General features: G+C 32.5%; 4 protein-coding genes across 4 annotated transcripts; 1 reads left to right on the top strand and 3 right to left on the bottom strand.

The window, feature by feature from the left end:
* Positions 1-55,385: 55,385 nt before the first annotated feature.
* On the bottom strand, positions 55,386-122,106 carry LOC129216170 (E3 ubiquitin-protein ligase RBBP6-like). Its single transcript, XM_054850341.1, has 15 exons — positions 121,791-122,106; positions 91,962-92,049; positions 90,527-90,560; positions 86,812-86,850; positions 86,633-86,721; positions 83,873-83,975; positions 83,664-83,782; positions 83,322-83,491; positions 82,566-82,989; positions 80,475-80,733; positions 80,338-80,386; positions 80,012-80,159; positions 70,184-70,416; positions 60,122-60,287; positions 55,386-59,014 (listed from the first exon to the last, which is right to left on the bottom strand). The coding sequence occupies exons 1-15, from the start codon at positions 121,954-121,956 to the stop codon at positions 55,852-55,854; spliced, it is 5,250 nt and encodes a 1,749-aa protein (XP_054706316.1). The 5' UTR covers positions 121,957-122,106; the 3' UTR covers positions 55,386-55,851.
* A 21,147-nt stretch (positions 122,107-143,253) lies between these two features.
* Positions 143,254-144,996, bottom strand: LOC129216672 (uncharacterized). Its single transcript, XM_054850888.1, has one exon. The coding sequence runs from the start codon at positions 144,994-144,996 to the stop codon at positions 143,254-143,256; it is 1,743 nt and encodes a 580-aa protein (XP_054706863.1).
* Positions 144,997-146,522: 1,526 nt separating this feature from the next.
* LOC129216671 (pre-mRNA-splicing factor CWC22 homolog) lies at positions 146,523-252,609 on the top strand. Its single transcript, XM_054850887.1, has 29 exons — positions 146,523-146,593; positions 150,327-150,384; positions 153,986-154,056; positions 166,977-167,025; positions 182,330-182,400; positions 188,533-188,581; positions 193,387-193,457; positions 205,678-205,726; positions 207,747-207,817; positions 208,912-208,960; positions 209,615-209,685; positions 210,916-210,964; positions 211,611-211,681; positions 214,454-214,502; positions 216,625-216,749; positions 228,522-228,650; positions 229,675-229,768; positions 230,993-231,121; positions 231,540-231,675; positions 232,547-232,650; positions 234,127-234,229; positions 236,046-236,108; positions 238,472-238,549; positions 238,976-239,121; positions 242,079-242,156; positions 242,263-242,415; positions 244,973-245,100; positions 249,804-249,905; positions 252,420-252,609. The coding sequence occupies exons 1-29, from the start codon at positions 146,586-146,588 to the stop codon at positions 252,607-252,609; spliced, it is 2,544 nt and encodes an 847-aa protein (XP_054706862.1). The 5' UTR covers positions 146,523-146,585.
* Positions 252,610-266,768: 14,159 nt separating this feature from the next.
* Positions 266,769-284,693, bottom strand: LOC129216169 (death-associated protein 1-like). Its single transcript, XM_054850340.1, has 4 exons — positions 284,533-284,693; positions 278,840-278,951; positions 272,977-273,019; positions 266,769-267,078 (listed from the first exon to the last, which is right to left on the bottom strand). Exons 1-4 carry the CDS (start codon positions 284,582-284,584, stop codon positions 266,962-266,964), a joined length of 324 nt encoding a protein of 107 aa, XP_054706315.1. The 5' UTR covers positions 284,585-284,693; the 3' UTR covers positions 266,769-266,961.
* Positions 284,694-287,428: the final 2,735 nt, after the last annotated feature.

Genomic DNA, 287,428 nt, shown 5'->3' with positions numbered 1-287,428 from the left:
AAATAAGTATAACAATTTTTGAGTGGCATTTCAACAAGGTTACAATGATCAATATTATACAAATACAAATGTGACGACCAGCAACAGGCTCTGGGCCCAGCTAGACTGGTCCTAGTCAATTTACAATCCCCAGTGAAGATCAGTGGCCCTCTTAAAACTGTCTACTCCTTTGCTCATTACCACCTCTTCCGGTAAGCTGTTCCAAGGTTCCACTACCCTGCTAAAATAATAATTTTTCCTAATATCCATGTTAGCCTGAGATTTAAATAGCTTAAAAACAATGACCCCTTGTCCTGTTTTCAGTGCTAAACTTTAGCCCCGTAACATCTTTCGTTTTAATAAATTTAAACAGCTGAATCATGTCCCCTCGGTCTCTTCTTTGCTCAAGACTGTACATTTTTAGCCTTCTAAGCCTAGAATCATAATCTAAGTGGGAAAGTCCACTTATTAGCCTTGTAGCCCGCCTTTGAACCATTCCCAATACATTAATGTCTTTCTTAAGATAAGGAGACCAAAACTGAACAGCATACTCCAAATGGGGTCTTACCAAACTTCTATATAAGGGCAGAAGAACTTCTTTAGATTTATTTGAAATAGATCTATTGATAAACCCAAGTATCTTATTGGCTTTGTTGCTAGCAATGCTGCACTGTTGGCTAAACTTTAAATCCTGACTTATTAAGACCCCCAGATCAGTAACTTTGTCTGCCTGACTAATGACTGAACCTTGCAAATAATAACTTGTACACTTGTTTCCATGCCCTAAATGTAGCACTTGACATTTCCCAACATTAACAGCCATACCCCATTTATCAGCCCACTCCGTAATATGATCTAGATCCTCTTGCAGCTGATTAGCTTGTTCATCATTTTCTACAGTCCCCATAACTTTGACATCATCAGCAAAACAATTCATGTTCCCAGAAATATTTTTGTGAATATCGTTCATAAAGACAATGAACAAAACAGGCCCTAACACTGATCCTTGAGGAACCCCGCTAAAGACCTCACTCCAATTAGAATAATTTCCCCTTACAACTACTCTTTGTTTCCTTCTGGTCAGCCAGTTTTTTACCCAAATGAAAGTTTTCCCTCCTATTCCTATATCAGCTAATTTGCTAAGTAGAGCAACATGCGGTACCTTATTGAAAGCTTTTTGAAAATCAATGTAAACAACATCTACAGGCTTCTTATTGTAGTTACCGATCCTACTAATAGAACTTTGTACAGTCAAAACCTGTTAACACGAACTCACATAATGTGAAATATCCCTTAATTCGTAATAAATGCTGTTCCCGGTCAGATAAAGATATAAATTAGTGTTGAAGTAATTGTTGAACACGAAGGTGATTTAGATGAAATACTGGATAAGACGAAGAAAATTTTTAAGTCTTGAAAGAAACGGAAAAAAGAGAAAACTGTTTGTGTGATATAGATACTTTTTAAAAGGATTTTAGTTCAAAAATTATTAAAAATCTATAGAAGATTTTTTTTATTAATGTATGTGCAAGTAGTAAAATTTGTTCTTCTATTTTGATAATTTAATATATGTTTTATACTTAAACCATAAATATAAATGCTTGTGTGTACATTTTTGTAAAAACATACTTTGATTCTGTATTTTCTGAGTCACAAAAACAAAAAAAAAAGTCTGCTTACTCAAAACCCAGTAAACATGAAATATTTTGGCGTCCAGGTTGAGTTTGTGTTAACAAGGTTCGACTGTAGTAAGTAAATATAATAAACAATAAATTTTCCATTAAGTTTTTTTTTTTGACCGTAGGGATATTTTTTCCTTTTTTTTGGGGAGGAGTTGGTCTTTATGTGTGTGTGTGTGTATGTGTTTTTTTTTTGAAGGGGGGGGGGTCTTTGCTCTTAGGGTCAGGGTTCGTACGGGTCATGGAAATCCTGAAAAGTCATGGAAAAAAAAAATAAACCAATTTCAGACCTGGAAAAGTCATGGAAAATGACTATTTTTGTTAAAAGTCATGAAATTTTTTTTTAAGTCATGGAAAAATGTCCTGGACAAAGAGAAAGTAACAGTAGCTTAAAGAGCATTATAAATATTGAATGGTTTAACAGCACTGCATATAAAAGCTGTTAAAACTTGAAAATTGAATGATCCCAATAACAAATCTGAATTTTGAAATCCCATTGCATCCACATCTGTAGCAGCCGCCCTTCTTTCTTTTGCAATGTGATTTTTACTGCTTAGACATCACTAATTTTGAATTAATCATTATTTTCAACACTTCTTATATTTTATATTCTGTAGTATTGAACTTACATGTTCTTGATTTTGCCACGCCCACTCAAAAAATGCGATTCAATTGCAGCCGAGAACGTTTCAATCACTCGTAAAAATTTTATTATTAAATTTATCAGAGCTTACCTTAGTTTGTTGTAGGTTTTAGGAAGTAAAGATCTTTAATAAGGTGATGGAATATAGAAATAGGGGAATTCTAGTACTCTAAAATAGTAGTGCCCAACGTACGGCCCGCAAAACTGATCCTTGCGGCCAAATGTAACATTCAATGTCAGGAATCCAACACTATGTTCTGAAATTTCAAAACCTATTAATTTATATGCATTTGAAAATGTATAAATTGGTAAGCAAGTACATTTGAAACAGAAGATTTATTTACTACTGAATGATTTTTGTAAATATCTGTTTTGGAAACATGAATTTACTGTAGAATGGCTTTACTTAAAGAACTGAAATACTGACAGGTTACATGCATGATTAGATGCAATGTTGACTCTAAAAGGCAACTTTTAAAGCAAATTTATTGATACTTAGGATTGACTCGTTCAACCTTTGTCCCATTCTTTATCATTCTGCCTTCTTATGAAAAAATAAATTAGACATTTAAGCATCATTATATTGCATTCACTTCATTTTTACTTTACGTAAATTTATGTAAAGAAGACAAATAGTTTAGTTTTTGCAGGGTGCACTGATGTTTTTTCAATCACAAACAAGTTCTTTGATGAAGTAGTGGCATACAGGTAGAAGTTTAGCTTATTCACATTTCCAAATATATTGGCAAGTTTGATATTAAATAGAACTATTCTCTTCGTGTAACAAGGTCGTGAAATTTTTTATTAAGTCATGAAAAAGTCTTGGAAAAGTCATGGAATTTTTTCATCTGAATAGAGTATGAACCCTGTAGGGTTGGTTATTCATCCCTGTATTTTACAGCATTTCTTTATTAAACAAGTGTAGCTAAGTTGTTTTTAAAAGAGGAAGAAAATCATTCTTAATCAGGAAACTCATTCTAAGAATTTTTCTTGCAGTATTGATATCTGTCCCCCTTCCTTGACACAAACTTGTGTTTGATTTTTGAATTAATGTATTTTCCCTCCCAATACCATAAGTCTTATTCTTTTTTATTTCTTGGTTGAAAAAATTAACTCCCAAGTTCAATTTTTTTTTTGACTGATAATTTTGTGAGAACATTTTGTGTGAGTAAAAATTTCCTCCCTACATTGTTACCAGATATCCTGCTTGACATGTCTGGTATCTAGATAGGCAGACCTCATACTGCAAAGTTGAAAATCAGCCGACTTCTGGACAACATCCCTATTTAGCACCTGTGAGAAAAACTTAAATCTATTGTATTTTCAGGGGTATGGCCAGAGGAAATTTGGGTCCGTTAACGGACCCTTCACAAAAATCTGATCAACCAAAACGGACCTTTCACAAAATCCCGACCAACCAAAACGGACCCTTCACAAAATTCCGATAAACAAAAACGGATCTTTCACAAATTGTTTTTTGGAAGAGCAAATCTCAAATCAAAATAACGAGATAATGTTTGGAACCTTTTTTAAAGTTAAATTAGAGGGATCAACTTATACAAAATCTGCTAATTTTTCAAAAGAAAAAAAAATTGGCACTCTTGTGATGCTCCCGCAAACGATAAATAACAACTAAGACCAAATAAATATAATACTTGTTGTTGGTTTCTTTGAAAGAAATTAACAGCTGAAAGTGAGTTTGGTTTATAATTTTGCTTGTTTGTTTTATGCAGCGGTCATAGGCGGATTTAGGACTGAGTTCCTGGGGGGGGGGGGGGCAGGACTTTTTTTTGGAGCAACATTTTTAATGCCCCTCCCCCTCTCCCACGTTTCTGTCTGTTTTCTGTGATGCATAAGGCCATTCTTTACTTTTTTATGTGTCATTTTCATTACTGTGTGTAATCTTGCTGTCCTTTTTGAATTGACCTTAAAAGAGCTGGTATTAAGAGAGTGACACAGTTCTCCCTTTTAAGTGGGATATAGAATATCTCTAATTTTAGGGGGCCCAAGGGTTACTCCCCCGGAGGAAATTATATAAAATGGATATAAAATTCTGCATTTTGATGTCTTATAAGGGTTAATTGGAAATAATAGGCAATTTTTTTTTTTTTTTTTTAGAGTTTTATGCTTTAAAAGTGCTTTGTGATGCAAGTTAATACTTTAAAAGAAATGAGATTTAGAGAATAGGTATCAAGAGAGTAACATACTACCCATTTGAACAATTATTAATTTATACACTTGATAAGAAATAAAATTGAAGCACACTTTGCTTAGGAGTTTCAAAGGCTTATCTAATTATTTTCAAGGTTTGGTTGGTTAGATTGGGTTTCTGGCTCAAGAGCCCTGGTAGACTGTACTGTACCAATTCTTTTCAGGGATTTTAGAACATATCAATAATTTGCACTTTCCAGTCTCTGAAATTGAGTAATAGATTATACAGTTGTACAGTATTCTTTGTATAAGGCTATTTTAAATTTAAAAGAAAAAATTAATTTTTTTTAAATTTCCCATCACAACTTTTTTTTAATTATAAGTAGTACAGAAAACGAAAAGGAATAGAGGTAATGTATCATTTTTTTCCCGGGCTAAACAGATTAACAATATGCAGTAAAAAGACGATAAAAGCAATCAATACAAAAGAATTTCCAAAATTCTGCATTCGGGATTAAATAAATAGCAAGATATGAAGCATGTGAGTCACAAAAATTTATTTCAAGTAATGTGTTACAAACGCGAGAACCATGATTTTTACATTTTTGATGCAGGATGTAGCAAGGAGCTGAATTGGACACATTTTGGCATTCCTCCCCCTACAATTTGTTAGAAATTTTAAAATTTAAGGTTTGTAACCACACCTTTCCAAATATTCAAGGCTTTCAAGTACTTGAAAATGAAATTAGTTTTTCAAGCACTTTCCATTTTTTAAGGAACGAATAACAATTTTTTGGGAGTTAGGGGCCCATTTCAAAGCAGGGGCCCTAAGATATAGCTTGTTTATCTTATAGGCAAATCCAGCCCTGCATGTAATTCTCTCTTACCTGCAGATTTTTGTTTGATTTTTTGCCATTGTAACAAAAATTCGTCAGTTTTTAGTTACAGGATTTTTACGATGTTACCAATCTGTGTAAGGTTTTTATCGCTTTTTATCAAATTTCAGCAAATTTTTCCAAAACTTTTGATGACTGAAATACTCAGATTTCAATAATGACAATAACTGTCTAATTTAGACTTAGATGATTATGACTTACCTTAATTTTTAAATAATATTTAGAAAGTAAGGAAAATGGTACTTTCCCTCTAAGTAAAAAGATTCAATTAATCAGAACGTTCAGATAACTGAAGTTTATTCAGTTTGCGATAGTATTTACTTTTCTTTCTCAATAAAAAAAGACAAGCCAAAAATTTTCCATCTAGTAATGACATCTAGTAATGACTCCATCCCTAAACGGAAAGTTGAATCCACTCTCCCTGTAATTATTCATACGTTTGAAAAAAGAAAAAAAAAGGTGCAGCAAAACTCAGGGGTCTCCAAAATTTGTTTACTCAAGGTCCACGTTGTAAATTTTGGGAAGGCGAGGCGGAACAATCCAACAATATTTAAGTTCAAATGGTATTTGTTAGCGCTACCCCCCCCCCCCCCCCCCCGTGAAATCGACTGGAAATTAGACACTTTAAAAACTTATGTTTTACCCAATTCGAAAGCGTGAAAATTTGGGGGGGGGGGGGGGGAATTTGCGCCATTGAGCTTGGGGGGGGATAGGCACCTCTGTTTAACGTTCGGTTTTTTTCTTTTTCTTTTCTCCCTTCAGAAAAGGACATTCGCTATTCTCTTCATTTTAATTGAACTATTCAAAAAGAAAAAATCATGATTTGTTTTGTTATAATATTTTGGAAGATAAGTTGTTACTATATAAACTCCTCCCAGAACTGGAAGGCATTGCCCCCTCTGCCCCCCCCCCATAAATCCGCCCATGGTAGCGGTGTTGTAAACTTCCTTGAAAAAGCGTCAACCTTCAGTCAGTCCAGTCGTGTAAGCACTTTTCTCCCCGCTTATGATTTAATAAACAATAATATACAGCAAAATGAACTTAGAACTGCAAAGGATAGTAGGGATGGGGGGGAAATGTGATCGCTTCAGATAGGGTTACCATTTTTAAACTTAATGCCGCTTAGCGTCTGGTGGGAGCGATGTTTAACTGTTTATCGCCACTTAGTGTCTGACGGGGCGATGTTTAATTGTTATTTTGGGGAGAAAGTTATATGGGTTTGATTTTTCGATGCTAAAAAGGATGATTAATTTTAAATAAACTCTTTTATTTCTTGTTTTTATCTTTATATGTCTACATTTTGAAAAGCGCAATCTTTTTACATTCGATATGAGAATTATATTTTATTCTTTTTTCAAGCTAACTTTGCTTTATTAGGATGCAAATAAATGAAGTCTCTTTATTTTTATAACAACACTTATTTTAAGTTTTTAAAGCGGAATTCCATTTTCTTTTATAAGTCAAAAATTTAAATGCTGAATCAAAGGTTAATTTTTTTTTTTTTTTTTTATTTATTTATTTATTGATTCAACTGTGTTCAGACATTAATGATATGTTTATCATAGGACTCGAAAATGCAATTCTAAAATAATTTTGTCAAAAATATTTATTTTACGAGCTGTTTATATACTTCTGATGTTTTCACTTGAGGATTGCAATCTCTTTGCATCCGCTATGGGAATCTGATTTTTCGAATTTTCGATGTTTAGTACACTTTGTTAAGAGGTAAACAAATAAAATATTTTTTTATTTTTGTAAAAATCACAGAGTTTATAAGTTTTAAACTAAATTCTGTGCTCTTTAACTATGTCTTGGTTCAAAAAGTTAAATGCTAAACCTCTGCCTGAATTTCTTTGTTACAATTATTTTAAATACTATACATATAACATTTCTAGAAAAATGTAACAAAATGTAGAATAGTAAATAAATATTGATACTTGAGGGGTGCCCATCTCCCAAAGAGCGAAGCCGCCCTCCTGTACCCCAATACTTGAAAAAACGCGCAAGAATGATATTCTCAACAGAAAAGAGGGAAAACACTCAACTTTAAGTGTCAATGATGCAGTTTGCGCCATCTCAGAATTCAAAAATTTCGTTTTTTTTTTTTTTTGCAAAATTTGATTTTTCACAAAATGAATTGATTTTTTACAAAAATAATTTGATTTTTCACAAAAAACGGACCTTGGGAAAAATCCTGGACAGACCCCTGATTTTTAAAAACATTGGACATGTGTTTAGGGAAAAATTAAATGAAATTTTAAACCTTTTGCACCATGTGAATGTTTTGAGTGCTATTAAACTTCAATAATCGGAATTTAAATGTGCCAAAATCAGCATAAGCCGAAGTGATACCTCAAATATGTGAGGTTTATAAAAAGAGCTTAAATGACGAGGCTTGTCCTTTTCTTCCCTCCAAAGCTCTAAATTGGGTTATTAAATTTTTGGAGCGATTCAAAAATGGCATTTAAAATGATTTACGGTCATACATTGGAGCTTTTTTCCCCATTCATGTCAAATTAATATTTTTTTCCTATTAATTTTTTTTAAATGTTTCCTAATTATTCCATTTTTTATTAATGAAAATAATTTAGCCATTATATTTAAACATGACCAGCATTTTTATCCTATAATTTTTCACCTAATCATTGCTATCATTTCCATTTTAGATGCTTTTTATATGTAGTCTTGATTTTTTTTTTCAATTATTTTAGCTCTCCCAAATACCTAAATCTTTTGAATGTTTGTCAGAAGTTGTGAGCCTCGACTTGTACAAAAACAAATTAACTGAAATTCCTAGTGTTTTGACTGCTCTAAAGAATTTGAAGCATCTTGATCTTAGAGAAGTAAGATTTATTTTTTTAATGTTCCTTTGATTCTTTTTTCTCTTTACCATTGCATAATTTTGTGGTAAAATACTTGATTTAATGCAAAGCAAACAATTTTCTTTTCTAGAATGATATTGATTTAGGATTAGATGAACTACCCAGAAATATTTTATTCCCCTACCTACCCAAGAAGGGATCCAGAACATAGTAACAATTGGCGTGGAAGAATTCGAGAAGATATCTCCTCTGCTTTTTGGGTAATATTTTTTTAGAAGCTTTTTTCTTCATGAGCAGGGGCGGCAAATAGGGGGGTCAAGAGAGGGCGGTTCCACCCCCAATTGTTTTGAATAGAATGATAGAAAATGGGTGAATTCAATTTATGTAAGTCGGAAATCAATGTTCATTAAAAAAATATCGCTGGTTCTCAGTAACTATTTAATGAAAACCAACACATTCCCAGACTCGAAAAAAGTGTTTTCCGTTATTTGGATGACGACTTAAAAATTCATAAAGTATTTTCCGGCCTTTTCAGAGCATAGAAAGCAGATAGAGAATAATGGTTTATTTTAACTAAAGAAGACATTTCCTCATATAGGCTAAATATTTCATCCTTCTGTGCCCAGTGTAACGATGCTTTGTCCAATATGAGAGGCTCGTGCAAAGTGGTGTGGCTGCAAAGTTTTCACAAGAAAATTTCTCGATATTTTACATTCACTTTTACACTCATTTTTTAAGTGCATATTTATTTAATGAGTGTTCATCGCTTTCTTCTGCTAGAAACATGTTTCAGCTGCTCAATGCATTCATTATATGCTTTCATGGAAACTTCTTAAAAATGAATGTGATTATTGAATAAAAGAAACATATATACAAGTACCTTTTATGGGGCTCTATAACTATGCAATCTTGGAGTGACAAAAGGTGGTCTTCAAGAGTTAAAACCATTAAAACATTTCTCGATAACTTCAAAGCAGTGATTTGACGAGTAGAAGAATTATTGCAAAACGATTTTTTCAATGGTGAAAAAGCTCATGTCCTTTAGCCATGGGTGCAAGTTTGGTGATGTGTTCAAGACGGAAAATATTTTGAGCAGCCACTCCCACCCCCTCACATGCGAGCTTAAGGAAAAATGTATCAGCAATAATGTTGTAGTTTTTGACTATGGCAGTTTTAGAATCTGTTTACTTTAATTTTCCGCTTTTGACTTTTCTAACAACATGGACCTAGTTTAAACTGTAATATTGAAGTGTTTTGATATTGTAGTTCCAAAAACCGAAAAACTGCCAATTAATGGGGGGTCTGGGGGCTCTCCCTCAGATATTTTTTTAATTGAAGTCTAAAAAACGCAATGATAGTCCATTTTGATAGTTCATATTCTCATTAAAATCTTCAAAATCCCTGATAGTTCCCATTTTACTTGACATGGTGAACGCCCTTTGATGTGGGGTAAACATTTCATCCCGTCAGCTATCACACTCAACGGGCATGGGCGGATTTATGGGGAGGCAGAGGGGGGCAATGCCCCCCCCCCCCCCAGTTTCGGGAGGACTTTATGTAGTTACAACACGTTCCAAAATTTAAAAAAAAAAAAAAAAAACATTATTTTTTTGTTTTTGAATAGTTCAGAAGAGCATGGGTTACTATTTACCATTTATGGGGGGGCAAAGGGGGCAATGTCCCCAGTTTTGGGAGGAGTTTATATAGTAACAACTTATCTTCTAAAATCTTATAACAAAAAAAGATCATGGTTTTTCTTTTTTGAATAGTTCAATGAAAATGAAGAGAGTAGCGAATGTCCTTTTCTGAGGGGAGAAAAGAAAAACCGAACATTTAATACAAATAGTACAGCTGTCACTCGGTACTGAAAATTGGTCTAAATTCACTATTTTGGACTGAAAACCATTTGCGCAAGTATATGAATGAAAATATAGGCTAAACGAGCTATGAATTCAGCTGCAACACTTATAATAATTAACGTTTGGGACCCCCCCCCCCCCCCCCCAATTTGCGCTAACAGAACGATCTACTCGTTATGATTTGTTTTCTCTCTTTTCAGAATGTTTATTTTCAATTTGTGTGATTTCAAAAACTAGATTTTTTGGGTTGTTACATTCGAAAGATTTTGAAGAACCTTCTGGATTCACACGTTCAAATGAAATTGGCTGATTTGAAATGTATGCTATTGCAAGAGAAGTACATAGCTAAAAGGATTTTGTACAGCAAAATACTATCAAACGTAACAGTTAACACCATACTCAACGAATGTATGTAACAATGAAACAAAAAACTGGAAAAATTGTCCAACCATTGAACAAACAGAACGTGAAATCACTGTAAACAATGTGTTATTTTTTTAGGGGAAAAAATAGGAATCTCAATCCCTAGCAGTTCAAAACTAAATTTCTGATTTTCCAGAATCATACATTGTAAGGGAAATGTCTGAATAAAAGAAAAAGTGAGGGAGATATATTTCTGGCACGAAAGTTTTGCACAATTCTTGTAAGATCGTATTATTACCTGATAAAATGTTTTTATAACTGTGTTTTCCTTATTTTTTAAAGGAAAAAATTTGTATATATGAGACTAATAGTTAGAACTGTACTTCATGCGCTTGGAAAATTTTCGGCTTGTCTTTTTTTTTATGAGAAAGGAAAGTAAATACTATCTCAGACTGAATAAATTTCAGTTATCTGAACGTTCTGATTAATTGAATCTTTTTACTTAGAGGGAAAGTACCATTTTCCTTACTTTCTAAATACTGTTTAAAAATTAAGGTAAGTCATAATCATCTAAGTCTAAATGAGACAGTTAATTAGCATTATTGAAATCTGAGTAATTCAGTCATCAAAAATTTTAGAAAAATTTGCTGAAATTTGATAAAAACCGATAAAAACTTTACACGGATTAGTAAAATCATAAAATCCTTTAACTGTAAAAACTGACGAATAATCGTTAAAATTACAAAAAATTAAACAAAAATCTACAGGTAAGAGTGAATTACATGCAGGGTCGGATTTGCCTATAAGATAAACAAGCTGTAGCTTAGGGTCCCTGCTTTGAAGTGGGCCCCTAACTCCCAAATTTGTTCCCCTGATTCGTTCCTTAAAAAAATGGAATGTGCTTGAAAAACTAATTTCTTTTTCAAGTACTTGAAAACCTTGAATATTTGGAAACGTGTGGCTACAAACCCTAAATTTTAAAATTTCTAACAAATTGTAAGAGGATTAATATCAAAACGTGTCAAATTCAGCTGTTGCTACATCCTGCATCAAAAATATAAAAATCATGGTTCTTGCGTTTGTAACATATTACTTGAAATAAATTTTTGTGACTCACATGCTTCATATCTTGCTATTTATTTGATCCCGAATGCAGAATTTTAGAAATTCTTTTGTATTGATTGTTTTTATCTTGCTTTTACTGCATATTGTTAATCTGTTTAGCCCGGGGGAAGAATGATGCACTACCCCTATTCCTTTTTGTTTTCTGCACTACTTATAATTAAAAAAAAAGTTGTAATGAGAAATTAAAGTTTATTTTTTCTTTTAAACTTAAAATAACCGTTTCTTACAAAGTTTGAACAATATTGTACAATTGTATATAATCTAGTACTCAATTTCAGAAACTGGAAAGTGCAAATTTTGATAGGTTCTAAAAACCCTGAAAAGAATTGGTGCAGTATAGCCTATCAGGGCTCTTGAGCCAAAAACCCAATCTAACCAACCAAACCTTGAAAATAATTAGAAAAGTCTTTGAAACTCCTAAGCAAAGTATGCTTTAATTTTATTTCTTATCAAGTGTAAAAATTAAGAATTGTTCAAATGGGTAGTATGTTACTCTCTTGATACCTATTCTCTAAATCTGTGCACCATTCCTTTTAAAGTATAAACTTGCATCACAAAGCACTTTTAAAGCATAAAACTTGAAAAAAAAAAAAAAAAAAGATATTTGCCTATTATTTCCAATTAACCCTTATAAGACTTCAAAATGCAGAATTTTATATCTATTTTATATAATTTCCTCCGGGGGAGTAACCCCCAGACCCACAAAATTGGAGATATTCTATATCCCACTTCAAAGAGAGCCTTGCGTCACTCTCTTAATACCAGCCCCCTCTCTTTTAAGGTCAATTTAAAAAGGACAGAATGATTACACACAGTAGTGAAATTGACACATAAAAAGGTGAAGAATGGCCTTATGCATCACAGAAAATAGATAAAAACATGAGAGAGTGGGGAGGAGGGCAACTATTAATGTTGCTCCAAAAAAAAAAGTTCTACCCCCCCCCCCCCCAGAAACTCAGTCCTAAATCCGCCTATGTCAACCAGTGATTCAGATTTAACTCTAAGACAATTTAACAGTGCACATAATTTTCATTTATGTATGTAAAGTTTGCAAAAAAAAATGCAAATGAGAAAAAAACGAAAGGATGATCATACATAGCAAGTGAAAAATAAAGACGAAAAGCGATCAAATTCGTAAAATTAGCGAGAATAGTGAGCAACTTCGTGGTTTACAATGCAAGGAGTTGGAAATAACAGAGCTAGCTACCTAAAAAAAAGTCCAGCGGCGTGATTCTAAAAGTCACTCCTCCAAAAGCACGTTGCATAGAAAACAAGCCCATGGCGGAAAATCGAGAGAATGTCGATGTAAATTCGTTGTTATCGAACGGTTCAGCAATATTAAAAGCATATTTTTCAAACACTCGATTTCTCTTTTTTTTAGTAAAACCTGAAAGAAAGTCATCGAATTTCTTTCCGTCCCAACCTCCGTCTCAGAAATTTTGTCGAAGACGGAAATCCATCCTGAGACGGAAGGTCTTGCACCCATGCCTTTAGCATGTATGACTTCGTTTGAATTTTTATTGAATTTGTAATGAGGAAAGTTTTTTAAAAATGCTTTACTCTATCAAAATATCTTCAATCCGCTACTCTTAATTTTCGGACTATTCAAGCCACAGTTCAATTTACAATTGATCTGTGCACCATACTACCATAGTTCAATCTACAATTGAAACTGAAAATAGATTTTACATAGATGTATATTTCAATCAAGCATGAAACTTTTCAAAAAATTCTTCATCCAAGCCAATTTTAAAAAGCGCAAAAATAAATAAATAAATAAATAAAAAGTGACATAAACCCACATGATGATGTGAAGTCAAAGATTGATTTTTTAATATTTGTATGAAATAATAGATTCAGTTCCAAGTGAAATTAACACAAGATTTTATGATAAATATTTTTCTGTATTGTTTGCTCTATATTATCTGAATTGGATTTTGAAAACGAAAAATAAAATGTTTCAATTATGAGTAAAATTTTTAGCATGAGGCAAGAAAAATTACGACAAGACCGGTTCACATCCAGAGACTGCAGTTTCGTCCTTGATATCTCATGGACTCATCATTCTGGAATAGTGAATAACAGAGCTGGAGGCAGATGACATCTCATTGAAGCTGAGAGCACCGACGAAACTAGATTATTCAATGATGAAAAATTAAGTTCCTCACAATTTTTGAAGTTGCCTGGGTGATTTTGAAGAGCAATATATAAAAAGTATTTTGATACATAACTTAGTTACTTCAATTATTTTTTAACTATTCCAATCAGCTCAGCTAATAGAGAAAGATTTTTTTATGCTTCAGGAGTTCAGAGAATTATTTTCAAAACACAATGAGCAAAAAATTCAAACGAATTCATGCATGCTAAATGGCATGAGCTTTTTCAACATCTTTTCTATTTAACTGTACTGGCAAAACAGCACGACACTGGGCACTGATAGATTAGTAATAGTCCAGGATCTGAAGGGGGTGAGCATGCATGGAAAGGCTGACGCAATATTATTTCTGATTATTGTTACAGGCACGATGGTGATTATGAAACCACATGTCGTCGCCCGCCTGGGTGGTCGACAACCCCAGGGGAGGGGGGAAACAGTGGGGGAGCCGTTTGCTGAAACACTCATAACTCGCGAACTAATTGAGATAAAACACTGAAAAAAGTGCCAATCGACGCAACAAAACAAGGGCTTTATAAAAGCTAAATATGATTATGAACCTATCTTTGTTGGTTTCTGAGTAAAATTCTATTTTTCGCAAACAAGCAAAATTTGTGAATAAAATGCGCAAAACAAACTTTTCTTGACCAAAATAAATTCTAAATCAAGATTGTTTGATTTTTTTCAAATAAAGTCTTAAATGTCATTATTCAGTTTGTTAAAACTATTTAAGTACTGTTAACGCGTTGAAAAACAAAATGAAAGTAGCAAGCTCGAACACTATTCGTAGTATAGTTCAGGATCTGAAGGGGGGTTTTGAGCATGCATGGAAGACCTGAAGCAAAATTATTTCTTATTATTGTTACAGGCACTATAGTGATTATGAAAACACATGTCGTCGTCCCCCCTTGGCGGTCGCCATTCCCCGGGGGAGAGGGAAAGCAGTAGGGGGGCACCGTTTACTAAAACACTCATAACTCGCAAACCATAGGAGGTAAATCACAAAAAATATTTCAAAAGATGCAACAGAACAAGGGCTTGAAAAACCCAAATATGTTTATAGTTCTATCTTTGTTGGTTTATAAGTAAAATTCCTTTTTTAGCAGCCATGCAAAAATTTTGAATAAAATACGAAAAGCTTTTTTTCTTCCAAAGATAAGTTATTTTTTAAAATTATTTAACCGTTTAGGGAATCAATAATTTCTGAAACTTCATCATTCAGTTTGTTTAAAACTACTTAATTATATTACCAACTTCAGCGTTAAAAAGCGAAATAGAAAATGCAAGCACTGCCTGAGTTAGCGCATTGAATAAAACGGCAGTATGCTAAGGAGAAAAAAATAGCCTTATTATCCTTATGACGAACTATTCATTCTTTAGTTTACAAACTTATTCTAATAGCAAAGTATTCAATTATGGCTTTAATTTTGTTATATACTGCTTTAAATTTGAGAGGAACTAGGGAACCAGGCCCACAGTAGTTTCAATTCAAATATAATTTTAATTTATTTCTATTAATTTATATTTTCAATTTGCACAAAAGAATATTGCGGGTATTGTTTTGCGGATATTGTTTTTTATAATTTACCCAACAAAGAGCAATGATACAAGAAATAATATGTTCTAAATAAATATAAAAAATGAGAAGCATCTTTGAGCTTTTATGAAAACGAATATAAATATAAAATTACACACTAGAGTTCTAAAAAAACTAATTAAATAAAATTAGTAAAATAATGCTTATTAAAAAATAATTGCAGAATATCAATATGCATACATAAAGCATTAATATATCAGAAATTCTGAAAGCTGGATCATACTCTTTTTTGTTGACTTGTAATTGTTCTGGTGAATTGTTCTCTTCTGAGTATTTGTAGTTTATGGGTTTTTGCTTTAGCCTTAATAGCACAGTATTTACAGCAAGATGAATTATTAATAAAACATTTACAAGATTATTTACAGTTCTTGCCTGCGCAGGGTTGAATTAAACCCTCTGGTAGCTCTAGCTGCATCATAAGGTGTGGGGCTTTATTGTTTTATTTTCATCCAAGCGAAACCCAAACTTGGTTACATCTAAAGGCACTGCTAAGGTACAGGGGAATTGATTCAATAGTACAGTTGAGCAATACTTCTTAGCACGTGTTGGAAAGAATTGCAGGAGCATGGTAGAGAGCTGATATTATATTTATTTCTGATGGAAATGATAAGAAATTATTCTGTAATGGTTGCATTCGCAAGAAATACCTATTTTCTTGACAAATTTTTTATAATACAGCTTCTAACAGTTGAAATTTTGAAGCACTCAGATATTGTTTCAATGATAACTCTAGTGTACAAAAAAGTTTCTGACTTTTTTGGTAAAGTGAAAGCATACTTTTTTGTTCCTATTTTACTTGTTGAATCGCAGTCGGAAAATGCATCAAAAGCTTGTAAAAGATAGATGCCACCCTAAAGCTCTTTTCCTTTCACAACACCAGTACATGAAATGGCAACCTCTGTCCTTTAACAAAGATTGCCAATAAGAATTCATTAGTTTCTGATCTATTAACTATTAGTTACTTTTTCCCCTATTTTGCTCTGAATCATATGCAGGAAGCTAGATTCTGTTGCGTGCTTCGTCTTGGACTCGGGCATTTTAGAGAAATTTATTACTTCACTCTCAGATTTTAAATAATATTCATTTTCGTTTTCAGAGTTACCAGACACCAGAAGCTGATTGGATGCAGGAACGGATATATTACATATTACATACTCTGAAATGTACTTTTAAAGGTTCTTTTTATTTTCAGGAATGGCTATGTCACAAAACCACTGGTTTGGTACCTAGTGATTTTTTTTATAAGCGAAGGAGACTTCCCTGAACTTCTGGTTTTTAAGTTATGAAAACGACAGTGAGATGTACCGATTGTGCTTAAGGTCCACTCGTGTAATTTGACTATTGGAGAGGAAATTTTATTATTTTTTATTTGGAGACCTTCAAAATCTTTGCTACATTTGAAAGTAGTGTTTGGGACATTATGGACCAGAGTCATTCCATCGATAACTTAAACTTTGGTCTTAAAATAGGGTGCTTCTTCTAGAGTTTTGCTGCAAGAAGTATCATTTTCAATTACATTCACGAAATCGGACCTCTTGCTTTGCTTCAGTGAACCATTCTGATGAACCCAACCTAGCATTGGGCTAATTGTATGGGAATGATTTTTAGATGTACTAACATCACTTTTGAGCTAACGTTTCCCAGGTTAAATGTTTTTTTGGTTTTCTTTTGCTGTTTTGCAGTCGCTATTGAAGACATTATCATTGCAGGACTTTTCTGGATAAGAGACTATTCACATTTTCTTTAACGTTCCACTGAAATTTTGATGCCGCTTATGTGGCAATAGCCTCGCTCACTATGTTTCATAACTCAGGTGTATAGTCTACAAAAGGGTTATCCTGATAGTTTATCCTTTCCGTAATTACTTCGTACTTGCAAACTTGCATGTTTTAATTTTTTAAAAAGTGCCATTGTGACCCATACTAAGCAGCTATAATGCGTTAAAGGTTAAATAATTACTTAACTGGGACATTGTTTTGATAATATTACGAAATAAAATCGCCAAAACAGGAGAGCCGCAAAATTTACTTTGGTTTATGTCGAGTCTTCAAGGTACATTCCGCAAACTTTTTTTTTTTTTTTGTGAATTACCTCAAATTCTTTTTGAGCTTGCTTTTATTTCACTTTTCAACGCTTTGATAACAATTAAGTAATTTTAAACAAACTGGATAATGATATTTCAGATTTTATTGGTTCCCTAAACAGTTAAATAATTTTGATAATTTAAAAAAAAAATGCATATTTTATTCAAAAGTTTTGCTTGTTTACGAAAAATAGAATTTTATTCAGAAACTAACAAAGATATGATCAAAGTCATATTTAGCTTTTATGAAACCCTTGTTCTGTTGCATCGATTGCCACTTTTTTCAGTGTTTTATTTCAAATAGTTCGTGAGTTATGAGTGTTTTAGCAAGCGGCTCCCCCCACTGCTTTCCTCCCTTCCCCGTGGTTGTCGACCACCCAGGGGGGCGACGACATGTGGTTTCATAATCACTATAGTGCCTGTGACATTAATCAGAAATAATTTTGCGTCAGGTCTTCCATGCATGCTCAAAACCCCCTTCAGATCCTGAACTATACTGCAAATCGTGTTCGAGCTTGCTACTGTCATTTTGTTTTTCAACGCATTAACAGTACTTAAATAGTTTTAACAAACTGAATAATGATATTTAGGACTTTATTTGAAAGAAAATCAAACAATTTTGATTTGGAATTTATTTTGGTCAAAAAAAGTTTGTTTTGCGCATTTTATTCAAAAATTTTGCTTGTTTGCGAAAAATGAAATTTTACTCAGAAACCAACTAAGATAGGTCCATAATCATATTTAGCTTTTATGAATCCCTTGTTTTGTTGTGTCGATTGGCACTTTTTTCAGTGTTTTATCTCAAATGGTTCGTGAGTTATGAGTGTTTTAGCAAATGGCTCCCCCACTGCTTTCCCCCCTCCCCCGGGGTTGTCGACCACCCAGGGGGGGTGACGACATGTGGTTTCATAATCACCATCGTGCCTGTAACAATAATCAGAAATAATATTGCGTCAGCCTTTCCATGCATGCTCAACCCCCTTCAGATCCCGATCTGTAACACGATTCCTTGCTCTCCCGAATTCCAAAAATCATGCAATGCCATTGGTCGAGCCTTACAATTCTGCTTATTTTTCAGTTAACTGGAAACACCAGCTTTAAATGACACGTGTGCTCACTTTTTTTTCGTCCTAATACTGTAATGTTTTTTTGGCTTTAATTTTAAAAGAGTATAATCTAATTATTAGATGAAAAAATAAGCATCTCTTTGGACAGAGTTGTGTTTAAAGAGGCGGATCAACTACTGGGCATTGATTTCTTTTGCATTTCAATAGTTGGTCCTTGTTGGCTGATTTTTAATACTGTGCTGTTAATGGTGTTTCATTGATTTGCCCACATAGTCTCATAGTCAGCCACGTTTTCTAAGTTCTTCTCTTTCTGTCAGCCACGTTGTACCTAATTTTCTTCTTTTTCTTTTTGTAAATTAGTCGGTTTGAAGCTTTTTTCTTTCTTATTTTGATTTTAATTTAGGAATTTCTGAAACAAGATTTGTAAATTCAGTCAGCCGATGTATCAATAATTTTTGTTTTAATTCTGACCTTTTTGATACCAAAGCTGACAACAGTAGCCTATTCATTTTTCTTAATCTCTAACACTAACAAGAGCAAGCGAAAAATTTGATTTCCTATGGTCCATATTTAGAAATTAGTTAACTTGTCAGAAGTATAGAATAAAGAAGTATTACTTCTACAATTACATTTGCTCAAATTATTCCAATGAGTATCATGCTTGTAGTTATTGTTTCTTTTACTCATTATACTTGATTTTTATGTTTTACCAAAAGTTAAAGTGGTTGATTTTGCATTGGGAAATTTTAATTTCAAATATTGGGACTACTTTTTATTACTGCTTCTAGCCAAATATTTAATTCATTGGGTTAATGAGTTTGAAGTTAAAAGATATGAAAATTTAAAGAATTCTGAATTCTTTTGCACACTACAATAATTTTTATAAGTGTGTAATTGATTTAACTTTAAGTTTTGTTAAAATTCATTCATTTATATCCCGTAAGACTAATAAAAATGAAATGGCCGACTACTAAAGCATACACTAGCCCTAAAAATAACTTGAATAAAAATCTTATTTCTCAAACAGTTACGTGCAACAGAATCAGGAAAGTGTAGAATTTAGTTTTACGATGTTTTTGTTGTTTTACTACTCACTAAAACTCGAAATTGTATGAAAGTCTACAATCAAGCTCTTAAATAACTGATTGATGATGCTTTTACTCTATGTACTCATGTCCTCCTTATGAATAGCTGGGAGTTCAGCTCGAAGCTAAAGTGTTTGAAGGTTTCTATCAAAATCAAATCATTGCATTTTTCTAGGACTCACTCCTTTGGGGTGACAGAGATATTAATTTCGAAGGAAATTCACATTCTTTTGTTAAATTAAAGGAGAAAAATATTTGCCCATTTAAAATACACTAATTGATAATATGCCAATAGAAAGAGCTAATTTTTCTTCGTAAGATGACATTTTTAGGAGCTTCTAAGTCGATTTAGAATGGGAGTTACGACAGACTTTTTCGTAGCACAAAAGGAATTCTTTGCAATATTAGCTATCATTTATTTTTTTTACAGTCAAAAAGACCCTGTTTTATTCACTCAAAGATTTTATTTTATTTAGTATATCGTTTGCCATTTTTCTATGTGTGATCATATCTGCCAACTTTTCTGTTTTTGACAGAAGATTTCAATAATCAATAAGCATTAAGAATTTTGTTTTTTAGGACTAGAATATTCTTCTGAAAGTTAAGAACTCTATTATGTGTGTGAACCCCCTAATTAATTAGACATTAACTGACTAATTAATTAGAAGTTCTATCAATATTTAAAGGATGGCATCATTTGTAAGCAGCCTATGTGCTCATTAGTAACTTTTTAAGCTTTGAAAACTGCCAAACATTTGAATTTCGTCCCCCTTCATGCTGCATGTTAGTAATGTGTGTAAATATTATGTGACTTAGTATTAATTACTCTCATTTAAAAATGAAAAAGTCCCCCTCCCATGGGCGGATTTATGGGGGGTCAGAGGGGGCAATGCCCCTCCAGTTTTGAGAGGACTTTATGTAGGAACAACATATCTTCCAAAAATTTTTTAAAAAAAATATTATTATATTTTTATTTTTGAATAGTTCAGAAGAGCATGGGTGGATTTATAGGGGGGGGGGGCAAAGGGGACAATGCTCCCCAGTTTTGGGAGGAGTTTATATAGTAACAACTTATCTTCCAAAATCTTATAACAAAAAAAAATCATGATTTTTTCTTTTTTGAATAGGAAATTAAAGTTTATTTTTTCTTTTAAACTTAAAATAGCCGTTTCTTACAAAGTTTGAACAATACTGTACAAGTGTATAATCTACTACTCAATTTCAGAGGCTGGAAAGTGCAAATTATTGATAGGTTCTAAAATCCCTGAAAAGAATTGGCGCAGTATAGCCTACAAGGGCTCTTGAACCAAAAACCCAATCTAACCAACCAAACCTTGAAAATAATTAGACAAGTCTTTGAAACTCCTAAGCAAAGTGTGCTTCAATTTTATTTCGTATCAAGTGTATAAATTAAGAATTGTTCAAATGGGTAGTATGTTTCTCTCTTGATACCTGTTCTCTAAATCTGTCCTCCATTTCTTTTAAAGTATTAACTTGCATCACAAAGCACTTTTAAAGCGTAAAACTAAAAAAAAAATATTTGTCTATTATTTCCAATTAACCCTTATAAGACTTCAAAATGCAGAACTTTATATCCATTTTAGATAATTTCCTCCGGGGGAGTAACCCTGGGTCCCCTAAAACTGGAGATATTCTATATCCCACTTAAAAGGGAGCACTGCGTTACTCTCTTAATACCAGCCTCCTCTCTTTTAAGGTCAATTTAAAAAGGACAGCATGATTACACACAGTAATGAAAACGACACATAAAAAAGTAAAGAATGGCCTTACGCATCACAGAAAACAGATAAAAACATGGGAGGGGGGAGGGCAATTAAAAATGTTGCTCCAAAAAAAAAAAAAAAAAATCCTGCCCCCCCCAGGAACTCAGTCCTAAATCCGCCTATGCCCCCTCCCCCATTATATATATTATTATTATTTATTTTGCTATTCCACCTAGTCAAAAATTATGTGTTAAATTCTACTGTATAGCTTTTACTGTTGTTTAACCATGTTAAAAAAATTAAAATAGTTTTTATTACTGTAGGTTGATTCTAAAGAAGCCAAAATGACTGATGATAGTTCAGAAAATTATGTGTTGTATCAAGCTTTGAAGTCCTCATCATCACTTTGGAGAAAACATGGCCAAAATGCAACTAGAGAAAGTTCTGCCAACATAGATGGTCATGTTTCAAATAAGCATGATGATAGTGGTAGTACAGGTATGCAGTAAAAAAAAATATTGTTTTTTAAAAAATATTGTTTTTTAAAAATTATTATTATAGAGACTTAATTACCTTGCATCATTAAAATATATTTTTTTAATTTATAATTATTTGAATCTATAATTGTAATAGTTGTGGGTTATTTTATATTAAATCCACAAATGGGCAGTGCCTCACCATTTTTTAATTTTGATCAAGTTTAGTAGGTATTATGTACCAATATTCTGTACTCCTAAAGTGTTATATTTTTTCTTAGAAAAATTTTATTCCTGAGATATAGCTATTTTTTGCTCCAGAAATGATTAAAATTTGGCATATTTGATCCTTTTTCTAAAAGCTCTTGTTAACCGACGAAAAAACGGAGGAGGTTCTCAATTCGACACGTATATATATATATATATATATTTTTTAATGTATGACCACGCATAACTTTTTACAGAACAGTCTGATTTTGATAATTCTTTTTTTATTGGAAAGGGTATACCCCGAAGGTGGTCCCATAAAAATTTTGAAAAAAAATTCCTACCCTAAGGGTGGGAAAAGGGGGTTGATTTGTTGTTCACTCACAGATTTTTAATGTATGACCACACATAACTTTTTACAAAATAGTCCGATTTTGATAATTCTTTTTTTTATTGGAAAGGTTATACCCTGAAGTTGGTCTCATATAAATTTGGAGAAAAAATTCCTACCCTAAGGGTGGGAAAAGGGGGAGATTTGTTGTTCACTCACAGATTTTTTTATATATGACCACACATAACTTTTTACAGAATAGTCCGATTTAGAATATTCTTTTTTTATTGGAAAGGGTATAGCCTGCAGTTGTTCCTATATAAATTTGAGGGAAAAATCCTACCCTAAGGGTGGGGAAAGGGGGCGATTAGTAGTTCACTCTAAGATTTTTTGATGCTGAATTGGATATAACAAAAAAAAAAAAAAAACCCTCACGATGAATGAGATGCAGTCTTGTATGTCTCTCGTGTGTACTGTCTTGAGCAGGTAAACGACAGTATCTGCAGAAATGAGTTTTCGAGATATTTGAAGAATTGTGCGCTGGATTCAGTACTATCAACTGAGACATGCTGGAATTATATTTTTTTACCGGAAACCAAATAAGTTAGTTTGTACAACAAAGCTAACGTACAAACAATGATGACAAAATGCAAAAAAAAAAAAGATAAAATTGCAGTTATAGCCCTTTACCTGCACACGGCAGTGTAGACCTCTCAATCTCTGGTACTTGTGGTTAGGGTTAGTTTTCAGTGCCAGTCGTCAAACATTTTTTATATTCAGGATTTGTAAGAAAAAATATGGCGAAGTTTAGTGATGGTGGCATACTATTTTTAACCGACGAAAAAACGGAGGAGATTCTGAAGTCAACACGTATATATATTTTTTTTAAATGTATGACCACACATAACTTTTTACAGAATAGTCCGATTTTGAATATTCTTTTTTTATTAGAAAGGGTATAGCCTGAAGTAATTCCCCTATAAATTTGAGGGAAAAATTCCTACCCTAAGGGGGGGGGGGAGAGGGGGTGATTAGTTATTCACTCCAAGATTTTTTGATTCTGAGTTGGGTATTACAAAAAAAAAAAAAAAAAACTCACAATGAATGAGCTTCAGACCTGTATGTCTCTCGTGTGTACTGCCGTGGGCAGGTAAGCGACATATCTGCAGAAATGAGTTTTCGAGATATTTGAAGAAATGTGTGTTGGATTCAGTAGTGCTAACAATAAGAAAATGTTAAAGTTATATATTGTTTTCAGCGGAAACCAAATAAGTTAGTTTGTACAACAAAGCTAACGTACAATAGATGACAAAATGCAAAAAAAAAAAAAAAAATGCAAAAAAAAAAAAATGCAGTTATTGCCTTTGACTTGCCCACGGCAGTGTAGACTTCTCAATCTCTGGTATTTGTAATTAGGATTAGTTTTTTAACCGACGAAAAAACGGAGGAGGTTCTCAAGTCGACCCATATATATAAGTTCTTTTTTTCATGTATGACCAGGCATTACTTTTCACAGGTTCGTCCGATTTTGATAGTTCTTTTTTCATTGGAAAGAATTTTCCCAGAAGTTGTTCCCATATAAATTTGGAAAAAAATTTCCTATCCTAAATGATGGAAAACAGGGGTGAGTTATTGTTCACTCACAGGTTTTTTACTTTTTTTCGTGTAAGACGATGCATAACTTTTACAGAATAGTCTGATTTCGATAGTTGTTTACTTATTGGAAAGAGTATACCTAGAATTTGGTCCCATGTAAATTTGGAAAAATTCCTTATCTAAAGGTGAGATATTAGGAGTGATTTATTGTTCGCTCACAGATTTTTTTATTACTGAGTTGTGTATTACAAAAAAAAAAAAAAAAACTCACAATGAATGAGCTTTAGTTTTGTCAGTCTCTTGATTTAGAGCTCTCAGTCTCTGCATTTCTGTTAAAGCTCGTTCATCGTGAGGTTTGTGTAGTAACTTATTTGGCTCTAGATCAGATAAAGCATGCAAGACAGTATAGTTATTTTTATTAACAGTTGACCGTTCAACAATTGGTTCTTCACTGTCATGAACATGTGCGGGTTCGTCAGTAATTTGTGCTATCGTAGAAATATAGATCCCAGTAGGAAAATGCACACGAACATCTTTATACAGTGCATTATTCTTTAGGAGCCACTGCAATGCCACTTGAAGTTTACATATATCAATTTGAAACTCCCTAGAATGTTCTAAATTTTCACGACTTTCTACTACGAGCACTAATCCAGTTTGATTAGGTTCAAGCGGAAGTTGTTCCGCCAGCTCGACCACATCCTGAGCAAAAACGACTGCCTGCCCTTTGCACCAGTCTTGGCTCAAACGATTTTGAACTTTTATTATTTTAAGAAATGACACTACTCTGCAAATAAAACGTTTCTCAATTTCCGATAACTCATCAATTTCTGTAGGTATTGCAGCTACCGACATTTTGTTCCAATAGGCCTGGGGTGGAGTTTTATGTTTTTTAATATTGTTTGAGCATCGTGAACGAGTAATTATATTACCTAAAGCTACCAGTTCGTTAGGCAAAATAGAGCCTAAATTTTTAGTTTGCAATTTCCTACGTTGCTGAGGATACAAATTTTTTTTTGCATATTGAACACGACAAGTCAGCATAAACATGAATTGATTTCTTAAAGTTTTCTGCGTTACACTGGTTTCTTCGCTCGCGAGCTGCTTGTCGCATGGCGCTCAGACGATTAGTTCTCTCCTCGGAAGATTCGTGAAGTACCACCATTGCTGCCTAACTAAATTTTCCAGTATTAAATTGTGGTTCAAAAAGTGCCATTTTCAGCATTTTGAGTGTAAAAAATGTCAATGTGGAACTTAGAGTATGAGGCTATTCCCCCCCCCCCCCTTGCAGTTAGTTGTGGCAAAAGCTCTTATGTCAATGCCTTTTGCCACAACTTGCTAAAAAATTCCTGAATTTCTTATCCACCAGTTTTTTAAATTGGTTTTTCAAACATTTTCATAGTAAAACTCCAATTATCTGAATCAATTGGAACGGGACCCCCACTCGGATAATTGAATTTATCCGAAAAAGAAATCTATTTTTACTGAAAGAAAGCTTTTCATGAAAAGGCAACACTTTAACTTGTTAAACATGCTTACAAATGCTTAGTACAGTATGTATGTACCGTCCTTGAAATGAAAGTTGATACTTGTTGAATATTTTGATCAATGTTTCGTTTACAAAAAATTGATTGTTGAAGCAGTATTGTTAAATTTCCTTTGTTTAATTTTGTGAATCAAGGGATTAAAAATAATTTAAAAGTGGCTACTAAATTAAAAGTGTGTTCTGGCTACTAACTAATCATTTTAATTTTCAGGTCTATTTAAACAGGGGTCGAAGTAGTCCTATATATCCTATATTTCCAAGAAAAGCATCAAAATCGTCCTGTATTTCCTACATTTTTGAAAAATGTCCTATATTTCCTATATTCCCGTTTTTTGTTGTTGTTGAATCAGGAGGACATTAATTTTACAAATTTTGGTGCATGGTGCACTAAAGGAAAAGATGATTTTACCACTTATTTGCCATTTTTGCAACTGTTCAGTGCCTATAAGCAATAGTGGATTTTCGCAATTGAGGCAGCATGCTAAAACATTCAAGCATAAAGAAGACTCTGATAAACGTCAAGAAGATCCTTCTCAAGCTCTGTTTGTTCTTAATACAAGTGTTAAAGGATTCAGTTTAGATATAAAATCAAAAAACAGTAGAATTAGTACTTGGATCATGAGTGAAGAAGAAAACATTAAAATTTTCTTTGTTCAAATTCTGTTTAAATTTTTCGTCTATAAAGTACTGTTTTTTTCAAAACTTATTCTTTCAACTACAGGAAAGTCATTTCAGGCGTAAGGAATAATTTTATTTCAGTTTTTTTAAAAACAAATAATTAAATATATGATATGTATTATTTCTTTTTTCATAGCAAAATTATTCATATAATGTGTCCTATATTTGTCCTATATTTTTTACGGAAAATGTCCTATATGTGACAAGTCGGTCACTTCTACCCCTGTTTAAAAGACTGAAAAAAAAAGATTCAAATTTAAAATCTGCCCTTTTAATCACTTAGCTTTGATATCAACCTTACACCTTTATTTTGTCAATTTTCCAGCAAATTTGAAAAAAAAAACCATAAATACATCAAATTTAAGGAAATAAATTTAAGTAATCTAATTTCATTGTCTTATAGTGAAAAAATTACTAATAAATAAGTATCCATATGTACTTTAGTAAAATTAGTTTGAAATATATTTATTTAGGAAACTTTTTGTTTTTCATGTGAATGGAAATAATAATCATTAAATTACCAGACCTGTTTTTAATTGCGGAAAAACTGATTGTTTTTCGACCTGATTTTTGTATTGTTTCAGAAATAGCTGAGTCAGATTCATCATCTGCAGGGTACTTTAGCATTACCCGCTCTGCAACATCCCTAAGTGATTGTGATTTCCAAATAAACAATAAAGGTATTTATTTTCACTTTTATCCAAATGTAAAATTTTAAAAACATAGTTTTTGCTGCTATTATAAAAAGTTATCAATGTGTTATGTGAATAAACATGTTTTAATTTTCAAAATCTTTTGTGTGATAATGTTCAGTAAGTAGTTGGTATCAACAATTTTATTACTGTGCATTCACTAATCACAGTAACTTGTGTTGAATAAAAAATGTTATAAATAGCAATGAAAGAATTTGATATACAGTCTGATGTATGTTGGCAGGGTACACATTTCAACAACTTGACTTTACTAAAGTTTTTGATGCTAGAGTATGTTGAGTAAATGCTGCCTTAACTATTAAGAACCTTTTTCATTTTTGCTATTTAAAGATTTAATCCAAAGTTTTCTTTAAGATCTGTTCTAAACTGTATCACTCAATGACTTTTAAAAGTTTCTACAAAAAGAAAAAAAAATTGTTGAAGTTAGCTAATTACTGCTTTGAAATTAAATCACTTAAGCACAAATTTTCACAACAAACACATATCGACAATCCCTATAGCCTATTTAAACTTGTTGTAGTTGTTGTTACTTGTCTCCATATCTAGGAATACACTAGATGAAGTCTAAGAGTCTATTCACTTTCAGAAAATCAAAAACAAGCATAGGAGACTTGAATAAGTCTTCAGGAGAAAACGCCAGACACTTAAGAATATGTGCCGGCGTGGCGTTTTCTCTTGATTTCTCCGAATTTAAACCTTTAAAGGTAAGGTTCATAACCATTTCAAGATTAGGAACCAAGATGTTTTGATAATTTTAGGAGTTATTCATTTTTTAAAGGATTGTTTTGCAATTTTGATAAACCAATTGGGAAAAATTAAAGCTATGACTTCTCGTAGTTACTTTACAGTTTACATGTTCAGTATTCTTTTATCAGAAGTAGTTATTAATTTTTACTTCTCAAAACTAAAATTGTTTTGAAATTAAATAAAGTTGAATTTCTGATTCGTAGCAGACGATATTTTTGTGAAGAAGAGTAATAAATAAAAAATATGAAGAGTTTCAATAAATAACATAAGGTTGAAGGTTATCTCTCTCAATAAAACATTGTCTGTTTCGTAATTATAGTTATTAATGGAAAAAATAGTGAAAACTTTTTTATACATTCAAAAAAGAAGTATAGGCTTAGTTTTCTTTTTTTTTTTTTTTCTTTTTTCTTTTCTTTTTTTTTTTTTTTTTTACTATTGTCTACACTTTATGAAATGTTCAGAACTTAATTCATTAATACATGCTGCAGTTAACATAAAAAGATTGCCTGATGCTGGTTAATATCAAAATATGACTGAAATTTTAGGATTTTGAAAAAATCCAGAGAGGTCTAAATTTAAATTTTGAGTCATAATATTGTTCTTTTGACACACTGGTAGGAAATTTTACTTTTTTTTCCTGATTGCTGAACATGCGTCACTTGACACAACCTTTATTATTGAGGTAGACCGTGCAACGCCGGGCAATACATCTAGTATATTAGACCCAAAAATAGAACCCTGGCTACGCCCCTGAGCTCTAGCAAGTGGTTTTAAATCGCTTACCTTTCTTCAAAAAGCAGAAAAAAAAAGAAAAAAAAACCTCTGGTCACAATTCTTGCAAACTCCGATTTTTAATGTTATAAACTTAAAATAGTAATGTTATTGATATTAAAGCTGTAATTTCTGTACCTCAGAGCCAGACTGACATAAGTCAAAAAATTGCCATTTTCCGTTTATTAGTGCATTGCATGTCGAAGCCTATTCCGCATCAAGCCATGTGAAGGTAAATCTTGAAAAAATTCCTTTTAAATTTTTCACAAAGGTTAAAAGAGCGCACTTCCCATCCTTTGCATATGCTAGAAAAAAATTTCCCTCTCTCCATTATGATATGATTTACGTCCTTCTGGCAGTGTTTCATTTATCTTATTATGTAGTTTTTTAGTCCTTGTTTCAGTTTAACTGTTTCTATTAAATTAAAACTAAATTTTAATAGAATGACTTATTTTAGCATGTACCTTAAAAATCTTGTGAAAAAGAGAAAGAGCTATGGCAGTGACAAGTAACCTAACTGACATGAAAATACTAACCAGAAGAAAGATAATTTTGCTAATATACGTCAGATATGTTTCATAAAAAATCTACGAATGATGTATTTTAGAAAATGTACCTAAAGCATACTATTATAAGTTTTAGTCCTTATGTGTTAATGTTCAGTTATTTTGTTAAATTATTCAGTTCCTTAAAACTTTATACGAAAGAGAATATTTGCTGAAGTTTAACTTATAAGTTTTGTTTTCTTGTGATGCGTAAAAATACCTTATTTTCAATCGAAGAAACACATACAATTTGACTCAAAAATAGAATTAAACTTCTTTTAGATACTTTCAATTTTTGTCAACTATTCATACTTATGTTTGAAGATCTGATTTATTATTATTATTTATTTATTTTTTGATATGGGGTTGCAGGAGGGAAAATATATTCAACGTAATTTATGACAAAAAATAGTTTTTTTCAAAAAATCATTAACACATTCTGACTAAAACAAATATTAAAATTTTTTGTTTATGCTCTTGTATATTAACAGTGAAATATATTTAACATGGAAATGCTTAACATGAAAAATTGGTTATTGGGAAGTCCGGACTGTATAGTGTGCACTTTAACTTATAAACCTTTTAACATGAAAAGTTTCGTTGCTCCTTTTAGTTTTGTGTTTAAAGTATTCCTCTGTAATTTTAAAGACACAAATATCATCACATTTTTCCCCTTAGAAAAACTAAGCCAGAGCAAATCAAAACCCTATTTAGGGGAAACAAAATAGTAGGTCACAGGAGGTTGCTGCAACCTCCCAAAAATTTCCTTGTTGGACAAATTTTGTCTGATGATTTGACAAATTTAGAGCCAGTATTGCAAAGTTGCAATTTTTTGAAAAATTTATACTGATTCTTTGCTCATATTTTATCATTGGGTAAAACTCGAAGTTTCATTCAGCCCCCTCCCAGTTGGGCCATCTGACTGTATTTACTGAAGAAGAAAAAATTACGGTATATACCGCGTATAAGTCGAGAAATTTATTACAAAAAATGAGGTTTAAAGTTAGTGGTCGGCTTACATGCAGGGCAGAATATCTCAAGATTTTCCCCAATTTTTTTTAGCAAAAAACACTCAAAAACGTGAATATTTTCTCAATTTTTGTTCATCCCTTTCAAGCAAATGCTAAAGAAGTAAATACTCATTCATTCTGCTATGATTTTACATGGTCTGACTGTGGAATAAAGAATAAGTAATTGCAGTAAACAGTCGACTACCCAAAAAGTGTGGGGATCGCCGTATTCGCAAATTTTAACAATTGTCATGAATTAACACTAGAATTACGGCGAGCTTCGCATACCTAGAAAGACAGCGGGTGTCATTTTGACCTCTGAGAAGAAACCTGCATAGTTCCCTACATAATGTTGCACATTATGTAGATAGAAAAATTAGTTCAAAATAAAAATATTTAGAATAAATAGTTTACTTAAAGGACGCAGAGATTTTAAGGATGCATATTGAAGCATTTAAAAAAAAGTTTTAAAACCCTTAAAAGAGCTAGTGCTGTTTTTTTTTTTTTTTTCCATTTCAGAAACTAGTGGCTAAAGCTCCTTTTTATGTGCAAAAACATTATGAATGTTTGAAATTCTTGCCATGCTTTATTCTAAGAGGCATTTTTTTTTTTTTTTTTTGATTCTGCTACGTTTCAGCATATATTTATTTCTTTTTTCAGGTCAAAATGGTCAAAATGACACCTGCCCACACTGTTAGGTATAACCCTTTAGTTTGGGTTTAGAAAAAATTCAGCATTCTTGAAAGCTTTATATTTTTAAACAGCACTATTATTTAGGAAAAGACAAGAAAGGATTAAGTTTTTTATGAAAATATAGAGGAGCAGTTAGCAAAAAAATTCTGCTTGGGGGCAAAATGATCCCTCCCGTAATTCTAGTGTTAATTGTCATTTTTTAAAAATAATGTAATATGGCTACAGCAAAAATTTTACTGATATAAAATCAAAATAAAAGCAGCCAGTACAAAAAAATGGTAACAGCAAAATTGAACCCTTTAGAAAAATCGCGATTGCAAAAGTGAACCCTTTTGGTGCAAAAGAATAAAAAGCTGACATTTTTTAACATAAAAAAGTTCATTACATTTCATTTTCCTTCTTTTTTTAACATTTAAATTCAAAATTCACGGCAAAACACTCATGTTTTTTTTCCAAAAGTAAGATCTCGACTTATACGCGGGTTTTTCGTTTTTTTCCCGATTTTTCTCCTAAAAGTTGGGGGATCGACTTATATGCGAGTATATATGGTATGCTGGATTCTTATGTTGTGATCCACAATTAGTTTTCTAATACCATTCTACTTTTTGCTATATACTTTCTCATGAGAGACATTCTTTCCAACAGAGTCATCTGAAATTTCTTCCTGTCAAAATGAATGTGATAATACCACCACAGATGTAGAATTTTGGGATGAAGATCTATTACCTGTTCCGCAACCTGAATCAGGTATTATTTTTAATGAATGAACTAAAATAGCTGAGTTATTTCATATGAAAAGATTATACAGTAGCTCCTCATTATATCACTCGTCAGGACGCAAAAAAAAAAAAAAATTAATGCTGTATATCTGGATACACTCTATAACCAAGGTCATTAAAAGTAACTGTTCAATTAGAATGCAAATTAATGGTTGATTGGTTCTATTAGTTTTAATGGTCCAAGAGCCTTAATAGGCTATAATGTGCCAGCAAATTAATGACATGCACCTACAAAAAAGTTCATTTATTAACTTACATTAGGGTGATTTTCTTCATAAAGCAAAAGAAAATTTTCCTGTCATTATTCTTTTAAAATAAAAGAATTAATTAAAATATTTCTGTTTTATGCTGGTGTATGAATCGAAAGTTGCAGCTTAAACTGCAACAAATTCAGATGTATGGAAAACATGCAAGTTTTGTTCATTTATTTAAAAAAAAAGATTTTCTAAGAAATATAATTTTGTTTCCTGTCAAATGTTAAGCTCCATTTTGTTTTCAAACATAATTTTTGAGAAGACAAAGAAAAGCATGATATATCTGAATGAGCCATATAACTGGATTTGTTTGCAAAGTTTTATGGCATTAATGTCACGACGCGCGGAAGAAAACCCAAGTTAACAGATAAAAATGTCACACTTTCTAGCTACCTGCTGGTGAATTAGAGATCACCAATTGTCTGTGAACTGTTATTGATTGGTGCAATTCAATTCAAATGGATGTGATACTCCGCGCTGCACCGCTTGTAAAAATTAAAATATTTAACAATTTACAGAAAATATGAAAAAAAGAAAAAAAAGGCTATATATGCGGATCATTCCACGTCAAATCGCCTAAATTAAATAGTCGGCCGTGCCGCCATGTCTCAGATTTTGTCCATTATTTTTTTACAAATAGATATCTAAGAGAAAAGCCCAAATTATGATTTTTTTTTAGATTTTTTTGAATGAAAATTGCGCTTTGGAGAACTTTTTCAAAAATTTTATTTTTGATCATTCTTCGGAGTCACCGTTTTGGCATGAATTCAGAAAATCTCTCTAATATCTTTATTTTTCAACCAATTAAGCTGAATTCGGTATCATTTTCAAGCTAATATCTTTCTCTTTCAGTGTAAACAACAGAAAATATTCTATGAAAGTTGGATGTTGCCACTCTTTACCTAAAGTCAGTTTTTGCGTTTTTTCAATTGGGAGACTAAATAAGTTATATCTCCCGGAGTACCTACTACAATCTGCATGATTTTTTTTTTTTTTTGTAGCATATATAAATCATTCTTTTGCTATGTAGAAAAAAGTAGAAGGGTGTTTTTTGTTGTTTCGAAATAAAGAAATAAAGTTTGTTTTGCAGAAAATAAAAGTTTTCTATTACTTTAAATCCCTTTTAAGTTTAAAAAAGGCCAAAAACTTTTGAGAACAATTAATACTGGACTCTCAAAGGATTTGTATCAATAGTCAATTGCTAAAAAGTTGTTTACTTTCAAAAAAAAAATGTGCAAAAACCTCCGTTTTAGACTTTGGAAAAAAAGAAAAAGCTTTTGATTGTGAAAGAGTACTAAATATTAAGAATAATAATTTGAAAAATATTGTAAAAAATATTTCTAATGGCATTATTTTGCATTTTTTATTCATTAGAAGATGAAAAAAAAAAAATTGTTGAAAACTTATCTTAGCAAAATGCTGTTTGGATTCCGTTACACCTGACAATGAACTTCCACACTTACAGTACTCATACAGCACAACTCCATAGATTTCTTTGAAGAAGATTATTTTTGTTCATTGAAGTATATTTTAAAATCTCTTTAAAACTTATTGATATAAATTCTTATTTTCTCATCTTTTAATACAAAGGAAATAGTAATTGTTTTTAAAAATGCTGTCCGCACAAGTATGCCTTTCATTTCAAATTTTATAATTGATGAAAACAATGTGTCGATTAACTTTCAAAGGGAAAGAAAAATGATGCATATTGCATGAGTATTGTAAGAGCGGAAGATCATTGTCAGGTGTTACGTAATCCGAACATGTTTAGGCTATGAAAACTTTTCAGTCTTTCTTTTTTTTTTCATCTTTTACTGTCCAAAAAAAAAGCTAAATAATGCCATTAGAAATATATTTTTACACTATTCTTCAAATTATTATTCTTAATATTTAGTACACTTTCAATCAAACTTTTTTGAGAAGGCTGAAACAAAGGTTTTTGCACAATTCTTTTTCAAAGTAAACAACTTTTTAGTGATTAACTATTGATACAAATCCTTTGACAGTCCAGTATTAATTGTTTTGAAAAGTTTTGGCCTTTTTTAAGCTTAAAAGGGATTTAAAGTAATAGAAAACTTGTATTTTCTGCAAAACAAACTTTATTATTTTACTTAAAAACAGCAAAAAACACCCTTCTACTTTTTTTTACATAGCAAGAGAATGATTTAAATATGTTACAAAAAAAAATTTCATGCAGATTGTAGTAGGTACTCCGGAGATATGACTTATTTAATCACCCAATTGAAAAAAACATAAAAACTGACTTTAGATAAAGAGTGCCAACACCCAACTATTCACAGAATACTTTCTGTTATTCACACTGAAAGAGAAAAGTATTACCTTGAAATTGATATCAAATTCAGCTTAATTGGTTAAAAAATAAAGAAATTAGAGAGATTTTCTGAATTTATGCCAAAACGGTAACTCCGAAGAATGATCAAAATTCAAATTTTCTCACCATGCAACACATGGCATTAGATGATTTGATGTGAACAACCATGTGTATGTTTAACAAACATCTCTTTGCCTTTTTTATACTCAGGACTTAGTTTTCATGGGAGCTGATGAGAGTTCAGTTCCTGTACTTCATTTCAATAAATTTTCATGCATGGAATAGGATTTAGGCCATATAAGTAAAAAATAAGTTCTGGAGATTAAAGGGCTCTTGGAGTAGCACAAAGCTGCATGAATTAAGTGAACCTTCAACTTTTTGATTCTTTCTTGCAGCGGATATTCGTAAAAATTGTAAAAAATAGTTTAGAATGGCAAATTGGCTCAGGAAAAAAGAGAGAGAGAGAAAGAATAGCTTGTTCTTTGTAATAGTCCATGTTCAAATGAGCCAACTTATTGCTTTAAACCACTTTTTGAATTTTTTTGTTCAGTCTTCAGACTGTGTTTGTGTGTATGCTTTTTATTTATCTATTTTTTACAAAGTAGCGAAGTTGCGATTACATTTGAAAATTAGTTTGTAGTTGTAGTTTGCTACCAAAAAAAAAAATAGTTTTTTCGACCACTGTTTCTGACCAAATTTTGCATTGTACAAATACAAAGCTCAGTATTATTTAATAGAAAGAATCCGTTTTCCTAACATGGCTCATTCCACGTCTCAAATGAAGCACAAAAAAAATCTCAACCAGATCACAGCAGATTTTTAAGAAACTTTCAGAAATCTTACGCTTTAACCAGTGGCTTAGCTAGGGAGGGGGCGGTCCGCCCTGGGCGGCACTTTTGATGCGAAAAAATTTAACGCGTTTTCCCAATAAGTAAATTATGCTTTCGATTTTTTTTTTTTTGGAGTCAAAAAAAAAGAAAGGTCTTTGAATTCTAAGGTTGTGGTACGACTATGATGATAAAATTACTGAAATACAAAACGTGTTGTTCTTGTGGACTTAACAGCATTATATTGTTTGTTTTTTCTCCTTCTTCGTCTGAAGCTACAGACTGAGGGGGGTGTCACATTTTTCGGGAAGAGCAACCGAACCTTCCTATCCCTCAACGTTACCAAACAGTCAGAAAATGCAGTTTTAGACCTTGAGTCTCGAAGCATTTCCAAGAGATAATGCCCACCTCATCCCTTTACATCTCATCTTTTAGCCTAATACTGAGTTTTAAAATTTTCAATAACAACAAATTCGTGAATATGATCAAGCCCTGATAACGTGATTTAAGATACTCTAATATGTGTATTAAGGACATCAACTTCGAACTTTAAAATCCCCATCGTACCCAGGGTCTCCAAAAATTGCTTAAAGTTGGTTTTTAAACTTGAATTTCAGAAAAGTTCTAAGGTGGAGATCCCAAATGTGCACGAAATCCTCTAACGTCATCACAGTTGACTTCAAACTTCGTTTTTAGACATTTCGGGGGGAAGACTGCAAAGCCTCAGTGATAAAGATCTTAAAATGAGCAACAGTTTTGAAAAAGATTTCGGGTGGGAAGCCCCCCTCCGAACTCTCTCTCATGACGTTGTCTGTCAATCAACGGCTAAAGTTGCATTTTTAGGACGCTAATTTCAAAAAGTTTCATGGGGAGACGGGAAACCATCCGACTTCCCAACATTTTTGGAAATAGTTGGAAACCTATGCCATCAAAAAACTTTTGCATTGGAAAATTTCTAGAGAGATCCCGAACGTTCCCTATTCTCTCTAACGTCATCAAAGGCAGAATAATATTGATTTCAAGTTTGAAAATATTTCGGGACGAATATCTAGTCTTTGTGTGTTGGAGGTAGAGGAGGCCCTTACACCACTAGATACAGCTTGCATTTGCATGTTTTTCTGTTTAGTTGAAAAGCTTTCTGGACAATGCCATTGAACCTTCCCCAATGTCTTCACGTATCCAAAGATAGCCTAAAATTGCTTTTTAAGACTTCAATTTCGGCAAACTTTCTTGAGAAATCCCAACCTCTTAACCTCACCAAAGAAAGAATAAAACTGATTTTAATTTTGAAAAATAAAATCTATAGGGAGCTCGCTCAGAGCCTATTTTCTCATTACCAAAAATTGCTTAAAATTCAGAATTTTGACTTAACTTTGGGAATTTTTCCGTGGGGCTCTGAATTCTTTTTTTTTTCTTCTGCAATAAAAAAAGAAGGAAAAAAATTATTCTCTTCTTTATCAAAATCTTATTAAAACAATTTTGACTCTTTAATGTATTAACTATTACCCATCAAAAGGACAGCAAATTGAAGAACTGCCCCGGGCGGCAGAAAGCGTAGCTACACCACTGACTTTGACATCTTAAATTTATAAATAATTTTCTTAAAAATCTATCATTTATAATTGATGAGTAATTAACTTTTTTAATTTTAAAAAACACTTTTTTTAACTGTGGCGGTGCTTGAAAATGTTATAACTTAAGTTCTTCGGAAGCTTCAAAGTTTTACAATAGCTCATTTTAAAGACAATTACATGCACTTAAATTTAATCTGTAACTGTGTTGAGAGAGGTGGTTAAAGATTGACAAGTACACCTAAAATATGAACTTGGAGGGGAATCTTGTCACAGTGTAGAAATTTTTAAAGGGGCACATGAACTGCATTGGGATTAATTAAAGATGTCAGCTAAGGATTATCCCAGTTGGAGTCCACGGTCTATTGTTGGTTGTCCCTTCTGTATTCACATTTGTTTATATGGATGTCTTTTGCCAAATCGACTAACTCCATTAAAAAAAAAATACAGAAGAGTTATGAAGAAGATGGGGTTATCCATAGGAGTAAATAGACCCTCGTGTTACATTTTCTGCCATCACATGGCCAGAAAGGTGCTGAACCAAAATAAATTCACATGCTAAGCATTGATAAAGCACTATTAAAGCAGAAATGAGGATTTTTTTTAAGTGGAGTTAATCGATTTGGCAATGGAGGCAACCATATATACTTCATGTGTAGACAGTTATATTGTTGTAGACAGTTATACTGTTTTGTGCAATTATATATAGTTGTGTGTGTCTACCACTTTCTTTTTAACTGTTTAAGTGACTCACATCCACAATACACTGGTGTGCGAAAATTAAGGACGAAGTCGAAAAATTAGCATATCAGCTGAACGAAGAGGCAGACCGGACAGAGAGACCAAACAGGAGATTAAGTAAGGTGATGTACGGTAGCACATACGCAGATATGCAGGCAGACGTAATGGGGGAGTGTCTGAGTAGTATAAAGCATGTTGTCGGTGTAAGATCAGTATTTCTGGCAAAGAGATTGCATGCCATATAGCAGTTAAAATCTCACCGAGGTGCTGCCTCAGCGAGAAATGGCGAATAATCAATCTGTTAGACAACATCTGGATGCTTTTACCCAAGGTCGAATCATTGGGAAGTTGGAGGAAGACCGCAGTGTGACAAGTGTGGCTGCAGAGTTTGGAATTGCTCACAGCATCGTTTCACGACTTTGGAGACAATTTCAAACTACAGGAACAGCTATCCTGGGGTTCAGTAGTGGTCGTCCACGAGGAACCACACTCGCAGATGACCGGTATATTGTCTTACAGGCCAGAAGAAATAGGCGGCAGACAGCGAGAGAAATCGCTAGACACACGACAGAGGCGACTGGACAACCGATATCGCGTTTTACCTTGGCCTTAAGACTGCACGGTGGTGGTCTGTTTGCACGACGCCCTATACGGTGTGTACCTCTAACGCCTGCCCATCGGAGAAGGCGTTCTCTGTGGTGCCGGGAACACCGGAATTGGAAAGACAATGAATGGGGACGAGTACTCTTTACAGATGAGAGCAGATTCAGTCTGAGTAGTGATTCTCATCGCATACTCATCTGAATAGAGCGGGGAAGCTGCAATCATCCCTCGAACATCATTGAAAGGGACACGTATGGAGATCGCGGTGTTCTCGTTTGGGGAGGCATCATGCTTGGTAGTGGTACAGACCTTCACATCTTCGACGCAGGTTCAGTCAACGGGACCCGTTATTGTAACGAGATTCTTCTTCCATATGTGCGTCTTTTTAGAGGCGCTATGGGTCCGCAGTTCCTTTTCATGGACGACAATGCACCATGTCATCGCACAGTAGCTGCCGCACAGCTCTTAGAAAGTGAGGATATTAAACGTATGGATTGGCCGGCACGATCTCCGGATTTCAATCCCATCAAGCAAGTATGGGATTTTCTAGGCAGACGCTTGGCAGCTCGTACCTTACCACCAGTAACGATTCGGGAGCTTTGATTGGCGCTGCAAGATGAATGGGCAGCAATGGCTCAACAACTCATTGACACCCTCATTCTCAGCATGGGCAGACGCTGTGAAACCTGCCTAGCAGTTGGGGGATATCATATCCCCTACTAAAGACCGGATATTTTTTGCTGGACACCCATCACAGGGATGTTTCAGCCTTCAGTCGCTTTGCGCTCCATGCTACTTTTTCAATAAAGCTTCTTTTTATTCCTCTGATTTCTCTTTTAGTAAGTGTTGCTTACATTACACATGTCCTTACCTATTGGGGATCTTACGGTATTAAATGTGTTGATTTGGAAAGCTTTTGTACAAAGTTATATTGAAAAAAACGTCTCGTCCTTAATTTTTGCACACCGGTGTATTTGTAGCCATCTGCATTACAAATTTAAAATGACATCCATCAGACTTAATATGTTTATTTTTTTGTTTATCAACTACAGCATTAGGCTCTCCTTTTGCAGATACTACTTTTGATGATGCTGATTTAAGTGACTGGGAAAGTGAAACTAGATTTGAGAGTCCAGGAAGTAATATACCATTTTCTTTATCTCTTTATGCCACATATTATTAAGTAGAAGAAATATCTCATGAAAATAATAATAATAATAACAATAATAATTCATTATAAATGCTGAATGAAACATTTATACATTAATTGTGATAAATTGTTAGATAAAATAATTAATTAGACCTAATAAACCGAATTCATAATTTTTATAAAATCATCGGGTAAATAAAGATAAAAATATTCTAAAACTTTGAAAACAAAGGGGATTGTACAATATTTTACTGCCTTTCTGAAAGAATGAGATATGTACTTGTGTTGTTCTTGATGAAAATCACTGAAGCTATTTTTCTTTTCATTCAAACCTAAGAAAACAATAAACATCTCTCAATTCAAGTTTAATTTACTCTATACCTTTTTTGGCACAAATTTCAAATCATCCTTAATTCTCCACACCCCTAAAGTCATTTGCAACTGCATGCCTTTTGGCACTGAATAGTTTTCTTTGTTTTCATTTTTTAGTAAATTGCTTGGAGACGTGAGCTGTTTTATATTTTGTTCGAGTTGGGCCTACGGCCGACCACCTCTTCAAACAATCAAATTTAATGGAATGGAATTTTCCCCATTAATTTGCTGCAACTTGCCATTAAGTGACTATTAAGATGCCCTCCCTCTCAGAATGACCTTGTTTTTTTCTTTAAAAAAAAAAAAAAAAAAAACTTTCTTGTTAAATAAATACCTTTGTGCCTTTTCATCCATAAGCTCATTTCTTTTGCATTGAAAAAGGTGTTCAACGCCAAAGCATGTGTTCAATTTGCGCTATTTGACATTTTTATTTCTTATTTCACTTTCATGTCTTTGTTGTCAAATCCGAATACAATAATAAAAGCAGTGCATATGACTTTAATGAGTCATTTTTTTCAAAACTGGACAAAGTGAATGGGGACCTGATAGTTGAATATAAATTTAATTTTTCACCTGGTTCTAATCTGCAATTGTTTAGTTCTGCATGTAGCTGCATTTGAATACAGTGGTTGTCTGAATAAAAGTGATCTTTAAGTTTCTGCCATAATAAGGTAGGTTCCTCAATATTCATAATAACAGCTCTTGCTCAAAGTTATTGACTCAGGCATTATAGAGTAATTGACCTAAAACTTTGATTCTTGTTGTTTCAAATTATCAATTTTGAGACCACATAATTAAAAAAGTTGATTAGTTGCCATGGGTTTCTAACCTAGATCTTAAACTACACCACTTGGACTATAACTACAGCTGTGTCGCTAAGTTGTTGACCTGTCGGGATCAAAGATATCGACCTCTAAACTTGGCCATTTTTAAAAAATCATCGACTTTGATGCCGTTTAACTACTATTTTATATTTTTCTTAGTTCTATACTGTGGTGAGTAGTTAATCATATACAAATTTCCGAGGGTTACTCACGGCTTTAGCAGATATCCGTGCCAAAACAAGGAAAAAAAGTTTTAAAAATTGCATATTTAATTGACCTTTGCCCTCAAAGCCATGAGTGAGTCACAAAAATATTTATACGAAAATGTACCTAGTATCAAGTAGTATCCTTATTTAAAAGAATTGGCTTGGTTCACTCATTGGTTTTGAAGCTAAGCAATCATACATTTAGCTTTTTTTTTTTTCATAACCTTAAATTTCTACCCCTACTCAAGGACAAACAAATCAGATTTTTTAAAAAAGAAACTTTACTTTTTCTTATCATAGTACCACTAACATATCCTGAAATTTTTACGAAAATTGCAGACATCAACTATCAAAAGTGTCCAGCTTTTTAAAAAATGACTCTTAATAGTTTGCATTGTAATAGAGACTATCCTCCTTTACCCACCACCACCACCACCTCGAAATTTTTTTTAAGACTGTATTTATAATCTTTCCCTAAAATATATTGAATTCTTTGCTTTCATAGTACTTTAAGCATGTAGCTAATGATATTATTGAATAATTTAAAACAACTTCCATTAAGCGACCATTTTCCTTGATGACCAATTTTCACAGGAACTTACGGTGGTTGCTTCAGAAAAGTTTCACTGTATATCTGTGTATTTACATAGTCACTTTATTAAGGATTATAATGACAATTTATGGAGAATAGTTAAGGTTTTCAACAAATTTATCTGAACTCAATATTAGAAGTTTTATCTAATGTTGAATGACATGAAAAGCCCCAAGGCAAAATTTAAAGTTAAAATGTATGTTATATTTCATGTTACATGAAGAATGAACTTAACTTGAAGTTTAGAGGGAAGCCTTTAGCATGAAATTTTCATAAACATTGTTCAAAAAATAAAGCTTTTCTACCAGTAATAACAATGAACAGTTCTGTATTCTCTGCGCAAAAATATAATCAATGTTTGCCTTGCAAAATTTCTTCTCTGGTATGTAGAATGGGAAAGTCATACAAAAATAGCAACTAACAAATATAGTCAACTTTGCTTTGCAAGCATTGTATAACCTGTATTGAGCTTTGCTGGTTTAAGTTCTAGATTAAGCTTTTTCTTCAAAAGTGCAACAGCCTTTAACAGGGCAAGGCTGACTCGCTAATCCTCCTCTAGTTAACTCTATTAGTCCCAACTGCCCTCCATTGTTTGACTTCTATCTGTGTGAGGTCCTTTCCAACATCATCTAACTATCCTGTAGGCGGCGTCTTTTACATCTAGGAAAAGTCCATATCTATACAGATGTCCCAGCCACCATGTAATGCTTTTATAACTCTCACAGTACCAAAGTTGCCATATTTTCTGAAAATGTTTTGGTTGTAAATAATTCTCCACTCATTGTTGAATAGGTCCAAAAAATTTCTGTAAGATATTTCTTTCAAAAAGGAGTAACTTTTCTTTCACTGCTTTATTGAGGGTTCAACATTCCCTTCCATACAGAACAATAGGCCTGATTAAAGTCATAGTGTACCCCTTAGGGTACAATGTTTTAGTAGTCAACTTATGGAGGTTGATACATATGATGTAGAACTAATTCTGTACCTGACTGAAGCAATCAACTTATGAGGTGGTCAACTTTACAGATTTTATTGTAATAATAATAAAAGAAATTAATAAAAATACATTTTAACTGTCTCAAGTTTTAGAGACAATGCATAAGTAGTTTAGGCATAGCTCAGTAAAAGAATGAATAGCCTATGTTTAACATTATATTTCATTAAAAGATTTGAAATCTAATACAGTAGAACTTCGTTTATCCGGATCAGTTTTGTAGCTTTTTAAAAAAATTATGTTCACATAGAAAACTTTAAATAATGAGAGCAGGAATGTAACTATATAAGTATGTAAGGCATTCGCTTGTTATTGTCAAATGCACAGCTCTTGCATAGATTTTACAAAAAAAAATATGTTGCTATAACAGACACTACTGCAGCTGAACTGTAATGATGATTGTGTTTTATTCAAACAGGACCGGATTTAGGGAGGGCAGGCGGGACTACTGCCCCGGGGCCTCCACAACAAAGGGGCCTCCACAATAAAATATTTACAAAATATCCTAACCTTCACGGGTCGAAAATATCGGATATATACATATATATCAAAATTTTCGGATATATATCAAAGTATCGGATATTTTCGAAAATATGATGATCTTTTTGAACTCTGATTAGGGGCCTCCACTCCTTCGCTGCCCCGGGGCCTCCACACTTCCAAATCCGGCCCTGTATTCAAAGGACACCCATGTTTCAACTAGAAGACAATGGGCCAATTTTTTGTTATGGAATGATGTAAAGAAGTGATTTGATAATTTTTTTAAACGGTCCTATGTTATTTTACTACAAAATACAATAGTTTGTGGTCATGAAATACAAGTTTGTTTATTTAAGGAGATGTTTGCTTAGTACCAATAATACAGCAGTTATCCAGATTTTCGGTCATCAGAATTGCCTTTGTCTTAGTTAGTCCATTCATAGGAGGGTGTACAAACACAAATGTGACGATCAGCAACAGGCTCTGGACCTAGCTAGGCTTGTCCTAGTCAGTTTATTAGTCTCCAATGAAGATCAATGGGCCTCTTAAAGCCATCCACCACCTTACTCATTACTGCCTCTTCCGATAAGCTGTTCCAAGTGCCCACAACCTTATTAAAGTAAAAGGTTTTCCCTAATTTCCAGGTTAGTCTGAGACTTGAATAGCTAAAAATAATGGCCCCTCGTCCTGCTTTTCGCTCAAAAATCCAACCTATCAACATCTTTCACATTGATAAATTTAAACAACTGAATCATGTCCCCTCTGACTCTCCTTTGTTCCAGGCTATATATATTAAGACTTTAAAGTCTGACCTCATAATCTAAATCGAAAAGTTCGCCTCACTAGCCTAGTAGCCCTTTTTTGAACCCTTTATAATAAAGAAATATCTTGATTGGAAACATGATGATCTGTACATGAAAAACTTTATGATGGGAAAATATAACTGAAGAAAGCATAAATGCTGTCCTACCATATTTGAAAAGTAATGTTTCATAAAAAACAGTTTCAGAACTAAACATTATCTCAACGTTCAAATGGGCAGAGCATAGATGCTTCAAATAAAAATATTTTAAACTTAATTTCATTTATTTTGTCAATATGTTCATTATATTAACATCTGAAGTGTGATTTAAAAGGGAAAAAAATCTTGTTGATTTCTTTTTAGATTCTCATAAAGGCTACCGACATCCTCAGAAAATGGAAAATTTTAATCTTTTTCTGCCTTCTGATCTTCACCCACCACGTGTTCAAGCTGTTGCATTTTGGTATCCTGAAGAAGATGGGCAATTTGATGATGCAGATTTATGATAGTTATAAGTGTTTAGTTTATTGAAAATTTTAACTTATTTATCTTTCAATGCTTGGAGTTGTTTTACATTAAGATGCCAAAAATCCACTACCCAAAAATGTGTAAGTCCCTAAAATCCATATTGGCTCCCAAATATAAGCCATCAAATTTGTAGTTTTCATTTTTAAATTGAATAACTTATTTTACTATGAAATTTTAAGAACTACAGTATTAGATACTTAATTTTTAAAGTTAAGTTTGCATTTTGTTTCCCTTCACATTGCAGGGATTTGCACAAATGGAAAATTGGCACTGTAATCTAATTTTAAGTATTTTTTTTAATGCTTTTTAACTATTTTATAAAAAATTTGTGTAGAAAAATAACATTAATTTGTTATTGTCTGCCATTAAATCTGTTGTCCAATGACAGAAATAATTATAATTGATGTGTAATATAGCTGAATCCTTTTTTTTCCCCGATTTTTTTTTTTTCGCTGATAATTATTTTGAAATTCAAATAGATGCAACGGACAAATTCATTCCATCCAGTCTAGTATTATTCAACAAAGTAAAGTCTGTCTCTGTAAAATCTGCTAGTCCCAAGCTATGGATTTTCGGCATCCATTTTTAAGTAATTTCATTGTGTAACTGTTCTTTCAAATGTTTTCATGATTTTGCATCCAAAATGAAAGAAAGCTGCGACTCAAAATATTGTGTCAATGGACAAAGATTAGATATATTTTGCAGAATTTTGCTTTGCGTGCTAATGATACTTTTTTTTATTTGCATTAGTTTTTTAAAAAATTGAAATAGTTCAGTTTAGGATTAAATAATCCAAAATGTTATTTAGCCTCAGACAAATAAGTCATAATGATAACACATTTTAAATATTGTTAAAAAATTTCTAATGCCTCTCTTGTAAACCTAATTGGTTTTGAGTTGTAACTTTATTATGTTAGAAGCGGGAATTGACATTTAGTTTGTTTCATTAAATGCGAAAAAAAAAAAAATGTTTGCATTTTATTATATATGTAAATGAGTTACTATGTATTTATTTATTTATTTATCTTCTTTTTTTTTATTTATTCTAAGAGTGTTTTTAAAATTGCAGATACAGTTCAACCTTTTTGAAGTGAAATCACTTTACATGAAATACTTGTTTGTTCCTGGGCGGTCATTCCAAGCTCGTCAGCTTTCAAGATCGAGATTTTCGCTCACGTGATCGGTTCTGACGTAGAAATGTCGCGAAGTAGCATTTTAATCTACTCGAACCTAGCTTGTGGCTAGCTTGTGGCTAGGTTCGAGTAGATTAAAATGCTACTTCGCGACATTTCTACATCACAACCGATCACGTGAGCGAAAATCTCGTTCTCGCATGCTGACAAGCTTGGAATGACCGCCCTGGGCATTAAAAATCACTTAATAATTTTTCAGATAAGTTGAAATTTGGTTAACCTAAAATGATTCTCATGGTACCGTGAATGTCGTTTAATGAGGTTCGACTGTTTCATTGCTTAAAAATGAATTTTAATCCACATGGACGAAGCATTGTTTTTTTTTCATTACAAGCAATGTCTTTAAAAAAAATGTACCTTAAAAAAATTATTTCTCTACATTACAATTGCAGTCAAATACAGATACAGTATAACTTCGAGTTTGTGTAACTCATTGAAAATCTCGTCATACATTGTCTCTCGAAAAATTAAAAGTTCAAAAAATATATTTCAGACCATTGAAGTAGAAATATTATTTTTCTTACAAAAAGTTTCTTTTTTTCTTCTTTTTTTAATCAATGAAAAAAATGCAAAAATTTAATAACTGGTATATTTCTTATTACCTCAAAGAACAATACAAAAGTTTTCATCAAGAAAATTTTCCTAATATGAAAACAAGATAATTTTATTATTATTTTACTTTATTTATTTTGGCACATGTATCATTTATCTATATATTAAATTAATAATTTCATTGCATTTTATGGCCTCAGTTACATTGGCAGAGTTTCTAATTAGAAAGTTTTTGCTTAGGGGTCATATATGTACAGGGCCAGCTCTAGTAGTTCTACCCTCCTAGGCGATATTAACAAGTGCCGCCCCCCCCCTCCATTGAATAATAATAATAATAATATAAAATAATGATAAAATAATAGTAAAGTGCTTAAAATTAAAGTGAGTTTCTAATTCAATTCCAAACTAGGTTCTGCATATTTAAGCACTGGTACACACTTTATTTTTTTTAACATAAAAATAGACTATATCTTCTAGCACTGAAACAAATATTGATATTTTTAAAAGACTTTTAAATCCCGAAATTTGCCACCTCTAAAATTAAGTTGAATTTCTTGTTAAATTCCGAACTACGTTTTTCATATCCATCCAAGCACTGGTACATACTCTTTTTTTTTCCCATACTTTAAAAAAAAAAAGTTTCAACTCTTGACATATGTCGCACCCGAAATCTGCCATTTATCCCAGGAGCCTTGCCTGCATATGTACTGTAAATGTTGTTAGAAATAAGTTATCAACTTCAATGGTTTGTGCTAAATTAAGACATTGCACTCATGTTTTTGAAAATATATAAGCATTAAAGGTATGTAATGAATCATCAGATACATGAACTTTTAAAAGGAAGAAAATACAATAATATGCATTAAGGTGGCTTGTGCAATTGTCTGGTGCACGTTTAAGCGACTTCTAATAGCATTTTAATGGTGGGAGGAAATTTAAATATGTTGTTGAATGGTTTCTTGTTAAATGAATTTCATGTTATTCTTATTCATATAGGTTTTTTGTGAAGTTTCATTTTCTCCCATTTTTTATGTGATATTTGTTTTAAGGTTTTGTGCAAAAATTTTGGAAAATGATTTGAAACTATACTTACAAAATAAATGTGTTATTCTGTGCAGTATATCTTTAGTCTGATTTTTTCCGGCTATAATTTAAATTGAAACATTGGAAAGCTTGCTTCACCTTTGTTAGTGATCATCAGTCCATAATAGCCAGAACAAAATAATTTTATCACTCTAGCTCAGCAATTCCCAACCTTTTTGATTGTGCATCTCACAAGTTTTGTAAGAAACAATATTGAGGCCCACTAACTACTACACATTACTTGCACAGTCAAAATTTACTTTCTGGGGGGGGGGGCAGCTGTTCATTACTATCCTTAAGTGTAAATAATACACCTTATAGGGACTGTAAGTTCGTTAAAAACATGAGTTCTCGAGATGTTAATTCCCTTCTCCCCTTATGTTACACCACAGATATAAATATATTGTACAAGAACAATTTTCAAAATAATTTTTTATCACGAAAATAACTTGATTGCATTCACTTAGCTGGCATAGCTGTAAGGAAACTCAAAAATAAGTCATTAAAGTTAAATCTCCATAGGATTTTTAGTATTGTTTTTCCACTACGAGGGAATTGATATCTGGATTGTTTTAGTCTCAAATAATTCATCACGTTCAATGTATTTCTATATTATTCTTTCTTTTTTAAACTGGAATGAAAAGTCTCATTCAAATAGGTAGGTTGACAAAAAGCCCCTCAAGTGCTCAATTCACTAGTTAGCCGTGCCTGTTTAGCAAAGGAGGAGCGTTTTAACTTGGAGCTTGAAGCTAATTACTAGTTTCTTTGGTAATTTTCATTAAAGAAGTTTCTGATTCATTAAATTTCATCTTCAATTATAAGGGAAAGTTCCTAAGAAATATGTAAAATCTTAATCCTATAGTTCCTTATTGGCGATGAGCCTAGGCGAGTTTCTGAGTGACGGTATATCTAGTAAGTAAATTTTCACAAAAAAGGGAAATTAATACCCCAAGATTTATCTTGTTTCAGGTTCTCAACCAGTGTCCAGGGCCCAGTAACAGGCTGTTGTCGGCCCATGGGTTGGGAACCGCTGCTCTAGCTGGATCATTTTTACAAAAAATTAAGAGTGGTCATGCTCGCTAAGTGACCTAAAACAACAGCATGGCATTAAAACTAGCATTTCCAATCCCGCAGGACTGACTTTATTCTTCTAAAAAATAAATTTTAATGTCAAGTAGAAAAATTTGTGCTTCTTAGGAAGGACTGCTTTTGTTACTTCAATTAGTAGTTTTCTCGAATTCCGTATACCAATTGTAGAGCACTAAAAAGTCAAGATGCCAATTAGCAACTATTGTTTGGTATGCAAAAGTGTGCCCTAAAAAAATCCCATGTGTCTTAACAAAGCATCACTGGTTTGGGATGGGAAAGGATTTTTGCTCAAAAAATAATGCGCTTGATGAAAACATATGTGTGTCTGTGTCTCCACTGCAGTTGGTTTTACTGAGATGAAGTGGACATATAGCAAAACTTCCCCATTAACTTCATCACCTTCTGAAATATTTTTTTCTCTTATGCTTCGTTTTTCCTCAAGAACTTCGACAAAAACAATGTCTATTGGTTATGAGTTTTGCTGTATCCAATTTAACTTGCATTATAATAACCCTGGCTTCTTCATTTACGTTGATCATTGTATCAATGCTTTTGAGCACACTACTTGGTTTTACCAAATCGCAGTCTCAGTAAAAAATTTGGGATAACTTAGTTAATTGTACCTATCACTTTAAAAAGACATTCAAAAATTTGAGCAGCCTAACTTATTGTATATCATCCAAGTTTCCGTATCCTCATTTAAAGTTGTACCGAATATTTAAATAAATTTAGGTATTTCATTTCTTTCTCCTTAGGAAAAAAACATTCTGCAATTTTTGTAAGTTAAAGTTTGAGTGCATTCCTTAAGCTTACAGAAGTGTTGTAACTTGCATTTATGCTACTCCAACATGTTTTCGAATCTAATACTTTCTCTATTTTTATCTAATGCGTAATTGTTTAAAGCTTAAATTTCAGTGATGGTTTTCAAAAATATTTATGAATTTTACCACTTTCTCAATTGCTGAATGTATGAAAACTGAAACCTTGAGTGAAAATTTAAACCTAATGCCTAAACCTTAACCCTAACCTACGAGACAAAATTAAAAATTTGGAGATAACCAGTACAAATGTAGGTGAACCTCTCTTCTGTCTTGGGGCAAGAAATAGTACTAGTAGCCCTGGTAGGTTCTGTTATACAGCATGATTTAGTAAAACTTTTCAATGAAAGCCTACCTAACTTAAACGTGTTTTACTTAAAGAAGGGATGTAAAATGTCTGTTTACATCCCTTCTCTTCTCCCTGCCTCATATGAAACACAAAGTTTTTCATGCTGTTCTTGCAGATACACGAAGAAAATGATTCAAACTTCAGATGATGTTTGCAAAAATAGTCGTTTAATGAGCGGCAGAAGTCGGGAAAACATTTGTATGGGAAACAAATTGCTGGATTGGAAATTCTACAACACTTTTTGCCCTCAATAGAATATATTTAACAAAACTGCATCAGATAAACATTTTATAAGTTTCTTAAATTTTCAAGGTATGTTCAACAAAATATAAGAAAGGGTTTTCTTTATGCAATTAAAAAAATATATTACAAGTATGCATAAAAGAAAAGAAAGTTCAATGCTTTTTGCATGGATGCTTATGACCAGACGTGGCTCCAAGGGAGGGGCAGGGGGGGCAATTGCCCCCCTGTCGGAAACGTCTTGCCCCCCCGTCGGGGAAAATTTTGTATTTCGTCGGGGAATCTGTTTGCTTTGGTGTTTATCATAAATGAAATTTTTTTTCCTCGGATATGAACTCGAAAAACATTAGTAGAAAAAAGTAGAAGTATCTTAAATATTTTTAAAAAAAAAGGAAACAAAAAATAAATTCCCTTCGGGGCCACCCACCTTGACACCTTCAATTTAGCCCGAGACCATAAGTCCCCTTTTAACGTCGCCCAGATGGTGATAAAATAAGGGATAGCTATTGCTACGGGGGAAATGGTGTGTTTTTCATCCTTGAAATTTCTATTTATCGATGAGCTGGTTTCGACGACTAATAAAAGAGTACAATCTCCCCTTGACTATCCGCCGAATGTAGTGGTGATTTCCGGTCAGACTTAAGCAATGGACCTAAGGCGTCGTCATCTGGTTATCGGGTTACGAGACAAATACGTACCGAATGACAACAGCCAGGACGAGACGGAGGGGGGGGGGGGTCATCGGAGAAAAAACATACTTCGGAGATTTTTCCTTTTCTATTACATTTGCTAAACAGCACTTCAGCCAGTGCAGACACACTACTGATGCGTTTTAAAATACTTCTCTGGGTAAATAACTGCAATATTATCTTTCATTTTCACTCTGTAGTTACAAGTAAGTTATTGCTATAGTTATTTAAAATTTATCTGATTATTGTTGGATTATTCTACAACAAAACATCGATGAGTAAACGATCCTTTTACCTCATACAAGGAAGCGTACTAAAGTAGATTTAATTTTTTAGTGTAATGATTTTTTGTCGGCAAATGCTAAACGCAAGAAAAAAATTCTTTTGACTAATGTAATAAAAGCAAATACATGTTTAACATTTTAAATACATGTTTCTCAAAAACTTATATTGATTTTGTTTGCCCCCTAGTTTGGATCATACTAGGGGGCATAATAGTTTTGCTGGGAATGAAGTAGAAATGAGAATGATTTAGTAAACATCGAGTTTGGCAGTACTAAACAATCATTGGGTTATTAAGCGTCGTGTTGGTATTGCATCAGGTTTGGGTTCTTTTTGAGAAAAATGTCTGGAGGAAGGGGAGGGGCGAACCTTTTGGAAAAGGCCAAATTAAATAAATAAATAAATCATGTGCTAAAGGCAATTGAAAATATATTTTGCTTCCAAATTTCATTTTTTCAGATGTTATCATGTAGTTGAAACTCATGTTTCTAACTTAGAGTAAAGCCTGCAATAAGCTGCGCTTAGTCCATACAGCTGTAATTATTTGATTGGACCAGGTCTAATTCGAAAGTCAACATTGCTCCTTCGAAATCGATCAAACCAACTTACAAACTGGTACCAGGCTCCGTCTTGTTTAAGTTTTTTTTTGCAAGTTATGTTCTATTTTTTTTTTAATATGCTTTTTTTCAAGTGCTAAAATAGTGTAAAAAAAGGAGTGCTGCGGAGTCGGAGTGATTTTGGAGAGAAGGAGTCTGAATCGGAATTTGTTGGTTAATAATGACAAGAGTCAGAGTTGGAGTCATTTTCCCCCAATGGCCGTAACACTGCCAGTGATTGCTGGGTCGGAGTGAGAGTTGGAATCGAACTGACGTTAGGGTAACGGAGTCGGAGTTGAGTGCTCTAAAATTTTTGAAGTTGGAGTCGACCATTTTCCCTCCGACTCCGTAGATCTGCAAAAAAGCTCCATGTATGGGAATTTTGGGGTAAGACTTAGAATTTACACTTTTTCCTCTTGGTCTGGAAAGTGAGTGCAAACTTAAAATTTGAAAGTATGACAGATTTCAACTGACATGATCAATAAAAAGTTTGAAACTAATGGTTATGCATTTTCGAATTATGAAAAGTGCTTCAAAATATTTTAAAAATAAAAAAAGGTAGGTATATAGTAAATTTGAAAAAAAAAAAAAAAAGAAAAAACCTTACACAAGATAAAATTGGTGCAATTAATGTTAATCACTTTGATACTTAATAAATTTGTTTATTGCGTAATATCGTCGGCACCATGCTGAACTAACGAATCTGAAAATTGGCTCTTTTCAGGAGAGCCAAAACAAAATTTTGTCCATTAGACGCGTTTAGTTATTTTTAATGTATTAATTTTTATAGATAACTTTAAGTGTAAAATTTATTGTTCGAAGTAGTAATAGCCTTTTTTCAGTACTACGGCAAACCATTGAATTTAAAAAACGAGATTCGCGATTTTTCACCTTCGTTTGTTTATTAAGTTTAGCATAGTGCTGACCATACTATTAAGTTTCGTTTTTTTTTTTAATTAATTTTTTTTTTTGATTACACAACACACACACATTACTTTCGTTTTGTGCATTCAAAACTTAGAACCAAGTCTGAGAAGTTGGAGTCGGACTGATTTTGAGGTCAAGAAGTCGGAGTCGAAAGTTTAAAACTTCAAGAGTCGGGGTCCATCATTTTCAATTAAAATCTGCAACCCTGTCAGTTCTTGTGGAATCGGAGTCGAAGGCTTTAAAATTCCCGAAGTTGGAGTCGGTCATTTTTCTTCCGACTCCTCAGTCCTGCTTAGAACTACTGGTGTGACTATTCATTTGTATAATTTCAATCTCGCTCACTACATTTTAATTTTTATTTTCTATTTCAAACATGCTTCGGCGGCCCACACATTTTCTTCCAAATAATCTGTGATTTGCAGGATGATATTTTTAAAAATCTAGGAATGAAATATGTTGGCGGTCCCTATGAAACTATCATGATTATTTATACGATGAAAAGAAGGAAAAATCATGGATTTATTTTTATACTATTTAATTGCAAAATCCAATGCGGCCCGCCGGTTCCATCCACCACCAGCTAGGCCTAATCGATGTAGACCTTTTATTACCATAGAAAATAATTAAAATCCGTAAAAATTTGCACCTTTTCTAATTTTTTTAGCGCAAAATTTTTATCCGTTTCCAGTTTCTATTTGTTATCAAATAAAATACTTGTAACTGGTTTTAGCAAGCAAGGCTCTTCAAAAGATATTCATTTTTTTCTCTTGATTCTGCTTTTGCAATAACAAAACTTAGTAGTTGTGATTGTATTCCCTTTTTCGTGCTTTCCCAAGTTATCTCGGAAAAATAAAATAATGAAAGAAAATATAAATAAATTTAATTTTATACATGTTCTGACTTGCGAGGTTCATCTTAATATAAAGCTAGGCATCGGGCTCAAGTTTCTTTTGAATTTTTTAACTTAATATTAGTTACTTCTCTTCTGCTTACTTAAGATGTGGATTTCTCTGCTCCCTAATAAATATGTTGATGAGCTAGTGGATGAGCACCGCTATACTCTTGAGCCCTAGAGTTTCCATCCCTATTCATCGCATGAAAACAGGTTTGGGTGTATAGTTTTCAATGTTATTGTTTTTAGCTATACTTTAAATGTATGTGTGAGTGTTAGTTATATTTTTTAGCTATTGAATACATTAGCATGTATAGTTTTTTAACTACAGTGATCTCTCGCTTATACGCGACCTCTGTTATAAGCGTTTTTAACTTATGCGCGTTTTTTTCACGGGCCCAGCCAGCGATATAGGAAAACAATGTTAACTTTTGTTCATTTATACGCGAAACCTAAAATAAACCTTTTACTTATGCGCGATAATTTTTTTTAAAGTTTTGGTTAAATCGCCTATTCACGCTTTACTTATCGGAAGATTTATACCCTACTTGATGTCCCTTGGAATGCTTTCACACACCTTTATTCCAATGTTCAAAATGTTTCCAAGAACGCATTTTTTTTGCGCAAGTGTGCGATTGGGGGTGCAGTTAGTCTTGGTGACTGACATCGAAAGAGGAGAATGGGTTACATGCGAAAAGGTTGACCTTCCTAAAAGTCGTGGTGAAGCGGAAAGCATTGACATAGCCTATCGAGGATCTTTTGTATCCTCACAGACTATGACACTGATCACGCGACAGTTTTTAGGTTTTGTGGAATTTGCTTACATACTACAGTGTATAAAAAATGACAAAACGTGCAACTTCAAATTTTACATTTTTATTCAATTACAATGCATAAATGGAAATTATGTGCGTATTTATTCATTAGTATCAGTAGTGTACTCTTAGTATTACTATAACTGTTGATAACTTACTGTATTTAAGCTTATTTTGGGGGTTTTTCACTTATGCGCGAAAATTTCGTTGCCCCTTTGGTTGCGTATAAGTGAGAGGTCACTGTATTTGTTTTTACCGCGGTTACCGTACCACCCTATTAAGCGGATAATCAGGAGTTTGCAAACGTCTTAATGTTATTCTGAGACATAGATACAATTTAATACAATCCCATGAAAAAATTTAATTGCTGTGCATTATATATTTAACAGTAGACTTAACTTACACTTCATATTCCTTCCTTCTTACTAATTATTTTATATGTGGAAAGTATAACGAACGCCTGTCAGTTAAACTTGACACCCTTTTTCTGGATCTGCCCTTGACAGGTTATCCTCCCTTATGTTTCAGTTTTAATTCACTTTTGTGGTATTTCACCATGTTCAGGTAAATGAGAGGTCACTGAGACACTAAGTTTACTTTATCATAGTACTAGCAGTACCCACACAGCGATGGCCATGCTAAAAATTTAATGGAAGTCCGTTGAATAAAAAAATTGATGCCCCCTCCGTCCTCCCCCTCTGATCCCAAATGATCGCTTTTCTTTGTATAAAATGCGTACACACCTTTTCAAAAAAAAAAAAAAACTATTTAAGTTTCTTTAGAATTTAAAACTTTTTGTCAAATCATTAAATTAGATTTACAGTTGCTTTAAAACTCTATTTAGCGAGTGAAGCGGTTTTTACTGCAATTTAAAATATTTTGCCAAATAAACGAAAAAATACATCAAATAACATCTTTCAAATGTAAAAATAATTCCGCAGCTCTATAGTTTATCATCGAACTTGCCCAGCAACCACGTTATCATAATCCATCCATTTAACGAAAACATCCCGTGGAACATTCAAAATTCATCGTCAGAAAAAAAGAAAATGTCGTACATTTCACTCGGATAAAAACGAATCAAAAGTTTCTTTTCTTTCAAAACAAATCACCAGAACAATGAATTACATTAATGGTTGCCTTAAAACAATAATCCTAGACTGAACTGCTCAGCGCATAACGTGCCAAGTGACCACACTACCAGAACACAGCCCTTTTGCAAGTGAAGCGGATGTTTATTCTTTGGCAATAATAAATGTTTCGCCAAACAAACAAAAAAGTATAAAATCACATTAACAGTAGCTTTCAAATCTTAATATATTAAGAGCTGCGTTGCCCGGTCTACCTTGAGAACAAAAATTGTGTCAAGTGACATATATTCAACAACTAATTAAAAGAATAACTTAATAACTTAAATAAAAGAAAAAAAAACACCATGCAAAATTACCCTTCCAAACAATGACGACAGATACTAAAATACTTTTAAGAAATTAAAATGCGAAAGATGGATTTTAAAAGCGTAACCATGAAAACACGAAATAAAATAAGTTTAAGAAATCAGATGCAAAATAAGGAAATAAACAATGGATTCAAAAAGCGTAACCATGGAAACGCGAAAATAAAATGGTTGATAACCCGAATCAAAATGACATATTTCGAAATTGATTTAAAAACGCTTGTAACTTTTTTCCTTTGAAGATAGAAGCTAATTTTTTCGACCATGGGTCAAGAGAGATCTAGAGTAAAAAATGTCGCTTTTTCCAATGCTGTCAAAAAGAAAACTATGGAACAATTCTTTCACTTTTTATTGACAGATTAAATGAAGAAAGTAGTGCCTAAATTTCAGATAAGTCTAAAAAAGTTCGAGCTAAAAACGCAAATTACTCTAGACATAATTAAGTTAGAGCATTGAAATAAATTGTTTAGAACGCAGAAAATTCTATCCTTTTTAACGATATATATTAATATGTGCAAGTAATTTTTCACCCCTTTAATAGCCAATAATTGGCAATTTCCGTGAAATTTGGGCCTAAATTTAAATAAAAAAAGAACTATTTATCGGATTTTTTCGAATTATAGCCTATGTTACTCTGAAAGAAAGCACCTTTCATACAGTGAAAGAATTTTTCAAATAGGTGCAGTAGTTCCGGTGATTACCTCGAACATATAAACAAGAAAAAATCCACCCTCTCTCTTTATAATACTAGTAAAGATAATGATGAAAAAATAAACACAGGAAACGAAAAATTTACGAAGGCTAGCAAACAATTTATTATACAAATGACCTATTTTATGTACAAATATATTAATGAGGTTTATTCACAAATGAGATGAATAATAATTTGTTTCAGAAAAAAAAGTTCTTGCACAATGCATTCAAGACATTTTTTAACAGATGAAGAAGAAATTTAGTACCTCCTAATATTTTTTACAGGTCTAGTCCTAACAGGAATTTGAATGATTTATACATTTGTTGCTGCTTTACATCCCCCCCCACACAATATGTACATGTTTGCAGGCACATGTCACACAGAAAAATAAAACAATGTAAAACGAAAACTGAACAAAGATTTCAAGATTTAGAAGGTCTTATCCTCTTTAACACATCATACACAATTTGTACTTTAAAAAAAAAAAAAACTTATATAACATTTTGACACTTTAAGTAAAATACATATTTAAGTTGGTCACCATAACATAAACTTAAGAACAAAGCTCTGCAATATCACACTATTCTTTTTGTTTAGATTTGTGACTTTTTTTCTTTTTATGCTTTTTGTGTTTCTTATGCTTTCTGTGCTTCGACTTTTTATGCTTTTGTTTGTGTTCTGGATCAGAATTTTTACTTTTAGAACCTTTTTGTTCATCTGACTCTGAAGAATCACTTTCACTCTGAGCAGAAGAGCTACCACTACTTACAATGTTCGACTTTTCTTTCACAACTGACTCTGGAATGTTTGATAATTTTTCAATTTTGGAACGTTTCTTCTCAACTCCAGGAGAAGTACTTCTTCTTTTACGTCTTTCTTTTGCTTCAGAACCTCTTTCGTCCACATCACTATATTCATCGTAATCAGGTTCAAATTTTAAATCATCATGAAAATCTCTTTTCGGAGGCTTGATACGATCCGATAAAGAGTCATGTTTATCAGGTGCTCTAATAGGAGAATGCTTTCTGCGTTGAGGTACGTTACCTTGAAGATTTTGACCTTTTTCCCTGGACCGACTTTCATGTATGTCAACATGCTGCTTTTCACTAGGTTTTCTTTTGTATGATGAATGGCTTTCAGATGACTCTAAGCTTCTTGATCGAGATTTTCTATAACTGACAATCTTATGTACTCTTTCAAACGATCGATATCCATCTCTTTCATTAGGTCTCTTACTTTTAGGCTGCGAAGCATGATCAGTGATTACTTTTCTTCGATCAGATCTACTCACATCGCGAGCATTGTAATCGCCACTTCTTGGATGACGATCATATTCCATACTCCTGTACTTACGATCATCCTTAGGGTTTAAGTTTTCATCTCGTCGGGTGTCCCACTCGGTTTTCCTACTAACTTCTCTTCCTTCACGAGAAGATGTTCTTTTGAACGACATTGGCTCTCTCAGTGGGCTATATCTTCTTTCACGTCTATCACTACTATGATCTCTGAATTCCCTACTCCTATCTTCAATCTTACTAGCATGCAAAGTTATTGTCCGGTGCAAATGTTGCTCATCATGCTGCCTACTACTTGCATTTGATCTGTCAGATTTTAAATGTCTAGATTGGTGTTTAACACTAACACTTTTTAAAATATCTTCTTTTTTAGAACGAACAGATCGCCTATCTTTGGAAGTTAATATAGTGACTTGTAAGTTTGGAGAAGTTAACTTTTCTGAATTTACGACACTTTTAAGCTCTGGGACTTCTTTATGCTTTGGAATGCCTGCTTCAGGACTTGATGTGATGCTTGACCCCCTTGATTCATTTTTCTCTTTGGTCTCTATTCTCGGTTTGAAAGGTTTTGATAACAAAGCTAATTCAGCTCTATGAATAATATCAGAAGAAATAGAGCCTTTATCATCCTTTGGAACAACAACAGCACTCCTTCTTTGTGGCTTAGCAACAAAGTCATCATCGATTTCTTCTCTTTCCCATTTTGACAAAGCAGGTACATCAACATGTAAAACATTTTCATCTTCAACACTCTCTACGACCTCTTCCTCACTAATGACAGCTTCTTCAGTTTTTTCAACCTCAGCTGCAGAACTATTGACAGATAGATTATTATCAACATTTTCAGTTGAGTCAGCTTCAGGTACAGCATCTGAACCAAAAATTCCAGCTTCGCTTTCTATTTCTTCAGCAAAAAGATTAAGGGTATCAGCTGACTGCTCTTGGGTTTCTTTCTTAACAGTTGTATCATCAACTTTTTCAATTTCAGTTTCTAATTTAACATTGTCTGATTCTGTTTTGCTTTCTATTTCCTTAGCAGCATCACCATCTTCTTTAACTTCTATAACAGGCTTTAGCTTAATTTTTTTCTTCTTGACTTTAACTTTGGCTGGCATCTCAGAATCTGTGCTAGTAAGGCCTTCTAATTTTTCTTTTTTATTTGACTTTTTCTTTTTAGGAATTTGTTCATTGCCAGCTTTATGTTTTTTATGCTTATGCTTCTTTTCTTTCGATTTTTCTGGATTTTTTGACACTTTTAACGAATCAGATGAAGGTTTGCTTTCAATGACTTTATCTGACACAACTTCAACTTTTATCAAGTTCCTTGAAGGTTCGGTAGGTTTTTCAGCTCCAATAACTACAGGTATTTTGTTTTCAGATTTCTCTACTTTTTTAACTTCTTTATTTTTATGATGATGGTGATGTTTTTTATGCTTCACAACTTTTTCGTCTTTCTTTTTTACCTGAGACTCTTCAGTACTTTCTTTGACATGAACAACTCTTACAACACTTTCTGCTATTTTTGGCAACTCTTTGATCTCTTTCCGTTGCTGATCTCTATCTTCTCTAAAACGAGGACGATACTGTCTTGATCTATCCCCAACCCAACCAGGAATTCTATGAGGAATTTCTTCTTCTGTTTGTCTTTGTTGTCTTTCATAGTCTTGCCTTTTATCATATCTTATTATTCTTTGCTCTCGCTGATCTCTCTCAAATCTTTGGGGATATTTTGGTTGATACATATCATACATTGGATAAGAATCATTATATGGCAATGGGTACTTAGGTCCACGTTCCATACCATAGTGATTAGCTGGCCTAGTATGAACAGATGGTGCAGGTATGTGTAATGGATGTACATGGTGAGGAGGGAATGCTGAAGGTCGCATAACAGGAAGAGGCAAAACGGGAGGTGGTCCATATTGTGATTGATATGATGACCCATACTGTGGTGGTCCATATCCATGCTTATTTGCATACGATGATATTCCTTTGTGAGATGCTGATCTATAATCTTTAGGAGAGAATGAACGTGATCGTGTTCTTCCTCTAGGAGACCGTATTCGATCTCTAGAAGTATTCCTTCTGCGCAGTCTAGATTCAGCTCGTGATCTTGAACGAGATCGCGAAGATTCTGTTCTTGTACGGGAACGTGATCTAGAATAAGATCGAGGTTTAGACCAAGACCTAGATCTTGAGTGAGAATATGAACGGGAGCGGGATCGGCTCGAGAATGGGGTTCGAGAACGTGACCGTGATGTCCTAGTTGTACTTCGAGATGCAGATCGAGACCACGATTTAGATGAATAGGAACGTGATCTTGAAGAAGAACGAGATCTTTCATGAATCGTGCTCCTACTTCTGCTGCGGGAACCTCTATCCCTCGAGTATTCTCGATCCCTTTTCTCAAGTTCTCTTTGAAAAGCTTCTATTTTATCATCAATACTCCTAAAAAGAAACATAAAATGAGTTTAATATCATACATACGAATACATATCCCACATCACAGGTGCACTCCTATATACAAAAACATTTGGGGGAGGGGTTGGTAGCTGAGAGGTAGTATGTGACTATGTGCATATGAAGAAAACTGCACATCTAAACCGCTTATGTGAAAATAAATGTTAAACCTAATTCACTAAATTAAACACTATGCACTAAAAATTGGGAAGTTCCAATTTCTAACATATTTTGCTTCTTGAACAATCAGTACAAATGCATAACGTGGGTTTTGAAGGTGAATAATGACAGGTGGCAATGTGTTATGAGCCCCACAATGGTTTCTTTCATCAACTGATTTCATTATATTACAGTATAAACTACTAATTATTTTTGAAAATTTTTGAAATTGCGTATTTTGAGAAATTTAAATTTTATTTAAAATAAATTTTACTTAGACCTTCATATCATAGTGAAAAATCTTTGAAAATAATATTGAAGGGCCTATATTTCAGCACAAATTAGAATATATTCCAGGTGTTTTGACTTTCAAAACTGGCAGGCATATTTAAGGAAAAAAAAGAAGTTAATGCACTGTCTGTCATGTCCCTAACAAAATCTATCAAAACATAAAAAGGAGAGGTCAAATTATTGTAGTGATTTAACATGGAACAAACCACTTATGTATTTTAAAGTTGAAAATTAATTTGTTATAAAAATGCAATAGTACATAAACTTAACTTTGTATAATGTATTATCTGTTCATTAGTTGAAATGTTATGCATAACTTTTTAGCTAAGGTACTAATGAGTTAACTTAATTCCGAACTAATTTACAAAATACATACGTACAAGATTTAATTGACAAAATGTAAAAATGATCTGGTTAATCGAATAGTGCGGGACAGACATAAGTTCTAGTTCTGCAGCAGCAGACCAAAGACAGGTTGAAATTGAGAGTGAGTCTGCCGTTGCCAGGATAATCAACGCTGTTATATAATTCTTGAGATTCACAAGCATTGCCATATGCAGGCTGCACATTTGCATGTTCCATGCTGGCGCAAACAGTTTGTACTTTCTGAAAATAAATGCAAAAAGTAGCTTTTATGTAACTTACCTTCCATCTTCTTTCTTAACATCTTTGAGAGGATCATCTTTTTTATAAGTATGATTATGACTAGGGAATGTAACAGCAGGATCACTTGCAACAGGAGGCAACAAAGGACCAACACCTGGGGGAGGAGGTTGAGCAGCTATCTGACACGTTTCAATTGGAGAGGCACCTACATTGATATTTTAATTATTATATGTCTTTTAAATAAATATCTAATAAAGATTTCATTTTTTTTAAAAAGACAGCTAAAGAATCTTAGGAAAATTTTATAGTTTCTGTAGGCACCAAGAATAATTTAGAAAATTAAATTGATTGTAAATATAACAAACATTAAAATCTATCACAATTATTTTTATGCTAGGTTATGCATTGAAGTAGACTTGTGACAGGTAACTCTTTTTGCTAACTTATTGTTAACCTTTTTTATTGAACTACTATTTTTAAAACTCATGTCACCATTCAGATTTTTTTCTAATCCCAAGAGCATTATATTAGAACTAAACAATATAGCATTACAGTGGCATTAAAAAAACCCACATAATTAATAGACCAAGAGCTGACCCCCCAAAACACGATTTATCTCTTTTATGGCTTGTGGCCGATTAAAATAATAAAAAAATGCAATTTAAAACTTTGGCTCGAATCCCCCCCACTAATTTTGGGTCACACGGCTGCGTGGGTGGATGAAAGGTCAAAAAAATGAAAAATATCAAAGTGATGAGTTAAATGGCTAAAAACTATATAATAGCATTAAATTAATAAGAAAAAACCCGTAGCTAATTTCCCCCCCAGCTATGTTGGGGCGAACGTGGTGCCCCCCAGGGGTAAAGTATCGATTATTAAACTTAAAAAAAAATGATCACTTTCGTGGGGGGGGGGAATTTTACAGGGTATTAGTTTCATTATTTTGATTGCCAAAAAAAATTCCCCCCCAGTAACTATGGGTCAATTTGTCAAAAAAAATTTTTTTTGTTCCTCTTTATTTGGTTCAAGTCGAGTATTATTCGAACTTACGCATGACTGTTTAAGTTGCAAAAAAAACCCCCCAAAGTTTGAACGTTTTTTCATTAAAAAAAACTCGTAGCAATCCCCCCCCCCCACACCTATGGAGGGGGGTTGCTACGCGGTGCGCAGTTTTACAACGTGGTGCCCCCCCCCCCCAGGGGTGAATTGTCGATTGATTGAATTAAAAATAAATGATCACTTTCGTGGAGGGAATTTTACAGAGTATACATTTAATTGCAAAACAAAATATCTCCTCCCCAGCAATTATAAGTCTACTAGCTGCATTGTCAGGCGTTGCACGGTCTACCTCAAAAATGTACGTGTTTTCGGCGTTCCAAGCATTTTATACAATTATATAAATTTTCTCGCTTTCATTACATTTCTTATTGCTGCTCCACTCTTATTAGTCAAAGCGCAATGTTATATAGCCTATAGCCTTCTCAATAAATGGACTATTCAACACAAAATGAATTTTTCAGTTCGAACCCGTCGTCCCTGTAGACCAAGAGCTGAGCCCCCAAAACACGGCTTATCTGTTTTATGGCGGGTGGCCGGTTAAAATAATAAAAAAATGTGATTAAAAATTTTGGCTCTAATCCCCCCCCCCCCTCCGCCCACTATTTTCGGGTCACACGCTGCATGGGTGGATGAAAGGTCAAAATAAAAGAAAAATATTAACATAAGTGAAATGGCTAAAAATTATATAATAACATTAAATTAATTAAAAAAAACCACGTAGCAAATCTCCCCTTCAGTTATGTTGGGGCGAATGTGGGAGCCCCCCCCCCCCCAGAAGTGAATATCGATTGTTAAAATTAAAAAAAAAAAATCACTTTCGTGGGGTTGGGGGATGGGGAACTTTACAGGGTATTTGTTTCATTATTTTGATTTCCAAAAAATCTCCCCCCCCCAGTAACTATGGGTAAATTTGTCAAAAAAAAAAGTTTTTTGTTTCTCTTTATTTGGTTCGAGTCCAGTACTATTCGAATTTTCCCATGACCTCTTAAATTGTAAAAAACAATTGCAATTATTTATTCGGTAAAAAAAACACGTAGAAAATCCCCCCCCCCAGCTATGTTAGGGCGAACTTGTTGCCCCCCAGGAGTGAATTATCGATTGATTAAATAAAAAAAAAAAAGATTACTTTCGTAGAGAGGAGGGATTTTCTCAGAGTTTACATTTGATTGTAGCAGGAAAAAAAATCCCCCCCCCCCAAAAAAAATGTTTTTAATTTAAATTAGAAATTTTGAAATATTTTTCAAAATGAAAGGAAGCAATACAGCGTCCGTACATCTGCTTCTACCATTGTGTGCTCAGCATGAAAAGAATGAAGAGGAAAGTATACGCCTGTGATGATTTCTTCTTGCTGTTTCGAGGGCAGTTTCGTCAGTGATCAACTGTAGCCAACACAGTGAAGTCGTTATAGCTGTTGGTTTTTCTTTTCGGAGCACGCTGTACCGCATCCTTAAACTGAAAACGTAAAAAAATCCTTTTTTCAAAAATATATTTTGATGTTTTTATATTATGAGTGTTTTAAAGGGTAATTTGAAGTGTAGCCAGCCACCAGATAAAAGATAATTTAGTATATTATCTCCAGAGTATACATTTAATTGTTTTAATTGCAAAAAAAAAAATCTCCCCCTACCCCAGTAATTATGAGTTTATTTCACAAACAAAAGTGATTTTATGTTAAAATTGCAATAACGACGTTTTTACTTGTAAATGTTAATCCGATGCGTTAAATGAATTTTTAAAATAATAATTTGGAAATTCATATAGATTTATTTACCTTCAGCATATTGGTTGTGATAGTGTCTATCTAGTTTGATAAAAATGTTCTTGCAATCTCGATGAGATAAATCTGCTTCTGTTAAGAACTCGGAAAAATCTAAATCACGGAATTTCAGTTTTCAGTGTTTTCGAATCTTTGAAACTTTTATTCCTTCAAATAAAGTTTCTGTCAAAACATTATCTTTTATCTGGTGGCTGGCTACACTTAAAATTACCCTTTAAAACACTCATAATATAAAAACATCAAAATATATTTTTGAAAAAAGGATTTTTTTACGTTTTCAGTTTAAGGATGCGGTACAGCGTGCTCCGAAAAGAAAAACCAACAGCTATAACGACTTCACTGTGTTGGCTACAGTTGATCACTGACGAAACTGCCCTCGAAACAGGAAGAAGAAATCATCACAGGCGTATACTTTCCCCTTCATTCTTTTCATGCTGAGCACACAGTGGTAGAAGCAGATGTACGGACGCTGAATTGCTTCCTTTCATTTTGAAAAATATTTCAAAATTTCTAATTTAAATTCAAAACATTTTTTTTTGGGGGGGGGGGATATTTTTTCCTGGCTACAATCAAATGTAAACTCTGAGAAAATCCCTCCTCTCTACGAAAGTAATCTTTTTTTTTTATTTAATCAATCGATAATTCACTCCTGGGGGGCAACAAGTTCGCCCTAACATAGCTGGGGGGGGGGGGGATTTTCTACGTGTTTTTTTTACCGAATAAATAATTGAAATTGTTTTTTACAATTTAAGAGGTCATGGGAAAGTTCAAATAGTACTGGACTCGGACCAAATAAAGAGAAACAAAAAACTTTTTTTTTTGACAAATTTACCCATACTTACTGGGGGGGGGGAGATTTTTTGGAAATCAAAATAATGAAACAAATACCCTGTAAAGTTCCCCATCCCCAACCCCATGAAAGTGATTTTTTTTTTTTTTTTTAATTTTAACAATCGATATTCACTTCTGGGGGGGGGGGGCTCCCACATTCGCCCCAACATAGCTGGAGGGGAGATTTGCTACGTGGTTTTTTTAAAATTAATTTAATGTTATTATATAATTTTTAGCCATTTCACTTATGTTAATATTTTTCTTTTATTTTGACCTTTCATCCACCCATGCAGCGTGTGACCCGAAAATAGTGGGCGGAGGGGGGGGGATTAGAGCCAAAATTTTTAATCACATTTTTTTATTATTTTAACCGGCCACCCGCCATAAAACAGATAAACCGTGTTTTGGGGGCTCAGCTCTTGGTCTACAGGGACGACGGGTTCGAACTGAAAAATTCATTTTATGTTGAATAGTCCATTTATTGAGAAGGCTATAGGCTATACAACATTGCGCTTTGACTAATAAGAGTGGAGCAGCAATAAGAAATGTAATGAAAGCGAGAAAATTTATATAATTGTATAAAATGCTTGGAACGCCGAATATACGTACATTTTTGAGGTAGACCGTGCAACGCCTGGCAATGCAGCTAGTAGACTTATAATTGCTGGGGAGGAGATATTTTGTTTTGCAATTAAATGTATACTCTGTAAAATTCCCTCCACGAAAGTGATCATTTATTTTTAATTTAATCAATCGACAATTCACCCCTGGGGGGGGGGGCACCACGTTGTAAAACTGCGCACCGCGTAGCAACCCCCTCCATAGGTGTGGGGGGGGGGATTGCTACGAGTTTTTTTTAATGAAAAAACGTTCAAACTTTGGGGGGTTTTTTTGCAACTTAAACAGTCATGCGTAAGTTCGAATAATACTCGACTTGAACCAAATAAAGAGGAACAAAAAAATTTTTTTTGACAAATTGACCCATAGTTACTGGGGGGGAATTTTTTTTGGCTATCAAAATAATGAAACTAATACCCTGTAAAATTCCCCCCCACGAAAGTGATCATTTTTTTTTAAGTTTAATAATCGATACTTTACCCCTGGGGGGCACCACGTTCGCCCCAACATAGCTGGGGGGGGGGGGGGAAATTAGCTACGGGTTTTTTCTTATTAATTTAATGCTATTATATAGTTTTTAGCCATTTAACTCATCACTTTGATATTTTTCATTTTTTTGACCTTTCATCCACCAACGCAGCCGTGTGACCCAAAATTAGTGGGGGGGATTCGAGCCAAAGTTTTAAATTGCATTTTTTTATTATTTTAACCGGCCACAAGCCATATAAGAGATAAATCGTGTTTTGGGGGGTCAGCTCTTGGTCTATAAGAGAAATCTCAACTATATAAATGAAAGACAAACCATAAAAAAAAACAAACAAAATAAATGGCATGAACAAAGGTACATAAAATAAACTTTCATTTTAGCAGTTTTATTTGAAAATAATAGCAATAATTTTCGCAATGTATGTGCAAAGAAATTAATAATATGAAACCTACAAAATTCTTAATTCTGATATCAGTTGGTTTAAAGCTATGCATTTTTGAGAAAGTAAACTGTAGTTTGAATTTTGAAACATATGCCAATAATAAGACTTCATATAATTTTCACAAATCATAATCATATGAAATCTTTAAATGTTTTTCCGAAGCAAAATTCCTTATTCAAGATGACAAATAAACCTGTTAAGTGTCTAGGTTATTGGTGAAAAGCAAATGCAGAAAATTTCTATTTGGCAAAGAAGTTTTTTTCAGCTCCTGCAAGCAGTGTATAAGGGAAGCAGGAAATATCTTATATCTTTAAACGAGCAATTCTTGTGGGTAGGTATATATATTTATATTTCGTATCTCGAAAACGGCTCAAACGATTTGGATGAAATTTTGGATTTAATTGTAGTTTTTCATTCTAAGTTCATCTACATCAGCATTTTTTTTTTGTAAAAATGCAATTTTTTACAAAAAAGTTTTTTAATATAAAGTCTAATTGAGTTCAGCCCTGAAAAAAAAATTGTGAATCGACACATAAGGCAGATGATTTGCAACCATAAGAATGAAAATTTGTCCCTTCTCGCTTTAAAATTTTAAACTTGCTTAGGGTTGCCAAGTTTGGCTGATTCCTTATTCAAGATGACAAATAAACCTGTTAAGTGTCTAGGTTATTGGTGAAAAGCAAATGCAGAAAATTTCTATTTGGCAAAGAAGTTTTTTTCAGCTCCTGCAAGCAGTGTATAAGGGAAGCACTGATTATTGATATTAGCCACTTTGGTTAATTTCAATCACACTTGGCTAAAAATAAATTCAAAAGCATTATGTAACTCGATGTAAAGCTTTTTTTTTTTTGAGCAAAACTATTGCTTGACCATCTTATTTTATTTATTTATCTTCTTTTTAACATTTCAAATAACTTTATATGTTTTTTAAATCACACATCTAAATTTTATTTCGAAAAAACAAATGTCTTGAGACTGTTTATAGTTTGTTAAGAGTGTTGTTGTTATAATTTGTTGGTGTGGTTCGTGGATCATCAGTTTTAATGGATAGTATGCTGCATGTAGCATTTTCTGACGTAAAGTGACCAACTAGACTAAAAGTACTTATTCCAAGTGGAAACCTCGATTGGAATAAAATCGTGAATCGCAACATAGTATGGAAGGAAGTATTGGGTTAAAACCGATTTCACTATAATAAAATTGGCTCCAAGTTCAAAACCTTTTAATTAATGGCAGGAAAATTGTATAGTGGAAACAAAAAGGTAACAGATAGTTTAAAGCAAAATGCTGATTTAATTGCATTTAGAATCTTTGTTTGGTATTTTAGTGTTATAAGATGGTAGCAGCGCATTTTCAATCCCAGCAATTTTTTCATATCTATTGTAAAAAATGTTTGGTTTAGAAACTACTTTTTTAGCAATACCACGCATTAAATAACAATGGGAAACCAGCTCAGAGCTACCCTATGTGGATGACTGTGGGGCAGAGGAAGTCAATATTCAGTAGTAGACTTCTTATAGCTGAAATGATTATAATGCTGATGAAGTGATTACATGTACATCTCTTGTTTTTCAGAAGCATATCCAATGACTGGCGATAACTTTAATACAGTCGACGCTCGATATAACGACCATCTCCGTTCCAGAGAAAAAGGTCTTTATAACGAGTGGTCGTTATAAGAGGTATAATTTTAAAATATATACACAGTCATCATGCATGCCCCGTTGTTCCAAAAAAAAGGTACTTTTTCAAACATTCCAGTTAAATGTCCAAATTATTTTTATCATAGGAATTTTTAGAAAAATCGTGTGCAAAATACTATGACAGAATATTAAACAAATTTTCAAGTAGAAAATATAGGGAGGAAAATGTTACACACTTACAAATCTGCTACTACTACTACTGCTACCACTACATTTTCTGAAGATATACCCAGAAACAGATGTTTGCCTTTTTAGCAGAACATTATTTTCCGTTTTAGATATAGGTGATAAATTGTGTTATTCTTGCTTTTCAAAGAAACATTTAAAAGTCCCTCGAGAACCCCCAAATCTTAAAAACCACTAGATTCAAACACCAAACTAGCAACACATCTGTCAACTCTCTTTTCTTAGGAAGCTGGAAATTTCTCGATTTTTCCTCCCATTATTTTTTCTGTGCTAGCTGTGGTGAATCGTCATTCCCCCCCCCCCCAACCCCTTCTCAAAGTTGGATTTGACACTGAAAACTTCAGGCAGATGTCCGTAAATAAAAAACAAAGTTAATTCAAGCTACAAATTTGTTTTATTGGAAAGAACACCAGAAATAGCGTCCGCTGAATTCGGTCGTTGTGTTGGATTAGACGATACAGAACGGTCGTCATAACGAAAGCAAATTAACGTAGAGTTCACAGGAACAAAGTTGGGACTTTTACCACTGGTCGTTATAATGGGACGGTCTTTATAATGAGTGGTCGTTATAATGAGCGTCGACTGTATTTCGTTAACGTGATGTTTTTCAAGTACATATTTGAAAGGATCGAACCTTCGAAAAACACGAGTTGACAAAAAAAAAAACCTTTTAAAGCCGAGCGAGGCTCGGTCATCCAGGTATACAAGACTATAAATAGAACAGAATTCTACCAGAAAATTGCATGGTCTACCTCAAAAATAAAAGTTATGTCCAGTGATGAATGTTCAACAATATGACCCATATAAATGAAAAGAAAAAAAATTGGATCATTGAAAATTGGACCATAAGTCCCTAAAAATTTTCATTCAAACAAGGAAACTTCGTAAATAAAGTAAACACTCCCCTAAAAAATCTTGTCAGATTGTGTCCGGCGCTGCATGAGTTATCTTGATTGTTGCATCAATATTTGCCAAGAAAAAGAACTGAGGGTCTGTAAGCTATAAGGAATTTTTTTTCTTTTGAATAAATAAGTAAAAGGCTAACAGTGTCATTAGAATGAAGGCAGCTCCCAAGAAAGCATCAATAGTTCTCAAAACTCCTCCATGAGAAAAAGAAAAACATTCCCTACACCAATAGGATGAAGACAAACATTTGAAAATCTATGTTAGAATAAGGGGTCAAATAACGCAACAGTCACTATAAAAGAATCTATCTCAATATGGGAAAGAGTTCCAAAAACTCCATTCATATTGCGAAAAAAATTTCAAAATAACATCTGCATTCTCTCTTCCCAATAAGAATTAGAATACTAGTTTCACAAAAATTATCTTTTGAATACTTCAATATTCTCAAAAAGTTCCTGTTAAAATAATGAATTCAGTCCCTCAAAATACACATCAGCATCAACCATTCTGAATTAAAGTTAATGCTAAATCTAAAAGTCCTGATTAGATTAAAGTTAATAGTACTACTCAAAGACTTGGTTATACATTCTTTCAGCATGGCAGTAAAAAAAAGATTGCAAAAAATAATCGAAAATAATTGTTTAAAAGTCCAGAATACAGTGGCTACTAGAGGTGGGCAATGTCGTTCTTTTTACCCGACTGCGCGTGCGCGACGCAAAGGAGGGTAATGTGCTTATCAGTCTATGTATGTATGTCCGTTTCTATGTGGCGTTCTACAGGCTAAATGCCTTGGCCAATTTTGGTAATTCTTCCGTCCATCGATTTGTCTAAAACTTGGGAGTGTCACTAAACACATGACAGTAATCAAAATTCTCCATATCAACAACCAGTTGCCATTTTGTTAGTTCGGGATCGATGTCGCACGCAGTCGCTGTGTCGCTCACTACCTGCGTGCGACACAGTGAGGCAAATGCAGGTAGCTTTCACTGCTTGAAGTTTTTGTTTACTAGCTTCTAATAATTGGGGCCTCAGTGGTGGAGTGGTCTAAGCGATTGCTTTTCACACTTGAGGCGGTGGGTTGGACTTCCAACCCTTATTTGCCGAGATTTTTGAGAAAACCTTTTATGACCAATCTCTGTCTACTCAGATTTGTTATTTGGCGTACAGTAAGGAGTGAAGTTTTTCAAGCAATGAGTAGCCCAAACAAATTACAGAAAATATTACTAATGGATACATTGAAAAAATTGCAAATGAACTGCAACGATGGAAGAAAAATGATGAATAAAGCAGAAAGTAAAAAGGTTCGAATGGATATATTGTAGTGCTCTGAGAAAAGAGAAATTTGATATTGATCGAGAGTTAAATTTGAAGATGAATGTGCAATTAAAAAAATAAAATAAAAATGCTATTTTGTCAAAAGTGTATCAATACAATGTTCCAAACTGCTCACTGTTCAAAAGAACGATCATTCATTTTTTATGTGAACGAACAGATTCGTTCATTATAAAGATTCGTTCTTTTTGACCAGTTCGTTCATGAACGACACATCCTTAGTGGCTAACTACTAAAACAGTCACAGTAAGGTGGTTAAAAGGCTCGACCATCGCACCCAGCCGTGCAGGGACCCCCACTACGCCGACTCCCTGGACGGTGGAACCTAAGGCTTACAGCTAAGTGGTGGGGTGCGTGCAGAGAAAAGTAAGGTTAAAAGGGGCCAATAGCCACTAACTAAAAATTCGAACTTTCAGGTTGTGTAAAGAGAGCAATTCAAATAGATAAAAAAAAGGTGAAGTGAGGATACCCTAGGGACAAAATCAATATCATGAAGAAAGGTTGTAGGTACTAACAATAAAACAGGTAGAACTAGTGAAATTTAGAATTTTCATGAGGACTTCTAATGTTTACATTAAAAAATGATTTTAAGGAATATTTTTTGGTTTTTTAAAAATGAACTTATTTAAATTATGATAAAAATAGAATTGATCTAAATGTTGACAGCCTGTTTTTTTTTTAAATGACATTTCTTAAGATTTTAAACTATAAATAATTTAAATTCACTTATGCAATACTGCAAGAAATAAATAAAGTTTACCTGGAGGAGGGGGTTGTGGTGCAAACACCTGAGGTACAGGAACCATAGGCTGATGTGCAGGTAAATTTGGAGGTATAGCATAAATTGCAGGAGGGATACTTGGAGGTATATGCACTGGAATGGCTGGAGGAGTGCGATATCTTTCTGGTCTCCTATGGGAGGGCTCTTCTACATGTAAGTGACTATTATACGGATCCTCAGAATGCTCCAGCTCATTCACTGGATATTCATGGCTGTTTGAATAAAATTAAGTTAAAACCTTACAGAAGTAAATGAGCAGATAGAACCATAAATGTGTGCAACTAACTTTCATGTAATGCAAGCATTGTAACACAAGCAAAAATTACAAACAAATTGTTTTCTTTTTTCCCTTGACTTATAATTTTAAGAGATGATTATTTTCTGCACAACCAAACATTATAACAATCTAGATTTTAGCTAATTAACTTTGAACAGGATTCACAAATGGTAAGAGCCTCTTTATTTTTTGCTTAAAAAAAAGACTTTTGTTCACATGTTATGCAGGTAGATCAAATAGAATTCGTAAGAGACTCCCCGTAACACTGTCCCCATAAAATGCTCCAATGTGGCTGGTGCATTGCAGAGGCAAAAGGGCAAGGCCCAACTATGACGTTTGAGGACAATGGGCACAAACACCATGTGCCCTCCCCTCGCCCATCAAGATGATATATGTTAACAGAATCACATCAACTTTAGTGAGGTTGTACATTAAAATACACACTATATTTTTTATATAAGTAGAAGTGGTACAGGGTGATAAGAATTAACTTCAGGGTTTCGACAGGAACCGTGAAAAAAAATTTCCTCGACTTACATTACCAATGACTACCAGTAACTAGTTAACATAAGAATTCTGAGAAATTATTAAAACCACTCTTAATGACATATCTAATTATGACAAAACTAAAATTTATATAAATAATTTTGAACTGAATTTTCAAGCAGTATAATTGTTGTTGCAAGAACAACAAGTAATATTGTAAATATAGAAGTAATGCATGTTAGTTAAAAGGTTTCAATATGTTAAAGAATTTGATATCTTTTAACAACCAGTCATATTGAGCTGTTCCCCGATTAGGCCAGTGCCTATACCTTTGAAAATGGTAAAACGTTAAAATTAGAACAGGATAAAATCCATCAGAAAAGTAAGAAAATATAATAAAATTAATAGGAAAAATAATTTACAGGCGATCTGGGTTCGGGAAGGCGGTGGGGGATTAAAGCGGGAAAACGGTTTATCACGATTTCCGGCAAAACTACGAGTCCTATCGAAAAAGTAAACAACAAAGTTGTTGGTAATAGAAAGATCTACAACTTTTGCATTTGCTCTTTTTTTACAAAACCGTTTGTTAGAATCTCTACTTTCTGATATAATAAAAAATATATACAATAGTATGGGAAAATTTCGCAGAAAACAAAACACACGAAAAATTTCAAATTTGAATAGAAGAAAAAATAATCATTACATAAAATTTTAAGCTATTTATTAAAATTTACGCTTTAATTACTCAAAAAATGTAAGTTTCCTTCATAAATTGCTAAATTTAAAAATTGAAAATCCATGGAACATAGAGATTGCAAAAATCAGGCGAAAATAGTTAACGAAAGTCGACATACAAGCAGTATGTCGCGTAGTAATGCGCTTTTACTACAATTAAATCAGGCACATTTCTCAAACAAATTATAATGTTTTTATCAAAATCATTCTGTGTGTTTTGTTTTTGAATATACTGTAATTTGTTTTGTGTTATCTCTTGTATTGTTTTTTTGAACTGATCGTATTTTTTCTTTTAAAATATCAAAAAAAAAAAAAAAACATGAGATCGGAAATTTAATATGAGAGCGTTTTTATTTATTTTTCTTCCTTTGATTTTCTCTGTCTTGAAGTACGTAGCTATTGCACTCTTATCATTATATCAGACTTGCCAACTTTTGAAAACTGGCATAGTAAAACTTTTCGCGAAGCATTTAATAAAACCAAGACAAGTTAATTGATGTGTTATAACATTAAATGATGCATGAGTAATACTAATATAAGAATATGATAAAATTTATTTTAATATTACAATATTAAAATAAAGATAATTACTGCAATTTAAACATTAAATTCAATTTCAAATATAAAAAATCTAGTTAAATATAAAAATGAATATTCATATAATTCTTCCAATAGCAATCTTTTAGAAGTATATAATAATAGCTTAAACAGTTTCACATCCTTGAAAGATTTTTACTTTTTCAACCTCTCAAAAGTCAAAGTTGGGAGTAAAAATTTGTTTCAAGCTCAAGTCCTATCAATAATGCAGCAAATTTTGAAACACACAGCAATTTACTGTGTTGTGCTAACTTTTATAAAACAAATGCTGATAATAGATATTAAAAATAAAATTCAATAAAATTTTTTAAATATCCTCAAATTAAAAAAAAAAATTAAAAACGATTTACAAGGTGTACTACTATTTACATTTTACAAGATAAAAAGATACATTGATACTAAAAAAAATATTTTAAAACTCAGAAACTTCAGCATGTGAAGAAAATGCAGCTGAACTAAAGCAGCAGCAGTGGCTTTTAATTCATTAAAAAACTCTCCTCCGCTGCTTCTACCCAGGGACGTAACTAGAGGGGGGCAGACGGGGCTCGTGCTCGGGGCGCCAGATTTTAGGGGCGCTAAACTGACTTAATAAATGCTTAAATTTAATTTTTGAAAAACGGACAAGTTATTAGAAGCCACCCCCCCTCCTCCCCCCCCCCAAAAAAAAAGAAAAGAAACACGCTGTGCAGGCGCTGGCAGAAAGTTTGCCTGGTTTAATGTGGATAAAGAGTGGGAAGGATAGACAGAGAGAGAGAATAGGAGGGCGCAGTAAATAGCATGAATGTGTTTTCTCAGAGTGACCAATACTTGTTATATCTTATCTAAGAATTTTCCTCTGGGAAGAGGAACATGGGAGCTAAGCTGAGGGAAGTACACACCAATACAAAACAGCGGAAATGCTCAAATGTGCTTTTTCTACAATTAAACGTCATAAAGCTGTCAACATGATGTCTTCCTCTCGAGGGTGGGACCGTGTCTTTGATGTTCCAGTTTCGCCGCTTCGTGGCTAAAGGAGGGGGGAAACGGCCGTCTCTGACGTCATCCTGGAAGCACTGACTTGTGTATTTCCATAGCTCAATACTGGATTGCATCTTCAATTTTAATTTTTCTGCTCGCACTGTTTATCGCACCGGCTCCCCTTGCCCGTGCCCTGGGCATGGCATTTCCAAGAAACAGGAGAATTTTTCATACTTCATTTAAAATATTTTTCAAAAATTATCCCAGTGGTTTGAAATAAATTCTTTAATTCTTAGTATTCCTTCCTATATTGTTTTCCCTTTTTCGTTCGGTGAGGGGGGGGGGGTGTAGTTTATAACGAATTTAAAACACAGAAGCAAAAATAAAATAACTAATGACGAAAATTAAGAGCAGCTGCAACATAGGTTTTGGTATAATTGGGGAAAAAAAAGAGGTCAGACAGTGATAGGGGCAGACGGGCCTGCCGGCCGATGCGCCCTCAGTGCACCTTCGTTATTTTCTTTTTTGCACCCTCAAATTTGTGCGACTTCGTTTTTTTTTCCATTCATTCTTTTTTTTTTTTTTTTGCACCCCTTCAATCCTGAGCCTCTTCCTTTTCTTTTTTTTTCCTTGCTTCCTCAAACCTAAGCTCAATTTTTCTTTCATCCCTTGAACCTGTGTACCTTCGGTTTATTTATTTTATTTTACTTAATTTTTTACGGACTAAAACCTGTGCGCTTTAGGGGTCCCCAGACCCCTTAAACCTGTGGGCTTTCGAGGTTTTTTTTTTCTTTTTTTTGAAACCTTTGGGAGTCAAGGTTGGTCCTATCTTGGGGAATCCTGTCCGCCCCTGAATAGTTATGGATTTCAGAGTGGTTTTTTTTTAAAATTACCTATGAATTCGAAATATTATGCACTTTTTTGTTATTTCATAATCAATGATGTTTATTGAATGAAATTATTTAAGAATGTAAATTAATTGGAGATTAATAAAAAATATGCATATATTTGATGACTTGTGCATCTTTACATTTTAATTTGTATTAATTCGTATCGCTTCATAATTATTTCCGTTTTATAGTTGTGTACCTGAGTGGTTATTCTTTATTTTTTTTCGAGTTTAAAATCTTCTTATGAAACATACTTACCTGACAGAAGAAGCAAAATATTTAACAAAATTACTTAACATAAGTTCGAAATTTCTTCAATTGAGCATCAAGTCGAAAACATGAAAGGGTTGGCGGTGCATCTCTTTGATGTTCAGTTTCGTATAACGCATATTTTTCCATCTAGAGTTGCGCATATATTCTACAAATGCAATTATTTCAGTATATGTATATATTATAGCTTATTTCATTTATTTGAATCATAAACATCAGTAATTACATAGTTGATCATACTTTGAATGTTCATCAGTGGTATTTATTTGAAAAGTCACAGCCAATAGTTCTTGGAAATATCAGTTTAAAGTAAAGGTTTGATCTTAAAAATATTTCTTAGGATAATATTTTTGGGGGGTTATTAAAGAAACGGTATGTACCAACCAGCTTCTGATATTCCGTACTTATTCCTCAATAGTTATTTTAATATTCTGCAAAAATAATATTTTAATATATGTGTTTATTGTAGTCATTTAAGTACACAGCTATTTACATTTTGAATCAACATAGTAGTTACAAAATCTTTCCATTATACACGAGTAACAGTACTTGGGAAATATCTGCTTGTAATAACAGTAATTGCTTTAAAAATGCTTCATGAGATATTTAATTTCTTTCATAAAAGACGTATAAATGACGTATTGCCATGTGGTAATCAGTTTCTGAGTATTTATTTTCCCCTCTATGTTGTTGTATATATTTTATAAATGTAAATATATAACTATTTTGAACTAATATAGTTGCTATATATTATTAAATTCAATCATTATTCATTGAAAAATTCGTTTTTTACTTCTTAGAATTAATATTAATTTATTATATTATAATATTAATAATTATTCTTTCTCTCTTCTACAATTTTTTGAAGATAAACTTTAAAGTAAATGAATAACAGTAATTTCTCTTCCAAATCAGTAAAAGATTTTTTGTAGTAGTTTACGAATTTAATGACTCAAATAGATTACCATTTTCTTCTAATAAATTTATTTTAAGTTTTAGTCAAACTTGGTTCAGTTTCAAAATAATTATAGTTTGAAATCAATCATGATCAAGTTTCGTTCTTCCATTTTATTCGAATTCAAAATAATTCTCGTAAAATATGGGTGAGACACTAGTATCAAAGAAGGTAAATTAAGACACGAAGACTTAATTTTTTTTTTCCAAATTATGCTTTTATGTCCAAAAATAGGAGCGAAGCAATGCCATTTCCTATTGAAATCGTCCTAAAGAGCTCCGCGAGTGCTTCCGGAGCTACGTCACCAATTTCATGAGAACTTGTCTACCCCCTGAGGGAAAATCGTTACTGTTCCCTTGGCCGTAGCTCATGGCTTAGAAATTGGAGCCACTATCTTTGTCCAACGGGACCATTCTCTAAAGAGTCTCTTCTCTAGCTCGTACCACGAACTTTTTTTCTGGGTTTACTCCGTTCTCAGGATATTTTTTACTCATCTTGTATAGTTTTAAATCAATTTTAAGATATGTTGAAAAAACCATTTGAAGCTGAATTCAGAAAGAGAGCGAAAGACCACGAAAAAGAGGCCCCCAACAATCGAGCGAGTAGGTAAGGCATTGTTTACATAATTTGAATGATGTAATACAAATTTGTTGAATATTATAATTTTTCTCATTCTTGGAAAAAAATTTCACACTATAATAATGAAAATTCAATTTAAAGTTCGGGAGGCTGCCAATTTTTCTTTAGAAAATACTAGGGTTATTTTGAGGATAAATTGAACTAAAACGAAAAATTTTCGACAGTTTCAATACATTTTTTCCACCCATACAATGTTTTAAACAGGCTTAAATCATCAACGTCAATCAATGTGACAGAAATCCGCTATTTTTTACGGCTCTAAAGTTATTGAACTTTTCTTTGATATTTTTGATGCATACTTATAATTACAGTAGAACCTCGTTTATCTTGTCCCCGTTTATCCAGATCTCCGGCTTATCCAGATCAAATTTTTAAGGTAGAAAATTATATTCACTGAAATGATGTAATTCCAAATTATGATAGTCGGAATGAAACTGTCAATGTACCAAATATTTGCTCTTTATTTTTATTAAAAACACAACTCCTGCATAGGACATCAAATTATAGTCATCTTATAAACAATATGCATATTTGGAGTGTCATTCCTACACCACAGCAGCTGAACTAAAAATGGTTAAGTGTTTGCGAGTAACAATCCTATGTAATTTTGTTACAGCATTTTTTGCTGTTATAAAAGATGTCTGCTTATTTACGAATGTGTTTTACAAGTTACCCGGATTTTTGTTATCCGGATTGCCTTTGGTCCCCGCTAGTTCGGAAAAATGAAGTTGTACTGTAAATGAAAATAACCTGAACGGAAGCGCACTGAAAACATATAACATTTAACATTTTTAAGATATGTGTTTTTTTTTTTGCTTTTTTAAAAAGTTAACAGAAAAAGTTTTGATCTCAAGCACATTAGGTTTCTGTTTTTCTATTAACTGTTTCTTAGATGTCGCATTTATAAGGCTCATGGTATTATAGGCAGCGGACTCCTTTATCACTGCCCAATTCAAATATGACTTCCAATTGTGAAACGGTTCAAAAACGATACCAAATGGAATGTTATTTATCGATTTGTTCTACTGGTTAAAGAGTACTCCATCATGGTGTACCGAAAATTTACATTACAAGACATGTATAAATTGCAAATGCATTTTGTGTAAAATTCGTCTTTGGCTCATATGACTCAGTGATAAACAAAGGTATGTAAATGGATATTTTCAAGTTTTGAGTAAAACGCGATAGCCTAGGTAGGCTTTCATTGATTTTTTTCTAAACCATGCTATACAGCAGCACGTACCAGGGCTACTAGTACTATCTCTAGCCCGAAGACAGAAGAGGGGGTTCTCCTAACATTTGCACTGGTTATCTCCAAATTTTTAATTTTGCCCTAGTGTTAACATTATGAAGTTTCTCGGGGATTTTTTTTTAAAGTTTTGTATTGGGGGCGCCGAAACGAGGTCTTGCTCCTGTTCGAAAATGACCTAGTTACATCCCCTGCTTCTACTCCCCCCCCCCCCAGTCACACAGTGATCTACATCGTATCGACCACAGTGAGAAATCAGTCATCACTCAAATCTTGCAATATACATATTTTGCCACTTTCTTACTAGACCTTTTTCACAGAAATTCAGCAGTATATGATTCCTTGTCCCTTTGAAAACAAATTTTCTATGATTGCTTTTCCCGAATTCATTTGTACAACAGCATGAAATAAAACAAACACACACAAGTTGAGTCGTGTTTCAGAACTCGCTACGGACCACCTCGTTCTTTGCCCAAGGAATGAAAACAGCCCTAGAGTCAACCAATGAGCTTACAGAAGTAAAGCTGGGAGTGGCTAGTGTTGCCAGATCTTGGTCGAGAGCAAGCGGATTGAAACCAAACAGCTTCTTTCAGCTGGCTAGCTAGGAGGAAAAAACACTAATGGGCGATTTTGACACAATCTGGCAACACCGCAGCCGCATAAATGATCTGAAGAAAAGATGAGGTAAAATGGCCAGTTGTGTTTAGGAGGTAGCTTAGGGCAACGGAATGGTTTATTTGAATATGTTTCAAGCAAATCTGATATAGTTTTTTTCAGAGGGTTTTTTTTTTTGAACAAACAATTATGATTTGATTGAAAAACCAGTTTCAAAGCAAACCTTAGCTAAAAACCGTAAAAATCGGAGGTCTATCCGTAAGTCCGTAAAGTTTAAGTGACATCCATAAGTTTTACAGATGATCCGTAAAAGTTGGCAAGTCTGTTATTTTGACTTTGACAAGTTTGATTATTTAAAGCTGATGTTAAATTCGCAATTTTTTTTGTGATCATTGTCTACACTTCTCTTCATGGTGATATCAGAACATTAGTCGATCAGTGATATTTGCTATTCTATATGTGAGGATAATGTTTTACTTGAATGGTCTATAGAACATTGTAGCTTTCAGGAAATATTTCGTACAGAAGAGGGAAATGGTATGGGCCTCACAACCTGCTAATTATTTCATAGCAGCTGCTAAGATCATTCAAACAATGAAAAACTTTACTTAGTAAATACTACGTGTATTTTAGTTTGAATCAATCAGCTAAAAAACAAAAGTATTAATAGTTTCTTTCATAAATAGTATGCTTAACGTAACATAACCTAAAAAAAATTTAATACAGAAAAATGGTCGTTTTTAAGTCAAAACTTTCTTTCCTACTATTCTTTTTAATATACCTGAATGTTGAATATGCGAAGCTGTTCAAAATAACAATACAAGAGATAATACAATACAAATTACACAGATGATTTCAATAAAAACACTATAGCTCGTTTGAGAAATGCACCTGTTTTAGTTGCAGCAAAAGCGCATTATCATACTGCTTGTATGTTGACATTTTATCACTATTTTCGCATGTTTTTTGCAATTTCTATGTTCCACGGATTTTCAACTTTTTAATTTAGCAATTTAACGTGGAAACTTACATTTTTTGAGTAAGTAATGCATAAATTTCCAAAAAAAAAAATTATGTAATGATTTTTTTTTCAAATTCGAAATTTTTCGTGTTTTTTCATTTTTTAAATTTTCCCCATACTATTGTACATACATTTTTATACCATCAGAAAGTAGATTTTCCAAAAAAAAAAAAAAAAAAACGCTCTTAATTTAAAAAAAAATCAAGATATTTTGACCTGAGATTTTTCAATTGAAAATTACAATGTTTTTTTTAAATTCAATCAAAAATAGAAGAAAAAGAAAAAAATTTAAAAGAAAACAATTGCAGTGTATTTAAGACATAAAAAGGTAACTTTTCACTAAGTTTCGTGAAAAAAAGTTTTTTTATGGGAGATAAAAATAAAAAGGGCAGATACAGAAGTTGTAGTTCGTTTTATTACCTACAACTTTGTTATTGACCTTTTTTTGACAGGACTCGTAGTTCCCCCTCTTAACTCCCCGCCTTGAACTCAGATCACTCGTTAATTATTTTTCCAATTAATTTTATTATATTTTCTTACTTTTCCAATGGGCTTCATCCTGTTCTAATTTTTTTTGGTCTTAAACATTATTGGCACTGGCCTAAATCAAGAACTTTGGTTTTAATGAATGAATACTGCATTTTAACAATTAAAACATAATAAAAATATTTACTTACGTGCACAACTCAATTGCAAATGATTTCATTATTTGTCAAAAAAAGATTACTTTTGTAACAAACAACATTGAAATGCATAAAACGAATATCAATTTCAAAATATATATGCATATAACTTGGTTTTAAAATAAAAGAATTACAAAGTCTGAAAAAAAAAAAAAAAAAAACCTTCAGATAATCTGAGGCGACAGCAAATAATATGATGGCAAAAAACAAAGTTGATTTTCATTTAAGATCCACTTTTAGCAATTATTAAAAACACAGAGTAGTAGCTTTTTAGCTTTTACCAGTATTAATTTGAAAAACAAAGATTTTTTCTTGAAATCTGGACAACAGAATGAAATTGCTTGTGTTACAAATTTGAAAAAACAAAGAAACTAATAAGTTTATTAACAAAAATCACATCCAGAATAAAATTATAATTAAATTTTTTTCTTACTCCGCTACATTATATCTAGTATCTCGAGGGGACCTTTCATATCGATTGTAGTGAGAGTTTCGTTGTGATCCATGCTCAGCATGATGCCTCCGATCATAGCGAGTTCTATAATCTTCTCTTTCACGTGGATAATTTTCATTTCTTTCATCTATATACGAAAAAAAAAAGTAAACACATATTTCAAAAAGAGATTGAGGAATTACACTCAGAATTGTTTTCAAGTTCAAATTTGTTTAACAATTTTTTATTCTAAGAAGCAATGAAGTTAGAAAGCTTATGAAATTTTATATTTTATTAAGTATCAAAAGTAGTTAATAAGCACATACCTCGATTGTTTCTTTGATTGGGATATTGTTGACGCACAGGCACTAAATGCTAAAAATGAGAAAGAAGGAGGGTGAGATTTCTCAATACAGAAGAAAATACATTCCCATCTGTTACAGATGATTAAAATTATACCTACATTGAAAGGACCACCATATTTATTTTTACGATAATTGGTAATCGTCCCTATTGTGCTTATAGGATTTTCATAAGATGAAGTTTCTTCTCTGTAATGGCGGTTATCACTATGCCGAGATCGACTATATCTTGATCCTGAATGGTAATCGTATCTTTCACTAATATGTGGCTCCCGACCAATCGTTTGAATGGGTAAAGACTCTTCAACTAAATCTTCAGGAGGCTCATCAGCTAGAGGAGTTCCTGGCTGCATATCCAATCTAAAAATAAGTCATTCCAATTAAAATGTAAACATATTTTTGCTATGTACAAATGATCATTGTCAAAATATATTACTAGTTGATGTAAATGTATATATGTACATAGTGAACTCACACTGCAAAGCGATTTGACTTACGCAAAACGCCTATAATGCGAGTTTTTCATGAGCAACAAATTTAGAGCTAACAAAAATTCCTCGCCCACAACACAAAATTTTTTGTCAGAAAGCAGAAATCAATTCTTCACTGTCTTGTTCTTCTTCTGACAAGTCATCTGATTTGCATGCATGGTCAGGTGAAGACTTAAAACTCTGAGAATGTGCGGCATAAATCATCATCATCATCTTCATTTTTATAAGTTATAAATATAAATTACTGTATCTACTTACAGTACTAGTATATTAATGCATCTTGTTATTACTACATACTGTGTGTACTATACTGTTTTATTTTATATATCTCTCTCTTATTCATCAATGATTTTGAGCATTTTAACAATATTTAATGTTGAACAATAGCTTTTTTTTTTCAATACAGTAAAGTTCTTCTTTATGTCAGAAATGGTAATTAACAGTTCAGAAATTATTTAAAACAGTATGATAGGTATTTACCAATGTCTAAAATAATTACACATGTTTATAAAAATTCGTACACATCCTTTTTTTGCAATGCAAAATTTCAACTTGGGAGAGTGGTTTTGGCACGTATCCCTCACCTAAATTGAGACTTGACTATATACATACGCGGTCAACCCTCATTAATTCAGACTTCACCTTCTACAGGCAGCCATTTAAATGTATCTTGTACATACTGTGTGATTGAAAGGAGAGTTAATGCAATAATGTATTTTTGTAGGCCCGTAAAGTAATGTATGTATATTTATGTACATTAGGGTGGATCAAATTTTTTTTTTTTTTGGAATTCCAAATCGGTCAGGGTGAGAAAAGTTTTCCACTAGGAATAAACAATTACCTTCATGCTCCGCAAGGTGGTCAAAATTTGTAAATAGAGCCCAAAAATGCATTTTTCTCCTTTACAACGTTTTAAAAGTCTTGTTGAAACTTGGCAAGAAAAATTAAAATACTTCTTTCCAACTAAAAATGCTTATAATGAATATGACGGAATTTTTTTTTGATATATTTATAAATTTTTCCACTTATTTTCAAATTTAAGACGTAATTAGGAACTTTGTGACCAATACATGGCATGCCCCCCCTTGGTAGTGCAAGAAAAAGTGCTATTTATGGCATCAAGGTCTAGAGGTCAGATTTAATAAATGATTTAAATATTAATAATGTACCTTAAATTAACTAAAAACATTTCCATATCATACAGAATTCAACTTCTACGCAACACAATTGTTTCATTATCAATACCATATATTCTTTCCATTCCAACTCTCTTTAATTCAAAAAGTTCTATTTTTTTAACTAACCTGTTGTATTGATTTTTACAGACCTGTTCATTTCCAAGGTTTAATCTTTTTTCCCCCATTTAGTTACGTTATTTCACTTCATGAATTCATAACAGTTTTAAATTCATATAAATAATTCCTAACATTCCAGTTTATTTTTCTCTAAAAAGTGAAAGGTTTCCTTAAAAGGTCGTTTTATACGAAAAAACTAGCACTATTAATACTTTTGTAGCTACAAAATTTTAAATCCAAAACAGCATACTTTTAAGGAATTGTAGCAGCACTGACAGACTAGGTGTGACACGATTTAAAAAAAAAAAGTTCACAAGTAGTGGAGAAGGATGAGAACCAAACCAGAAATACACACATACAATTAACTAACTTTTAGTGCATTAACTAAATTTTCGTATATACTCACTCTTCATCTACGTTTTCTTTAGGAGACTTTCTAGGACTGCTAGTTTTTTCTTCAACAATTTTCTCCTTTACAGGTTCCTTTTTACCATCTTCGGAATTATCAACCTCGACTTTACTTTCTGCAGGTCCATCATGTTCTTCATGAACATTATCATCATTTTGAATATGTGCGGATTGAATCTCAGTCGGATGCGATTCCACAGTGGAATCAGGAGAGGGCTGTGGAGATTCTACAGATTGAGAAATAGATGGGGGAGACTTGACTAATATGACATGTCTTGCACGAGTGTATCCGGTTTCATTTTTGAAATTTAATACTGCAGTACGTAGGAAACGATTTGGGATTAATGTATTTGGAGATACATCTGTATCATGACAAACTGGGCATTCATGATTATCCGATTCCAACAAAACTTGTCGTACACCTATAAAAAAATTTACCAAATATAAAATATTCATACAAAGAAATATTACACAGAAACAAGAATTAAAATACTGGAAACTTTCACTCTGTTTTGTAACTTATATATAAGTTCTAAGTTGCTTGCATATTAAAATTTTTTGTACATATAGTGTTATCACAGCGGTTATTTTTAGAAAAGTTATTATTTTGCTACTACAAAGTTACTACAAACAAAAAGAAAAAAAATCTAAGAAACAACTTGTATGTACGTTTAAAGAAAAGAAAGTTGACAGAAGTAAGCAATCTGTTGTGACAACTTTGCTCACAGATTTTAAAACCTTGAATAAAACTTACATTCATCACAAAAGCTATTTCCACAGCAAGGAATCAGAACAGCATCCTGTAACAAATCTTTACACACCATGCAAAGTAATTCTTCTCTTATTTGAGCCTCTTGCTGAACAACTGGTTCATCCTGAGGAACAAAAGGTGGCTTTTCTTTTTTTACTTCTTTGTATGCTTGACTGTAATGAGAAAAGTTTTAGAAACCTCAAGAACATTTTCCCTCCGGACATTCTTTCCTTTTCGATACTACCCCCAAAGAAAAATGCAAATCAAAATAAGGAAGTTTTAGATTGAAAAACAAAACGAACGCATAGGATTGATTGCAAGTTCCACATTAACAAGATAACTTACTGATCAATAAGAGGAACAGCATAATCTCCTGTACTTGTTAGAAGAGCCCCTCTATGTTCAGGACCATCTACAGGAACCATAAAACTACGAGGGATTCCTGTACTACGTTTCACGTCCGGCTACAATAAAATAAAAATAACTAAAATTCAGCTGGTTCTTCAACCTAAGAGCCAGGAAAGTTGAGCAATTATTAAATGAATGATTCTTACATTATTTGTTGGGCAGTCTTTTATCCAATGCCCCTGCTTGCCACAACGGTAACACGTATAAGTAGGGGGAAGAGGTCCTGTCATACTGCGGCTCTTCACATATCTATTTTGAGAAGCATGCAAATTATTTCTTTTTTTTTTTTTTAACTTAAAGAAAGGAAAGATTTGAAACAAAAATTAAAACAACTTAAAGGAAAACAAAGCTCTTTTTAGCAATTTTAGTTTGTAACCTTAAAAATGCACGACAAATACAACAAACAATAAAGTTAAGAACGGGAGGGGGGGGTTCTTAATAAGGTTACAAATTTATACAACTTAACAAAAACTTCTTAGTTACATACATATACAGTAGTTCACAAAAGTTTTGAGACATGAGTGTTTTCCAGTCTTAACCTTTTTCTGTAATCAATTTCTTATGATAAAAATTAGTAATTTGTAGCTTCAGTCATCTTGGGTGATGAAAATCTAACAATATATGTGAAAAATGTTAATTGACAAGTTGAAAGCAGTAATCTTGAGGCAATCCAAAACCTTCAATATTTAAAAAGTTCTAATACTGGACTTAAGCACAAACAAGAAAGCTGTTCAAATGAGCACAGAGACGTCCACCAAATATTGATTTACATTAGACAATATGAGACACTTCTTGGAAGCGGCAGAATTGTGTACACGAGTCCCTGCAAAAAAACAACGAACTCTCACCTGGGCAGGATGGGATATTGTAGCATTCTTCAAAGACAGCAGCCTCCCTCAAGAACCTCAATCAGAATCAGGGTTGGCCGAATTGGACCCAATTGGGTTGGATCCAATGGGTTTTTTGAAAAAACCCATTTAAAAAAACCCATTATTTAGCCCACTTTTGGGTTTTTTAAAATTTTCTGAGAAGTTTTAAAAAAAATTAATTAATTTAAATACTTTTACAATTTAAACTTTTTTATTTGTTCTTCACCACAGACATTGAGTATAAAAAATGAATTTTGAACTTTAATAGTATTTCTTAACTCTTAACGGCATTAAAAAAAATACTTCAAAGATTTTAAATGAATGTATTTAACTGTTTTTCTTTAACTGGTCAAAAAATAACTCAAATTATCTTGACCAAGTCCCGTCACGTCTGATTTTCTCAATATATGTAGATTGTACAGAGGAAACTAATCTAGTTAAAAGGCTTTCATTTGAATTATTTTCTGCTAACCAACACGTCACAAATCGCGAATAAACACAAGGTATATTTTTTAGAAATAAACAGATTTTTCAAACGGTTGATAGAAAACAGAACATGTACAGTATTTTCATTATCTTACGAAAAAGTTTAATATTTCTCACTCTGTACACAAAAATAGAAAAACAACCAACATAAAATTCAAAAAAATGTTTTGATTAAGCTGGAATTCAGTAAAAAGGGATTTAAACTACTTGAGGTTCTACAGTAGTTTTGCATAACAAAATGAAATACAATAAAGTAAAATGCAAAAAAAAAAAAAAATGTAGTAATTAAAAACGAACAATAGATTTTATCACTCAAGAAGTAACTTTGCCCTAACTGTTGGTAATAATGAAAATTAAAAAATCAGAAACTTCACCATTCGTGGGTTTTTTTGTCTTTTATAATTTCTTGTGAAACGCTGAATTTTAACTAGTTTCCCAGCTTTTTTTAACCGAAGACAATTTTTGCACTTTGTCCATATACTTGCGCTACAATATGCCATAAGTATCCCACATTTTCCCTAAAAAAAGGACAAAAAAACCCACATTTCTTTTAAAAAACCCAACTTTAGTTGGGTTTTTTTGGGTTTTATTCAAAAAAACCCCAAAAAACCCTGGGTCCATGGGCTTTTTTAAAAAACCCCGGGTTTTTGCCAACCCTGATCAGAATGGGCAAAAATCCACAGGTTTAGCTTAGAGTCTAATTAAATCCATGTCTAAATAATGAGACACAGTCCTCAAAGCGAGAGTGGATGTAACTAAACTTTAAATACTGCTCTATTGCATTTCATTCAGACTATTAGTTTCAATACTAAAAAAGTCCAGAAAACTGAAACATATCAAAATGTTTGCTTAAGTTTTTTCAGATTTTTTAAATAATTTTAAATTTATACTCAAGTTATAATTGCTCTAATGTTGCATTTTGTAGAACTTTAAAACCTGTAAATTACTCAAACACTTCCCTAAGAAATAATGCTAACAGAAAAAGTTAGGGCAGAAATACATATCTCTCAAAATTTTAGTGAGGTACTTCCATCTCAACAGAACTATTCTCCCATTTAAATTCAGTTGGCTTGAGTACAAAATTTGTGCAGAATAATTAGAGACTGACAGAACATGAACAGCCAGATGACATTTACAAATTCAGATTCATTACTAGTAATGTTTAATTAAACATGTTTCACACAATATCCATACTTCAAGGGTCTGAACACTATTTTATTAGAATGACAATACAAATGTAGAAATTTCCATTTTCAGTCAATAGCCATTTCAAGTAATAGGAATAACTTGGTCAGGATAACTTTTAAAAACTATTCCGGGAAAAAAAAAGATCTCAATGGCTCATCATCAAGAAATCTCAGATAATTACAATAGTAAATACAGTTTAAATTGGCTAAATGTTGTCAAAAGTTGTTTTGGTAAATTTTTTTTATGCATGAATTACAAAAAGACTTCTCACTATAGCATTGAGCATATCACTATTTGAATTGCTTTATGAAAACCTTAGCTGCTTATCTACAGAGTTCAAAAGAAAAGAGTCAAAATACTTACTTTGATGGATCATATTCCTGACTAGATTGGGTAATCATAGCTTTCACTTTATCTTCTTCTGTTGTATTGGCATTTACCAAATCAGCATTCTAATAACAGAAGATAAATATGGAAAGTTATTAAAAAAAAAAACTATTGTATAAAATAAGTAGCATATACATACATAGAGCTAAGCTCACCTTGACAATTCTGTCATAGCGAATTTGACCTAGATCGTCCTGGGAAAGAAAGCATAAAAATTATCAATGAGGAGGGAGATAGTTGGTATTTCAACAATTTACAAGTTTCCTTATAACAATAAAATACCATGGGTATCCTACAAAAGAAGCATTTGCAAGTTGCAATAGAGTATAAAAATTATTCCTTATTTTTAAGATTAAGCCATGAGACATTTCTTGATGTAGCAAAATAAAAGTGAATAATGTCATAATATGAAAATTTTTGAAGCTTGAGGGTATATGCTACATGTCTAAGTATAAGGTGTATATGGAGCACACCCAATGGGAACACCCCTAGTCATCATCATCATTCATAGCACAACAGCCCAGGGCATGCCAAGGCTTTCGGAAACATCTGTTTTCCAGCCTCCTCTATTCACAGGTAAGCTCTCCTAGTTCTTAAGACTTAAAGATAACACAATCTTCTTCCACAGCATCCACCCAGCACAGCTTTGACCTGCCACGTCTTTTAGTGCAATATGGTTTGTTCATAAAAACTCTCTTTAGAATGCAGCTATTGTCAAAGCAGATAACGTGGTAGAACCAATTTAGATGTCTAATCTTAATAGTGTGGACAACATCTGGCTGTTTAAAAACCTTTCTCTTTCTTGAGGCAGTATATAAAAAACGATGTATACGTTGCTTTTGAGTTATCTACTTCATCCATCGTTACATTTGAGACAAAAATAGGAGGAAAAAAAACAATGAGACTTCTAATAATGATAAAACACATTATTTACAACATCCACACTATGATCCCATACAATGCAGTGATAATTGATCATATAAACAGGCAAATACAGACCCCGAAGTGTTTTTTTTGAGGGAAAAAAGTAGGAAATAAGGAATCAAAAATTTAAAAAGTAGGAAAAGTAGGAAAAAAATCACTTAAAAAAGCAGGAAAAAATAGGAAGAGAAAGGACTGAACACACGTCAAGAGGAAACAAATTTTATTTCTAATGTAAAATAAGCTAAGAGCTTTTTTGATTTAAAACTGTCCCAAAAATAAACTAACAGTACTTTTGAAGTATTAAAGGGATTTAATAAAAGACCGAGTCATAAAAAAAAACCAAAGAAACAAGCTGACAATTTTCAGTATGAAAAATAAAAAGTGGAAACAAAGATATCAAATACATAAGTATGAAAATAAAATCCAAACAAAGAAACACCTTTCAACGATATAGTAATAAAAATTTTAAGTGTGAAAGAATAAAATGCAATATAGCGATCTCAAAATAATAATAATAACAATAATAATAACTCATATTTTGGTGCAATAAAACCATTTTTGTTAAAGATTTGTTTTGTTAAAAACGAAAACATTTCACCAAGAGCATCCATTTATCATTTAAAAATACTAACACTTTCTGCTCCTGATATCATAAACTATGATACAAAAGCAAAGCAAATATTAAAAATTAGTTTTAGTTAAAAATAATCAGCAGCTGATATGCATTCTTGCATAAACAGAGGCAGATGTTTGAATTTGAAAAAAAAAAAAGGTAAATGACTGAAAATGCAGAACTAAAATAAATGTGTTTTTCAATGTGGGACATAAAATTTATAATAAAATAATTAAGCTAAATAAATAACAATATAAGTAAACTAAAGGGTTTGTATTATGTTATGTATTTTTAGCATACAAGAAAATTTTTCTTTCAGGAACGTCATATAGGGGGGTCAGTGAGAAAAATTTCTCCCTTCCCTGGCTTTAGAAAATTAATGCTTAACTATAAGTTTGTCTGGTTTTCATTGTTTTCAGACAAAATTTGCATTCAGAACACATACTTCGCTAGCCATCCCGGGGGGAAAAATCAAAATGACGGGCCAGTTTTAATTTTAATCAAGCAATAAAAACGAATATTGTTTTATTGGTTTGATGATTTGTTACCTTCTTTTTCCAAAATTTTTGTCACGGGGAAAAAAAAATCCATGCATGGTAAACATAACATTTTTACTCAATCCTCACCATACAACAAAAATATTCATTCGGAAATTGCTCACGAAATTGAGAGTGAGGGGGGAGCAACTCCTCGATGTTGATGATATATCAGATTAGAAAATACCCATTAAAAAGAAAATGAAATACAGTACATATTTGCTTGTGGCACTCCCCCCCCCCCCAACTTTTAAAAATGTGAAGAAATAAAAAAGAAATCTTGCATTAAACTGGATTTCCGTTTTTTCTCTAAAAATCGGGAACGTTTTGCCTATCTAGGTTTTGCCGAGGGTTTTTTTTTTTTTTTTTTTTTTTTGCAAATACCCTCTTTGTAAGGAAAGAAACTGAAATTTTTATAAATTTTATAGTCATGTTTCCTATTTAGAATGAACAATAATCATATTTATGTATGAAAAAAGTTAGTTTCTGCGATTATTTTTGAAGTGTTCCGTTTTTGCGAATTTCTGTTATATGTCGCTTTTATTTTGTACTAATATCAAGAAAATGTGTACATTGTACAGGTTTTTCATTTTTTGCTTCCATACGTACCTTTTAAGAATTTACATTGCCTTTCTGTTTAAATAGAGCTCCATTTCCCTTCTATGCAAAAAATTGGTGAATAGGAAATTCGGCTTTTTCCGCACTTTTTGAACAGTAGGCCGTTTACTTTAATTAAAGCTTCTAATTGACGGGTAAGTAATCTATAATAGCATCAGAATGAGCCAGTATCCATTTCTTTATTGTTTCGTTAAAACTGTAGGACTGAAGTCGGGGCGATAAAAAGAAAAGTCGATCATAAACGCAGCAACGGTAAAAAAGTCACTTACGAAAATTTAACTTTTAAATACGCAGACGTCGCGGCGTTCCTTCCAGAAATTACTGTAGTCAGTCAATGAAAAGTTCAGGATCCGCTTGTTTCTTTTGCTTCTCAAAATTGAAACATGCATAAAATTATCGGTGCGGCATTGTAAAAATAAGAATCAATGCACAATTAGAAGTGCTACACTAAGGAAAGAAAAAGTAGGAAAAAAAAGGAAAAAGTAGGAAAATAAGGAGAGAGCTCTAAAAAACAGGAAAAAGGAGGAAAAATAGGAACTCTTCGGGGTCTGCAAATACTATATGATGCACAAGGTATTTATTATTCTATTATGTATTTTAAAGTATACTGGGAGAAAGAGAGGTTTATAATAGTTCTCAAAACAATACAGCAGTTTTTCTATTAGAACGATACTTGTTTTTTACTATTGTAAGCATAAGAAGCATTTTTAATCAGATTAAATTTAAAATAAAATTATTTTTTTCTTAAGATTTATTGAACTCTCTAATTGTTACCGAAAAAGAAAAGAAAAAAGCCTGCTGAAAACTTGATATTTTTATTCAAACAAAATTCTTCATTACTCTTTTTCATCACTGCCAAAAATAAAAATGAATTTAAAGGAAATTTTAAAACTTTTGATAAAAGATATTAAAGATGGGCTCAAGGGCTTCCCCTGAATATTTTTTGAAAGAAACTCAACTGTAGGACACCTTTGATTAAGCAAAGGTAAGCGAAGGGGTTCAATACACTCCTTTGAAAGTGTTTAGAAATTCAAGTTTCAAATAGTAAACAGTAAAAAATCGCCCCCTCCTTGAACATTTTCTGGATACGCTCATGCCGTGTGGTAACTATCGCTCATGTCAGATGCAGGCAGATGCATTAGGTGGTTAGTAAAGTATAAAAGGAAGACAAATACTTACATCATCTATTGGTAGTGGGAGATCTTGTTTGTCCCTGAAAGAACAGATGATAAAATGAGCTATTTGAGCTGGGATATATATATATATATATATATATATATATATATATATATATATATATATATATATATTACTTCACTAAGCTCAAAATTAATTTTTTGATTGCTCAACTGAACGAAAATGTCGTACTTAAAACAGTGCTGAAGTCAACCACATCACTCTTGTTTCAGTTAATTTTAGTGATAAATTAACATTTTAAAAATTTCTTTTGGTGTGTGTGTGCAAAGGGAGAGAGAGGTACTTTAAAATAAAAAAAAATAAAAAAAAAGAAACCCAATGCATTTGGCTTATTTATTGTAGTTAATCTGCTCTTTACAAAACTTTACATAAAAAGTGAAGAATACAATGGAACCCCTTTCATATTTCTATATATGGTAAGTTCCCCAAATTCCTTGTGATATTCTGCAAGGTAAAATCATTTGACAAAAATTGTTCAGCAAGCGCTTCAAGAATCGTATTGCACGTGTAGAAACGTGACCTTTTCCAAAAATCGCGATTTAGAGATCAGAATCGTTTCATACATGGGTATGAAAGAAACATTTTATTTATTTGTTCAGTAATTAGTCCCATTGCAGAAAAAAACATGAAAATAAAATTTCAAGCACACATCCTTGAAAGCAAATCCTTGATGCACTATGTCTCCATTCTCGGCACCTTAAAGTGCTGAACTTAGTTCTTCCAAACATTGAAGAGTTCCAAGTGCTTTGACACTGTTCCAAGTATTTAGTTCCATTAAAAGCAGTGTTTTCCCTCAGATCATTTTTTTAAACATCTTTGGAGTTGCATAATTTTGTCTTCTTTGGTAACAGGCCGTGCTGATTGGTTAGATATTATTCCCATTTAATGAGTTTGAAGTATTCACTATATGTTTTCGTCCACTTCTTGAAAATGGACTTATTTCCAAGGTCCTTGAAATGAAAGATTGCATTACACTGTTTGTAGAAGCACATTAAGCAAACTGTCACTGTCCTAGCTTTAACAACTTTAATATAGCAGTCCTTTTGCCTGACATTATTAGAAGGCCAAAAAACAGTACATAAAATAAGATGTATTATGAAATATTTTCTACTTAAAATGGTAGACAAAAAGAAACAAATTTGTATTAGACTGTGTTTACTTTGTCTGAGGTTTTTCACTGCAATATGCACTTTTTAACAGAAAATTTTGTTTGTTTTTATGTTCATTATGTTGACAATTGTTTTATTCTGCTTGATCAAAACAATGTTGATACTGTTTAGTTAATTGCTACTGTTAGCTTTATCGATCTTTGTAGCAATTTCAACTCAAAATTATCTCCAAATAAAAATTAATTAACCAATTTAAAATAACATAGTTTAAACAGATTTTAAATAGTAACAAAATAATGTATTCATACCAGGTTTTCTTGTTTCCAGTGGCAACAGGAATTCGGGCAACAATGACAGATGTATTTTTAGGAACTAGTATTTCATCATTGTCGTAAACTAATTAAAAAATTTAAATATAAAAGTTTAGATACTAAAGATATATGAATCAACATAAACAGGATTTGCAAAGCTTCCAAAAACAACTATAACTCATTTAAACAGCATTAAACCAAAATATTGCACAAAATATGATTTTAGAAATAAGTACATGTAACATTTCAAATAAAGTCATGAGGAAAAGTATAAGCCTTCATGCATGCATCAAAAAGTATTCCACAATTTTTCTAATTCATAAGTTTTTCCATACATATTGTTGGCACCATGATAAACTACTGAATGTGAAAACTGGCACTTTTAAATAGCAAAAACATTTTTTCCCCCACCTAATGCATTTAGTTATTTTTGATGTTTAAATTTTATAAGTAACTTTAGGTATAAAACTATCAATTGAAGTACAGTGAAGCATCATTTATAAGTTTTTGAAGGGACTCTACAAAAAAAGCGAACAAATGAAAAAACGTATAATAAGTACAGATTAATATGTATTACACTCTGCAGGGATCAATTTATAATACTTATAATTGATAACAACATAAAAGAGAAAGGTATAAATGGTGCTTCACTGTAGTTATAAACAGTAGAGAGCCCTTTTTGAGTACAACAGCAAACCATCGAATTTGAAAAACACGATTTTTCACATCAGTTAGTTTAGCATGGTTATGACAATATAAGACCTTTAAAACTGAAATTTAAATAAAACTTAAAATTTATAGGAAATGAATATTGCAAACTCAAGATAAGGCACCGTATGTGGATTAGTTTAACTTTTTTTATTTACCTTACACTCAAATAGTATAAATAAAACGTTATGCTTTTTGGAAACGTAACATATGGATAATGATTACAGTTGAGTTAAAATTTCTAAATAAGGTAAAATTCTCATGAATTCTTTTACTTTAGTTCTCAAAAATGCAGTAGAATAATATGTAATCCTTTAGCTACTGTCCGACCACGAATGAGATGGAAAGGCAAACACACAATTTACAGGCAGAAATCAGTGAACTTATTACTTTTCAGGGATGCCAGTTCGCTGCTGCAATTATATATATATATATAAGTTAGCATCAAAATTAAACCAAGCCGCTTTGAAATGAAGAAACCACGAACATTCTTTTTTCCCCTTTCCCCCTCTTTTAGACAGAGTCTTAATTGGCTGCTTTGCAATTCCACTGCAAATGTGGTCAGACAGTACATTAGTAGAATAGATAAAATATTCTTTTTTTTGTTTGCTTTTAGTGAACAGAAAATTAAAATTAATTTGAAAATGGATAAACTAAATTATTATATATTTTGCTGTAAAATGATAATAAAAAAATGATGTAAGACGAATTAAAGGGCTCGTGAAATTATTAGCCCTTCCCGCTCCCTTCCGTCAAAATCACGGGCTGAGCTTTCATCTCCAATTTCTGGTGCCCGTGATATTTCTGGACTGGAGCGTACGAAGTTCAAGCTAAAAAAATCCAAAAATAAAAAATGATACATATATTACAAAAATAATTTGATGTAATTTTCTTGAACAGAACAAGAATGAAAACTTAATTTTCAAGCAAATTAACCCTTTATGACCCGATGGGACTCAAGAGTCTAAATTTTTGGTAATTATGTCCTAATAATATCCCCTTAAATTTATTTCTCACCAATTTTTTCAATTAAAAAAATAATGAAACGCTTTTAATGCATAAAGATATGCAAAAAATAAGTTTAAATCTTTTATCAAAACATAAAAGAATTTGGGTCATCAGGGTTCCCGCTACAGTCTGAAAATCAAGCAAAGGAGTTTTCAATTTTCTGCTTGAATGCCTAATAATAGAGTAAAAAAAAACATGCACAAGATAGGAAATAAGCATGGTGTCTTGCCTAAGATGTTTATGCATTTTTCAGACTTGACAATTTAAAATCTTTCTGTCTAATTAAAAAAGGAAAATAGCTACTGTGTGTTTATTCCTTTACTGATGTCATGTATGAATTTTGAATTTAGTTATTAGTTGAAAAAGAAACATTCAAGTATATATATATGTAAAAATATATGTCAACATGTCCGTAAATTTTTTAATATTTTAGCATTTTGCTAATGCTTATTTTCCAATTATAGCACTTTTGCTAAAATTCTTTTGAGTCGAGCTTAAACTCTGTGAGTCATAGAAGGTTTAAGGATTGAATACAGAGCTTCATATAAATAGTAATTTTCTACAAAAAGTGTTCTAAAATAAGTTGTTGAAATAAAATGATAATTGCTGCATTTTAACCAAAAAGAATTTTTTATATCATCATTAGGCAATGAATAGTGGTTCTTAATTAAAATCATACAAATCAAATTAAAAAACTCATTTTTAAAAATTTTCTCCACATTTTAACTCATTTGGATAACTTATTATTAGTTAACTTCTATCTTGTTCAGTCTACTCAGCTTTAAACTTCTTCAAAAAGACAGAAATCCGTCAAAAGACAGAAAACTTTCACTCCTGATCAAAGCTTTAAAAAATATCAGTTAAGGATGATTGAGGCAGAGAGAAGCAAAGGGATGAAAGTGACAACATTAAAAATTTGGAGATATCAGCACAAATGGTAGGTGAACCTCTCTTCTATTTTGAGGCAAGAGGTAATACTAGTAGTCATGGTAGGTGCTGTTATACAGCATGATTTAGAAAATCTTTTCAATGAAAATCTACCCAAGACCGGAACTTAAAACAAGAGTTACTTAAAACATGAAAATGTCCACTTACATCCCTTTGCTTCTCACTGCCTCAATTCTTATTTTTTCAAGTTTTACATTTTTACTGATTTCAAAAAAGCCAGTCTACCATCAAATCGATTAATATCAGTTTTTCTATGCTACAGCATCTCTCCAGAGAGCCACACGAGCAACGTAATAATGAAAATAGATTAAATAGCTATTAATCAAATGAGCATATTTGGACTTTTTTTTTTTGACAGATTATTTGCTCTTGTGGCCCTGTTTGAGATATGTCTGCCAAAATGAAGTTTTTTAAGAGAAATAAAATGTACACTCGGGGATTTCACCATCTGCATGTGACAGGGTATCCATCTGTGGAGCAAGAGAAAGATGCCTTTCATTACTCGCCAAACACGATTAAATTAACAATTTTTCTTAAAATTTTGGCACACTTTAAGACCTTATATTTTCAGAACAGGAACATGAGAGAAAATAACTCATGCATCCAAAAACTGTTTAACTACGCTTTTCTGTTTATTTCTTATTTAAATTTGCTTAATCACTTCACTATTATATGGTTTCCTGGTCAGAAGTCGGAATTAAACATACTTGTGCACTTAGAACTAAGCAGTCCTCTAAAATTTGTTATGTTTTAAACAAGTTGCCAGCTCTGATGGACAGGTTCTTCTGTGTTTTTAGAAGGACTTAATTAGGATACAAACGTTGCATACAAAATGTTAACCAGCAACTTAAAATGTACATTCCTAATTCAGACACTTAGCAACGAGATTGACTCACAGGGGAAAAAAATGTTATTAAAAATTTAATTCTTAGCACATTTAGAAAGTTTTGAGTCTTATCAGTGAAATTTGTCGGAAAATGCAGTAAAATAAAGCCATTGCAATGAAGAATACATAACTTGAAATAATTTCTGATCAAAATGTAGTATCAAAGTAATAAATTAACCGACATTTTAAATATAGAGGAGAATTTTTGGATAAAATTTGTTAGGGTAGATTAGTTACTGGGTGAAGCAAAAGAAATAGACTTGCATTAAAGCAAAAGAGTCAACAAAATAGGGGGAAAAAAAAAAAAAACACACAAAGAGAAAAAAATATTTGAGTAACACTTACTCCCTTTTAAAAATTATAAATCTTGAAAATTAAACTGAGTGATTTGATTCAATTCAGCATTTACTATGAATTATTTTCAAAAAAAAAAAAAAATATAGGGGATATTTTTTTCTGAATGAATACATTAACTTTTGCTGACAAAAATATTTCAACAAATACCGCTAAAAAAAAAGCTAAAAAATTAAAGAAATGTGGAAGAGCAATCAAAAAAGATTTTTATTTAATCAAAACATTGTGTAAAATACAAATGTTCAAGCTTCACAATTTCTTTGAAATTTAAAAGTTTATAAATAATTAAATGCACACCATAAAGTTAAATGCACATAAAATCACAAAAAGTACAATTCTAGACTTAAAAATATGATTTAAATCATTTTGTCTATGTAACTTCAAAAACTACGGACAAGTTTCGCTCAGGAACAGTAGACTTTAAAATTGTGTATAACATACAAAATAATTAACATGAAATATGACAACTACTATTTTACAATGATTTACATCACAAACTATACATGTTACAGTAGAACAACACATAAAAAAAAATTATGCGTATGGAATAACACTGAGAGAAATCATTTTCTTCAAAAATGAAACCACAAGACTGCAAACAATAAAAAAACTTATCTAAAAGTTTGCAACAACAAATTAAAAGGCATTTTCTTTATATAAAAAATTTCATTTTGATTAATTTTACGGAGCATGCAAGCTACATTTTATTTTTATCCCAGTCCCAAACAATCAAAGTTGAAAGTAATCCCACAGAAAGAATAACAAGGAAGCAAGTTCTCTTGAAATGCATTGGTAATAAACACATAACTCCTAAGATATTATTTAACAGAATTAAATATTTAAATTTCAAGAACTTTCAGCAATCCAGTCAGTTACAGTAATGGAGAAAAACACTTAAAACATTTCATAGTTGTTAATTTATCACAGAAATGATGTACTAGGCAAAATGCCACTGATCAAATTTTACTCAGCAGCTTTTTCAGATTAAAATAAATATAAACTTCAAAATTTCAATTAATAACAATTATCTCTATATCAGCATCACAATTTACTTCCGTTTCAGTTAATTGATCAAAATCAATCATACTAGTATATTTGATATTTTTATGCATATCATTTTTTTGGTTATTTTTAATATAAAGCTGTGAAGTAACCTACGATGAGAAACACATTCAACTTCAAAGAATTGCTTCATATGCAAGTTATTTACAAAGAAAACACATTATCATTCTAATTTACTGAAACAAACAGTTATAACAATTTTGATAATGCATGAATCAAAGAGTGGATGAGTAAGTAAAAATAAATGGTTAGAGAGAATACGAGAGCAACAGCTTCATCAAGCAGGGTTTCTTCATCCAGCCAGAATATGACCAGGTTTTCTGGATTGGCTCGGTTAGAAAGAGCAGGGTTCAAGACTCCACTGTATTTTGGAATTCCAAGCATGTAATCTAACTGCCCAAAATCATAGATCTTTAAAAGGTATAGATAGGCCTTTCTCCAACAATGCAGCGTATTTCAACCAGAGAAAGTGGGGTCATCATGATTCTTCCGAGAATCACGTGATCAAGGGACATCGTATCTCCCTCTTCTTGGGCAGCAATGACATACCAATGCAAAGTGTCATTTAAAGTCTAGGATTGTCTGAAGATTTTCATTATACTAATGTGAGTAATCTTGAACTGTGTGAATCTGAGATTTTCTAGCGAACGAAGGTTTGATGAATGCGATGCCTATCTTATTTAAAAATTTAAAGACTTTCTGACTAACAAAAATCTTTCTGCTAAAGGCAATTAAAGTCTTGTGCAGAGTCGAAATTTTGAATGTTTAAAACAATTTACTGTACAGACAGAGCATTATATTAAGTTATTGAAAACAAGTGATGAAAAATTAATTATAGGATGTCTGCGAAAAACTAGATTTTTAGGTTTCATAATTTCTATGAAAACTGTGCTGGGAATATATAAAAAGTACGTAAGTGCCCGAATTCCAGTTCTAAACTACATAATGGCTTCCAAGTTTTATCAGGATCACCTTGAAACGTTTTTCAGTGCGATCAGTTTGCAACGGGGATTGAAAAATAATCGTCACACAATTTCGAAGTGCCAAAAAAAGATTATTAATTTATAATGAAATTGAAGAGTTCAGTTTTTTGAATTGTGCTGATTTTGACAACCTTCAAATTTGAAGCGTAACACCAAGAATTATAGAAAAATTTTGAGTTATATTTTTCTAAATTTAAATGAGCATATGTTGGAAACAGATGCAGCTGATAATCATGTTAACAAGTTTATAAAATTAATAGGTTTTAAATATTTAAGCATTAGAATGTATAACACAGTTAATTCACACAATGAAATCATTCACAAAGACCAACACATGGGAGACTGACAAAATTAATATTGTTTAAGGGACAATAATCGCTAGATTTCTACACCCTTGATTTTAAATTGTCAGAACTAACATTTTGTGCAACAAAAAAAAAAAGTTAGGAAGGTGGGGAGGGAGGAGTCAAACAACCATTCATGTAGTTTATAACTGGGCTGAAAAGTAACAAAGGAATTTATTTTCTGAGCACTTAAAAAAAACAAAAACAAAAAAAACTGAAGTTAACTAAAAATCACGAACAAACTAAAGTTTCGTGTTTGCTTAATATATTACTGGGGTGTAAAGCATGCAAATACTGCTTAATTAAACAGATATTCGATTCTATTTACATTTGTATTTCTAATTGATTTAGGGTTTTACATATGATTTTATGAAAATTGTTTCACTGGTTTTAAAAGTTGTGGAAAAAGTACACGTTGAATCTTTATTTGTATTTGAAAAATTTGATTTAAATAAAATAAAATTTAGAAGGTTAATTTTTGTTGAAGGGTTTTTTTTTGTTTTATATTTAACATTGAAGACATATTTAAAGGCCCTTGAAAAAAAAAAAAGTTTAAATAGCTTATAAATCTGCACAAAAGTGATGATGGATGAATATCTAAATAGACCATTCCATGAAAAAGTTGCTATTTTGTCTTACATTTCATTAAAAAGTGATAACTTAAAAAGGTAATGAACAAAATTTTTTGCTTAAGTACACACATACATTTGTGATTTCTTAAAAAAAAAAATTTTTGTTCATTCACCTTTTAATTATTACTCTTAATGAAACATATGAGCTATCACGTGCGAACAAAGTGTCCACTTTTTCCGGAAATGCGCTTTGATTTCCATTATTGATCGCGGCAAAAAGCGATCCTCTTCGATAAGGGAAAGAGTTTCTTGCGAGGGGTGTCCCATGATCACGTGATGTCCAATGGGGGATGTGGATGCGCTATGAGGAGAAAAGTGGGAAAAAGGCACATCTATTCCATTACTCCATTTTGAGGTCTATGCTCAAAACTGACAGTGAGCAATTTGCCAATCCTTGACACACACACACACACACAAAAAAAGAGCTCCTTAATTTCTCAAAGAACTTAAAAAAAAAAAAAAAATATTGAATTTTAATATGAAAACTCAACACCCAACACAGTACAGAACCTTTTATCCCAGGTTCAGAAAAACAGGGAAATATATAGATCAAAATAGCAAATCAAACATCCTAAAGGGGGCCATTGAAAAAAAAAAAAGGCATTTAGACTTGTTTAAGCTGTAAATACACACTGTTGGCCTCTGGGAAGGGATCCTACAGATCTTGTTGCAAAATCTATAGATCTGGGCTTAGTCATTAATCCTATAAAAATAAAACTTTCAAGCAAAGCTAAAACCAAATATTCCTGCTTCATATATTTGGGTATCAATTTATGCCGACTTTTAAGTACAATGGACACCAGTTAATTGCATCAGTGGTTATGTAAAAATGCTTTAATGAATCAAATCGTCAAAACAGAACAAAATTCAGTTTTGTTGAATCTGCCGCTTTATGGAATCAAAACTGTTTATAACAAACATGGCACCCACTGTAATAAGTTTCATTTTTTCTTTAATTTACAATGATTTGCTTTGAATTGGTTCAAGACTCTTTCCTTTCAAACATACTCATACACACACTGAGGTCAAATGAACTAAAATTTTTTCGACGTCGTTTTAATCAAAACTTAACTCAGTTTAATTGATCTTCTTCAAAATAGAGATAAATTGAAAATACAGCTCCTAAATTCAGTATAACTCATTACTTAGATAAAACAGACAACACAATTTCAGTATGTGCAAGTTAGTGTGAAACTCGGAATTTTGGGCTTTTTCTTCCTTAATATGCTTTACGGAGAAACAAAAAAAAAAAAAACATGTTATCAGCTATAGTTATAAGCATGTCATTTCACAACTTTGATACACCAGTCCTCAAAAAATAGCTAATTATCAAACAGCATGACATTGAGGGTCAGGGATTTATGAACCAAGTTCGGCATTTAGGTCAATTCAAGCGATTCTCACATTCTGCAACTTATAGCAAAAATAAAAGGTTAACCCCAAATGGAACGCCATAGCATTTTTAGAGCCAACTAGCAACTTGGATCCTTTTGCAGCTAACTGGGGCCTATGCAGTCAAACTGAGAATTGACGAAAATTCATAACTTTGTCCAGATACCTTTCAAGTAATGCCGTTTGATAGTATTTTTTCTGAGTATAATGTCACATTGTGGTGTTCGGTTCATTCCAGAAATCAGATGTGCATTAGGCAAACAGTTTTATAGCATCAACTCTGCGAGTCTTCTGTTTTCTTTCTTCTAATAAGAAGGCTAAACCTGACAGTTTCAACAAAATATTTTTTTGTACTTTTCATACATCAAGCCAATAATGGAACATCTTTACCCCCCCCCCCCCCCAATTTTTTTCTTTGCCACAAAATACGACCTGACAATCTTATTCGATACTGTTATCCTTGGTTTTAACACTATTACTAATCTTAATACAGTAGTTCACTCACATGTACGGACTGTTTTAATCAAAAAACCATCCCTAGCAGGTAATTCTGGTTGCGTTCTTGTTGTCCACGATGGTGACAACAATATCGTACCTGTCATGAATAACATGCATTCCTGTGATGTGATTTGATTCCCCCCCCTCCCACTTTATTTTGGTGCTTTCGCAGAGCTTATCTATTAGTCTTTCTGTTCACATTGAGACAAACATTCAGCTTAATATTTTGGCGTTTGACATTTGACGATAAATAGACCTTCAAACAGTTTTGAATGCTAATCAAAGACACAAATTTAGCATTTTGAACATGCCAGCTGCTGTATTAAATACATAATTGGTTTCATGCACAAGATACAGGGTTATTCACACCCAGGTAGCATACAAATTTTAAACGTTTCATAAATGTTTCTAATCGGCTGCCTGCCACAACGTAAACAACCATTTTAATATGTTTAATATACAAATCATGCTACTTGGAACAGTGGGGCTAAATGAAGCCCAGATTAAATGTTCACTACAATGTCACTGCACACTCACTTTTGGCAACTCAATATTTCGGAAAACTTGATGCCTCAAAGCGGCCATCTTATCTGTAAGTGACACAAAATGAGAGAAATACAGTCAAACTCGCTTATAACAAGCCCTGATTTTACAAGAACCCAGATTTAGCGAGAAAACCAGAAATACTTGGTTGGTACAATGTTAAGCCAATGGGAGCGAGTCCCCTTTTAACTAGCAAACCCCGCTTAAAGCGAGCAATATTTTTGTGATTTGTAAAATTTCTATTGAATTCCAGCTAGACATCTTTTGGTAAAGTTAGCGATTAATCATAATTCCTGAGAACAAGTAATGACAGCACTTTTTTCAATTTAGGGAGTAAAGAAACATCTCACTTTTTGCGAGCACTCAGTTATAAAGAGCAAATATCCCCTTCCCTTTGTGCTCGTTATAAGCGCATTCCGGAATTCTGATGAATAAATGTATTACGATTACTATCACTCAGGCTCGTACCCAGGATTTTCAAAAAAAGGAAGGGCTCAAGAATTTTTTTCTTACAAGGTTAAATTTTTAAAGCAAAAACATTAAATAAAGTGCATTAAATAATAGATTTTGACTTTTGATATTTACTTCATATATTTAAAAATAATAGTAATAATGATAATGCAGAGTCATTTAAAAGTTAAGAAAATAAAGTTTTATTATTGTGACATTTTTGATTATGTAAATTGGCACATTCATATATAAATCTTTTAACCAGAAATAAGCATTTGGGAAATAAAATTGTTAACAGTTGTAACAGCAGGTCTTGCATCAATTTACTTTGCTGCAGATGGAAAACCATCAATTATGGAGAAATGTTAGGATCTATTTCTTTTTAAAGGGAAAATAACTGTACAGGGTAATTCCATTGTGACTAACATAACATTTAGAGCAGTTTTTTAATATCATTATCTGCGTTCTAACTTCATTTTTGCGATGATACCAAAACCAGGGTGTTATTATTCTCTGCACAGATGAGTTGTTCAAGTAAATACAAAGAAAAAAAATTTTTACTTTAATTTTTGAAAGTTAGAGAACATTTTGATCGATGTGACTAACATAACAGATTTGCAACCCTCAAAATTTCGTATTGAATTCATTAACATAATTCTCTAAAATAAAACAAAAAACTAGTTTTTTTTCTCCTGATAGTATCTATGTGAAAGGTTATTGTAACATTATTAATTTCAAATTTGACATATATTTTAAATAATATTGCAAAATATAATATTTTAATAAAGTTTACCTGTGACTAACATAACGTGACTAACATAACATGCGAGAACACATTTTACTTAAAAAGTATTATAGGTAATATTAATACAAATGTTAGAATGTAAGTAAGATTTTATTGAAAGTTAACACACAGGTTCTCTTGTAAACAAAATTTGCAGTTCAATTTTGTAATTGAAACGATAATGCCCTCGAGAATTTACAGTTGGTTGGGACAAGACTTTCGAAATTTGAGCTCTTTCAATCCAACATTTGTCCTCATTTGTGGGAAACACAAAGGTTGCTTCAGTGCTTTTTTTCATGAAGAGAACTTCATAATCATTATCATTAATGTTTAAAATCTGCCCGACGTATTTCTTTTTGGACTTGCAAGAGGTGAATTCCACCACAATAAAATCACCCACTGTCACAGTTTCTGTATCTCTGAGCAGTACAGGAGAATCTACTTCAAAATCATTGACAACTTCATCTTCCACAATTTCTTTCAAAACAACCTCTTTTCTGGGAATATCATCCCCTGTATTTTGCAATAAACAAATTTTGAACTTTCCCATATTCACGACACAGCGGGATGACTGAATGCCCTCTACAGGATTCACATTTTCAAACAACACTTCTAACTCTTTCTTCTTTTCAGCCATGTCGCTTTCACTAACGAACAAGCAATTTATCTTCAATTCTTGTTTTTTTAATTCCAGAAAGAACTCCCTTGCATTACTTACCACAGCTTGCCCACGTAAAACTCTGCTCCACACATTGTGTTTTATAACGGCACCTACTCCATCATGTGGGCCCTTTCCGTGATAGGATTCTGTAAAATTCCAAGACCTGTTGATATTGGAGGAAGTTAAAGTCATCATGGAATATCTGTTTTAAAGTGAGCAGCAGCTCCATCTGTCCATAGGAACACTGATTTCACAGTAATTCCGCATATTTCTGCAAAGTCATTTAAAATTCTTTCGTTGAAGATGTTTACTTCATATGCCGAGTGCCTACTTGCGTCGGAAATTACGGCGTAACATTTCGAACCCAGTTTATCAACGTTTAGAAAATAGATGACTGCAGTATATATGGTCACACTGATTCCTACATTCCAGTGTGCCTGCATCACTTCATCTTGGTGCTTTATACTATAATTTTCAGCAAAATCAGTCTGCAGAATAATTTCTCCAATGCCCAAGTTTTCTTTTTGTTTTTGCAGCTCTTCAGCCTGCCGCTAAATATTGTAAGAATGCTTTAAGATATTTTTTGTCTGCTCCATCAGCATTTCTTTCAGTTCACAGTAGCCAACACATAACAGTTCAAGTTTCCCGTTTTTCTCCTGATGAAAAGAGGTGATTTCGTCAGCATTCCATGAGGATGTTGTTGACAGAAGAAATTCCTTGAAATTGGTCATGTTGCAAAGGTTGCATTTCTGCATCATACAATTTGCAGATTTCCTACTGCAAACAATCAGATCAATCAACTCACCAATTTTCTTTGGCCCAGGGTTGAATTTGCAAGCTGTTAATAGAATACTTAAATTCTCACAATATACACAACAACAAACTCGGTGATCTTTGGTTGAAGCCAATTGCACTTCTTCTGGGCGCAGTTCACAAAATTTTGATATTCCTAGTGGGTTCCCATGATTCTCCTTCTTATATATATCATAGACTTCTTTTAAAGTGTACATTAACAGCCGTTTCTGCACTCGTTCCTTTACACCAGCTTTATTTCTTATATTCTTGTAATCACGCTTTCCTGGCAGCTGTCTTCAAATTTCATCTTTCCTATAAAAATTCTTAATGATATTTACAGTTTCTTCCGGCAGTGCACTTTTCCTTGAAATGTTATCCGAAGGTACTCCACTCAAAACTTGTAAATTTTCCCTTGTGGCTAGTTCTGTAATTATGGTAAGTCGCTTCCGTGGACTGTTAGGAAGTGCTGAAGAAACTCTTTTCATTGCTTTTCCAAATGTTTGGCGTGTAGTGAACGGTGATTTGCATGTAGTTAATAAAGCAGCCTCTTTTGTTTCTTTCCGTCGTTGCCTCATATTTTTCATTCCTTTTTGTGATTCCAACCTGTGCTTTTTCTGGTAACTTTTATCACATTTTCGTCTAACTCTCACAGCTTTCATTCCTATTTTTGCCTTTTCTCTCTCTGCAATCCTCTTTTCTTCACTTTGCCTAGCACGGCTTTCCCTTTTTCGTTCTGCAGCAGTTTTAGCCATATCAAGTTGTTTATATAAAAAATGCCTTGACAAAAATTTATTTAATGTTGCATGTCATTGGGAAATCATAACTATTTCTATCATTAGTGGAGAAAGTTTCAGAGAATCAGGCCCAATCTCTTTCAGAATCTTTCTTTCACTTCTTAATATATAAAATACAAGCAGTACTATAATATTTACAAATTTAAAGTTTAACACTTAACTTAAACATTTCATTCATTAAATTCTAAAAAAATTATATATTATATACATGTTAGAGAAAGAATCCTATCTTATATATGAAGTTAGTTCTTCTAAACAACCATGTAGTCAAGCAACTTTTGTTCTACACTTTAGTTCTGGTTCTAGGTTGCTAATCCAAAAAAACGAAATTTTATACTTAGATGGAGGAAAAAATACTTGTAATAAGAAGTTCAATAAATTTATGTGTTCCCAAATTAAATACAATGTTTGCTTAATATTCAGTTATTTCTTAAACAGTCATGTTATGTTAGTCACATAGTGATGTTATGTTAGTCACACAAACTGATGTTATGTTAGTCACAAGTACTATGGCTACAAAAAAGAAAATTATTTGTGTACAATCTTCTCAATCTAACTGTACCCATAATATAAAAGAGATCAGGGGAAAAAAATTTTTAAATATTATTTTCAGAAGAGAATAACTAACTTTATTTATGTTTTTGTGACTAACATAACAAGTAAAACAGAGTGAACACTTATTGCCTTTGAAATATTAATTTTATGCCTATAACAAAAAAAATTGTATTTTATTGTAAAGAAAAAGAACCCTGCTTCATATAATAAAAACAAATTTCATAATTATTTGCAGTTTTTTAAAATATATATGAATGTAAAGAATTAGAAAAATATGCGACATTTTGGAAAACTGCATATGTTATCTTTACAGCCATTTTTTATAGGTTTGGAGTAATATTTTATGAAAACTGAAGTTAAATTATAGCAATTTGAGAAATTATCTTTAAAATGATGTATTATACAATATATATATTGGAAGATGAAAAAATCATGTCTAGGTTGACATTTACATGGAATTACCCTACAGTAAATAAAAATATATGTAACTTTGTTTTCATTTACTAAATTATCCTTAAGTAAAATTAGTTTAATCCTTAAAACTAAGCTTGCCGAAACGTTCAACCAAATGCCCCCCCCCCCCTTTGCGAGTATTCAAAAAGGTACACACTGTACTGGCTGGATTTTAGAGTGTTTTGAAGAGTAGTTCATTCTCAAAGCTGTAAAAATGGTTACTAACTATGAGCCTAAACAAGGGATAATAATAAAAGACGCAAGCAGATAAATTTAAACAACTTATTTCTTACATGTTATTATTTATGAATTACTTTAATATGCAAAAATTGAATGAGGAATAAAAATTAGAATATTTACTTGCATTTTTCATTTGCTGGGACTTTTTTTAGAAAGTCTTTTTTGGTTTTAATCTTGAGGCAAAATCTTTATAAGCTAATCTGATATTAATTTTGCAAGGCAATACTTAAAATGACTTGATAAATGATTTGATCATCTGTAATCAAATTTATCTTTCAATGGGAAATGAAGTAAACTGACCAGGACTTAGTTTGAATACTGGGACGTCTGGGAAGCCTACCTAAATCCAACCTTTCAGGCACAGCTTTGTTAGTAATCCTCATTGAAATACTTATCCTTTCCTTAACATTTTTAATACACATTTACTGATAGTTTCCACTTGCCAACGTTAAGAAAAAATTTAAGAGAACCGGATTTTAAAATTTGAGAAAAATGAGTGAAAGCTGTTTTCCTTCACTTAACCTTAAAAAAATAGACAACTCAATTCTCAATTGTATAATGAAAACCTCAAATAACTTTTCTTTGTGACCAATAAAAGAAAGTTACATTACACACACTTCCAAAAGTATAAATTATTTTATGTAGGCAACAATGCCTTTAGGCACGACATTTATCATGTTTTCTAGTATTTTTAGAAATGATTCGAGTTTTGAATGAATAGTGTAGGAATGAGGTTTTTTCTGGATCTCAATGTAACATTTTCAAATCGATTTGGACCCCAACTAAAATTACTTACTGATCCATACTCTATAGTATCTGGGCCTGTATATAGTTCAATATAAAATAAGTATGAAACTTATCACTTAAGCATTTCAAAATTGCTGCTGATTTTCTTAGTTTCAATTTAAAATTTACTTCAAATCGAGAGTTACTTTCACATTGTCAGTAAAATGAGGGGGGATTTTTTGGAAGGGAAATGTGTTTCTTTTTTTTATTATTAGTTTATTGTTTTAACATTTTAGATTAATGTTATTATATATATTTATTTATTATCAAAATAAATTTTTTCAGCAAAATATGAGAAAAAAACTGACACCATAGAAATGTATAATAGCAAGTTAGTGCTCTGATTAACATTAAAACCTATTAAATCTTTAATGTTTATTACAGATGCAAGGGTAGAAGTGGTCAACTTTTAATACATAGGACATTTTCCACCAAAAATATAGGACACGTTTTATGAATAATACTGATATGAAACTTCAGAAAAAAAAAAGTTTTTACATATATATGTACTTACGTTTAAGGCCATTTTAATGCCTCGACTGCCTACATTAATCAGACTGTGCAAAATCAATTTTTTCTCCAAATTTCACTATTTTTTTTTGAAAGGTACATGAACCTTTTCTTTTGCCTCTGATTGTTATGCATCTCTACAAGAATTTCCCATTTCTTTATAAATTTAGTATTTAGTACTATGATAAATCATGATAAAACCGAACACTTTCCTTGGTAGTGCATGCATAATTTATTGCTTTCCCAATTGCAGTACGTAAATTAACCTTAAAACTCTTATTATAGAGTCAATGCTTTAAGATGATCTTTCTTATGTCAGTATCTTTTTGTTTGCGAGAAAAACCTCTTTCAACTGATGCTACTTATGAAAGGTGCTCAAGACTTGCACTACTAAAAAAAACCCTAAGTATTTGCATCTAGAAAGCTGATCAATTTTTATCATTACGAAGTATTTTTCCAAAATGAATTAATTTACATCCAAGTAACATCCAATCCCCATTCCTCGAAATTTTTAACAAAATGGTGACGCATCGATGGAAGGATCCCGTAAAAATTTTATTTCTTTTTTTTAAATTTCTGAAAAGCCTTTTTTTCAATAATCAATTCTGCTAAAAATGTAATGTTCAAATAATGTAAAATTCTGCTTTTAGTAAGAAGTTCAAATTTTGAATCCAGGCAGGGTTAATTAATCTTTTTTATTTTTTGCATAATTACCTACATTTAAATATTTCAAATAGACCTTTTTTTTAACATTAATATCGGCCGAATCTTCCCACATTTTGTTGTTAGTGAAAATTCACTGGCAAAGTGCTTCAATAGTTTGCAGAGCTTGTCATAAAATATAGATCATTAAAGCTTTCTCTTAAAACAAATTGAAAATTTTGTCAAAAATACTCTACAAAATTTAAAAAGACAGGTGCTGGCAGAGATTCCGAAAAAAAATAAATTTTTTTTAAATAAATAAACATTTTGTTTTTAAGCAGGCTTGAATTGACAAGTCGTGAAAGAAAGTGTGAATCAAGTGACCAAAAGGCTTTTCAACGGTGATTTTCTACAATTTTTTACAACAAACTATAAGAATATAGGAAATATAGGACAATTTCAAAAATATAGGACACTTTTGATGCTTTTTTTGAAAATATAGGATATACAAGACTACTTCTACCCCTGCAGATGCAATCTTTTTTTTTTAATCGATTACTAAACAGTATACTAATGATATACCCTCAATTGCACTTTAAAGTATATTTCAGTGCTTCAAAAAAAAAAAAAAAAAAAAGAATGCATTTTGGGAGCTTCAGCTTTAAATTGATTAAAAACATGTTTTGTTTGACGATTGTGTTGGCTCGATCTTTACTTCCTATTTCTTTGTGGCTAACCTCATAGAGATTGCTCTGCTCATTAATAAGATAGCAGTTGAAAATTGTCAGCGATACCTTTTGTGCTAGCTGTCTTCTTAAAATAAATTTGAAAATAGAAAAATTCCAGATGAGATATTTCATGACCATTTTAATGCATATTGCGATTTTCATCAAGAGGGATTTCTGAGAAGGTTGCGGAAAATCATGTAATTCCACACCCTAAGGCCACACCCCTGCTTCAAACCATTGCATAAGTTCAAGTAGATTTTTTCTTACATCTTTTGCGGTGTATTTGTGGTTTGAATCTGTCCAACTCATAGGGAGAAAAAAGATAAAATTGCACTTTTTGTTTTATTATTATTGCATTATTACCTTGCAGGACACTGAATTATAAGTTTTCCCACAACTTAATAGCAGTATTACAATCCAAACCTAATATGTTACTTCACTTATCTCCATCCAGGATCAAAAATTGGCCAATGTTTTTTAACTTTAATTGTTTTGGAAGAAATTATGAAAAAGATATATTTTTTGACTTCAAATAATATACTTCTGCTTAAAACAATAGTTTGAATGACAGATAACTTCGAAATAATAGAAGTCATTAAGCTTAAATTCTCATGCCTCTGAATTTTTACACGAAAGACATTGAAAATATTTCATATCTTTTGCAATTTTTTCTGCCTAACACATTATTCAATACCATTGCTATGTATTAAGCACCACAAAAAAAAAGGAAATACCTGTCTTTTAGCAGCTTTAAATTAGAATTACGCAATGTAATCATATTAGAAAGTCATCAGTTAAAAAAAAAAAAAAAAAAAAACAGGAAATCAATGACCATCAATAAGTGTCCTGCAAAACAGTGTTCAATTGATGAAACATATAAACTTATTGAGGTTGAATCTGCAAGAAAATATGAATGGTATCTCTAAACTTTTTTTTTCCTTGCCAGCATTGCAAATCAATTTTTCTTGTAAGATGCATCAGTGATGATTTGGTTATACAATTTCTAAAAGCAATTTTTTTTTGGACATGAAATAATACATTCTGAAAATGAAAAATAAAAGATAATACAATGTTTATGTACAAAAATTTGTAGGAAACTGCAGACAGATGTTTCAGGGCTACAAGTTTTGTGCACATTAACATTGTACTTTATCTTTTACATTGAATGCTGATATGTTATTAATAGACTTTTCTGCCACACAGCAACATGTGTATAGATAAATGATACTTTTATATTTGAGTAATTTTCCATATAACATGCTTTAAAAAAACTATTGTATAATTACAGGGTGAAAATGGTGGCTTCTGCTTAATGTGATATTCTAGGAACATGAGCCTAGTTTAAAATTCAGTATTCATGCAGAAAGAGGGTGCGGGACTGGGTTGTCTGGTTTCTTCCAACTCTGAAACAAATGCCCCTATCAAAATATCATTTCCCATTTCATATACAGTAAACTCCTGATCATCCGTGGAATTGAGTGCTGCAGATAAACAGCAAAAAGGCTTAATTGAGGGACTAATAATTTAAAAATTGTTCGTCCTCAAAAACTTAGCAGCTTTGAAGTATAATACTTTCTATATAAACAATGAAAAGATATACAGTAGAATAAAAAGTCTTTGTATTTTTCCTAATCAGGGTTTGCCTATATGTATTAGTCGATACAGAATATATATCACAGTATATCCAATATTTATTTTGAAAATATCATGATATTTTCAATATTTATTTTACAACTATGGCATTTTTAATATAAAAAGTATATCAAACATAGTAATATCAATCATTTATTATTAAGAATACCGAAAAAGTTTACTATATTTTGATGATGTACAGGCTGTCCCAAAAGGTCGTTTACAAACTTAACATGCCGGTCTGTCATATTATGATGAACAAGATTTACATAGGAACATGTGTTCGCAAACGCAATGCTGGCGCACTACATGCTCACAAAGTCAGACACTAATGGATGCACAACATGTCGCATATCTATTACATAAAGACGGTTTTATACACAACATTTTAGAATTTAAGCAAAGCTTAAAACAGTTGCTAAAATTTGCGGCCCGCCAGCTCTCATAACCACGTTGCAACGACAACGCAGCATCGGTGAAATCTTGTCAGAATGGATCGTTATTACGACGATCGGTATTTAGTCGTAGCGACGCATGTATGACAGCTAAAGGCAGCAAATTTCAACAACAGCTATAAACCTTCCTGCAAAACTAAAATCTTTAAAATCGGCTTTGTGTGATAAATATGCGACATGTTGTGCATCCGTTAGTGTCTGACTTTGTGTGCATTTAGTGCACCAGCATTGTGTTTGCGAATGTATGTTACTATGTTAATCTTGTTCATCATGATATGACAGGCCAGCATGTTAAGTTTGTAAACGACCTTTTGGGACACCCTGTATAATGCATCAATGACATAACAAAGTAATATAATATATTTTTTTTTACTTGTATTTTATGTTTATAAATTTATTAGCAATGTAACAGTTTTTTAATTCATATTAAAAGTGCCTAATTAAATATTAAACAATGCTCAGAAAAAAAGAATGTCTTATGACAGTGCACCAACTAATGCATATTATTTATTTCTGAATCCAGGGTTCGTACTCGATTTCAGAAGTAAAATGAAGGAGTTTTGGAGAAGTTTTGAAGGAGTAAAATGAGATTTTGAAAGAGTACTTTTGGGCTATCCTTAAATGCTGTCACTTTTTTTTCAACATATCTGACCCCTTTTCCCCTTCTCACACTTCACCTTATTCCATTCCTCTCACATGTCATATTTTTCATAAACATATTGTTACATAAAAACTGTGCGATGTCATTTTTTGTCACACTCTCTCTTGCACTTGTCACAATTTCATGAGTTCGTCTTCCCCTCAAAGTATGACATCACTTGTGGATGACTCTTTTTAAAATGTCAAAACCGCGATTTACTACACAATTGTTCTCTTAACACAACTCACTTAATATAGTCTATAGTGGTACATCTACTTATGTATTTTTAAATATTTATATAATAATTAGATAAACTGACTTTAGCTGCTGAGAGTGTGGTGGAGAGAAAAGCAATAATCATAAAACTTGAAAAAGAAACAGCCAAGTACCATTTAAGCATCTACTACTTCACTTATGAAATGCTTTAGTCATCTAATGATATTTTCATGTCCATCTTGATGAAAATAAATAAATACATCAAATTACTACATTAAAGTCACCCTTATACCTTCGTCCTTGAGACAAAGTTGAGTTGCTATGACAGTAATTGATATTTTAAATTACTGTCATAAAGGAAGATTATGTAGTTTTGATCTAAAAAAGAAGGAGTTAAAACCAAAATGAAGGAGTTTGAAGGACCCTTCAAAAAAATTTGCTAACTGAAGGAGTATTGGAGGAGTTTTGAAGGAGCGAACGAACCCTGGAATCATAACTGTAAAAGTAGTTAACAGAAGAAAAATGAGTAAAACAGCTAATGCCAAATTAACTAAATTAAAATTGATAGAAATTTAAAATGAAATATAAGATATAAATAATGAAAGTAAAATTAATTTTAAGTCTACATATCGTGATTATAATGTAAGAAAAAGGGATTTGAGGTAGTTTGTGCTTATTAAAAATATTGGATATATATCAAAATATCGGATATTTTCGAACCCTGTGCCTAACAGAGCTTAACATCAATGAAGAACAAGTGTTTGTACAATGATGAAAGCACAATACATAAATGAGCCCAGTAGCAGAAACTTTCTATCCAGTCTGCGACACTATTTTGGGAAGCTGAAAATAATCTGCAGCATTATTATCAGTTTTGTTTAGAGTTTTCATAAAATACACAAGTAAAGGTCAAGACTAAGAAATTTTCCAACTGGCCAGTGGCCGTTAGATCTGAAAAACTTAGTGGTCACCACTGTCGCTGAGTTTTAAAGTATGAAGGGGGGGGGGGGGGCAGTTTTTTCACTACTTCCATAAAAATAAAACTCTATATTTATGAAAAGCAATTATTGAATACATATTTATTTAATGTGGAAAATTTAAGTTAAAATAGGTTTTTTAATTTTTTTAAAATGAATAAATAAATAAGTTAATAAATGAAAAGTTGCAGGAAACTGTATTTTAGATGAATGTTTTAGTTTATAGCAAAGTTTCCAAAGCAACTGCGCAGGTAATAATTCACATTTTTTATGAAAATCATTAAAAAGAAACATAATTTATTGTACATTTTATGTAATCTTCAATAGTTTGCATTGAGGTAAACATTAAATTCTGTTTTTGGAAACTTAGGCAAGTAATAATCTCGTCGATTTCCATCTTGCGAATGACCAAACATGGCGTCTGCGCGAAAAAGGCGTGATTCTAATTAGATTTTTGAATTTGTTACATAAAAGTAGAAATCAGTAGTGGATGGGATAGCATGAACCGGCCCTGGCATTTACTAGCCAACCGGCCCCTTAAGAGTTGCTCCTTGAAGAGGAGATGCCCCCTTCATCTTTGTTTTCAAAGGTGAAAGGGAGAGAGGATACAGCTTCCAGTTTTAGGAGGACTCATATTAGGAGAATTGTGTTTACAAATGTGGAGAAAAGTTATTATTTTTAATGAACACTTGCATAGTAAAAAGAAATATTCGTGCAAATGATGAGGAGTTCCAGTTGCGGGGGGTGCTCCCCCGGAAAAATTTCGAAATTATAGCTACAAAAACGTATTGTTAGACTATTCTTAGATGATCTTGGCGGATGTTTCCGGGAGGGAGAATTTGGAGATTTCCCCCAAAATTTTATCGAAAACAGAGCTTAAAAACGCATGTGTAAGTTATCTTTGGAAACACTTAAGAGAAGGAAGGGGTACAGAAATTGTTTCTAGGCAAAATATCTCAATTGAAGTTCCTAAAGAGCAAATTTAGACGACAGTTGACTCTATTTGGGGGAGGGCGATGTTTTTTTTGAAATTGAAGTTCTTAACAAGTTTGTTATCGATGAATTGCCCCCCCCCCCCCAGTGCCCACGAAGTCGGTATATGCAGGCTTTATGAGCAATAACGATTGAAGAGGAGAAACTTTTCACGCGATGTGGCGTGAAAACAGAGTTTATAATTTTAATGAACGTGTACAGTGAAAATTCAGACGATTCTTGCAGAGGAGAATTAGGAAGTGATCCCCAGAAAATTGTTGAAATTCAAGTTTTAAGAACATACATGTATAGGTCATCATACATGTATGGGAACATATAGGAATCACATACATGTAGAGGAAAACGGATAAGGTGAGGAATCTTCCGCGGAGTAGATTCTCAAAGGGCTTCAGGTGGACGACAGGTCAAGCCCTTATGGAAACATTAGCCCTGTGTTAACATCAGTCGATGTCTAATGGACTTAAGCCACGTTGCTAGGTCAAAAAAGTACCATCTAGGTTTTTTACACTAGTAACGTTTTTACATTTGACAGCTCATTTCATACATAGTACGTATGTATGAATAAATCGTTCGTTTAGCTATTTCAGACGTATCTCAAAAACAGAGGTAAAGAATGGGTTCACAGATTCTAGTTTAAAAGCAAGTAATTAGAAGATATAAGTATTGACAATCTGAACCTAACCGTAAGTATAATATTCACTCCGGGGGGTATAGAAATGGTTTTGGGTTTGTAGTCTTAAAGCGTAGAAGCAATTTTTACCCATCATAACTCGATGAGCGACCTAAATAATATTCAAAGGTTTAATTGTTTTATATTCAAAGGTTGCATTTTCTTTTTTGCTGAAAAAGAAATACTTTTTGTCACTGGAATTCCACTTGCTATTTTATTATTACTATTTCATTTTTTAAATACTGGGAACGTTTTCTTTTTTTTTTCATCACTAAATAAAAATTGGCAGCCTCGGTTCGGCAGTCTCCCATGGCGAGGGCCCTGCCTTTACGTGTCCATTGTCCCCTACAAACTAGAGGCAGCTGTTAGGGTTTTAGAAGGTTCTGACAGTTATGCAACAAAGTTATCGCACCGGCCGTTGAATTTACAGACACCTTGAAACAGCTTACTCACAGCATGAGTTTGTAAAGTTTTTTTTTTTTTAAATTCTACAACCATGACTTGCAGCGATATTCTTGTAAGTTGTTTAGAAATGCACCGGATATCAGGCCTGGGTCTGCGCACCTGCATACCCCCCATTGCGCAGAGGGTAGGGGCCGCGGCCCGCACTCCTTAAAGGGCCCAACGGACCAAGAAATTGGGGGGGGGGGGGGGGAACTACCACTAAAACTTATTAAGGTTGCAAATTTTCACTGCTGGCATCTGGGGAAGGGCCTAAAAGATTTTGTTGCAGGGGCCCAAAATTTTTAGGTCTCGGCCGGATTATTATGAAATTTCCATAGATATTTAAATAGTTTTTTTTTTTTTTTACTATTCAATTGTAAAATTCAATGCGGCAAACCGGGCATTTGCACGCCGGCCCAATCCGCCACTGGTAGAAATAAATTCAAAATCTTTAAAAAACTACGATTTAGATGAAATAGTCAGTTTTTAGCACTTTAGCCTCTAAAGCAATGAAGGTAAGATATTATTCTAAGATAAATTTTTGCACTTTATAAGACACTAATTAAGAATTATCCGAAAAAAAGGCATATTTTGCAGTTTGCATTGCAATAAATATCCAATTTCGTTTATGGAAACGTAGGCACTTAAAGTGTCTTGCGTACCAACATTTTGGGAATGGCCAAACATAGCGACTATGCCGAAAATTAAGATATAAATTTTTGAACTTGTTGCGAAAAAATAATTTAAAAATAAAAATCCTCATGAGGTTACATTTTAGTTGAAAAGCTTTTAGCACTTTTGAGTCCAAAGCAATGAAGATAAGGTGAAATTTTAAATAAAACTTTTCATTCCTCAAGAAAATTACTTTAAAAAATAAAAATAAAAGAAAACGATTTGCTGCAGATTTTAAGCTATTTTCATCAGTTTGCAGTTAAATAAAACATCCAATTCTGCTTTGTTTTTGAAAACTTAGGCACTTAAGCATCCTATCTACTTCAATCTTGTGAGTGACCAAAGATGGCGACTACGTTTCTGGCTGAAATGCTGAAAGCATCCATCGCCTTTTCCGCCCAAAAAAAAAAAAGATCTCTAAACGATCTTTGCAAAGTTTTTTTTTTGTCTTTTATTTATTTATTTTTGTTCTTCTATAAAATTGTCTGCAGGTCTCTCAAAAATCTGCGACGGACGCACCTCTCCCAGTTTCTGCTACCAGGTAAATGAGGCAATAAATAAATGAAAAAAAAAAAAGTTTAAATTGCTACAAAAATACACCTTCCTGATTGACTCACGAATAATTGGGAGTTTACTGTACTATTTTTTTTGGAGGATCGGATGGTTTGTCTGACTTTTTTTTTGCAAGAAAGGAAATTAATATCTGTAAAATTGAATTTAAATGGTTTTATGTCAATAGAATAGAGATATGTAGAGAAAGGCATGCTTTATTTACATGGATTACTTATGAAGTATTTAAATGAAATTTTGGGATAGCATGATAATGATTCTTTTGTAATAAAGTGCATAAACAATAGTAATAGAGCTAACCAAATGTTTAGTTTTATCAATAGATTTATATCACATAATTCTAAGGAAACACTTTTATTCAGAAGTTTATTAAGACTTTGTTTGGAATATGCTCTTCAGTTTGTCTCTCAATCTTAACGAAAGATATTAACTTATTAGAAAGGCTTCAGAAGTTTTTTTTGGATTTTTAAATCTAGACAAAAATTCAAGGCTTAGAATGCTTAATACGTAGTCTTGACCAAAAGCGAGTAAACAGTGGATATGATTCAGTGATTTAAGGTGATTAAAATGGGCAGGGGTCTGTCCAGGATTTTTCACAGGTTCCGTTTTTTGTGAAAAATAAAATAATTTTGTGAAAAATCAAATTAAATTTTTTTTTCATGTAAAAACGAAAGCTTAGACTCTTGAGATGGTGCAAACTGCATCATTGACACTTAAAGTTGAGTGTTTTCTCTCTTTTCTGTTGAGAATATCATTCTTGAGTGTTTTTCTAGTATTTGAAGAGAGGGGGGAGGCATTGCTCCCTGGGAGATGCGCACCCCTCAAGTATCAATATTTATCTACCATTCTACATCATGTTAAATTATACTAGAAATGTTTTTTGTATAGTATTTAAAATAACTAAGAAAAAAAATTAGGCAGGGGTTCAGCATTTAACTTTTTAACCCAAGACACTGTTTAAGAGCACAGAGTTTTGTTCAAACCTTATAAACTCCGCGATTTTCACAAAAATAAAAAAATATTTTATTTGTTTACCTCTTAACTAAGCGTACTAAACATCGAAAATTCGAAAAATCAGATTTCCACAGCGGATGCAAAGATATTGCAATCCTCAAAGTGATGGAATCAAAAGTATAAAAACGGCTTGTAAAATAAATATTTTTGATAAAATTACTTTTGAATTGCATTTTAGAGTCCTATGATAAATATATCATTAATATCTGGACACAGTTGAAGCAAAAATAAATAAATAAAAAAATAAACCATCGATTCAGCATTTTAATTATTGACTCATAAAAGAAAATGGAATTACCCTTTAAAAACTTGAAATAAGCTTTGTTACAAAAATAAAGAGACTTTTCATTTATTTGCATCCTAATAAAGCGAAGTTAGCTTGAAAAAAAGAATAAAATATGATTCTCATATCGGATGTAAAAAGATTGCGTTTTTCAAAATGTAGACATCTATAGAAAAAAACAACGGTAAATAATAGTTTATTTAAAGTTAATTATCCTTATCGAAAAACCAAACCCATATAACTTTCTCCCAAAATAACAGTTTAACATCGCATCACCAGACACTAAGTGGAGATAAGTTTAAATTTTGTAACCCTATCTGAAGCGATCACATTCGCCCCCCACCCATACTATCCTTTGTAGTTCTAAATTTATTTCGCTGTATATTATTGATGATTAAATCATGAGTGGGGAGAAAAGTGCTTACTACGCCTATTCAGAGAATGTTGACGCATTTCGCATTTCCAAAGAAGTTTACAACAACACCGCTGCATAAAACAAACAAGCAAAATTATAAACCAAACTGACTTTCAGCTGTTAATTTCTTTCAAAGAAACCAACAACAGGCATTATATTTATTTGGTGGTAGTAATTATTTATGGCTTGCAGGAGCATCACAAGAGTGCCAATTTTTTTTTCCTTTTGCAAAATTAGCTGATTTTGTATAAGTTGATTCCTCTAATTTAACTTGAAATATGCTGTATTATTTTAATTTGAGATTTGCTCTTTCAATAAACAATTTGTGAAAAATCAGTTTTAGTTTACCAGAATTTTGTGAAGGGTCCGTTTTGGTTGATCGGATTTTTGTGAAAGGTCTGTTTTGGTTGATCGGATTTTTGTGAAGGGTCCGTTAACGGACCCAAATTTGCTCTGGCCCGACCCCTGATGGGGGACGTTGATGGGCTAAACTTCTACATGGAGAGTAAAACTAAGAGGTCATTGTTTTAAGCTTTTCAAACCTTATCCTCGCTAGGCTAGAGTTGTTGGTCCTCACTTTTGTATTTGTACTATTCATTTTGTTGATACACGGACTGATTCTAACAAACTCCATGAGAAACATTGGCAAGATGAATTTAAATTTTCTCGGCTTTTTAAAGTTTTTTTTATAAACAAGTTGAAAATATCATGCAAAACAAAAACAGAGTTTTATCACCAAGTAAAATAAAGTGTTTTTATTTTGCTTTCTTATCACTTTTTGCAAATTTTCTTTCTGCGCTGGATTTTCTAAACACTTGTAGGGCTCTCAAGAAACATTTAAAGATATTTTTTTAATACCAAAAAAAAAAGGTTTTTTTTTTTTTTTTAGCAATCACGATTGCTTATTGCTTTCATTTGACTGTCCTTGACGTTACGGTTCCTTTTTCAGCTTGGACCAGGGCTGCAGCACCACCGTCCACCAGCGGCGGCGCGGCTGGTCCTGAGCACTGTCCACCGGGATCCACTTTTGCTGGGCGGTGGCTTCCATGTCCTACACACGCATGGTCATATACACTCCCCTACGTGCACACACGTAAGCCTACACACACAACTATACACACGTAACCACTCAGGAGGAGGGACATGCTTGGGGGGGGGGGGGGAGCCGTTTCTAGAAACAATAACTCTAATCAGTAGGGTCTTGTCGCAACTCGTGATTGCGAAAAATATAATTTGAATTCAAAGTTTCGGAATTCAAATTAGAATTAATTGGGGGGGAAGTAGGTCACAGATTTTACTTTTCTTTCTTTTTTTTTTTTTTAAATGATTGATGTATTAATGCAAAATTTAAAAGGAAAACAAAAGCATTGTGCACTTTGATTCATCTGTGCTGCAAACAAGACGGAAGTAACACATAAAAATTTGTTTTTATGTAAATAAATTTTAATTTTCCAACATACATAAAATCATTTGATAACCAAAATTACATATACATTTTCATGCATTTTGAATCAAAATTAGCAACTTTAAATCTGTATTAAAATAGTCTCAGATTTTAAAAAGTGGGATTAATTGTAAGAGAGGAAATTGTAAATTATAAAATAGCAAATTGAATTGGAACACAAATGGAAAAATCAATTTAAAAAAAACATTCCAAACACCTGAGAAAGATCTTGTTTCTTGAGTCACCACAAAGAGAAGGAATTGACCAATTACCTTTGAGTGACTACTTTTATTGTATTAATTTCTGGACCAAAAAATATATTGATTAAATTAATAATTGAAAAGGTATAATTGAATTTAAATGAACAAGCGGCTATTCTTTGGTTTTTTTTCTTCTCATTCTTAAATTGAACAAAAATTATCAGCTACAAGTACATATCGTGAAAAATTGACAAAATTGGATATCATTGAAAAACCAGAACAAGTTAAGAGATAAGTACCCAATAATAAAGGATCCTGCATCTCGGTGTAAGAATTTTTTCTGGACATAACCCAAAATATATCCTGATCTTACTTTTTAATGAATATCAACAGATATTACTTTCAAAACACTCCAAGATTATCAAGGTAACGCCTTGGTCAGATTGACATGTCTGCCAAAGGAATTTTCAACAATGGACAAAAAAAAGTTGATGCTTTTTATTTTATTAAAAAGGGGACTGGCATTTTACATGAGGATGATCACGTAACATGGATTTAAAAAAGAATTTACAAATTGGGAATTTCAATATGTCTAACTTCTTGTTTCTATCTCAGAAGGAATACAGGTCTGATTTCATTTTAAAAATAACAAAAACTTTTTAAAAACTAATGTGTAAAACTTAAAATGGTATACAAGCATTTTAATCAATTAGTTTTCAACTGTAGATACTTTTTGGCTAAATGGAGTCATTAATAAAAGAACTTTTATTTATTTTATAATTTACTATAACTTTAGTGATAATAGTGTATAAGTAACTTTATCAGGGAATTTACAAACCTTCATTTTTTGGGATTGAAAGCTCAATTTACAGAATCAAACACTGGATTTTATCGAACAATTAAAGAAAAAAAATCGTCCAGCGCTTGGTATTAATATGATCTTTTACATCTTGAATTCAAAGTATGTTTTTCGGAATCACGAATTGCGACAAAAGGCTACTCGTGAGGTTCTAGTTTCTACAACTGGCTCTTATTGCAATCATAATTCAGAAAATCATAATTTGAATTCAAGACTTTAAAATCCAAATTAATGCCATGGGATTGATGTTGGATGTCAAAAGAGGATTGTGTAAAACCGGGATACAAAATATAAGAGACGTGGACAATGAGCAGGAAGAGCACATTCATGCTTATAGCATCTTTTGAAATTATATATGAAAAAACAAAACAAAAAAGAAAAAGATTTTTATATGAAAAATGTTGGAAAAAAGACAGGAATAGTAACATAGAAAAGAAATATTCCATAATTATTATGATCTAAATTAGGGATGCACAGCCTAGGGCCCGTGGGCCAAAAGTGGCCTGCAAAGCTTTCTGAATTGAACTGCGACAAATTCTGAAAAAAATAAAGAAAAATAATTTTAAAAAATAATAAATAACCTAATTTATGAAATATTTTCTAAATTATCGTTCCAGTTCACAATTCCAAGGTCGAATGCAGGTCAATTTTACTCCCATTTATAAGTACCGCTTCCTAAAAAAATCATATTTGCAAAATCAGTAATAACAAAAATAATGTAATAAAACAATACTTTCATCAAAATGAAAATTGTAAGTGAAATACAAAGTTCAACTGAGCGATAAACATCGTATGAATGGGACATTTCCTTTGTGTTTCAGCTCTTTTGTCTGTTTTTCGTTTGCATGTGGAAATTAGGCTTAGTAAATTTTGGCGAATTGCAAATGATTGTGTAGCAATCTTTTAGCATCTGTTTCTGCTTTTTTAGTTTTCTGATCATTTCCTAAGTAGTACACAGTACAAAGCGTACTGCCCTAAAATACAAGGGTATTTTTTTACTATAGATTTTTTTTGTACATCCCTGAGCTAAACCACTAGCATGTGCTATAGATCTTAAAATTTAAACTAACCAAACTCATAGAAACTAAAAACTTTATTTTAAAAATTTTAAATATACAAAATTAGGATTTTGTTGACTTTTCTAAAAAAAAAGTTGAAGGATTTAATAAAATGTATGCAAAATTAGGGACAGAAAAAGTGTATCTGAGGTTACAACACTACAATAGATATTGTGTTTATGATTTCTCAAGAGCTTATTGAATGAAACAGAAAATATAAAAAATCTGGATAATTTCAGGAGAAAAAATTATTTTCATCATGTTGCATGTGAAAAACCCTGTAAGAAAAACAAAATTACCTAGACATAAAAAATCTTGTACTCTGAAAATTTTGTTCCAACTTGTATTGAAATGAGAAATACAAGTAAAAACCTATCATTTCATAAAGGAAACGTAAATAATATTTCACACCATCATTTAAAACTTTCAAATTTATTTTAATCAGAACAGATAAAATTTTTCAACAAAAAATATATACAAACCATAACCTTTCCACAGATTTTAATTATCAAAGTCTTTTATTCTCACCTTCCTTTGTTTGAGCATTAGTGATTTGTAGATCAAAGTCGGAACTTTTCCCAATTTTTTTCTGTTGCATTATAGCTTTTTTCAAGTCAGCCACAGATATATTCAAACCATCAAACGTCACAGTATCGTGATCAAGATTACTCTTGAACTTATAATGAACAGACATTGTTATTTGTTTAATGCAGGAGTTCAAACGGAAATTATATTGCAGAACAGGACACAATCCATCACCAATGAGCAGAAGAGTGTCGTTCTTTCCACATCTGCACTATTCTTCTGCAAAGCATTTTAGAATATTTCCTATCTGAATCAAACAGCAGCTCTGTGAAGTAAAAAATAATTAATATAATGGATTGTTTTTTGAAAGGGAACACATGTTTTTGAAAATTTTAAACTTCAGAATTTTTAAATTTTGTGTCAATGTTTATGCAATAGGTAGCATTAACACTAGAATTACAGGAGGGGTCATTTTGATCCCAAGCACTTTTTTGCGAACTGCTGCACAGTATTTTCATAAAAAGCTTCATCTTTCTTTAACTTTTTCTAAATCATTGTGCTGTGTAATAATATAAAGGTTTCATAAAAATTGTATTTTTATAAAACCTGAACAAGAGTTATACCAAGAAGCGTGGGAAGGTGCCATTTTGAACCCTTTAGGGGAAAAAGAAATCCAAATACATTTACTGATACTGAAACAAAGCCAAAACTCAGAAAATGCTTCTTGAAACATCGCTATAAGAATTTGAAGCATTCATGATGTTCTTGAACACAAAAGGGTGCATTAGCTACTAGCTTCTGAAATGCAACTGAAACAGCGCTGATTATTTTAAAGGCGTTTTTAACTCTTTTTAAATACTTTGTTTACGTATAATTAAAAGTGCTGCATTCTTTAAAAAAAACAGTATTTAATATAAATATGATTATTTTAAATTTATTTTTACAAATACAATCACATTAATGCAGGGAACTTTGCAGATTTTTTCTCAGAGGGTCAAAATGACCCCCACTGTATTTCTAAGTATATGAAGACTGCCGTAATTCTAGTGTTAGGCAGTTAATAAGGAGATTAGGTCACAAATATTACATCATTCAGTAAATTGGAAAATCCGTCAATTTTTCTCACAAAATTAAAAAAGTCTGTCGAGAAAGTACATGTCGCGAAACTCAGTCCCTTGAATCAAAGCAAAAAGAAATGCAACATGTTAGAGATGAAAATCAAATTAGTGGACTTTCTTTTGGTGCTTATTGCACGAGTTTATTTCGATGCGGACTACAATCTGAGTGTCATGCATGAAAGAATTTACTTCAGAATGAGGGGAAAGTACATCCGGAGCGAGGGTGTCTTGACCCAGTGCCTCAAGTGGAGAAGTTATCTCTTAGACCACTCGGCCATTGAGATCCCAATTAGTAGTCGTAGTAAACGAAAAAATTCAGGCAGCGAAAATTACCTGCAATTGTCGCACGCAGATAGCGTGCGACACAGTGTGCAACACCAAACATGCGCCAATCCCGAACTGACAAAAAATGGCAACTGGTTGTTGATATGGTGAATTTTGATTATGTCATGTGTTTAGTGACACTCCCAATGTTAAGACAAACCGATTGACGTAAGAATTACCAAAATTGACCAAGGCGTTTAGCCCCTAGAACCCCACATAGGAACAGACATACATACATAGACTGATAAACACATTACCCTCCTTTGCGTCGCGCACGCGCAGTCGGGTAATAAAATTGCTCAGATTTATCATATTACTGAATTGCATCAATTTTTGTATTATCCCTGCCATTTTCTTTTTGAAATCAACACTGAACATACTTCTTCAACTTTCTTCAGTAAAATAAGAGAACACAAATTTATTTGAACACAATAATGCTAGTCAAATCTGGAAAACCTCCCAAAGTTTTTCATTTTCTCTGCATTTTTGACAGAAATTCCATTGTTTTTTCTATGTTTATCTCAATTTTTTTCCTGAAAATCTCTATGTATCTCGATTCTTGCTACACTATCATTTTTGAATTTGATTGAAAAAGAAAACTTGACCAAAAACCTCAGAGATAAAAGCATTCATCTTAACTTCAGTAGTCATAGACTTTCAAGCCTTGTGAGACATGCAACCCCAGAAAAAATTTATACAAAGAGTTTTTAAGAATTCCACTCACTAGAGAGAGGGGGGGAATTCCACTGGGAGAAAGGGAGTATTTTTGAACAATGAAAAAACTTACTTTTTTCAATGAGGAAATGAAAATCTACTATTGTTTAACAAAAGTAGTCTTACAAAGATAATTTGTACTTAAAGGTCTACAAATTTACTATCAGGGGCCAATCCAGGATTTTTTTTCTCGCTACCTATTTTTGTGAAAATATTGCATCATTCTATTTTTGTGCAAGCTCTTTTTTATAAGCATTGTTTTTGTTATCTTTTAGAGGTATCCTAATTTTTGTAAAAGAGAAGTAGAACAAGTGAAATTTTAGTTTGAAACGAGTAATGTCATCTAGTATTATTTTTAACAGGTTTCGTTTTTTGGGGAGAGGGAGCTAAAAACTTAAGAAGTACCAAAAATACCATCGTAATTTCAGCTTAATGGGCTATGTACTGTGTACAATATAGGAAATTATGAGAAAAGGGGTTCCCCAAAACAGGTTAAAAGATTGCGATGAGCTTGCATAAATACACTTTGACAATGAGAAACAGCTAAAAATCAGTTAAAATACCTCAAAAAGGTTGCTATTTAAGCGATAATTCATATAAACCTGTTTAGAATTTTATTTTATGAGAAACAAATTTTATATTTTAAAATGTGAATTTTTGTGAAATTTGAGGTTTTTGTGAAGCTACCGATTTTATTACTTGATTTTTGTGAACGTACCGAAAAACGGCAGTAAAATCAGCCTGTATTGGGCCCTGACTATGGACATGATCACTGTAATTAGTTAATGTGTGATCAAAATAGGTCAACAGTAAAGTTTTCAATAATATAAATACATTCAGAAGAATCTGTTAGCTCTTAGGATTTTTTTTCGTTTGACTGCACTGCCTACCCAGGGATTGTTATATGGAACTGGCAAACGTCCAGTTAAGACAAGTCTATCTGAATGAGGGGGAAATGTATTAATTTTATGCCTATGCTTTGTCAACATACTTGCCAACCTTCGAAGGAAAAAAAACAGGAGATTTTACTAGAGGTATATAGGTGATTCGCCATCGACATATCCTCGCTACAGAATTATTAAATTATGCTTCTAAATAACATAAACACTAAATTTAAAGTGAAATGGGGATTTTTTTTGCAGATGTAAGCAAATTGGTAGCAGCAAGAAAAATATATTGCAAAGGAAAAACTAAATAATAAGGAGTGAATTTGCTTAAAGTTTCGTACATTCTCCAGTCTCTACCAGAAAAGTAGCTACAAAAATTTAATTACTAAAATCCGAAAAAAAAAGGAAATCAATATATAAGGAAAATATAATATAAAATAAGTAGGTATAGGGTAGCACATGTTAAAATATCTTTAAACATTCAAAATAATTGAAATATTTTCAAGATGCAAAAGGATTGAAATCCGCTGCCATTTTCGGCAAAGCACGTGCTTCGTCGAACATGCAATGTGGAAAGCTTCTGAAAAATTAATTTTTACTAAATGAGTAATTAATTGAAAAAATTCTTATTCCCTGACATTGGTAGACTAGAAAATGGCGCCATCTATGGAGAAGAAAGTGAAACTCTTTAATTATTGACTGAAAAAACTGCAAAAACGGGAGAAAATCGTAAAAAACCGGAAATCGGGAGATGGAAGCAAAAAACGGGAGTCTCCCGTTGAAAACAGTAGAGTTGGCAAGTATGTGTCAATATCAATGTGAGTCAGCTTAATTTGGAGCATCGTCCCACTAGATGGGGATGGGACAATGTTTAGAGGAAAAAAGCACCACCTTCATACTAAATGCCTAATACATTTGCCTCAAAAAGTAATCCTCACCAGTACATTTCAACTCTACTTGGCAGCAATAATGCAGGTGTTGCTATGGCAATGGATCCTAACAATTCAAATCAAATCTTTTTTTTCAAAATTTTAACTGGTTAACCAATTGTGTTGTTCTCCGCTAGTAATTTCTAATACTTTAACCTTGTTAGTAAGAGTACTGAATTTTACTTATTGGGATCACTTTTGCTCTAGGGCAAAATCAGAGTAACGGACAACTGGAAGAAAAATACAATGATTTATGACAATTTATAGCTCATTTATTGATTTACAGGTAAAAATTTTGGCATTTTCAGCTGAAGCCTAATTTCTTTTCACCCTGTACAAGTTTTCAATCTCGTACATCATTATGATAATTATACATTTTTGTAAATGGTAACGAACGTACTACTTTTGGGCAAGACTTTCAGTAGAAGGTTAGTGTTGATCAAAATTCTGTGATTTATAACATCTCACAAGTGAAAAAATATTTTTCTTACCGACTTAAATGTACAAAAATTCAAAAACAATCAAAACATTTAAGAAATTTTTTTTTGTTATAATAAAAAAAAAATATTTTGTGTTGGTAACATGTACCAACTGCAACCTTTTCAATCAAAACTTTCATACAGGATTTTTTAAATGATGTCGAACACAGTTGTCAATAATTGAAACATTAAACAGATTCATAGTATCGACACAGTCATAATTAAAGCATTAGTGTAATAGAATGATAATGTTCAAGTCCATTGTCTAGAAATATCTTACTATTTTCAAAAACATTTCACCTCACGTCCAACATCCCCTCACATCTGTAAGTTTAGCAATGCATAACTGTTCTTTTCATTTAGTAGCAATTTTAACTTTGACTGTTCCTAATTTTTTAGGGCAGTGGTTGCGGCACCAACCGCTGGAAATGCAATGAAGTACCGACCTCCTTCTGCGCAGGCGCAGAGTAGAAATTACTGCCTTGGGGTCGGGATTGTTTTATGAACCCAACCAAGGGGGCGTTACGATGGGCGGGATCTAATTTCAACAGCTGACCAATGATATTCTATGCGGTCGGACGAATTATGTATGGCCAACCACACAAATTAAGATACTTTCCCAATGACATTCTAAGCGGTCGGACGAATTATGTATGGCCGACCACACAAATTAAGATACTTTCCCAATGACCATGCTAAGCGGTCGGTCGAAATATGTATGGCCGACCACACAAATTAAGATACTTTCCCAATGACCATGCTAAGCGATCGGTCGAAATATGTATGGCCGATCACACAAATTAAGATACTTTCCCAATGACCATGCTAAGCGATCGGACCAGTGCTCGAAATTAGCGGTCGTTAGTCGTATTTTGCAACTGTAAATTTCATTTTGACGACCGCAATTTGAAACATAGTTGTTACTGTGACGCCTAGCTTTTCCCTTACTAAGCTTTCACTTTCAGAAGATTTGTCTCCAAAAACATCTGCGTGCGTTGCAACCGCAGAAAATTTCCTGGAAGTATCGCTTTCAGCCGGAAAAGCTTGAACAATCCCCCCCCCCCCACCTTCGCCCGCGAACTGTAGCAGCCAGTGTCATTGCAAGCACACCCCTCCATTCCTCCTCTTTCTGGAATAATCTTTTCTCCCCTTTGTTCCCTTAGTGTTGTTTACCCCCGATCGCCCCACCCATCCAAAACCGGACTCATCTCAGGGTTGTTTGAGCAGATAGTCTGATCTTTTTCATGTTTCAAGTTCGACCCCCCGTCGTAACACGAACGCACGGCGAGCACGAGGATTCCTTTTTTTCGCACAGGATTTCGCTCATCTTTTTTTCTTTCTTTCTTTAATCATCACTACCATCATTTTTTATTTGTTGAAAATATGAGTAAACGTAACTTAAAGTCATATTTTACGCCACTAAATACTAGCGGAAGGGTAGTTCTCAGGAAACATGACATCTTGAAAAAATTTTTTTTTCCAAATTTAAAGTCGTCAAAATAACTTATATATTTTTTTGTATATTCATTTAGTTACCTTTATTAATACCTTGCAGAGAGCAGTGAAGTTTATTGACATTTGCAGAAGAAAATAACTGAAGTAAAAATTCACCAAATTTTAAATGCCAGGAAAATGACACAGATGCCAGGAAAATGACAAAATTAACTAAGAAGTCCAGAAAACAGTTATTTTCAGCTCATGTGCCTTAAAAAAGTTAAAGATGAAAAGTAAAATTTAACGTTTTATGTAAATAAATTTATTTCATGGCTTTGTAAAAATATATACACATCAAATAATTCATAACATAAATATTGTGAATAATTTGAACAAATTATGTCATAAAAGTTAGAGTGACACATATAATAATGGAATACTATTTAATCTGACTACTTTATAGTTTACAAAAAAACATTATACAATAAAAACAAATCATTCTTCTAAGATTTTATTAATCTTGAAGCTTTCAGAAAAAGCAAAATGTCTGGAAGAGATTGGGTAGGGAGCACACATTTTTGAAATTATGTTACTCATAGGAATTTTGACGCAATCTTTCTTTACTGGCCACTTAAAATGATTAACACTTTTTTTGCCTGCACGAGCCATGAAATTAACTACAATATCATCATTAATAACTTCAACAACTTCTCCTGGAAACCATTCATCTTCGAATTGAACTGCCACCCAACTATTAATTTGAATTGTCTCAGAATCATTAGCTTCAGTAGTGTCTGCCTCAGTTGAATATGATGCATTACCAAAATTAAGAGCTGGTACTCCGACTATGGTATATTCAGAGTAGTCTAACAAGCCAATGTCAAAATCACATTTAATGTTACTGTGGCAGTTACAGCTCATTTTACGAAAAAAGAGGCTGGTTGAATCCTTTATCCAAAACACCTGGTGTACATTCATAGATCCCTTAAAAGGAATGATTTTCTTTCCTTCAATGAATTTATCAATTTCTTCTATATCAGAAGTTTTTACTTCTTTAATTATCATATTACACTCTTTTTCTACAACAGAAATGAAAGTGTTCATATCTGGTATGTCTCCACCAAAAGCTACATATTTATCAGCAGAACGTTTTACAACGGCACCAACACCATCTGGTGCACCCTTTCCATGCCCGGCTTCTGTAAAATGCCAATGCGCAGATGAAGCATTGGGCAAAATTTGATGCAAAAAAAATTTCAAAAGATAAAAATTTGTTTTATTTCTGTATTGTGTGGAAGGCGAATCACTCACAAAATGTACTTCTTTTATCTTCTCTCTTTTTGGAACACTGATTAAAATTTTCTTTATATGTGCCCAAATAGCACATGAGTCATGTCTTAGGGATTCTGATAAAGTTGCGAATGAAGAACTTATGGTTTTTTCTGCTGGTTTTTGATATAACACTCCTGTGTGTACAGTAAATTGTGTTCTTGAAGCTCCAAAGTGTACTGCCTGTGGTTCTGATGCAAACTTGATATTGTAGTTCTGACTGAAATCAATGTGAACTAAAATTGATGCTTCAGAAAGTTCTTCTTTTAATTTATTGATCATTTGAAATTGATGTTTTATTCTGGCAATATGACTCAGATGATTTTTCAATATACTTTCTAATTTTAAAGTAACACTCTCAATTCTATCTGACAAAGTCTCTTTCTTGTATTTTACTATTTTTTTTTTTCTTTTCCTTCTATTACAATATTTTCAGGTTTCCTGTTCCATTGTTGATATGATATTATTTCGTCAGAAATAATATTAAATTGTAACTCTTGACTTTCGCAGTTTTTGCACTTTCGGAAAAAGCAATCTTCTGTTACATTTGTGCAGCACATAATATTAAATATTTCATCACAATTCCTTTCTTTTATTACTTTGAGACTATGAAGTTTCTTTACTAATAAATCAACATTTTCACATTTAATGCATAAGCAGGCACATTTAATGCACATTTAATGCAAATGCCAATTACGGGCATCGATATTTGGCTGCAGAATCCAGAATGGCTTGTATCTGCAAAAAGTACTGTAACTTATTGCGTAAGGGTGCTCCTTGTTAAATTTCGAATGTAAAGTTTTTAAAGAACTGCTCAATAGTCTTCTTTGCATCTTAATCTTATTAACAGTGACAGTATCTTTTTTTCCGGGGCATAGGCGAGAATTTTCATCTTTTTCCAAAAAAATCTGTACATCACTTTTAATTTTAAAACCCTTTAAATTCATTTTTCTTTCATAAATTAAATCTGACCTTATGCGATTAGCTAAGTAAGCTTTGCGCTTCATAAACATCTTACTTTCTCTCAGCATTTTATATTTTTTTAGAATTTTGCCTCTTACAACTTTATCAAATAACTGCTTTTCCTTGTAAGTTTTCATTTTCTTATAATTTTTCTCTAATTGAGAGGATAATGTTTCTGCAAATAATAATTTCTGTTTTATCTGATGTGAGATCCTGCTACCTCCAATAATTTTTTTCACTCTTTTCCTAGGAGTATCTTCCTTGTTCTTGCTGGAACTGTTTTTCAACCTGTAATACCTCTGTCGATATTTCTGGTATTTTCTTTCTGCATTTCTCAGTTTAATTGATTGTTCTTTTAATACTCGATATGCTTTTGCTCTGTCTCTACGAACTTTTTTTCTACCTGAAGATATTCTTTCATCTGTATGTGGTGTACATAAACTATCAATGGACTCTGAATCTGAAGTCCTTTCTTTTTCAGAAAGGGCATTCTTTTTCAAGCGTGCTCTGTAATTAGTAGTATTTGCTCTCCACTTCTTACGCTGCTTTCGTTTTTCTCTTTCACTCATATTTGCAATTGGTTTTACAACTCCTTTTTTTTCTGTTCAGCATACTTCAATTTTCTTTTAGATTTTTCTTTTTCACAGAGCTCTCTATCATTTTTAATTTTCTCGTACCATTTCTTTTCAGCTTCTCGTTTTTTTCTCAGTATTTCTTCCCTTGACTGTTTTTTAGGGCCCATTTTTTGGAACAACCTAAAAATTTAATTTTATTAAAAATATATCTTACAATTTTTATTATATTTAAATTAAAAATGTTTTATAAAATTTTTATTACATTAGAATTAAAAATATTTTAAACTATTCTACTTCACATCTTCATTAGTCTTCTATTTCTTTACTCAACAGCAGATTTTAAAGATTTAATTATTTAACTATATATATACTTGATATTTATAGATTTTTCTTTATATTTTATCTACCTCGACTTTGTACAAACATACTAATTTAAAGCTTTTTATCAACTGAAGCCTTTTTATCAGAAATATGAGTAAAATATTGCAAAATTATTAACACTTCAATTGGGGACACATATTTACTATCAGCAATAAAATGATTGATGTACATTCAAAAAACAAACATACAACTCAAAATTATAAGCAAATATACAAATTCCCTCACCTAACTGTTTTGTTCCTATAATCACTGTTGTGTTGTAAAGTTTAAAAAATCTGAAACAAAATGATTTCTGTATTTGTCATTTTCCTGGCATTTGTAAGCCAGGAAAATGACAGCCAGGATAATGACAATTTGTTATTTTATTGCATTTCACATTACTTTTCTTCAACTTTTAGGCCTAACACTTTTACTTTGTGCTGAAAACAACAGGGTTTCTAATAATAACTCAGGCTGAATTTTATAGTTTTATGCTATTAATGATTTCAAGAAGACAGGAAAATGACAGCATAAAAACCTACTCACCTTGTAAAATTTCTTTAAATAGATTTTTCTTTAGAAAATTTGCTCTTGAGCCATGCAAGAAGACATGTTCTAACAAGATGGCATTCCAATCAATCTTTTAACATAAGATGTTAAGTGCTAGCGCCATCTGTATAGGTTACAGGAAACTAAAATTAAGTGGCCAGGAAAATGACGTTATTTTGATGTGACAAACAAATTATTGGCACAAAACATAATTTTTAATGGTTATTTTTTAAATATTACCTTTTGCATTTTCTTTAGAAGTGCTTTCATCAGTTGAGATAAAAAAAATTAGACAGAGAAAAATGTATAGTGAATTTTGAAGCTAGTTACTACTGAAAATATTGTTTGCGACATACCAGGAAAATGACATTTTGAAATTTAATTTAATTTTTAAAATATAAATAACTGATAATATCAGTACCAAGTCATTTTAAAATGTTAACAATAATGCTATTAATTAAAAGAAACAAAAAAATTTTTTTTTTGTAAATATAGTATTAGATTTTGGAGTCAAAGACTGTAAATTGTCATGTTTCGTGAGAATGACCCGGAAATAAACAGCCAAGGATTGCCGATGAAGTCGAAATAGAAAAAAATAATGACGAAGTAGATGCAACTTCTAAATGTACACGGAAAAGTGTCAAAGCTGCAACTTTCATCAAGTGGCAAAAGCAGTTTCCGTGGTTGGAAAGAAAGGGTGAAGACCTGATGGTATGTAAAGTCTGTAAAGATTTTGGAAAAAAAGAAGATACTGGATTCATCGATGGTTGTCCTACTGCAAGATTCGAAGAACAATAAGTAATTTTCTTGTTGATTAGTGCAGGCGGTTCATTCGCTTTTTTAATTTTTATTATTATTTTTAAAGATATTTATTAAATTGCGCTTAATTGTTTTTCAAAACACATCATAAATGCAATTTTCAATACTGAACACGTTCTTCTCGGAATAATAGTTCCGGTGCTTGAATATTGCAATCCTTTTGCATCTTGCCGATATTATAATACTTTTAAAATATAGAAGTTCTTTGCCGGAAGTTTATTTTCGCTTTTGACCTTTCAATCCTTTTGAAGCTTGTAAATATATTAATATTATTTGGCAATTGGACACATGCCACTTCAGATTAACTTGTTTTCTGCGTTTGTTTTTCTTTTTGATGAATAAATTTATTTTCGAAATCATTCCAACACTAAACTTTTACTTTGTGGAAAATTGCGTGTCGTGTTCGAGATTGTAATCCTTTTGCATCTTGTAAGTAAATATAGTAATATTTTGACAATTAGTCGCATGACACTCAGATTAACTTATTTTCTGCGTTTTTTTTTTTTTTAAATGAATAAAAAATTTTCAAAATCATTCCAACACTAAACTTGTTTTTACTTAGTGGAAAATTGCGTATCGTGTTCGAGATTGCAATCCTTTTGCATCTTGTCAATGTTTTAATACTTTTAAAATCTAGAATTTGTTTTTACATATGCTACCTTTAGGTTAGCTTATTTTCTTTTTTATTTTAATTTATAATATATTATTTTTTTCAAAACTTGCGGACAATGAGCATGTGCTTTGCGGGAAGTGTATTCTCGCTTTTGACCTTTCAATCCTTTTGCATCTTGTAAATATATTAATATTTTTTGACAATTAGTCGCATGCCACTTCAGATTAACTTATTTTCTGCGTTTGTTTTTCTTTTTAATGAATAAATTTATTTTCGAAATCATTCCAATACTAAACTTGTACTTTGTGGAAAATTGCATATCGTGTTCGAGATTGCAATCCTTTTGCATCTTGTCAATATTTTTAATACTTTTAAAATCTAGATTTTTTTTTTTTTTTTTGGTTTTATGTCACTAAATTAAGTTAATAGTAATCATGGTACTTGTATAAACTTAGCAGGTGATTTCAAAATGCATTATTTGAATGCATTGTACATATATATCAGCTTGTTTTTTTGCATATTATAGTTTAGTATAAATTTCAGCATGTTATTGAACGCATTTGCAAATTGCAACCAAGTAAAGCATAACGGCACCTAAGAAAAAAATATTGGTTGCTAATGGCACCTAAGTAGCTGATGCTAATTTCGACCTCTGGGTCGGACGAAATATGTATGGCCGACCACACAAATTAAGATTCTTTCCCAATGACATTCTAAGCGGTCGGACGAGTAATGTATGGCCGATTACGCAAATTAAGATATATACGCCGAGCAGAATGATAGTTCTGGAATTAATATAGATATTAATACATGATCTGTAATTATGCTTTAATCATGATTCAATTATTCGCTGCGATACATCGACCATCTCCGACCCATGCCCTCGAGTGCCACTGCTTTGGGTCAAACATGATTTAAATAGACCTAATGAAATTCTATCGAGGTCGGATGTATAATATGAGACTTAATATGAATTTCCAGTGAAATACTATATTTAGCGATAATTTAATAAGAATTAAGGCAGATTTACGGCGACTAACCAACGTGTGTCACCGCGGGTCGTATAATACAGCAGGATTTGGATAGCGCTTTCTAGCTGCTTCCAAAGTTCTGCAATCAGCGATGAAAAAATCCGAATAACTTTTCATTTTGAACTCTTTTTAACAGTTTTCGAATTCAATGTACGATTTGAAACTCGCACCGCGTTCCATGACGGTAGCCATTTTTACACGAACCAAGCACGCACGCATGATGGTCGGAACTAGGGATGGAACGTTTAGTTCGGACCCGGTCACAGTGAACGGGTCTTTCAATTGAACTAGTTCAGCTTTTAATTCAGTAGAAAACAATCTAGTTCACTAGTTCGTTTAGTTCTTAGTTCGATTTTGTTTAGTTCTCTTTCTCTCGTTCGATTTGGTATATAGTTCATTAGTACAGGGTGGCGACAGGAACTGTGAAAAAAAGTTCCCTGACTTTTCCCTGATTAAGTTCACCAAATTTCCCTGATTTACGTTACCAATGATAATGGTTTTCTTTCTTTGTTCTACTTGAAATCCATTGTATGTTTGTATAAAATGCAGTATAACTAAAGATATATTTTAAAAAGATGCTACTTTTTTAATAAAATGGTTAAAAAAAACATATCAAGTCATTTTTTTGGGAGAAAAAACCTACAAAACAGTATATTAAATTTTTCTACAATGGAAATATTATAGAAATTTTTTTTAAAAAATACTTTGCTTCCAGAATTCCTTAGCATAAGAATTTTAAGAAACTATTACAATCTCTTAAAAACATATGTGTATTTATGATATTACTAAAAAGTAATTGAAATTGTTTTGAACTAAGTTCTCAAACAGTATAATAATTGTTACAAGAATAACAAGTAATAGTGAAAGAATGGAAGTACTTTAGTTATTCTTACATTGACATATTTATGCAAAACAGATGAAACCATTTGACATCCATTCATAGGGAGCTTTTCTCTAATCAAAAACATAGGTTTTAATGAATGAATACAGCATTTTAACAATAAAAAAATAAAGATATTTACTTAAGTACACAAGTTAACTGTATTTCAAATGATTTCAGTATGTAACGAAAAAAAAATCTTAGATTGCTTTTGTAACAAACAACTTTGAACTGCAAGAAGAAAAAAAAAGGAATTAGTTAGTTTCAAAATATATAAAAGAAGTATATAACTTGGTTATAAAATTAAAGAACCACTTAAGTCTGAAGAAAAGAAAACCTTTATAATCTGCGGTGACAACAAATAGTATAACGGCAAGTTTTTTTTATTATTGAAAGTTCAATTTTAGCAATTTAATTGAAAACACGAAGAAGTAATAACTTTTAAGCTTTTATAGTATTAATTCAAAAACCGAAGATTTCTTCTTGACATCATGATTGCAATATGCTAATTACTTCAAGACAATGAAATAAAGGCAAAGGAGCTAAGGCATTAATGAAGGCTTCCTCTTTGCCTGTATGGTTGTTTATTTTACATAGCATTGAAAGCGTAAAAGGAAATTTCAAGCTAGGTAAAATAAACAACCTAAAAGACACAGAAGCAATCTTAGGAAGTTCATCCTGTTGTTTAATAAGTAAGATTCAATACTTTGACGTAGAGGAAAACAGATGCACAAATATACGGCAGTGTATAATCGAGCTTCATTAATTTTACTTGCTTTTTGAACAGATAATTGGCAGAAAATGCGTAGGGAATTAGAGTACTGAATTTTGTAAAGCAAAAAGAAATTTTTTTTCTTCATAAAATCAATTTTCCCTGATTTTTTGTTATTTTTTCAAAATTCCCTGATATTTCCCTGACTTTTCCCTGATCTCCCTGATCTGTCGCCACCCTGTAGTAGTTCTTTTCTTCATCTTGTTCCCTGAACTAAAGCTGACTGTTTAGTTCAGTATTGCATCTAGTGCGACTAGTTTTCCTGAGTGTCTCTCACAGTGTATCTTCTTTTAGTTCAGTCATTCAAGATTCAATGCAGCAATTGTTTAGCAGAGGCGGGTGGGGGAAAGTTCGGCAAGATTCTTGAAAAGACTTTCAATTCAACCACAATGCACGATGGATGGGGCGTGATTAGTGAAATATGCCGAGTACGTGCACCTTGTCACATGCATTGGGCGCGCTTATTTCAGAGTTAAATCGACAGATTATTATTATTTTTATTTAAACTTCAAATTATTTCCATTGCACGAATCGACTTTAATAATGAAAAGAAAAAAAAAAGAAAAAGGCTTTGTAAATACATTTTTTCCCTCTTTCTATTATTGCAAAAGAAATTAGGAACAGACTTTTTTGTGCTTTCTAATAAAAATGTTCCGACTTTCTTAAAACTCATATTTTTCTCAATCCATTTGCACGGGTGTGAGATTTTTACGCATATATTTGCAGTTTTCCCCTGGAATTTTAGGCATTTTATTGTGGTTTATTCAAATAAAAGGAACCCCTATGTATCATAAACGAAGCATCAACTGTTTAAAAACAATTTGTGTGCTATAAAAATATTGATTTGTACGTGTTACGCCTGCAACAACATAAAAATCATTGTTTTTCAAATACAATAAAAATATAATCTTACTAATATTATATATGCGAAAGTTTGTCTGTATGGATGTATGGATGGATGTTTGTTACTCTTTCACGCAAAAACTACTGAACGGATTTTGATGAAACTTTACAATAATATAGCTTATGCATCAGAATAACACATAGGGTAGTTTTCGTCCCGTTATGGGGGGCAAAACCCCCTTAGGGGGGCAATAAAACACAATTTTTGTGTAAATTCTCTAATATTGGGATGAAAAAATACTTGCACATATTTACATTATATGTCCATCGAAAGCTCTGATTTTTCTGCTGAAGATGGCACCTGTTTGAAATTTCTAAGTAGAATAAAAAACGAGTTATGAGCTTTTTAGATCCATGTTCGAAGGCTTTCCTCAACTCAATACAGTATTTAGTGTATCATCTCAACTCCCTGTTGATAGCGACAATTGTTGTATTGTTGACTTTCTTTGCTTTTCGTGATTGTTCAAGGCTTTTCTCAAGTCAAATCTTGAAGTAAGATTTTTGCACAAAATTGGCAAATAACACATGATTTGGCTGATGATTTTCCATTTAAACGGAACTTTAATGAAATTAAGGTTTTTATTATTATTTATGCTGATTGAACACTTACTCATTATCCAAACAACCAGCAGATCGCCAAAATTTTTGCAGAAAGATTTCCGTAGCTGATGCATTTGGCAGTTTTTTCAACGTTGCTGTTTTTTAAGCCGAAGACTACGTCATAATGTTTCTCAGCTTTCACCATGTAAACAAAATATCGCCAATCAAAGAATTTTTTACCGTGTTAAATAATCCAGCAACTAAATTAGGCAAATCCATAAACAGCACAAAAACTTCCATTAATTTTCCTTTTTGCACAATTTTGAACTATCACCAAATTTTATTACTTATTTTGGTAACATTTCGGATGAAACTGTTTAGCGCCATTTTATGGTGACCAAAAATATCTCAGCATCTGGCGGCGATATCTCTGTAACGAAAATTAATATCATATCGTTTTACAAAGTATGGAAAGAATGGGGGAGCATCATCGAAGGTACCCCGAAACGACTTTCGCAAATTCGGTAAAATCGCATCGAGAGCCAATGATTGAAATTTCCCGAAATAACTAAAGCAAGTATAAGGGGATTACGAGCACAGCTACTTTTTTTTAATCACTTCGTACTTCATTAGCCATACAGAGAAGGTTTTAGACTCCATGTTAAAAAAAAAGTATCAACAGATTAATCTTTTTAAACATGAGAAGATTAATTTCATGTTTTTTAAATTTGTATATGCTTAAATATAGTGCTTTCGTTTCTAAATCAATACTACTTTGTTCTTTATACTTATTGCTATTTTAGTTTTATGGGTAAGGAAGAAACTCTATTTTTAATCACGCCAAAAAGATGTGTTTTAAATTCTTTCACTTAAAGCAGAAAACAAAAGCAAGTAACGATTTTTTCTAATAATTATTAATGACCCAGGCAACGCCGGGTATTTTTGCTAGTATTTCATAAAATGAGTACAATATCATTTACTCAATGTGTTTTGAAAACTTCGCAACCAAGGGCGTCCATATAGGGGGGCAAGAGGGGGTCGAGCCCCCCTTACAAATTAGAACTTACTTGCTTTTAGTGCTTTTTTCTTTACAAAAATGTAAAAACATTTCTTTTTGAGCCATTAATGAATAGGTTTTTAAAAATGTCAAATTTTATTGACTCTAATATGTCCTGAAATCGGTTTCCACGGGGAAAATATCCCGCTAAACTATAGGGGAAAATATCTGAGCCCCCCCCCCCTTACAATTTTTCATATGGGGGCAGTTCTCAAAAGGTGGGAACAAAAAAGTTAACTTTGAGCAATTTCAAAAATTTTCGAATTTGACATCAATTTTGATTTTATTCTATAGTATGCATACCTAGAACACAATATATGAACATGAAAAGACAGCAGGTATTTGTAAAAATTGTTAATTAGCAAATTAAATCAGCAATCTGTAGGTAACAGATTTTGGACATTGTTTTCCTGTAGGTAACGGATTTTGGACATCATCATAACGTAAGTTTCACCATTTTTGACAATTGTTAATCTGATTTTTAACTTTTCCAATGAAAATTTTATTTACTACTTTTTAAATTTTGCAATTTAATAATAAAGAGGATATTAATGAAATACTTGAATGGCTATACATGCTGCTCCTTACATTTAATAAAGTTTTGGAATGATTTTGAAGAAATTGATGCAAGGTTAAAAAAAAGCTTCAAATTAAAAATAATACAATTGTAAAAAGTGACATCAGTTTTAATAATTAATATTTTTTCTAATGTCATAAGAATTAAAATGATGTCTAAAAAAATTATTGAAGAAAGAAATTCGTATTTCTATTTGGAGATCGTTAAATTATGTTTCTAAAAGAAAGAAGAGAAAAAGAATTCTAAAATAATAAAAGCGAAAAAAAAAAAAAAAAATGCTAGCGCAGGTGATAAAGTCGCCAAAACTGGTACAGCTGACAATAAACTACATTTGTCAAATTGGAATTCCCCTCTGGTAACCTTTAGCTTATCGTATACTGTGTTGTCGCCAACGGAGGTTTGCTTGGCGATTTTAGCGCAAAATGGCTTTCGGTTCGATCATAAGCAGCCATGTTTCTACTGTAATTTATGTATTGTTCAATGTGTAACATATTAATTATGCAGAATACCAATGGATTAAAGAAGATAACATTATAATAACGTTTTTTATTGAGGTTGGAAGACAGTAGATCATCAAAAATTATGAATAAATGGACAGAATTATCGGCGTTAAGATCGTAACGCCATTTGGACATCTCACATGTACATTTAAAAAAAATTATTTTTCTTCTAAGATACTGCATAAAAGCTTATGAAAACACTTTTAAACAATTAAAAATTGATTCTGAGGCTCGATAAACACCTTTAAAATGAAAACATCATATACTTAGTTCTCAAAAAATAGCATTGTAAAGATCGTAAATTTTGGACATGCATCAAATTTCAAACTTACTATTTTCTAAAATCGTTTACAAAGTGAATAATCTGTCTTTACTTTTGTTATTTGTGTAGAATATTAACAAAAAATTATTTAGTGTAAGATTCATACCTTTAAATTTTTTTTGAAACGTATGGAAATAATTTTAAAAAATTTTTCTTTAATGGTACATTTGCTCAGTTAACGTTTTGGTATGTCCAAAATTGCGCCTTTTAGCAAAGAAAATATGTTTTTAAGGGCATTTAAAGAGCATTTTTTCCATAATTTATGTCAATTCTTGTCTCTATACAGTATTATAATTTAACTCAAAAATTTTTGAGTTAATTAAAATGAAAGTTATTTGGTGTCGAAGCTTCAAAGTTGAGGTCTGTGTTTGCTCCCACCTTTTGAGAACTGCCCATGGGCGCCCTTGTTCGCAACTAGTCAAGTTGGTTGACCCCATGGGTAATTTTTTTTATAGTTTTTGAATAAATCTCCATAAGTCTTTTTTTTTCTCTTAACATGTATATCATTTTGGTTATGTTAAGTAAATTATCACTTTTCAGTGCAGGCTCTACAATCTTTCCTAGTCGTTGTGTATCTTTTGAAACTGGCGCCTTGTCTAAATTATTTTTCGAGTTTTTATAAGGAGTTTCACGAGAAAAACAGAAATGAAGGCGCCCCTAAAAAGTTGCCGCCTGAGGCAAGGGCGTCAGTTTGTTCCCCCAAATTTCTAGAACGCTTTCAAGGCAAAATATTTCAACAAAATATACGAGAATTTAAAATATTCGAAAGAAAATGAAAGAGCATCTCAATCATATCATTAAATACATTGAATTAAAAACTAATACAGTAAAACATTTTCAGTCGCCATAAATTGTTTGCAGAGCAGAACCAGATAATATTCTTAGCGAATTAGTGGCAAAATGAAGGCAGGGGGGGGGAGGAGGTGAGAATATGTCTTCTATGAAGAAATTAAATGTATAGCAATGATAGTGCTAATCCAAAATTTTCCATTTGAATTTTTTTTTTTTTAACTTGAATAGTTAATGGAAATCCTAGGCGCGAGGGAAGTAGGAGGCGTGTCAATCCGTCAAAAGTGTCAAATTTACGCATGCGCAAGTTTCTAGGTCGGATGCCGAATCCAGCTCCAATGGTCGGTGCCGCAACCATTGCAATTTTTTTGTATAAGGATCATTTTCATCCTCTTCACAAGTTGTTCCATTTCATTTTCCACCCTTCCTTTTTATGTATTCCTCAAGACTCATCAGGTACAAGGATTTGATAGTCTTTTATAGATTTTATGCAATATAGTCAGACAGTATTAGCTACAGCTGTTGTTGAACGTTAAATTTTTATCAGTGTCTGGAATTGCAACATATTACATATGTATTTTTGAATTGTCCTCCATTGCAAGTGAAACAATTTATGAAGCTGTATTAATCATGCCTCGATGGCTCCCTCAATACCATCAAACATTCCTTTCCCAAGAAAAGTTACAAAATAATTTCAAGTAATCTTGAGGATGTTTATTTTTTTAAACAATTCATTTTTTTTTGGTTTAAACTACAAAGAAACTATATCTAAAAATGTATTTACTTTTCATTATCTGAGATAGGTATAAACTAACACATAGCTTTCATTCTTTTCTGTTAACCCATGTATGTCTAGTGTATAAATTAAATCAAATCAGCCAAGTGAGTACTTCAAACTTTCTTTTGAGTTTTAAATAAAATTTAAGAAATGCACCAGTGAAACAACTTTGTTCACATGCACTTCACTTCTAAAATTTTCCATACTGTAACCATGCTTACCAAATTCAGTAAGTAACCGCCCTATAGTCAGGGCTAAGGCAGAAATACATCGCCAGCTCAGTCAATTCCAGCCGAGGATTGCAGTTTCGTGCTTATTAGCACTCATCAGCACGGTTTTCTTATGCCGGGCTGATGAGTGCTAATAAGCACGAAACTGCAGTCCTGGGCTAGAATTGACTGAGACTGAGCTGGCGTTGTATTTCATGCTCACCATACCTAAGAATTATGGGGGTTTTTTTCAGTAATTTGAAGTGTAAATAATTATTAAAAACATTACCAAGATATAAACCAAAAATTTTCAGAGGTTTTTTTTTTCTAAATTGTAAAACTAAAATAATTTAAAGTATTCTTTTTAAAACAATCCTTTTATTATTATTTTTTTCAAATTTTGATGTAAAATGATAAACAATTTGATAAAACCAAAGGCTTTATGTAGAAAATATAAAAATAATCTAAAACCATGTAAAAAATGGAAGATCTAAAAATGCCTAATTTTGGTAACAGACGTACTGGCACATCCGTTGCCATGGTTCTATCTAATTATTTTTATCAAATGATAATTATTTCTTAGTATGATGTTGTTCATTTGAAACTAAGCCTATATTTTGGGAGTTTTCTGCTAAAAAATAGATTCCTGGCATCATTTTAAACCAAGTTTAGTAATGGACGTACCAAAGTAAGTCAGAAAAAATTCATAAGCATTTTTAGAACATTTTAAACCTATTGTTGAAAAAAACTTTATAAACTAATCAGAACCTTGGAATATTATGCAAATAAAACAGTTGAAAAGAACATTTTTAAATAAGTAGTCTAACTTATTACCCTTGTGTATTGCTGTTTCAAACTAATTGATAATGCATAAACATAAACTCAAAACCTAAATTATATTGCAAATATAAGCATTATTAACCCATACTCAAAATCTGCAAGATTCTGCCTTTAAAACGAAGTATTATTCAAGTTTTTATGGCAAATTTGAATTTTTGAGAAAAAGTTTAATTTGAGATGATTTTGTCCTCTATGTTAGAAGCGAGAAAGCGACAGGCATATAGTATTAAGGACGTGTTGAGGTAAATAGGCATCTGCAAAAGCTGGCATACCTGAAATCTAATAGTTATGACCATTTCTGCCTGTAAACCAACCGAATGTTTGCTTTACCATATTGTCGAGACTGTAGTACTCTTTGTTCAATACAAATTTCTTTAAAAAATTTAAAATCCCATGGTTTTTTATAAATCGCCTAACATTTCATTACCCAATTTTACGAGTGAGCGTTAACCCGGGAGAACGCGCGTCTCCTAAGCGAACATTAGGACGCGCGGGGGTCATAGAATGACCCCAAATCAAAATTCATGCCTACGCAGTTGTAAACATTGTTTAATTTTTTTTTAAATCTCAAAACCACATTGCTTAACCCTGCTAGGCATTAAAACCTTCATTAAGACAAACATAAAATACATAAATTAACTTTTTGCGCGCAAATCTGTGTATCAACATGTTACGCATATTTTTTTACTTTCAGCTCATATAAATGTTGCAGATTATAACACAGTATATAAAATCACAAAATTAATCACAGCTAGTGTTCTAGAAGTGATGTTTTTAATATGTAAACTGAAAGATTTATAATAAAAATGTTTTTAAGTTTAATCTAAATGCTAAAGAAAATTTTTCGTTTATTTTCATTTCTGTAAGAATGAAGATCTTTAAAATATTATTATTGTTGTAGAAAAATTCAAATACATTTCCACTGATAGAATGAAAAGGGCATGATAATCTAATTGAAGAAGTGCCCCTTTCATTCTGCTTTTCTAATTGGTGAATAACTGCATTTTTTGCCATTCCTTTTTTTTTCTTCAAAGAAAGTTAAAATATATACATTTATTTTTATCCTAATAGTACAGGGAATACTTTCCAAATGCTTGTTTTAAAGTACAAAATGTTTTTAATGTTATAAATTTATAGATTAAAACAATTGAAACAATGTACATACCAACTTTCAATTATTCTTTGCTTTTCTGGAGACAACAATTACATACACTAAAAAGGTGTTCCTTGCAAACAAAATTTGCACACAGATTGCAGGCTCCCGTAGTTTTTATGTCCTTATTTCTTGGACAAAATATGCATCTTCCTTTTGAGGCAACTTTTAGTTTCTTTTTTGGAGGTTCTTCAGATTCAGGGCGACAAGAGTTTTGTAGATGTTCTCTTAATTCATGGGACAAATTCGGATTATCCATTCTTTTATTGGTGTAATCATTAATGAGAGATAATGCTAAATCCTTAATAAAACGTCGTCTCTTTTGATACAGAATAGGCGGATCCTTATTTGACAGCAAAGCAATCCTGGCATTAATAGCAGCAACATTCAAAATTGAATAAAAAATCACTAGTGGCCATCTATTTGTTTTGCGAGCAGTTGAGTAGTTTGCAGCCATTTCATCTACAACATCGACAGCTGCTTTTGTGCAGTTGTAAAACGTGATGTTTTCTGGTTTCTTAGCATCTCCGGTGTCTATGTCAATTGCATCATCATTATGCATTGTCGAAAGCAAAATTACGCATTTACTTTTTTTCGGAACATAAGACACTAAAGTAGCATCTTGCTGAAAGCCAAAGATGGAAGAATGTATTTCTCTTCCTTTACACATTTTAAAGTCAACAGGTATTTGTCTTTTATCTTTTCTCATTGTTCCCACCAGCGTAATCTTTTCGCTAAGTAAATCCTTAGCAAGTTTATAACTGGTGTACCAGTTATCTGTAGTTAGATTTCTGCCGGATTTGTACAAAGGTTTCATGAAATGCTTCACAACATCATCTGGAGAATTTGACACTTTGTAGGGTCCATCTGGCTGGCAACCAACATACACTTCCATATTACTGGTGTAAAATGTCCGTGCATCCACCAAAGCAAAGATTTTTATGCCATATTTTGCAGGTTTTTTAGGCATGTACTGGCGAAATCCACAACGACCACGAAAAGGCTCCAATTTTTTATCAATTGTCACGTATTCTCCCAAAGTGTAGTACTTTTGACAGTTTGTAACAAATGATTGAAAAAAGTCTCTTATGGCTGCGAGTTTGTCATACAACTGCCTCTGCTTTCTATCATGTATATTATCGAATCTCATACAACGTAGTAGAAACAAAAAACGTTTGTACGACATTGTTGTACGGAAAATGCTGACACCTGTTCCGTCAGTTGCCCATAAATCCCGCACATTCAGTCGTGAAGTTTTGTGTAAACCACACATATATAATAAACCTAACAAAGCACGAATTTCGAGAGCATCCGTTTTACGTGCATCTCTATCACGAGAAAAATTTGGTGCGCATTTCTCGATAAATATGTTTGTACACTCCACAATTATTTGTATCATACTATCGTCGATGTATAACTCCCAACTGTTCAATGGGTTTGTCACATTTTTCGCTAGTCCTTTAGTTCCAGGTAAGTGCGATACAATATTAAAACAGCGAGTTCGAACATTCTGCCTAAATTTAGTTTTCTTCCACTTTACACCATCTTTTGCGAAAAACCATTCCGAATTATTTAGTTCTTCATTTTCTGAATCACCATCCTCTTCGGATTCCGTGTCATGCTCGCTGAAATTTTCATGATCTGAAAAATGTTCTTCCAAAAAATTATCAACTGCATTTTCTTCATCTATCGACTCTTCATCAGATTCAACTTCAGCTAGAAGTGAACGTAAATGTTCCATTTCTTTCTCGTATGGAGTCGGCATTGTAACGCGCAGGCTAAAATTTCAACGTGATGCGAAAAGCAACGATCGAAAACGAGCGAAAGCTGTATCAGTCAAGCGAACTAGTTGATCTGTCAAACGAACGCAAGGACGCGCGGGGTCATAGAGTGACCCCAGTAACTGACCAAACGTGTTTCGGATGAATACAAATGCCTCAAATTCTTTCGAATTAGTGACAAAAGGTAAATGGGGGGTAGAAACTCAGCTACTGAGCAGAAAAAGAGGAACAGGTGGCTAGTTTCCCAGAAAATGGAGGTGGAAAAGTGCTTGGGGTCATAAAATGACCCCCGCGCGTTCTCCCGAGTTAAGCGGACCTGAACGAGAGTTCACATTTAACGATTTTTGCATCAGTCTTTATTTTTAGGTGCAAGACAATATTTTGCCAAATTCTTAATAAATTCCCAAAATAATGTCAACAGCTTTGATGGTTATGTTTATTTATAAATCATGGGTCTTTCTTCGTATTTGGTAGGGCTTGACCTCTTTCCAAGGCCCTAATACTTGTTTCCTAAACTTAATCTAGACTAGAAAGCATAATTGTCTACCAATTATCACTTCGTACATGTATGAGGAAAAATATACATAACGCAATAGAAAACTTCAAATTGTTCTGTCAAAGAACAATTGAGGAAAAAATATAATCCAGAAGGACAATACACGTAGGACTAAATATGACATAAGAAGCAATGACGAAGCGTTTGATAATTCAATCAAATTTTGCACAAAGAAATCATAGTAACATTTATAAACAGAGATAGAGAAGTACAAAAATATGACTGTCACATCAAGTTATATTTGCATATAATAAAAATAAGAAAACCTAATTAACACTTACAATCAGGACGTCTATTAGTTAAAGTCATTTTGATGTGATGAAAAACGAATCCAAGTACACTTGAAATTTTAGAGTAACTTTAAAAAAAACTCTCGGGAAGATTTAATTCAAAGTCAATCAATATTTAATAAAAAAAATTATGTTCAATAGTACACATAATCTTCGTCATTTAACAATCTACGGGGTCTTCTGAAGTAAACGAAATCTCCTCACAACCTCGCACTCGCATTATCACCATTTTGAAGTGGTTACAGATGCATTCATAGGTTGCGTTCGACGAACTTCACCGGTCGACCGGTAAGTAACTGGTTACAAACCGCAACGTTCTATGATCTACCGGTTACCTCACCGGTTACCATTCTAAGCAGTTGATTGGCTGATTGGAGCAAGTGATCATTAGTTGTCACGTGAATAACTAACCGGTCGCTCTCGGTCGTGCTCGTCGAACGCAACCTATTTGCAACTATGGAGGTTATAATTTTTTTACTACGACGGGTAATTTTTTTAAAATCATCATTGTTTACCTTTGAATATTGTTTTCTATCAATTATTATGAAGGAAAGGATGGAAAATTTTAAAAAATATTCGATTGAATTTTACTTGTAAAAGTAATGATAAGCAAATCTGGCAAAGATGCTTCTTGTTGCTGATTCGCTGAAAGTGTAACTCAATCAATCAATTTGCTACTAATGGAGTAAACAAGCACTCAAATCACTGAAAGCCAAGTTTTTCAAAAATGAAAAAGTAATATATTTATACTTTAATGAGTGAATTTATTTGCACTCTTTCCTGGTGATAGTAGACAGTTTGAACATTTTTGTTACAAAATATTAAATGCATCATTTCTTGTCCCCTGGTCGAGGGATGATTTCGATGATTGGGAATCTGGCGATCTTTCATCATTAGAGTCAGTTTTTCGCTCCAGTGCCTGTGCGAGAGGTATTTTTCGTTGCAAATCTAAACAAAGAGATCCAAAACATCTATTCACATAGGGTTACTATAAATCAGCAAGATTACCACAGTAAAATTATCTACTCCAAAAATGAGACGACCGCGCCAGATTTCCAATTATCGAAATATCCCCCTTATCAAAGAACGTTTTTTTCAAGGAAAAGAGAATATAAATTAATAGACAATAATTGCGGTTAAAGAATTAAAAATAACAGTTATCACTGTCAAATGATTTAAACGCAATCCAATTGACACCATATCATGAACCTTAATTTTCTTTAAGGAAAACAATTTCGTGTGTTAGATCAATTGAATAAATGCATATCAAAAATACTTGAATGCTGCCATTAAAGTACCAAACACAGTAATAATACAAAGTTCTGAACTTTGAAATATAATTTTCAGCAATCTACAACGCAGATGAAGGAAAAAAAAAGTTTGCATTATTTAACAACATCAGATTTATTGTGAAAGCTAAATCGATCACCAGAAATGCTTAAAATCAGATGCTAATGCAATTATATTGTACCTTTCGATTTTCCCCAATTCCAATCTTTGTTAGCTGAAATTTTAAGTTTTTTTTTTCTTTTAAAGTTTTATCTTTTTCTCCTCAACAAACGTAAAGTCAACAGATCTCCTCAAGAATCTAAGACGCAGTGACATGCTGTTTCTGCTATTAGGGTTAGTCTGAAACCTGTAGTATATAATGTGAAATTTGCTTATTTCTTTCTTTTCTTTCACACACACAGATTGAGGTTTCTGCTATTCCTCTAAGGAAGCTTATACCTCTTATTTATTAATCAACAATGTTTCCAGGATTTTGTTTTTCCAGGACAGTACAAAGACAATAGATGGTGGTGCCATCTATGGACAGTTCGAGAGACAATTTAGAACCAGGCCAAGAGCCGAAAAACTTCCTAGTCTGGCACCCCCAGAGGTATCGTTTCACTTGGAGGAAATTGTAACCACAAGCATATTTAACCTCGCCCTGTCACCATTAATGAATATGGTGGGTTTTCGACCAGTGAGGATCGAACCCGAGACCCTCCGATCCCGAGTCCATTGCCTTACCGATCAGGCTACCACGACCCATTTGCTTATATACTACAGGTTTTAACTCCTAAATATTTGTGGAGAGATTTGGATATTGCACTTCATTTCGAGCAGTAATTGTGTCGCTCCCAAAATACAAAAACACTAAGTCTTTGGCTAGACTTGCCAAAACATTTGGTGACAATTGAAAATGTTACCAAGAGTCTCATTTAACAAGAGAATATTTTGATAATTGGGATTCTTGTGCAATCGCCAAATTTTCGATAGAGATCATTTTAATTTGCAAAATATCATCAAAGCGAATACGTTAAGTCTTAGCTCTTAATCTTTGCTATCAAAACATGTAGACAATAGTCATTGCTGTAGTTAGGAAGAGGGGGACAGGGACGCTGTCACCTGAAATATTTGGTTTTTATTATGAAAATGATGCAAATGTAATGTAAATAGGTTTAAAACCATCTTTTTTTAATTTGTCCCCATTCCCAGTTTCCACTTTGGTTCCCCTAAAACCTGTGAAAGAGGAAAGTCCCCACTTTGAATCTTGTTTTTTTTTTTCTTTCTTTCTTTTCTTTTTTTTTTTTTTTTGTACTGAATTCAATAGCAAATCCTTCCTCTGTTTGTCAGCATTTAACATCCGTTAAAGGTACAACAGACACAGAATTTAAAGCTTGAAGCATATTAGAAGAAAGAGTTACTTTCAGTCAGTAAAAACTTCTTCAATTAACATTGATAGATTGTTTTAATGTACTGTAAGTACATTAAAATAAGTTGTTAAAGTTTTCACAAATTTGAAGACATTGATCGCATAAGCTATTGTTTTTCTCACAGAATTCTACAGCTATTCATGAAAATATTTGTAAGGTTTGTTTTCTTCCTTAGTTTCCCACTCCACATAAGTAGTCACTCCTCATAAGTGGTCAAAAATTTTAGACCCCTTGAGTTTGACTTAACTAAGTTTTACTGTAATTAAATGTTTTAATACTAGAAAATTATCAAGATTAAAGCTTACCCCCCGCCCTTTACAAAAGTATTGAGAGAGTAAAACTTGACTGTAACTCAAATCTCTATTGTACTTTTTTTTTCCAAAAAAAAAAAATTTCAATAAATTCTTTTGTACATTTAGAAAAATAATTTTAGAAAAAAACTAGTAAACATCCATAAGCAACATGCATCAACACAGAGTATTTCTTTCCTTTTACAGCCATGTTGAAGCCCTTATCCTTAACCTGGGAGGATGCACAAAGGGCATTATCCCAAGCCTTCTGTAAATAGTAATTACCAAAAAACCTGCCATCAGTTCATTTATCAGTAGCTGAGTTTGGTCGAACCATCTATCTTTTTGTAGCAGTTTGAATTGATTTGGGGTATTTGTGCTCCACTAAAACACGTTTAGTCAGTTACTGGGGTCATAAAATGACCCCGCGTGTCCTGCCGTTTGTTTCACAGACCAACTATTTTGAATGGCCAATACGGTTATTTTGTTTATATCCCTTTAATATAGAAGTTATTTCATGCAAGTAGTAATGCCAATACAATGCAAGAAATAAATATGACCTTTTTAAACACTTTTTGCTGATATTGGAACAAAAAATTATTTCATCATCAATGAAGAATTTGGAGCTAAAGATTTTTTAGAAGAGAAATTCTTATATCATGAAAATTTAGCGAATATGATACAGAGTTGAAAAGGGATGGAAATACTTTAAATAGAGTGAATTACTGATTTTTTTAAATGCAAAATATGATGTAAAGTAAGACAAGATTGCCTTGAATGTAGCATTTTTTTTCTTTTTTTTAGTTTTGATAAAAAAAATGAAACATTTTTAGCATTAACTCTACAAGTTTCTGCATCAAAAATACCAATAACAGCATTTTAGTTGTTATAAAGTTTGTAAAACTCACATAAAGCATTATTATTCACTGTGTGTCGGAAAATGATTTAAAGAACATATGTATAAATGCTTTCATTATAAGTGCAATGTAAGGCTCATTTGTAGATCTCACATCTAAAATTCAATTTCAATGTTGAAAGTTATAAAACATTATGGTTTTAATGATAAACAAGTCGAAAAATTATGTTTTTATTAGCCTTCGATTTTGATCTGGGGTCATTCAATGATCCTCGCATGTCTTAACGCTCTCCCAAGAAGCACACGTTCTCCCAAGTTAAGATAGTTCTGATATAATTTGTACTTGAAAAAAAAATCACTCGATAATGTGCGTAATACAATAACTACAAAATAACTAAACATGAGAAAATGGAAGCAAAAAAAAAAAAAAAATGAATGGTTATATACTGTTATTGGATGCTATATTATAGTTATTAAAATATTTAAAGCTCATTACATTGAAAATCAAATTTTCTAGTAGAATGTAATTTAAAGTTCAATATGATTGATCAGTTGAGTACTTTTGATTGTAAAGAATTAAGTTGTCATGTTAGATAGGTTCTAAAAAGATCTTTTATTTTCAGGTCCAGCAAACAAAAAACAGCTGATTCCCTTGAACAAGATAGTCCTTCTGTTCATAAAGTATTTTTTTTCTGAAAATTCTTTTTAGCGATAAAAAAAAATACAGCAACTGGGTTGGTGTCCTGCTTGTCTGGTCTTAGTTAATTAATTCATCAATCCTTATGAAGATCAAGAGCGCTTTTAAAACTAGTCACCCCATTGCAAGTTACTGTTGCGTGTTGCCTCTTTTATTCCATAGATTCCAAATGCTTACAACCATGTAAAAGTAGTGATTTTTGTCTTAACTGAACAGTATCAGGCCCAGATCTATAAAATTTGTGCCCTCCTGTAAAAAAATCTGTAGGGCCTCTTCCTAGTGGCTAGCAGTGTATATTTGAAACCTTAATAATTCTTAGTGCTATTTTTTTTCTATTTCTTGGGACGTTGGGCCTCTTAAGATTGAGGGCCTCCCTGCACTGCAGGTGCGCAGATCCGGGCCTGAACAGCATATTCTAAACAAGGTCTTACTAAACTTCTGAATAAAGGTAGAAGAACTTCCTTAGAATTATGTGAAATAGACTTATTCATAAAATCCAACATTCTGTTGGCATTGCTAACTAAACTAAAGTCTAGAGTTAAAAGACTAGAGATGAGAATGGTCAGAAAATTATGTATCAGGAAAAGTTATAAATCTATTATTTCTCAAAGGCTCTTTTTTTTCGGAAACGCCATAACTTCTTCTATACTTTTATCAATTTTGAAAAGATTCAAGATTTTTTCCCTCGCTTTTGGCAAAAAATAAACTAACTTCACATTTTGCCCCCCTGAAAGAAATTGCACTTTAAAAAACAAAAGGATGGATTTGTACGGTTAAAGTGTACATTTCCACTCATGTTGTTGCAAGGGAGAGCTGGATACCTCAGGCAGTGGAACACTAGGTTTTCTACCCAATGGTCCAGGGATTGAGTTTCAGATCGATTGCTCCGCTTTTGTAGCAGTTTAAAAGAAAGTAATTGTATATAACACTTAACTGTTTTTGATTTGTACATGGAATGCATGCTCTGATTTTTGCTAGCCATTTTTCTTAACACATAATGAATCCCCCCCCCACTCCCAACCAGGGGCATCATTTCAGCATTTCGTTTGGGGTGTCGAGTTTCTTAAATATGAATTTCCTAAGAACGGTATAAAATACATAATGTTTAAAAAGAACTGATAATTAAATGGTTTTAATGTTAAGAATAATTAGGTTTGTAAAGAACAATTAAAATTTTTTCTACCGAAGCTTTAAATTAATTTTGTTATAAGTTATCTCACAAAATGTCTCAGTACTAGTTTTTATTTTTTTGTAAAGTTTTAATCTGCTATTTTTGGAGTCAGGAAGAACAGAAAATTTTGTAACTATAGTTAATCAATATCCAATGACTTAATTTATTGCCAGTATAGCTAAAGAGAAAGGTCTTGCTTTGCCTCATTGCGCTTCGAAGGCAATTCTCTAACCTCCTGAAACACGAAAGTCAAAATTGGTTGACGTTCAGTTCTCCTACAACTTTCTGGTTGTGTGCGTAGTTTTTTACACCGATGAAGAGGCTCCATTATTGTAGCCTTGAAATAGCTATATGCTGTATTTTCGTGTAAATTTGTGCTTTATTTACATAGGTTTTTCAATTTAATCACGGAAGTCATCTTTCAAATGACTGACCTGATTGAAACAGTCAAAAACAATGGGAGCAAGAAAGTTATGTCAAAAAAGCACATTTCCTTTAGATTCCTCTCTTTAAAATAACCAAGAAAGCTTTTTAAATAGGCTAGTATTTATTTTGTGTCATTAAGAAGTATAATCACAATTCACAAAACAATTCCTCTTCTCTCATGCTATTACTTATAAGTGTAATATTTTCTTTTTCGCTTTCTATAACCGACTTACATAATATTGAAGTTAAGACCAATAATAAATATATCTCATTAAATCCTGTCTCAATTTCTTGAGAAACTGAATTGATCAGTTTATTCAAAATATTGATTTAATATTTTGACTAAAACTTCATCTGGGTTTTGTCACCTCTTCCACATTGGCATACATTAAAAACTGTTACGAAAGTTCTGTCACAAAGTTCCACACCTGGTTCAAGTATGCATTAATGCGAAAATTACTAAGAGTTTCAATTGTCAATCCAAGAATTAAGATTAGCGAATTAAAATTTTTATGATAGAGTGTAGCATTTATCAAAAAAACGCTCCGCAGTATGAATAAAGTAAACAAAAAATTCAGACAAAGGCATACATATTAAAATGACATCAAATTTTTTATCAATGAAAAGGTCGCTTTCCAGTAATTCTTCCAAGGGGCTTTTATAACTCTTGAAGACCATCTTGTGTCACTCAGAGATTGTCAAGTAAAGAGCCTCAAGATAAATTGTTGATGTGAAAGTATTTTTTGATGTGAGATGTTTTTCAAAAATAGCATATCTTTACAAAAAGTTCCCATGAAAGCATATGATACACCGAGTTGCTAAAATGTGTTTCTAGTGCATGGCGTCAATGAACACTTACTAGCTGAACATTAAGTTATAATATGAGCATAAAAAGTTTTGTAAAATGACATGGAATTTACGCGTAAAAATTGCACAGACTCTACACTGTACGGGTATCTCATACAAGATGCTCCATCATAACATAGATTACTCAATTTTGAAATATTTAACCCATATGAAGAGATTACTTCTTTAGTTAAGGCAAACACTTATCCTCCATCAGTTTTTTCTATTCTGAAAATTCAGGCAAATGATTTTCTAAGTTATCTAAATTGAATTTTACCATTTTATATTATTCTTAGTGAAAAATTTGGGGGTGCAACCGCCCCCTCTCGCACCCCCTATTTGCCGCCCCTGCTCCCAACAAAAGCAAACCTAATGCTGTATGAAGGAATAAATGGACAAAAGTGAAAAAAAAAAGTTATTTTCAACATTCCAGCCATGGTCATCAAAAAATTGCTTTATGCATGCATTCCTGTTAAAAGTATTTTAATCCAGCTGGAGACCTGCCTGTTGTAAAGCCTCTGTAAATAACTATGTACATAAGCGCATAATAAAATGATCATCCCTCATCAGCCTTTACTTATTACTAGTGGTACCGCATTGCTTTGCCCGTAATAGAAAATTAAAAGGTCTTTTGGTTCGCCTGTATATTTACAAATAATGTATGGTGAATTTTCTCGCCAATTGGCTTGTACCCCATGTTATGGTTCCACGTTATGATAACTTCGTAATTTACTTGTCCATCTTATGATATTTTTGTTCTTAAAAGTGGATTAGAAAAAGAACCACATCGAATTTTCAAAAAATCGCTTCGAGGTGCGCACCCCCGTGGTACAAACTAACTTTGTGCCAAATTTCATGAAAATTGGCCGAACGGTCTAGACGCTATGCGCCTCACAGAGATCCGGACAGACAGAGGGACATTCAGCTTTATTATTAGTAAAGGAGATGAATTTTTAAAAACATCAACGTTATTATTAAAAATATTTTTATGGGAGACATTTATTATTATTAAAAGCATTTTAGAAACTTTTTGAATATTATGTATCATTTCAAAATCCTTGAAAGAATGACTGCATAAGCTGATTTCCTTTTGCATAAATGTTATATGAATGTTACCTCAAATCTGTTTTTTGTAATTTTAGCATAGCAAACAAAAAAGGCACAAAACAAGATCAAGCAGTGAAGAAGACACAAGGGAAAGAGATATAAGAAAGTAATTATTTTTTGTAGTTTAGTTTATTAATCAAGATTTTATTGGGTAACTTTATTTAGTAGTACAACTTTGAAATCGAAAATTTTAATTTCTAACCGTTAAGAACTCCTCATTTGTATTTTATTGCATCACGAGTTTTCTGAGGGTGTTATGGGACGTCTAAAGTTTGGTTATTTCTATCGTCCTATCTTTTCATGAAACCCAATGTATTTTAAAGGGTTTTTTTTTGTCCAGTTATCTGGCTCTCAGAAAAAAAAATAGTTCCGTCGATTGTATTTTTCCAAATGCTTATCTTTGGGCCATATTGGCAGCTAGGGTAGATAAAATATTGCTAAAATAAAATTCCTCAAAGTTTTTAAATGTCAAGCAATGTAAGAAATTAAGCTGTGAAGTGAGTAACACCAGTATAAAAATTACTCATTGAAAAATGTATTTTAACAGAACAGAAATAATAAATGACAAAAATGAAAGTCTAAATTTTTTACACTGAAAATAAACAAAATCGTCTGTGTTATCTTTTGTCAACATCACGTAATTCGCCATAAACATATTGCTGGCAAAGCACATATATGCTTTTTCATGTCTTTAACTTCATCTTTCTGACATGCACCCTTTAACATACTTCTCTTTGTCAACTAAGCATTTCTCTAAATTTAAAGTTTTATAAAAAATGATTCTAATGAAAAATCAATCAACTTTGTGCAAAAACCTGCATTACAAATCAATTCTACGCAAAAGCCAATAAAGAATTGATTTAGTGGCAAAGCCACAGCTCAAAATATGTTTTGAAGAGGGTTCTTTCATTTTTTTTCCTAAATATATTACACCCTAATTTCCCAGAATATCATGATTTCTATATATAATTGAGCTATCATAGACGATATTCATTTCAAACTAAAAGGAAACTATACAATTGCAATGCAGAAAACGATGGGAGAAAAAAATATTTTAATATCTCATAACCAAAACATAGATAATGACTGACTACATTTTCTTAGGAGGGAGTCTGGATCATTGAAAGAGAAAAACGTGTAATAGATATTACTGTAATTTGACAGATGTCAGAAAAATTAATGCTATGATGAAAAGTGAGCTGTATCACTAACCCATCAATTTTTCTGATGGTATACTTCCAGTAATCCATTACGCACGATATGTGTAAGCGATCATATACATAATGTGTCATTATATGAAAGTTTTTGAAGCTTGAGGGCATACGCTATATAGGGTGTGTATTTTAAGTAATGAGAATAAGTCCACAAAAAATTTATTAGGGATACCGACACAAATCTTTAGTAGTCTTAAAAAATGCTCTTTGAGCATCAACGCACTTCTGCTTGTGACGTTTCTATGCTTCGTGCGCTCCCTGGAAGTTACTTTCCTAAACATCCTTCAGAGCATGTGTGCAACCCCTTTTGACATCATCCAGGGTTCCATGGTGGCGCCCTTTGAGGGCAGTATTTTGGGGAAAAGGAAAAAGTCTGCTGTTGCAAGGTCGAGGCTGTGAAATTGTTAAGATGCCATATTTTGTCAAGTGTTTGACAACCATGAAAGACGAGTTTGGCGCAAATCTTCCTCATCCCAAGATCCTCACTGATGATTTTGTGCACAAGTATTTTACCAGGCATCGCAGCGTTCCTATATTCCTATATTTTCCTATATTTCTGAAAAAGGTTCCTATTTTCCTATAATTCCTATATTTTCAGTTTCTGCTTCCTTTTTTTTTACTTTTTCCCCGACTTTTTGCTACTGCATTTCCGCGAGCGACGCGCAGACGCCATTTTATCTAAGCAGGGCTTCCAAATGGTCCGCTTTTCCCGCCAAAGTTCGTTTTTTTATGGTAAAGTCCGCTTTAGACCGCTTTTTAACATTTCAGTCTGATTAGTCCGCTTTTACATAGTTTTTACTTAAATATCACATTTTAAAAGTTTTTTCATTTCGTTAAAAGTTACTGTACACCCAAACACGCCGCCGCAGCGCGTGTTCAACCAAGTTCGTACGCCCAGTAGAAAAACCTTAAAAGGTTATTGGAAAAAAAAAGGTCTTTTTTTTTCAAGTGCTTGAAAACCTTGAAAATGTATGAAAAGTTTCTTTATTGCTTGAATTCTTTCAAAAATCATTGGATTGTGTTTCAATAGTGCAATTTTCTGAACATATATATATTCGGTTTGATTTATCGCGAAAAATTGCTTTCGTGTTTAAGGTTTCAATCCCTTTGCGTCTTGTTAATATTTTGATGTTTTTACAATCCAAAGTGATTTTGACATGAACTTAGCTTAGCTTATTTTTCGTTTAATTTCAATAATTAACGAAGGAATTATTTTGGAAACTATGGCGACATTGAACTTACTCGGATTTCGCGGAAAAATGCTTCTCGCGTTTGAAATTTCAATCCTTTTGCATCTTGTAAATATTTTGATGTGTTTCACAATTGGAAGTTATTTTAACATATGCTACCTTAGTTTAGTTTATTTTTCGTTTAATTTTGGTAATTAAAGAAGGGAAAAATTTGGAAACCATGACAACATTGAACTTATTTGTACTTCGCGTAAAATTGCATCTCGCGTTTGAAATTTCAATCCTTTTGCATCTTGTGAACATTTTGATGTTTTTGACAATTGGAAGTTATTTTGACATATGCTGATATAGATTAGCTTATTTTTCATTTAATTTCAATAATTAACGGAGGAATTATTTTGGAAGCCATGGCAACATTGTACTTACTCGGATTTCGCGGAAAAATGCTTCTCGCGTTTGAAATTTCAATCCTTTTGCATCTTGTAAATATTTTAATGTGTTTCACAGTTGGAAGTTATTTTGACATATGCTACGTTAGTTTAGCGTATTTTTCGTTTAATTTCAATAATTAACGAAGGAATTATTTTAGAAACCACGGTAACATTGAGCTTATTCGGACTTCGCGGAAAATTGCTTCTCGCGTTTGAAATTTCAATCCTTTTGCATCTTGTAAACATTTTGATGTATTTGACAATTGGAAGTATTTTGACATATGCTGCTATAAATTAGCTTATTTTTCATTTAATTTCAATAATTAACGAAGGAATTATTTTGGAACCCATGGCGACATTGAACTTACTCGGATTTCGCGGAAAAATGCTTCTCGCATTTGAAATTTCAATCCTTTTGCATCTTGTAAATATTTTGATGTGTTTCACAATTGGAAGTTATTTTGACATATGCTACGTTAGTTTAGCTTATTTTTCGTTTAATTTTAGTAATTAACGAAGGAAAAAATTTGGAAAACATGACAACATTGAGCTTATTCGAACTTCGCGGAAAATTGCATCTCGCGTTTGAAATTTCAATCCTTTTGCATCTTGTAAATATTTTGATGTTTTTGACAATTGGAAGTTATTCTGACATATGCTGCTATAGATTAGCTTATTTTTCATTTAATTTCAATAATTAACGAAGGAAATATTTTTAACCCATGGCAACATTGAACTTACTCGGATTTCGCGGAAAAATGCTTCTCGCGTTTGAAATTTCAATCCTTTTGCATCTTGTAAATATTTTGATGTGTTTCACAATTGGAAGTTATTTTGACATATGCTACGTTAGTTTAGCAAATTTTTCATTTAATTTCAATAATTGACGAAGGAATTACTTCGGAAACCATGGTAACATTGAGCTTATTCAGACTTCGCAGAAAATTGCTTCTCGCGTTTGAAATTTCAATCCTTTTGCATCTTGTTAATATTTTGATGTGTTCCACAATTGGAAGTTATTTTGACATATGCTACTTTAGATTAGCTTATTTTTCATTTAATTTCAATAATTAACGAAGGAATTATTTTGGAAACCACGGTAACATTGAACTTACTCGGACTTCGTGGAAAATTGCTTTTTGTGTTTGAAATTTCAATCTTTTTGAATCATGTAAATGTTGAAATATTTTTCCCAATCGAATGTTATTTTCCCATATGCCACCTTAAATTAGCATGTTTTATGTTTAATTTAGTAGAAAATAAATGTTTTATGGGAAACATGCCAACATTGAACTTGGTTCGTGAAAATATGCTTCTGTGAGCTTTCAATAGTTTTGCATCTTATAAATATTTTTATATTTATGACAATTAGAAGTTATTTTGACATGATACGTTTTAATTTTTATTTAAATAACTTAAAAATTAATAATTTTTGTGTTTAATTCGAGTTTATTTAGTTTTTCAAACTTAATTTTGATTATTCTTTGCTTATTTTCGTTTATTACTGTTTTTTTGTGTGTGGGGGGGATATTAAATTTAAATAATTGAGTACATAGCATTTTAAAGTAGCATTTGTATATGAAACAAAGTTGAAGTATGTAATTTCATCAAGTTGAATTTGTGTACATCATTTCATCGTCATGATGCCTGCTGTTGTTCTCATGTGCCAGCTAGGCTGGCAATTAGGGGTGCACTGCTTCATTTTTCCAACCGCACTGTCATTTGGTGTGAAGTCCCACTTCCACAGTACATACATGTCATAAGGACCAGTTTATAGGGTAGGCAATTATTCACAGCATAACATTAAATTCACACAAAGAAAGGACAAAAGAAAGTACGTCCATGCCCGAGCCGGGATTCGAACCCGGACCTTCCTGTCGCAGTCAGACTTCTCTGACCACTAGACAAGGCAGGCGGCATGATGCCTGCTAAGGGGGGATTTGTTCCCCCCCATAAAAGTTCAAAGCACTCATGGCCCTGCAATCATGGAGTAATTTTTTAATGTAAGCTTTATGATTCTTGAAAATATACTTTGAATATGAAAATTGCAAAACTAAGCCTCATGTGATCTGCTTCCCTTTGTGATTGAGCATTTCAGACATTTTTAGGAAAACTTTGAATACAGTAGATCTGTTTGGTGTGTGATAGATTCATATCGGTTGTGAAGGGTATAATGCTATTAAGAAGCATTACAAGACAGAAAAACACAAAAATAATTTTAAACTAAGGAAAGATGAAGCACAGCTTCATCTATCCTTCTGTGGGACTACCAGCAACCCCCCCCCCCCTCCCATCCAAATGTTTGTGTAAATAATATTATTATTCAATGGATAAAAAGAACAGTTGTGCAGAAGATAAAGGAATTGTATCATTAAAAATCTCAGTATTATGGTTAATTAACAAATTATCTTCATGGATTTAGCAGCAGGCAGCTAATTTGCCTTTCGGTTCTTCCTTGAAATTAAATGAATGGTCCTCCCAAGGTCATCTTTTTAATCCTAACTGGTCCTCTTTTTAATTGAAAATGGTCTCCTTCCTTTTCTAAAGCTAAAATGTGTTGAGTGCCCTGTACCGTGTTTCTTCCTGAGTGGAGCAGCGTTTGACTTTAGCTCGTCTCTGCAGCTCAATTCTGAGCCCATGAAGCTCCTGCGCAAGTCCTCAAAACTTCACTTTCGAACTCGGCGTCGATGAACTTGGGCGATCATGATGGGCGCAGGGCTGTGTAGGTTTTGATGATATCATTCTAGGAAGGGCTCTCCGGCCACTTACCGTTTCAGGTCTCCACACGCACGATTTTTTTTTTTTTTTTCGGAACTTTGCGTTTGGCTGCGGTTGCAATTATTGCTACTTGCGGGATAGCTCATCTCAACTTCGATTGTTTTGGTTTTAATTGTGTGGAATGTAGGTGCTGCAGTTCGCGTATAAACTAAACGTTCATTTTAATAATAATGCCTCCGAAGAGGCTGCACAGCCAAGTTTTCAAAAAAGAATACGCAAAGCTGTTCTCGATTTTAAAAGAATTGAGGAGGTCGGAAAGACATGCACACTTTGGGGTCGTTCCAGACACAAATTGGGTCCGCTTTGTGGCCCCTTCACAAATTTACGCATCGTAAAAGCGGCCCCATTCACAAAATTCTACATTCAAAAGCAGCTCATTCACAAAATAAATATACAAACAACATAATAGGGTAAATCTGGAGCTATCATTTTTTTTCCAACCGGAAAGCTACCGGACCAGCAGCTACGTGTGAAACATAGTCGCCATATTTGGTCATTCACAGGATGGAATCAGACAAGATGCTTAAGTGCTTAAAATTCTAAGAACAAAACAGAATTGTATATTTAGACTTATTTATGCGTATGTATTGCACTTATGTCAGGTAGTGTTATTACATGTTTTTAATCAAATAGTAGTGCAGTCGAACCTGTTTATCTCGAACCTGCCTATCTCGAAAACCTCTCTGTGTCGAAGTTTTTCATTTTCCCTGCACATAAAGTATTAATTCAATGTTTTCCCCATGTTTGTCTTGAATGAAATTTTCTGAAAACCTGTATAACTCGAATTTCGACTTAAGTGTCTTTCCTGAATTCCCTCCACAACAATCTTTATTGACTGGAATTTGGAGACAGAAAGCACTTTTCTTAATATTAGCAGTCACATAATCCTCCAGAATTAAAACTTTATGTACAAAAAACAAGTTTTCCAGCAATTAAATCCGTTCTGAAACTGAGAGGAAGGGGACATTGTTGATTAGTAAAATTGCTCCGAAAGTTTTACTTTCGAGTCATTGCTCCAATTACTTATTTTTAGAACTTTTTTCAAAACTTCTGTATCTCGAAACCTCCATATCTCGAATTTTTCTTATGTGCCGTAAAATTCGAGATAGACAGGTTCTCGACTGTATTGCATTTTGAAAAAAAATGTCCTACTGGCCTGCCTTGTTATAAAAATTCCTGTATGTCCTCTTTTTTTTTTATTTTCAAAATGTTCCTATATTATTTCGAAAAATTCCTATATTGTTTGCAAAAAATTCCTATATTTTCCATCGAATTCCTATATTTTTTTCAGAAAATTCCTATATTTTCTATTCAATTCCTATATTTTTTTCAGAAAATTCCTATATTTTCCTATATTTTTGTTGGCAAATGTCACTTCTATCCCTGATTTTACCCATTCCTGACTCTTGTGCGACCATGCGAACACTTCAACGCCAGTCCTTGTTCAGCAAAGGTTGCACATGTTGTTCGTTTTCTGCAGTTCTTGATGTTGACGGACGACCTGCACAGGACTCATCCTCCACGCTCTCCCAGTCTTCTTTAAACATTTTGTGCCACGCTTGCTGAATCATTTCCCAGTGTTTTTGAAGACGTCTACGCCACGCGTGATCCTGCCTCAACCAAAGCTAGCAGGCGACTGCCGAGTGGAGCGTTATCAAGGTCGAAGGCCCCACTACCGACTCCAACGGGTTGGAGCGCCCTCTGGCGTACAACCGCGTCAAGACAAAAATATTCTCATCACTTAAAATACACACCCTGTTTGTCTAAATAATATTTGAGATTATACGACATATGTAGGGTATACTCTATGGGAGCGCCACTGTCACTAACAAGGTTATAACACCCTCAGGTGCCTTTTAAAATACTACAATGTAAGCTGAGAGATTTCAAAGACTTCAAATCAGCATTCAAGACACGCTGCCAAGTAACTTTAGAACTATTTGTTAGAACTTTATTGAAAGAATTCCAACTTTATAATTATATTCTAATGTTTTTGTGTTAGTGTAAATTTATTCGTGTTCACTATGCAATTAAACTTTTTTTTTAATGTTAACTTTTTTGTGGCTACAGTGTTTTCAAAACCTGTACTGCCGTGTTATGGCAGTAAGGAAGTTCTTTCTTGGTGTGTGCGTGTAACTTCAAAAAATGTTATGACCTGTTTTAATAAATTTTGTTCTTATTTTTAACTTTATTCTGTTTCTCGTCCTTGACTTAAGTTCAGTTCAAAAGTATGTTGAAGCAAGAGTTAAGGACATTAGTTAAATGTCCTGTACCTGTGACATGGAGTTTAACATATGTTTAGTTTTAATAATTGTATATGAGTATTAAATTCATGTAGCGATACAAACTTATTTTGTATGAGTACAGGGATGTGCAAAGTTAATACATTTAATTTCAAAATTAACCTATAGCAGTTATTCTCCACATGCTTGCAGACCACTGTGGTCCACGGACATCTAGTGGTCTATTAGCTATTTTAATGTAGTTTGCAAACAACTAGTGGAAATTAATCTGTATCATTTTTGTAGTTGTTATTAAATTTATTAAAGAAAACTTTTTGATGCTTCTCATTTTACTTAATATTATTGTCGTGAAAATATTATATCTGTCTTATGTGTTCCACTTAAAATTCGGAAGAGCACAAAGTGGTCTTCAGTAGTGAAAAGATTGAGAACCACTGTCCTAGGGGACATTTTACAGGTATTTAAAGTGTTTGCATTTCTCAATATTTTCCATGTTTCGACTTTCACGAGTAAATGATCTCGGAGCAAATACATCAGTTGAAAAACAAATATTTAACTATACTTTCACCACAGTAAGCAGTGAATGTTGATGTTCATTGACTTTGCTTGTTCATGGTAACATACATCAACAGATTTCGAAATTATTGGTGGTCTTCTGGTCTGAGACCACCGAAAACTGATTAAAGTCCATCAAAAGAAAACTTGATAGTCCACCAGACCATCGCTTGTGGTCAATGGTTTTATGATATAGTCGAACCTCCAAATATTGAACTTCCACATATAGAAATTTTCTATATATCGAAATCCGAACAAATTTCTATGTTCATTACATAAAAAAATTGTTTCTGTGTATCAAAAAAATCTCTGCATATCGAAAAATTATCGAGACATCCTAGATTTTTTTTTCCACTTTAGACTGTTTCTCATGAAAAATAAAGGTTAGGGGAGAAAATTATGTTCACAAAAGATTGCTATGAAATTCATAAGGAATCTGGGGTTAAGGGGTGTGTAGATAAGTCGTTTTTTTTCGTTCTGGAGTTCTTTAATTCCCTCAAGTTTATTTCAAATATCTTAGTTGTAACCACTAACATTGTAAAATCAGTTTCAAGTTAGCCCTTTTGTCTGTTGATTATCATTCCTAGTCTTTTTAGCTGCAGTAAAAATCATTTAAGTTAAGCAGATTGATTTTGTACTTTTCTCGCGATTACATCGTCAAAGCGAAAATCCCCTGTTGTTGCAGATCAAGTTGTATTGCTGGAGAATGAAGATGTATGAAGGTACAAAAATGTAATTTCTGTTATTTTTTGGATTATTAATTTTCATTAAATCCTATACTCGTATAAATTAGGTTGCATACACAAAAATTGTGATAGGGATGAGCTTTAATTTGAATGTTTTAGGAGATTTTTAGGGTAAAATAAGATTGTTTCTATGCATCGAAGTTTCTAAATATCGAATTTTTTTCTGGCAATTTACTACTTCCATATATGGAGGTCCGACTGTATTTGCATGTTACAATTGTTGCTACTGTATTTTCTTTCCAGACCATCGCTTGTGGTCAATGGTTTTATGATATTTACATGTTACAATTGTTGCTACTCAGTCTTGCATAATATAGACGAACGCGGGCGAACGGCGTTCGCAGAAAATATTTGGCTCTGCAGAAATTTTTTTTCAAACTGCTAACGTTGATATAAAAAAGAAAAGAAAAAAACAATTTTTTTTTAAAGGGATTTTTTAAGAAAATCCTAGAGTTTCTTTCTGTTAAAGTCTTTCTCCAGGGTGGCGACAGATCAGGGAGATCAGGGAAAAGTCAGGGAACTTTATTAATCAGGGAAAAGTCAGGGAAATATCAGGGAATTTTGAAAAAATAACAAAAAATCAGGAAAAATTGATTTTATGAAGAAAAAAAAATTTTTTTTTTTTGCTTTACAAAATTAAGTACTCTAATTCCCTTCGCATTTTCCGCCAGTTATCTGTTCAAAAAAAATCTTACTTATTAACCACAGGATGATCTTCCTAAGATTGCTTCTGTGTCTGTTAGGTTGTTTATTTTACCTAGCTTGAAATATCCTATTAAGCTTTCATTGCTACGTAAAATAAACAACCATACAGGCAAAGAGGAAGCGCCATCCATTCATTAACGCCTTAGCTCCTTTGCCTTTATTCCATTGTCTCGAAGTAATTAGCGTACTGTAATCACGATTTCAAGAAGAAATCTTTGGTTTTTGAATTAATATTATAAAAGCGTAAAAGTTATTACTTCTTCGCGTTTTTAATTTAATTGCTAAAATTGAACTTTCAATTAAAAAAACTTATGTTTTTTTTTTGCCGTTATAATATTTGTTGTTACCGCAGATTATAAAGGTTTTCTTTTCTTCAGACTTAAGTGATTCTTTAATTTTATAACCAAGTTTTATTCTTCTTTTATATATTTTGGAATTAACTAATTGCTTTTTTTTTCTTTTTCTTTTTTCTCTTGCATTTCAAAGTTTTTTGTTACAAAAGCAATCTAAGATTTTTTTTCGTTACATACTGAAATCATTTGAAATAGAGTTAACTTGTGTACTTAAGTAAAAATCTTTATGTTTTTTATTGTTAAAATGCTGTATTCATTCATTAAAACCTATGTTCTTGATTGGAGAAAAGCTCCCTATGAATAGATGTCAAATGGTTTCATCTGTTTTGCATAAATATGTCAATTAGTTATATAATAATAACTAAATTACTTCTATTCTTTCACTATTACTTGTTATTCTTGCAACAAATATTATATTGTTTGAAAACTTAGTTCAAAATAATTCCAATTACTTTTTAGTTCTATCATAAATACACATATGTTTTTATGAGTAATTTTAATAGTTTCTTAAAATTCTTATGCTAAGTGGTTTCTGAAAGTAAAGTATTTTTTTTTCTTAATTTTCTATAACCTTTCCATTGTAGAAAAATTTAATATACTGTTTTATAGGTTTTTCTTCCCCCCAAAAAATTGACTTGATATATTTTTTTTAAAACCATTTTATTGAAAAAGTAGCATATTTTTAAAATATATCTTTTGTTCAACAACTTTACACAACTTAAAACGTTTAAAATACTGCTTTTTATACAAACATACAATGGATTTCAAGTAGAGCAAAGAAAGAAAACTATTGTCATTAGTAACGTAAATCAGGGAAATTTGGTGAACTTAATCAGGGAAATCAGGGAAAAGTCAGGGAACTTTTTTTCACAGTTCCTGTCGCCACCCTGTTCTCCAAAAGAGCCTTTTAAAGCACATGTGTAAAAAAAATGGTTTTGGTAGTTTTCTTCAGTTGGTGAGAAATAAGCAAACTACAGTCGAGCCTCCATATATCGAATTTCCACATATCGAAATTTTCTATATATAGAAATCCCAGCAAATTTCTATGTTCATTACATAGAAAAATTGTTTCTATATATCGAAAAAAAAAATTCGAGACATTCGTAGATTTTTTTTTTCCACTTTAGATTGTTTGTCTCATTGAAAAATGAAGGTTACGGGAGAAAATTATGTTTACTAAAGGTTGCTAAGAAACTCATAAGAAATCATGGTTTGAGGGGTGTGTAGATAGATCGTTGTTCCGTTCTGGAGTTCTTAAATTCCCTCAAGTTTATTTCAAATCTAAGTTGTAACCAATAACACTGTAAAATCAGTTTCAAGTTATCCTTTTTGTCTGTTGATTATCTTTCTTAGTCTTTTTAGCTTCTGCAAAATCATTCAAGTTAAGTAGATTGATTTTTTACTTTTCTCTCGATTACATTGTCAAAACGAAAATCCCCTCTTGTTGCGAATCAAGTTGAACTGCCGAAGAATGAAGATGTATGAATGCACAAAAATGTAATTTCTGTTAATTTTCCAGTTATTAACTTTCGTTTAATCCGATGCTCGTATACATTAGAAATTGGGTTTCATGCACGAAAATTAGCTTTAATTTTAATGTTTTAAGAGATTTTTATGATAAAATAAGATTGTTTCTATGTATCGAAATTTCTATATATCGAATTTTTTTTCCAGAAATTTGCTATTTCTATATATGAAGGTCCGACTGTATATGTTATTGCAAAAAAAAATAAATAAATAAATAAAATAAATGATTTAAAGCCTTTTTTTATTGTCTCTTTTATATTTGAATATAAAATAAATTTAATTTTCTATTCAAGGGTGAGTTAGGCAAAATAATTATTTGCAGAAAATTTTCCAGTTAGGATTTGTGTTCGCAGAAAGCTTTTCATTTTATCCAAGTCTGTTGCTACTATATTTTCTTTCTTTCCTTTTCTTAATTTATTGTTTAAATTTTTTTTCTACTTTTGAGTAGTTTTGTGCCTACCTTTTCATACTTATTGGTCTGATGAACCAAAAACTGTTTTACAGGATTTCTAACACTAACTAATTTACAGTGTTTATAAAGTCTTGCACTGATAAAGAAAATATATTTAAAAAAATACTATTGAAGGTTACGTAGTTTTTTTTTTTAAATCTTTGTCTCATTAAGTCCCCCCCATCGATATGATATTAGATAAAGGCATACATCGCTCCTGAGGGTCCCTTGTTTCGATCACAAAGTGACCTACCATATGGGAGTCCCTCGGGAAAAGATAAAGGCATACAGGTGGAGCTAACATCAAAAACTGAAAATGGTGTCCATGAAAGAAAAAGCTCCCAGGGCAAGGCAAGTTTTGAGGTTCAACTCCCGTAACCTTTGATTTCAGCACATATTACCCATCATAATATGATAGTTTATATCCATGTAAGAACTGTTATGACCTCGTCCCCTCCCCCTTCCAATGGTTGTAAATTCTGCCTGCTGCATTGTCAAAAATTGTCTAAATCTGCTCAAAACTATAAAAGGTGTGCATGTTGAAGTGTATTTACATTAAGTAAAAAAGAAATGTTTTGGAATAAGGATTGAAATGAAAAAACGATTTACATTTAGATCTGCAGTTTTTTTTAAAAATATTTTCTTTTCAGTGCAAAATTTATTTATTTATTTTTTTTTTTTTTTGAATCGACAAATATATCTGAAATTTTTGGCTTAGGTAAAATGTTACATTGACCTAGTTTTTATTTTTTGATGTTCTATTTATGTATAGATATGTATATATTGCTGCAGATTTCTGAATACATTAGCAACACTTTTTCTCTTTCTTCCAGCCGCTACAGAAAGCAAAATGATAGTTTGCAAGAACACACTGATGAGATGGTAAGAATATTTAAAATTTTTTGTTGCTTAAGTGTATTTTTTAATGTAATTTCAGTAAGATACAAGATGATTCACATGAAACAAACAAAGTTTAAGAGCATCAGAATAGCATTGCATTATTAAATGTATTTGATATTTTTACAATCAAAGGAATGTCTAACGTCCAAAAGTAAGTGCTTATACGTTAAACTCTTTTTTGCATCAATTTGTTAAAGGAACATATTTCAAATAATAATATTAATTTAGGCAAAGTAATCTGTATTTTTTTTTAAATTTGAAGTTAAAATATCTTTAATTTGTTTCAAAATATGTAAGCCAAAATTTTTTACATGTAAAAGTGCATGTGGTAGTGATGGGCATAATCGAGATCTTTTGATAATCGAGATCTCGGGGATCGAGTACTTCTGATAATCGAGTGATTGATAATCGAGAACTTTTCAAGTCGATCACTCGAGTGATTGATAATCGAGGTCTTTTGAAATTGAGAACTCGAGCGATTGATAATCGAGATCTTCCGAATCGAGTACTCGAGCGATTGACTTCTCGAGATCTTTGGAATCGAGTTCTCGAGCGATTGACTTCTCGAGATCTTTGAAATCGAGTACTCGAGCGATTGACTTCTCGAGATCTTTATAATCGAGTACTCGAGCGATTGACTTCTCGAGATCTTTATAATCGAGTACTCGAGCGATTGACTTCTCGAGATCTTTATGATCGAGTACTCGAGCGATTGACTTCTCGAGATCTTTATAATCGAATACTCGAGCGATTGACTTCTCGAGATCTTTATAATCAAGTACTCGAGCGATTGACTTCTCGAGATCTTTATAATCGAATACTCGAGCGATTGACTTCTCGAGATCTTTTGAATCGAGATGTTTCAAATCGAGATCTCGAGACGTTTGAATCGAGTACTCAAGTAGTTCATTTTCTGAGCTTTTCCAGAATTGAGTTTACTGCTACAGGGGTGCTTACTAAAAGGGGGGAGGGGGCATGGTGCAGCTTGCGCCATTGGCCGTTTTTTTCAGTGTTTTTTATTTCATTTTCGGAAGGGGTGGGGGGCATGGCGCAGTCAGTGCCACTAAAATTTTGAGGTCTAGTTTTTTGAGAGGGTTTTTTAAATCTCATTTTCGGGAGGGGGGGGTCCATAGCGCAGCCTGCGAAACTGAAATTTTTAGAAGTGAATTTTTGAGAGATTTTTAAATCTCATTTCGGGAGTTGGGGGGAGCTCTTTCTAGACGGATGCCCCGTAACATTTGATAGGGTGCGCCATATCGCCCAGCGAAAGGGGGTGGGGGGATACCCTTAACTTTTGGAACAGTTAAATTCCCGAGTTGTTTTGGCAGGGTTACGCTCGAAATAGGAATGTGCCATTAAGTCTATCATTTAGGGGTATGATAAGGGGCGAACCCTCCTGGCTTTTAGAAGTTATTGTATTCATTGCTTGTCAACACTACTTACAGCTTATCAGAAACTAGGAGCTCCGCATTTGGACGACCCGGCTTGGAGTAGTATAAACTTTTATAAGTTTATGGGTGGCGGCTAAAGAACTGGCAACGGGCCCTTGACTCTTGGTGACTTTCAGGGGATTCCCCGGAGTGATTGAAATGATACGCTATCATTCCCTCTCCCTTCCATCTCAGTTTGTGTAACGGGTTGATTTCTCGATTTTTAATTTTTTTACATTCATTTTGAGTGATTTATTCGAACGGCTATGCATTTAAAGTAATGATTCTCAGATATCACGTGATTATTTCGAACGGTTTCGATCTCTCAAACATGAAGTTAATAATGTAAACAAGTAGGGGAATCGTTGCTCTGCGCAAAAGGACTCATTTATTCTTGTTTATTGCTTTTGCTTTTTTTTTTGTGTGTGTGTTCTTGTTAGTAGAATTATATTAATCTGATTGATACATGAGGTGGGAGGGTAAAATATTTCTGGCTGCGTTTTCCAGAAGATTGGGATTCCCGGCGCATTGAAAGTTACAAGTGTGGCTTGAAGTGCATTGAAGTTCATGATTTTTTTTTCTTTCTTGATTTGCTCTTTTTTATTTTTCATTCGCTGACTTAAATATGTAATTAAAAGTGCAGGGAGTGAAGTTGAAATGTTTCTGAATGCATTAAAAAGAAATATTTAAGATTGTCGTGTGGGATTAGTTTTAGCTTCCACTCTTTGACCCATTTTTTTAAATAAAAATTATATTTTATACAGATTATTGTTTTTTTTTTTTTTAATTCCACACGCAAGATATTTGTGACTTCTTGTGTGCGTAGCATTTATTTTTGCGTGTGTAGTTGAATTTAAATGTTTTTCTTGTTTTACTCGCTTCTGTTTATGTCATATTCCTTATATTTTTAACGTCATATTCCTTATATTTTCACAAATGTTGATTAGTATATTATTTACTCAACTTAAAAATTTGGAGTCAATTGATGTGCTGATTTTATGAGTTTTTTTTTTTTTTTTTGTAAAGTGTGTTGAGGCAAAACTACTGAAAATGCTTTGGCTCGCGATAATCCATTTCGGAATTTAAGGTTTCGTAGCTGCGCTTCATTTCCCGTGCGCTGGTCCTCAAAAAGGACAAATTGATTACCAAGTTTCTCTGAAAAGCAGATTACGTATTGGATTTTCAAATTATCCGACATGGTTGTCACAGCGTTAACAACACACAGCGTTAACAATCGTTTTAAAACCTTTATCTCAACGAAGTGTGCTCTCTGAGTAACCCCATCCGAAAAAAATAAAAGCGCTTTAGAAGCAATTATTTGATTCTGAAACCTTATAGAATAACAGAGGTGTTCGTCTGTTCCTGTGAGCAATGGCGCGCCTCTTATGACAATTCCACCTCCCCCTCCACCTAAGAAACAATGATCCGAAAAAGAGCTAAGACCACCTTAAATTCTCAATTACACAGTTTGTGCAATACTAGTTCAATATATTTTTTAGTTTAACAACTCTCAAGTTTAAACCTGCTAGTGTCGCCCAAAGACCCGCCCATATTTTCATTATCACTCACTTTTTAATAAAAATTGTACATATTTAATCTTAATAACTGTCAAGTTCAAAACAATATGGAAAGCGTTTCTCTACCCTTTGTTTCAAGATTTCACCGCCGAATCACACCAGGGGCAGATACAGAAAACCGTTATGGAGGGGGGGGGTCGTGTTGAAGAAAGTCCCCCCCACCACCACCACCCCCATGAACGAAATTCCCGTTTTTGATACGAAAAATGTCTGAACGTGTTTGGGAGTCAATAAAAAGCATCAAATCGATCAGGAATAATGCACCTAATTGGAGATAAACGTTGCAAATTAATTTCATGAGCAATGAAACGAAGTAGTAGTTCAAATATTTACTTTGAAAAATTATTCATGAAATGAAAAGATACTGTCATCGTTTACATTTTATGCATGAAGTGTTTGAACACTATGTGTACGGATACTTTAGGTTTAGGGTGGGACGGAGGGGGGTCATGACTCCCATGACCCTCCCGTTGTATCCGTCAGTCACACAACGCATGCCCCTCCAAAAATCCGCTCATATGATAATTAACAATTTTCGTTCGAAAAATATCGTTCGATTATTATGAAATTTCTCAATTATCGAAAATTCGACGCCAAACACTCAACTATAACCCCATTCGAATAAAGCAAGGGAAAAGCAATCATTCGATTTTAAAATCATTCCAAATCTATTCATCCCAAGAGCGAAGGCGCAACACCTATGAAGCTCTTCCCCAAGAGCAATACCCCCAAAAGAGACAAAATCTCCTAAAAATTACAATTCCACAGTTTTGTGTCAAAACTTATTTGCACCCATAGGAAAGAATTACAGTTAGAAATTACAGAAGTAAAACTTGTTTTATTAAGAAATAAATAAATACCTTTGTACCGAGAAGTAACATGAAATAACAAACGTTTTGTAACCCAAATATACAGAGTACTGCAGAAACATTGTTTTGGAGTTTTAAGGTGCTTTTTTTTCAACAAAATAGTAAGCTTTTGCATGTAAGGGGCCATTCATTAGTTACGTAAGGATGATTTTGGCAATTTTTGACCCTCCTCCCCCCATGTAAGGGTACGGAAGATTTTTCAAACCCCTCCCCCTATTCTTACGTAAGATTCCATTTCGTTTTCCAAAATAATAAAATAACGAGTCTAACATCACTGGAATCGAAATTAAATTTACTATTATTAAATTAAACTTTTTTGTGTAATTAAATATTAACTAGAAAGTAGAAATTTAGACTGAATGTTTTTTCGACATTTTTTTTTGTATATGATGCGATACTAATTAAAAATAAAACATGCCATGCATAGTGCGATTCTTTTATTACGTTTAACATTATTCATTCTTTGTAAAACAAATTAAAAACAGCTTATCCTAATACGTTATTTATTTTCCAGATGCAAATGAAATGTGTATAATCCCTGTCAAATCACTTGACCACGCAATTTCAAATGTAAAACATCGACTTGGAAAATATTGCAAAAGAATGGGTTTGAACCCCCCCCCCCCAAATATATAGACATTTTTCCAACCCCCTTCCCCTTAGGATCCTTGCGTAATTAATGAATGTTCCCTAAAGACATTCAGTAATGTCCCTACATCAACAATCTCACTATTTTGCGTTGAAAAAAAAAGGATTCCTTGAAACCCCGAAACACGTGTCTGCAGTAATGTGTATATTTGGACTCTAAAACGTTTGTTAACACCTGTTACACTTGTTCATTACCTAATGGTATAGTCGAAGGTGGACATAAGGTGGAAGACGTCCCCTCAGGTTTTCAACTTAAGTATTCCGCTTTTTACCTGAAATGTAATTTTAATTTTAATGCCTCTCAAGTTAGAACCTTATTAGCGCTCCCAACCTTCACTTCCACCAAACATATCATTAGACTATCAAAGCATCCCAAGAGAGACAATTATTTGATAATAACACCATTTAGATCGCAAGGGTATCTATTCCTCAAGTGTGCTGGCACACCTTTTAAAATCAGGACCCCCCTCCCCCTCAAGAAGGATACTCCCTAAAAAGACTAACGTCCACTAAGAATTTCAATGGCGTAGTCTATGCCATGACCCGTCACTCACTCCAAATTTTTCTGGGTGAAGGGTTCAATGCAAATTTTTTCGGAAGACAACAAAAACCATGCACATTCATAAGTAAAATCATTAATTTTTCAAAGCCAGCCCTCTGACCCCCTAAATGGCGGATAAGCCCCTGCAATTGAAACACTCCATAAGCAGGGATATCCACCCGCCCTGAGGTCAAGGGCGCCCCCCCTCAATGTCGCAGAGACCTCCTCCCCCCCCAAAAAAAGAGAAAAATACCCCTCAAAACACCCTCTCCCCTCAAGAAGGATATTCCCTAAAAAAGCCTAACATCCATTAAGAATTTCAGTGGCGCAGTCTGCGCTATGAACCACCTCCCCAGTGGGCACCTCAGCGCAGCCCGTCAGTCACTCCAAATTTTTCTGGGGGAAGGGTTCAATGCAAATTTTTTCGGAAGACAACAAAAACCATGCCCATTCATAAATAAAATCATTAACTTTTCAAAGCCAGCCCTCTGACCCCCTAAATGACGGATCCGCCCCTGCAACTGAAACACTTCAGAAGCAGGGGTACCCCCTGAGGTCAAAGACGCACCCCCCTCAATATCGCAGAGCCCCCCAAAAAATGAAAAATACCCCTTAAAACACTGCCCCTAAAAATGTCAATGGCACAGGCTACGCCATGACCTCCCCCCCCTCCCTTTCTAGGTGGGCATCCTTATTAGAAGTCAATTATATTGAAAGGTTCATTCGATTATCAAATTGGTCGAAAAATACATTGCTCGAGTGATTGACATCTCGAGAACTCAACATCTCGAAAACTCAACATCTCGAGAACTCAAGATCTCGAGAAGTTCAAAGCCAGAACTCGAGCAGTTGATCGCTCGAGCACTCGGAAAATGATATTCGAGAACTTGAGCAGTCCATCGCTCGAGAACTCGGAAAGTGATAATCGAGAACTCGAGAAGTTCATCGCTCGAGAACTCGAAAAATGGTAATCGAGAACTCGAGAAGTTCATCGCTCGAGAACTCGAAAAGTGGTAATCGAGAACTCGAGATATGATAATCGAGAACTCGTGGTAATCGAGTTCTCGAATAATCTTGAATAATCGAGTGATTCGATTATGAGAACTCGATTATGCCGATCACTAGCATGTGGTGTTGAAAATGTTTAGTTCTACAATTAAAGAGGAAAGCAAACCTCCTGGTAAATACAGTGGTAGTACACTGCAAAATAAACGTTCATTATGTGCCACAAACAAAGACACTACATTTTGAAGTTGTTAGCTCAACAATTAAACCATTGTATCATCCTAATTAAAAACATTCATTTACTGTAAGAAATTATATGCTCCACGTGGTTACATTGCGTAAAACTTGACAGGGATCCCAAGATTAATAACTCGGGATCTCCATAATTGCGCAATGGGGCTTTACTGTTGACCTAACAAATTTTGTCTAACTCCCGCAAGGAAGGTAAACACTAAGTTTAGCAGATGCCTTCTGTTTCACATTTCTGTAGCTATCAAGTGAATGAAATGTCAGAATTCAAGTTGTATGGCTAAATCATTTTATTTATAATTATCCTATAATTAACAATTGTAAAAACAAAACTATAACATGATTAAAATGTATAAACAAATATGAGGAATTTCAACTCTCAAAAACATCCTTCATGTTCCAAAAGAACATCCTCCAAAAAAACACATTTGACACCCTAACTTGACTTATCCTAAAAATGTTTCAAAAATTTTAAGTCCCTAACTCTTATGGCGAAACTCTAAAAGCCATTCCCTAAGTGCAGGACGTCGCCACAACAGCGAACGATCCTCTCAAAAATACGACTATCGTCAGTCGAAAATGAGAAACGCGAGCAGAAGAAGTGATCCCCTTCTCATTTTCCCCTGCTTATATAATACGGCGCACTCTATGCACGTCACGCCGGATATGCCTACGTAAGAGCTCAGTCTGGATGCTTCCAGAACATTCGATTTGCCGCGGAGCTATCGGGAGATTACATCATCTCCGCTCATGCTCTGACGTCACATCCTTCTTCCTGACGAAACACGTCGTTCGAAGTCGCTCTGATGTTTACAGGTTGATTCTCCCGTACGCGAATTGAAACAAGCGTCCTTTAAGGGACAAGATTAACTGCCTTTTCATTATTAAAGAAATACAAGTGAGTAAAAACATTTACACTTAGTTTTCACTTAGCTTTCAAATCGAATTGTTGAGAATATTTCTCAAATAGACATTTTTGGCTATCAATGCCCTCCCTTCTCGACAATTCATTTGATCTCACATATTCATTTAATTTCAAGCATTATCTGATCTAAATTTCCAAAAAAAAATTCTCACTCTTCAAAATTTCTTTAAAGACAATTTATCACTCAAAAAAAATTAGTAAATTTTTAAATCTAAATCTCACGTCAATTAATTTTTATCGTTTCAAAAATTCGTTAGTTTCAACATTTTGTAAAAACAAACACTTAATATTCTTCTTGAATTTAAGTAAAACAACATTTGCACATCACAACAATAATATCACAAAACACAATTTTTAAAGTCCTATAGGAGTCCTAGAGAAAAAAAAAAGTTCAACCATATTCAGTCCAAAAATTCTCAGTCACAATCGTATCTTCACAAAATGTCACTGATCTTAAAAAAAAATCCCGCAGTTGACAAAAGCTCATGTTGGTGGACAGACATCAGATTTAATCTGAAAAATAACGATAAAAACCACAAGTAACTGTTCTAATATCAGCAATTTAACAACAATTGTATAATATGTATAATCATAATAAACAGTTTTGAATATAAGTTCAAGCTTCATTTTTGATCAAAAAAATAAAAACAGAAGTATATAAGCTCATTTTTACATTAATTTAAGTTGACAATCCATACTAAAAAAATTTAACAAAAACATAAAAAATGACTTTCTGCACGCGTTTTTCACAAATGACTGCTCATCATCGAAAAATGATTATCAAAAAAATTACAAACACTTTCTACAATAGATTAATCACTTGAATTGAAAAAAATTTCTTGGAAAAATTTTAAGTCGTTTTGGGTTGGTGGCTTCGTGAAAATATCTGATAAGTTAGATTTACTTTCTACATATGAAACAGTAAAAATATCTTTAGCAATCAAGTCACGAATAAAAAATAATTTCACATCAATATGTTTACTCCTGTGATTTTCAATTGGTGATTTTACAAAATCCAAAGAAGCTTGATTGTCTACATAAATAATTGCTTTTATTTTTATGAACTTTAAAAGTTTATTTTTCAAACATTCTTCCAGAATTCTGTCAAACCACAATGTTTCTTTTGCCGCTTCTGTCAATGCTATGAACTCCGATTCCATAGTTGATAAACTAACACTCCGTTCTTTAAAAGTTCTCCATTCAATAGGAGCTTTGTCTAACATAATTATTTGACCCCCCAAAGAAGTTCTGTCATCTTTATTTGATGCGAAGTCCGCATCTGAAAAAGCTACTATTTGGATTTTACCGCATTTTAATTTTAATTTTAAATTTCGGGATTGATAAACATATCCAAACAATTTTAAAAGGCCATCCCAATGACGTTTCCCTGGGTTATTCTGAAATTGACTAAATAAATTTACAGTGTATGCAATGTCTGGTCGTGTTCTATTGGCTATAAATGCTAAACATCCTAACAAATTACAAAAAGGAAACTTAGTCATTTCAAACTTTTCATTTTCTGTCTTAGGACAGTCAGAATTAGAGTAAACAATGCCTTTACTAATTGGAAGAGAGGTAGATGGGAATTTGAATTTCTTAAAACGATCATACACTTCTTCTATATAGGAAGATTGATGTAGATACAATTCCTTTCCCATTAATTCAAATTCTACCCCTAACAATTTCTTTGTACTTCCCAATACCTTCAAATCAAAATGTTTACTTAAAGAATTAATTGCACTGCTTATATGACTTTCCTTTTTACCAAAAATCACAATATCATCAACATATACAAGCAATAGAACATTAGGATTAAAATATACACAGTTACATGATTCAAATTTCTTAAAACCAATTTGTGATAAAACTTGATCTAATTCATAAAACCACAAGCGTCCACTCTGGTGTAACCCGTAAATAGCCTTATTTAATTTACAAAAATAATCTTCCTTTCCTTTTGTTACAAATCCGGGAGGCTGGCTCATATATATCAAGTCATCAATTGGTGCGTATAAGTAAGCGCTCTTTACATCGCACTGTATATTTAACCAATTTGCACATGTAATTAACAGAGAAAAGAAAAATCTAATTATTCCAAAATTACATACTGGGCTGTATGTCTCATCAAAATTTTGGTTTTTGATCTGATGCATGCCGTTTGCTACCAATCTGGCCTTATAAGATTTAACTACCCCTTTCTCATCTTTCTTTAAAGTGTAAACCCAGCGAGACCCTACTGGAACAACATTTTCCGGTAATTTTGCCAAATTCCAGACTTTTCGGCTATGCATAATTTCTAGCTCAGTCTCCATTGCTTTTTGCCATTCAGCACTTTCTTTTACCTTTAAAGATTGTTTGTAAGTCATAGGGATTTGAATTTTCTTTTTCTAGTCATAAATTCTTATTGTTTTTCTTTGAGCTTACAGACACATTATTTACTTGCCCTTCTGTTAGATCTTTCCCCTTAAAACTAAACTTATCTGGATCGTATTTTATATCTTTTAATTTACAATACTTTTCAATGTCATGTTTAGATCTTAACCTTTTCTTTTCCCCTTTCTCATAATAATATACATCATTTCGTGTGCTATCCGGTCTTTTCACTACTTTTCTCACCCAAACTGCATCGCGTAGGTGTAAACCACTTTCGCTGTCAGAATCCTCAGATTTAGAACTCGTTTCGCTTTCCCCGCTAGCAATCGAGCTTTCAGAATCGGTCGAATCTGAACCCTGCTGTTCATTTGCCGTTTCATTCTCGCTCAAGGTTGCAGGCGGAAGTGCCATGGGCCATGATAGAACTCGATTCTCCCCCTCATTTGACTCATTTCGAAAGTCAGTTTGGAAAAAATAGTTTTCTTTGAACGATACATTTATTGATTCTATGATTTTGTTGCTGTCGGGCAGATAAATTCTATACCCTTTTCTATTAAACGCGTAACCTATGAGAACACCCTTTTGTGCTTTTAAATCCAATTTCTTTCTTAATTGTTTGGGCACACCAACAAACAATATTGTTCCGAAAGCGCGGAGATGCCTTATAGAGGGTTTTCTCCCCCCATAAAGTTCAAATGGGGTTTTAGTCTGATTGGCATGGCAAACCCTATTCCAGGTGTACGTAAAATACTTCATTGCCTCTGGCCAAAAATTCTGAGGTAAACCGCTCTCCTTTAAAATCACCCGCGTACTATCTGCAATTGTTCTGTTAAAGTTTTCTGCCGTCCCATTCTGTTCAGGAGAATAGAAATTGGTTAATTCATGATGTATACCCAGTGTTTGCGCTCAACTATCCGTAACTTGGGTCCCAAGGACCCATTAATGAAATAGATTTGGGTCCTTTGGCAGAAAAAATGAGTCCCTTAAATTTTAAACAGAAAATCTTAGCACATAATTGAATAATATACAACTATTTATACTTAGGAAAAAGAAACTATCCACATAGTTATTTGAAAAAGGTATGAAATAAACTAAATTGGTTAATTTTGCCCTTTTTTTCTGTGATTATCATATGTTCAAATAATACACTTGCAAGATTTAGTAATTTGAGAAACTATTTAGTCAGTTACAATGAGGTAAACTCAAAATTTACTTTAAAGTTGGATTTTACCATGAGATAAAAAATAAATGCCTTTGATTGATCAAGCAGAAAGCACTCCCTTAACCTTTGCTTTCATAAACATTTTTCTAGGTGAAAAAAAGCAACCTGTCCCCCCCCCCCCTCCATCAATTATCAATGGCAATTTCATAGAAATAGAAAAAAATCGCAAGCGAATTAACACAACGCAAAAATCGCGATCGCAAAAACGAAACATTTTCTCACATGAGTATGAAAATTGCTCATTTGCAATCTTAAATTAGAAAATTTGACTTCATTGTGACTCTTTTAAAATATCTGTGTTGGCTTTGGTGCTACTTTTAAAATTTCGCCATTTTCAAAATGGCGCGATCGATTAATACGTGACTTTTGCAAGTCCAAATAAAAATAGCCCCTCAGAAATAGGTGAATTACTAGAAAATGAACAAGGTACAAGTGCTTTTGTATAAAATTCATATTCATAAGTAATTTAACAAGAAAAATGTTAAGTTCGGAACTTTGTGTTTTGCGCGATCGGGAAAATGTTCGCCTTTTTGTTTTCACCCATCCTTTTATTGAGGATGCAAGATAATAATTTTCAAAAGTAATTCTGGTTAGGTGAATGCAAAATAGATAAGCTTTTACTATTCAGTTGTCCTGTATCAATCCTGGAGGTTACATTGAAACCACTCTTACTTTTGATCTTTATTGTTGTTTTCAGGAATTTCCCAGAGATAAAAGTTGAGGGAGAACTTATTCTTAGAATAGAGTACAATGGGCTATTTATGAACTTGCAATATTTTGCTCCTTGAGCTCTGCCCAGGAGGTCACTGTAAGCTCCAGTCTTATCACTAAAATTCCATTGACTGGTCAACAGTAGGGGTGTGTTTGAATAGCTGATACAGAGATAGGGTCATTTTAATCCTTTTCTGTTGATTCTCCTGGTCATTGAAGCTTAAAAGCATTCACTAGATAGATCTTCAGCATTTTCCACAATTTTTTTTCTGGTTTTTATCTTTTGGGTGTTCTGGGTCCCTAGGACCCGAATTTTCGCGGAAGTTGCGTCCCTTTCCCGCGAATTTGCGTAAAAAACCCGCTATAGCGCGTAAACGCGAACCCTGATACCTTTCTCCTTAAAAAAATCATCTAACTCATGGTTTACGAACTCAGTTCCGTTGTCTGTCCTTACAGCCTTGACTTTCTTTCCCAAAAAATTTTCCGCTTTTATGATATGATTCATCAAAATTTCGGGTACTTGGCTTTTAAACTTTATAGGGTATAGAGAACTTATTTTTGAAAAATCATCTATAACAGATAAATAATAACGTTCTCCATTTCTACCCTCAACATTGCAAGGCCCCCAAACATCACAAAAAAGCAAGTTCAACGGACTGTCTGACTTTGTATCCCCAATAGGTTTAAAACTCACTCTTCTGAATTTTCCTAATTTACAAGTGTCACAATTAATTTTAACATTTTTAAATTCTGGTAAACCATTAACAGCTTGTGAACTCCCTGTCTTTTGGATACATTCTGTATTTATATGTCCGAAACGTTTATGCCAGGTTTCAATATTTATATGATTGGACTCTAAAAAAGTATTTTCATTATCAGTATTACAAACAGGCAATTGGTTTGATTTTACAGAATCAACAATATATACACCATTTTCTAAATTTGCTTTAAAAATCAATTTACAAGTTTTATCTAGTACTCTCACGGAGCCACCACCCCCTTCAAATTTAGCACCTCCCAAATCAAATTTGGGTCCGGACAATATATTTCTCCTTAACCTCGGTGAATACATGACATTTTCTAAAACAACAGATCTATTTCCGAAACGAACTTTAATTTCCCCGCTGCCTTCAATGGGAAAAGTCTGTTTCTTGACTGCTACTGCCATTTGAACATCCGTTAAGGGAGAAAATGTCCTAAACCAGTTCCGGTTATGGGTATAATGATGACTGGCCGCCGTGTCAAAAATCCATGTCGATTCCTTTACCCCTACTTCATTTAAATTTGCCTCTGATAAGAAAAAGGATCTATACTCACATCTGTCAGTTGATGGAGATCTCCGCCGGTCCGTTGTATTTCTATATCTGGCTCCTCTCCGTCGACGATTCCTTCCTCGTTGGTTCGATCTTCCCCTAGAATTTCCATGTCCTGTGGTGCTTCCTCTCTCGTTGACTGGACTTGGGGACTGGTTCGTCGTGGGATTTTGTTGTCTCAGCTCTGGGCAATCCTTCCTGAGATGTCCAATGCGGTCACATCTGTAACATCTTTGCCGATTTTGAACTGTCATCACCTCAAGCCGCTCCTTAGTTTTCGTCTTCAAAACCATGCGGTTCTCTTCAATCACAAGATCCACTACCAGTTTTTCGAACTTGAAATCCTGGTCACTCCTTGTAAGCATTGCTTGGACTAGATGATCATATTCTTTAGGCAAGTTCTGTAAAAGCTGGAAGCAGATACAGTCCTCAGGATATTCGGGATATGTAACCTTAATTCGATCAAACAATCGTTGTAAACGGGCCGCAAAAAGGGAAATATTTTCATTTCTTTCAGGTTTTGAATTTTGCAGTTCCATGAACAGCTGCATCCGGGCGCATTTGTTATCCGGGTAGAAGAACAATTTCAACTTTTTCCATGATTCTCGGGGATCTTCACAATTTTCGATAATCTTCCTAAGTCGTTGCTCAATATTTAAGAAAATCATAGAAACTGCTGCTCTCCTCCGAACATGGTAATCTTTAATATCCGATTTTGTGATTCCTTCCTCTTTGTTCTCGATCGGTTCTTCTTCTTCACCATTAACAATTTTCCAGCAGTTCCTGTCCATTAGCAGGAACTTGATGTTTGTCGCCCATTCGACATAATTCGAATCATTCAATTCTTCAATTTTAACGGTTTGGGTGGACATAGTTCTTTACTGGGCAAAAATTTCGTATCGTTTTCAATTCATAAATTCTTTCATCTCTTCGCTTCGATGAGATCGCTCAAAAAATTAATTTCCAAATTTCCAATCGATATTTTATCCAACAACATTTCTTCTTCAAATTCACTTTCTTCAGGCTGATGGAATGTGAATAGGGAAGGGCAATCTGGGCCCATAACCCCTTGTTGACCTAACAAATTTTGTCTAACTCCCGCAAGGAAGGTAAACACTAAGTTTAGCAGATGCCTTCTGTTTCACATTTCTGTAGCTATCAAGTGAATGAAATGTCAGAATTCAAGTTGTATGGCTAAATCATTTTATTTATAATTATCCTATAATTAACAATTGTAAAAACAAAACTATAACATGATTAAAATGTATAAACAAATATGAGGAATTTCAACTCTCAAAAACATCCTTCATGTTCCAAAAGAACATCCTCCAAAAAACACATTTGACACCCTAACTTGACTTATCCTAAAAATGTTTCAAAAATTTTAAGTCCCTAACTCTCATGGCGAAACTCTAAAAGCCATTCCCTAAGTGCAGGACGTCGCCACAACAGCGAACGATCCTCTCAAAAATACGACTATCGTCAGTCGAAAATGAGAGAGAGGAGAGATGATATCGGGAGATTACATCATCTCCGCTCATGCTCTGACGTCACATCCTTCTTCCTGACGAAACACGTCGTTCGAAGTCGCTCTGATGTTTACAGGTTGATTCTCCCGTACGCGAATTGAAACAAGCGTCCTTTAAGGGACAAGATTAACTGCCTTTTCATTATTAAAGAAATACATGTGAGTAAAAACATTTACACTTAGTTTTCACTTAGCTTTCAAATCGAATTGTTGAGAATATTTCTCAAATAGACATTTTTGGCTATCATTTACGCGATTGACTTCTGCGCAGATGCATGAGAGCGCCTGAGTTCATATGGCTATAAGCAGCTATGAAGGCATGACTGCCAAAAAAAATCTCCTGACCGAATAGCGGGATAAATTTATGGATATCTCTTGACCGCTATTCGGGATAAAGGGCAAATTGGCTGCCCATCATGTATACTGTTTCCGTATATAGAAAATAAATTAGTTTGTGTGTGTTGTGAATGAACGTAGTCTCTTCAATTCTCTCCCTTCTAAAAGTGATACATGAAAAATATGACAAAGAAGAAGGGGCGAAAATCCTCTTCATTTACCATCCAAATCCTAGATCTGATTTTCAAACATGCTTTGCTCATGTATTCCTGCTTACTATTTTAATTCAGCTGGAGGTGTTTCCAGATGTAAAGATTATGCAGAATATTCTGCAGCATGAGGTTTTACAAAAGAAACATCCAAAAAACAAAGCGAACCTTCAAAAACAAACAAAATAAACTTAAGAAATCATACTAAAACATGAAGGTTACTTTTCGGAATAAAAACATTCTCTTTAATATCATTTAAAAAATTCTTTGCTAAAAATTTCTGCTTTTGCATTTTTTATTTGTATATTAATTGTATAAATGTCACCTCAAATCTAATTTTGTATTTTTAGCATAACAAACATAAAAGGCACAAAAGAAGATCAAGCTGTGAAGAAGACACAATGGAAAGAGATATAAGAAAGTAATTATTTTTCATAGTTTAGTTTATTAATCAAGATTTTACTGGGTAACTTTATTTAGTAGTACAACTTTGAACCTGAAAATTTTAATTTCTAACCGTTAAGAACTCCTCATATGTATTTTATTGCATCACAAGTGTTCTATAATTAATTACATCGTAAAGTACCTGAGGGTGTTATGGTACGTCTAAGGTTTGGTTATTTCTGTCGTCCCATCTTTTGATGAAACCCAAAATATTTTAAAGGAATTTTTTTTTGTGCAATTACCTGGCTCTCAGAAAAAAATAGTTCTGTAGACTGTATTTTTCTAAATGCTTGTCTATGAACCATATCACCAGCTAGGGTAGATGAAAATTGCTAAAACAAAATTCCTCAACATTTCTAATTATCAAGCAATGTAAGAAATTAGGCTGAGAAGTGAGTAACAACAGTTTAAAAATTACTTATTGAAAAATGTGTTTTTGGGAAAAGAAATGATAAGTGACAAAAATGAAAGTCTAAAGTTTTTACACTGAAAATAAACAAAACAGTCTTTGTCATCTTTTGTCAACATCACGTAATTCGCCATAAACATATTGCTAGCAAAGCACATTTACGCTTTTTGCCTTTAACTTCATCTTTCTGATACGCACCCCTTGACATACTTCTTTTTGTCAACTGGGCATTTCTCTAATGAAAAATCAATCAATGTTACACAAAAACCTACATTACCCATCAATTTTACACAAAAAACTGAGGCAGAAGCCAATAAAGAATTGATTCAGTAGCAAAGCTACAGCCCAAAATATGTTTTGAGGAGGGTTCTTTAATTTTTTTCCCTAAATATATTACGCCCTAATTTCTCAGAATATCATGATTTCTATATACAGTAAAAACCCTCCTAACGGACACCCCTGAAGTGCAGACACTCCTTTTATACAGACAATTTTTAATTCTCCGATTCAAAGGCAAATAACGTTATTAAACCCCTGTCCTGCGGACACCCCTCTATTTCTAAAAAAGTTTGTCCTGTTAGTGTCCGCATTAGAGGAGTTTTACTGTATAATAGAACTATCATAGACAATATTCATTTCAAACTAAAAGAAACTATACAATTGCAATACAGAAAAAGATGGGAGAAACAAATATTTTAATGTCTCATAACAACCAAAACATAGATAATGGCCGACTACATTTTCCTAGAAGGAGTCTGGATCGTTGAAAGTGAAAAACGTGTCATAAGTATTACTGTAATTTGACAGATTTGAGGAAAACTAATGCTATGGTGAAAAGTGGGCTGTATCGCTAGCAAGGTTATAACATCCTCAGGTGCCTTTTAAAATACTGCAATGCAAGCTGAGAGTTTTCAAAGACTTCAAATCAGCATTCAAGACTGGTTGCCAAGCAACTTTAGAACTATTTGTTGGAGCTAGAGATGTACCGGGTACTTGGTAACTACTCTGTACTCGGCCAACTTTCTGAGTACTTGGTGCTCGCCCAAATTTTTATCAGATACTCTATCAATACCAAGTAGTTGTAAAAAAATGGAATATTGTTAAGGCAGATTTTAGAATTAATAAAAGAGTGCAACCATATAATATACATTTACAATTCAAATTTATAAGTCAAATTTAAATTTTGAGAATAATGAAGTTTGTTATGCTTCAATGGAGTAAATCTTTTTAATGTCCGCAAAGTTAAATAAAACTTATTTATTAAAAATGGAGCCAGTGTAAAAAATATAAAATTTTTATGTTATGTTTGGCAGACTAGAACCAGTGGCGTGCACGGGGGGAGGGGGGGGGAGAAAGGACACTTGTTGGCCCGAGCCTGAAGGGGCCCAATATTTTTTTTAACTAGGCATGAAGTATAGAGGTGAACAATATGGAGGGGGACCCGGAAAAGTCATTTGTGACGGGCCCCAAAATTTCTGTGCACACCCTCAACTAAAACTAAAATAGATTGATATAATTTGTTTTAATTCCAACTTGATTAATCATACTTACTATTTATTTGTTTATTTTTAATTTTGAATATTACCTTTTTATAAACTTTTTGATAGAAACAAAATCTTTTACATAATACAGAATTAAATTTCAAGTGGAATTTTGTTTTAAAATCTATTATATGGACATGGAGGTCTATACTACTATTTCAATAACTTCAAAATTCATCACGTGTGTGTCGGTGGCGGTTCTTATAACATAATTGGAAATCGGTACTCGGTAACTCAGTACTCGGCCGAGTAGTGAAAGTTCGAGTACTCTGCCAAAGTACCACTCGGTACGTCTCTAGTTGGAACTTTATTTAAAGAATTCCAACTTTATAATTTTATTCCAATATTTTTATGTTCATGTTAGTTTATTCATGTTCATTATCCAATTAAACTTTTTTTGATGTTAACTTTTTTGTGGCAACAGTGTTTTCAAAACCTATAGAGTTGCCTGTGTTGTGACACGTTTGTTTTCTAGGCACGCGTGTTTAACTTCAAAAAATGTTTTAACTTGTTTTTCTAAATTTTGTTTTTATTTTTAACCTTAGTCTGTTTCTCGTCCTTGACTTAAGTTCAGTTGAAAAGTATGTTGAAACAAGAGTTTAGGAGATTGGTTAAATGTCCTGTACCTGTGACATGGAGTTCAACATATGTTTAGTTTTAATAATTGTATATGATTATTAATTATGTATAGCGATACAAGCTTATTTTGTATAAGTATGAGGGGGGGGCAGGGGTCTGCAAAGTTAACACATTTAAGTTCAAAATTATCCTATAGCAGTTATTCTCCACACGCTTGCAGACCACTGTGATCCACGGACCACTAGTTGGTCTGTAAACTATTTTAATGTAGTTCGCAAACAACTAGTGGAAATTACTCTGTATCATTTTTATAGTTGTAATTAAATTTATTAAAGAAAACTTTTAAATTCATCTCATTTCACTTAATATTATTGCTGTAAAAATATTAAATCTGTCATATATGATCCACTTAAGATTCGGAAGAACTCAAAGTAGTCTTCAGTAGTGAAAAAATTGAGAACCTTTGCCCTAGTGAAGTGTTTGCATTTTTCAATATTTTCTCTGTTTCCACATTCACGAGTAAATGTTACGATCTGGGAGCAAATATAGCAGCTGGAAAACAAATATTTAACTATACTTTCATCACAGTAAGCAGTAAATGTTGATGTTCATTGATTTTGCTCTTTCGCGGTAACATACACCAGCAGAGTTCGAAATTATTGGTGGTCTGCTGGTGTGAGACCACCAAAAACCGATTAGAGACCAGCAGAAAAGAAAACTTCGTAGTCCACGGAACCATTGCTTGTGGTCAATGGTTTTATGATGCATGGCATGTTACAATTGCTGCTACTATATTTTCTTTCTTTCCTTTTCTTTAATAATTTTTTTCTTAATTTATTGTTTAAAATATTTTTTTTTGAGTAATATTGTGCCTACCTCTTCATTCTTACTGGTCAGATGAACCAAAAACTGTTTTATAAGGATTTCTAACACTAACTAATTTGACTGTTTTGAAGTCCTATCATTTTATTTTCCCACCAGCACCCTCTGCCAGCACCACCGTCGCACGTCGACCAGCCTCACGATGCTGCTCCTCTTGTGAAAACTGTCTCCAGGTTGCGTCCATATCCTACACACACGTGTCTACACACACATACACACACTCATGCCTGGGCACAGACACAAACACACACTCCTACACACACACACTCATGCCTGTACACAGACACAAACACATATGCCTACATACACACGCATACACCACCCCCCTACACACACACACACGCACCCACACACATGCCCCTACACAAACACACGCGCATTCATACACATACACGCTTGTGGTTGCGAAAAACGTATTTTGAATTCAAGATGCCAAAAATTCAAATTAATATAATTTTTTTATCTTTATCTCATCAGGTCCTCCCCCCCCCCTATTGTTACGATATTAGATAAAGGAATACATCACCCACCAGGATCCTTTCTTTCTATCACAAAGTGACCAATATATGGGACTCCCCCGAGAAAAGATAAAGGCTTACAGGCGGAGCTAACACCAAAAACTGAAAATGGCATCCATGAAAGAAAAAGCTCCCAGGGCAACACAAGTTTTGAGGTTCAACTCTTGGAATCTTTGATTTCAACACATATTACACATCATAATATGATATTTTATATCCATGTAGGAAGTGTTATGACCTCCCCCCCCCCCTCTCTTCTTTCAATGGTTGTAAATTCTGGCTGTGCTGGTGCCTGTTGCATTGTCAAAAATTCTCTAAATCTGCTGAATACTATAAAAGGTGTGAACTTGGAAGTGTATTTACATTGGGAAAAAAACTTTTTGGAATAAGAATTGAAACCAAAAAACGGAGTTTTGTTTAGATCTGAAGTTAATTTTTAAATATTTATTTTCTTTTCAGTGCAAGAATATATAAGCACCGCATTATAAGTTGTATATTCCGTGATTCTAAGAATAAGTACTGTACTCTTAAAATAATAATTCTATTATAGAATAGGCATAAAACTATTCAAAATGACTAACTTTAACCTTATTGCTTATTGTTAGCAAAAATATGAAATTTTAGTTCTTGAAGACAATTCCCAAAGGTTTAAGAAGTTCTAGTAACTTAATTCATCGTATTACAAAAATTGAAATTTATCCCACTACCTAACCAGCGAACGAATTGTTCCCATAAAGTAGAAACTCCAACAGAATCATGAGTTTGTTTACACAGCGCTATGATGTGACGTCATTGTTACTGAGTTGAGTAACGTTTTGCTGAGTGCATGTGAACAACTATTTTAAAAGGTTTCGCAGTTAAAATATAAACGGTGTTGTGTTGTTTCACAGTGATAATTTATGCATGTGATTCGATAAACGTCACATCATCACGTGGTGGAATTGGGAAATGTATTTAAGTGAGTGCACCCAATCAATCAATCTCTTACTAGCTTACTCTTATCTTATCAGTTTTGATGTCGCTGTAACTGCAGTTCGGTGTGTTACTGGGAGCGGTGTGCTCCAGTTTCTCATCAGTTCCACTTTGACGAGTGGACTTCATTTTTATAAAAATGTAGGAAACAAGTTCGTTGTGCCTGGCTAAAAGAGCGGGCAGGTTCCATTGTTCACCTTGAGGCATTTTGGTGGTGAAGGATGAAAAGGTGAAAGATTGTGGAATTTCTTTCACGGAAGTTGATGTTGTTGGATGTAGGCTTCACAAGACTGTCGAAGGTTCACGCTGGATTGGATTAAAAGATGTCCTGGAGTCTGGCTGGACTGGATGTCCGCGTGTAAAGGTTCTTCACCGGATGTGGCGGTTCTTGGTGTCCGAGAGGTCAAGTCTATAGAAGGTCCAGCATGGCGGCTGGCCACGAGTGGTACGGGCTGCAATCAACTTTCACGTAGGATCCTATGGAAGGATCAGGCCTTCACGTTTTGATATGCCAAGTATTAAAGAGTGAATATCCTGAACGGTATAACTTTTCATCTTGAATATTATCAGGACTATTCTATTTTTAGGCAATGGACTCAAGGTGGACTAGCGTTGACTGGTCAGTTAAGTTTTGGAATTGAACGATACAGTATTATATAATGTGTTCCTATAAATGTTCTTGTGGGGGGTTTTATTTTCAGTCAAAATGTTTGTGGGTTTAAAAGTAGTTTTTTTACCCTTGTTGATATTACAAATTTTAAGATATATTTATCGTTATTGAATAAAATTGTTTTTGACTGTTAAATGTGTTTTTCAATTCCATTTTTCCCCCGAGCAGATCACACCACAATTTCTGTTGGGCTTGCAACAACTCGTTTTAGTTCCTCAAACTTCGGGTATTTCATCCACAGTAGCACACAAGTTCCAACGCTTATTATTTATTTATTTTTTTGAATTAACAAATATATCTGAAATTTTTGACTTTGGTCAAATGTTACATTGCAAACTTTGACTGACCTAATTTTTCTTTTTTGATGTTATATATATATATATATATATATATATATATATATATATATATATATATATATATATATATATATATATATATATATATAAATATATATATATATATATATATATATATATATATATATATTACTGCAGATTTCTGAATTCGTAAAGGAACACTTTTCTCTTTCTTCCAGCAGCTACAGAAAGCAAAATGATAGCTTGCAAGAACATAATGATGAGATGGTAAGAATATTTAAAATTTTTTGTTGCTTAAGTGTATAGGAAGCTAATTTCAGTAAGATACAAGATGATTCACTTGAAACGTATAAAGTTTAAGAGCATCAGAATAGCATTGTATTATTAAATGTGTTTTGATATTTTTACAATCAAAGGAATGTCTAAGGTCCAAAAGTAAGTGCTTATACGTTAAACTCCTTTTCACATCAATTTGTTATAAGAACATATTTCAAATAATAGTATTTATTTAGGCAAAGTAATCTGTTATTTTTTTAAATTCTGAGTTAAGGTATCCGTAATTTGTTTCAAAGTATGTAAATCGACATTTTTTACATGTAAAGGTGCATGTGGTGTTGAAAATGTTTAATTTCACAGATAAAGAGGAAAGCAAACCTCCTGGTAAGTACAGTGGTAGTACACTGCAAAATAAACGTTCATTATGTGCCACAAACAAAGACACTGGTAAAATCCAAGTCAATTCAACAAGGACTGTAACATGATGGTCTCAGATTTTTTTGAATTTAACACATGTTAAAAATCATTAAAAATAAGAAATACGTTTTTTTTTTTTGCCCAAAAAAATTCCTGGGCCGAGATACAGGCCACCAAAAATGTTGGTCCTGTCATGATTTCTCATTTGGGATTTTCGTCAAAATATTTAAAGTACATTATCTCAGGAACGGTAGAATGTATTTCGTTGCGTTTGTTTTCTTTTAAAGGATATTTTTTCTTGTTTAAAAACATATGCAACATTTTGAAGTATGTGCTTTAGTTTTTTTCCAGTCTTTTGAAAAAAAAAAAAGTTTAAAATAATGTTTTTAATTTTTCCCAAATACATCAATTTAAAAAAATTTCATTTTTTTTTACAGTTTATTAATACCACTGATCACTATGTTCCCTGAAAAGGAGAGCTTCCACTTTTTTGTTTTACAGATTTTAGAGGCACTTGAAAAAATGGGGGTTTTTAAGGAACTCTTTACGTAATTGCAGACCTGAAAATTCAAAAAACAATTTTGCAGCAAGTGGCCAGAAAACACTTTTAATTAAGTTACGTAGTAAAAGTTTAATTTTGTCTCTACTTTATCCAGGAGTTTTATTTTTTATGAAATCTAGAACGTGCTCTCCAGCCGATTCGCTGTATTTCCTCACACAACCCTTCAGCGTAGCGCCGAAAGAATCGTTAAGCACAATGCCATCTTGTTTTCACTAAATTTCATATCCTGATTAAGATGGCGGCTCAAAATGAAAATTTCGCTATATGACTGAATTAAAAGCGTTTTCTGGCCACTTGTTGCGATTTTTTTTTTTTTTTTGAATTTTCAGGTTTGCAATCACGTTAAGAGTTTCTTAAAAACCCTCATTTTTTCAAATACCTCTAAAATCTGTTAAACGAAAAAGTGGAAGCTCTCCTTTTCAGGGAATGTAGTGATCAGTGGTACTAATAAACTGTAAAAAAATGAAAAATTTTGAAATTGACATATTTGAGAAAAAAAAAAATATTATTTTTAACTTTTGTTTTTCAAGAGCAGAGATCAAAGTCGGCCTATATTTGCTATAAATCTTATATTTTTCAAAAAAGTGCGAAAACTGTCCTGTATTTCCAATAAAAATCTTGTATTTTTAGAATTCTTTCTTCAATTCTCTGCATCCTTGCTTTGCCAAGTTTCCCTCGTGGAAAGGGGATATGCAAAAACAGAAACAATGTTTTGATTGAGAATATTCTAAGTGTTAAAGTTTGTGAGCAACTGGTGGCTATTTGTGATGCCAGTATGTGAACGGATTTTTCAACTGTTGCCAGCTTTGAAGGAATACTTCCTAGAGGATCTTCCTAAGTGAAAAAGTTCATTGTTAAGGGTTGATAGGTACGCACTATCAAAGTTTTAGCAGGTCCTCTACTGCAATCCATCTCACCTTTTCTGATTAGCAGTGGCGCACATAAGGAAGGGGTCCGGTCCTTCCTATAGCTTTTGCTTTTTTTTTTCGATTATGATTTTACGTATTTTATACGTAAAATATTTACAAATGCAAATACAATAATTTCAGTTCCAATAAGTGAAAAAATAAAATCCTCTTATTAAAAGATTTTTTTAAAAAGTGTGCACCTTTCCTTTTAGAAATTGCATAAGCAAGAAGTATTTCTCGACTTTGAGGAGGCTAAAAACATGCTTAAGGAGAACTATGTGTAATGAACATTCAATGTTTTCTTGCACTACTGTATTCAAGCAATGTCACCATTACACACCGAAGAAGTTATAAATAAAATCGAAAAACGAACTAGAAAACTAGATTTTATTTTACGATATTTTGTAAGGCAGACTGGTGACTGTATGAATGCAGTGTAATAATAATTTTTTTAGTTTTGTAATTACAGATTAAAATGAGATTTTTCTTGGTTTTGACTTGGCTTATACTTGAATTTGTTTTGCTGTTTTCATTTTTGACTAATGAGAAAAGTAAATGCATAAACTCTTTTTCCTTCTGGTAATTTAATTAAGTTTCTGTTACTAATATTCTTTAATTGATTACAGCTAATTAAATCAAGTGAATATATTTAATTAGCTTTATTGGCACATTGGGGCATATTAGGGTTTGATATGAAAATGGGATTTTAAACTCTGGACCCTCCCCTTGCAAAATTTCTGTGTGCGCCACTGCTGATTAGCATCTGGTCATTTGAGGATGTACAAAAAATTCTTCAGCAAAAGAATTCTAATACTCCTTTTGCATAACAAGTTGGGTGACCTTTTATTGAAAGTTATGCAGCGCTTCATCAAAGAAGGGGAACTAGTGAAAAATTGCTTGAGGTAGATCCAATAAAAGATTGTGTACCTTTAAATGCCATCATGTAGGAGAAAAATGCTCGAAAAGCATAGCATGCAATTAAAAGTAATACACAAGATGTGTTTCTCTTCAATGCCAAACACTTTTATGAGGGCAAGTTGAAAAGTTCTCGGCCTGACAATGAAAGACTGCTATTTTCAGTTTAAAATTGATTTTATTTTTCTACATAATATCCCTTAAGTTTAACAAACTTAGTCCAGCGTTTCTCCAACATTAGTATTCCTTCCCGTAAGTAAGAGTCTGGAAGGCTGTGAAAATATTAATCTCCTTCCCTCTCAAGCCCTTTCCAGAAGTAAATTTCTTCCAGTTTGTTAGCAGATGGAACTCTGAGGGTGCCAGTGTAACAGGAGGAATGGCTGAGCAAACTGTAGGTACCTCAAATTCTGCAGTTTACCTATCGCCAATGCACCCTTGTGAACTGGTGCGTTGTCCTGGTAAAAGATTGATTTCTTCTTCTTCAAGTCAGGCTGGTCAAGAGGGTTAAAGTAATATTTGCCTGTAATTGCTTTACACTTCTCCAGCAATCAATTAACAGGATCCCTTTTGCAACCCAAAACATGTTGCTTATATCCTTTTCCATAAATTTATCAACTTCTCTCTTTTCTTTGCTGAACACCAGCTTCCAGCCACTCTTTTGATTGTTCTTTTGCTTCTGGAGTGTAGTAGTAAACCCATGTCTCACCCACGGTGACAAATTGCTGTACAAAAATGCTCCTATCTCTATTGAAACAATCCAAACATTGCTGCGAAAATCCGATTTTAACCAGCAACCAGTAAATGCGGCACCCGTCTTGCACCTAGCTTTCGCGCCCCCAATTCTTTGTACAAGATATTTCACACCCTTTCTTTCAATATCCTCACAGCCTGCTGCTCAGGAGTCAAGCAGTTTTATGTAATTTTTTGCTAAATCATTTTCAATTTAAATTGGAATAAAGTTCTTTCCCATAATACTACTATCATTTTTATTTATATATTTATTATTATTTTTTTTTGTGTGTGTGTGTAAGAAATTTGAATTTTCATATTGTGACAATAAAAAATCAATAAGGTATGTATAACAATTTATGTTTATTTGCATCAGTAGTGCTCAATGATAACTTTTTTATGATGTGTATGCAAAATTTAATAATTATTTTTTGTTTTTTTGGTGTCCTGTAAATCGTACATTATTTCAAAATGTGTCTTATATTTTTTTCAAAAAATGTCCTATATTTTGTCAGTTTGTCAATTTGATCCCTGCAAAAGACTGGAAAAAAAACTAAAGCGCATATTTCAAAATGTCGCATATGTTTTTAAACAAGAAAAAATATCCTTTTAAATAAAACAAACTGCAGCAAAATATGTTCTACGGTTCCTGAAATAATAATGTACTTTAAAAATTTTGACGAAAATCCCAAGTGAGAAATCATGACAGGACCACCATCTTTGGTGACTTGTGTCTCGGCCCAGAAATTTTTTTGGCGAAAAAAAATGTATTTCTTAATTTTTTAGGAATTTTATTATATGTTAAATTCTCTCTCTCAAAAAAAAAAAAAAAAAAAAAATCCGAGATCATCATGTTTCAACCCTTGTTGAATTGACATGGATTCTACCCACTACATTTTGAAGTTGTTAACTCAACAATTAAATGACTATATCATCCTAATGAAAAGAATTCATTTACCATCCAAATCCTAGATCTTATTTTCAAAAATGCTGTGCACATGTATTCCTGCTTACCATTAAAATTCAGCTGGAGGTCTTTCCAGCTGTAAAGATTTTGCAAAATATTCTGCTGCATGAGGTTTTACAAAATGAACATCAAAAACAAATAAAATGAACATACGAAAACATGAAGGTTACTTTTCAGAATAAAAAACATTCTCTTTAATATCATTTAAAAAATTCTTTGCTGAAAATTTCTGCTTTTGCATTTTTTATTTGTATATATAAATATATAAATCACCTCAAATCTAATTTTGTATTTTTAGCATAACAAACAAAAAAGGCACAAAAAAAGATCAAGCTGTGAAGAAGACGCAAGGGAAAGAGATATAAGAAAGTAATTATTTTTCGTAGCTTTAGTTTATTAATTTTTAGCTAACATAGTTTTATTGAATTATCTTATTTGATAAAAATAAGAAATAAATAAATAACATTTTTATAAAAAGGGGAAAATGCAAGGTGTTCCTTTACTAGAGTGCAATTTTACCGTGCTGAACAGTGTTAATTCAATAAAAGAGACATTATACTTTTCCAGCATCAACTAAACAGAAACTGAATAATACTATTGTAAATGATTAAAAGTATATAAATCCAACTTTAGCCCTCAACCTTGGACAATCTAGATTACGAATGTCGAGATTAGTGATTCAAATCTTGTTCTTATCCATCATTACAAGCAGCCATCAACAAAGTTCCCCGCAATACAGTACTAAACACCAGTATGAAACGTAATTTTATCAACATATAATCGTAAATGGTAGAAAATGGAAGCTATGCTATTATTCATAAAATCAGTATCTGTTATGATTTGGCCAACCAGGTTTTGCAATGAAAAGAAGGTTTTTAAAAAGTTTAAAGCCTTCAGAATCTAACCCTCCCTTAAAAAAATGCAGTGTATAATACACAAGAAACAGCTACACCACAGAATAGAAAGGCATACATTAAGGAAAAGAGGGAGGATTCATAGAGGTACCGTAAAACCCTGAAAGTATCCCCCTATCGATTATAGCCCCCCCCCCCTCACCTAAAACTTTTTGATTATCTTCATTTGCCACTCCCTCCAAAAAAAAAAAAAAAAAAAAAAAAACATTTTCTGCTTTACTTAGAAAACCTTTACAGAGGTTTAGTTTCCCCCTCCATGTTCAGGTTTTCTTATCTAAAAAAAAGAAAGAAAAGAAAACACAATGATTTAAACGAAAAAAAAAAAAAAAACTCTCCACCGTTTTATTCATTTTGGAATTAGCATTTTTGTTCTGACTTGTAAAAATAAAGTCTTCAGCACAACTCCATTTTGGAAACGCGTTGCTTAAAAAGTAGCGCAAAACTTAAAAATAACCTTTTTTAAAAGAGACATAAAATACTTGAATGAGTTTAGGATCATCAGAAATGTTTATTTTACAAAATCGAGCAAGAGATTTGTCTGTTTTTACGCGCAGTTTTCGAAATAATGATTTTTGTAACGAATTTGGGGTCGTGATTGTAATTTTTGCTTTTATTTTGAAACAAGAACATTAAGATTTTGCTTCTTTTACTGTATCCTTATTACATTCAGCACAAGATTTATTTTCCAGCGATAAATTATAGGGGTTTTGCCAACTAAGGTGAAAAATCCTTTCTTTTGAAAAAAAATGGCGCCCACGTGCAATTTATTACAAGAAGAAATTTATGACAGGTTTTAATTAATTAAAAAATTTCTCACTCTTCATTCACTCTTATTTACTTATTATTTCTTTCCTATACTCTAAAATTAATACTACTAAAAACTATTATTTTGGCTAATTTTTCAAAAAAAATCTAGATTATAACCCTCCCTTCTGAAATCAAGTTTTGTTTTAAAAATGAGGAGGGGGTTACTTTTGAGATTTTATGGTATTGAATGGGGCCTGTATATTATATCAGCAAACTAGTTTAACCTTATAGAAGAAATAATTTAAGTTCATCTTTTCTTTTGCTTTATACACTCCTGTTTGTGAAAATTGCAACACCACGAAGGACTTACGCGAGAGAGCTGAAAATTGCAGGAAATGTAAAGTAGGGCATGATATGCAAATGATTAGAATTGCAGACCGGTACTGCATGCATATGCTGAGCAGCACTTTCTGAATGGCAGATCAAACAAAATATAAATAGACCACTGTAGTGAGGCGTGTATGATTATCGGTGATTATATGCTAGAGTAAACGTTAACTGAATCTTTACTATGCCTCTTCGACGAAAGAAAGCGAAATTTGAGCAAATTTCGGAGTTTGAACAGGGCAGAATCGTCTGCCTTCTTGAAACTGGATTGTCTTATCATGCAGTAGCCACTCGTGTGCAGCATAACAGCAGCACAATCATGCATGTTTGGAAGCAGTAGACGAACGAGAATCGGACAGCTTGGAGATCCGGGAGTGGACCCGGAAATGTGACGTCAGCTAACGATTACAGACACCTGGTGGGTATGGTACTGACAGAACGCACAGCTTCTTTTAGACAATTGGCAGCACAGTGGTCAACAACTACAGGTGTTTCATTGTGTGCTTCATCAATTTGGAGACGTCGGCTGCAGCGTGGGCTGCTCACAAGGATTCCTTTATTCATGATTCCTCTCATGCAAAACCATCGCCGCCTGCGGCTACAATGGGCCAATGTGCATTGGAGCTGGCATGCTGATTGGCAGTAGGTCGTCTTTTCTGACAAATCCCGCTTCAATTTGTGGCACCATGATGGCCGAAGTCGTGTCAGGCACTATGCCGGTGAACGGCACATTCCGGAGTGCATTATCGAACGCCACAGTGGACGAACACTCGGAGTTATGGTCTGGGGTGCCATAGCATATCATGGACGATCACAATTGCTATGAATTATGGGCAATTTGAACAGTAACCGATACACAAACGAAGTTTTACAGCCCCAAGCTATTCCTTTCCTGCAAGGGTTGCCAGGGGCTGTATTCCAGCAGGATAATACCTGTCGACATGTAGCCAGGACTGTCAAATCCTACCTTGATTCGCAGCAAGTACAGCTTCTTCCTTGGCATGCATATTCCCCGGATATGTCACCGATTGAACATGTTTGGGATTTCATTGGGCGGCGTCTCGCTCGTGATCCTCGTCCTGTTGCTTCGACAGACGAACTTTGGTTGTACATACAAACAATATGGCGTACTCTTCCGCAGGCAGATATTCAAACTTTATTTCACTCCATGCCGAGTGGTGTAGCTGCTCTTATTGTAGCGCGTGGTGGCCACACAAAATACTACTTTCTATCTCTTTTTATTGTTTGTTTGGTTTGAAAATGTAATCATTTATTTGTACTATTACCACTCAATTGTGTATTAAATTTCATTCAACTATGATGCTTCCTTCATGGTGTTGCAATTTTCACAAACAGGAGTGTAGTATCTGAAGTTTTCCAACTGTTCACCACGGAACCACTCTAATAAGGTAATGATGAAATAAGTTGAAATAGGCAGCAATAAAAAGAGCATCTTGAGACAGATTTTTGATGCAAAAATTATTTGCTCTTGTCTGCAAGTTATTGAGGTATGAGGTCTGCCAAAACTATAAGAAAAGTGCCAAATTACAAGACTTGGCAAGAATTTGATCACGCAATTTCAATTTCACCTTCTGCATTCATCTACAAGTAGTGTGAAAGATGTCTTCCTTTATTTACTGAAACTTGCTAAATTTGGTGACTTTTCTTATAATGTCTGCTGACTTTGAGACCTTATTTAGATAACAGGAACATGAGAAAAAATAATTTATGTGTCCAGAAACATGTTTTACAATGCTCTATCAATTGATGCTTATTTAATTTTTATACTATCGTGTGGTTTCTTGGTAAGGATAACTTTGAACCATGTTTGAAACCTGATATAAAATAAATTAGTTTAACCAAAGCAGTGTAGCTTAGAGGCAGAAAAATAAAAAATTTAAATGTTTAAGTTTTTTGATTTTTTTTTACCGCATTGAAAGATTTCCATAATTCATTGCATAGTGTAGCAAAGCAGGTTGTTAGATAACAAATTGCAACAATTTATAATCAGCATTCCGGAGTAGCTTTCTAATAGTAACTTAAAAATTATTGTATTATACAATTTGCTGAGTACAGTCAACCATTGTTGATCGTAAGGGACCAGGGACAAGATGAACAGATGTACCGTATTATAAGTGACATGTCCAGTAAAGGATCCGTTATCATAATGGGGGATTTCAATTTTCCGGGTATTGATTGGAATAATTTTTATCCTGGTAATGGCAAAGAAGAGGAATTTTTAAAAGTAATTGGTGACTGTTTCTTAGATCAAGTTGTAACTCAGGGAACTCGAGAGGAGGCCATTTTGGATCTAGTTTTTTGTGACATAGGTAGTTTTGTTCAAGGGTTGAGTGTAGGGGAGCATATTGGAGATAGTGATCATAACAGCATTAGGTTCCGGGTTAAATTTGAAGTGTGCAAAGATGACAATTTTAGGTTTGTGCCCAATTTCAGAAACACCGATTTTGTTGCACTTAGGCAGAGCTTGAAAGAGGTTTTTTCGTCAGGGTTGGAAAATAACGACGTAGATCAGCAGTGGACGGAATTTAAGGATAAACTTGCTAAAACTGTTGGGGATTATGTTCCATTTAGGAGAAAAGGTGTTAGTACCAAAATTTGGCCCATGTGGTTCTCCAGGGAGACTAAAGAAGCTCTTAATTATAAGCAAGCCACTTTTCGTAAGTTTAAAGAAACTGGTCAGAGTGCGGAGAGGCTCCAGTATGGTAAGGCAAGGCGAAATTTTAAGTATTTGGTACGGATTCAGAAAAGGGAATTGGAGCAAAGGCTGGCAGATGACATTGATGGGAACCCTAAGAGGTTTTTTGCTTACGCTAATTCTGGGAAAGCTCGAAACAGTCAAATTGGGCCTTTGGTTGATGAGTATGGAAATTTAATCCAAAATGATAGGGATATTGCAAATGTTCTAAATAATTTTTTTTCCAGTGTGTTTAACGATAACTGTATCTCAACAGTTGACACTAACAAGACACAAGCTATTATACAGCTTGAGGATTTTGTATTTTCCAGGGAGGAGGTCTTATTTCATTTGAAAAAGATTAAAGCAGCTAAAGCTCCGGGACCAGATAATATTTATCCAAAAATTTTAGTTGAATGTGCAGATGAATTAGTGGATGTTATTTTGATTATTTTCAATGCTTCTTATAACTCGGGGACGGTGCCAGAGGACTGGAAGCTGGCTAACATAACGCCACTCTTCAAGAAGGGGTCTAAAGGTATTGCTGGGAATTATAGACCTGTAAGTTTGACTTCGGTGATTTGTAAGATTTTCGAAACTTTGATCAAAATTAAGATCATGATGTTCTTAGAGACTAATAGTCTGTTGACTAGTTTGCAGTATGGTTTCAGGAAAGGTAAATCCTGTACTACTAATTTATTGCATTTCTACGACAAGGTTACCTCAGCTTTAGATAACAAAAAATGTGTGGATGTTGTTTATATTGATTTTCAAAAAGCTTTTGACAAGGTACCGCATGTTGCTCTTCTCAGCAAGTTAGCTGACATAGGAATAGGAGGAAAAACTTTACTTTGGGTTAGAAATTGGCTCACTGGTAGGAAGCAAAGAGTAGTTGTGAGAGGAAATCATTCTAATTGGAGTGATGTTTTAAGTGGGGTTCCTCAGGGATCAGTTTTAGGGCCTCTTTTGTTTATTATATTTATGAATGACATCAATGAAAATATTTCTGGAAGCATGAATTGTTTTGCTGATGATGTAAAAGTTATGGGGATTGTCGAAAATGAAGAACAAGTAAATCAGCTTCAAGAGGATTTAAATCATATTACGAAGTGGGCAGATAAATGGGGTATGGCAGTTAATGTAGGGAAATGTCAAGTGCTACACTTAGGTCATGGAAATAAGCGTATGAGATATCATTTACAGGGTTCAGTCATAAATCAGGCAGAAAATGTTATGGATCTGGGTATCTTAATAAATCAGGACTTCAAGTTTAGTCAACAGTGCAGTATTGCTAGTAACAAAGCCAACAGAATGCTTGGGTTTATCAATAGATCTATTTCAAACAAATCTAAGAAAGTTCTTCTGCCTTTATATAGGAGTTTAGTAAGACCTCATTTGGAGTACGCTGTTCAGTTTTGGTCGCCTTATCTGAAGAAAGATATTTTTGTATTGGAAAGGGTTCAAAGAAGGGTAACTAAATTAGTAAGGGGACTCTCAGATTTAGATTATGATACCAGACTTAATAGGCTTAACATGTACAGCCTGGAGCAAAGGAGAGTCAGAGGGGACATGATTCAGTTATTTAAATTTATCAAAATGAAAGATGTAAATGGATTAAATTTTTGTGGGGAAAGCAGGACAAGGGGTCATTGTTTTAAGCTATTTAAATCTCACGCTAACTTGGAAATAAGGAAAAACTACTACTTTAGCAGGGTCGTGGGCACTTGGAATAGCTTACCGGAAGAGACGGTAATGAGCAAGGGGGTGGATAGCTTTAAGAGGGCCATTGATCTTCATTGGGGTCTAATTAATTGACTAGGACCAGCCTAGCTGGGCCCAGAGCCTGTTGCTGGTCGTCACATTTGTATTTGTATTTGTAATTAGTCAGTTCCAGACTCTAGTGGGATATTTGATTTTCCGTGGAGTAGGATTCTTTATTTATGCATCAATTATTTTCCTAATTAATGCATATGAAACTTATTTACAACCTCTTAAATACTCTTTTTTTTTCAACATGTAGCCCTCTGGCTATAAAAGAGCACCTTTTAACAACCATTACACTCTTTTTACTAAATATATCGCACACAAGATCGAAAAAAGAAGCATACCAGGACGTAATAAATACTGTTGACTCTCTGTTTAACGACGCTCTATTTAACGACTTTCTCTATTTAACGACGGCTTTTCACGGTCCTAGATGGCCTACTATAGTGCTAAAAGCATTCTATTTAAGGAAGATTTCTTCTTAAGGACGATTTTTTGTGGTCCCTTAAAAGTCGTTAAACAGAGAGTCAACTGTATTGTTACAAATATTATAAATAGTAATTGTTTTTATGATTAATTTGTTGTAATATGGCTAATTTTGGCGTTTGTTCTATTAAGTTCTATTAATTCTCATCTAAAATTATCTTAGTAACGTAACTTGTAAATAGTTTCTTATAATGAATATACATCCCCCTTATATTCGAATGAAGTATATGGTCCCCCATTTCTGATTGATAAGATTCGTGAATGAATAAAAAGAAAATATGAAAAATTGGTAGAAGGCAGTAGGATGTTCTGGATATTTCTTTGCTGGGTATAAAACGCCGTGCGTCTTGTGAATGAGAGAGAGAGAGTAAGTTTGCTGTTAACCGTTTAGTATCGGCCGTTGGCTGGGGAGTGTGTTTTAGCTCTGTTGCCTTTGTGCTGTGTTCTTGTGTATTTTGATGTAAATACATGTGCTACCCTTGAGTTTACTGTGTTGATTGATATTTGCCTAATTGCTAAGAATAATTTAGCAATTGTTAATTTCATTTCTTGTACATAGCTGTAAATAAATCTCCTGTGTTTTTCTCAAGAACTGTGTTGTCATTAAAGAATTTCTTGAAGTGACCGCACTCGTAACAGTTCTATATTGTTGTTATTGGATATTAAAGTATACACACAGTTATTTCACACTACTACTAACCTATGAAAATAGTGTAACTTGTTTGGGGATGAAATAAATGCAAATTAGTAAGAGTATCTCCCCCTGCTCCTCCTCTAAATTCTATCAATATTAGAAATAACATTTTCAGTTTGAAAAGCAAGTAGTTGAACACCATTTACAAACGTATTTATCCCCTAGCAATGCTATAGTGACATACACTTCCCAGTTGGTGTTAAACTGTTGAAATCAGATAGAGATTTTGTACTTTCTTCAGCACTTTCAATTCTTCCCCTCTCAACGAGGACTACTACAGCCCTTCAAAAGAGCTTATTGCCCTTAAAAACCATATTTTTGTTTCTCTTTTGAAAGGAATAGTCAATAGAAAGAGAAAAGAAAAGCTAATTACTAAATTTTAAAGAAAATGATGGATTAAAGTTTAAAAGTTCAAGCGCAAAGTAGTGATCGACAACTGTACAGTATTACCCACATATTTTGTAAGATTAACGGCCCTATTCTCAATACCATCACAGCACGGAGATGAAACTCGGCTCCCCAAAACCGAGAAGTAAGGGAAAACTAGTTTCGAACGCGGTGCGTATTCTTCAAGTCATTTAAAGCACAATTTAGGGGAGCCGAGTTTTAACTGAAGTAGAAATGAAACGGCTGTTACCATTGGGTAGAGTGACTCACGTGACATTTTCTACCTGACTGCATTCCACGTGGTAGTAAATTCGCGCGCTGAAGAATGATTGACATATATTAAGAATTGGGAGTAGCAAAATGGATCTATTGTTCATGCAATTTTTTTTTATTAGACTCAATTTGAAATTTAAAAACATCACTGCATTTTTTTAATGTTTCTTTAAAGAAACTTAAAAAGTTTTTTCATCTTGTTATTAATTAAATGTTTTTTTATTCATATTGTTATTAATCAAGATGAAATAAAAACTAATTCAATAATATAGTCACGTTATTGGCAAGGGTTTCATCTGGGCCAGGCTGTAATTTACAAATTCCACCCCTCCCCCCTCTTTCAAAAAGATGTTTTATGTAAATATTAAGTTCGTGCTATTTTTTAGAAACAGCAACTTATTTTTATTTTGGCGTTATAACTATAGTTGCAATTAAAAAACGAGTTTAATTACGAATATTGAAAAACGAGTTTAATTACGAATAAATTCTGTGTAAAATTTTCCCTAGACGCATATGTAACGTGCCCCGTCCAAGCGCAATATTGTGCTTTGTTTTCGTTGGCATTTAATGGATTAAATATGATTTAAGAAAAAATCGGGAAAAACTTCAGAGAATTAAGATTTTTTTATTTTATTAACATTGAAATCCACTTTGGGTGCAATTCCGGGGCAGACCGTTGTCCCCCCCCCCCTCTAGACACGCCACTGATTAATATATTAGTCTCTTTCTAATATTGAAAATCTGTTAGTCATAAATGTTTTTTTTTCTTGTGTGTGAGGTAAACATTTTTGATAGAAGCTTAATATTTTCTACTATATTGTGTATGCATTTGAAAGAAAGAAACAAAAGAAATTAAAACATAGAAAAGAAAAATAATTTACAATAATATTAAAAACTTTTTACAATGTATTGGCGTTAGAACGCAATCCCCTCCCCCATCCATCTGTTCCATTTCGTGAACCATTTGTTAACATTTATTGTCTTTAAAATCCATAAACTTATTAATATAAACGACACTGGACAAATTCATAAACTGCATTTTGCCCTGCATTAGTTTTCCATGTGAAGAACTTATTTTTTCAGCAATACAGTCCTTTTTAAAAGTTGAAAAAATAATTTTATATTTTTATCATCCAAAAATTCAAGGGCACCCATATGGGGAGGGGGCAAGTGGGGACTCAAGCCCCTCCCCCCCCCTTAGAAATTAGAACTTCCTTGCTTTAGTATTTTTTTCTTTGCTAAAATGTAAAAACATTTCTTTTCCAGACATTATTGAATAAGTAAAAATGTCAAATTTTATTCACTCTAATCTGTACTGAAATCGTTTTCCACGGGAAAATATCCTTCTAAAACATGTGGAAAATATCTGAGCCCCCCCCCCTCCCCTTAAAATTTTGCATATGGACGCCCATGTAAAAATTCCTTGTTATCATTCACACCTTAATTTTTACAGTCACTTGTTTTTCAAAGCTCTTTCTCATCCCCTATCTTGTAATTATATGCGTGTTTGTACGCAAAAATAAAGTCACATTCTAATTGCTTCTATATTTACATTCCCTAGCATAAAATCAAATGTTATTTCATCCATTGAGAATATTTTTCCACATTAATGTGTTCATGAAGCTAGTATTAGTAATTTTTTCTGCAATTAAAAATCTCCTGAACCGTTTTATTTATAATTATTTGAAACAAAGAAAATTTTAAATTCGTTTAGATATTATTGTGTTGCGCATTGAAATTTTGTGGAACATTCAACTTCATTCTATCATTTTCTGTCTTGGAATGATTTATGTATTTCGGTCTCTCAATTGGACAAGATACCTTGCTACTTCAATAATTGATCTGAGTAAAAAAGTTGCAACAGGTACTACTGTTTAAGAAAAGTAATTGATTTTTCCAAGGGTGCCCCCCCCCCTCCCTAAGAGCAAGGTTACACCCCTCCCTCCCGAACGCTACAAAGACCCCCCAAATTGGATGACCCCTCTAAAAAAAGAAATTATTCCTTGAACACCTGCCCCCGAAAAATTTTATGGCATATTCTGCGCCATGACCCCCCCCCCCCCCCTCCCCCAGCCGAGTTGAGCATTCCTGATTATTTTGCTTCAGACCATTTTTTCATTTTCCCCAAACTCATAAAAATAATGGTAAGTGCTATTTTGTCACATTTTTCACAAATTTAAAACAAAACTTTAGCAAACTTTAACTAAAATTTTAAAATTATTAAAGCTCCGTTGTGACGTTATATGACTATAATTCAGGGAAGAATTTGTTTAAAAAACTATTAGCAGTTTAAAAATTATTTGACCAGCATTTTAAAATTGGAGTAATGCTGCATTAAAAAAAATAATAAGTTTTCGTGTTCCAGAAATTATTTGATAAAGGATAGTTTGTAATGGACGAAAGTGTTCTAAGATTCTCTCAGAAGTGGCATCTAATCCCCCCCCCCCCAAATAGTTGTTTTTTCATGCAGTATTCTTTTGTAAGTTTTTGTTGTTAATTGAGACGAAAGTTTAAAATACGAAAAAACGGTGCGGCAGAAATAAATCAGATTTCAAAAAAAAAGAAAAAAATATTTTCTTACCAATCGCAACTTTTCCGCGCTACAGTGACATGGAAATTTTTTAAAAAAATGATTTTTTTCGCACCATTCTGTTGAGCATTGCATTAATGTTTTCGGCTGTACTTTTTGATAACACCTATAACGAATGTTAATTCTGATTAAATTTTGTAATTAGTCTTTGTTTCTATCAAGAATGTTTTATCAATAGTCTCTAGCATTTGCAAATTGCTCAAAATAATCCAAACGGCCGTCGTCCATTTTGTTTGCTCACAAAGGAATGATGGGAAGGAAATCTAGTTTTAAACCGCCGATGTTCCGGTCACAACCCGAGCTCTGGAAGTGGGCGTTCCGTCAAGGTTCCGTGACCGAGTTTAACGCCAAACCGGGATGGAGAATAGAGTAGTTTCTCAGCTTGGAGGTTTAAGCCTCGGTCTGAGTTTTAACCGGAGTGGAGAATACCGGTGTAAGAGAAGGAAATCAATATTATACGCTTACCGAGAAAGTGCAGTGTTCTTTCTACGGTTTCTTTTGAAATCAAATATACTGAAAAAACAAAGCTTTGTGCGCAAAGGTAACTTACCTGGTTCAAAGTTACCTTAAACTATTGTTTTGTTGGTTTTAAAAATGTAAGATATTGTTTAATTTTCTTGTTAACACTAGTGTATTTTTATTCTTACGTTCCATGAAGTTAATAACTCAAATAAGAATAAGTATTCTTAGTCTTAGTATACTGAAGAATATTGTGCGATGAGGTTTTATCAATGAAGTTATCGCACCGATGACTAATTTAATTAGTGTATTTTTAGTTGCAGAGTGTAACTGGAGTCCTTTTCAGAATATAATACCTGTATTTGATATTATGACTTTATTTCCTCCTTGGTGATATCATACAGTGGTATCCTTGGCGAGCTATTTACATATGAAATATGATATTGCAACATAAGTTCTCTCGAAGCATAATTAGTTTAGTAAAACAGGCAAAATCATTATTTGTAAATTTGCATTATGACAAATGAAGAATCATTTATGCAATCGTAGTTTTAGTTATTTAAACTTAAGGTTTGCAGATAAAGTTTACAGTTATAAAATGCCTATTCGAGAGCATGACGGCAAGTAGCCGACTTGGCTGACTATGAAACTAAAATATGGCGCCTTAAAAAGAAGAGAGAGAGAGCAACTGAGCTACAGAAGCAACATATATAGTCAGCCAAAGTCATTTGCATGTGAAATGCGCATTTCCCGATGTTAGAACGGCGGCCAATCAAATGGATAAGGAATTTCGTTATTTCATGACGTAAGGCACGCACGTGTCTAAGATCGGGAAATATGTTATATACATTGAAATTAGCATTTGTGACTTTGCAAGATAAAAGAAAATGGGGATTTAATTAATGCCAAATATATCAAAATAAACGTGAATTATTGATAATATTATTTGAAATTCCCAACAAAGAATAGGTATAACTTTTTCTAAAACATTTTACCTTAACCTTATTTTATATTACTGAAGTGTTTTTATTTTAAATACATATTTTGAATTAACAAATATCATGTTTGACTGAATTCAAATGTATTATTGTGCAAATTTTGGCATATTTTTGCATTTTTGATACTTTGTATATTATTTTAGAATTTTGAATACATGTAACCACACCTTTTCATTTTTCTTTTATTTCTTCTAGCAATTACAAAAAGCAAAAAGATAGTTTTCAGGAACATAATGATGCAATGGTAAGACTATTTAAAATTTTATGTTGCTTATATGCAAATGAAGTTAATTTCAGTAAAACATTAGATCAGTGCCGGATCTAGGAATTTTCCGAGGTGTGGCAAAACTTCAACCCCCCCCCCCCTCCCAACACATCCATCATCTTGCTTCAGATTTTTCTATCAAGTTGAATTTTCGCATTTTTAATAAACTGTAAAGTGCGATATTGATTATAATTTGTTTTGTACTAAAAATGTCATCATGAACAACTTTTTTTCTTTGTTAAAACGGAGGTGTACCGTAACACAAATTGCAGTTTAAAAGCAAAGCATTCGTATCCCAACCATGACAAGGCATGGTCTTTATGATGCCACAAATGATGCAATTTGGTGCATCTTTCTACCACGTTTCCAAATTATGATAATCAAGAAGCGAATTAAAGTTGCGCTCGACACTTGCTATCAACTCTATCGTTGCCAGTACACGTGAGTAAAGATGTGAATTAAATATTTTTCTCCATGAATGGCAACACTGAATGGCATTTCATCATTTGATGTCACATGACAGAAACGTAAACAATGAAAGCGCACCGATTTAAGTAATTTTTTAAAAATATTAAACTTGAACAAATTATTTAAAAAATGGTTAGATCCTATATTTTTATGCATGCTCTTTCAGAAAAAAATACTTTTAAAATTTTAGAAACGACGCCATTTCACTTGAATCAGATTATCCACGGCTGCGTATAATACGCACAACAAAATTTGGAACTTTTTCAACACATAATTCGCAGATTATATACAAGAAAATACGGTACCTTCCAGAATTTTTTAGAATAAGCCTTTCTTTCCTGCTGGTAGCACCAATTGAATTTATCACCCACTGAATTTGCCGCCCAGGGCAAGAACCGGGCTTGCCCCCCCCCCCCACCACAATTTTTACGGCTCTGCATTAGATGTTTAATGTGAAACAATGCACGTTACAAATTTTAAGAAAACCAGAACTGCAGAATTATTAAATGTGATTCTTAAAATCAGAAGAATGTCTATTAGGGTGGTTCAAAAAAATAGTATTCTTTATTTCAGAATCACGTTACCTCTCAAAAGTTGTAGTTTGGCATTCACAATTGGGGAAAATAATTACAAAATTCTAAGTTGATATCTTTTGCTAAAAAATGAATTTTTCAAAAAATAATAAAATTAGTTTTTTTATATTTTTATAACAAAACAGCCATAATAAACTGTCAGAAAATAGCGTAGTTTGAACCTAAAAAACTATTTTATATCTTTTTCAGTTAGTTTTTTAATATTTATATAATGAAACAGCCATAATAAACTGTCAGAAAATAGCATAATTTGAACCTAAAAAAATATTTTATAGCTTTTTCAGTTAGATTTTTTTATATTTTTATAATGAAACAGCCATAATAAACTGTCAGAAAATAGCATAGTTTGAACCTAAAAAAAATTTCATAGCTTTTTCATAAGATATTTCGTTTGCACATACACCTGCAATTGGGCTAAATCTCCTGCCAATCTAAGGTGTATGGGCAAACTAAAGACCTCAAGTAAAAGCTATAAAATATCTTAGGTTCAAACACACTATATACTGACAATTTATGGCTGTTGCATTATAAAAAAATACAAAAAGAAACAATTATTTTCTGAAAAATTCAACTTTCATCCTTATGCACGAACTGAAAATGTCAACTTAGAATTTTTTTTATTATTTTTCCCCAATTGAGGATACTAAACTACAATTTTTGAGAGGTAATTCCCAAATTAAAAAATTGATTTTTTCGATCGACCCTAATGTCTATTGTCTAAAAGCAAAAGTTTTTACCTGAAAAAACTCCATCAAATATCAATATTTGTTAATTAGGGCAGATTTCAGAAAACAAGACGTTATATGTAAAAATTTTTTCTTCTTCAGTTGAAGTGTCTAAAATTTGCTTTGCCAAAAACTACTGTATAAGAGTTTTCAGCTTTGCATTTATATTGTTTATATTAAATGTTACCTCAAATCGATTTTTGGTTTTTTTAGCACAGCAAACAAAAAAAGCACAAAAGAAGGTCAAGCCGTGAAGAAGAGACAAGAGAAAGAGATAGCAGAAAGTAATTATTTTACATAGCGTAATAGTATGTTAGTTTTTAGTTAATGTCATTTCATTGGGTAATTTTATTTTGCCTAACATATTTTCAATAAAAATAAATAGATCAACTTAGTTTCCCATTAAGAAAAAAAAAAAGAATTAGAAGCAGCATGATATTTTTTAACAAGACAGCAATTTTATTGAAAAAAATGATGCTAGTTGCTGAAAGAGGCATGATACTTTTTCAGTATTTTTTTTTAAAGTCAAAACTCCCTAGACTTGGATCATCCTAGACTTGGATCATCTTTTAGTAAAGTGCGTAAAGCACCAGATTACATATGTGATAACCCTTCCGGATTTCCCGGAAGTTTTACGATTAACTTAGAGATTTTCTAATGAAAGGAAGATTTTTTAAAGTAAGAACTTTAGAGCCAAGGGCAGAATTGGCATAAAATAATTTATATATGACAGTCAATCTCAGTGTACTTTTTTGAAGTTCTTTCAATTTTCTCTGTTTAGTTACTTTATAATAGTCCTTCATAGAAAACATGATATTCTGTAAATATTTTTTTGTTTTTCCATCATATTCAGTAAACAATATGTTTATTTTTGTTAAATTTGATTAAACAATGTAATTACATGTTGCAGTGTTGTACTGTACTATACATTATGTTCATAATTACTTGATTTGAATAAATGGCATACTATTATCTTGAACATTATTTACTTGTTTATTTTCAAAAATCCGAACAGTTTGATAGTCTCAATCACCTATGGTCCCAATAAGCTCGGATTTGTGTGGTTCTACTGTATTTTATCAGAACTACCTACCTGCATAAATTTAAATAAATAAATAATAATAGTAAATAAATAAAATAAAATAATAATAATTACATCAAAAGAGCAGGTATAAGTTAATGCAAAATTTCTAATTTTAACCTTGTTGCTTATTACTTCTTTTTTCAAATTAATATTTTGAATAAATAAATATTACGTGCATGCAATGTTTAGCCTTTATGAAAAATTTCGAAATTTGACCTGTTTTTGCATTTTTTGCAATGTTTGATTGTATTCTTAAGCTCCTATTACAACATTTTTCCATGTTCTTTCTTCTAGCAATTACAGAAAAGAAAGGGATAGTATTCGGGAACAAGATGATGGAATGGTAAGAATTTTAAAGTTTTGTTGCTTAAATGCAAAGGATGTTAATTTCAGTAAATTTTTCTGCTGATCAAAAATTTGAATATTGACATCATTAAAATTTGAAATAACAACGTCAAAAATTAGATCGAAGCATTCTTTTTTTCTCCCTTGCTTTTTGATAAAATATATCTAAAAGCTATAAAATATCTTTTAGGTTCAAACTACACTATATACTGTTAATTTATGGCTGTTGCATTGTGAAAAAATACCAAAAAACTAACTTTATTATTTTTTTAAAAATTCCAACTTTCATCCTAATGCTCAAACTGAAGATGCCAACTTAGAATTTTTTAATTAGTTTTGCCCAATTGAGGATACCAAACTACAACTTTTGAGAGGTAACGCAATTCCAGAATAAAAAAAAATCTATTTTTTTCGAACCACCCTAATGTCTATTGTCTAAAAACAAAAGTTTTTACCTGAAAAAAACTCCATCAAATATCAACATTTGTTAATTAGAGCATATTTCAGGAAACAAGACATTGTATGTTTAAAATTTTTCTTCTTCAGTTGAAGTGTCCAAAATTTGCTTTGCCAAAAATTACTGCATACGAGTTTTCAGCTTTGCATTTATATTGTATAAATGTAACCTCAAATTTATTTTTTGTATTTTTAGTATAGCAAACAAAAAAACCACGAAAGAAGATCAAGCCGTGAGGAAGAGCCAAGAGAAAGAGATAGCAGAAAGTAATTATTTTACATAGAACTTAATAGTTGTTAGTTTTTAGTTAATGTCATTTCATTAGGTAATTTTGTTTTGCCTAACATAGTTCAATAAAAATAAATGCATAAACTTAGTTTCCCATTAAGAAAAATAAAATATATATATATATATATATAAAAAAGGGCAGAATTTGCATAAAATGATTTATATATGATAGTCAATCTCAGTGTACATTTTTGAAGTTCTTTCAATTTTTTTTGTTTAGTTACTTTATAATAGTCTTTCATAGAAAACATGAAATTATGTAAATATTTTTTTGTTTTTCCATCATATTCAGTAAACAACGGATTTATTTTTGTTAAATTTGATTGAAAAATGTAATTACATGTTGCGGTGTTGTACTGTACTATACATTATGTTCATAATACATAATCATGTTATTTGAATAAATGGCATACTATTTTCCTAAACATTATTTTCTTGAAAATCACCGCCAGCTCAGTCAACTCCAGCCGAGGACTGCAGTTTCGTGCTTATTAGCACTCATCAGCCCGGCATAGGAGTGACTGAGCTGGAGGTGGGAAACCTCTTAAGGAAGCCAAGAGTGTCAAACAAACTGGTAGCTAATACAGAATTAGCACTGACCACATTAGTGACCGAAACAATGGTTCGGTTAAACTCGAATATTGAAGGCAAAGCAGGTATATTCAGTAAGCTACCACCCTATAGCCAGGGCTAAGGCGGAAATACACGAAACTCACCGCCAGCTTAGTCAATTCCAGCCAAGGACTGCAGTTTCATGCTCATGTATTTCCGCCTTAGCCCTGGCTATAGGGCGGTAACTTACTGAATTATTTTCTTGGTTATTTTCAAAAACCTAAACAATTTGATAGTCTGAATCACCTATGGCCCCAATAAGCTCGGATTTGTGAGGTTCTACTGTATTTTATCAGAATTATCTACCTGTATAAACTCAAAAAAATAAATAAATAAATGAAATAAAATAATAATTATAATAATTACATCAAAAGCGCAGGTCTAAGTTTATGCAAAATGTCTAATCTTAGCCTTGTTGCTTATTAGGTACTTCTTTTTTAAAATTAACATTTTGAATTAATAAATTTTTCATACATGGAATGTTTAGCCTTTATAAAAAGTTAAATTTTAAATTTTGACCCATTTTTGCATTTTTGAAATGCTTGATTATATTCTTAAGCTCCTGTTGCAACATTTTTCCTTTTTTTTTCTTCTAGCAATTACAGAAAAGAAAGGGATAGTATTCAGGAACAAGATGATGGAATGGTAAGAATTTTAAAGTGTCGCTGCTTAAATGCAAAGGAAGTTAATTTCAGTAAAATTTTCTGCTAATCAAAAAAGGAATATTGACATCATTAAAATTTCAAATAATGTCAAATAGTCAATCGAATCATTCTTTTTTTCCCTCTTGCTTTTTGATAATATATATCTAAAAGCTAAAAATATCTTTTAGGTTCAAATTACACTATATACTGTTAATTTATGGCTGTTGCATTATGAAAAAATACCAAAAAACTAACTTTATTATTTTCTGAAAAATTCAACTTTCATCCTAATGGGCAAATTGAAGATGTCAACTTAGAATTTTTTAATAATTTTTCCCCCAATTGAGGATACCAAACTACAACTTTTGAGAGGTAACGCAATTCCGAAATGAAAAAATCGATTTTTTTTGAACCACCCTAATGTTTATTGTCTAAAAGCAAAAGCTTTTACCCGAAAAAACTCCATCAAATATCAACATTTGTTAATTAGAGCATATTTAATGAAACAAGAAATTGTATGTTTAAAATTTTTCTACTTCAGTTGAAGTGTACAAAATTTGCTTTGCCAAAAATTATTGCATAAGAGTTTTCAGCTTTGCATTTATATTGTATAAATGTTACCCCAAATTTGTTTTTTGTATTTTTAGTATAGCAAACAAAAAAACCACAAAAGAAGGTCAAGCTGCGAGGAAGAGCCAAGAGAAAGAGATAGCAGAAAGTAATTATTTTACATAGAGCTTAATAGTTGTTAATTTTTAGTTAATATCATTTCATTAGGTAATTTTATTTTGCCTAACATAGTTTCAATAAAAATAAATGCATATACTTAGTTTCCCATTAGGAAAAAGAAAAAAAAAAGATAGAAGCAGCATGAGATATTTTTTAAAGAGACAGCAATTTTACTGAACAAAATGATGCTAGTTGCTGAAAGAGGCATTATACTTTTTCAGTATTTTTTAGGCCAAAACTCAATGATACTAGTGAGCAATTGAAAGTGTACTTTGGATCCCTAGACTTGGAACATATTTTAGTAAAGTGGGTAAAGCGCCAGGTTAAATACCTGCCAACCCTTCCGGATTTTCTTGAAGTTTTACGGATTTTCACGTCCTTTTCCATTTTTTTAGGTTAGGGCAAAATCTTCCGGATTTTTCATTTTTTGTAGGAAAAAAATTGTATCTCCCCAATTTCGGCGCTAAGTTACTTGTACGTAATTCAGCACCGCGCTTTAGACCAAGTAGCCGAGGAGAGGTTGCCGTAGGAGAATCGCACAAGAAGACTTGAGGCAAGATTCTGACCTCACTTAGTGAAACAGCGCATGACTTCATCGGGATTCAATTGAAGCAAGTGTTGGGGCAGGCAACTAGGGGCAGGGTTTCCACGCCTTGTTTATTATCTTCTTCGCTCAGTTTATGCCGTTTTGCTTCGTTCTTTTTTTAAAGTTGAGTAAACCTTACTTCCAAACTTTTAAAGAAAGCAATATACAATTTATTTTCACAACACAAAAGTAAGTTCAATTGATATGAAATTCATAACTAATTTCATATTGTTAAATGTAAAGAGGGTAGGTGTCCTGTTTGATTTTTTTATTTTTTTGCGTTAAAATCTTCTGGATAAAAAAATGTATCTTCTGGATTTTTTTTCTTGGAGTTTGGCAGGTATTTCAGATCTTGATATTATGACAAGATCAGAAATTTAAATCTTCTCCTAATCCATCATGCTTTCTTCAAACGCCATGCTTAATGTATAATAAAACACCTCCAAATAAAGGACACTTTATTTAAGGGACATTCTTTCTGGTCCCAGTCCCTTTGAATAGGGACATCCTTGTATTTGCTTCTAATTAAGGAACACTCTATTTAAGGGACAGTCATAGGGAAAAAAATAAGTAAAAATGCATAATAAATAGTGAATTTGCTGGAATTCAAGTTTCACTTTTCCTCTGAAAATAAATTGAAGAAAGTTTATCATCAACATATATTAAGGAACTAGTGGTACCTGCACGACTTTGCCCGTAGTAGAAAATTAAAAAGTCTTTTGGTTCACCTGTATATTTCAAATGTATGGTGAATTTCTCGCCAATTGGCTTGCCCATGTAAAGGTTTTTAATTTATAATAACTTGTTAATTTACTCTTCCATCTTATGATAATTTTGCTTGGGAAAATGTTCTTAAAATTGGAATAAAAAAAGAACAAAATTGAATTTTTGAAAAATCGCTTCGAGGTTCACACCTCCATGCTGCAAACTAACTTTGAGCCAAATTTCGTGAAAATCGGCCGAATGGTATAAGCGCTATGCGCGTCACAGACAGACAGACAGAGATCCAGATATCCAGACCTAGAGACTTTCAGCTTTATTATTAGTGAAGAGGTACCTATATATTGTAAAGTCCTTCTGAAATTTACGTGCATGATTTGCCCTCTCTGAAATTTATTCAAGTAGGCTCAGGGGCAACAAAAAGTGCACAGCAATTAAGAAATTTCGTGTATAAAAATTGTAATTTGAACACTAATTGTAATTCACATTGTTTTGCATTTGAAAGTTACATGACATGAAGCAAATCCATGAAATGAACTACTTAAAAATAATTTCTTTATGCTACAAAATTATGCCATTACTAAATTTATTGTTAAATTTTAATTAATAAAATAATATAAACTTAAAAATGTCAATAAGAATGAATTTTTAGGGTTCGCGTTGAGCAGCATGGTCTTGCATTATCCTGTTCTCTTCACAAATTATGCCCTTCGATCCTTTTCTGATCCTTTTCTACCAAACATCAAAACACTTCCTTTGTTTCCAAATATTGCTCCAAAAATGATTTAATCACTCAATCTCAGTGTATTTTTTTGAAGTTTATTCAATTTGCTTTGTTTAGTTACTTTATAATAGTCCTTCACAGAAAACATGAAATTCTGTAAATATTTTTTTTTTTTTTTTTGTTTTTTTCCATCATATTCAGTAAACAATTAATTTATTTTTGTTAAATTTGATTAAAAAATGTAATTACATGTTGCAGTGTTGTACTGTACTATGCATTATGTTCATAATACATAATCGCTTTATTTGAATAAATGACTTACTATTTTCCTAAACATCATTTTCTTGGTTATTTTCAAAAATCCCAACAGTTTTATAGTCTGAATCACCTATGGTCCCAATTAGCTTGGATTTGTGAGGTTCTACTGTATTTTATCAGAATTATCTACATGTATAAACTCAAAAAAACAAATAGATGAAATAAAATAATAATTATAATCATTACATCAAAAGAGCAGGTTTAAGTTGATGCAAAATGTCTAATCTTAACCTTGTTACTTATTGCTTCTTTTTTAAAATTAATATTTTGAATTAATAAATTTTTCTTGCATAAAATGTTTAGCCTTTATGAAAAGTTAAGTTTCAAATTTTGACCTATTTTTGCATTTTTTGCAATGCTTGATTATATTCTTAAACTCCTGTTACAACATTTTTCCATGTTCTTTCTTCTAGAAATTACAGAAAAGAAACGGATAGTATTCAGGAACAAGATGATGCAAGGGTAAGAATTTTAAAGTTTTGTTGCTTACATGCAAAAGAAGTTTATTTGGTAAATTTTTATGCTGATCAAAAAATGTGAATATTGACATCATTAAAATTTGAAATAACGTCAAAGGTAGATCAAAGTATTCTTTTTTCCCCCCTTGCTTTTTGATAATATATATCTTGGGGCTTTTGTTGGACGTCTTATCATCTATGGTAAATTCCATGAAAATGTGACATAGTCATCCTTTTTTAAATTTAAACTAAATTAACCTTTTTTTTGTTTTAGTTGATAGAAAATAAGTCAAATTCTAAGATTGTAACAAAGTATGATATAGTAATTGTATAAATAATTATTTAGAACTTATACTCCAACTCTTAGGAGGTGGGTTACGTTGGACCGTGAAACACGTTAGATCGGTCTCAATTATTTTAATGCTATTAATATTTTTGTATTTTATTTTATGACCAACAAATAGCATCTATGGTCCTACAAATCCTATAAGGAAATCACATGGTATAATCATATTGAACAAATTTTATTCCAGAAAGTTATTTCAGTAGTCCTGAGTACTTTTAAGAAAACTACAACTTTTTTTTTTTTTTAATGGTTTTCATCAAAATTGCGGAAAAAAAATTAAACTCTTTTCTAAAAGTAAGTTTTTTTAGTTCACAATAATTGCCATTTTTTAAATTTTTTGTCAAAAAGAAAAAAAATATGACGTAACTTTTTCAGACAGTCCACTCTTTGTGGGGCACGTTGGACCAGACCAACTTACCCCACATATTAAACTTTTTTTTCTCTTAAATCCCAGCACATTTAACAATATTCTAATAGTTTTTACATTGCTTATTCATTTCATTTTATGTTACACATGTTTCAAAATAATAATAATAATAATAACTTAATGCAAAAAAAGCAGAGATATACACTCAGGAACACTGAAAATAGTGCCCCAAGAAGGAAGCATTGGATTGAAATGAAATTTAATGTACAGAATAATACAGATGAGAGATACCCTTGATCCCAAACTCTAGACAATTAAACTAATACAGGCTAAGAAATGAGATAAATACTGCGCTACTTTAATAGCACGTTGAACCTCCTTTTGCTGTAATACAAGCCGCAATATGGTCCGACATTGAGCTAATTTAACATCTGATGTTGTTCTGAGGCAGACAGACCCCTAAATTTTGAACAGCCACTTCTAAATCTTGCACAGAGTAGCACAACATCATGTGGCGTTTCAGCTGATCCCATACATGCTTTATAGGGGACAAGTCGGAGCAGTGGGCTGGCCATGGAAGAGTCTCAAAAGGACATAAGAAATCTTGAGCAGCTATAGCTGTATGCGGGCAGTCATTATCTTGCTGGAAAATTGCTCCTGGGAGACCATTTAGGATCGATCCTAGATGTGATTGCAGAATATTATTAACATATTGCTGGCCCGTTAAGGTTCCACGTACCACAACTGGATGGGGCTAGCTATCATATGCTATATCCTCCCAGACCACTATGCCCACTGTGCGGGCAGAGTGTCGTGTGATAGAATGGGTGGTGTGGTACCTTTCTTCAGGATGCCTCCTCATCCGTGCGCAGTACCCTCTGACCCCAAAACGAATCGAGATTCATCACTGAGCACCACCTTTTGCCTATCAGTGACATCCCAAATCGCTCTGGCTTTGCACCATTGCAGACACAGTTATCATGTTTTGGTGTTAAAGGGAGTACATGAAAAGGGCGTTTGGACTGCAGATTTATTTCCGCAAGACGTTTAGAAATGGTTCGGGGAACAACTACTACCCTTACATCTGCTTGTATGGTGAAACGAGTTACTGTGGGATCTACGAGCGTTTGCCACACGATCCTTCCATCATTTCTCCTCATGGTCTTCCTGGTCACTCCAGACCATTTTTTTGCACGTGGGTAACATCTCGTCCACTGCCTCCAACAATTTCTCAAATGTAATAAAAATTGGTTTCAAATCAACTTTTTTTTAGTGATTCTCCCCAAATCCGAAGATGAGTTCCCCTAATATTGTTTCTCAACTACAACAAGTAAATAGCCTTATTTTACTTGTTTGTTTTACTGGTTAAAAAAGCATTGATGATGTTTTTTTTTTTTTTTTTTGATAATACAGATTGATACTACAGAACCTTTATCAAAAAGAATGAAAATTGGAAATATTAATACACGAACTGGTGGAGCCTACATTCCACCCGCAAAACTGCGAATGATGCAGGAAAAAATACAGGACAAAAGCAGGTCAGTAAAAATGTTTGTTGCGATTTTTCCTGTCAGCAGTATCAGGGGTCTGGCCAGAGGATATTTGGGTCCGTTAACGGACCCTTCACAAAAATCCGATCAACCAAAACGGACCTTTCACAAAATCCCGATCAAACAAAACGGACCCTTCACAAAATTCTGATAAACAAGATCAGATCTTTCACAAATTGTTAATTGAAAGAGCAAATCTGAAAGCAAAACAATGCATGTTTCTGTGTAAAAACCGATAATTTTTGGAACCTTTTTTGAAGTCAAATTATAGGGATCAGCTTATACAAAATCGGCTAATTTTGAAAGAAAAAAATCGGCACTCTTGCGATGCTCCTGCAAGGGATAAATAATTGCTACTGCCAAATAAATATAATGGTTGTTTGTTTGTTTTATCACAGCTAATTAGCAGCGGTGTTGTTGTAAACTTTTCTGAAAAGGCATTGGTAAGCACTTTTCTCCCCACTCATGATTTAATAAACAATATCTGTGAAATGAACTTGGAACTGCAAAAGGATAGTAAGGGTGGGGAAAAAATATGATCGCTTCAGATAGGGTTACCAACTTCAAAATTATCACCACTTAGCATCTGGCGTTGAACCTTTATAATGACTTGATTGGAAAATATTCTCATTTTACTAGCTTGTCAATATTTGCGTTTTTACAGTGCAATGCGATGTTTAATTGTTATTTTGGGAGAAAATTATATGGGTTTTGATTTTTCAATGCTAACAAGGATGATTAACTTTAAATAAACTCTTTTAATTACCGTTTTTTTTTTTTTCTTTAGATGTCTACATTTTGAAAAATGCAATCCTTTAAATTAGAGACGTACCGAGTACTCGGTAACTACTCGGTACTCGGCCTACTCGGCCAATTTGCCAAGTACTCGGTACTCGGCCAAATTCTGATCTGATACTCGGCCAATACCGAGTAGTTGCAAAAAGTTTAATATTGTCCAAGACAGATACTAAAATTTATAAAAAAAAGAGCAAGCATTATATTCTGCAATCATTTGCAATTAAAATTTGTATGTCAAATTTAAATTTTAAGAATAATGAAATTTGTAATGCTTTAATGGAATAAATCTTTATTTTAATGTCCCCAAAGTTAATAAAACTTATTTATTAAAAATTATGCAAAATAGGTGAGTATAGAAAATATGGAATTTTTATATTAAAAATGGATTTTTGCTACAAACAAAAATTAGTTATAAAAAGTATAAAAATACCTTTGCTTAAAAAATAAAAGGAAATAAAACAACGTTAAAAGCACAGTGCAGGAACCTGCAGACACGTTTTTTGGCATTACAAATAATTCCTTTTTCAATGCACAAAATGGGAGCTCGTAGATTTAAAGGCATCCAACAAAAGTCGGATTTTTCTGTCGAATGTCTTTACATTATTTAGCTCACATGTTATGTACTGAAAAAGATGTTCCTTGTAGGGGGGGGGGGAAGAAACATGTGTCTGCAGTGTTCCTGCACATTTGTTTTATCTGCTTTAAAAATAATTTATGTTTGGCAGACTAGAACTATAATTGATTGGTATACAGTGAAATCCCTCCTGAAGGACACCCCTCTTATGCGGACAATTTTTAATTCCCCAGTTCCAATGCAAATAACAGTATTAAACCCCTGTCCTGCGGACACCTCTCTATTGCGGACAAAAAAAAATTGTCCTGTTAGTGTCTGCATTAGAGAGATTTTACTGTAATTTGTTTTAATTCCAACTTGATTAATTATACCTTTTATTTATTTATTTTTAATTTGAAAACTAATTTTTTTGTAAAATTTTTGACAAAAACAAAATTGTTTATATAATCTGTTTATATTAATTTAATTGTTTATATTATATGGATAAGGAGGTCTATACTACTATTCCAATAAGTTCAAAATTTTCATCAAATGTGTGTTGGTGGTTCTTCTTAAAATATAATTGGTACTTGGTAATTCGGTCGAGTAGTGAAAGGCCTAGTACTCGGTACTCGGCTACTCGGCCAAAATGCTACTCGGTACGTCTCTACTTTAAATCTGATATGAGAGTCATATTTTGTTCTTTTTTCGAGCTAACTTCGCTTTATTAGGATGCAAATAAATGAAAAGTCTCTTTATTTCTGTTAGAACTCTCATTTCAAGTTTTTAAAGCAAAATTCCATTTTCTGTTATGAGTCAAAAATTAAATTGCTGAATAGATGGTTTATTTTATTTCATTTATTTATTTATTTATTTTATTTATTTATTTATTTATTTTTTTTTTCCTTCAACTGTGTCCGCAGATGTTAATGAAATGTTTATCATAGGACTCTAAAATGCAATTTTAAAATAATTTTATCAAAAATATTTCTTTTACAAGTCGTTTTTATACTTTTGATGCTTTCACTTTGAGAATTGCGATCTCTTTGCATCTGCTATCGGAATCCGATTTTTCGAATTTTTGATGTTTATTACGCTTTGTTAAGAGGTAAACAATTAAAATAACTTTTTATTTTTATTAAAATCACGGAATTTATACGTTTTAAACGAAATTCTGTGCTTTTTAAGAGTGTCTTGGGTCACAAAGTTAAATGCTGAACCCTATTCTTAATTTTATTTATTTATTTATTTTTTTGTTACAATTATTTTAAATACTGGACAGAAATATTTGTAGTATAATTTAACAAAATGTAGGATGGTAGATAAATATTGATACTTGAGAGAGCGATGCCCCCACCCCCCTTCCGCCAAATATCAGAAAAACACTCCAGAATGATATTCTCGACATAGAAGAGGAAAACACTCAACTTTAAGTTTAATTGATGCAGTTTGTGCCATCTCTAAATTATAAAATTTCGTTTTAACAAAAGAATTCTTTTTTTTTTTGCAAAATTATTTTTCACAAAATTTATTCATTTTTCACAAAATTATTTAATTTTTCACAAAAAACGGACCCTGTGAAAAATCCTGGACAGACCCCTGAGTATATTTTACAAAGCTAAGAGCAAAAGTTTCTTTCACTGAAAAATTGACAGAAAACCTTTATTTGTGTTTCAGAAAAGTGAAAGAAAAAATTTGTAAAAGAAATAATATTTTCAAAAGTAATTTCACTAGTTTTTACCAATCAAGATACTCTTTAAATATCAAATCTTAATGGTATTGTGAAGAATTTTCAAATGTTCTATACGTATATTGATTTATTTATTGGGATTTTTAAAATCTGAAATTATTAACTGTGTTATAATAAATTATGTGTGTTAAATTAAAAGGGAAAAAAAGAAAATTTGCTGCTTTTTTTTCCTACTCTGAAAATTATTCAGTTTCAGTTGTATAAAACTACTGATTACTGCTTTTAAAACGCCAAAGTGCTGATTGTAATGACTAATGCTTTGGTACGGTAAACTTTTCAACTGTTATCCATTGATTTTATATTAATACATTTTGCTTCTCTTGAAACCGTCTAACTGTAAATGTATGATAAAACCGCGACAAACCATTTGATTGGATTGTTGATGTGGAAGCTTTTTTGCACATGAGAAACGGACAATTTGCATGGAATTTGGACTGATTTTTTCAGACACCTATTTGTTTTAATTTAAAGTGACTTTAATGTTTATAAATGGACTGAATATTGATCAACTGAATACCGGATTGGGTTCCCCAAAAAATTTCTTTCTAAAATCAATATGCATACCAGCTAAAGTTGTGCCAAATGACATTTTAAAGGTGTGGTAAAAATTTTAACCAAATATTTTAAGATTGACAGACCTCTCATGAGCATCCAATATAATTTTTTTGCCCCTTTTTTGACACAAAATATGCATGATGCAATAAATATTTAACATAAAAATATCTTTTTTGTTCACTAATTTGTACATCTAAAGCATAATAAATATTAAAATGTAATGTTTTTCACATTAAAAGCGATCAGTTCTAGTTAGCTTTAGTATTTTCAGAACTCTAAACCTCTTAATTTTAGCCACCATCGTATGTAGCAGAAAATGGTCGTATTGTTCCTGACTTACTATAGCTCTAAAGTTAAAATTGCATGCTAGCATTTTGCATACAAACTAAAGCTTACATTCGTTTTATTTTTGACTAGTTTTACCCGCATGGCTTTGCACGTAATAGAAAAATTAAAAGGTCTTTTGGTTCGCCTGTATATTTACAAATAATATATGGTGAATTTTTTTGCCAATTGGCTTGTACCCATGTTACAGTTCCACGTTATGGTAATTTCGTATCTTGCCAATTGGCTTGAGCCCATGTTACGGTTCCACATTATGATAATTTTGTAATTTACTGGTCCATCTTATGATAATTTTGTTCTTAAAATTGGAACAGAAAAAGAACCACATCGAATTTTCAAAAAATCACTTCGAGGTGCACACCCCATGCTACAAACTAACTTTGTGCCAAATTTCATGAAAATCGGCCAAATGGTCTAGACGCTATGCGCATCACAGAGATCCAGACATCCTCTGGACATCTAGACAGACTTTAAGTTTTATTATTAGTAAAGATTAAGTTTTAATTATTTTTTAATTTTTATTCTTACGTTTCATTTTAACTTATAGCTAAGTTTCTAAATTCAGAATGAGTTTCCAAAGCATCTCCTATTTTTGGGAGATAGGCATTACATACTAGAAATCCTGGCTACTAATGTGTTTGAACTATTCTATCCATCATCAGGACCACAAATTGCCATTTTTGCTCGATTAAAATATTTTTGTCCTTTTATAAGCCAAGAAAACTGAATCAAGCAATAAACACACTCCTGATTATGTTTCAATAGAAAATAAAAAGCAGTGGTTATAGAATAAACAAAATCATGTTGTACAATTCCTTAGGCAACAACTAAAAGAGGAAATCCAACTTCGTCGTGATTATTTAGTTTTTAAAGCTATCATTGACAGGGTTGGTATAAAAACCAGTTTTTTTTTTCTAAAAAACCTTTTTTTTTAACCAGACTTTTTTGGTTTAAACCAGGTTTATTTGGTTTTTATTACTATTTGAAAGAAAAACTATTTTATTTTAGAAAAATCATGAAAATTTTATGCATTGAATGTTAAGGAATGTTTAATATTCATATTAGTACCTAATTTCTTTGTAATCAATTAGACAATTGAGAGTAAAATCTTGTAATTTCATTTCCTCATACTTAGAGATTTCTGTAGGAAAATATTGTTTGAAAAGCTTTAAACTATTATAAAAAATACAATATGTAAATGAGTATTGATATAAGTAAACAAAGAAATAATTTACTGTGTCAGTTCAGACATTATTAATTATAAAGAACCATGAATAAAATTCTTGCAAATTAATTACCCTACATACATAAGACTTCTTTTATTATATTGGGATCTAAAAAGTTCTTTGAAAGGTAAAAATTTGGCATTAAATTTTTTTTATAAGAGCACAGAGTTACATAAATGTTTTCTGTTTTCATAATATTATACATTTGCTTTTCTTGTCCTGACTGCATTGTCTATCGAGGATGCAAAAAGTGTGTGTGTAGAAGTGCAATTTTATTCCTACTAAGTTCTTATACTTCCTTAGTTTTTTTTTTTCTTTTGTCATTTAAATATTCTAATGTTAAGATATTTTTACACTATGCATCACTTTAATGGTGCATAATCTATCTCAATAAATCTTAAGTAATCAAGCAAATTGGGTAGTATATGAAGTTTTGGTTGAAATATGCTTTTTGGACTATTTTGAAATGCAAAAGACTGAAAAAGAATGACAGTTAAAAAATTATAAAAGAGCTACTTGGATTTTTTTCCATGCAATTTTAGAAAAACTTAGTTGATCTGCCTTGTATTTTTATGTACCTAATAGGAAAGCTGCACATATATATATGTATATAAAAAAATTATTTAGCAAACCTGCATTACCTTAAAAATTATAAGTTTCTAAATTTATTAAATCTGTAATTTATCTATAAAGCTTTGCTAGTTACTTTGCATTAATTCGATTTTACTCTTTGCAATTATATGTAAAGTTTGTGGAAACATTTTGGGAAAAACAATGACGTTTATAAAAAAAAAAAAATTTTTTTGAAAAAACCACGTGGTTTAAAAAAAAAAAAACAACGCTTGGTTTAAACCAATGTGGTTTAAACCAAACAACCCTGATCACTGATCTCTTAGTGAGGCTGATCACATTCTTTGTTGTACGTTTAGTTCACCTGGTGCTTTTCACCGGGCAAGATGGATGGCAAAAGACATTTACTTCTTGAAGATTTTGTGCTTTCGCAAGGAATTCAGGCTAGCATCATATGAGATCAAAGCATTAAAAAGAATGTCTGCTCATGGCAACAAATCCAAAAATTTGGCTCAATACCCCCAGTAGCTGTAATGAACCACATAAAGACTTACATCTTCTGCAAATACCAGAACTATAAAGAAACTAATGGGGTCATTCCATACAGATCCAACGGATGAGTTCGCTTGACCATCTTTAATTTTTTTGAAACTCATATCCCAAAAAGATGCATATGAATGATGTTTAAAACCACTTCTTTTATTTTTTCTCTAACCTTAACCCTTGATTTTTTAGAGGTCGTCGAAAGTGATTTTCGCAGTCAAAAAAGGGACTTTTAGACCTTTGCATTTTGGCCAAAATCTATTTGAATTACATTTATGGCAGTTAATTTTACGCTTTGATGTTAAAGTGCATAAGATGATAGTCTCACATGCTGAGTTACGTTGCTGTAGCTTAATAATTAAAATAATGGCAGCAGGCCAAAGTTCAAGGTCAAATGTAAAATTTTTACTCATTTCAAAGGGTCATAACTCGCTTAGGGGATAAAAACACAAAGTGAAATATGGCAAAAACTAAACACTGGAGTCACACTAATGAGAAAATATAGCTGTAATTGTGTGTTTGTTTACCCTTTATAAATTACAGCCCCTCAAAGATCAGAAAATTGAGAAAAATTACATTTTTAGTCCCCTGTAAACTAAAAGGGGATGGAATTAAAAATAAAATTTCTTGGCCAATTGAATATTCCATTCAAGTACTATACATGTTATATATATTGTTTTATGTATTTGGTTTTTAAAAAAGATACAGGTCTTTGAAATTGAGCAATTTTGCTAGTTAATTCACACTCTAAAACAGAAATAAAAAGTGTGAAAACTTCGTTGCACTTTCTTAAATTACCTATAGTGTGCTCTATGTAATATATTACACTGGAAAAAGATATTTTAAGTATAAAAATAATTATTTTATTTTGATAACTTAGAAATATTTGGACATAAATGAGTAGTTCATACATGATTTACAGCTTAAGTAGTTAATTTATAGACTATCTACACACACAAATTTTCAATACATACAAACATTTGCTCTGTACATTAAGTTATGTAACTTGCCTAAACACATGCAAAAGCATTATCTACATAGTTGAAAGGAAAAAAAGGTGCGTTTTTCATTTCTTGTTTGAGTGTAGTTTTAAAAAAATGAACTCACACAGAAGTACTATAGTTCTGGTGGTGACAGAGCATGTGGGGTACTGAAATACTTTACTCAAATACACAACAAAAATAGAAAGAACTTTCATAATTTATGTAATCAAGAAACGGATGTCAACTTGAGAGCTGAATGGTATTTCTATGCAATATCACACGGTAATGGACATTGTAGCAGAATCAGAAGAACCGTAAAAAGAATTGATACTACTAAGACTATCTTGCAAAGAACTACTAGAAGTCACATTTTAATTCATACAGAAATGTATACCTTCTGCATTTTTGCTACTAAACATTGCATGTATCCTTGTGAGCATTCAGTATATTGAACTAGCTGAAAAAATGCTGCAAGAAATGTTTAAATCTGCAAATAAAATTCCCAATACAACATTTAATCACTGCTTTATGCCACTGTATTTAAATATTATCACTGTAAAATTATTGTCTCCTAGTAATAGGTATGAAGAATGGTGTGTTACTAAAAAGACTATCAAAAGAAAATGCCCATTATTGTCAGAAAAGTTATTACATAGCTTGTGTTGATCACTAAATTTAGAACCCCTGTCACTGTCTTGCTCATAGTACATTTTCAAAGTATCAAATTATGAATGTGCCTTGGTAAAGCATTCCAAAACGCCATATACTTGAGTCACCATTACAACTTACTAGGTGACTACTAGGTGAATTCATTTTTTCAATACTACACTCAAACAAGAAATAAAAAACGCACTTTTTAAAATTTAAATTTTGTATATATAATGTTTTTGCATATATTTAAGGCAATTTAGATATGTTAATGTACAGAGCATATGTTAGTGTATATTGAAAATTTGTGTGTGTAGATAGTCTATAAATTAACTACTTAAGCTGTCATCAAGTATGAACTACTAATTCATACCCAAAATATTTTTAAGTTATCAAATTAAAATAGTTTTTTTTCATACTTGAAATATGTTTTTTCGGTGTAATATATTATATAGGCCATTTAAGAAAGTGCAATGAAGTTTTCACACTTTTTATTTCTGTTTTAGAGTGAATTAACTAGCAAAATTGCTCAATTTCAAGGACCTGTATCTTTTTTAAAAACCAAATACACAAAACAATATATATATAACATGTATAGTACTTGAATGGAATATTCAATTGGCCAAGAAATTTTATTTTTAATTCCATCCCCTTTTGGTTTACAGGGGTCTAAAAATATCCTTTTTCTCAATTTTCTGATTTTTGAGGGGCTGTAATTTATAAAGGGTAAAGAAACACACAATTACAGCTATATTTTCTATTTAGTGTTACTCCAGTGATTAGTTTTTGCCATATTTCACTTTTTGTTTTTATACCCTAAGCGAGTTATGACCCTTTGAAATGAGTAAAAATTTTACATTTGATCTTGAACTTTGGCCTACTGCCATTATTTTAATTATTAAGCTACAGTCAATTAACTCAGCATGTGAGACTATCATTTTATGCACTTTAACATCAAAGCGTAAAATTAACTGCCATAAATGTAATTCAAATAGATTTTGGCCAAAATGCAAAGGTCTAAAAGTCCCATTTTTGATTGCGAAAATCACTTTCGACGACCTCTAAAAAATCAAGGGTTAAGGTTAGAGAAAAAATAAAAGTGGTTTTAAACATCATTCATATGCATCTTTTTTGGGATATGAGTTTCAAAAAAATTAAAAATGGTCGAGCGAACTCATCCATTGGATCTGTATGGAATGACCCAATAGTGAAGTGACTCCTATAGCATTTAAAAAATTTAAAGGACAACTTTTGGTATCCAAGTGTGGATTTAGTTTGGTATCTAAGTTGGATTAGGTTTTTTCTCAGATCTCGTGCCTCCAAAGAAAAAAGCTGCCATGGATAAAGCTTTACAGCAACCAAAATCTGGAAAAGATTTTAGATATTTATTCTTTTCGGAGTGACGGCCATTGTTAGATTTTGTTACAGAAAAGACTCGGAATCTGTTTACTGTAATGAAATTTTATACTAATTTCATACCTGAGCAAAAAGAAATGAATGACACCCAAGTTGAGGATGTAGTGTCGGCATTGAAAGTAGTAAATGATTATGCTGAGTGAGCAATTAAATTAGCAAGAGATTTTAATTTGAAACTTACTAATGATGAAGAACAGCATCGACTCGTTCTTCAAATGGCGGAAATCAAACTAAAAATTGGTGGAATTTCCATTAACAATTTTTTAAAGTAATTTCAGCAAAAAAAAAAGAAAAAAGGATTTAAAATTTTAATTATTGCACATTATTAAAAGAAAAGTATAAGAGAAAGTGTTTTTGTGTTGTGTAAATTTTATAAAACTTAGAGAAACAAAATATTTCTCAATAAATTAGGTTTTAAAAACTTTTAAATGTGTTGAGCTGTCACATAATACTCTTCAAATGGTTTAAAATTTTGCAAGACAGTTATTTGCTTAAAATGTCACAATTATCCATGGAATGTGAGTTGAAATTCCAAAAAAAATTTTCCCCATACAACTTTGGGACAGTCTACTCTGTATTGCCTATACTTGGAGCTCAAACACTCTTTTAGTTTGAAGTTTTATTTTCTGGTCTTTCGGACATATTTATTGAATCCTCCTTGGCTGATGAGCTCTAGATTAAACCTTTCAACTTTTTCTATTAATTTTGCTGCTTGTATTTTTTTTCTTCTCATCATTATTTTTCTTTAAAAAGTTTAAAACTTGTTATTTGGCTTGCATACTTTATATACTTACTTGGCTTTTTAGTTTTGCTGTGTTGCGCATCTATGGGCTTTTGGTATGGTCTTTTCAATATTCTTCACTTGTATTATAATTATATATATATATAAAAAATATGCAAGCCAAATTCCAAATATTAAACAAATTATATAAAAATAATGATGATAAAAAGGAAAATTGCAAATAGCTATTAAATAGGAAAAGATAAAGTTTGAATCCAGAGCTCATCAACCATGGAGGATTCATTAAATATGGTCAAAAGACCAAAATTTTTTTAAACTATGAACATGCAATATAGAGTAACATCAGGCAAATGCACCACATGCTAAACTAAAAACAATAAACAAGAGCTTGTTTATTTGTGAGTTTGAGCTCATAAGACTTTGAGTAGCATGCATATAAACTCGTGAAAAAACGCTCTTTAATGCTGAAATCATCATTTTTGACACCGTTTAATTAATATGATTAGATCTCATGGTTTTCTGACATGAGACTAAAACTTCACCACGTACAGCATAATTATAACTCTTGCTCAAAGTTATTGACTCAGGCGTTATAGCGTAATTGTCCTAAAACTTTGATTCTTGTTGTTTCAAATTATCAACTTTGACACGGGGCAATTAAAAAAGTTGATTAGTTGCCATGGGTTTCGAATCTGGACCTTAAACTATAACACTCGGACTTTAACTACTGCTGTGTCTCAAAGTATTGACTCATCTGGATCAAAGTTATTAACCTCTAAACTTGACCATTTTTAAAAAATCATCGACTTTGAGACCGTTTAAGTACTAGAGCCAAGAGAAACGAAAGCTTCTCTTTTATGTTTTTCTTAGTACTATACTGTGGTGAGTAGTAAATCATATACTTATTTCCGAGGGTTACTAACGGCTTTAGCAAATATCCGGGCCCAAACAAGGCAAAAAAAGTTTAAAAAATTGTATTTTCAATTGACCTTTGCCCTCTAAGCCATGAGTGAGTCACCAAATATTTATATTAGAATGTACCTAGTATCAAGTAGTGTAATTATTTAAAAGAATTGGCTTGATTCACTCATTGCTTTTGAAGCAAAGCAATCATATATTGTGCTCTTTTTTCTCACGACCCTAAACTTTGAACTCCCTTCGAGGGCCAACATATATATATATATATATATATATATATATATATATATATATATATATATATATATATATAAAATTCTATTTTCATAACTGAAAAATACAATCAAGTTAGGAAATTAATAAGCTCTTGAATCAGTTTTTTTCATTTGTATGTCGATGTTTGGTATCTGAAATAGAGATTTTCTTCCTTAAAATAATTTTCTCTGCCTTTGGAAAAGAAGTTATGTGTATGCTATATTTTTGTAATTTCAACATAAATATTTGTCATTTAATTGTTGTATTTAAATATAAAAATTACTGTTCTACAATGCTTAGATATATTAAAATATTTTTTAAACTCTTCTGTAGCTTTAAATGCCATTTTCTGTGTCTAAAAGTGAAGTCATTGTTGAAAATATATCGCATACATTAGTATATTTTTTAATTGAAAAACTTGAAGATGATTGTTACCTTTTTCTATCATGTTTTTCTAGTGAGGAGTATCAGAGAATCGCTTGGGAAGCTCTAAAGAAAAGCATAGTTGGAATGACGAATAAAGTGAATAGTTCTAACATAACAGAAATTGTTCCAGAGCTTTTTAAAGAAAATATCATTCGAGGAAGGTAAAGTGAAAATTTGCTCATTGACTTTTTAACTTTGATTGTCATGTTTAAAAACCGAGTACATTTTTAAATTTTGAGGTTGATAATAGTTATTTAATAATTAAAAAAAAGGGGAAAATTAAAGAGTAAAACTTACAAAAAATATTCTTTTTCTTTTATCAAACAATTGATAAAATAATTTTTCTGGGAAACATAAAATATCTTGAAAATGTAAAGAAGATTTGTTTTGTCACTTTCGGGATAAAATTGTTTAAAGTTTAAATTCCACTCTCTTAGAATGTATTTAAATCTACATTATTAAAAATGGCACTGATGATGCGGTACATTTCGGATGATTTTTTTTTTTTTTTCATTTTTCTCCTTTTTAAAATTAATGTTTAAAAAAGGAGTAAAAGCTTTGGATGTTGATCTATTGTTTTCATGATAATACTGGTGTAGAACTGTAAAAGGACCACTGCATGAGTGTACTTACTAATTGACAAAGTCCTATGTATAAACATAAAGATTTCAGTAAAATTGTAATGAAGAATTAAACGGAAAATGAATTTAAATACAATAAAATATATTGACAATTGCATCTTAAGAAGTGCCATACCAAAAGGTTTTTGGAGATGTTGACAAGTTTACGAGTTCAACATTTGAATGTTGCAGAAAATCCTTTTTTAGTAAAACTAAATTATATTTCTGCGAAAATTTTGTCGACTCCTAAATGCTGCTAAACTAATATCCTTCTAAAAGTCTTTTAATCGTGGAGGAAAATTCTCTTAACCCTGGAGAACAAGTTCTTTCTAAGCAAACATTAAGACGCACTGGGGTCATTGAATGCAATGACCCCAGATCAAAATCCAGTCCTGATGCCTATAAAAACATTATTTACCTACTTGTTTACTGTTAAAACCATTGCCTTTAACTGTTAGTTTGGACTCTACAAAAATATATTTGTTGCTCTAATTACCTTTCAGAAAGAATTCTTGTATTACTGTAAATGTCTGAAAATGAAAACACTTTTGTCTTTTTCTTTCAGAGGCGTCTTAGCTAGAGCAATAATTCAGGCTCAGTCGGCTTCACCTATTTTCACCCGTGTATATGCTGCTCTTGTTGCTGTCATAAATACAAAAGTATGTTGAAAACCTTTTTAATAATTTACTTTTTGTGACATTTTATTGTTTTGAATGTTAAAAAAACATACACATACTGCAATTTACTGGTGCAATTTGCAAGGAAAAATTTGGCTATTATTTTGCTCGGATTTGGTGGTGCTATGGATTTGGAGCTAGGTGGACGAGCTTGACATTGTTCAATAAGTAAAACGATTCAGTTTCTCTTTTTTCATTTTATTATCTGATCCATGTAACCAGTCTGTAAATAAAAAGCCATGGTCTTGGATAGTTTCTAATAACTAATGGGGTTGTTTCCATCAGTCAAAAGTACTACTTTTAGTCACTGAAGTTGATAGAATGACCAAAACAAAATTAACTTAGAGCAATAAAAAACTTTTATTTTCAAAACGTTTCAATTTTAGTTAATTTTTTAAAATGTCCGATTTTTCAAATAAGGCATTGTTCTTGATGACGTCACAAATGATGAACTTTGGTGCATTACTCCACTGGCGCACTGAATGCTTACGCTTGCTGTCTACCCCGTTTCCAGATTATTATTATTAAGAAGCAAGTCAAATATTGCGCTGTACCCTTGCTATCAACCATATCCTTGCCAGTACATATAAGTAAAGATGCAAATTAAATATTGTGCTCTACTCTAATGGCATCAGTGAATGGCATTTCATTGCTTGTGATGTCATGTCCAGAAGCATAAAAAAGAAATTGAATCTGTGCACTGATTAAAATAATTGTTTAAAAATATTAAACATTGTCAAATTATTTTTTAAATGGTCAAATTCTATGTTTTAACCATGCTCTTTCAAAAACAAAACACTTTTAAAATTTTGGAAAGGACCCCTTTGCTTTGCTGGCAATGTTTTGATTAATGTGTGTCCTACATTTTCCTGTTTTTAATAAGTACACTTTGTTAATACTTTATTTCTATCCCCCTTCCACTTTGCATAATTTCAGTCAGGTTGCAATTTTAATTGATTGTATTTTTGTTTGGATAGTGAATATTAAATGTAATGTGGTTATGTAAAAATTGAAAGTTTCATGATAAGCAACCTTTTTGAAAATAATGTGATAAATGAATTGGATGTACTAGCTCACTGTTACACTCACGAAACACAATTTTACTTTAGCCTTTTTTATGTCTTCTCCTTAAAAAATAATGAAAAGTTTCTATTTTGGGGAAAATATATTTCTTTTTTATTGCTAAATTTTTCTTTTTTATTGCAGTTTCCTGAAATTGGAGAATTAATTTTAAAACGGCTTATTATTCAATACAAAAGGGGATACCGCCGCAATAATAAAACCTTGTGTATGACAGCTGCAAAATTTATTGCACATTTGCTAAACCAGGAAGTGGTAAGTTATATCAAGTTTTGAGATCTGTAGTAGTTTTTGTGATTCATTTTAACAAAAATTCTGTATAATTTTACGTATACTCTTTAAAAGCAAGTATTGACTAAAAAAGGAGTATTTGATTATACAGTTAACTCCCGATTATCGGCGGTTGGAATTTAAATGTATGTGTGAATGTTATTCATATTTTTATGCTATTGCATATTGCTTTTTTTTATAGTATTGTATTTTACCTATTCTTCGGAATATCAACGGTTTTCGCATATCTGCGGTTACCATGCCACCCTTTTCTGTGGATAATCGGGAGTTTAATGTATTAGTGTTCTGAGAAATTTAAATGCAAATCTTTATAATACCTTTTTAATTTTCAGTATTTCAAATGAAATTTTTTTGTCAAAAATTTCCTTATTTTCTGTTAAAGGCTCATGAAGTACTTATGTTAGAAATATTGACTCATCTCTTGGAAAATCCAACAGAGGATTCAATTGAAATAGCTGTTGCCACTTTAAAAGAATGTGGGTTGAAGCTGACAAAACTTACACCAACTGGAATGAGAGGTTTGTAATTTATTATTACTATTGTGAGTCCCCCTTTTGTTTCAGTTTTTAAAATGTGGGCACACTATTTCACACCTTTGGGGGAAAATAAGGTGACATATGCATATCTGAAGGCAGGTTAGGTGTGTGTCCATCATTGTGGGAGATTGATAAAGACTAGTTTTCCAAAAGTTTCTTGAAATTTTTTAGTTGCTTACAAGTGGAACAGGAGCATTCCTAGGTCATTTGAGTGATCAGAAACTATTTTTAGCTCATTTGAACAGTTAAGAAATAGATATTCTCATGGGCACTCAGATTGCACTAATGATAGAGACATTAATAATTAATTTTTGCAGCTAAAAGTTATGCTATATTTAAAATTTGTTTCAGAAAAACTAAGAATCTATAGCAGGGAAGTTTCTTTTCAAATTTTAATGTGAACTAATTTCCAAATAGGAAAAATAATGTTAAAGGTATAATTTTTCTAATTTTTTAAAAAGAATTTTTTTTTTGTTTTCCTATTTAAATATATTTTTACATGATATTCTTAATGTACTGTACACAGATGTAAATGTTTTCTATTGCTGCTGTTATTGTTTTTTGCATTTTTGAAAAGGACCTCTAAGAGTTACCAAACTTCCATAAAACAACCACTTTTCCAGGAACGAAGAGTGGTCGCTCCAGAGAAGTTTCAGTGTATCGCCTATAAGCTGACTGTTTGATGTAAACAGGCTGATTGTAAAAGTTAATTCTATGTGGATGCACAAATGTGTGTTTACAATAGCCACATAGGAAATGCAATGGTTTTTACCAAACAACTTATTGTTATTAATTTATTCTGTAGTTTTCTTATTTTAATAGCATTGAAAAGTAATTAGTATGTTTGTTTTAGCTATTACTGACAGAGTTCGAAGTCTTCTTCATGAAGGAAGTGTGGATGTTCGTGTCCGTTATATGATTGAAGTATTTTTTGCTGTTGAAAAAGATGGTTTTAAGGTAACTGCTTGAATTTTCCAGATTGAATGGATGTTTGCTTTTTAAATGAATGCATGTTTGTGTTCAGAGGTGGTCCTTTCATAGGTTATGTAGCCTCAGCCACAAAGTTAGAATTAAGGTATTTCATTCCAGTAATAGACTCAAGTAAAACTGCATTCCTGTGCTTTTCCTAAACCCTTGCTTCAAGCCCCCTCCCCCAAACACACAAATATTCAAAATATAAGGTTAGTATTGTAACCTCCCTTCAGGCCAAGAAGAAATTCCTCTGCTACAATGTACAGAAGTGATTACAATTGTTTTGAAGGATACCATGAGCAAAAAAAGTTATTGCCCCTCCCCCATTGCTTTACAATATTTTGTCAAATTTGACAACAAAAAGTTTGACAGTTGAATTGGCTATATATCGCCAAATTTGGCTCAAACCTGGGTGATAATTGATGATTTTTATCATTTTATACCTCTGCCACATTTAGGTTTAAAGGAGTTAGGCAGGTTGGAATGCCTTCCTTTGGCTATCCAGTATTAAACGGTATCAGTATTGGTGAGGGAGACTTTGACAGTCCGGAGGGGATCTGCAGCATTAGAAATCGACTTATTAGTCACTTTTTGAGATAAAAAATTTTCATTTAGCTCCCAGATTTCCAAACTTGGGCACCAAATTTGACAAGTCAAGTTTTGGATTGCATCCAAGCTTTTTGTTTCCCAACTCATCACTATTTACACCCGCAACTGACCTGAAGAATGCATTTATTACAAGTAATTTTAAAATACAATCAATTTTGTCTTTGTAAAATTCATTTTCTTCCCTATATTTTACATTTTTTTTACTTAACACTATTGGCAGTATGCAGCATTTGTATTTAATAAAGTTTTTTTCTATGGGGATATGTTTAATTTGATTCATTAAAAATGGCACCTACAGTAAGGGCAAACCTAACCTGGCAGCAATGTGAAAACACAGATCTGAATCTCAACATTACGACACTGCCAGGTTAAGTTCGCTCCAGCTATAGATTGTTCATTTTGACACCTAAAAATTTATCCTAAGCATTATCTCAATGCCTTAATTTAAATTCTTATTCCTAAGTTACCAAGCACATATATTTTAGCACATATATATTAGTAGAAAAATCTAATTATAGTGGCTCTGATGGAAAATAAGATATAGTGGTTCAAATTTACAACAAACTTTATTCAGGGAAGAATTTTTTTGTGATTAAAAACCTTTTATTTCATTGATTTCGAGTATGCAAAGATAATAAAATTTAACATATATGATTCATAGTTCATGTGCAGTTTGGCTGTGACATAGCCTGATATTTCAAAACCATTATTTCATTGCTTTAGAACCCTTAAATGTATGTTCCTATTTTTGCTATGTCTGCGGTGTGATGTTTCTAAAAGAGTATCTCTTCTTTCTTTTTATTTTTAAGGACTTTCAAAAAAGAGTTTCTCTTTTTTCTTTTTATTTTTAAGGACTTCCAAGTAGTTACTGAAGAATTGGATCTAGTTGAAGAAGAAGATAAATATACTCATCTAATCACTTTGGATGATGAAATGGATAATGGAGAAATGCTAAGTAAGACAGTTATTTTTCTTTCAGCTATCATCATGGCAGAAGTGCAATAATGTTTTCCCATTTTATTGTCAAGCATTTTGCGCATTTTTTAAAAAAGAAATAAATCTGGCTAACTGGTGCCACTATGAGAAAAAGCAATAAAATATTGCCCAAAACTTAGCCAGTCTACTTTCCTGTACACCAATATTTATTGATATTATAACCTTTGTTTCTCAACTTCCACCTTTTTATTATTTTATATGCCCTCCATCATGCATATAATAATTGTAGTAGAGCAACAACTATAAAATTTATTTGTGAAGTTTATCAGTCAAATTTATTTAGTAAATTTAACATGTATCGGGGAAAAAAAAAACTAATACAGCAACTATTGTTGTATTAGAAGGAAATTGTTTAAAATAGATATCAGGAGCACAAATTAAGTCAGAAAAAAATCTGTTCAAAATTTTTCCTGTGCCCTGAAAAGAATTAAACTTATTTGTATCCTTTAATATTTTGCCTGTACATTAAGCCATAATTCATTCGTATTTCAAGCAATACGAATGAAATGTAGTGGTTACATTCTATTTTTTATTCTATTTATTTATTTATTTATTTTTCAATCCCAACACACAAAGGAAGGGGGTTATGAGTTTGATGTGTCTGTGTATCTGTGTGTCTTTCTGGCACTCTAGCGCCTAAACAAATTGACCAATTTTGAAGAAAAGAATTTTTTCAGAGGAGAGTTGATCGAGAGTGCTCTTAGCTAGGTTGCATCTTTGGATGACATTAATTAACAAAGATATTAATTAAGAACCTCTGAAAGGTTTTTCATGATTTTTACAGTGAAAACATACTTTAAGATTTAATAACAAAATAAAGAGAAATTTTTTCCCGCGTCTGATAGAATGTGTTTGGAACTTCTATGTTTCATAGAATTCGAATTATAACGTTTTTTTAAAGCAGATTTTGATAACAGCTAAGCTTTTATTCACGCAATTGATAACCAAATTCATTGTTGGCCCACAAGGAAATTAAAAGCAATGATTTAAAATTTTTATCTGTTGCCAGTTTCTCTTTAATTGCAAATAAATTTTTATTTGCAATTAAAGGCATTGATTTTTAATAATATAAGGCTTTTAAAAGTATTTTCAATTTTCCTTCTTGATTCTACAGTTGCGACTCAGTCGGGAGGCTTTAAGATTTTTAATTTTATTATTGCTTGTGTTTAATTGTTTTTATGCTGTTTTGTAAAAGAAACTTTTAATAGTAATACTGGTATGCTTATAGATGCCAAAAACTTTTTTTTTTCTTTTTTTACATTCATTCATTCATTAATTGATTGTATCATTTCCTCAAATAATTGAAACTATGTGCAAAAAATGCTTTACATAAATGGGCATTTTAGTCTATTTAATATTTAAAGTGGATGAAATAGGTATTTGTTGAAAAATCCTGTTTTGACAATTTTCTTTTACATGGTATGTTTTTTCCTTTCTCATTTTGTTTTATTTGTAGCTATAATTGTATTTAGAAAAAGGAACATTTGAATACATTATTATTCAAATTTTTTATTGTCATTTCTAAAACACTTCTTAAAATACATTCTTAAGTTCCTTTGAAAAGTTGCATTTTCTTCCCTCTGTTATGATTTGCATGATTTGCTTTTGTCTGAAAATGATTTTAATCTTTATCAGTAATATTTTAACTTTAAATAAATAAAACTGATTAGAACATCATTATGTTGGAAATACTTTTTATTTCCTGCGCTGTTGGGTTATACGTTTTATTTCCTGCTGTTGGATTACTACTAATGCTACTTTTATTCCCTTTGTAGATATTTTCCAATTTGATCCAAACTACACTGAAAATGAAGAAAAGTATAAATCAGTTGTTAAAGGTAAATTAAGTATTGAGTACTTAATTAAATATATAATTCTAAATTGCACATTTTTCCCCCTTTTACTCTGTTGTTTTATTTGCCATTATGTAACACTTGAGCAGTTATTTACTAATGCTTAGTTAATTTCGGATGAGCTTTAAATATTTTTGTGCTGGTTAATTAACCAAGAGTTTTATGCTCTGATCTCGCAAAAGCTTTTTCATAGTTAAAGTTACTTTTGACTTATCAAGAACCAAGTGAATGTAATTAAATAGAAACCACTGGTCAAAATGTGCTTAGATTGTATCTCTGAACATGACATAGCAAAATTTTGTTTAGCAAAGTAAAAGTTCAGAAATTTCGAATGACGTGTGATATTGTTGGAGAAAATCCCTTAGGAAGGCTGACACTGCTGGAGGGTAGATATCTCCTGGGTGATCTTGGAATGTTTGAAAGTAAAACAGCAGAAAAGGTTCTAGAAGCAGTATTATACAGTCGGCTCTCGATATCCCATCTTACCTCGACTTGATTTTGTGTTGACTTATGTCAAAGTTTTTGCATGGTCCCAAATTGCTGTAAAAGTTGTATAATGAAATGTTTTTCCATCAACTTGAAATCCCCTCCACTTATCTTGAAATTTCAGACACCGTTAGATTACGTTTTAACTTTAGTTTAAATGTGTGCGAGTGTGATTTTGTTAAGTTGTTGCATACATAAATATTGATTTTTACCTACGTTACGGATTACCTGAGAATTCACTTATCCAAGATTACCATGCCACCCTATTCTGTAGATAATCAAGAATTTACTGTTGGTGGAAATTGTCCACACTGTTATGTAGCAGATTGGAAGCATGTGTCCTACCTCCTGGTAGTAAACTAAACCAGTTGAATTCCTCACTTTAAGAAGTTTTGCTGATTGCAGATTTTAGGCTCATAGCTTTTAATGAATTGTTTTATGCTCAACTGTTTGAACAATGAGAACAAAAAGCTGGAAATTTTAATGACACTTTTGTTTATGAACTTAGAATATTACTTTTGTATTTTTGGAAGAAAATAGAAGATTTTGCTCTTATCTGTTTACTTGTGTGCTTTTTTTAAAATCACTCTTACAAGTGTCTCTGAAAAGAAATAATTTTAGTTTTTCGATATCTCAAACTTTGGTTATGTCGCATTTTTTTCTTGGTCCCTTGTACTTCAAATTATCGAAAGTCAACTGTAATTTTAAAAATTGAAACATGGTCACTTGAACAGCAAATAGGCTCAGCTAAAGCTGGTGTAGAAGTTTGTTGTGTAAGTGTCCAAAGAAGTTTGATACTTGTTTCCAAATTAAAATTTTTGTGATGTGCAGCTATCATTACATATGATTATTTACGGAAAAAAATGATGATTTAGAAGAAGAGGGAGTTTTTACTTCCCTGAAATCCAGGGATTTCCAAAAACTCTTTGATAGAACTTCAACCATTTTAGGAGAGCCCTTGTTGAGTTTTTACTCCAGATCCACCTGGAAATCAAAATCTGAAACAAAAAATTGACTTAACTGGACGTAATGGACGTAACCAGATTAGCTGTAAACCGAAAGATGTGGTCTCCAGATGTTTGATTCGGATCCTATGTATCAACATGTGTACGTTTTTGAAGACAAAATTTTACCTTCGACCTCAGTATGTCAGGCATTCCGAAATATTATAAATTCATTCGGTGTAGTTTCTTTTTTTACATAGAAAAGTAATTTCAATTAAAAAGTTATGTTTTTTTGATTTATCTGTAAACACTGGCTGATTATTTTTACTCTTAATGATTGTATTTATCATTTAATTGTATAAAAAAACTTTTTTTTTACAAAATAGGTTTTGATTTCTTTTCTTCTTTTAAGCGTGTACAAGCGCTGCTGATAATACCGTCGAATCTCAATAACTCGAAGCTTATAACTCGAATGTTCTTTCATCTTGAAGTTTTCATCGGGTCCCAAACTCTTGAAACTGTTAAGAAATTTCACATAACTCGAACTGCCAATAACTCGAATGTTTTAGCCAGTCCCCTGGGACTTCGAGTTACGGAGAGTTGACTGTATATAAAAAAATAATTAATAAATAAAACTATTTGTTCAACAACAACTAGTATAAGAATTGCTTTTTTTGTGTTTATAATTTACTTTGCTTCTGACAATGAGCTTATCCTTTTTTTTTCATTCAAATATTTTTCATTTATTTCTCCTTTTTTTTTTTTTAAATATTTTTCTCTTGCTTTTTCCAACTGCACTGTTTCTTAATACCTTTTCTTATGTTTTTTTCTTTTTTAATAAAAAAGTACTTTGAGATCTGTTTTCATTATTACTGTTGAGTTTTCTATGTGTTGAAAGTTTTTTTCTTTTCCTGGAAGAAATACTAGGTGATGATACTGATGAAGATGGGTCTGCTGATGATGAAGAGGAAAGTGATGAAGAAGAAGAAGCTAAAAGTAAGGAATTCATTTTTGTTTCTGAATTGTTAGTGAGCTAACTTATATTTTTTAAATTCAAAAATTAGTTTTGGTTTTGAAAAAACGAGATATTGATTGTATTTTCTGGACATTTTATTGTTCTGTTGCAATTGCAGAAGCTTTATTTTGACTTTATGGTTTAAGGCACTATTATGGCATTATGCTTTAAGTACTTATACTAGATATGACTTCATGCAATAAATTTGTTTCATAGGTACTTGTATTTCATAGTTGCTATGAGTATATTTTATAAATGTTGTGTTCTACCTTTTGCTCTTTTGGGGCAAAATATTTTTGATACATGACTGAAACTTTATTTATTTATTTATTTATTTTTTATTTATTTATTTTTGAATGTTGATGTTACAGTTGAATACTTATTTATTTTTCCTTATTTATTTATAGCTGAAGAAAGCCAGCAAATCATAGACATGACTGAAACTAATGTAGTCTGCTTACGGCGTAAAATCTATTTAACTATACAGTCCAGCTTAGATTTTGAAGAATGTGCTCATAAACTTTTGAAATTAGAGTTACAACCTGGACAAATAGTAAGTTTAACTTCTTATAAATATTTCCTTTTAAATATATTTAAACTATGCCTTATATTGGAAGCACAATATTTTCTTAATTGAAAATTTCTTTCTACCCCTCCCCATTTTTTTTTACATTTGAATGAAAATTGGTTTGTGTTTGTCAGTAAGTTTGAAATAACGTATTTCATAGTTTTTCCATGTACCAATAAAATTGAGACAAATATGTATATTTTCATCTAATGCAATATTAATGCACATGTGTGCTACCCTACTGAGAAAGCAGGCTTCTGCTTTTTTTAGGTGGAAATTTCATTTTTTCTGAAAGTGATGTAGTTTTCATTATTTGATACATTCTCAACCAAATCTTGAGGTTACTGTTTCTTTTTAGTTTCTTCCTCTCACTCTGTTTTCTATTAATTATGAAGAAAAGGAGGTAAAGTACAGTAGGGTTTTATATATATATTCTCCTTCAAGGGAAAGAAAAAATCTCACTCGAATTTCAGATTAAATTTCCATTTTAGTCTCTCATGAATCAATTTTGACTGATTTTCCATTTTATACGTACGTGCCCAAAAAACACATTTTCCCAAATTCGTTTTAAAAAATTTTGTTTTGAAGTTTGTACGTATATGTATGTCTTAGAGCAGGAATTAAAATGGAGGGAGCAAGTCCAATTATTAGCTTAGCAAAAGCTGACCCAAAGACCTCAAGTCACGTGACTCAACAACAACGAATGGTTGGCACGTTTTGTGTGAAACAAGCGAAAGAAACCTGATTTCATCCAATGCTTTGCTTTAAAATTTATCACATGACTTAGGGTCTTGGTTTTATGAATGAAAGTCTGCACTCAATCCATTTTATCTCTTCTCAATCGTGTATGTCTTGTATAAATTAAAAATAGTTCGAGCTGTTGAAGATTGAACTTTGTGCTCCTCCATTTTTGTTTGCAATCAAAGTTCCAAATGTGATTTTCGTGTGTGTGTGTAAATTTGAGTGTTAATTTCATGACATTTTCTCCTCGTGGCATCACTAAGTCTGCCTTTACCCTTCAAGAAAGGTCTGTTGGTGACACGGACCTCTCCACACTTTCTAATTTCTTTGTTGTACACCTTTTGTAAGCAAAAAAAGCTTTTGGTACATTTGATTTATTGCCTTCCTTGGTTCTTAGAAATTTAAGTATTTACATAAACTTAGGTGTTTTTTGTCAATGTAATATACATTGAAAATCTGTCCTTCACTCCCCTCTAGAGCTTCATTAAAATCCAAATCAATTTTTTTATAAATATGTACATAATTTAATAAGCAGATACAGAAGTTATGTAGTGTCACATAAAAGCTAAAAGCAAGGATAAGGCTTTGGCAAAATCTTAACATGAGCATTGATGAATATGAGTTTGCATGTCTTTGTAGATTCTTCAATGTGTTTCATTTACATTTGTAAGCTAAGTTTTAAAATTTAGCTTTGAAATCTTTAAAGAATTAAGTATTACAACAGCATAAAGCAACCCGTGTTTTTTCCTAAAGAGGATCTTACATGTAGTTCTTAAATGTATGTATTAATATACAGTGAAACCTGGATAAGTTGATCTAGGGCCACTTAAAAGGAGAGCTGACTCATCCGACATTTTGGTTTCAAAATTGTACACGTGAAAACATTATTATGTGTACAGAAACCACCTCACAGAAAACTGCTTGCTAAGCTATAGATGTATTGTTTAAAAAGTTTTTGATTATTTTATTGTCTTAATATGGAGAAGATATTTTACTTCATATTTAAAATCAAGTAAGGTATAAAAATGGAGTTCATTACAGAAAACATTTCCTGATAAACTGTTATTAAATTTGAGAAAAATGTTCCTTCTAGATCTACCTAAAGGACATTTTACTCAACTTATCCTTCAATTATTTTATCACCTTGCAACCAGCAACCATAATAACGTATTTTCAAATACTTAAAACAAGGCTGGATACAAAGCTGTCTCGGAACCAAAATGTTGGATAGGTCGGCCTGTCCTCTAAAGGGGTTCTAAGTTGACCACTTGTTTTGCAGTACTTTCGTAGTGAACTTAAGATCGGTGGTTAACTTATAGAGTTTGATAAATATGATATGGGACTAATTTTAACAAAATTAGCGGTTCAACTTAGACAGGTGATCAGCTTACAAAAGTGATCAACTTTTCAGGTTTTACTGTACTAGGATTGGTAATATGGTTTGAAACCAAGGGTTCTGAGGGGTTAATCCCCAGCCCCTTCCCCTTCACTGCACCCCCGCACAGCAGTTTAGTATAAAATTCATAGCTTATTGCCATTGTGGAAATATAACTTCAAATCTGAGCCATTAGAAAGCCCAGTGTAATGTGTTTAATTGAGCATTAATACCATACTACTTGTATTGAAGCATTAAAGCACGCTTATTGGGGCATAATAATAATGTAGCCTTTATAGTGCTTTAGGTCTGCACAAATCACTTACAACACAGCAAAGTTACTCAAACTTGATCAGTTGGATGAGATTCACAAATATGACCTTTTCAGGAAAAATTTTTAATTTATTTTTTAATATTATTTGATGAAGTACTTCATTAAAAAGCAAAAACATTTTGCTTCATTTTTGCAACTTTAATAATCTTTTTTATTTGTAAAATAATGATAAAATGTGAATGAAAATTGTGTGTGTGTGACCCTTGTCCTCATCAGATTTTTAAATATTAAGCTTAAGTTTTTTTTTTCTTGGACAAACTGGAGCATTTCTAAACATTATTCATTAGAAATAAATAATCGAACTACAGCTTGTTTATTTATTTGCTTTTATTCAAATTTAATGTCCCCCCCCCACAAAAAAAAAAGGTATTTTCAAATAGAAAATAAATCTCTTTTTTTTTGTGACACAGACAGTTTTATCTACAAATTTTTTATTTTTGCTTTTTTTCAATTTGAAATTTTTGAAAAAGTATTTTGTCCTTTTCTTTGTAGTTAGAAATGTGTTACATGATACTTGATTGTTGTGCACAACAAAGGACTTATGAGAAGTTTTTTGGACTTCTTGCTCAGGTAAGCTGTAAAGAAAAATAATTTTCCCTTTTAATTTTTTGCACCATTTTAGGTTAACATAAATTTTAATCTTGTGCACTTTTTTCTTTCTTTATGTTTTGTATAGAGATTCTGCCAGCTGAATAAAATATATGTGGAGCCCTTTACTGAAATATTTGAAAACTCTTATAAGACCATTCATCGTCTTGAGACAAACAAGTTAAGAAACGTTGCAAAATTTTTTGCTCATCTCTTGTATACTGATGCTATATCTTGGGCGGTATGTTCATTCTTTAAATTCATAATTACAGTCGAACCTCCATATATCGAACTTCCTCATATCGAAATTTTCTATATATCGAAATCCCAGCACATTTCTATGTTCATTACATAGAAAAATTGTTTCTATGTATCGAAAAAATCTCTATATATCGAAATTTTTTTCGAGACATTCATAGATTTTTTTTTCCCACTTTTAACTGTTTGTCTCATGAAAACTGAAGGTTACGGGAGAAAATTATGTTCAAAGGTTGCTACGAAACTCAGAAGGAATCTGGGGTTGAGGGGTGTGTAGATAGGTCGTTGTTCCGTTCTGGAGTTCTTAAATTTCCTTAAGTTTATTTCAAATCTTAGTTTTAACCAGTAGCACTGTAATATAATGTTTCAAGTTATCCCTTTTCTCTGTTGATTATCATTCCTAGTCTTTCTAGTTTCAGTAAAAATCATTCAAGTTAGGTAGAATGTTTTTTTACTTTTCTCTCGATTACATTGTCAAAATGAAAATCTCCTTTATGTAGCAGATCAAGTTAAATTGCCGAAGAATGAAAATGTAATTTCTGTTAATTTTTTAACTATTAATTTTCATTTAATCCGAAGCTCGTATAAATTAGAAATAGGGTTTCATACACAAACATTAGCTTTAATTTTAATGTTTTAGGAGATTTTTATGATAAAATAAGGTAATTCTATATATCAAATTTTTTTCCGGCAATTTGCTACTTCGATATATAGAGGTCCGACTGTATATCCCCATTTGTTTTAAAATAGATTTATATTTTAGAGGGCTAAAATTCAGAGTTAATAGAACCATCACAAGCTGTATGTGTTGAGACGATCACACATTTTTTGTAGAAAAAATAGCTGCATCATTTCACTATTGTTATTTTCTAAGCATTCTAGCATTCAAAAGTTTTATGTCTTGTTCTCCTGTTTTAAATCCTAACAAAATTTAAACTCTAATATTCTATCGGTTTTACTGCCTGGGCTGAATTTTAGTCCCTGATTTTCTTACATTGATGTGATTGTAAATATTGTTGAGTGTAATATATTGGAAATTTATTCTATGATACTGTGAAACAGTTAAATTTATTTGATTTATAAGATGTTGTACTATGATCAATGTTTGAATTTAACTGCCTTATATGTTATTTTTTTTCATCAACTAAATAAAGGGTGTCTTTTTAGAGGTATAGAACTTTAAGTTGGCAACACTGTTGATATGTGTGCCATTTTGATGGCTGTCACTTGTTTTGTGTTTGTTTTGCCATGTTGTCATGAATACACAACAAGACGGTGCAACATGCCACACAGCACGTGGCACATTTATTTATTAAAAGAAACTTTCGGTGAATGAATAATTTCGCGCAATGGACCCTGCAAAATCATGCAATTTAACACCGCTGGATTATTTTTTGTGGGGCTATGTGAAATCTTTCGTCTACACCGACAAACTACAGAGGATTGACGCCTTGGAAGAGAAGATTGGCCATGTTATCGCTGAGATACTGCCTCCATTTCTGCAAAAAGTGGTAGAAAATTGGACTTTCTCCGAGCCAGCCAAGATGGCCATATGCCGGAAAGCATATTTAAATAAAAATAGCAAAGAATAATCTTTTGAATAAAGCCAGATTCATTGCAATTAAGACTCTTTAACTGTGTTTTATTTGAACCTTAAGTTCTATACCTCCAAAAAAACACCCTTTATTAACCTTGTGCAGAATCAATTGTACTACTTTAATTGGGCAAATTAAAAATAATAATAATAATAAAATTAAATAAACTTCATACAAAAGAGTATTTATTTTTTGAAATTGCAGTACTTATGTCTTTAAATTTAAAGCAGTCTCAAAAAGGGGGGGGGGGGGCAGGAGAAGTTGTTAAGACCATGCCGTAATAATCTAACAATAAAAACTTGCACTTATTATTAAAAAATTTGGCATTGAAAAGAAGTGTTATTTTCGGTTGCAAACTTTTGGATTTTATATGCATTTCCCCAGATTTTTAGTCAACTGTTGCAAACAAATCCACAAAATGTTGATCTATAGTTTCAGTTGCAAAAGCATTGACAGTTGCCTTTGGAGCAAACATTGAAGGTCCAGGACTAATATCTTCTGTTTCTTCATAAATATTAGAAGACAAGTCAACTGTTATGTTGTTTGTGTCAAAGACTTTTGAATTTTTCAGAAAAAACCCAAGCTCATAAAATTAGAAAAACTTCTTTGTACATTTTGAAATTCAAAAATTCTGACCTATAAAATGTGTTTAAAGTCAATCCACACTTTACATCAGGTTTGTTTACAAATGATGGGATGTCTTTCTCACTTTTTTCACCAGATGATAAAAAGCTTAAAACTTTAGATCACTATAGCCAATTCTCTAGTACTTGGGGATTGTTAAAGGTGTTTGAAATGTCCTAGAATTTCAGTTCAGACCATATAAAAGTTTCGCAACAAACGGGGGATTGCTATATACCCAGTTCGCTATAGCCGGGTTTGACTGTATTTATATTAACTATATACCAGAAATATATAACTGATAGATAAAAACATTTTTTCCAGGTACTAGCAATTATAAAATTGAATGAAGAAGAGACATCTTCCTCCAGTCGTATTTTTATTAAAATTCTCTTTCAAGAACTTTGTGAATATATGAGCTTACAGAAGTTAAATGAAAGAGTGAAAGATGTGTAAGTAAATCTTGCTTGTTTTGTGTTAAGTTTTTACCATTTGCTAAGAAATGCTACTCATGAATGCTCAACAACACAACATTAAATAAAAACAAATTAATGAAACATTACAGCATTTCTCACATGAAACATACAGATCAGGGTTCGTACGCTCCTTCAAAACTCCTCTAATACTCCTTCCTTTAGAAATTTTTTTTTGAAGGGCCCTTCAAACTCCTTCGTTTGTGTTTTAACTCCTTCAAAACTCCTTTTTTAGTTCAAGACTACATAAATCTTTCTCTATGACAATAACTTAAAATACTTCAACGATCGACAACTTAAGGGTCGATCGGTATAAGGGTGATTTTAATGTTGTAATTTCATAATTTATTTTTTTTTTATCAAGGGGTGATTTACAAATTGATCATAGAAGTCATAAAAGTTGAAGGTGGAAATATTGTTAAATGACTAAGACATTTCATAAGTGAAGTAAAACATGTTTAATTGGTTCAAAAAATCAGTAATCCAATGTCAGAAAGCACTGTAAAAAGGGTCATCCACAAGTGATGTCATGCCTTGAGGGGGAGACAGGTTAATGAAATTGTGACAAGGGGAAGAGAGAGGGTGACAAAAAGGGACACCACACTGTTAGTATAACAATGGTATAAAAATAATGACATGTGACAAGAGGAGTAAGTTGAAGTGTGACACTTTGTGACAAAGGGGGAAGGGGTCAAATGTGTCAAAAAAAAGTGTGATATCATCACATCATTTCTGGACAGCCCATAAGCACTCCTTCAAAATCTCATTTTACTCCTTCAAAACTCCTTCATTTTATTTCTGAAATTGAGTACGAACCCTGCAGATGCATGGCTATGAATTTAAAATTCCAGAATGGCAGTAAGAGTTCATCCATCTAGCATTCCAGTAACCAGAGAGCCAAAGAATCTAGAATTTCTAAAACAAATGGAATGTAATAAATGAATAATATCAGAAGTAAAAAACTTGCATACTTGTACAAAAGTAGGGTGTTATTGCAAATGCAATTTTTGTGAAAGGGTTGTGTTTTTGTGATATTGATTTCTATTAATTGTTGCTTTTATTCTAAAAGTATAACAATAAAATTATGCTTTTTGATTTATTGTAGTCACAATACATTAAATGTATTAAAATTAGCTCAAATTTTCAAGCTCCCAGAAGCTTGGCACTTCTGGAATTTAGCTTTTTCCACTCTTTCCAGTTAATTGGGATTTTGCTGTTCTAGTTCAATAAGACATTGTAATGAAAATTTCTAACAAATTCATTTAAAAAAAAATATTAGCTATGGTTCAAATTTGAAATTCTGAACAAGACTGTTGGTCAAGTCAGTCCCGAATGCTGATAATCAATATGATGGTTTGTTAAGTTCTGTTGTAGCAATAACTATTGTTCAACAATAAGTATGATTTGAAAAATTTGTGAACTACTCAGTAGCGTACCTGGGGGTTGGCAGGAGTGGCTCTTGCCAGGAGCGCAGCAGCCAAAGAGGCCAGATTTCTACTGATTGATTTTTTTTTTTTTTTTTTGAAATTAAAAAAAAATATTATATAATTAGAAAAATGCTTTAAAAAATTTAAAAAACTCGCAAAAAAAAAAAAAAAAAAAAACTGGAGGGAGAAATGAAACAATCCTTTATTCACAGAAAAGGGGGGGGGGGAGAGAGAGTTTACCCGTAGCATTAAATTCCATTCTGATTCACTGAGTTAGCGAAAGACTTCTATACACAATTTGTTTACCTGTGGAGTGGTGCAGGGCGTTCTATACAGGATGATTTTACTAATGAACTAAATTTTTTGGGAAGGGGAAAATTCTCAATTTGCCAAATGAAATTACAATTTTACCGAATGATGAAATTCGAGCATGCATACATTTGCATTCATACATAACATCTACTGTGAATGAACATTGGGCATCATTGAAAACAATTTAAAAAAAAATAGGCAGTCATGGGATTGCCGACAGAAGTGAAAACTTAAAAATACAAAAGAAATTTGGAATGTTTGTATGCGCTCACATGTGTGGTGTGTTTGATTTGCATTTAAAATCAATTGTAATTACAAAAATTAAAATTTTATAATTTGTAGATTCAAAATATCAACTATAGTCTAGTTTTTACATTTATCAGCAATGCATCAATTATATACATTTTGGTTGGTTTATTTCAGTTCGTTTTGTAAAGTAAATATTGATGCAAATATAGGAAATATCAGAAAATAAATTCTTAGTTTGTGTTATTCAGTTTTCCATGCACAAAAATAATAATACACATACTGAAATTTCCACGCAATCAATTTACTGCATTAACCCTCTTTAGCTGACTTGCCGAAAAGAGCCGTTATGTCGTGAGATTGAGCAGCATGCTGGGAAATTTGAATTTTGAGGCATGCCAGATAATTCAGGGTTCATTTCAAATGAAAAAAATCACATTTAAGTTTTTAAAAAATGATTTAAGTAAAAAAAATCCTTTTTTTAAAAAATTTTTCTAATTTATATATATTATTCATATTTAATAACATAATTTTTTAATGCCATGATCATAATGATTATTATTATTATATTCCAAAACTGATACTGTAGGTTTATGGTAACCAAAATAGGGAATAAAAAAACTTTGATTGGAATCTTCTTAAATAACGTTTAAAAACTGAATCAAGTGCAGTTTTACATCTTGTTGTGCTAAGATTGCAATTATTGGACATCATTAAATTAAATTCTCCATTTTAAAATTCTATTAATGGTAGATTTTTATCATCTGCAAAGTTGATGTTGAAATCCCCACTTAAAATCACTGGAAAATCAACAAAAGTTCTTCCCAATTTTATCTTGAAGCTTCAAAGAAGCAAAAGCTTCTTTAGAATAAATAAATAAATTTTCATACAGAAATTCCCCTATTGCGCTTGAAGACTTATCCGGTGAAATATAAACTGCAACCATTACAATTAGCTGTCCATTTTCAGAGTGGCAATGGCAAACACAATGTCTTACCAATATCAGAAACATTTCTTCTCATCTCAAAAAATACCCAGTGCCTAAAGAAGTTTTCACTTCAGAAATATTATATAAGGGTGAGGATCAAACTCATGACGGGCAGCTTGTTCGATTCTTGAGACAGATACTTTGCCGATTGTGCAACTGAGCCTCGTAATCTTTAAAAAAATCATACGTAAACGAGCAGAGAAGCCGCGCATGCGCCGTATTCCAAATGGTGATGGTTTTTTGGGGTCGTGAAATGAAAGGTTTTTCCCCAACTTAAAAGTACTCAACGCGCCTAAAGAAGTTTTTACTTCAAAAAAAGAAGAAAAATATTAAAGTTGTAATACTGTCTTTTAATTTATCGAATCAAATAGTCAAAATGTCCTCCCCCCTCCCCCCCCCCAAAAAAGTTGGGGGTCACAATAACCTCTGGTGACTTTCCATTAAGGCAACCTTTTGGGGGGGGGGGCCCACTTTCTTAATGTTAGATTTTTAATTTAAACTTTCACAAAAAGTGAAAGAATCACTTAATTTGAAAAAAAAAAAAAATTAAAAATACGTTTTTGCATCATGCAGAATCGATCCTTTTTCGATGTAAACATTGCATCACGTTGCGACGTCATTCGTGCGATCGGTTGCGATAACTCAGTCAAATGAATGAACTTTTGGGTGAACTGAGTCACCAGTTCATTGTATCTTATAACCGCGAGATAATTTTTTTTTTTTTTTTAGATTGAGTTACTTTTTTGATTGGCAACATATCTTAAACTTTCTTGCATTGGCAACACATCTTGTGTTTTGCATCTTCTTAATTTGAAAGCCATGTGAAGACTTTAAATACTTTGAGCGATCTTTTTCACTCTCTCTCTCTCACCCCTCATAGCCGTCATGAGTTGAATGTAGTAATTTGCCGTAATTTCGTGATGTCTGCCAGTGCTCTTTACTCCTGGCAGATCGTTATACAACGTGATGTCAATTTTAAAGTTATAAAACGCCTTTAGGCCTATTTTGTGTGTTACGGTAATGCCTTATATTCCTTGGAACCAGCATGTTCGTAAATTGAATGTTTCGTTGTATCATAGCGGCTGATATATATATTTATTTTTCAAAATGCATTTTTAAATATCAATGAAGATGTTGTCCTACAACTTAAGAAATCTTTTGAAGATCATAAATACAGATTTTCCTTGAGGAAAAATGCTCCACGTGTTTTCCATTTTCTTCAACTTCAGGCTGTGGACATGTTTTGCAGGTTCACTTCTACTAGCGGTGTAGTCAGTCTAATTTCACTACACATAATGCTCACACTTAAGTTTGCCAGGGGCACTGGACCCCATTGGTATGCTACTGGAACTACTATATAAATATAAGGAGAAAGACTCTACAACTGTTGCTGCTGTAGACACTGAAAGCGTCTTGCAGGAGGGGCGGTTTTCACTCCCACTTATCTCCGAAAAGGGGACAATAGGGTTGCCAGCCCAGGAATTGGAGTAACACTTTATTTTATGGGGCACTCAAGTGAGCAAAAGTGTTAACAGCAGTATTAAAGGATATTTGTGATCTAAATAACTTGAATTTGTGAACTGTTGATTGCAAGCTATCAGCTGTTAATGTTTCAGAAATGTTTGCACTTTAATCGTATCTTGATGTTTCAATTTTTCTTTTTTTTTTTTCAAAATTTTGAATTCCTTTTTATTTTTTTCCCTTTCCAGAACTCTTCAAGAAGCATTTGATGGCCTTTTCCCAAGAGATCATCCACACAATACGAGATTTGCAATCAATTTTTTCACATCAATTGGCTTGGGAGGACTTACGTAAGGATATAATGCATGTTTTTTTTTTCTTAGGATATATTACAGTGAATCCTGTATAAGTTGACCACTTGCGGTACACTAATTTTGTGGTCAACTTAAGCAGATGGTCAACTTATAGAGATTAATTTATATGACATAGGACTATCTCTGTACTTGATTAAAGCAGTCAACTTAGGCAGGTGGCCAAATTACAAGGGTGGTCAACTTTACAGGTTTTACTGTATTATCCTTTTGTATGTTTTGTTAGCTGAATGCATTTTTCTAAACAGATATGTATGTGCTTTTAATTATTTTATGTATTATATTAACTATCATTACAAGTTTATATTCAACTTTGAACAAATATGGATTTAGTATTTTGCTTGCTCCCACTTTGGAAATAAAAACTAAAATAAGATGTTTAAGTGCTTATAAAAAGTAATAAAGTAAAATTTAATAATGTGGCATTAGTCAGAAATAAGAGAATGGAAGTAGGCTTTGTCTTTCGTAAAAATGTTGCTGAAATCAAAAGAAATTGATTAATCAATGAACTGATTTTAAAAAATGAATAAATGATTTGAACATAGGTTTAAGATATGAGGAAATATGGATTTTTTCAGTTTATCTTGTCTGTCTGTCTAGCTTCTTTTGATTTTGATTTGCAGGTAAGCCATTCCGTTTCATAGCCAGAAGCAGTACTGCAGTCGTACCTTGTAAAGGGAAATTGCTCAATGTAAAACGTTGCTCTATGTGAAATACTTGTTTGGCACCATCAATTCACAATCGCCTAAAAGTTTATCAAATAACATGGATTCTGGTTAACAAGAAATAATTATCATGGTCCCATTTCGTGTTAACAAGATTATTTCGAACCTGGAGTTGTTATCAGGATACTTGTGTTACTTCTATTGATACATTTCAGTTAATTATACAGAATTAAGCTATAAATTTTGGAAATTTTAAAGGAGGTAGTCACCCACTGTAACAATATGAGTACATAAAATAAATTAAAGTTTATTTTTATTATGCTATTTTATTAGCTTATCATAAATAGGTATTTAGAAATGTAAGTGGTGGGCAGAGCCGTATCCAGAGCCCCCCCCCCCCAACCTGAAATGTTTTGTAACAAAAAAACAGAAGAAAGGTTTTTTTTTTTACTTTCTTATTCCAAAAAAGAAAATAAAACAGTTTTTTCAATTTTTAATTGTGTAACTATTAAACAAGTAAAAATTTGAAGAAATACAAAAAAAGCAATTTCTCATTAGCTGCAAAGCATACTTGAAATTTAGACACTAAATTAGGATTTCCTGCTCTCTTTCCCAATTCAATTCAGGGCCATCCAGGGGCTTGTCAGTTTGGTAGATTTGCACTCCTCCAGGGGCGTTCACAGAAATTTTGGGGCCTGTCACAAATGAATTTTTCTGGGCCCCCTCTATATTGTTTACCCCTATTTTCAACCCTGGTTTTAAAAATATTGGGCTCCATTCAAGCTCGAGCCGGGCCAACAGGTGTCCCTTCTCCCCCTGTGCACGCCCCTGCCCTCCTCCCCCTAAAACTGGTATAAAACTTACACTGCACCTATTTCAAGCCGGGGACTCCTTCTAGGGCATTTGATGTGGGGGGCGGGGATATTGGGGGAGTGAGCAAAAATAAACTACACTAAAAGACAATATGAGCAAATGACAATGTGCTTCTCTTTTCTCCTCTCTCGTTTTTACTCTCTGTCGATTAATGTCAACGATTTGTCAAGCAAGAAATTTTTATTTTGATTGATCTTTTTTCGTCATATTTTTGTAGTCTCAATTATTCCATATAAGGCCTCAAAATACAGATTTTTATATTGATTTTTCAAAAAATCCCCCCCCCCTCCATATCTCCTGAAATTATGTATGTTCTGCATCCGACTTAAAGGGACACTCCTTTGTTATCCTTGCCACTATAAGGTGAATAAAAAAATAATAAGAAAATAAAATATAAATAACAGTCCAACAGTGGAATCATTACAATCGAGGCAAAAGACATCTTCTATGTTAATATATTTTTATGCGTGTATGTGTGTCTATATTTATATATATGTGTGTGTGTTAGAGCAATGTGCGAATCCAGGCCCCTCCCGAAAAAATTTTCTGGATACGGCCTTGGTGGGCCTTAAATAAATGATCTTAGACCAACATTTGCCTCGTATTTGGTGTGCATAAATGAATTGCACTAGAAGCAAAACCTGCTTTCATTTAAGTATAACTCATGTACATCATTTGCCCCAAGGATAGAGATGGTATGGAGTGTTCAGCCTTCATGTATTGTATGCTTATGCATTAATTTTTTGTTATACTTATGCAACTAACGAGGAATATATGTAATCTGCTCAGATGATTTGCATGTCTCTTAACTTTGGGAATGAAATAATTTGCAATCACCTTAGTGGATTTTCTATAAAAAATAGATGTCTACTATTTTTGTAGTGCAATCTATTTATTATTGATAACAAAATGTAGTCTATTCTTTGAACAAAACCTTATGTTTCTCTTTTATCAGAGATGAATTGAGAGAGCATTTAAAGAATCTGCCAAAACCTCCTATACCAATTGTTCCAGTGGCTGCCTCTCCTGAAAATACATCCTCAAGTTCAACTTCAAGTTCATCCTCATCATCCTCGTCATCCTCCTCCTCTTCTGATTCCGATTCAGATGAAAGGAGTAAGTACAAGAGTTTTAAAATGAATTGAGAATGAGGTTCATCTTATTGAACTTCATAAAAAGATACAATCTTTTGATTATAATTTCTGTTGTTTCATAAGGGCACAACCATAATTATTTTCGTAAGGTCACCACTCACAAACAAACTTTAGATATACTTGGATCTGTTCGGAAAGTAATGGCAATGAGCTCATTACAAGACATTTAATGGGGTACAACAGTAAAATAAACATAATGTGATAATGTGATATAATACTCTTCCTGAGTCAATATATCACTAAAAAGGAGCTGATGTACTCCAGCAAAAACTGCATTTTGCACTTGTTTGTGCATTGTATATATATAGGCTCAGTCTAGAAAAATACAGTAGGCCCTCATTTTACACAGGGCTTACGTTCCTCGGAAATGCCGCTAAAATCAAAACCGCTTAAATTAAGACTTAATATTAGTATTAAAATAGGGGTTAGGTTCGGTAGATAAAAAAAATGCTTCATTATAGTGATGACTAATTGTATAATAAGTTTGATGTACACTTATATTGATTTCTATGCACAACATGCATACAGAAAACACAAATTAATTTAGCTTATGATAGTCTTTTGGCAGTCAATAATTTTTTTCTGTAGTTCTTTGCAGAGCATTCACACATCCATGATCATTTCTATGATAGAATCTTCCTTCACTAACAAATCAGAAAGATCTTTTCTATTGTCAAGGAATGGCTCAAAATTTTCAGTTTTAACGATTTTGGTTCTTTGTCATTGATATCTATATCCTCGTTGCTTTTGTCCTCCTTTGTCACTTCTAAAAGCTCTTCTTCCAGTAAGTTCTGAACTGTGTGAGGTTAATAAATTTTCTTCCGGAAAGAGCTCTGGGAACAATCACATAAAATGTCTCCAGTGGCCCAAGCTCGATTAATAGCACGCCAAAATGCAGTTTATTCGTGTAATCTGAAATCTTTAGGAGTTTGGATTTCGAAAGGGGAAAATTTTATCTGCTTGTATTGTGCTGCATCCATGTAAAACTGAAACTCATCCGCGTAAAATAAAATAAAGGTGTATAATCTTAAACGGCATATAATCGAAACAGCGTAAAATGAACCTGCATAAAACTATCGTCCACTGTATTATTTTGTGCCTAATTTTTCAACTTTTCACAAGGAGTGCAGCCCGGCATTTGTTGGAAAGACAAGATATGTATTTATGTTATACTGCAAAAGTTCACAAAATATCCTCATTTATTTCGGAGATATGGCGGGTTAATATTGTAAATTTGGCAAATTCCAAAAATGCGCTTTTTTTTTCTCAGTGTTTCTTGATTTTGATTCATGAATCAATTGATTAATTAATACTGAATTGAATTTATTATCTAAAATTATAATAAATAGTAGATAAAAAATGCTATTAAGGTACTCCAAGTTTTAAAAATACTCATCAACTAATTTTATATTGAGTTTTGATTAAACTTATTGAACAAAACACATGAACAGTTAATTTAACTCCCAAAAACTCAAGGATCTAACATCTTATAAATAATGCACTTTGTATCATTTTATCCTGAGTCTACCTTTATCATCCATATGTTTATAACTTTTGTGCTGGATGGTAATGACATTTTAATGTATTTCGCCTAGGGTTTCCAATCCCGTAATTCCGATCCCGAATCTTGCATGATATTAAGCGGAATTAAGAGCAAATCCCGCAAGATTTTCAATCCCACACATATTTTCCATGCAAACATTTTCCAACCTTTGCCTGTTATAAAACGAATATTTTCAAAAGCATCATCTAAAGATTGAATTACCTTCCTCGTATATCTGCAAAAAGAGCATGAAAAACTTTGTACCTCATGTGATGTATCTGGATTTACTATTTAAGAACACAATAAAAATAAAGTATATTTACTAAGAATGAATTGGTATCCTCATTCGAGGTTTCAGTTTTCATATGTTCAGCTATTGACAAAATGTGTTTAAATTATAAGAATTTTTGACAACCATCACTAAAATTAGAAACCCAGATAATTGCGCTTTAGAAAAAGTTAAGAAAGTGTATTACAGAACAGATTGCAAAACCCGCTAGAGTTGCCTGAATGCAATGTTGGAATGTTTCTGTAAGCTTAAGGAATACACTCCAAACTCTTAATTTACTAAACGTGCACAATACTTTTCTCCGAAGAAGAAAGCAATGAAAAACTTGACATTATTTATGCTCTCTAACCTGCAGGAAGTGTCTCTTGCTGTCTTTGTCACCGTGAAGCTAATGTTATAAATGTGGGTGGTACCTTAAAAATTATGCTATATAAATTAGCTTACTACCAAACGGCACGAACTTGAGGGTCGCGGATTTGGACCAAATTCTAAATATAGGTCAATTCCCACTAGGTATGAACGCATGTAAAGCGGTTTAACTGCATAGGCTCTAGTTCGGCCACAGCGGGGGTCTAAAGTTGATAATTTGGACCCAGAAATGCAATAGAGTATCCTTTAGAATTATCATTTTTACCCCTTTTTCTGCAATTGTACTGCAGTACTAATCATTTGCATGCACTTGTTTTTGAATTAATTACTTTAAATACTTATTTTTAATAAGTAGTTCTCAAATTTGAATTGGATACTACTTTTAATTTTAAAAACACGATGGCCAAAATAATATCGTTACAGGATATTTATCGTTTGCAAATGAAACTAATTTTTTTTGTTTTATGTTAATCGTTTGCAAGTAAAAAGTATTTATCGTTAGCTAATAAAAACATTTAGCTTAACTAGATGCTTATCGTCTGCTATCAAAAATATTCCACAAAGATAAGCAAAAAATGGAAGTGGAGAAAAACCTCCGATTTATTGCACATGGCACTTAAGAAAAATACAAAATCGTGTTGAAGTTTCAAGTAACTTAAATAATGCCCATAAATAAATAGGTGCTCTTTTTTCCCATTGGTTGTACTAACAAAAGATGCCAAAAGTGTTGGGAGAACGAACATTGTGTCAAAGTCTGAAATTCCAATGGAAACGCCATTGCATTTCTTTGGCCAAACTAGCAACTTTGGACCCTCGTTGCAGCCCAACTTAGGCTTATGCAATCAAACTGCTGTACCTGGGCTCATACCGAGTGGGAATGGACCTATATCTAGAATTTTGTCCAAATCCGTGACCCTAAAGGTCGTGCCGTTTGGTCGTTGGCAAACTGCAATATTCGACCGGACTCTTTAAGAGGCGACAGAAACTTTGATGCAACACAGGATGACTTGCATGACAGTACAGTACGTTACGCTGCTAAAGTTTTTGAATTTCTCTTTTACGTGAGAGGCGAAAAGTAATCAGCGTAGTTATCCACAAAGGTTTACTAAGACTGCGACTTGGCGAAACAAATCAGTGCTCACCTGTTGCTGTAATGAATCAAATGCACTGATCCACGTTAATGAAACAGCAAGGGGGTCGAGCTCAATGCAAGTTAAATCTGATACAGCAATACACAAATCAAATAGACATCATTTTTGTCCGAAATTTGTAGTTTTTGAATAAAAACGAAGCTGTTTGGTTGATATACCCAGAAATCGGACACGTTCTTAATACAGAATTTTTAATTTTCATCAAATAGTAATTAAAATAAAGTATCGAAATACAGCGAACACTCAGCTGTGTTGAGTAAAAAATCCCTTTCTAACATTATTTCTTCTAAAGAAAATGTTTAAATTTTCTGCCTTACTTTTTTTTTGAAAAAAAAAAGAGTTATTCATTGCGTCATTTTATTGCTTCTAATGTTGATTTTAATTTAGAATTCTCAAAAACAATTGTTGTAAATTCAGTCCATCGTTGCGTTTAGAATAAAAGTTCTAATACTCAACATGTCATCATCAAATGATGATTTATCGTTTTTCTTGTCAAACCATCTTACACTGGTGAAATTAATAAAACAAATGATTAGGTTTCAATTGGTATTCATTCGGCAATTAATAAACATTCTAATTGTTTGGAATTAAAAAGTGATACTTCAGTAGTTATGTTAGCTCAAGTTATTTCAATGAGTTAAACCTGAGGTTATTCTTTCTGTTGCTCAATATGCTAAACTATTTGCTCCATCAAAGGTTCAAAAACCTGCATTTCATTAAGACTAGTTGTTTCAAATGTTGGCACCACTTCTTATTGCTGCTTCTATAACCCAATATTTAATTCCTTGATTTTCCTTCTATAAGAAATAAAAATTTAATTCTTGTTTTGAATAATGCTGACTTTGTTACAAAATTGCATTACATGGCTACAAATTCCATTTTAGTTTATTTATCGTTTTTTAATATTCTTGTTGAAAGTTGTAAGATAATCTTCATTACACCCCCCATTTCTCAATACCAATTTGCCTACAGACAGACCCGACATTTGGGCAATCAAGGAGGGGGGGAGGGAATTGACCCACTGATTTTCAAAACATAAAGCAATTATGCATTTTTGCTTGCATTTTGATGCTCTTTTCCTATGAAATGCATTGAATTCATACCATTTGCCCCCCCCCCCCCGCAAAAAAAAAGAAAAAAAAAGCACTTTGAAAATACGGACGAGCCTAGATAATTCATTTTACTCCAGTTCCTTCACAACGAAGGGCCATTGTTTTTTATGATAAGTTTTGTTTGAGATGTGATTTTTACATGCATTTTTGAAGTGAAACTATTTCCAAAACTACTATTTTAATTTTATGTTCTGTATGTTGAAGTTTGGTTCTAATGAACATAGCTCAATCAAGTGTCACTCATTACCGATCAATAATTCTCTCTTTGTATGTCATGAATTTTATCAACTCTTTTGTTCAGTCTTTATGATAAGGTGAGCAGTTAATACAGACACCTTTTTGCACCAGAGGGGGGGGGGGAGGGGGCGTGTCCAAATTCTCATGCTTTAGAAGGTTTCAAAATTCCCTTTCCAAAAAAAAAATCCCATTTAACAGGGTCTTTTCTATTCACCAAATTTCTACTTTCGCAGTATATGATATCATTTTAGTTAGTGGTGTAGAACAGGGGTTCTCAAATTTTAAGGCTCTGCACCCCCCTTTGAAGACTTACATGAGATCCCCTCCCCCTTCCTCTGTACGTGCTTAATACTGAATACAAGAGAAAATCCCGATAGTTTCACACAAAAAATTTAACTCAACTGTTCAAAACTTTATTTTGAACAGCATATTACTAGAACATATGAAATCCATCCGCCTTGTATGTACACTGCTGGTTTGTAAGTTTCGCATTCAATTTTGTTCAAATTTATTCACTCACACAGGGTTCGTACGGGTCATGGAAATCCTGGAAAGTCATGGAAAAAAAATAAGCGAGTTTTAGATCTGGAAAACTCATGGAAAATTTAAATTTTTCATTGAAAGTCATGGAAATTTATTTCAAATCATGGAAAAATGTCCTGGACAAAGAGAAAGTAACTAAAGGAGCATTAGAAATCTTGAGTGACTTAACAGTATAGCACATAAAACAGGGTTCGTACGGGTCATGGAAATCCTGGAAAGTCATGAAAAAAAATAACAGAATTTCAGACCTGGAAAAGTCATGGAAAATTGAAATTTTCATTGAAAGTCATGGAAATTTATTTCAAGTCATGGAAAAATGTCCTGGACAAAGAAAAAGGAACAGTAGCTAAAGGAGCATTAGAAATCTTGAGTGATTTAACAATATAGCACATAAAAGCTATTAAAAGTGGAAAATTGAACGATCAAAAAATCAAATCTGAATTTTGAAATCTCATTGCATCCACTTCTGTCGCAGCCGCTTGCCATTTTTTGAGATGTGATTTTACTACCTGGACATCACTTATTTTGAATTTTCCGTTATTTTCAACACTTCTTATGTTTCATATTCTGTAGTAGCAAAATTTCATTCTTAGTTTTGCCACGCCCACTCAAAAAAAAAAAAGCAATTCAATTGCATGCGAGTTTGATTCCATCACTCGTAAGGACTTTATTATTCAATTTATCAGAGTTTATCTTAATTTGTTGAATGTTTTAGAAAATAACGATCTTAAGTCAGGCGATAGAATACAGAAAAAGAGGAATTCTAATGCTCTAAAACAGTAGTGCCCAACATAAGGTACGCAAAACTAATCCATGCGACCCACTGCTACGTTTAATGTTAGGAATTAAACGTGTTCTGAAATTTCTGAACCTATTAATCTATATGCATTTGAAAATATGCAAATTTGTAAACAAAACAAATATACTTTTGAATCAGAAGATTGATTCATTACTGAATGATTTTTTTCAAAAAAGATCTGGTTTAGAAACATGGAGAGAGAGAACTAAACTATGTGGCTTTACTTTAAAGAACCAAAATACTGTCAAGTTACGTGGATAATTAAAGGCACTGTTGACACTAAAAGGTAACTTTTGAAGCAAATTTATTGAAACTCAGTGATGACTCATTCAACCTTTGTCCCATTCAATATCATTTTGCCTGTTTTTTTAAAAAAATATCAGACATTTAAGCATCATCATATTCGCTTCATTGCATTTTTACTTTACTTAAATTTATATAATGAAGACAAATAAGAATAGTTTATTTTTTTTAATAATGTACTTATATTTTTTCCATTACGAATAAGTTCTTCAATGAGGCTGTGGCATTCATATAGACGTTTTGCTAATGTTCAGTTCCAAATATTACCAAGTTTGAGATTAAGAAATGCTATTCTCTTCGTATAACGAGGTCATGAAAATTTTCATTGAAGTCATGAAAAAGTCTTGGAAAAGTCATGGAATTTTTTCATCCAAATAGAGTATGAACCCTGATAAAAGCTATTAAAAGTGGAAAATTGAACAATCCCAAAATCAAATCTGAATTTTGAAATCCCATTGCATCCACTTCTGTCGCAGCTGCTTGCTTTTTTTTTGTGATGTGATTTTACTGCTTGGACATCACGTATTTTGAATTTACTGTTATTTTTGACACTTCTTATGTTTCATATTCTATAGTAGCGAAAATTCATGTTCTTAGTTTTGAAACGCCCACTCAAAAAAAAAAGCAATTCAATTGCATCTGTGTACGATTCCATCACTCGTAAGAACTTTATTATTAAACTTATCAGAGTTTATCTTAATTTGTTGAAGGTTTTAGAATATAAAAAAAGAGAAATTCTAATACTTTAAAACAGTAGTGCCCAATATACGGGGCGCAAAACTGATCCATGCAACCCACTGCTACGTTCAATGTCAGGAATCAAACATGTTCTGAAATTTCCACACCTAATTAATTTACATGCATTTGAAAATGTGCAAATAAGTAAACAAAACAAGTATATTTTTGAATCAGAAGATAGATTCATTACTAAATGGTTTTTTTTTTAAAGATCTGATTTAGAAACATAAAAAACTAAACTATGGCTTTTCTTTAAAGAACCAAAATACTGTCAAGTAACGTGGGTGATTAAATGCACTGTAGACACTAAAAGGCAACTTTTGAAGCAAATTTATTGAAACTTAGTGATGACTCATTCAACCTTTGTCCCATTCAATATCATTCTGCCTGTTTATAAATAAAATATCAGACATTTAAGCATCATCATATTCGTTTCACTGCAGTTTTACTTTACTGAAATTTATATGATGAAGATAAATAAGAATAGTTTAGTTTTTTAAGTGTACACTTATATTTTTTCCATTACAAGTAAGTGCTTCAATGAGGCTGTGGCATTCATGTAGACGTTTTGCTAATTCTCATTTCCAAAAATTATCAAGTTTGAGATTAAATAGTGCTATTCTCTTTGAGTAACGAGGTCATGAAAATTTTCATTGAAGTCATGAAAAAGTCTTGGAAAAGTCATGGAATTTTTCCATCCAAACAGAGTATGAACCCTGCTCACACCTCATGAGAATAATGAAAATGAAACGGCCGACTAATGGGCTCATACATGGCCGAACAGTGGATCTCTATGGCCGACTACTGAAGCATTTTCTGGTATTAACAATAGCTTGTTTTTTAAAATAAAAATGATTTTATTCCAGAAACAAGTTAGTGAAACATTATCAGAAAGGTATAGCCTAAACTTTTACAGTATTTTTGTTATTGTATTGATTGCTGAAATTTATAGGTTAACAAAAATCAACAACCGATCTCTTTGATGGCCGACTTCTGGAGCTTATACCCTATATTTTAGAAGGTGAAGAAGTTTATGGAGTTCTTTTTTGCACAAAAACCTTTACCATCCTATGGGAGCGATGCTTTGTTAATACACATTCGACTTTTTTAGAGTATACTTTTGCGTACCAAACAGTAGTTGCTGATTGGGATGTGACATTTTAGTACTCTATAATTGATTTATTCAGGGTGGCGACAGGAACTGTGCGAAAAGTTCCCTGACTTCTCCCTGATTTCCCTGATTAAGTTCACCAAATTTCCCTGATTTACGTTACCAATGATAATGGTTTTCTTTCTTTGCTCTACTTGAAATCCATTGTATGTTTGTATAAAATGCAGTATTTTAAACGTTTTAAATTGTGTAAAGTTGTTGAACTAAAGATATATTTAAAAAAGATGCTACTTTTTTAATAAAATGGTCAAAAAAAGACATTTTTGGAGGGAGAGGGAACCTACAAAACAGTATATTAAATTTTTATGTATAGAAAGATTACAGAAAATTTAAAAAAAAATAATAATTTACTTCCAGAAACCACTCAGCATACGAATTTTAAGAAACTATTAAAATTACTCTTAAAATTATGTGTATTTATGATAGAACTAAAAAGTAATTGAAATTATTTTGAAATAAGTTTTCAAACTAATAATTGTTGCAAGAATAACAAGTAATAGTGGAAGAATAGAAATAATGTAGTTATTCTTATATAACTAATTGACATATTTATGCAAAACAGATGAAACCATTTAACATCCATTCATAGGCAGCTTTTCTCTAATCAAGAACATAGGTTTTAATGAATGGATACAGCATTTCAACAATAAAAAAAATAAAGATATTTACTTAAGTACACAAGTTAACTCGATTTCAAATGATTTCAGTATGCAACGAAAAAAAATCTTAGATTGCTTTTGTAACAAACAACTTTGAAATGCGAGGGGAAAAAAAAACAGTTAATTTCAAAATATATAAAAGAATACAAATTGGTTATAAAATTAAAGAATCACTTAAGTCTGAAGAAAAGAAAGTGTTTTTAATCTGCGATGACAACTAATAGTATAAAGGCATTTTTTTTATTGAAAGTTCAATTTTAGCAATTAAATTAAGAATGTAAAGAAGTAATAAGTTTTAAGCTTTTATAGTATTAATTCAAAAAACAAAGATTTCTTCTTGAAATCGTGATTACAGTACGTTAACTATTTCGAGACAATGGAATAAATGCAAAGGAGCTAAGGCATTAATGAAGGCTTCCTCTTTGCCTGTATGGTTGTTTATTTTACATAGCATTGAAAGTGTAAAAGGAAATTTCAAGCTAGGTAAAATAAACAACCTAACAGACACAATCTTAGGAAGTTCATCCTGTGGTTAATAAGTAAGATTCAATACTTTGACGTTGAGGAAAAAAGATGCACAAATATGCAGCAGTGTATATAATTGCACCTCATTAATTTTACTTTTTTTTTTGAACAGATAATTGGTGGAAAACGCATAGGGAGTTAGAGTATTTAATTCTGTAAAGCAAAAAAAAAAAAAAAATCTTCATAAAATCAATTTTCCCTGATTTTTTGTTATTTTTTCAAAATTCCCTGATTAATAAAGTTCCCTGATTTTTCGCTGATCTGTCGCCACCCTGTTATTTAATTTGAGATAACTACTAATTTAAGTAACACAAGCAGTACTTCCTAAAAGACATGACTTTTTTTGTTTAACATTAACTTTGTAGAAGAATCAAGTCAATCCCCCGGGATTGACTCCTTACAATCCCGAAATTCTGCAGGATCGAATTCGGTGCTGGATTGAAAACTCTGATTTTGCCTGACAAGACGTAAAATGTGGCTACTTTTGTTAAAACTTGAACAAATTTGAACAACGGTTCACTGAAGATAACTATTTAAAAAAAAAAGCACACTAATGTTAAAACTAACTCATTATGAGTAAGGATGATGATGACCCAGTCATAGTTTTTTTTTCCTATTTAGTTTGATATTAAATATACTTAATCAGGAAGCTTGGAAAATTTCTACACACACAAATGTGTATGTATATAAATTGTATGTATTGTTTCAAAAATTTTATGCATTGTCTTATTTTTATTTTCAGGTAAAAAGTACAAGAAAAAGAAGAAAAAGTAGCAAATGATAGATTGACTTGTGTATATATATTGTAATAAAATATTTTTTAACTGTATTGGAATGCATTATTTATGCTCTTGATATAAGTTGTGATAACTTAAAACCTACAGTGGTTTAGCTAAAAAAAAACCTAAGGGTCAATGTTGTCCCCCTCTTCTCATTTTTTCTTTCTAATTTGTTAATAAAGGACGCTAAAATATCACAATTGAATCGATTATTTCAGAAAGGGCATAAGTCATTTTTTTTTTCAAAATTGAGTTAGCTGTAGTTTTACCACATAGTAGCAGAGAAGTCAATACTTGTACAAAAAAAAGCACTCTGTTTAAGGATCATATTCTTAGTTTAGCGCAGAAAAGACTTAAGTCCCGAACTTATGCCCTGACGCATATGTGAATATATGGCAAGATCTTAGAATAACTAGATTTTTTTTTTTTTTGGATCTAGCATTATCACGGTAATGGTAGGTTCATAAGTTTGGAGAGTAAAGGGGGGATTCGAAATCACGACCTCTGTCGAGATAAGGTAGAAAAGTATTGGAATGAAATTCACTTATTTCTTCGGGATTTCATTAACATCACTCTAGGAACTGGGAAAAAACTATGCGTTCGGTTAGGTATATGTTGTTCAAAATAAGAACACTGCAGGAGACTTTTTCTAGAAATAACACTGAAGAAATTTCACAAGATTGCTGATGACTTTCCTCTGAGAGGACATTTGTCCTTTGTGACCAGGATTTTGGGACAGTAAAACGAATGTTAAACAGATATGACAGATTATTACCATGTGAAATCCTATCTCTTATAAGTGAAATTACATCAATATTCACCGTTGCATCTGTTGAAAACAATGAAATCTGTAGCTGCTAAAACAGGTGCCCTTCATCTTTTAAGAGGACTTATTTCCCAAATTGAGGTTTAGGAAAAAGATTCTACTGGGCAACACAAATGTTTTCAACTATCAACATTCATGATGTTTAAATATTCAATAGAACAGGAAAAGAACGGTTGCAGGCTAGCTATTTTATAGAGTTTTCAAGAGCATATTTCAAAGTAATGTTTGTCAGCTAAACTACCTTTGCCAATATTGAGTAATGGGAAAATGTTCATATTGTAGGAAGAAATAACAGATATCAAGATGATTATTCAGTAATTTTGAACATAATCACACCAATATATATATCAAATTTGGTACACAAAACTAGACAAGAGAAGGATAGAAAAAGATTTCCATGGAGGATGTATTTGATGAATATGAGTATAGTTTTATACACATACTACACTTTTGCTTTTTTTTCTTAGTTTGTAGTTTTTACATCAGACTTTAATGTTCCACAAAAACAATACAAGAGAAAGAGGAAAATACAAGATGTATTTTTTTTAAGATAATGAATTTATGCATATGGATTTCACCAATTATTTTTGTCACTTTATAGTATTTTTTATTACCATAAATCAGATTGAAACAAATCTATCTCTTGATTTACATTTTCATTACTCTAAACTAGCCTTTCAGATTATTGGTTGCAAAAAGGGCATGTCCAAATTTAAAAAAAAAAGTTAATTTCAGTTATGAAATGAAACTTAATTCAAGGTGAAGTAATGACCCTACCCGTGGCTCGATTAGTCATAAAAATTCTTATAGAATTTAGTTCATTTATGAATGAAATTAATTTTTTATTGATTCCTGAAAAAAGTTTCATTGTTTAGACTTATGCCCTTTCTGAAATAATTGATTCATATACCATATATTCATTTTTTGTATCCTTAATGAGCATAAATATACCAAATTATTTTTTAAAATTTCTCTTTAGAACTGCTTGGGAGGCCCGCACGTGAAATATAAAACCCCTTTTTTAAAAAAAATTGTTACCATTAAACAGTAATTGCAGTGAGAATGAAGACTCCTCTGAGCAAACATGAAATTTATTCTCTCTTTGCTCTAGTGGTAATTTGCCAATAATGGTTGGTTCTATTAGGTTTAACGGTGCAAAAGCCTTTACAGGCTGTTCTACCCGAAACCAATAGTAGATAATAATGCAAAAATATGAGCATCACAAATATTTGATCATGAATGTTTATTATATTTCATTTTCCTATTTTTTAAAATGCCCATTGTCAATGAACAAACGCTGTAAAACATTTCCAATTTTTTTTACCTCGGAAAGTAGGAGGCGAACATAAGCGAATTTTCAATTTTTTCGCTCTATGAAAAGAAAGGAAAGGAGTTTTTCTTTCAATTCATTTTAGTCGCCTTTTCTCTAAAATAATTTTTGGCTAAAATAGTCATCTTTGCTTCTATTAGCAATCGTCACTTTTTTGGCAGGCAGGAGTTCAGTTACTAAAAATGGTTACTTCAGTAACCTAAAATATAAAAAATAGTCTGATGTGGAAAGTTTCTCATTTTTTTTTTTTTTAGTCATCATGGTGCATTGATAGATATATTTTGACTGCATAGTGTTAGTGAGATCACTCAAAACAGGGGTCCACCCTGAAGAAAGATTGGGGTTCCTTCTCAACAACTTTTCAAAATTGAGTGCAAATATAGACTACCTTTAGTGACGTAAAAGGGGTCTGGGATTCCAGGTTGTTTTCCACGATTGAAATCTGAGAAATGCAAATTTTGGTGACTATAATGAAGTAGGGAAGGCTTTAAAATGTAATTTTAAGCAATATTTGATAAGGAAAGGGGGAGAAATGCCCTTCAGGATTTTTTGGAGTGGAATCTTTGGAAAGGAAGCTCTCCCGTGGAAATTTCTAAAAGCAAAATTTTAACATCTTTGGTGATGTTAAGGAAACTGGGAGGTGGAGAGGTTCATGAGGAAAGCCAGAGTTCGATAGCTTCCCCAGAATTTTTATAGCATTGAACTTATAAAAACAGAAATTAGGAGAAAAGTTAGTTGCTCTCTTTCTTAAATTTTTCGAAATTGAAAGCTAAATATGCATTTTGTGTGACATTAGGGGAAGGTTTCAACATTGAAGCGCTAAAATCAATTTTAGCTAACTTTGGGGATGTAAAGGAGATGGATGGGAGATTTGCGAACTTTCCCTCCTAAAAACACATTTTAAAGACATCTTTAATGATGTTATAAAACAAAGGGAAAGGTCTCTACCGAAAATTGTTATAAAACAGACAAAGGGAAATGTCTCTACCTTGGTCAAAAAGGCCAAGTTTATCCAAGTAAGGGGAGAATTGGTAGCTGAGCAACTTTCCTACGTAATGTAGTCCAAATTGAAAACCTAAAAATGCAATTTTAAGTAAGGTTTATCACATTAGGGCTGGGCTACAGGATCAGAGGTTTTCCCACAATAATTTTCAAAAATAAACAGCCTAAAACCTGAAATTTAGGGTTTTTTTAATCTCATCAAGGGAGAACGGGTACATTACCTCTTTTTTCGGAGCTGTGCTTGGGCACCGCCTTCAGTTGTTGTCACTCGAGGCAAGGACTTGCATACCGCTAGACCAATCATTTCATATTACGGCATGAAACATTTTTTTCTTAATTTTGTCCAGATATTCTACCTTATTAATGGGGTGGAGGCTCAAGCCCCCCCCCCCTTGAAATTAGAACTTCCTTGCCTTTAGTACTTTTTTCTTTGCAAAAATTTAAAAACATTTCTTCTCCAGCAATTAAAGAAAAAGTTACTAAAAATGTCAAATTTTAATAACTCTAATCTGTACTGAAATCAGTTTCTATGGAGAAAATATCCTGCTAAACCACGAGGAAAATATCTGAGCCCACCCCTTAAAATTTTGCAAATGGGCACCTTTGAATCTACCTCCAAGATTAGCAGTATTTATTTACCTTTTTTGATAATACTGACTATTATGTGCATCCATGCCCTGTATAATTCTTTATAAACAATAAATAGTTCAATTGTATTAGGTAGGTCTTAATACCGTAATGTTTGATTTGTCAGTTATTCAAAAAAATTCTAAGTTTTCTTTGAAAATTTTATTTTGCAAAAAATACAATTGCAAAATTATCTTTGCAACATATTTTACAAATATATAACAAAAGTGTTTCCCATAATCAAGAAAATATAACAGCATTTAAAGCAGCCAATTCATGGAAATAATTTCATTTATTTGTAACAAAATGGAATAACAATGGCATATACCATGAAATTAATCTACTTCCTTGGTTGATGGATAATATTTGGCTTCCCTCCAGACGACCTGTAATCATGTGAGGGTATAGGCTTATTATGGAATGCTTGAACAGCCTCTGTGGGAAAGTCTGCGTCTCCCTACATAAATAATTTAATTTAAATTATGTTCATTCTGTACACAAAATAAATTTCATCGAATAATTTTAAGAATCATGAAAATGATTTCTAAATTTATGCAAAGTAATTAAAATTCCAATTTATGTTTGTTAAAAACTTTTCCAAAACATTTTCTCAATTCGAAAAAGTGCTTTTTTGCTTGTTTTCATTCCAATATTGCCATCCTAACACTGCAGCGAAAATCCAGTCTACGATCAAGGAAAAATTAGATATTTGAAAATACACTATTCTAGAGAAATGATCTGAATAGCCATTGCATGTTTTGAATTACTTGCGTTTCTTACTTAAACTATAAATATAAATGCTTGAGGATACATTTTTGTACGAAGGTACTTTGGTTCCTATATTATCTGAGGCACAAAAACAAAAAATAATTGTCTGCTTACACAAACATTAACGTGGAAATCGGTTAACATGAAATAATTTGGCATCGCCGTCGAGCTCATGTTAACGAGGTTTGACTATAGTATAAGGTAGGTGCGGGTATTAAGGCCTGTCGGGTAATAAGACCTAAACAGCGAAAATATAATTTAAAATGGTTGTAGCCGCTCAAAAACGCTATCATTGATAGTTACACTCCCAGATGGCTCCTCAAACTGGTAGCAACGCCATGCTCAGTTGTTTTGACCAGCGAGCCCAGATTCATTTTCACGGAACGCTTGTAAGACACGAACAATAAAAAATTGTCAGATTGAAATGTAAGTAATTTTTGTAATATCATACTTTTATGCATAGTTTTGCTCTACAGTTATCTGTCTTGAATGCTTCTATCGATATTTCATGTCTGAGTGAAATAATATGATCGAATTATTGTACTTTTTTGTATTTTTTTAAATTTGACGTCAGCGGCTAATAAGGCCTACGAAAGTTGACCGTAGGCCTTATTATACTCCTTTTTTTTGTAATGTAGTTTTTCAGCTGTGCATCTTATTTTGAACCTTTCTCAACATGGTATGAGTGTTGATTAGTAATTGCGGCTGTTTACGACTTGGTTCATTCTTATTTTAGTGTCTACATCCCGATGCCCCCCAAACGAGCACTGTGGTCTGATAATGACTTAGTGTCGGCTGTCCAAGCAGTAAGAAGAGGTATGCTGAGCTCATATAAAACAGCTGTGAGGTATAATGTTCCCAGGAGAACCATTAGAAACCATCTCCAGACCTGAAGTTTGAAAAAAAAAAAACACTTGGTAGAAAATCTATTCTCAGTGATGACCAGGAAGCTGATCTTGTCATCAGAATTTTGAGGTTTGCTGAAGTAGGGTTGCCTATGACACCACGTATTCTCCGACGCTTGGTTTATAAATTTTGTGAGCTTAATAACATAAAGCATAATTTTAATAAACTTGCTAAAGTTGCTGGTAAATATTGGTTTAAAGCATTTATGAAAAGACACCCGGAAATATCTAGACGAAAAGCTCAATTTATGAACCCGGCCAGAGCTCAAAAGTTTAACAAATTTATCGTTAACAGACTGAATGAAATTTATGATAATCTGGACTTGAGAAGTCATCCTGAAAGTATATACAACATGGATGAGAAAGGCTGCCGTCTCACAATTCACCACCAGCAGACTGTTTTGGCAAAGAAGGGGACTAAAAGAGTGCATTTACAGTCTTCGGAACACGCCGAAAGTGTCACAATAGCTGGATGTGTAAATGCTCTTGGTACTGCTATACTACCAATGATAATATTTAAAGGCAAACGGTTGAAGGCAGAATTATATGACAATTTGCCACCGGGTTCTTTGGTAGAAAAATCTACAAAGGGTTATATGACTAATGAACTTTTCACAGAATTTCTAAAGCACCTATCTAGATTTAAAAGTACAGGAAAGTCCCTTTTAATATTTGATGGAGCGGCTTGTCACCTAGACTTAACAATCGTTGAAGTCGCCGATTCTCTCGATATATCATTATACTGTTTACCTTCGAACATCACTCATAAACTCCAACCCCTTGATAAAGCCGTCTATCGATCATTTGAACACCACTGGGATGCAGAAGTTTTATCATTTATGGAACAAAACAAAGACAAAAAGCTCACCAAGGCACGGTTTAATGTTATTCTTTCAAATGTCTGGTCTAAATGCATGACACATAGTAACATTACAAGTGGCTTTAAAGCCACTGGTTTGTATCCATTGAATCCACAGGCTATTTCAAAAACAGCTTTTGCTCCGTCTGTATTAACAGAAATTCCAGCTCCCGAAGCTGACAAATTTCAAGAAAAAAATTCGCAACCTCGCACCTCCCTCACGCCAATAACCCCAAGGCCTTCCACATCGACAGCACAAGATGAAATAATTAATAGTACCCCAAACAAACCTCCTGGAACGACGTACGGCATGGTTTACGGTTCTAGTTCGGACGATGAAGAGGCCAATGTACCACTAGCTCAATAAAAAAAAAAGCATTTCAGGAGCTTATGCGTACTCCAGTGAAAAATACTGAAAAAACATCAATTTTAAGAAGAAAATCTATTAATTATCGAGAAATTAAAGTCACCAAAGAACTGTTTGAAGAATATAGAAAAGAGAAAAAAGCAAAAAATGACGTCAACCCTCAAAGAAAGAAGATTTAAAAAAAAAAAAAAACGATGCTAGTTGGTATTGTCACGCTTGTGAGGAGGATAAAATGATTGACATGAGGCCCTGTTCAAAATGCAACAGGTGGTATCATGAGCAATGCATCGGTTTGACAGCCGATGATGAAGATATTTTTGAGTGCCCTGACAGCTGTTAATTTTTTTTTTTTTTTTTTGAAGATTTTCAGCATGAGTAATGCTTAAGGATATTACAAATGATCTCAATTACCAATGTTAATAGCTTATTTTGATTATTTACGAGTGTTAAAATATTAGGCCTTATTACCCTACCGTAGTATAATAAGGCCTAATTGCAGGGTTTTTTTAAATAATTTTATATTTGTTTTCGGCAAGAAAGGCAGTTTTTTGTTATTTTCGTGTAGTAATTGAATGGTACTTTATTTAAATTTGCAATTTGCTGATTCAGATCCTTTTCTTTCCATTTTATTCCAAACCTCCCTTAGGTGTAGGCCTTATTACCTGCACCTACCTTACATGTAATTATATACATTATTTTCTGGGCATATGAAAATTACATTTATCAGATAGAACTACTACAAATATTTCTAAAAAAGTAATTTAGACATTTCAAAAAATTGTTTTAGGAATCTTTAATGATCCCAACTATGTATTTGGTTTTTTGATGTCGCAAGGATAAAGTAGAGAGCAGTTTAGCAGAACAGCCAGCAGCTAAATATTTCTCATAGCCCATATAATTACATTGCTACCCTGAGCATGAATACAAACATACAGTCTAAGATTCTGCTTTATAAAAGCTTAGGTTTTCACAAATAATTTCAAATCTTTAAAGAGAATGGCTGCAGATCAACTAAAAATACTTATTCCAGAAAGCTTTCAACAGTAACTGTTTAAAATGCGTATAAAAACAGTGGCAAAATGCAGAGATGCGCCAAAAGTGATAGCTTCCCCAGAAATATAGAATAAACAACCCTTTAAAAACACCCCTCAAAAATTTCAATGCAGGAATCTGTTCCATGACTCTCCCTCTTCAAAGGCACTCTCGGCAGTGTGCAAGAAGATCAACTGACCACAAAGTTGCAGAAAATGGAATTGAGATGAAAACTAGATTGGCACTGCACCAGAGATGCAACATCAATGTTCCAAGTTAAAACATTCATGGTATCTATACATTGACTCACAAAAAACGATGCTTTAAAATATTGCACCTTTTTTATTATGCATAATAAACTCTAAAAAATGTTTTAATGCTAGAACTAAATTCACAGTAATCAATTTATTAATTAATATTTTTGAACTGTCGAGGAAAAGATTCCAGGTTAAGTAATACGAAGGAAACAAAAAATATCAATACAAATTAATTGAAATAGTTTTGTAACCTATTCTAAATTTCTACCTGAATAGTAAAAAGTTACTTAATAATTAATGCAAAGCAATTTGAAATATTTGCATAATTTTTTTTAAGTTGATAACATGCACAGGCAAAAAAAAATAAAGGAAAAGAAAGTGAAGAACAAAAAAGGTAATATATGATAAATGATCGTTCTAGTATACAGTCAGATCACGATTTGAGTTATGCGAAATGGCTACAATAAGAGTTTTTCCCGTGTAATGATTTTTTTTTTTTTTTTGCTGACGCAAATTCCTTGGCTGCAGCACAAAATTTTTGGAAAAGAATCGCGGAGCCATAATATGGGCTTTGTTGGCACTAAATATTAGTTTCGTGAATAGACTTTCCTCCCTTTAGCATCACTGAAAAGGAAGTTTACTCACTGTACTAGTCTAAACATCGCATTGCTTTCAAGTATACAAATATCCACTTCGTATTTTTCATTCAGTTTTTTTCCATTCTACGTATGAATGTTGATAAAATTGAATGGCATTCAAACGTTTTCTTTCATCTAAAGTTTCCGAAGATAGGAAGAAAAAGAGAAAGTTTTTGAACGTTAAAGAAAAGGTCGAAATTCTGGACATGCTTGAACACTTAAAAAGTGCATCGAAGGTAGCACAAAAATTAGGTATGGGGGGGGGGGGAGGGGGAATGTTCAATTCGTACAATTAAAAATCAAGAAAAGGACATCCATAAAAGTTCTGAATTAAGTTTCAAGACTAAAGCTTGCAGAGTAGTGTCGAAGCAAAATACAAACCTCATAAAAAGGCAAAGCTACTGTATATAGAAATTGCAGGTAAATCTACCACTGCTCCAGCTGTAGAAGAAAGCATTGATGACCCCCAGGTAGGACCTTCAGGTGTTGAGACATTTCATGCTAGTGCTGGTTGACTCAGATTTACTAAGAGAAGCAATTTGAAAAGTGTGATCCTTCATGGTGAAAGTGCTTCAACTGACCTTGCTGCAGCAGAAGATTATGTAAAAAAGTGTGTTCCCAAGGATTATTATGGAAGGATGTTATCAGCCTGAGCATGTCTTTAATATGGACGAGACAGGGTTGTTCTGGAAGCGAATGCCATCTCGTAAGTATTTATTTAAAGATGAAGAAAAGGTCTCTGGGTTTAAAGCCAATAAGGATCGTGCAACTTTGGTTATGTGCAGCAATGCTGCTGGCTTTTTGTTAAAGCCTTCTTTAATTTATAGGTCAAAAAATCCAAGGGCTTTGAAAAACAAAGCCACCCTGCCAGTTTATTGGATGCACAACCCAAAGGCTTAGATTACAAAAACCCTCACAAACAGATGATTATCTGAAGGACAAGGGTCTGCCTTTCAAGGCCCTCTCGATGATGGACAATGCTGGAAAGCACACAACAAATCTTCTTGAGGAAGGCATTGAAGTGCATTTTTTGTCACTGAACACGACGTCAATAATCCAATCTACGGATCAGGGCGTTATTAAAGCATTTAAAGCCACTTATACAAGGGAGTGTCTCCAAAACCTTGTGCAGGCAATGGACAGTGCGAAAAGTTTCAACCTGAAAGAGCAGTACACAATTGCCTCTGCACTGCACAATATAGGCTAGAAAAATATTGCTGCCTTTTTTGCAACATAAGTCTACTTTTATAGACAACAATTGAAAATTCTTCCCAATGTTATAGATCTTGAAAAATAAACTAGTTAATAATAAAACTTTCATCATAACTATAAACATTTTCAAAATTTTTAAGGAAATTTTTGATTTAAATGTAAAACATCAACATCGAAGACAAAATATAAGTGTTAGAAAAAACATTGACCCTCAAACATCGATGGTGAAAACATTGACATCAATGCTACACACACACACAGTGCTACCACTACACAACTGAAGAATGAAATAGACTCGTTTATAAATCATAACTTACCCGAGCAGGCACGCCAGAAATAACTAACTGCTGCTTTGGTGGGCTAAAAAAGAAAAACTTATTATGTTTGATATAATTTTAATTTTCATCTCTACATACTATAAAATGAAGTCTCCAAAAAGCGTCTGTGTGTTTGAACTTGCAAAACTCAAGACCTACCCGGCCGATTTCACTGAAATTTTCAATTTGTTCCTTTAAGTCCTGAAAAGGTTTGCAGATCAGTTCGAAAAAAAATCGAAGAATAGTTCTGATCTAAGTTAATTACGGTAGGAGTTATTTAATATTTAGTTTGAATTTGTTTAGACTTAGCTAAAATTTAAGCACTACTTTCTTCATTAAATCTATCAATAAAAAGTGAAGGGATTGTCCCAGTTTTTTTTTTTTTTTTTGACATCATTGGAAAGAGCTGCTTTTTTTACTCCATACCTAACTCGGCCTATGGTCAAAAGTTTAACCCTGTATCTCAAATAGAAAAAAAGTTAAATTAAATGAAGTTCAAACGTCTTCTCTATTCAAGTTTTAAACCATTTTATTTTGCATTTCCATGGTAATGCTTTTTGAATTCCCTGTTTATTTCCATCTTTCTCATTTTCCATTCCTAAACTTATTTTATTTTGTGTTCCATGGTTACACTTTTTAAATCCATCTTCCTCATTTTATTTTAAGGTCTAAAAAGTATCTTAATACAGTACAATCTCGATATCTCGAATCTATTGGGAAGGGAAAAAAATTGAGATATAGAAGTTTCAAGTTATTAAGGTTTTGAAAAAAATAAAATAATTCTTACAATGACATGTAGATGTATCACATTGCATAAACGACAAAGACTAATAATTCCTTTTAGCACTTTACTAAGTTTGAAATACATTTACATGTTTTAATGTGATGACAATAGCTGGGAAATTTAATTTACAGGGAAAGAAAAGGAAAACAAATTATTAAAAGAAAAAGTCCTTAATCGAAGTCTGTCTTCTAACAGAGTTCTTTTGAATCTGCAGTTTTTTCTAATGTAGCAATTGCACCAAATGATTCTGGTCCAATATTGTTCGTTGTTTCAAGAAATCGCCACAGCAATTGCACTGCGCTCTCTGCTTCTCTTATGGAGACTTTCTCAAACTCATGTGGTTGCTCAATTTCTTCGCTTTCTTCGTCAGAAACATCTGCAGTTAAATTTGAAACAATTTCTGCATCTGTTAGTGTGCCACACGTTTGAAGTTCATTGTCTACGTTCAAAAAATCTTCAAATAAAAGGTCAGTCTTGTATTCTTTTTGTACTGATGCCCATTCATCTGGATTTAAATTTTCCACTTTGATTGTTAAATTGGCTGAATTCATACCCTCCTTTTCACTAGCAGGAAAACCTGCTTTGATAAAACAGTTTCTTATGGTGGTCTCCATAACATTTCTCCATGCAAAATCAGCCATTCTTATAGTTTGCAAAATGTTAATTGAAAAATTGCATGTTTTATCTTCAGCAACGCTATCCAGAAGACTTCTCACAAGTTGCGCTCTATAACCTACTTTGAAGCTACGGATAATTCCCTGGTTGAGTGGCTGCAGTTTTGAAGTCGTATTTGGGGGGAAAAAACTTCACAGTAATGTTTTTCAGGATTGGAAGACTAATGAAGACATTGCAATTATCGATGAAAAGGAGAATGTGTCTTTTTTTCTTTTGACATTTTTTTTATTAATCTCCTTTAGCCAGTTGGAGAATATTTCGTTGGTCATCCAAGTTTTTGCATTAGCTTTATAGGCCATTGGAAAAGACCTCACTTTCACAAAGCACCTGGGCTTCTTCGAACGGCGCATCATAAGGGGAGGGAGCTTTTCTTTTCCACTTTGATTTGCAGTCAGGAGCACAGTAACAAAGCTTACTTTGCTTGCCCCCTCTGCTTTCTTCTCATTTGAATACAGCGATTTTGTTAGGCAAGCACTGAAAGAACAATCCAGTTTCGTCAGCATTATACACATCATCTGGTTTGTAGTCTTTTAGAAGAGAAGGCAGTTCTGCGAGCCACTTTTCACAGGTTTGTGGATCGACAGAAGACCTTTCACCGCAAAGTTTCCGAAAAACGATGTAGTGTCTCTTTTTAAAGTTTTCCAACCAACCGTTGCTGGCTTTAAATTCATTTTCTGCACCCAGTTCTTTTGCAAAATCTTCTGCTTTCTGCTGCAACATGAGTCCACTCACAGGAATGTTCTGATCGCGGCATTTAATAAACTATTTTCGCACACATTCCTCTACTTCAGGATAAGCTGATTTTCGAATTTTCATTTTTTTACAATTACCTTGATCATAGTTTTTTTCGATAGCCAGACAGTTTTTTTTATTGTTGTTGACAGGGATTTTAAATTTAGCAGCAATTTCAATTTTCTTCATCAGCATGTTTTCATCAATAAACTTCAAGATTTTAATTTTATCCTCAATTGATAACACATTCAATTTATGCTTTACACTAGCCATTTTGCAGGAGTTAAAAATAAGAGTGAAGAAGTCAAGAAGAACGCGTTTTCGCTGAAAAACTGGTCAACTACAAAAGTTCCACCCCCTGTTGTCAAAGTGAGCACGTGTAATAAACCAGAAGAGAAGAGAAAGAATCTAACCTTCAGAGAAAACAAACAAAACACTTCAGCACCCCCCTCATACTAATGTTCCCCTATTCTCTTACCCCAATCCTTTATTCTCATACTTTCCAGGAAAAAAGGGTGAAGAGCTACATGCAGATGTCTCCATAACTGGCTCTTCTTCAAAATTTTCCAAGGGGAAAGCATCAATAAAACCTTACTTCTGCGGCAAAAATTTCGACATAGCGAGGGTTTTGAAAAATTATTTTCGAGATAAGTATAGAGAATACTTAAGAGTTTTATACAAAGTGCAGGGAAATTTCTTTTTCTAGATATCAAGGGTTTTGAGATAAAGAGTTTCGAGATATCAAGGTTTGACTGTATCTGTCGTTATTGTTTGGAGTGGAAATTTTGCATGATGTTTTTTTTTTTTTCATTTAAGCCTGGTTATTGAATATACTTCACTTGACACAATGGTTATTTTCAAGGTATACCACGCAAAACCGGGCAACACAACTAGTATATTTCATAAACATGTTACCTTAAAGGCTAAGTAAACTGATTTTTTTCTTCTTTCATTTTCAAGTAAAATGCTTCATACTGTTGTGCATAAACCTGTGTGCAATAATTTGATATAACAATGTTCCTAACCGGGGAAAATGAATGCAAACTGCCTTCAGGAGAAGTGATAAAACTCCTTGGACCTTCCCTCTTAAATAGTGTGATGATTATACAATGATCTCTAGGAATGGAGTTGTCTTAAATTGATAATGGACTGTGGTATGACCCACATTAGAATTTTTGCATTTGTTTTCAATTCCCAAAAAAATAGATTCTCTCTCGGAACTAAATTTTCTGACCATCTCTTGCTAAAGCAAAATACACGTGATGATTTCATTGGCACCTGAAAATCCAAATTTGCTAGAGAAGGTAGCGTATTTTTTTTCCAAAGCGCTCGGATTTGAGCACATTAGTTTTAATTGCCAGCGATCTTTTTTTTCAAGAGTACCTGACATTTTGAGAGCCACGAACTTCGTGAATTTTGAGCGTCATTGGATTTAATTTCCTCATGTCGCAAAGAGATGCCTGGCATTCCGATTTTGGCCATGAACTTTGAATGCCACTAAGCTATGTTGTGTATGAGAAAGTTTGTGCTGGATGTGAGTTTTTTTAAATTTTGATGACATTACTACCAGTCTTGCATAATATAGATGAACGCGCGAATGGCTTTTGCAGAAAATTTTTGGCTCAGCAGAAATTTTTTTTTCAAACTGCTAACATTGATCAAAAAAAATTTTTTTTTTTTTTTTTTTTTTTGAAGGGTCTTTTTAAGAAAATCCCAGAGTTTATTTCTGTTAAAGCGTTTTTTCAAAAGCCTTTTAAAGCACATGTGTAAAAAAAATAATTTTTTTGGCAGTTTTCTTCAGTTGGTGAAAAATAAGCAAACTATATGTTATTGTAAAAAAAATTAAATGATTTAAAGCACTTTTTTTGTCTTTCATATTTGAATATAAATTTAATTTTTTTTATTCAAGGGTGATTTAGGTAAAATAATTATTTGCAGGAAATTTTCCAGTTAGGATTTGTGTTTGCAGAATGCTTTTCATTACATGGGTTACCTATATTTGTGCTTACCAGTGTTTTCCTTATGCGGTTTGAGTTGGATTTACCGAGCGATTATTTCCCTTTGTGATTCCCGGCTATGTGATTTATGGCATATGAGCCGATTATGTAATACATTGTGAACTGCATGCAAATAAACTTTATTTACTCTTCAATCTTGCGGACTGAGACTTCTTACTGCAAAATGGATTACTCATATCTGCGTAACCGGTAACAGAGGATGGGGGAGATGCTTTACTTAACAATATGTAGATCTAATAATGCGCCGACTTATTTCAGTTAATTATGTGCATATTTCATGAAATGCTATGGCTTAAGTCTGATTTCCCCCGGTACACATTTCACACCACTTTTTATGTTGTACAGTAAAATTTGCTAAGAGCTTGTAATTGTCACGGTTGCAAGACTCTGGCCTGGGTTTTGGCCTAGCGGCTTCACACAACAATATACTCACTAGATTACCCTGTTTGCATAATGCAGTAGGTTCGATCACACCCCCTTTCCACCTACACAACATCACAACATGGACCATAGAGGTGACAGCTTAACTGCCAGAGCCATTATCACTCTGAGGCACGAGAGAGCCTTAACACAGACTCTGCTAAGTGATGCTATGGTTTTAGCAATAGTGTGCAGAACACTACTAAAGCTTGACTACACACATCAGACCATGCAAGCACTTTGATTTTTCTGCTCATCTATGCACAAATCAACCACAGCGACAACAACTTGTCAGTGAACATTCATAGCCACTTTCCCTAGAAGATTTATGGTAATTAAGTCTTCAGAATTGCTTCCTACCCCATTCTCGTTTTCTTAATTTGGTGTTTTTATCCTAAATTATCAACAAAAAGTTTGTGATAGGAACGGTTTTTCAGAAAACAGGTCAAAATTGTTTATACAACATCCGAGTAGGAAAAGAAATCTAAATGCTGCTTAGCTTAATTGATGATTGTCCTGAAGCAAATTCAAGACTACGCACCCAAAAACACCTCATCATTGGTTCAGAAGGAAAATCCTATTAGGAAAGATTTAAATGAAAAACCTTGATTACATTATACGCAACAGTATAGTACTGGGTTATATATTTTTTCTATTGCAAAACTGCTTGTATTCTATTTTTACTGTTAATTAAAGGAACTATTTCACACTGCAAAGCATTTCTCTCTTTTCCTTAATTTATTTTAGACACCACTTTAGGTGTTATTATGTACTGTGTAAAGCATAATATGTTTTGTAATTCGAAGGATTTGATAATCCAAACTCTTTCCGGTTCAAACTAGTTGGGATTAAAGAGGTTCTACTGTACTAGTAAGTCTGCAATAATTTTTATAATTGGGGCAAAGCTAAACCAGGCAGCATTGTGAAGGCTTCGTAAATCCTAATCTGATAGGTTAGGTTTGCCTCAACTATAGATTTTTCAGAACATCTCAGAACAATGTATATTTTTTAAAAAGTATCTCTGCTTCTGCACTAAACCAATAAGATAAGACAAGTAATGATAAAAATTATACACTCGTTTTGAATCTACAATGAACTTCTAAAACCAGGAGAAGTAAAAAAAAAAAAAAAATTATCTGCAATTTTTGAAAAACTTTTTCAGTTATATACTAGATTCTAAATTTAAAGAAGTTTATTAAAGCTACTTCAAAAACAAATATAATAAAAAGCTTACCTAGGAGTTACAACTTCTTCTTCCTCCTCCTCTCCTTCTGTTTTTTTAACTTCTACTGGTTTTTCATGAGAAGGAACTTTGTGTTGAGTAATTCTCATTCCTCCAGCTTTTACTGTAAAAATAGTTAGCACTGTTTAAAATTTCAAGCCATACATAAAACGTATTATAGACAAACATTGAATAATTTAAAGACTAAATAAGTAAAGTCAGACCAAACAACGTAAGTAGAAGCACAAATTTGTAAATTACAGCAGACACGTGTTTCGGCGTTACAGGGAACGCCTTTTTCAATGCAAAAATAATGAGCTTATGGATGGAAAGACATCCGACAAAAGCCAAGAGCAGATAAGCATGCAGCTTAAAAGATAAAAACAGCGGATTAGCCAAACACCAATGACAAAGTTATAAACCGATCAGGAACCAATAGGAATGCAAGCAAAGGTCAGGAGCTTTCGCTTAGGTACGAACCCAGAAATAAAGAATTCAATTGGACAAGGATTAAGCCGAAGCTTAAACAAAAAGAAAAGAAATTGTCAGTAACCGTGAACCGCAAGAAAGGAAAAGCAGAATGGAAAACCATGAAATAAGATAAACAGAAACAAAAAATATTCGAAAAAAGGAAAAATAAAGATAAATAGAAGAAAATTGGGGGGGGAGGGTGTCAATCAAGACAAAAAGGCAAAAATAAACAAAGGAAGATAGATAAAAATGAGTGGGGGGAAAAAAAAGAGGGGGGGGGGAATGGGGAAAGGACAGTATTAAAGATATGGGAGCCAAATGTTAGAAAAATATGGAACTGCACTAAGATCGTTAACTAAGTTAGAACTGTTCCTCAAAATATGAAAAGATTCCCAAAAGTCAAGATCTGATGAATTGGGGCATTTTTGGATAATCTGAAAAAGAGTTAAAATCAAAAGAGTGATTCGAATCCCAACAATGTTGAGCAATACTAGACTTATTTAATTGTTGTTTTTTCACATAATTTTGATGCTCTTTCAAGCGAATTTTTAAAGCACGCCGAGTCTGTCCAATATAGGCAAGTTTACAACTACAATTAATTCTATAAATTCCACAACAATTAAGAGGGTGAACAGGATCTTTAAGAGAAGAGAATGAAAGTTTATTAATAGGAGAGAACACCACCTGGAATTGGAAACGTTTTAGAATCTTAGCAACCTGATAGCTTACAGATGGAAAGAATGGCAAAACAACCAAATTCTTTCTGATGAAGGTTCGGTTAAGAACATTAGTTTGGGATTTATTTGAAAGTTTTTTATAAATGGAATCAATCAAAGTTGGCGGATAGTCTCTATCAATTGCCACAGCTTTAAGATAATTAAGTTCCACTTTAAGAAGTTCCGACGAAGAACAAATATTAATTGCGCGATAAAAGAATTGAAAGCAGAATATTTTTGATTTGGAGGATGAGACGATAGTCTATGAGGAGGTAAAGAGACAGCAAAAGGTTTGCGATAAACAGTAGTTTCAAAACCAATTTCTGTACGAGAAACAAGTACATCAAGAAATGAAATGCAATTATTCCGTTCTTTCTCACAAGAAAACTGAATATGAGGATCAATGGAGTTTAAAATAGATAAAACCTCATCACTCTCAAACTGATTCTGGTTCATTAGAACAAAACAATCATCAACATACCGAACATAAAATTGGAACTGCAGTTTTTGGAACAGCTTAACCTCAAAATAATGCATGTAAATATCACTAAGAATGGGGCTAAGTGGGTTACCCATAGCCAGACCATCTAACATAATATAAAAATTCCCATTAAAAACAAAAGAACATTGTTTAAGACAAGTACGGGTAAGGAAAATTAAATCCTCAATTTCCGTATTGGTGAAATGAAATTCAGAAAGTCTTCGTGGATTATTCGCGGTAAAAGCTTCTCTGCTGAGAATAGCTATATACCCCAATGTGTGTTATCATAAATCAAATCAAATTGCTTGAAATTAGTGAAGCAACAAACAGGAATTTGGCCGAATACAAATGTTAGGTCTCAAGCAAGGTCTAATATTCAATCATTCCGCTGTCGAATATTTAAATCGTTTTTGTCAAAAAACAAAATACAGATAGCATTTAAAGCGCAGTTTTGTATGGTTATTAGTTCAATATGCATTATAAGATTTTAAAAAATGATTGAGAGCAAATTTTAAAAAAATAGCTAAAAGTTTAAATTTCAAAAATATATGGCCAAAAAATTACTAAAAGAAGAAATTTCTTTCTTAAAGACAATAACAATCATTTTCTTTTATAGGTATTTTTTTATAAAGCTTCTCACATAAAAAAAAAAAAAAAAAAAAGAAAGAAAGAAAGAAAGAGTTAAACTGAAATGATTCAGTATTGAATTGTATCCGATAAATTTCTATCCTTATATATATTTACCAAAATTAGCAGCTACAATCCAAATTTTTTTATGAGAAAATTCAATTTCTGGAATTATTCTAATAGAAAAAAAATTAATCTGTAGACTATATTGGTGTATGTATATATGTACCATTGTACCATAGAAAGCCCTCTTGCACAAAACTTGGAGAAGCAATTTTTAGACAATTAAAGATCATGAGTACCATAATACATTACAAACTGTTTTGATATCAGAATCAAACTGCTTTTTTTAATACAGGGGTCTGTCCAGGATTTTTCACAGGGTCCGTTTTTTGTGAAAAATCAAATAATTTTGTGAAAAATGAATTAATTTTGTGAAAAATCAAAAAAATTCGCAAAAAAAAAAAAAAAAAAATGTTAAAACGAAATTTTAGAACTTAGAGATGGCACAAACTGCATCGATTAAACTTAAAGTTGAGTGTTTTCCTCTTCTATGTCGAGAAAATCATTCTGGATTTTTTCTGACGGGGGGGGGGGGGGGGGGGGGGGCGGGGGGTCATCGCTCTTTCAAGTATCAATATTTATCTACCATTCTACATTATGTTAAATTATACTAGATATATTTCTGTACAGTATTTAAAATTATTGTAACAAAAATATAAATAAATAAAATAAAATTCAGAATAGGGTTCAGCATTCAACTTTTTGACCCAAGACACTCTTAAAAAGCACAGAATTTCGTTTAAAACTTAAATTCCGTGATTTTTACAAAAATAAAAAGATATTTCAATTGTTTACCTCTTAACAAAGCGTAATAATCATCAAAAATTCGAAAAATCGGATTCCCATAACGGATGCAAAGAGATCGCAATTCTCAAAGTGAAGGCATCAAAAGTATAAAAACGGCTTGTAAGAGAAATATTTTTGATAAAATTATTTTAAAATTGCATTTTAGAGTCCTATGATAACCATTTCATTAATATCTGTGGGCACAGTTGACCCAAAAAATAAAATATCTATTCAGCATTTTCATTTTTGACTCATAACAGAAAATGGAATTTTGCTTTAAAAACATGAAATGAGAGTTCTAACAGAAATACAGAGACTTTTCATTTATTTGAATCCTAATAAAGCGAAGTTAGCTTGAAAAAGGAACAAAATATGATTCTCATATCGGATGTTAAAAGATTACATATTTCAAAATGTAGACATCTAAAGAAAAAAAAAAAACGGTAATTAAAAGAGTGTTATTTAAAGTTAATCCTTGTTAGCATCAAAAAATCAAAACCCATATAATTTTCTCCCAAAACAACAATTAAACATCACACCGCATGCACCGTAAAAACGCAAATATTGCCAAGCTGGCAAAATGAGAATCTTTTCTAATCAAGTCATTATAATGGTTCAACACGCCAGACGCTAAATGGTGATAATTTTGAAGTTGTAACCCTATCTGAAGCGATCATATTTTTTCCTCACCCTTACTATCCCTTTGCAGTTCTAAGTTCATTTCGCAGATATATATTATTATTGTTTGTTAAATCATGAGCGGATAAAAGTGCTTACCAATGCCTTTTCAGAAAAGAGTACAACAACACCGCTGCTAATTAGCTGTGATAAAACAAACAACCATTATAAAATACACCGCCAGCTCAGAGCAGAGCTTTAGGGCGGTAACTTACTACAAAACAACCATTGTATTTATTTGGCAGAAGCAATTATTTATCGCTTGCAGGAGCATCGCAAGAGTGCCGTTTTTTTTTTTTTCAAAATTAGCCGATTTTGTATAAGCTGATCCCTCTAATTTGACTTAAAAAAAGATTCCAAAAATTATCGGTTTATACACAGAAATATGCGTTATTTTGCTTTCAGATTTGCTCTTTCAATAAACAACTTGTGACAGATCCGATCTTGTTTATCAGAATTTTGTGAAGGGTCCGTTTTGTTTGATCGGAATTTTGTGAAAGGTCCGTTTTGTTTGATCGGGATTTTGTGAAAGGTCCGTTTTGGTTGATCGGATTTTTGTGAAGGGTCCATTAACGGACCCAAATATCCTCTGGCCAGATCCCTGTAATATATATATATATATATATATATATATATATATATATATATATATATATATATTATTTTGAACCCATTGCTGAAAACGAAAAAATCCAACTACTATTTCATTAAAAATATTAGAGTCAATTGCACAACTTATTAAAAAAGTAGTTATTCATTCACAATTTATATGCAAATGATGCTTTACAAGGTTTAAGCAGCGTTTAAAAATTCTTTAGCAAAACAGCTAAAATAGGAGAAAAGACATCTTTGAAGAAATAGTAATTGCACAATAGGTAATATTTTTAAAAAATTTGAAATGAAAAATTCAGAATTACTCTCAATATTGATGGAGCAACCTTTTTTTCTAAAAACCCCAATAATGCATTTATGAGGGTGAACATTATGCACATTAAGACAAAATATTGTTGAACTTAATAGCACTTTATGTAGATTAAGTTCAATATCGCCGGCTTGCTTCCTCTTTCGGATTGTACTCCTCTTTTCTTTTCCTGTTATATTCATGTTGTAACTGTTCCTAATCAGTCATTGGAAAATACAAAATATATATATATTATTTTCTCATGATTTGAGTAATATGTTGGGTAATAGGAAGGTAACAGTGACTAAAGGGGCATTTCTACAGGGCTCTGTTACAAAATACATTTAAAAAGGTCATAAATTATCTACAATCTGCTAGGAAAACATACTCTTCATAAAGAGTAACCTTTTGTGAAACCTCACGTAACGTAACAAGTCAAGTCGGGGGCGGATTAACCGTGATAAACAAAATAGACTATTTCTTCTGGTCGATTTTTTACACTAAGAAAGAAACTTGCCCAATCCTGATAAATTTTATAGTTTTACATTGAAAAGAAAAATTAGTTTTCAAAGTTCTCATGATCTAGTTGATCAAAAATATAATTTTTTTTTTTAATTTGAGGTTTTTATTCTCATATTTCTCAATTTCTCTTGTGGAAATTAATTATAAGTTTCACAAATTTAGACGCGAATCTTCTTTTTGTGCCCTTTATTCCACAAGTAAATGATATAGAACTGGTTGAAATGCGGACGAAAAAGAATTTCCAAAGGAATGAAATTTTACTGAATTAAGGATTTTAAAACTGTAAAAGCTCAAAAACTTGAGAGCTCCTTTTAAATGCTACGAAATCAAAATCGAAAACCAGATTTTCCAAGTATCGAAGAATATATAATCCAAGTTCTTAGTTCCTAAGACCCCAGTTAAATGCTTGTGAACATTTCCGAAGCTTGTACTTTATTTCTAATTTCTAAATTTTTCATACCTGCAGGAGGATGCCCTCCTTTTAATTCACTACTTGATTCAGGTGATGACATTTTAATAAGAAATATTCGTAATACTAATACTTAAACCAACTTTACACCATGCCACGTACAACCTCGAACAAAGATAAACATCTGTCACATCACCCTGCCTCCACCTCTACAAAACTAAAATTTATCTCCGATGGTTACAGTTAACTTGTAAATGCAAAGGTTGTAACTGACTGGATGTATCGATGGGGAAGTGTCTGCTACTCCTCGATTTTTCTAGCAACCTTTGTAGTAACTTGGCGTGGTTTCAGACGTCCTCGGTATTTGGCGATCACGTTCGCGTTGTTTATTCCAGCGAGCAACAACTGCGCCCCTCGTGCTTTTCTCAGCATACTTTCCTATATGGATAGTATTTTAATTATCTAATTATTGTAATTACAGAGGAATGACTGTTGAAGTAGAGGCGAAGGTTTCTTCATTTGAAAGCTTACAAATAAATTACGGAAGAAGAGAATTTTGTGCATTTTTATGTGCAAGATTCTGCTAAATTGACGATTGATGTTCATATTCAACACGTTACAAACATGGAAATGCTGAATTGGTGTATTACATATTAAAATACACCAATGTTTTTAGCCAAAAAAAAAAAAAAAAGGAAAGAAAACAAAAATGAAAGGAAATCTAAGTGAGTATAAGTTTTGTGTGTTGACCAGTACACGGAACTGACATGTAAGAAATTTAATCTAACTTTCTTGCAAGTTGCTTCTTCTTTAAAAAGTAATACTACGTTGCATATATTAGCTGTTTTATAAGGTTATAAATAAATACATTGCTCAAAATGTGTCGCAATTCATTTATGATCCTAAGTTTGGCGATGATTGTTTTTATGAACCGTATTTAGCCACCAAAGAAGCTTTCTGGTGTTTTTGGGACCTCTATTTGGTGTATTTTAAATCAACATAAATGCTGCTTTCTGTTTGATGATACATTTATTGCATTAACAGTCATTTTTTATATTAAGAGCTCCTACAACTCAACACGCAATTAAAATAGCTATGGGTTATTATTTTATACTTATTGCCAAATTGCTTCATGTAATATCTTTTCAATAATGTTTTTGTAGCTCTTTTATGATGTATTATTCTTGTTGCACTGTAATGTTGGTATTATATTCCTGGCTCCTTTTTTCTTTTCATGGCAATGCATACTGGTCTACTTTTTGCGAAGCTACTTTTATATAAAGATGGACTGCATCTTGTGGAGTGAATGTAAATAACAGCTAAATCATTGATGATTTTGACCCGGAGTTTATGGCAACTATGACGTCGGGTGACTGCAATGGTTTGATGCACATTGAACGAACGGAAAGGTACCCAAGGATAATTTGGTAAGGCAAATTTTAATAATTAAATTTAACTTATGTTTCACAAAAGAACTAGATAACAGTGCCCCCCCCCCCAAAAAAAAAAACTATTAAAAACTTCAATTAATAAAGAATCTAATATTTATTTAAAAATTGATGCACCAAGTTAATCCATTACATAATTGTTTCACTCAACCTTGCATGTCGTTAATATGATTTGATGCCGGTAAAGTATTACAATGTATTTAATATTTCGCTATTGAGGTGAAATGAGGTTAGATGTACTTTTGAATCCATTGGGAGACCTGGAATCCTATTTTTTCAAGTATTAACCTTGAAGTGACCACTACTGAAGCACTGGCCACAACTGATATGTTTATCTTATATGTCTGCGAGCACTCCAGGTTAAAATGCATTGTGTGCAAAATATTTCCCCACTTGATATTTGGTATTCTTGATTTTTTTCTATGCACAGAAGGCAGAAAAATGTCTAATTCATGTTACTTTATTTTAATTGTTCTCCTTTTGGATGCTATTCTATATTGTTCATTTGAGTAAGTAGAAACCTGGTGTAATAGACAACAGAAATATAATAATCTGTTTATGAAAACAGTGAAAACTCATGCATTGCGTACTACTCCATTATGATGCATTTGTAATATTGATGGAATTAAGATTTAAATTAAGTCGTTTTTCCCCCCACAGTTAAAAAAGTATTTTGGGCGTGCAGCTTCAGAAACTGAATTCCTGACTGAATGGTACATGGTAGAGAGATTTGGCTTTATTTGCTGTCAGTAATTTCCTCTGCTTGTGCTTTTCAGTTTGGCCTGAGCCTGACGAGTAACAACTGAATCAACAGAAATATGGATCTGTGTGATGTTTCAAGGGTTTTCATCTGTAACAGGTGATAAAGTAGAAAATCATACAACTTTAAATTTTAAAAGTCGACAAATGAAACAAGCCTACATGAACTTTTCTCCATGTGTTCTAACTTATGATTGTTCAAAAAAAAGTAAAACAGAGTAAGCTATTGAAAGCAGCTTGTTAACCTATTAAAACTATTAAATAATTTAATTTTAAATAGATGAGAAATATAATACAGTTGACTCTATTTAATGACTTTGAGGGGACCACAAAAAATCGTAGTTAAATAGAATGTTTCTAAAACTGCAGTAGAATATCTAGGACTGTGAAAATGGTTCAATAGAGTGTCGTTAAACAGAGAACCAACTGCAATTTGATATTTGAAAAAGTAGAAAAAACAATGCATTGTGTATTATTCCAGTATGATTATGATGCATAGTAATAATGGTGCATTTAAGTTTTAAATTAAGTTGTTTTTTCCCCCGCAGTCCAAGAAGTATTTCGCATGTGCAGCTACAGGAACTGAAAATTCCTGACTGAATTTCACATAGTAGAAAGATTTGCTGTCATTTCCTCTGCTTATGCTTTTCAATTTAGTCTGAGCCTGAAGAGTAATAACTGATTCAACAGAAGTATGAATGTGTGTGATATTTCAAGAGTTTTAATCTGTAATAAGTAAT

This window comes from Uloborus diversus, chromosome 2, assembly GCF_026930045.1.
Source record: "Uloborus diversus isolate 005 chromosome 2, Udiv.v.3.1, whole genome shotgun sequence".
NCBI lineage: Eukaryota > Metazoa > Arthropoda > Arachnida > Araneae > Uloboridae > Uloborus > Uloborus diversus.
The sequence above is the reverse complement of the archived record's forward strand: the minus strand, read 5'-3'. Positions and strand labels throughout refer to the sequence as shown.

What these genes read in the sequence shown, in the direction of transcription:
- LOC129216169 (XM_054850340.1), bottom strand. Translation starts at nt 284,584, where the DNA reads ATGTCATCACCTGAATCAAGTAGTGAATTAAAAGGAGGGCATCCTCCT. An exon ending in AGGAGGGCATCCTCCTGCAG is followed by an intron (nt 278,952 to 284,532) that starts GTATGAAAAATT and finishes CTATTTTTACAG; the next exon opens with TAAAAGCTGGAGGAATGAGA. An exon ending in GAAGAAGTTGTAACTCCTAG is followed by an intron (nt 273,020 to 278,839) that starts GTAAGCTTTTTA and finishes TTTCTTTTTTAG; the next exon opens with CCCACCAAAGCAGCAGTTAG.
- LOC129216170 (XM_054850341.1), bottom strand. Translation starts at nt 121,956, where the DNA reads ATGTCTGTTCATTATAAGTTCAAGAGTAATCTTGATCACGATACTGTG. An exon ending in GCTGTTCCTCTTATTGATCA is followed by an intron (nt 83,492 to 83,663) that starts GTAAGTTATCTT and finishes TTCTCATTACAG; the next exon opens with TCAAGCATACAAAGAAGTAA. An exon ending in ACCACAACCCCCTCCTCCAG is followed by an intron (nt 60,288 to 70,183) that starts GTAAACTTTATT and finishes ATATCAATGTAG; the next exon opens with GTGCCTCTCCAATTGAAACG.
- LOC129216672 (XM_054850888.1), bottom strand. Translation starts at nt 144,996, where the DNA reads ATGCCGACTCCATACGAGAAAGAAATGGAACATTTACGTTCACTTCTA.
- LOC129216671 (XM_054850887.1), top strand. An exon ending in AAGAACACACTGATGAGATG is followed by an intron (nt 167,026 to 182,329) that starts GTAAGAATATTT and finishes TTGTATTTTTAG; the next exon opens with CATAACAAACATAAAAGGCA. An exon ending in AGGAACATAATGATGCAATG is followed by an intron (nt 205,727 to 207,746) that starts GTAAGACTATTT and finishes TGGTTTTTTTAG; the next exon opens with CACAGCAAACAAAAAAAGCA.